The 243,157-nt window shown below is 40.7% G+C and overlaps 5 protein-coding genes, 1 long non-coding RNA gene and 6 pseudogenes across 18 annotated transcripts; 3 read left to right on the plus strand and 9 right to left on the minus strand.

Annotated features, from left to right (window-relative positions):
• Nucleotides 1–922: 922 nt before the first annotated feature.
• Nucleotides 923–27,594, minus strand: SLFN11 (schlafen family member 11). 3 transcript variants are annotated; one of them, XM_008011053.3, is made up of 6 exons: nucleotides 27,490–27,594; nucleotides 21,160–21,317; nucleotides 16,349–17,418; nucleotides 13,842–13,970; nucleotides 3,996–4,719; nucleotides 923–3,798 (listed from the first exon to the last, which is right to left on the minus strand). In XM_008011053.3, exons 3-6 carry the CDS (start codon nucleotides 17,397–17,399, stop codon nucleotides 3,027–3,029), a joined length of 2,676 nt encoding a protein of 891 aa, XP_008009244.3. In that variant the 5' UTR covers nucleotides 17,400–17,418; nucleotides 21,160–21,317; nucleotides 27,490–27,594; the 3' UTR covers nucleotides 923–3,026. The 3 variants fall into 3 exon arrangements, with proteins under 3 accessions (XP_008009244.3, XP_072860955.1, XP_008009242.3); XM_073004854.1 differs by lacking the exon at nucleotides 27,490–27,594 and adding an exon at nucleotides 27,382–27,476; XM_008011051.3 differs by lacking the exon at nucleotides 27,490–27,594 and adding an exon at nucleotides 21,616–22,033.
• A 4,022-nt stretch (nucleotides 27,595–31,616) lies between these two features.
• Nucleotides 31,617–31,874, minus strand: LOC103242731 (ubiquitin-fold modifier 1 pseudogene; annotated as a pseudogene).
• A 47,439-nt stretch (nucleotides 31,875–79,313) lies between these two features.
• On the minus strand, nucleotides 79,314–80,881 carry LOC103242732 (tRNA-uridine aminocarboxypropyltransferase 2-like; annotated as a pseudogene).
• SLFN12 (schlafen family member 12) lies at nucleotides 79,314–113,464 on the minus strand. 2 transcript variants are annotated; one of them, XM_008011054.3, is made up of 5 exons: nucleotides 113,049–113,464; nucleotides 100,791–101,869; nucleotides 99,411–99,518; nucleotides 82,410–84,912; nucleotides 79,314–82,021 (listed from the first exon to the last, which is right to left on the minus strand). In XM_008011054.3, exons 2-4 carry the CDS (start codon nucleotides 101,827–101,829, stop codon nucleotides 84,317–84,319), a joined length of 1,743 nt encoding a protein of 580 aa, XP_008009245.1. In that variant the 5' UTR covers nucleotides 101,830–101,869; nucleotides 113,049–113,464; the 3' UTR covers nucleotides 79,314–82,021; nucleotides 82,410–84,316. The 2 variants fall into 2 exon arrangements, with proteins under 2 accessions (XP_008009245.1, XP_037848676.1); XM_037992748.2 differs by lacking the exon at nucleotides 113,049–113,464 and adding an exon at nucleotides 112,308–113,014.
• A 4,490-nt stretch (nucleotides 113,465–117,954) lies between these two features.
• LOC103242737 (schlafen family member 13) lies at nucleotides 117,955–219,312 on the minus strand. Of its 2 annotated transcripts, XM_073004855.1 has the most exons (6): nucleotides 219,196–219,312; nucleotides 187,248–187,937; nucleotides 124,835–125,913; nucleotides 124,010–124,141; nucleotides 121,776–122,499; nucleotides 117,955–121,579 (listed from the first exon to the last, which is right to left on the minus strand). In XM_073004855.1, exons 2-6 carry the CDS (start codon nucleotides 187,571–187,573, stop codon nucleotides 120,808–120,810), a joined length of 3,033 nt encoding a protein of 1,010 aa, XP_072860956.1. In that variant the 5' UTR covers nucleotides 187,574–187,937; nucleotides 219,196–219,312; the 3' UTR covers nucleotides 117,955–120,807. The 2 variants fall into 2 exon arrangements, with proteins under 2 accessions (XP_072860956.1, XP_008009249.3); XM_008011058.3 differs by lacking the exons at nucleotides 187,248–187,937; nucleotides 219,196–219,312 and adding an exon at nucleotides 129,276–129,373.
• On the minus strand, nucleotides 141,993–187,358 carry SLFN12L (schlafen family member 12 like). Of its 4 annotated transcripts, XM_037992765.2 has the most exons (6): nucleotides 187,248–187,344; nucleotides 171,941–172,042; nucleotides 171,435–171,613; nucleotides 152,704–153,782; nucleotides 151,646–151,747; nucleotides 141,993–148,038 (listed from the first exon to the last, which is right to left on the minus strand). In XM_037992765.2, the coding sequence occupies exons 4-6, from the start codon at nucleotides 153,740–153,742 to the stop codon at nucleotides 147,494–147,496; spliced, it is 1,686 nt and encodes a 561-aa protein (XP_037848693.2). In that variant the 5' UTR covers nucleotides 153,743–153,782; nucleotides 171,435–171,613; nucleotides 171,941–172,042; nucleotides 187,248–187,344; the 3' UTR covers nucleotides 141,993–147,493. The 4 variants fall into 4 exon arrangements, with proteins under 4 accessions (XP_037848693.2, XP_037848690.2, XP_008009246.3 ...); XM_037992762.2 differs by lacking the exons at nucleotides 171,435–171,613; nucleotides 171,941–172,042 and having other exon boundaries at nucleotides 187,248–187,358; XM_008011055.3 differs by lacking the exons at nucleotides 171,435–171,613; nucleotides 171,941–172,042; nucleotides 187,248–187,344 and adding an exon at nucleotides 169,289–171,428.
• Nucleotides 177,547–178,529, plus strand: LOC103242735 (TAF5-like RNA polymerase II p300/CBP-associated factor-associated factor 65 kDa subunit 5L pseudogene; annotated as a pseudogene).
• On the minus strand, nucleotides 179,974–180,580 carry LOC119621895 (mitochondrial import receptor subunit TOM20 homolog; annotated as a pseudogene).
• Nucleotides 204,090–205,940, minus strand: LOC103243822 (schlafen family member 11-like; annotated as a pseudogene).
• Nucleotides 207,838–211,709, plus strand: LOC103243823 (serine/threonine-protein phosphatase 4 regulatory subunit 2 pseudogene; annotated as a pseudogene).
• LOC140708636 (uncharacterized) lies at nucleotides 218,430–234,898 on the plus strand. Its single transcript, XR_012088783.1, has 3 exons — nucleotides 218,430–218,967; nucleotides 223,011–223,699; nucleotides 234,814–234,898. It is a non-coding gene; the product is annotated as an uncharacterized lncRNA (long non-coding RNA).
• On the minus strand, nucleotides 227,432–242,750 carry SLFN14 (schlafen family member 14). Of its 6 annotated transcripts, XM_073004859.1 has the most exons (8): nucleotides 242,533–242,750; nucleotides 241,491–241,624; nucleotides 239,761–239,846; nucleotides 238,743–239,531; nucleotides 236,853–236,900; nucleotides 236,589–236,717; nucleotides 234,713–235,427; nucleotides 227,432–232,487 (listed from the first exon to the last, which is right to left on the minus strand). In XM_073004859.1, exons 4-8 carry the CDS (start codon nucleotides 239,506–239,508, stop codon nucleotides 231,653–231,655), a joined length of 2,493 nt encoding a protein of 830 aa, XP_072860960.1. In that variant the 5' UTR covers nucleotides 239,509–239,531; nucleotides 239,761–239,846; nucleotides 241,491–241,624; nucleotides 242,533–242,750; the 3' UTR covers nucleotides 227,432–231,652. The 6 variants fall into 6 exon arrangements, with proteins under 6 accessions (XP_072860960.1, XP_072860958.1, XP_072860957.1 ...); XM_073004857.1 differs by having other exon boundaries at nucleotides 238,743–239,846; nucleotides 241,491–241,570; XM_073004856.1 differs by having other exon boundaries at nucleotides 238,743–239,846.
• Between the last annotated feature and the right edge of the window lie 407 nt (nucleotides 242,751–243,157).

The following is a 243,157-nucleotide window of genomic DNA, read 5'->3' on the forward strand; positions in this document are numbered from 1 at the left end:
ACACTGCACTCCAGCTCCAGCCTGGGCGACAGAGCGAGACTCTGTCTCAAAAACAAACAAACAAAAAACTAGAGAATCCAAACACAATGTGGGGTTTAGTTAATAGTCATGTACTAAGTAAGGTTGATTCCTTAGTTGTGATGAGTGAATCACAACAATACGGTAATAAAAAAGGGAACTAGCCACTGCAATGGCTCACACCTAACCCCAGCACTATAGGAAGCCCACGCAGGAGGATTGCTTGAGCCTGGGAGTTTGAGACCAGCCTGGGCAACATAATAAGACCCCGTCCTCTACAAAAAAGTTTTAAAAAATTAGCCAGGTGTAGTGGCATGCACCTGCAGTTCCAGCTTCTCAGCTAGTTGGGGTGAGAGGATCACTGGAGTCCAGGAGTTAAAGGCTGCAGTGAGCTGTGATCACCCAACTGTACTCCCGCCTGGGTGAGACAGCAAGACCTTGTCAAAATAAAATAAAATAAAATAAAGAGGAATCTAAATGAAGGGGACACAGGAACTTTCTGTACTATCTTTGTAATTTTTTCTGTAATTCTACAACTATTCTAAAATAAAAAGTTAATTTAAAATATAAAAACACTTTGTTTCATTTTATAATGGCTGGGTAGGTTTTCAGATCTTTAATGAAGTATGTCCCAGATGTCTAGAGGCAGAGTCCAGAGACAGGCAGGCACCCAATTGAGCCTGGTGCACTGGCTCACGCCTATAATCCCAGCAATTTGGGAGGCTGAGGCAGGAGGATCACTTGAGCCCAGGAGTTTGAGGCTATAGTGAGCTATGATTGCACTATTGCATTCCAAACTGGGCAACATAGTGAGATCTTGTCTCTCAAAAAAAATTGAAAGTTAATGTTGCTTAATCTTTTACTGGCTCGTTTTGGCTCTCGCATGGAGTCACTGGCCTCAGTGTTCTCCTTTTCCCCCATTTAATCATTTATTTTACAAGACCATTTTTTTTTCCAGTTTAATGAGACACAAACTCTCAACTTTTTATTTAAAACAGAAATGCAGTAGATCTGTAAGCTAAATCTTTTGCCATTCATATGGAAACAAATATCAGTAATCCTCTTTGGTCTAAAAAAAATTTCATAATTATTTATACATTTAAAAATATATATTGTTTCAAATATTGTTAGTGGGGCAATAAATCATAAAGAGATACAACCAGTCAAAATTAGACTTTTAAAGAATTACTCTCAAAGACATTACAACAACTCCAAAGTTCAGGGATCTTATAAGACTAATTTATTAGGAACAACATTTACAAAGATAGCTTTTTAATGCTGAGTTGTACCTGATTTAGTGCAGTCAGAAAGAAAGAAGAAGCATTTTTCTCCTTACTTTGCTGATCTGTCAGATTTTGCTTAAGTTAGGAGAACCTACAATTTCAAGGCTAGATAACTGGAATTCCATGAGTTAACACAGAAAGACAGGAAGAAGGCACGGAAGTTCAAAACTCACAATCTGGGGGGAAATCAGCAGAGTAAGATTATTAATAAGTGAAATGTTAGGCATATGATTTCTTAATTTCCATTAGTTATGCAAATATTTTATTGTTAGTATTTAGATCAGTGTTTTAGAATGTTTTGTAGAGACTGAAAAGCAAATAAAAAACTGCATTAGTATTGTTAAGTATCAGTGTTTTCTGTTTGACAAATAATCATACAGCTGTGTTCTCGGGCTGCAATAACAAAACACCAGAGACTGAGCAGCTGAAACAACAGAAATTTGTTTCTCACAGTCTGGAGGCTGGAAGTCCAAGACAGAGGTGCCAGCAGCAAGAGTTTCATTGTGAGGGTTCTCCTCTTGGCTTGTAGGTGGCTGCCATCTCTCTGTGTGCTCCCATGCCCTCTTGTTTGCATGCACAAGGAGGGAGGAAACAAGCTCTCTGGTGTCTCCTCCTATAAAGACACCAACCTTAGCAGATCACAGCCCCACCATCACTTCATGTAACCTTCGTTACTTTTTTAACAGCCCCAGCTCCACACTATAGGTTGGGGCTTAAACATGGGAATTTGGGGATGAAGGGTGGGATGCAAACATTCAGTCCATAACAATGGCCCACCAAACCATGAAAGTAAATGGAAAAAAAAAATCATAGTTCAAGAATGACATAAAACTTCACTAGGTGTGTTATAGAGCAATGTATAGAACTAAACTGAGAAGTTAAAAACATAAACTCATTGGTTTTTAAAGACAATCTTTCCCAAGTTCGGTTCACCTTAGGGCTGATACACACCTTCAGAACCAGATTTTGGTCTCTAATATTATCTTCCACTGAAAGCCAGGGCAAACAGGTTTCTGTTCATTTCATTTTGGCCTATAATTTATCTTTAAAGTGACCATTAATGTTCACTATCACAATTAAGACTTGGTCTGCGCCATTCTGAGAACAAGCTCTGGAGATCACAATTTTAAAGGATTAAATATTCACAATGGTATTCTTTGTTCTGACAAAATTATTAATCTGACAGTGACTGAATTATCTTGGGACTCTCCCAAGCACTAAATGAATACGGCAAAGATAAATGTGAAGAATTCAGGAACAATTGCTTCTACTATGGCCAGTAAGCTCCTAACAGACCAGGCTTCTGCAGAAAACAATTCTGGACAAATTTTTAAAAACAACAAACTACATGAAGGGACTTAAAAAAAGAAGCCCAGCCTTGGAAGAAAGAAAGGCCACACACTGAGTTTCTTATTTTTATGGCTTTTACCCAAAGTGCAAGACACAGATCTGCGTTGTGCAGGACAGCTAAAGTTCCTTTAGAAAACGACCATCTTTCTGGCTGAAAGAGTCAGGGGTCAGAACGGGGGCAACCACCACTGCCGAAAAGAGTTGGGTGAGGAACCCTGAAAGGAGAGCCAGAAATGGGGGAGCTCCAAACTCTTTGTGTCAGCTCTGTCCAAATCTCTGACTTGTAAACTAAAAAGAAAGGTTTCTACCATCAGCAGACTGCAACCATAGACATTTACAGAGCATTTTGGTTTGGAGTTCTTCCTAATGGCCACCCTATGGAAAAATATATAGGTGTTGTTTTGCCCTGGAAGCCAGACAGATCAGAATATTGGGTAAGATAGCTGGGTCAGTTGTCCTTGGATGGATCCCAAACACTATGTTCCTTTCCAGGCCTGAGAATCGCCGGACACTGTCCAAAACAATGTGATCACCCAACATATCACATGCATCTCTGAGCTGCACAACCCTTTTCTTCCTCATTGCTTTCAAGAGCTCATACTTATAGCGCTCCACTTCTTTTGCAGTGCTGACAAGCACAGCAACATCCTTTGGAGAATAGCCCCTTTCAAAGAAGAACCTGCAGGTGTCTGCCACAAAGGTCACTATTTGCTCCACAGTCAAGCGTTTCTTAATTTGTAAGGTTCCCTGAACACCCTGGGGCCATTCAGCTTCAAGAAGTACCTCAAGGGAACCAGGGGGGATGTTAAATGAAGGATTATTTCTAATTACTTGCATTTCTTTTTGTAAGTACTTGGCTATTGGATCTGCATTGCGAACTATTCTGGTGAGCTCTTCTCTTGGATACTGGTCTGAGAGAAGGGGGAGGCCACTGCAATCCAAGTGGCTGGTCTGAAAGTAGTCCAGAAAGATCCAGAGAATTCCTGGGCCATCCTTTGCTCTCCGAGTGATGGTTTTTGCCTTCCCATACCAGTCCCCATCCTCAGAACGGAAATTCTGAGCTTCATCAATGACGATGTGTTGAATGTGTTCAAACTTTCCTTTTATGAAAGTTTTCCGGGTCTCTGCTTGGCAGATATTTTTATCACTGTAAAAATTAAAAGAACACACTCAAGTTTTATCCAAAAAAAGCAAGGGGAGAAAATGAATGTATCATGTTCCTCTGAGCACAGTATGTTATCACAGATGATTTTACCACTCAATTCTCAAGAAGGAAGGTGACTTCGCAGAAAAAACTAAACCCAGATTAAATAATACTTAGAGACATAAGATCCAACTGCTTACCTGATAAAGTTCCTCAGAGGCTGGTTTTCACAAATGTAAAGAATTCTCTTTTCCTCACAGTGAAACACATTCCTGATCTTCTCCATGATCTTCATGGCCATGATGGTCTTCCCTGAGCCAGGTAAGCCGTGGATAAACAATTCTTTGTTCTTGCGGAGGCTTCTGGAGAACATCTCATACTGCTGGGCTGTGAGCAGATTTAAAACCTCACAGCCGAGCTGGTCACTCAAGAGAGACCTGAAGCCGAGCAAGACAATCACGAGGGACTGCAGCAGGGCTTCCATGTGCTGGGTGCCTGCAAGGCTATAGGACGCGGGGTAATCCATCGGAGACACTGCAGCCTCCAAGGCCTCTGCGCTGCTCTCAGGACTCAGGCAGAGGACCTTGGCCCTGACACACACCTTCCCGGTGTAGCCCCCCACGTTCACCAGGTTCTGCTTCAAAGCAAAGGCGGTGAGAGTGCAGTAGTCCTGGCCCTCTGCATCCTGCTCCCTGAGAACGGTGTAGAGAATGGGGGTGCTGTTCTGTGCTATCAGCAGTGCATCACAGATGACTCCTGGCTTCTCCTGCAAGTTCAGGTCCACAGCCCAGCTTCTAGAAAGGATCACAATTCCCTGGGAGAAAGGTTGCATTTGCTTGTTTATTAACTCCTGTAGTCCTTCGTGCTCTGAGGTCAGGTCCCTCCAGAGGGACTCTGGAGTATATCGCAAATGTCCTGGTGGGACTGTATGTGAAAAGAATGATAAATTAAGGGAAGAGAAATAACCCTATTGATTATGATAACTAATTATAATTAACTAATTGATTAACTGGATTATTACTTATGGAAGTTTCAAATATTATTTTATAAATATTATTACAATTATAAAGGAAAAGAACGCTTGGAATACCTGGTATACTTCATCTAAATCCATGTGTTTTTTAAAACTTACAACCTTGGGAAATTCCTTAACCTAAGACTTTGCTGTCTCATCTGTAAAACAGAACTAAGAATAGCACATTTCCTATGAGGAGGAATAAATGAAATAACATAAAATGTTTGGTTCATTGTAGCTGCTTGAGAAATGTTGGTTCTCTTCCTCCCCTTTCTACTTTCGAGGTACCTGAATCTCAAAATGCGCCATTGCTGGGAGTAGCAGGAGCCCCTCCCCCGGCCCCAGGAAGAAGGTATTCATTAACTCCATATTTGTGGGGGAGAGGGGGTCATATTAAAGCCTTTATTGGCAGCTAATTTCCTGCAGTCCTGGACTAGAAGATCCTTAAAGCTATCTCTCCTGAAGCAGAATTCTTACATCACTTAAAGATCAACGTATGGCTCCCTACTATCACAAAAGTCTTCCCTTTGTCACACACAAACAAGAAATAACTCTGTGACATGAGAATATACTTGCATTGGAGGATTATGAACTTATTTCAATGATCATGGGTTCCGAAGTTGGGGGGAAGATAACTGTTGTCCTGTTGTGGTAGTGTTAGAGTACAAACCCAAATCAAGATTTGCAGTGGTAATTTCAAATGAAATTACCCAGATTTTATTGGTAATTGTTTATTGTTTATTGTTGCTGGTGCTTTCTCTTTTGTACCAGGTGCTCATACAACTTGATTATGCCTGCAACCTGGATGACAGTGAGTAGGAGATGGCATCTATCATAAGACACATCCAGATTTTAGAGATGTTAAAATATAGGGAGAAACACACATCTTAGAATGGATAAAATAGGATAACTGAGCATATGTTTAAAATGAAGCTTTGGAAACCAAAGAAATGTAAAATAAGAAAATACATCATTTGTCGATTGTACCAGGGAATTTGCACGTATCTCTGGTCCTCACAAATTTTCCAAGGAAGATATATTTATTCCCATTTTCATATGAGTAGATAAGGACTCAAAGAGGTCAAGTGAGAGCTGGGTGCAGCTACTCAGGAGGCTGAGGTAGGAGGATTGCTTGAGCCAGGGAATTTAAGGCTGCAGTGAGCTATGACTACACCACTGCACTCCATCCTGGGCGACAGAGCAAGATAGTGCCTCAAAAAATAAAAAATAAAAGAGATCAAGTGACTTGCCCAACATCACACCACTAGGAAATGGCAGGGCCAGAGTCTGAACCCAAGTCTCTTAGACATCAGATCCTCTACTGTTTTTGCCCTGCCCGGCAAGTCACAGACTACTCCTGCCTGATAAATGGTAAAAGTCACTAAAACACTTGATGTTTATTTACCTCATTATTGCATAGGTCTTCTTTTTCTTTAATTGTATAATGGAACATGCTTCTGAAGGAAATTATGGGAAGATCAGAAGTGTCTCTTTCATTTCTTTGATATTCTACATAACAGTAATGATAGGGACCAGACTAGATGTTCAATTAATGCCACCATTCCAGGTTCACCAGAGTAGTCATCACTCTCCATGTGATTTGAGGACTCTGTGCCTTTGCACAGGTGTGCTCTGAAACTCTGATGTCTTCTTCCACCTTGATCACTTGATAAACTCCTCATCCTCCCCAGAACTCCCATATTCATCCTTCTGTCCTTGGAGCTCCCACCTCGTATCCATTCTGGGAACTAATTTCACCATGGATCTAGGGAATCTTTAGAAACAGCAGTTAAGGGTCCAGGGCAGTTGTTCTCAAACCATAAGAAATCAATCAGGTGAGGGAGCCTAAAGGTTTAGGACACCAAGAGGAAGAATACTGGGGCTGGCTGATTCTGATCTGCTACACCAGGCCCTGAATATCTTTAGTGCCAGTAACTCCATTACAGACAAAATTTCTATTTGAGACAATCATTGCATTTCTTCCAAGAGAAGCACTGAGAGCATTGAATCTGAAGCTAAATTATTGTCAATCAATGCTAATAATTAATGTGCTAAGAACATCTTTATTCTTTATTTTTATTTTTTTTTAATTATTATACTTTAAGTTCTAGGGTACATGTGCACAACGTGCAGGTTTGTTACATATGTATACATGTGCCATGTTGGTGTGCTGTACCCATTAACTCATGATTTACATTAAGTATATCTCCTAATGCTATCCCTCCCCCTTTTCCCCTCCCCACAATAGGCCCCAGTGTGTGATGTTCCCCTTCCTGTGTCCAAGTGATCTCATTGTTCAGTTCCTACCTATGAGTGAGAACATGCGGTGTTTGGTTTTCTGTTCTTGCGATAGTTTGCTGAGAATGATGGTTTCCAGCTTCATCCATGTCCCTACAAAGGACATGAACTCATCCTTTTTTATGACTGCACAGTATTCCATGGTGTATATGTGCCACATTTTCTTAATCCAGTCTATCATTGATGGACATTTGGGTTGATTTCAAGTCTTTGCTATTGTGAATAGTGCTGCAATAAACATACGTGTGCATGTGTCTTTATAGCAGCATGATTTATAATCCTTTGGGTATATACCCAGTAATGGGATGGCTGGGTCAAATGGTATTTCTAGTTCTAGATCCTTGAGGAATCGCCACACTGTTTTCCACAATGGTTGAACTAGTTTACAGTCCCACCAACAGTGTAAAAGCGTTCCTATTTCTCCACATCCTCTCCAGCACCTGTTGTTTCCTGATTTTTTAATGATTGCCATTCTAACTGGTGTGAGATGGTATCTCATTGTGGTTTTAATTTGCATTTCTCTGATGGCCAGTGATGAAGAGCATTTTTTCATGTGTCTGTTGGCTGTATGAATGTTTTCTTTTGAGAAATGTCTGTTCATATCTTTTGCCCACTTTTTGATGGGGTTGTTTGCCTTTTTCTTGTAAATTTGTTTGAGTTCTTTATAGGTTCTGGATATTAGCCCTTTGTCAGATGAGCAGATTGCAAAAATTTTCTCCCATTCTGTAGGTTGCCTGTTCACTCTGATGGTAGTTTCTTTTGCTGTGAAGAAGCTCTTTCGTTTAATTAGATCCCATTTGTCAATTTTGGCTTTTGTTGCCATTGCTTTTGGTGTTTTAGACATGAAGTCCTTGCCCAAGCCTATGTCCTGAATGGTATTACCTAGGCTTTCTTCTAGGGTTTTTATGGTTTTAGGCCTAACATTTAAGTCTCTAATCCATCTTGAATTAATTTTCATATAAGGAGTAAGGAAAGGATCCAGTTTCAGCTTTCCACTTAAGGCTAGCCAATTTTCCCAGCACCATTTATTAAATAGGGAATCCTTTCCCCATTTCTTGTTTTTGTCAGGTTTGTCAAAGGTCAGATGGCTGTAGATGTGTGGTATTATTTCTGAGGGCTCTGTTCTGTTCTATTGGTCTATATCTCTGTTTTGGTACCAGTACCATGCTGTTTTGGTTACTGTAACCTTGTAGTATAGTTTGAAGTCAGGTAGCGTGATGCCTCCAGCTTTGTTCTTTTGGCTTAGGATTGTCTTGGCAATGCGGGCTCTTTTTTGGTTCCATATGAAATTTAAAGCAGTTTTTTCCAATTCTGTGAAGAAAGTCATTGGTAGCTTAATGGGGATGGCATTGAATCTATAAATTACCTTGGGCAGTATGGGTATTTTCACAATATTGATTCTTCCTATCCATGAGCATGGTATGTTCTTCCATTTGTTTGTGCCCTCTTTTATTTCACTGAGCAGTGGTTTGTAGTTCTCCTTGAAGATGTCCTTTACATCCCTTGTCAGTTGGATTCCTAGTTATTTTATTCTCTTTGAGGCTATTGTGAATGGGAGTTCATTCATGATTTGGCTCTCTGTTTGTTACTGGTGTGTTAGAATGCTTGTGATTTTTTGCACATTGATTTTGTATCCTGAGACTTTGCAGAAGTTGCTTATCAGCTTAAGGAGATTTTGGGCTGAGACAATGGCGTTTTCTAAATATACAATCATGTCATCTGTAAACAGGGACAATTTGACTTCTTCTTTTCCTAACTGAATACCCTTGATTTCTTTCTCTTGCCTGATTGCCTTAGCCAGAACTTCCAACACTATGTTGAATAGGAGTGGTGAGAGAGGGCATCCCTATCTTGTGCCAGTTTTCAAAGGGAATGCTTCCAGTTTTTGCCCATTCAGTATGATATTGGCTGTGGGTTTGTCATAAATAGCTCTTATTATTTTGAGATACACTCCATCAATACCGAATTTATTGAGAGTTTTTAGCATGAAGGGCTGTTGAATTTTGTCAAAGGCCTTTTTTGCATCTATTGAGATAATCATGTGGTTTTTGCCTTTGGTTCTGTTTATATGCTGGATTATGTTTATTGATTTGCATATGTTGAACCAGCCTTGCATCCCAGGGATAAAGCCCACTTGATCATGGTGGATAAGTTTTTTGATGTGTTGCTGGATTCAGTTTGCCAGTATTTTATTGAGGATTTTTGCATAGATGTTCATCAGGGATATTGGTCTAAAATTCTCTTTTTTTGTTGTGTCTCTGCCAGGCTTTGGTATCAGGATGATATTGGCCTCATAAAATGAGTTAGGGAGGATTCCCTCTTTTTGTATTGATTGGAATAGTTTCAGAAGGAATGGTACCAGCTCCTTCTTGTACCTCTGGTAGAATTCTGCTGTGAATCCGTCTGGTCCTGGACTTTTTTTGGTTGGTAGGCTATTAATTGTTGCCTCAATTTCAGAGCCTGCTATTGGTCTATTCAGGGATTCAACTTCTTCCTGGTTTAGTCTTGGGAGAGTGTAAGTGTCCAGGAAATTATCCATTTCTTCTAGGTTTTCTAGTTTATTTGCATAGAGGTGTTTATAGTATTCTCTGATGGTAGTTTGTATTTCTCTGGGGTCGGTGGTGATATCCCCTTTATGATTTTTCATTGCATCTATTTGATCTCTCTTTTCTTCTTTATTAGTCTTGCTAGCGGTCTATCAATTTTGTTGATCTTTCCAAAAACCAGAACATCTTTATTTTTAATATCTGGAATCTAATTGTAAAACTATAAACATAATTTGGTTACCACTATTAATGTTCAAAATCTAATAACAATAACAATGTTCCAAAAGTGAAAATTGTCATTTAAAAAAATAACTTTAGTTAATATATTCCTATACCAAATACCCAAACACTCCTACTTCCATTTTCTTAATTTCCTGCCTTCCCAATCTCACCCTTCTCCCTTATCACAGATACTTTTAAGTTTCTTGCCTATTCTTCTGAAATTGCTATATGCAAATACAAACAAATATTCTGCCCTTTCTTTCCCAACAGGTAGCAAACCACTCAGCAACTAACTTTTCTTCACTTAGCAATGTATTGTGGAGATCTTTTCGTATCAATGCACAATTCCTTATTCTTTTCTTACAGCTATCTAACACAGTATTTTATGGATGTACCATATCTTACTTGACCAGTCCCTATTGATGGGCCCTTGAGTTTTCCCCCCAATCTTTTGCTATTATGTTAATACTACAGCGAGTAACCTTGTACGTCTGGTATGTATGCAAACATACGTAGCATACACACACACACACACACACACACACACACACACATATAATAAAATCCCAAAAGTTAAATACATTTGTGATTCCAATATATTAATATATTGCCAAATTGTCCTCCAATGGAGTTGTACCAATATGGACTCCCACTAGCAATGTACAAGAAGGTGTGTTTCCTCACAGTCTAGCAAATAAGAGACAATGACAGGTTTTTTCATTTTTTAACAATCCAGTAGATGGAAATAATATCTCCTTCTAATTTACATGTCTCTTATTTTGATTAATATTTAGCATCTTTTCAAATGTTTCAGAGCTGTATGAATTTTATTTTCTCTGGACTATCTTTGTTGATTTTTCTGTTTGTGTGTGTGTGTGTCTGTGTGTGTGTGTGTGTGTCCTTATCAACTTCTGGAAGCTCTTTATATATTAGAGACACTGGACCTTTGGTTGTAATATGGGTTGCAAATATTTTTTCTACTTGGTCATGGTCACTTGACTTTGTTCTTAGTGGCTTTAGTCATGCTCAATACTTATTTGTATGCAGTCATATATATCAGTCTTTTATGGTTCACAGATTTTGAATTTGATATTTTTAAGTCTAATGCAAAAATTATAAAGATGTTTGCCTATGTTTTCTTCTGGAACTTTTCTGGCTTTTTATTTTAAATTCTTGATCCATTTGGAGTTTATATTAGCATAGGAAGTAAAGTATGAATTCATCGTTTAAAAAGTTAATTGCCACCAAGCTACCCTATATATTTATGAACATTTCTATTTTTCTCTACTTATTTGCAAGGCCAGTTTCATGATAAACTAAATTTTAATTTGTGTTTCTGTGTATTTCCAGATCCTACATTCCATAACTTTGGTCTAATTACATGCCAATACAACTCTTTTTATTATTTATATGTATATACTATATATTTAAATATATAAATAATATATATTATACATAAATAATATAGGTATATAACATATAAATATGAAATAATAAAATAAAAATAAAATATTTAAAAATAAAATTTAATAAATAATAAAATAAAAACATATTTATATAATATATAAATACATAATATATTTTATATATCTACATATTGTAGTTGTATAATTATATGTTATATATTTATATAGCTATAAATAATATATGTTATTTATAGATAGCCTCTCTTGTTTTTCAGGTTTTAATTTTCCAGCTGTTCTTGCTCATTTAGTTTTTATGTTTAGATTTAAATAATCTCTCTTTTTAAAATTGATATATAAAATAACTTCAGAATTGACAACTTTGTGATGATGATTCTTCCTTCAAAGTACATAACATCCCCTGATTCACTTATGCTTCTGTGTCCTTCAATATTAATTTAACTTTTGCTTTAGATAGGTTTATTGCAGATATTTTACCTTTTTGTTGTTATTGAAAATTGGGTGTTTTCTTTCATTATACATTATATTAAAGATACTGAATTCTACATATTAATTTTTATAGTTGTTTCTTATAATACTAATATAAGTACTTATGTTCATTCTGAATTCTTTTACTGTTTACAGTAGCTTTTCATTTGATTCTCATGAATTCTGCAGATATATAGTCCTATCTTCTTCCATTTTAATCCCTCTAATTTCTTTCTCTTATCTAACTGTATTGGCCAATTAATATGACATTGTACTTGTAATATGGAAGTGGCTGTTTTGTTCTGGAATTTAATTGAATGCCTATAATCTCTCCCAATTAACATGATGTTCTTGGTGGACATATATACATATATATATGTAAATATAAATATAATGTTAAAGAACTATTTATAGGTTACTATTTTATTGAGGACCTTTAAAAAAACAACATGTATTGAGCTTTACAAATGCCTTTTTGATGCATTAGAAGACAAATATATAATTCATCTGCATAGATACATAGAAATGATGAATTACATTAACTCTCCAAATGCTGATACATCCTTGTATTTCTGGAATTCTGTCTTTGCATCCTCATTAATAAGTAAGATTAGTCTGAGTTTTCCTTTTTCTTTTTTTCTATCTTTAACAAGTTTTACAATTACTGTTTCTCACACTTAAAAAATAGCTTAGGGTTGGGCACAGTAGCTCATGCCTATAGTCTTAGCTTCTCAAGAGACTGAGGTTAGAGGATCACTTGAGCTCAGGAGTTTAAGGCTGCAGTGAGCTATGATCACACCACTGCACTCCAACCTGGGTGACAGAGCAAGACCCTGTCTCAAAAAACAACGACTTGGGAATTTTTGTTATTTTTCTATGACTCTAGAACAATGTAAATAGTGTAAAAAATGCCTATTCTTCAAAAGTTTGGTAGACATTTTAGAAAATTGATTTTTAAATACCAGAATAATAGTCTGCTCCTCTATGGGCATATAGCCTATTATTTTGTCTTAGTTATAATTTATTCCATGGTAATAAGCTCTACTAAAATGAATCTATTGAGCTTAAAAAATGATTAGCAGCGCTTAATAGCTTTACTCTTAGATTTTACATTGTTTATTGTGGACAGTTTCTAAAATATAAGTTTGATATGTAAATGAATGCAAGGACCTTGGATAAGGGAAAAAATGAAATTGTAATGGGGGCAGTCATTATCTATTAATTTAATGATCCTTGACAGATATTTACACATATATAGGACATTTATGTATCAATTATAGTGCCAGATAAGCCACTGACTTACTGCACAGATTTAAGCAAGTGGTTTTCCCTCTCTGGGATTCTACAAAGGAGACAGCAATGGATTCCTAAACAAAGCCTATCATGGGAGCAAGGGATTAAGAGTAGAGAAAAGGCATTAAGGCATTGACCTTGGTCCTGAATTATTGTGTTTGTGCTGCTACATGATTGTCCTAAACCCAAAACATGGGAAGAAATGCATACTCCATCTCCATTTTAAATGTTTTGTTTTCCATCTTGACCTAGATTTATATTCTTTTCTCATATTTACAACCACCACTCCCCTGGAAAATCTGGCAAGGGTAGGCAGTTTTTTAGCTGCTCTCTGGTGCAGTGTATGACTAGTTTGACTAGATAAAAGGTTTCCAATCTAGATTAGCATAAAATCATGAGGGTAGTTTGAGAAAAGTGCATATTGCAAGCCACTCTTCCCAGGTATTCCAACTTGTTATGAGTGGAGGAGGAACTCAGATATGTGTCCTTTTAAAAATGACCAGAAACACTGATGATCAGCCAGAGTTGGGAACTACAAGAACAAATAATCTTTAAGGGAAATAATGTTCCTGGATTCTATGTGTGGTACTCCCTTAGCCAGTGGGGTCAGTGAGGGTTCATTTCTAAACCACTTATCACCAAGAGGATTGTAACATCATCACGTCTTATCTATGGGTTTGCAGAGCACTTTCAGGACTTTACAAAACAAATAAAACCGTTTAATCTCCCTTTATCCTGACACAGAAACTGGCTGGTGTTGAGAAGACAAACCATAACTACCTGAAAATAAAAGTTGCTGGAGTTCCTTTTTGTGTTGAAGGCCTTTCCTGGAGTACACCGGTCTGCCAAGGGGAGGCCCACTAGATAGACTCAGCTGACATTCAAAATCTTCAGACAACTCTAGAAGATCTTAAAAAAGAAAATTCACATTATTCCGACATGTTAATCTCTTCATACTGAAAGAGGCCTTATCAGTAGGTGGAATGTGTGACTTTCTAAATAGTGTGACTTGAGAGATAATATCAAAATAACTCTCCACTCACTCTGTCTAGATAAGTGCCTTTATTGCATATCAAGGTTGCCAAAACCCACCCTGAAAAGCCATTATTTGGAAGTTTAAATGTATTTCTCCATTCAGTGTAATTCTTCGTTCTCTGTATCTGGACAGCATTTTGTTTGCACACCTCTTATGATACCTAGCACATTCTTTTAGTACTGCTGTCTGTGCATGTATCTTATTTTACATCCCCTCTCCAACCGTCACCACCTCTCCTGAACCCAACTCTCATCCCTGTTAAATATCATCTCATCACTGATTTGCAATTACCGTTACTCACACTTAAAAAATAGCTTAGAGCTTGGGCACAGTAGCTCATGCCTGTAGTCTCAGCTACTCAAGAGACTGAAGTGAGAGGACCACTTGAGCCCAGGAGTTCAAGGCTGCAGTGGACTATGATCGTGCCACTGCACTCCAGCCTGGACGACATTCTGACACCTATGCTTATTCCTGATGTTAAAATGAGACACTGTGTGAAATCAAAGGACGTTATAGAGTGCATTAACTTTTTCATGTGCTTTGGAGATTGGAATTGGCTTTATAACATCTCCTTTCCAAGTACACATCCACTTTACTCAGAAGACTGTGTCCCAGTTTTTATGTTCTCTCTGTATTTCTACAGGCTTAGGGTGTTCTCAGGTGTTCCAGAGACACTGAGATAGCCCATCAGCCTGCCAAATTATAGCATGATGGGGTATATACAGAAATATGTTTGGGAAGCAGTAGTGATGCAAGGCAAGAAATATTTCAAACTGTTAGGAGCAGGGGGTAGAGCAGATTATAGCTGCTGGCATAGAGCATAATGGGTACATGGTGGTGAGTGGAAGAAAAGGCAAAATATCAACAGGATAAACAGAGACACAGAACAATATGAAAGGGTGCTGAGGACAAACCTTGAATACACCTCTATCCCCATGACCCTCATCACCCTGAAATACTTTCTGTTCTTTTGGTTTTGAGACAGGGTCTCACTCTCACCCACGCTGGGGTGCATTGGTGTAATCATGGCTCACTGCAGCCTCAAACTCTGGGGCTCAAGTGATCCTCCTACCTCGGCCTCCCAAAGTGCTGGAATTATAAGCATCAGTCACCACGCTTGGCCCTGAGCTGCTTTCTAATTTTCCTGAGCTACAAAATCGACAATGTCCTCAAGGATCAAGAGATAAACTACATCTTAATTTAGGCAGGGTACTATTATGAGGTGATAGCAAACTTCAATCCAAAGGGTTTTTTTTTTTTTTAGACAGAGTCTCTCTCTATCACCTAGAGTGCAGTGCAGCGGCACAATCTCGGCTCACTGCAACCTCCTTCTCCCAGGTTCAAGCAATTCTCCTGCTTCAGCCTCCCAAGTAGCTGGAACCACAGGCACGCACCACCACATTTGACTAATTTTTCTGTTTTCAGTAGAGACAGGCTTTCGCCATGTTGGTCTTGAACTCCTGCTCAGGTGATCCACCCACCTCGGCCTCCCAAAATGCTGGGATTAGAGGCGTGAGCCACTGAGCCCAGCTCAAAGGACTTTTAATACTTCAAACAAGCAACCCCAGAAAGCAGTACTATGCTGGTGATGGTTCGATAAACAGATCTAGTTGAGAAGAGATCCCTCGTTCATAGCCAACTGTCAGTTTCGGTGTTACAAATCTTCCCACCACAGACAATTTCAAGCTCCTAATGGATTATCACTAAATACAGAGTTGGAAAGCAATGCACAGCAGCACTCCATTTTATAGTATTATCACCACAAAGATACAATAGATGTAAATAATCTCTCAAGCAAAGATAATAGTAAAATGTAGCAAATAATTAGGAAGTGGTGAGTTTGAATTTATTACATTTGTTTCTGATACAATTTATTTAGGTGCAAGAATATATAACCTAATTTTTAGTAATAACTGTGTCTAACAACTACCTCAAAAATTCCTGAAAATTTAATAATTGATTCTAAAGCCAGTAAGAGCCATTCCAGTACACCACTGCAAGGGTGGCCATTCTCAAATAATTTTCTGTTCAGTTACAAATGTAGAAAATCACCACTTATAGACACGTGAGTTAGGTTTCTAATCACCCAACAAAATTTTCTCACGTATGAAAAGTAGGATACTTGGGGATTCAAAATAAAGTGTTTAGTGGATGTAAGATATTCAAAGTCATAGGCAGCAAAGGAAAATTTAATATGGGAGGTCCCAAGGATGTAGAAAGGACAGGAAGGGAGGAGCTTTCTCCCTCTTACCTGGATCTGTGTCTGTCATCATGCCTACCCATTTCTCAGTTGTCAGGCTGCAGACATACTTGTCCTCCACTATCCATGAATTGGGAGCTTCAGAGAACACTGCACAGCAAAATGGCTCTACTCTGATCATACAAGCATAACCATATAGCTCTCCCCTAGCTAACACATCCACAATTTTGAGTGTGAAGGTTATCTGGCACTGGGCTTGGCAAAAATGAACACAAGGTAGTTTGTGTATTGTTTTCACTATTTGCCTTCTCAAAGAGTCAGGGTCAACATTTTCTTTTGCACATCCCAGAACTTTCTTACTCTTATCATCCACTCCAATAAAAAGATAGCCTCCATCAGTGTTTGCAAATGCAGAGACGTATTCTGGAATTATCTTTTTTACATATTCTTGGATGTGTTTTGTAGAGAACCGTTTAAACTCTACTAATTGAGACTCAGGAAAAGGCAGGATTTCACCATATTCGAGATAGTCTTTTTGGAAAATTGGGTCAGCAGGATCTGAGTTAGGGAGCTCTTGGTGTATACCCTTGTGAACTTTGTGAAAAGGTCCTTCTTCCAAGATTTTTGCATCATTTTTCTTTTTCTTCAGGAAACAGAATGCCTCTCTTGAGTTCATGAGAAGTTCAGATGTCCCAGATCTACGGTGTAATGAAGAACGGAGGCTGCAAAGGCGGGGTTTGACAGAGCCATCTTCAGGTAAAAGGCCACTGCTCCAAGATTTAACAAAAATGTAAAAACGCCTTCCTTGTTGCTTGGTCTCAAAGAAAGCCTGCAAATCTGAAGACTGAATAAGCTCTCTCAAAGACGTTTCTAAATCCAGCCCCATGTCCACGAGATGCTCATCCTTCTTGGCCATCCGAATCACTCCTCCTCCTGAGTTTAATAAAGCACACGCAGCCCGTAAAACTCTCTCCTTCTCTTGGTCTCTCTGAACTTTCTGCAGCTTGTTTCTGTTTTCTTCTCCAAGGGTCACTTCTCCTACATTGATGACCAGGTCTGGGTAAGATGGTTCCACCACCAGGGAGCACTGATTTGCCTCCATGTTGAACTCACAGCTGAAACTATTAGAAGACATGAATTGTTACATGCATGCAATTCATTTATTAATATATTATTTTGTGTCTAATATGTGCTGAGAGAAGGCAATAAACTAGCAAGCAAGACAGGAGCAATCCCTTCTCTTTAGGAGGAGAATGGTTGGCAAGGAAGGGTGCTAATGAAATTAGCATTTAACATCATGTATTATATGAGTTATGAGAAGAAAAATACACTAAAGGGGTATCTAAACTAATCTGGAGATGATGGTTCAACAAGACTTCCAAGGCAAAGGTGACATTTAATCAAGACCTGAAGGATGCCTTTGAATTGGCCAGGTGAAGTTATCAGCATTGAAGAATGGAAGCGGTGGATCACATGAAGGGCATGTGTACAATGGAATGAGACTATCTCAGTTTAGATTGTTGATTTTCCAGTGAACATTGACTTTAGGGGATGAGTAAAAGAAGACAACATTGAAAAGGAGACTGTAGGAAGGACTGACTGTGAAAAACCAGAGGTAGGAGAAAAACCAAGGGTATATGGTATTAAGGAAGCCCAAAACAAAATCACCTGCGCAGAGGTCTCAGATCTATGATATAATGAAAAACTGAGGCTGCAAAGGTGCAGCATGACAGAGCCAAGGTGTCTAATACTGCTGACAGGTACAGCTAGGTGATGACTCGAAAGTGTTATTAGGTTTAGTAAAATTAAGGTTATTGGTGACTTTGAAAAATGCTGTTCAGACACTTGGGCAGTGGGCACCAGGAAGCAATAAATCACAGGCTAAGGTCTTAGAGACTAGAGTTAATGGAGATAGCTTGAATTCCACTTGTCATTAAATGTATTATAACATTAACCTAGATATTTAATCTTTCTAACTCTGTTTTCTTACCTATAAAACATGGTGCATCCACCTTAATATGCCTGTTATTATGAGGATTAATTGAGAATAATTCTCAAAAAGGATTTAACACTATGCTTTGGTTCACAGGTGTTTAGTAAAGGAATCTATATTAACTGTCCATTTCACAATGAGTCAAAGAATGAATGGGAGGTTAGGAAATAGTATCACCACATATATACAACTTGTTCACTATATGAAGCTATAAAGGAGAGAGGTAAAAAGAAATGTAGCTGGAGGAAAAGAAGAAGCTAAAGAACTTTATTAAGATAGGAAAGGTCTGAACATATTTAGATGGGAAGAAACTAGTAGGGAATGAAAATTTAAAGAGGTAGAAGGAAGTTAGGATGATTGAGACAGTGAAGGCCCTGAAAAGAGAGGTAAGGAAGGAAGGTGATCCAGGATGCAGAAGAAGGTCAGGAGGAGGAGAAACGGAGATAATTGGCATGGGCGAAGGTAGGCGTATCGCTTTGGTGGGAGGAAGCTGAAAGAGTCCCCTTCTGATAGCTTCACTTTTCTCTTTGAGGTAGAAAATAAAGTCACCCCCTGAGACAGAGGCACTTGGTATAAAAACAGGACAAAAACATTTTGTGTGTGTGAGATGGGGTCTCGCTCTGTCATCCAGGCTGGAGTGCAGTCACAGCTCACTGCAGCCTCAAACTCTGGGGCTCAAGCAATCCTCTCACCTCAGCCTCCCGAGTAGCTGGGACTACAGGCGCACAGCAACTATACCCAGCTAATTCTTAAAAAAAAATTTTTTTTTGTAGAGATGGGGGTCTCCCCATGTTGCCCAGGCGGGTCTCAAACTCCGGCTCAAGCAATCCCCCTGCCTTGGCCTCCCAAAGTGCTAGGGATTATAGGCGTGAGCCACATGCCCAGCTGACAAAAACATTTTAACAGAACAGAGACAGTTTGAAACAGACATTATTAAGAACAAGATAGATATTTGACATGGGAAACAAACAACTTACAATGAAAGATTAATACAGCAGACAAAATAAGTAAATCATATCTTCACGTATAAATATAGATAAACTCACAAAGCATGATGATAAATTTTAAAAGCAGGTTTGCAGAAGATAACACACAATAGAATAGCATTTAGATTAAAATATTTTAAAAACCATAATAAATATGTTTATGTTTCATAAAAGGAGAAAAACACTGTGAAAATGCACCTTTTTTTTTTTTTTTTACAGAGGTTACAAATAAGTATGGAAAAGAATGAGATTAGAGAATTAAGAAACCTTTAGCTGTACATACAATGCTATAAGTTCAGAAGAAAAAGCACCTGTACTAAATACATCTCAGAGGTGGGTGGGACATACATTTTTGTTCTTTTCTTCTCTTTGCATTTCTGGAATTCTGAGTTATTACAACATTTTTTAAAAAGTCATCCTCCTTCGAATTGAAAGGGTAGTTGGGGGAAGGGTAGGATTTTATCACGGAAGTAACTGAAATCTGGACTACACATTCTAAGACAAATAGGTCAGGGAGTGAGGGTGGCAGGGATCTCATTGATAGGAACAAACTAAAAAGGTGAATGGATTGTAGGTCTCAATAAGGGAAATAAAAAAGAAGGAGAGTGAACTTTGAAATAAAAATTACGAATAATCAAGATTAAGAATTGTTCAAAAAGATCAATATAATCAACAAATAACTGATATCATTATTTGAAAATTATTATTTAAAATGAAATTGTAAAAAACCAGTACAATCAACAAATACTTCACATCATTATTTGAAAATTATTTTTTTAAATAAATATTTTAAATATGATCAATACCTTGCATCATTATTGGAAAATTATTAAAATAAAATAAAACTTAAAGCAATCAGTATATTCATAACCTATTTTGAAGTCATCAAGGATATATACTATATGTAGAAGCAGACTATCACAGCCTTATTTTCCCTTCCTACAAAAATCCATCCTATACTAAAGGCTTGAAATTACAAGTCTGAGTGGGTGCTAGTAACTCCGAACAGATAAGGTGGATGTTGATGCAGGTGACAGAAGGAATGAGATGACTGAGGTATGAAGACATTTAGAAGAAATTTGTTAGATAAAAGTCAAGGCTGGGCCAGGTTCGGTGGCTCACGCCTATAATCCCAGCACTTTGGGAGACTGAGGCAGGCAGATCACTTGAGCCTAGGAGTTTGAGACCAGTGTGGGCATCATGGTGAAATCCCATCTCCTCAAAAAATACAAAAATTAGCCAGGTGTGGTGGTGCTCACCTGTGGTCCCAGCTACTCAGGAGGCTGAGGTGGTAGAATCACCTGAGCCCTCGAGATGAGATTGTGGTGAACCAAGATCATGCCACTGTACTCCAGCCTGGGGGTCAAAGTAAGAATCTGTCTCAAAAAAAAAAAAAAAAAAAAAAAAAAAAAAAAAAAAAAAAAGGAGGCTGACACATCCACATTCTTACCACCTTGCCTACTTTAGACCCTTGCCTACAAATTTATATTTCTCAAAATTCCATTCTGCATTCCAAGACCATTGAAACATTTTTATCAAGTTATTTTTAAAATATTCCTTTTGATATATAGGGATTTCATAGTTAAATACTTTCTCTGCCCCATAAACTTTATTGTCGAAGCCAATAGATGCTGATAGTTTTTCACTGGCAACTGTATTTAAACAGCAACCCCACCATCTGCTTAGATTCTTTTGCAGGCAAAAAAGGCTTAGGGAGCTCTATCCCTAGCTCTTTCCTTAGGATTAAAGGAATTATAATCAGCATCACTTGCACATTCTTTGTAAGGTAGAGATATTGTCCCATACAAATTTGAAATCCTAAATAAAATTAAACTAAGTTAATAAGAAATTAAGAATTCAGAAAAGAAACTCAGGACACTTACCAAAGCACTTCAGAAACAAAAGCACCTGATTCTAGTCGGTTTACAGGATAACTTTCTCAAACTTTTCAGTGTAGCCAGTGTTCCCACCAACACAGTGAATTAGCACCAAATGCTCTCTTTCCACCAAAAGCAGTCCTAAAGGCTCTGTATACAGACACCTATGTAGACAGAGGTAGCAGAGTTCAAGGATTAAGACTCAGATTTCCTAGGTTCAAATCCCAGTTCCACCATTTATTAGCTGTACGGTTTCCATTTATTAGTTGTACGGTTTCCATTTATTAGCTGTATGGTTTCCATTTATTAGCTGTCCCCATTTCTCCCCATGCCCCAGGATCTAGTCCTGCAGGACCCCTGATGGAACAGTGAGTCTGATATGAACACGCAGGGACAACCACCCCCAAACAGGGGGCTGAGTGGGTAGCATCTGTGCATTTCTCCCCTGCCAGGAAGGCTTACCTAATTTGCTCAGCAAACTCCCTAAAAGGTGACGAATTAGCCTGGGAAAACTTTGCAATGTCAAATTGTCTAGTAGTGCCCAATTTTCTGTATGCTTCTGGGTGGTTCTTATTTTTTTGTTTTACTTCCCCTTTCCTTCCATCCTCCCACCCATCTCCCCTAGATCACAGGGGATTGGCTAGCCTCAGATAGAAACTGAACAGAAAGGGAAATGGGAAGGCAGAACAAGGTTGTGTAATAGAAGGCTCCACCCACCATCCCCCTTCTCCTACAGTGACCACGTGGTGCAGAGAAATCTGTGTGCTTGGGAAGGGAGGGCACAGCGATTGTAAGAGTTTGCATTGAACTCAGTGCTGCCCTGTTACAGTGGAAAGCAAAACCAGGCTGAATCCAGCTTATACCTGCCCATGAAGGCAGAATTTGGACCAGCCCTAGTGAGATAGAAATTGTGCATCCCAGCAATTGAAACCTAAGTTCCAGCAACCCTCGCCACTGTAGCTGAAGTGCTATGGTGCTCTAAATAAACTTGAAAGGCATTCTAGGCCACAAGGACTGAAACTCCTAGGCAAGTCCTAGTGCTGAGCTGAGCTCAGAGCCAGTAGGCTTGGAGGGCACACAACCTACTGAGATACCAGCTGCGGCAACTAAGAGAGTGCTTGCACCACATCCCTCCCAACCCCAGATAGTGCAGCTCTCAGCTCCAAAAACATCACTTCCTTCCACTTGAGGAGAGAAGAGAGAAGACTAAATAGGACTTCTATCTTGCATCTTGGATGTCAGCTCAGGCACAGTAGGATAGGACACTGGTCAGGGTCATGAGACACCCATTCCAGACCCTATCTCCTGTACACTTCTAGACACACTCTGAGTCAGAAGGGAAACTGCTGCCTTAAAGGGAAGGACCCAGTCCTGGCAGGATCTATCACCTGCTGACTAAAGAGCCCTTGGTCCCTGAGTAATCAGCAATGATACCCAGGTAATATGCCGTGGGTCTTGGGTGAGAATCTGCTGGCTTCAGGTGAGACTCAGCACAATCCCAGCTGTGGCACATACAGGCAGAGACGCCTTTGCTTGAGAAAAGCAGAGGGAAAAGTAAAGGGGACTTTGTCTTGCACCGTACATACCAGCTTAGCCACAGGGGTAGAGCACCAAGTAGGCTCTTGGACAGCATTTCTGGACCTGCCCTGGGTCAGAGGGTAGTCCACTGTCCTGAAGAATGAGTCCCAGACCTGGTAGCATTCACCACAAGCTGACTAAAGAGCCCTTGGGCTTTAAGTGAATATCAGCAATAGCTAACAGTACTCCCTGTGGACCCATGGTCATGATGGTCACAGGGTGATCTCCTCTGCCTGTGGAAAAAGGAGGGAAGAGTGGGAAGGACTGTGTCTCACGATTTGAGGGCCATCTCAGCCACAGTAGAATGGAACACCAGGTAGATTTCTAAGGTTTTTCTTACTCCAGTCCCTGGCTCCTGGATAGCATCTATGAACCCACCTAGGTCCTGAGGGAACTTGCCACTCTGAAGAAAAGAACACAGCTTGGCTGGCTTCACCACCTGTTTATTGTTTGAAAAGATAAACAAAATTGACAAACCTTTGCCCAGGTTACCTGAGAAAAAAAGGTGAATACCCAAATAAATGAAATCAGAGATGAAAAAGGAGACAATACAATTGATACTGCAGAAATTCAAAGGATCATTAGTGGCTACTATGAGCAACTGTGTGCCAATAAATTGGAAAATCTAGGAAAAATAAATTATTAGACACATACAACCTACCAAGATTGAACCATGAAGAAATCCAAAACCTGAACAAACCAATAAGAAGTAATGAGAATAAAGCCATAATAAAAAGTCTCCCAGCAAAGAAAAGGCTGGGATCCGATGGCTTCACTGCTGAATTCTACCAAACATTTAAAGAAGAACTAATACCAACCTTATCAAACTATTCAAAAAATAGAGAAGGAGGGTAGACTTCCAAAGTCATTCTATGAGGCCAGTATTACTGATACCAAAACCAAAGACATATCAAAGAAAAAACACTACAGCAAAATACTAGCAAACTGAATTCAACAATACATTTAAAAGATCATTTATCATGACTAAGTGCTATTTATTCCATGGATGCAAGGATGGTTCAACAAATGCAAATCAGTCAATGTGATACATCATATCAACAGAATGAAGGACAAAAGCCATATGATTTCAACTGATGCTGAAAAAGCACTTAATAAAACTCATTACCCCTTCATGGAAAACCCCTCAAAAAACTGGGTATAGAAGGAACATACCACAACATAATAAAATCCACATACGACAGACCTACAGCTAGTAGCATACTGAATGGGGAAACACTGAAAGCCTTTCTTCTAAGATCTGGAACACTATAAGGATTCTCACTTTCACCATTGTTATTCAACATAGAAATCCTAGCTAGAGCAATTAGACAAGAGAAAGAAATAAAGGGCATCTAAATTGGAAAGGAAGAAGTCAAATTATCCTTGTTTGCAGATGATACAATCTTACATCTGGAAAAAGCCTAAAGACTACACCAGACAACTATTAGAACTGATAAATTCAGTAAAGTTGCAGGATACAAAATCAACATACAAAAATCAATAGCATCTCTATATGCCAACAGTGAACAATCTGAAAAAGAAATTAAAAAAAAGTAATATCACTTACAATAGCCACAAATAAAATTAAATACCTAGGAATTAACCAAATAAATTAAAGATTTCTACAATAAAAACTGTAAAATCATGATGAAAGAAATTGAAGAGCCAAAATATGGAAAGGTAGTCCATGTTCATGGACAGGAAGAATCCATATTGTTAAAATATCCATACTTCTCAAAGCAATCTACAGATTCACTGCAATCTCTATTAAAATACCAATGACATTGTTCACAGAAACAGAAAAAAATCCTAAAATTTATATAGAACCACAAAATACCTATAATAGCAAAAGCTATCCTAAGCAAAAAGAACAAAACTGGAGGAATCACATTACCTGACCTCAAATTATACTACAGAACTGTAGTAACCAAAATGGCATGATACTGACATAAAAACAGACACACAGACCAATGGAACAGAATAGAGAACCCAGACACAAATACACACACCTACAGTGAACTCATTTTTCACAAAGGTGCCAAGAACATACACTGGGGAAAAGACATTCTCTTCAATAAATGGCACTGGGAAAACTGGGCATCTATCTGCAGAAGAATGAAACTAGACTCCTAACTCTTGTCACATACAAAAATCAAATCAAAATGGGTTAAAGACTTAAATCTAAGACCTCACACTGTGAAACTACTACAAGTAAACATTGGGGAAGATCTCCAGGACATTGATCTGGGCAAAAATTCATTAAGCAATACCCCCATAAGCATAGGCAACCAAAACAAAAATGGACAAAAATGGACAAATGGGATCACATCAAGTTAAAAACCTTCTGCACAGCAAAGAACACAATCAACAAAGTGAAAAGACAACCCACAAAATGGGAGGAAATATTTGCAAACTACCCATCCAACAAGGGAGTAATAACCAGAATAGAACAGGAGCTCCAACAACTCTATAGGAAAAAATACAATAATCCTATTGAAAAATGGGCAAAAGATTTGAATAGACATTTCTCAAAAGAAGACAAATGTCAAACAGGCACGTGAAAAGGTGCTCAACATCACTGATCATCAGAAAAATGCAAATCCAAACTACAATGAGATATCATGTCATCCAAGTTAAAATAGCTTTTATCCAAAAGACAGGCAATAACAAATGTTAGCAAGGATGTGAAGAAAAGGGAATCCTCATACAGTGTTGGTGGGAGTGTAAATGAGTACAACTATCATGGATAACAGTTTGGAGGTTCCTCAGAAAACTAAAAATAGAGTTACCACAAAATTCAGCAATTCTACTCATAAGTATTGACCCAAAAGAAAGGAAATCATATATCCAAGAGACATCTGCACTCCTATGTTTCTTGCAGCACTGTTTACAATAGCTAAGATTTGGAAGCACCCTAAGCATCCAACACCAGATGAATGGATCAGGAAAATGATGTGCATATATATAGTGGAGTACTATTCAGCCATAGAAAAGAATGAGATCCAATCATTTGCAACTACACGAATGGAACTGGAAATCATTAGGTTAAATGAAATAAGCCAGGCACAGAAAGACAAACATCGCATGTTCTCACTTATTTGTGGCATCTAAAAATCAAAACAATTTTATTCTAAGAGCAGAAGGATGACTACCTGAGGAAGGGTAGTAGAAGGGAAGGGATGAGGTGGGGAGCGTTAATGGGTACAAAAAAAATTAGAAAGAATGGCCGAGCGTGGTGGCTCACGCCTGTAATCCCAGCACTTTGGGAGGCCAAGGCGGGCAGATCACGAGATCAGGAGATCGAGACCATCCTGGCTAACACAGTAAAACCCCGTCTCTACTAAAAAACACAAAAAATTAGCCGGGCGTGGTGGTGGGCGCCTGTAGTCCCAGCTACTCGGGAGGCTGAGGCAGGAGAATGGCCTGAACCCGAGAGACGGAGCTTGCAGTGTGCCAAGATCGCACCACTGCACTCCAGCCTGGGCGACAGAGCTAGACTCTGTCTCGAAAAAAAAAAAAAGAAAGAAAGAAAGAAAGAAAGAATAAGACCTACTGTTTGATAGCACAACAGTTATTACAGTCAATAATAACTTGATCGTATGTTTTAAAATAACTTAAAGAGTGTAACTGCATCGTTTGCAACTCAAAGGATAAATGCTTGAGGGGATGGATACCCCATTCTCCATGGTGCGCTTATTTCACATTGCATGTCTGTATCAAAACACCTCATGTACCCCATAAATATACACATCAACTATGTACCTACAAAAATAAAATAAGATAAAAAACTAAAGAGCATAATTGGATTGTTGGTAACACAAAGGACAGATGCTTGAGGTGATGGATACCCCCATTTACCCTGATGTGATTATTAAACATGACATGCCTGTATTAAAATATCTCATGTAACCCATAAACATATACATCTACTATGTACCCACAGAAATTAAAAATTAATTTTAAAAAAAAGAAAAGAAAGGAAAGTGGGCTGCGACCGACGTGCCCTCTTGGAAAACTAAAACATAGAGCTCTTTGTCCTTCTCGGGTAGCACGTGTATTCTACAGATCTTGTCCACAGGGAGACATTTTTTTCATTTCTCCCCTCTCTAGATTATAAACCTCCCCGCAGGGTAATGGCAATTCTAATTCTGCTGTAAGTTTCTATATTAAGGAAAATAGTTTAGAGTGGTTGGTCGGTCACACGAAACCTGTAGAACTAGTTTCTCAAATCTACAATACCAAGAACTGGGAAGCCTGAGACCTGCAGCCCTGGGAGCCACCAAGGTGCACTTGACCCTGTGACCTCCCAGGCTTCGGTTCCTGCTCCGCGCCCCCCAGAAACCGCTGCTCGCTGGCCAGGGGCTCTTCCAACTTCTAGCGGGAGCAGGTGCACAGGTCAGGCCCGCCCGGCCCCCAATGCCTTCCGCAGCCATTATCCACCCCTGCCCCGCCTCCCAGTCCTCCATAGCCCGCTTTTCAGGCAACCTGCTGAGCAAACTAGCTGGGCCCCCAGGCAGGGGAGAAAAGCACAGATACCCCCACTCCACTCCACCCCCAGACCCTCCTCACCCCTCCAGGCCCTCCCCACACCCCCAACACCCCACACCCTGGCTGGGGTGAGGGGGGGCGGGTGCTGCTCTCTTCTCGAACCTGGCATTCGAGTTACAGCCCGACGGGGATTCAGCTGGACTAGACCCTGAAGCACGGGTAGAAACGGAACTCCGGAGTCCCAGGCTAGGGGCCGGGACCCTCTCTGACCTCTCAAGCTCCAGCGCGTCCGAAGCCCCCTTCGCGTTTCCCTGGAAGCGCCCAGGTCGGGTCCTTATATGCTAGCGGGTTGGCGCCATCCTGTGCACGTCCCACGCAGAGGATGCACGCGCCAATGGGCGGGTCTACTAAGCCCGCGAACTCTTTGCAGCGTTTAATTTTCTGGAAGCTCCCAACTTCCTGACTGTTGCCACGTGGTTCTTAGTTTCGGGGAATTTGGGGAATTTTTTTCCTCCCCCTTCTTGCCACCCTTCCTCCGTCTCCTCGCTCCCTCCATCCAACCCTCCCTCCCTATCATCTATCTATTCATCTATCTGGATTACACTAAAACAAAGAATAAAGATTATGAAGAAAGAGAAGAGCTTCCCAGGCCCACGCAGCCGTCAGCTCCTGCGCTTCCAACGGGGTGGGCCGGTTCCTTCCTCGCACCCTCTTCTCTCCCGGTGCCTGCGGTCCCACCTTCCAGGTACCCCTCGGAGAGTCCACCTGAGCTCTCGCTAGAGCTTTCCCCTTCCAACCCGCTCCAATTGCCCAGACCCCAAGCTGAGCTTCTCTCCCCAACGCCCCAGAAAGTGGGTCTTGGAGACCGGGGCAAGAATTTGGGCCTCCGCTTCTGTTCCCTTGCCAAAATGCGGCAGGTGTGCAGCTTGGTCCACTCTTGGTTCCTGGCTGGGTTTATGGAGCCTGCGGCCGAGGCAGGCTCCGCAGACCCCGAGCCAGAGTAGAATTTAACGGCGGCCGGTGCGCTGTGTTTGGTCAACCCCGGTAACCGTCACACTGCTCGTGATACGAAAAAAACCAGCCAGCGTTCTGCTTTTCTGCCCCACTGCAGTCTTTAGCACCCGCCCGAGTATTTAGCACCTGTCCGAGTACTTGGATTTTGTAATCCTCCTCTCTTTGGTCAACTCCCCATCCTTGGCCGAGAGCTCGCCCTTGGCCGGGCTCCGTGCTGCCAGCCTTGCGGGACCCTCGCGGATGTCCGGGGCGGCTCTGTCTGAGGCCCAGTTCTCACTGATGCTGAGTGACCCAAAGGTGCGAGCAGCGGTTAATGCTGGGCTGATTAATACAGGCTCCAGTGGAGGCGAAAGTAAGTAAGTAAAACGAATTGCAGTATATATACACAATGTGTATATGGATACATGTACGTATATATTACACATATGTGTATGTAACACACGTTTGTTACAATGAGGTCATAATGTTCATGCTGCTTCATAACCCACTTTCTTTCAATGACCACCTTTTCATTTCAGTAAATCTTCGTATTCTCTCATTCCAGCTTCTCCATTTTTCTTTAACATGTTGTTTACAGATAGTTTGTGCAAACCTGTACCGAATCCGGAACTATGCATCTACAACGTGCTAAAAGATTGTCAACCTAGGATCCTGTAACAACCTATAACAACCACAAAAAAAAAGAGACCTACCTAAATGGAGGCAAAGTAATGACTTCAGACAAAAAAAAAAGGAATTCTGAAAATCTGAGGGAATTTGTCACCACCCGATCTTTCTTATGAAAAAATATTAAAGGAAGTGTTTTAGGTGGAAGGAAAATGATACCTGAATGAAACTCAGACCTACAAAAAACAGTGAAGAGCCCAGAAGATAGTAAATATGTAGATAAATATAAAAAATCCTTTTGCACTTCAAATTATTCTTTTTTCAATACGACAAAATGTATTTTCATTGGATATTAATTATGAACCCATAATGCATGTAAACTAAATACAATACCTCAAATCATTCTGCACAAATTACAGATCACATTTATTTGATAACAAAATGTCTAGTTTAATAAAACGTTTTTAGAAACTCACAATATAATTTTCAAAAACAAAGAATAAAAATATTAAATACATCACTTTATGGCAGAGGACAACATAAATTTATTTCTGCAACACAGCAGGCAAACTGTTGTGTTTGCAGAGTGGAGAAAAAATTTAAAGCAAAAAGTCAGGAAATGGGTGTTCATAAATTTCTGGTTAATTGAGGCTCAATAGTTATTGTAAGAAACAGGAGCCTTTGAACATCAGATTTTGTTTATAAAAATAAAAGCTTCCTCAAACGTCAGATTTTTTCACCTCAGCAAATGTTTTTTCCTTTAATAATTCATAATCCTGCTGTTCATTTGTCACTTTTATGAATATCTGGTAACTTCATAAACAACTACCAATGGCACACTTCAAATGCTGATTCTGTTGAATTTTCTTATATATATTTTTTCCCCAATGAACCTAGGGCCTATGATAGAGAAGATATTGAAACATACTAAGGTAACAATTGGTCTTAGAGAGACTTCACAGCAAGTGTTTAATGAAAGCCACTACATTTCCAGCTCTAAAAGAGCCAGACAGACACAATCCCTGCTTCCAGAGTTCACCATTCAGAATACAGCAGGACAAGCACTGAATGTGAATCATTATGAGCTTTGATTTCATCTTTCAGGATTTACATAGATACTGATTTCTTCTGGAAGGGCAAATAAAATCTTCCCTTACATCATTCTTTAGATTCTCATAAGGGGTAGTTTGAAGTCTGTATGTTGACAAGGCCAGTAGATACTTAGTTTTCTCTAATTGCCTTCTACTACTTCAGACTATGTCAAGTATTTTGTTTTCCCTTTCAGTTCTCCCCAACCTCTACCTTCTGCAGTTTTGTCTATCCAGTCGGCTTTTCTGTAACACTTTGCTACACTTTTCTGTTCCCCTTCACTGTTTTCCTCTGTTGCTTTCCTCCTTAACAGAAGCCTGGTCATCTGGACTTCCCCATCTTTCCTTTCCTGGCTTCTTATTCACATGGGTGACTAATCTCAGAACTTCCTTAAAAGTTGGATCTTCAGTAAATATAACTCGTCAGCACTTTCGATCTGCATTTCCTTGAGCTTTTGTTGCTGCTTTTTAAATCATCAGATCTTCTGTGCAATAATATTATCTTCCTGAATGCTATTTAGAAATACTATCCTCAAAACACCAGTGGTTTCTTGAAGATACTTGTTTTAAAAGTTGTGTCAAAAGAGATTGATAAAGGAATCTATAACTCAGCAAAGGATGCTTCTACTTTATTGTGAATTCGCACCATTACAAGTACTGGATTCTGCAAGTCCAACATTAAAACCTGGTATGAGACATCAATTTATACATATAAGAGTTAGATTATAATTTTAATTTTTTGATGGATATTAAACTGAAATTTATATAATACATGAGGTTTGAATCTTTAAAAAAGTAAATTATAAAAATTTAATTTAGTTAACTGTTCACTGACACGTCTATTGACTTCATCATAACCTATATATTTAATTAAAAATCAAACTATGAGTGTGCAAATCAGATGCTATCAAGCAAATTGCCATCCAAGATCCATAATTCTTTTTATATTTTTAACTCAGATGAATATATAAGACTCAGTACATGTTAATGTTCCAAATTATTCTAAAAAATAAAATTAGCAGAAGCTTCCAGTTAACACAGTTCTGCTAATTCATTCCCCCCCCCCCCCCCGCCGCCCCCCAGTGAACTACCTGTTTGTGTTGTGAGGTAGCAATCAAAGACTATGATCTTCTGTGAGGGTAGGAGCCTTAATTCTTATGCATTACCTCTTCATATGAAGAGTATGGACAAAAAAAAAAAAAAAAAAAAAAAAAAAAAAAACAGATGAATCACCTTTCATCATTCATTGACTCTTGGTGTTTTCATAGTGTGTTAAATGCCTGATTTCCACAAAAATACCAATATTTATTCTGAAAGGCAATCGTAAGTTCCAAATCGTATGTTCCAAGTAGCAGGTTTTTTTGTTGTTGTTGTTGTTGTTGTTTTGTTTGTTTTTTATTCAGAGTCTTGCTCTGTCGCCCAGGCTGGAGTGCAGTGGCGCGATCTTGGCTCAATGCAACCTCCGGCCCTCCAGGTTTAAGCAATTGTCTGCCTCAGCCTCCGGAGTAGCTGGGATTACAGGCGTGTGCCACCATGCCCAGCTAATTTTTTTGTAGTTTTAGTAGAGATGGGGTTTTACCATCTTGGCCAGGCTGGTCTTGAACTCCGGACCTCGTGATCCACCCACCTCGGCCTCCCAAAGTACTGGGATTGCAGGCGTGAGCCACCGCACCCGGCCCAAGTAGTAGATATTAACAACTTCCAACATGATCTCTAGGAATAATCTGCAGTTCTAAACCCTGTTTTAGAAAAACATTTCCAGCAGTCTGTGCAAGATTTATTCCTATTCTATCAATAACTGCTTTTGTTGCAGCATGAACTTTAAATTCTTCGGCTGCAAACTTTAAGACTGCTGTGAAAGGTGTACTTTCAGGAACACAGAGTACTTTGTATGGCATCAGACATCGGGTCAGATGTCAGCATGATCTTAAAGGAAACCTTCGACATGGTGGTGCCGGGATGAATCTAGAACACACGCCAACTCTGCGGGGTAGCATTACTTCCTCCACTGTGCTGAAAATAATTCTCAAAATAATTAATTTTTTAAAGGAATAAAGCTATGTATTGTGGTGCTTATAATAGAAATATTTTATTTTTAGAAATAGAGGAAGTGGGTGTGTATTGTTGTAAAGCTCTTACGTAATTCACAAAGTCATATACTATGACTAAACCGTGGTAAGTTGAAGGTGCATATTGTAAGCCCTAGAGGTACCACTGAAGAAATGGGAACAAAAACATATAGATAATAAACCAAAAACCGACTTTTCCTTATGACTCCTATATTCTTCCTGTTTTTATAAAAATATTATTTTTCCTACCTGTTTTTGCTTTATAAACATGCGATAGACTTTTTCCCCATAAGTTATTGCGGTACAGGTGGTATTTGGTTACATGAGTAAGTTCTTTAGCAGTGATTTGTGAGATTTTGGTGTACATACCATCCAAGCAGTATACACTGCACCATATTTGTTGTCTTTTAATCCCTTGTCCCCTTCCCACGCTTCCCCCAGAGTCCCCAAAGTCCACCACATTATTATTATGCCTTTGCTCCTCATAGCTTAGCTTCCACGTATCAGTGAGATTATACGATGTTTGGTTTTCCACTCCTGAGTTACTTCACTTGGAATAAGTCTCCAATCTCATCCAGGTCACTGCAGATGCTGTTAATTCATTCCTTTTGTGGCCGTGTAGTATTCCATCATGTGTGTGTATATATATATAATATGTGATATATGATATATATATTCCATCATATATGTATACATATCACATATATTCCATCATATATACATATCGCATATTATATGTGATATATATGAATATTCATATATATGATTATTCCACATATATTCCACATATATACAGATATATATGATATATGATATATATATTCCATATATATTACGTGGAATTATATATGTGGAATAATATATGTGGATAATATATGTGGAATAATCATATATATACATATCACATATTTTTTATATATATATACACACACACACACACACACACGATGGAATACTACTGTTATATGTATATCTATATATATCACAGTTCCTTTATCCACTCATTGATTGATGGGCATTTGGGTTGGTTTCATGATTTTGCAATTGTGAATTTTGCTGCTATAAACATGCGTGTGCAAGTATCTTTTTCGAATAATTGACTTCTCCTCTGGATAGACACCCAGGAGTGAGACTGCTGGATCCAATGGTAGTTCTACTTTTAGTTCTTTAGGAAATCTCCACACTGTTTTCCATAGTGGCTGTACTAGTTTACATTCTCACCAGCAGTGTAGAAGTGTTTCCTGTTCACTGCATCCACACCAACATCTAAAGTGTTTTTTGACTCTTTTATTATGGCCATTCTTGCAGGAGTAAGGTGGTATCGCACTTTGGTTTTGATTTGCATTTCCCTGATCATTAGTGATGTTGAGTATTTTTTCATATGTTCATTCACCATTTGTATATCTTTCCTTGAGAATTGTCTATTCATGTCCTTAGCCTACTTTCTGATGGAGTTTGTTTTGTTTTGTTTTGTTTTGTTTTTTTCTTACTGATTTGTTTGTGTTCATTGTAGACTCTGGATATTAGCCTTTTGTCAGATTTATAGATTGTGAAGATTTTTTCCCGCTCTGTGGGTTGTCTGTTTACTCTACTGACAGTTCCTTCTGCTGTACTAAAGCTCTTTAGTTTAATTAGGTCCCAGCTATTTATCTTTGTTTTTATTGCATTTGCTTTTTGAGTTCTTGGTCATGAAATCCTTGGCTAAGCCAGTGTCTGGAAGGGTTGTTCCAATGTTAACTTTTAGAATTTTTATAGTTTCATGTCTTAGGTTTAAGTTCTTAATCCATCTTGAGTTGATTTTTGTGTAAGGTGAGAGCTGAGGATCCAGTTTCATTCTCCAACATGGGGCTAGCCAATTATCGCAGCACCATTTGTTGAAAAGGGTGTCCTTTCCCCACTTTATGTTTTTGTTGGCTTTGTCAAAGATCAGTTGGCTGTAAGTATTTGGATTTATTTCTGGGTTCTCTATTCTGTTCCATTGGTCTATGTGCCTATTTTTTTACTAGTACCATGCTGTTTTGGTGACTATAGCCTTATAGTATAGTTTGAAATCAGGTAGTGTGATGCCTCCAGATTTGTTCTTTTTGTTTAGTCTTACTTTGGCTATGCAGGCTCTTTTTTTGGTTCCATATGAATTTTAGAGTTGTTTTGTTCTAATTCCGTGAATAATGATGGTGGTGTTTTGATGGGAATTGCATTGAATTTGTAGATTGCTTTTGTCAATATGGTCACTTTTACAATATTGATTCTACCCATCGATGAGCATGTGATGTGTTTCCATTTGTTTGTGTTGTCTATGATTTCTTTCAGCAGTATTTTATAGTTTTCCTTATGGAGGTCTTTCGGCTTCTTGGTTAGGTATATTCGTAAGTATTTTGTTTATTTATTTATTTATTTATTTATTTATTTATTTATTTTTGCAACTATTGTAAAACGGGTTGAGTTCTTGATTTGATTCTCTGCTTGGTCGCTGTTGGTATATAGAAGTGCCACTGATTTGTGTACATTAATCTTGTATCCAGAAAGTTTGCTGAATTCTCTTATCAGTTCTAGGAGCTTTCTGGAAGAGTCCTTAGGGTTTTCAAAGTAAATGATTATATCGTCAGCAGTGACAGTTTGACTTCCTCTTTACCGATTTGGATGTCCTTTATTTCTTTCTTTTGTCTGATTGCTCTGGCCAGGACTTCCAGTACTATGTTGAAGAGGAGTAGTGAGCGTGGGCCTCCTTGTCTTGTTCCAGTTCTCAGAGGGAATGCTCTCAATTTTTCCCCATTCAGTATTATGTTGGCTGTGGGTTTGTTATACACAGCTTTTATTACATTAAGGTTCATCCCTTGTATGCCGATTTTGCTGATATTTTTTATTGTAAAATGACACTGGATTGTGTAGAATGCTTTTTCTGCATCTATTGAGATGATCATGTGATTTTTGTTTTTAATTATGTTTATGTGGTGTATCACATTTATTGACCTGCATATGTTAAACCATCCCTGCATCCCTGGTATGAAACCCACTTGACCATGGTGGATTATCTTTTTGATATGTTGTTGGATTTGGTTAGCTAGTATTTTGTTAAGGATTTTAGCATCTATGGTCATTAAGGATATTGGTCTGTAGTTTTCTTTTTTGTTATGTCATTTCCTGGTTTTGGTATTAGGGTGATGCTGGCTTCATAGAATGAATTAGGGAGGGTTCCTTCTTTCTCTATCTTGTGGAATCATGTCAAAAGGATTAGTACCAATTCTTTTTTGAATGTCTGGTAGAATTCTGCTGTGAATCCATCTGGTCCTGGACTTTTTTATTGTTGGTAATTTGTAAATTACCATTTCAATTTTGCTACTTGTTATTGGTCTGCTCAGGGTATCAAATTCTTCCTGATTTAGGAGACTTGTATTTTTCCAGGAATTTATCCATCTCTTCAAGGTTTTCTAGTTTATGTGTGTAAAGGTGTTCATAGTAAGGGAGGAGACCACCCCTCGTATTGTCTTATGCCCAATTTCTGCCTCCAAAGAAAGAAGAAGTAAAAACTAAAAGGCAGAAATGAAATCCACAAGCAGACAACCCGGCGCCACACCCTGGGCCTGGCAGTTAAAGATCGACCCCTGACCTAATCGATTATATTATCTATAGATTACAGGCATTGTATAGAAAAGTACTGTGAAAATCCCTGTCCTGTTCTGTTCCATTCTAATTACTGGTGCATGCAGCCTGCAGTCACTTACCCTGTGCTTGCTCAATCAATCACGACCCTCTCACGCAGACTCCCTTAGAGTTGTGAGCCCTTAAAAGAGACAGGAATTGCTCACTCGGGGAGCTCAGTTTTTGGAGACATGAGTCTTGCCGAAGCTCCCAGCTGAATAAAGCCCTACCATCTTTAACTCAGTGTCTGAGGGGTTTTGTCTGCGGCTTGTCCTGATACATTTCTTGGTTCCCTGACCAGGAAGCGAGGTGATGAACGGACAGTCAAGGCAGACCCTTAGGCAGCTTAGGCCTGCCCTGTGGAGCATCACTGCGGGGGACTCCGGCCAGCTTGAGTGACCCGGGTCCTGAGAGCGCTCCGGGATAGGCAATTGCCCTGGTGGAACGCCTCGCCAGAGCAGCGCGTGGCAGGCCCCCATGAAGGATCAACACAGTGGCTGAACACCAGGAAGGAACTGGAACTTGGAGTCCGGACATCTGAAACTTGGTAAGACTTAACCACTCCATTTGAGTGGAAGTGTGACCTGTTCACCCACAGCATGCCTGTACCAGCACTTTAGTTTTTGTTTCTGACTTGACTTGGATTGCTTGATACTTTGGTTTTGATTTTGACTTGGCTTGGATTTTTTTTTTTTTTAATATATATACTTTAAGTTCTAGGGTACATGTGCACAATGTGCAGGTTTGTTACATATGTATACATGTGGCATGTTGGTGTGCTGCACCCATTAACTCGTCATTTACATTAGGTATGTCTCCTAATGCTATCCCTCCCCTCTCCCCCTACTCCACGACAGGACCCAATGTGTGATGTGCCCCTTCCTGTGTCCAAGTGTTCTCACTGTTCAATTCCCACCTATGAGTGAGAATATGTAGCATTTGGTTTTCTGTTCTTGCAATACTTTGCTGAGAATGATGGTTTCCATCTTCATCCATGTACCTACAAAGGACATGAAATCATCCTTTTTTATGGCTGCATAGTATTCCACGTTGTATATGTGCCACATTTTCTTAATCCAATCTATCATTGATGGACATTTGGGTTGGTTTCAAGTCTTTGCTATTGGGAATAGTACCACAGTAAACATACATGTGCATGTATCTTTATAGCAGCATGATTTATAATCCTTTGGGTATATACCCAGTAATGGGATGGCTGGGTCAAATGGTATTTCTAGTTCTAGATCCTCGAGGAATCGCCACACTGTCTTCCACAATGGTTGAACTAGTTTACAGCCCCACCAACAGTGTAAAAGTGTTCCTGTTTCTTCACATCCTCTCCAGCACCTGTTGTTTCCTGACTTTTTAATGATCACCATTCTAACTGGCATGAGATGGTATCTCATTGTGGTTTTGATTTGCATTTCTCTGATGACCAGTGATGATGAGCATTTTTTCATGTGTCTGTTGGCTGCATAAATGTCTTCTTTTGAGAAGTGTCTGTTCATATCCTTTGCCCACTTGTTGATGGGGTTCTCTGTTTTTTTTTCTTGTAAATTTGTTTGAGTTCTTTGTAGATTCTGGATATTAGCCATTTGTCAGATGAGTAGATTGCAAAAATTTTCTCCCATTCTGTAGGTTGCCTGTTCACTCTGATGGTAGTTTCTTTTGCTGTGAAGAAGCTCTTTAGTTTAACTAGATCCAATTTCTCATTTTTGGCTTTTGTTGCCATTGCTTTTAGTGTTTTAGACATGAAGTCTTTGCCCATACCTATATCCTGAATGGTATTGCCTAGGTTTTCTTCTAGGATTTCTATGGTTTTAGGTCTAACATTTAAGTCTAATCCATCTTGAATTAATTTTTCTATAAGGTGAAAGGAAGGGATCCAGTTTCAGCTTACTACATAGGGCTAGCCAGTTTTCCAAACACCACTTATTAAATAGGGAATCCTTTCCCCATTTCTTGTTTTGTCAGATTTGTCAAAGATCAGATGATTGTAGAGGTGTGGTATTATTTCTGAGGGCTCTGTTCTGTTCCATTGGTCTATATCTCTGTTTTGGTACCAGTACGATGCTGTTTTGGTTACCACAGCCTTGTAGTATAGTTTGAAGTCAGGTAGTGTGATGCCTCCCGCTTTGTTCTTTTGGCTTAGGATTGTCCTGGCAATGTGGGCTCTTTTTGGGTTCCATATGAACTTTAAAGTAGTTTTTTCCAATTCTGTGAAGAAAGTCATTGGTAGCTTGATGGGGATGGCACTGAATCTATAAATTACCTTGGGCAGTATGGGTATTTTCACAATATTGATTCTTCCTATCCATGAGCATGGAATGCTCTTCCATTTGTTTGTGTCCTCTTTTATTTCATTGAGCACTGGTTTGTAGTTCTCCTTGAAGAGGTCCTTCACATCCCTTGTAAATTGGATTCCTAGGTATTTTATTCTTTTTGAAGCAATTGTGAATGGGAGTTCACTCATGATTTGGCTCTCTGTGTGTTATTGCTGTATCAGAATGCTTGTGATATTAGCACATTGATTTTGTATCCTGAGACTTTGCTGAAGTTGCTTATCAGCTTAATGAGATTTGGGGCTGAGACAATGGGGTTTTCTAAATATACAATCATGTCATCTGCAAACAGGGACAATTTGACTTCCTCTTTTCCTCACTGAATACCCTTTGTTTCTTTCTCCTGCCTGATTGCCCTGGCCAGAACTTCCAACACTATGTTGAATAGGAGTGGTGAGAGAGGGCATCCCTGTCTGGTGCCAGTTTTCAAAGGGAATGCTTCCAGTTTTTGCCCATTCAGTATGATATTGGCTGTGGGTTTGTCATAAATCGCTCTTATTATTTTGAGATATGTCCCATCAATATCTAATTTATTGAAACTTTTTAGCATGAAGGCCTTTTTTGCATCTATTGAGATAATCATGTGGTTTTTGTCTTTGGATCTGTTTATAGGCTGGATTACATTTACTGATTTGCATATGTTGAACCAGCCTTGCATCCCAGGAATGAAACCCACTTGATCATGGTGGATAAGCTTTTTGATGTGCTGCTGGATTCGGTTTGCCAGTATTTTATTGAGGATTTTTGCAATGATGTTCATCAGGGATATTGGTCTAAAATTCTCTTTTTTTGTTTTGTCTCTGCCAGGCTTTGGTATCAGGATGATGTTGGCCTCATAAATGAGTTAGGGAGGATTCCCTATTTTTGTATTGATTGGAATAGTTTCAGAAGGAATGGTACCAGCTCCTCCTTGTACCTCTGGTAGAATTCGGCTGTGAATCCGTCTGGTCCTAGACTTTTTTTGGTTGGTAGGCTATTAATTATTGCCTCAATTTCAGAGCCTGTTATTGATCTACTCAGGGATTCAACTTCTTCCTAGGTTAGTCTTGGGAGAGTGTATGTGTCCAGGAATTTATCCTTTTTTTCTAGATTTTCTAGTTTATTTGTGCAAAGGTGTTTATAGCATTCTCTGATGGTAGTTTGTATTTCTGTGGGGTCGGTGGTGATATCCCCTTTATCATTTTTTATCACATCTATTTGATTCTTCTCTCTTTTCTTCTTTATTAGTCTTGCTAGTGTTCTATCAATTTTGTTGATCTTTTCAAAAAAACCAACTCCTCAATTCATTGATTTTTTGAAGGGTTTTTGCTGTCTCTATCTCCTTCAGTTCTGCTCTGATCTTAGTTATTTCTTGCCTTCTGCTAGTTTTTGAATGTGTTTGCTCTTGCTTCTCTAGTTCTTTTAATTGTGATGTTAGGGTGTCAATTTTAGATCTTTTCTTCTCTCTCGTGGGCATTTAGTGCTATAAATTTCCCTCTACACACTGCTTTAAATGTGTCCCAGAGATTCTGGTATGTTGTATCTTTGTTCTCATTGGTTTCAAAGAACATCTTTAATTCTGCCTTCATTTCGTTATGTACCCAGTAGTCATTCAGGAGCAGGTTGTTCAGTTTCCATGTAATTGAGAAGTTTTGAGCAAGTTTCTGAATCCTGAGTTCTAATTTGATTGCACTGTGGTCTGAGATGGTTTGTTGTAATTTCCGTTTTTTACATTTGCTGAGGAGTGCTTTACTTCCAACTATTTGGTCAATTTTGGAGAAGGCGTGATGTGGTGCTGAGAAGAATGTATATTCTGTTGATTTGGGGTGGAGAGTTCTGTAGATGTCTATTAGGTCTGCTTGGTGCAGAGCTGAGTTCAATTCCTGGATATCCTTGTTAACTTTCTGTCTCATTGATCTGTCTAATATTGACAGTGGGGTGTTAAAGTCTTCCATTATTACGTGTGGGAGTCTAAGTGTTTTTGTAAGTCTCTAAGGACTTGCTTTATATATCTGGGTGCTCCTGTATTGGGTGAATATATATTTAGGGTGTTAGCTCTCTTGTTGAATTGATCCCTTTACCATTATGTAATGGCCTTCTTTGTCTCTTTTGATCTTTGTTGGTTTAAAGTCTGTTTTATCAGAGACCAGGATTGCAATCCCTGCCTTTTGTTTGTTTGTTTGTTTAGTTTTCCATTTGCTTGGCAGATCTTCCTCCATCCCTTTATTTTGAGCCTATGTGTGTCTATGCACATGAGATGGGTCTCCTGAACACAGCACACTGATGGGTCTTGACTCTTTAACCAATTTGCCATTCTGTGTCTTTTAATTGGAGCATTTAGCCCATTTACATTTAAGGTTAATATTGTTATGTGTGAACTTGATCCTGTCATTGTGATATTAGCTGGTTATTTTTCTCATTAGTTGATGCAGTTTTTCCCTAGCATCGATGGTCTTTACATTTTGGCATGTTTTTGCAATGGCTGGTACCGGTTGTTCCTTTCCATGTTTAGTGCTTCCTTCAGGAGCTCGCATAAGGCAGGCCTGGTGGTGACAAAGTCTCTGAGTGTTTGTTTTTCTGTAAAGGATTTTACTTCTCCTTTAGTTATGAAGCTTAGTTTGGCTGGATATGAGATTCTGGGTTAAAAATTCTTTTCTTTAAGAATGTTGAATATTGGCCCCCACTCTCTTCTGGCTTGTAGAGTTTCTGTGAGACTTTTGCTGTTAGTCTGATGGGCTTCCCTTTGTGGGTAACCCGACCTTTCTCTCTGGCTGCTTTTAACATTTTTTCCTTCATTTCAACTTTGGTGAATCTGATAATTATGTGTCTTGGAGTTGCTCTTCTCAAGGAGTATCTTTATGGCGTTCTATGTATTTCCTGAATTTGAATGGTGGCCTGCCTTGCTAGGTTGGGGAAGGTCTCCTGGGTAATATCCTGAAGAGTGTTTTCCAACTTGGTTCCATTCTCCCCATCACTTTCAGGTACACCAATCAGATGTAGATTTGGTCTTTTCACATAGTCCCATATTTCTTGCAGGCTTTGTTCGTTTCTTTTTCCTCTTTTATCTCTAAACTTCTCTTCTCAGTTCATGTCATTCATTTGATCTTCAATCACTGATACCCTTTCTTCCAGTTGATCGAATCACTTACTGAAGCGTGTGCATTCGTCACGTAGTTCTTGTGCCATGATTTTCAGCTCCATCAGGTCATTTAAGGACTTCTCTACATTGGTTATTCTAGTTAGCCATTCGTCTAACCTTTTGTCAAAGTTTTTAGCTTCTTTGCAATGGGTTTGAACTTCTTCCTTTAGCACAGAGAAGTTTGATCATCTGAAGTCTTCTTCTCTCAACTCATCAAAGTCATTCTCTGTCCACCTTTGTTCCATTGCTGGTGAGGAGCTGTGCTCCTTTGGAGGGGAGAGGCACTCTGATTTTTAGAATTTTCAGCTTTTCTGCTCTGTTTTTTCCCCGTCTTTGTGGTTTTATCTACCTTTGGTCTTTAGGTGATGTATGGGGTTTTGGTGTGGATGTCCTTTCTGTTAGTTAGTTTTCCTTCTAGCAGTCAGGACCCTCAGCTGCATGTCTGTTGGGGTTTGCTGGAGGTCCACTCCAGACCCTGTTTGCCTGGGTTTCAGCAGCAGAGGCAGCAGAACAGCGAATATTGCTGAACAGCAAATGGTGTTGCCTGATTGTTCCTCTGGAAGCTTCATCTCAGAGGGGTACCCAGCCGTGCGAGGTGTCAGTCTGCCCCTACTGGGGGATGCCTACCAGTTACACTACTTGGGAAACAGGGACCCACTTGAGGAGGCAGTCTGTCTGTTCTCAGATCTCAAACTCTGTGCTGGGAGAACCACTACTCTCTTCAAAGCTATCAAACAAGGACATTTAAATCTGCAGAGATTTCTGCTTCCTTTTGTTCGGCTATGCCCTGCCTCCAGAGGTGGAGTCTACAGAGGAAGGCAGACCTCCTTGAGCTGCAGTGGGCTCCACCCAGTTAGAGCTTCCCAGCTGCTTTGTTTACCTTCTCAAGCCTCAGCAATGGTGGGCGCCCCTCCCCTAGCCTCGCTGCCACTTGCAGTTAGATCTCAGACTGCTGTGCTAGCACTGAGTGAGGCTTCATGGTTGTGGGACCCTCTGAGTCAGGTGCAGGATGTAATCTCCTGGTGTGCCATTTGCTAAGACCCTTGGAAAAGCGCAGTATTAGGGTGGGAGTGTCCCAATTTTCCAGGTGCTATCTGTCACAGTTTCCTTTGGCTATGAAAGGGAATTCCCTTAACCCTTGCACTTCCCAGGTAAGGCGATGCCTCATCCTCCTTCAGTTCTCACTTGGTGGGTTACACCCACTGTCCTGCACCCACTGTCCAACACGTCCCAGTGAGATGAACCCAGTACCTCAGTTGGAAATGCAGAAATCACCTGTCTTCTGCATCGCTCACACTGGGAGCTATAGACGGGAGCTGTTCCTATTCGGCCATCTTGGAACCCACCTCCAGCTCAGCTTGGATTTCTTGATACTCTGATTTTGGTTTTGATTCTGGTTTGTTGTAAACTGTATATGTGTGTGTGTGCCTTTTTTTACCCGTTCTTTGTTTTGTGGTATGCATGTGGGGTGAGTGTCATGTTTTGTCTCAAAGAAGCATGGGTCAGGCACAAAGTAAGCCCACCCCACTAGAAAGTATGTTGAAAAATTTCAAGAAAGGATTTAAGGGATACTATGGGGTACTATGACACCAGGAAAACTTAAAACTTTGTTTAAGATAGACTGGCCAGCATTACAGGTGGGTTGGCCATCAGAAGGAAGCCTGGACAGGTCCCTTGTTTCAAAAGTATGGCACAAGGTAACCTGTAAGCCAGGGCACCCAGACCAGTTCCCATACATAGACACTTGGTTACAGCTGTTTTTAGACACCCTGCCCCAACAGTGGTTGAAAGAACAGCAGCATAAGTGGCTGGCAGAGGCAAGGAAAGACCAGCAGAGAGAGAAAGAGGAAGAGAAAGAGAAACAAAGAGGGAGTAAAGGAAAGAGAGAGAGAGAAAGAGAAAGACAGAGAGAGAGAAAGAGAGGCAAAAGGAAAGTCAAAGAGAAAAAGAGACAGAAAATCAAAGAGAGAAAGAAAGAAAGAGACATACAAGTAGTTAAGGAAAAAAACAGTATACCCTATTCCTTTAAAAGCCAAGGTAAATTTAAAACCTATAATTGATCATTGAAGGTATTCTCCATAACCCTATAACACTCCAATACCACTTTGTTGTCAGAGTAAACAAGGGCGTATCCTGAAAGCACTGAGGCCTTCCTATCAAAAATCCTCAACCCAGTAACCCACAGATGGCCCAAATGAATTCAATCTGTAGTGGCAACTGCTTTGCTAACAGAAAAAAGTTAAAAAAATAACTTTTAGAGGAAACCTCATTGTAAGCACATCTCACCAGTTCAGAAGTATCCTAAGGGAAAAAATAAATAAATAAAGGATTATTTAACATTAACCACTGAAAAGTCCCTTAACCTAGCAGGTTTCCTAACAGGGGATCTAAATCTTAATTACAATACGAAAGTCCGACCAGACTCTAGGAGGAACTCCCTTCAGGACAAGATGATCCATGTCTCCTCCCAGGTGACTGAAGGGAAAAAAAGGCCATCTCTACCAATTCTAAGTTAATTTGGACAAAACAAAGTCTTATTAATAGAAAAGGATAATTAAAATCCCAAACTTACAAGGTTCTCAACAAAAGTAAAGTTGGCTGAAAGTTAACAGTGTAACATGTATTATAGTAACTTCTAACCTTGTGGCCTTAGGCAGTCTAGTCCACAGACATAAAAGAAATTCGCTTTGAAAAAGAATAGTTATCATCTTCAAAAAAAAAAAAAAAGGAAAAAAAAAGAGGGGCAGAATTTATGTAAAAAGAGTATTATATGGTAAATTCTTGTACTGAAATAAATGGCTTTTTAAAGAAAGAAATGTTTGTAATAAGTCAGAAAGTTGAAGCACGTTGAAGAATTGTCTGTGAAAGTCATGAAAGAGAAAAATGTTATAAAAAATTTATGCAAGAAATTTTTTATAATTTAAAAGTAACTAGGCCTCCTGAATGGAAAACTATTGAAAAAAAAAAAACAGTTTATGTGCAAGGTGTATAAGAAAAGTAAAATATATTTTTGGTAAAAGGATTATTAGGAGGTGTAAGAATGTAAATTTTTACCTACATTAAAAGGTTAAAAAAATTTTTTGAAGGTTTAAGCAAGTATTAAAACGTTAATTATAAAAAAATTCTGTGTGTAAACATATTAGCTAAAGTTAAAGGGGTATCATCCAGTTTTTCTGTGAAGTGGACATTAAAGTAAAAACACAGCAGGTTTTTCTTAAAGCACTAACCTGCTCTTTAACAAAGATTATAAAAGGTTAAAAAGAGTCTGTAAAAATCTTACCTTATGGTCTGACATTAAAAATTGAATAAATATGTATACAAAGTTTTATTAAAACTAAGTTTAACCTTAATAGCACACTAATATAAATGTGAAATTTAGTTTATCTGGCATAAAAATCATACAGGAAGCATTATTAAATATAAGATGGTGTTAGGCTTCCTTTGGTCTAAAAACTAATAAAAATAGGTGCTAAAGGAGATTTCTCATAAGAAGGCACCAAAGACTATAAAGTCCACTGTTGATGTCCCCACATTTAAAACAAAAAGTTAATTTCTTAGAAATTATATACTTGATTTATCTTCCACTTTCCTTTCCCTCAAAACTAAAAGTCTTTTAGCACAGGTACCACCCCTAGAATTTCCAGTAAACTAGCACCAGCCTGAAGGTGACTTCTTATCAAAGGGTACAAAGAAGAAAAACTCAAGTCAGCCTAGGAAGGACCCTACCTTGTGCTGCTAGCCACCGAGACTGCCGTTCATATAGCAGAAAAAGGATGGACTCATCACAACCAAGTCAAGGTGTCACCCCTTCCAGAGTTGTAGGCCACAGTCTACAACTGTAGATTGTTTTCCCAGGGGATAACCCTACCAAACTAAAGCTAAGAAACATTTAACTCTTTCATCTATTCTATTATTCTTTCTTCTTTCCTCGCTCTATTGCTGACCATCTGGTTATTAACCTAACCAAGTTGATTTCACCTCAAAATATTGCATTTAATGCTTGCCTTGTTATACCCTGTGGGGACTTGCCAAGTCAAAGACAGCTCTCTACTTCAGAAAAGTACCTCTGTCCCTCCTGACTCTCCTTAGACTGGGCATTAGTAAATTAGGACCATTTAATCTGAGGAAATTTCAATAAAGACTCTAGCGTTAACAAGGAGTCTTGCCCCCCAATGTACAGCTTTTATGCCATAGTTGGTCCAACATTCTATGGACCACTAAAGAGCAAGAATGGAATGCCCCAACTGGTTTTTGTAATTTCCCAAAATCATACATTCATTTTACTAGAGGATCATAGAAGTTAAACACTTAAAATAAGCTTTGGCAATTAAGACAGCATACCAAGATGCAAGTGCCTGGTTGGAATGGATCAAATATTCCATCCGCACATTAAACTAAAGGAATTGTTATGCTTGTGCACATAGCAGGCCAGAGGCTCAGATTGTCCCCTTTCCACTAAGGTGGTCCTCCAGTCAACCAGGCATGGGCTGCATGGTAGCTCTTTTCCAGGATTCTACAGCCTGGAGTAATAAGTCATGGCAAGCTCTCTCTGCTATATCCCAGATTTCAGCACCCTGCGGGTCAGTCCCTGAGGGCCATCCAGCCTCCATCTCCCAACACTAAATTCACTTCTTGTCTCTCACCACAGGGAGGAAACTTAGGATTCCTTGGAGACCTGAAAGGATGCAGTAAGCTTAAAATTTTTCAAGAGCTTATCAATCAGTCAGGCCATGTTCATCCCTGAGCAGATGTATGGTAGCATTGTGGTGGACCTTTACTGGGCACTCTGCTGAATAACTAGAATGGCACTTGTACTTTAGTCTGATTGTCTATCCCTTTCACCCTGGCATTTCATCAACCAGAGGGAGGAAAAATAAGACATTGAAAGCCTCTTATGGGTCTTTCAATTCACATCTATTTAGATGCAATTGGAGTCCCACAGGGAATACCAGATCAATTTAAAACTTGAAATCAAATAGTTGCAGGATTTGAGTCAATATTTTGGTGGGTGCCAGTTAATAAAAATGTAAATTGGATAAACTACATCTATTACAACCAACAGCAATGAGTTTTTCATGAGTTAAAAGAAAAACTCATGTCGGCCCCAGCCCTGGGGCAACCTGACCTCACAAAACCCTTTACACCCTATGTGTCAGAAAGAGAAAACATGGCAGTTGGAGTTTTAACCCAGACTGTGGGACCCTGGCCAAGGCCAGTGACCTATCTCTCAAAACAACTAGACGGAGTTTCCAAAGGCTGGCCTCCATGTCTAAGGGCCCTGGCAGCAACGGCTCTGTTAGCACAAGAAGCAGATAGACTAACCCTTGGGAAAAACCTGAGTATAAAGACCCCCCATGCTGTGGTAACTTTAATGACTACCAAAGGACATCATTCATTGACAAACGCTAGATTAACCAAGTACCAAAACTTGCTATGTGTAAATCCCCGCATAACCACTGAAGTTTGCAACACCCTAAACCCCGCCACCTTGCTCCTGGTGTCAGAGGGCCCAGTTGAATATAACTGTGTAGAGGTGTTGGGCTCAGTTTATTCTAGCAGGCCCCAACCTCTGAAACCATCATTGAACATCAGTAGACTGTGAGCAGTATGTAGATGGGAGCAGCTTTGCCAACCCCTGCAGAGTGACTCGGAAGAAGATGACAAGCCCTGCTCCAGTCACACCCAGAAGCTGACTGGTCCACGCACAGCTGAAGCATGAGAAAACTCATTGCGGGACTCATTTTCCTTAAAATTTGGACTTGTACAGTAAGGACTTTAACTGACCTTCCTCAGACTGAGGACTGTTCCCAGTGTATACATCAAGTCACTGAGGTAGGACAAAAAGTTGCTACAGTCCTATTATTTTATGATTATTATAAGTGTGCCAGGACTCTAAAAAAAACTTGTTTGTATAATGCTATTCTATGCAAGGTATGTAGCCCAGGAAATGACCAACCTGATGTGTGTTATGACCCATCTGAGCCTTCCATGACCACAGTTTTTGAAATAATATTAAGGACTGAGGACTGGTGGGGGCTCATAAACAATAAAAGTAAAGTGTTAGCCAAAACAAAGGAAAAGGGGTGCCCATACAAGTCACCTTGAGGTTTGATGCCTGTGCTGTCATTAATAGTAATAATTTAGAAATAGGATGCGGTTCTCTTAATTAGGAAAGAGGCCATGTGGCAGAAAAGAAATACATTTGTCATGAATTAGGACTATGTGGAAATGAATGTGGATACTGGTCTTGTGTCATTTAGGCTATTTGGGTAAAAAATAAAAGGATCCTGTCCACCTTCAGAAAGGGAAAAGTGGCCCTTCCTGACCAGTGGTCAGTGTAACCCCTTAGAACTAGTGATAACCAACCCCCTTGATCCTTGCTAAATGGGGCTGGACTGGATCCTTGAGTAAATATTGTGGCTTGAGGAGAAGTTTATAAGTGCTCTCCTGAACCAGTATTTCAAATCTTCTATGATAAACTGAATGTGCCAATACCAGAAATTCCAGGAAAAACAAGAAATTTGTTTTTGCAATTAGCTAAGTATGTAGCCCAGTCTCTCAATGTCACTTCATGTTATGTATGTAGAGGAACTGTAGTAGGAGATCAATGGCCATGGGAAGCCCAAGAATTAGTACCTACAGACCCAGTTCCTGATGAATTCCCAACTCAAAAGAATCACCCTGATAACTTATAGGTCCTAAAAGCCTCAATCATTAGACAATACTGTATAGCAAGGGTGGGGAAGGATTTCAGTCTTCCATAGGAGGACTCAGCTGCCTTGGGCAAAAACTGTATAATAATGCTACAAAAAGAGCCGCCGAGTGGAGTTCAAACTACACTAAGAAAAATCCATTTAGTAAATTCCCAAAGTTGCAAACTGTGAACCTACCCGGAGTCCCACCAGGACTGGACAGCCCCCACTGGATTATACTGGATATGTGGGCATAGAGTTTACACCATATTACCCGACCAGTGGGCAGGTAGTTGTGTTATTGGCACTATTAAACCATCTTTCTTCCTACTGCCCATAAAGACAGGTGAACTCCTGGGCTTCCCTGTCTGTGCTTCCTGCAAAAGGAGAAGCATAGCTATAGAAAATTAAAAAGATGATGAGAGGCCCCCTCAGAGAATCATACAATATTACAGGCCTGGTACTTAGGCATAAGACAGCTTGTGGGAATACTCGACCCCCATTTACATGCTCAACCAAATCATACAGTTACAAGCTGTCTTAGAAATAATCACTAATAAGACTGGCAGAGCCTTGACTATTCTGGCCTGGCAAGAAACTCAGATGAGAAATGCTATCTATCAAAATAGATTGGCTCTCGGCTACTTGCTAGCAGCTGAAGGAGGGGTCTGTAGAAAATTTAACCTTAATAATTGCTGTCTACACATAGATGATCAAGGGCAAGTAGTTGAAGACATAGAAATATAACAAAACTGGCACATGTGCCCATGCAAATGTGGCATGGATTTGATCCTGGGGCCATGTTTGGAAAATGGTTCCCAGTGCTAAAAAGATTTAAAACTTTTATAATAGGAGTTATAATAATAATAGGAACGTGCTTACTGCTCCCTTGTTTGCTACCTGTACTACTTCAAATGATAAAAAGCTTCATCGCTACCTTGGTTCATCAAAATGCTTCAGCAAAAGTGTACTATATGAATCGCTATTGATCTGTCTTGCAAGAAGACATGGGTAATGAGAATAAAAGTGAGAACTACCACTATTGAGTGAGATTTTCAAAGGGGGGACTAAAGGAGGAAACCACCCCTCATATTGTCTTATGCCCAATTTCTGCCTCCAAAGAAAGAAGAAGTAAGAACTAAAAGGCAGAAATGAAATCCACAGACAGACAGCCCAGCACCACACCCTGGACGTGACAGTTAAAGATGGACCCCTGACCTAATTGCTTATGTTATCTATAGATTACCGACATTATATAGAAAAGCATTGTGAAAATCCCTGTCCTGTTCTATTCCATTCTAATTACTGGTGCATGCAGCCCCCAGTCACATACCCTGTGCTTGCTTAATCGATCATGACCCTCTCACGTGGACCCCCTTAGAGTTGTGAGTCCTTAAAAGGGACATGAATTGCTCACTTGGGGAGCTCAGTTGTTGGTGACATGAGTCTTGCCAAAGCTCCCGGCCAAATAAAGCCCTTCCTTCTTTAACTCAGTGTCTGAGGGGTTTTGTCTGCAGTTGTCCTGCTACAATAGTAGCCTTGAATGATAGTTTGTATTTCAGTGGTGTCAGTTATAATATCTCCTGTTTCATTTCTTAATGAGATTGTTTGGATTTTCTCTTCCTTTCTTGGTTAATCTTGCCAGTGGCCTATCAATTTTATTTATCTTTTCAAAGAACCAGCTTTTTGTTTTATTTATCATTTGTATTTTTTTGTTTCAGTTTCATTTAGTTCTCCTCTGATCTTGGTTATTTCCTTTCTTCTGCTGTGTTTGGGTTAGGTTTGTTCTAGTTTCTCCAGTTGAGGTGTGACCTTAAATTGTCTGTGCTCTTTCAGACTTTCCTCTTAGCATCACCCTTGCTGTGTCCCAGAGGTTTTGATAAATTATGTCATTATTGTCATTCAGTTCAAAGAATTTTTAAATTTCCGTCTTGATTTTGTTTTTGATTCAATGCTCATTCAGGAGCAGGTTATTTAATTTCCATGTATTTGCATGGTTTTGAAGGTTCCTTTTGGAGTTGATTTCCAGTTTCATTCCACTGTGGTCTGAGAGAGTGCTTGATATGATTTCAATTTTCTTAAATGTATTGAGGCTCGTTTTATGGCCTATCATATGTTCTATCTTGGTGAAAGTTCCATGTGCTGTTGAATAGAATGTATATTCTGTGGTTGTCAGATGAAATGTTCTGTATATATCTGTTAAGTCCATTTGTTCCGGGATATAGTTTATTTTTTTTTTTTTTTTTTTTTTAATTTTTTCTTTTAAATTTATTTATTATTATTAAACTTCAAGTTGTAGGGTACATGTGCACAATGTGCAGGTTTGCTACATATGTATACTTGTGCCATGTTGGTGTGCTGCACCCATCAACTCGTCATTTACATCAGGTATAACTCCCAAAGCAATCCCTCCCCCCTCCCCCCTCCCCATGATAGGCCCCGGTGTGTGATGTTCCCCTTCCCGAGTCCAAGTGATCTTATTGTTCAGTTCCCACCTACGAGTGAGAACATGCGGTGTTTGGTTTTCTGTTCTTGTGATAGTTTGCTAAGAATGATGGTTTCCAGCTGCATCCATGTCCCTACAAAGGACACAAACTCATCCTTTTTTATGGCTGCATAGTATTCCATGGTGTATATGTGCCACATTTTCTTAATCCAATCTGTCACTGATGGACATTTGGGTTGATTCCAAGTCTTTGCTATTGTGAATAGTGCTGCAATAAACATACGTGTGCATGTGTCCTTATAGCAGCATAATTTATAATCCTTTGGGTATATACCCAGTAATGGGATGGCTGGGTCATATGGTACATCTAGTTCTAGATCCTTGAGGAATCGCCATACTGTTTTCCATAATGGTTGAACTAGTTTACACTCCCACCAACAGTGTAAAAGTGTTCCTATTTCTCCACATCCTCTCCAGCACCTGTTGTTTCCTGACTTTTGAATGATCGCCATTCTAACTGGTGTGAGATGGTATCTCATTGTGGTTTTGATTTGCATTTCTCTGATGGCCAGTGATGATGAGCATTTTTTCATGTGTCTGTTGGCTGTATGAATGTCTTCTTTTGAGAAATGTCTGTTCATATCCTTTGCCCACTTTTGGATGGGGTTGTTTGTTTTTTTCTTGTAAATTTGTTTGAGTTCTTTGTAGGTTCTGGATATTAGCCCTTTGTCAGATGAGTAGATTGCAAAAATTTTCTCCCATTCTGTAGGTTGCCTGCTCACTCTGATGGTAGTTTCTTTTGCTGTGCAGAAGCTCTTTAGTTTGATGAGATCCCATTTGTCAATTTTGGCTTTTGTTGCCGTTGCTTTTGGTGTTTTGGACATGAAGTCTTTGCCCATGCCTATGTCCTGAATGGTACTACCTAGGTTTTCCTCTAGGATTTTTATGGTATTAGGTCTAACATTTAAGTCTCTAATCCATCTTGAATTAATTTTCGTATAAGGAGTAAGGAAAGGATCCAGTTTCAGCTTTCTACTTATGGCTAGCCAGTTTTCCCAGCACCATTTATTAAATAGGGAATCCTTTCCCCATTTCTTGTTTCTCTCAGGTTTGTCAAAGATCAGATGGCTGTAGATGTGTGGTATTATTTCTGAGGACTCTGTTCTGTTCCATTGGTCTATATCTCTGTTTTGGTACCAGTACCATGCTGTTTTGGTTACTGTAGCCTTGTAGTATAGTTTGAAGTCAGGTAGCGTGATGCCTCCAGCTTTGTTCTTTTGACTTAGGATTGTCTTGGAGATGCGGGCTCTTTTTTGGTTCCATATGAACTTTAAAGCAGTTTTTTCCAATTCTGTGAAGAAGCTCATTGGTAGCTTGATGGGGATGGCATTGAATCTATAAATTACCTTGGGCAGTATGGCCATTTTCACGATATTGATTCTTCCTATCCATGAGCATGGTATGTTCTTCCATTTGTTTGTGTCCTCTTTGATTTCACTGAGCAGTGGTTTGTAGTTCTCCTTGAAGAGGTCCTTTACATCCCTTGTAAGTTGGATTCCTAGGTATTTTATTCTCTTTGAAGCAATTGTGAATGGAAGTTCATTCCTGATTTGGCTCTCTGTTTGACTGTCACTGGTGTATAAGAATGCTTGTGATTTTTGCACATTAATTTTGTATCCTGAGACTTTGCTGAAGTTGCTGATCAGCTTAAGGAGATTTTGGGCTGAGACAATGGGGTTTTCTAAATATACAATCATGTCGTCTGCAAACAGGGACAATTTGACTTCTTCTTTTCCTAACTGAATCCCCTTGATTTCTTTCTCTTGCCTGATTGCCCTAGCCAGAACTTCCAACACTATGTTGAATAGGAGTGGTGAGAGAGGGCATCCCTGTCTTGTGCCAGTTTTCAAAGGGAATTTTTCCAGTTTTTGCCCATTCAGTATGATATTGGCTGTGGGTTTGTCATAAATAGCTCTTATTATTTTGAGGTACGTTCCATCAATACCGAATTTATTGAGCGTTTTTAGCATGAAGGGCTGTTGAATTTTGTCAAAAGCCTTTTCTGCATCTATTGAGATAATGATGTGGTTCTTGTCTTTGGTTCTGTTTATATGCTGGATTATGTTTATTGATTTGCGAATGTTGAACCAGCCTTGCATCCCAGGGATGAAGCCCACTTGATCATGGTGGATAATCTTTTTGATGTGCTGCTGAATCCGGTTTGCCAGTATTTTATTGAGGATTTTTGCATCGATGTTCATCAGGGATATTGGTCTAAAATTCTCTTTTTTTGTTGTGTCTCTGCCAGGCTTTGGTATCAGGATGATGTTGGCCTCATAAAATGAGTTAGGGAGGATTCCCTCTTTTTCTATTGATTGGAATAGTTTCAGAAGGAATGGTACCAGCTCCTCCTTGTACCTCTGGTAGAATTCAGCTGTGAATCCATCTGGTCCTGGACTTTTTTTGGTTGGTAGGCTATTAATTATTGCCTCAATTTCAGAGCCTACTATTGGTCTATTCAGGGATTCAACTTCTTCCTGGTTTAGTCTTGGAAGAGTGTAAGTGTCCAGGAAATTATCCATTTCTTCTAGATTTTCCAGTTTATTTGCGTAGAGGTGTTTATAGTATTCTCTGATGGTAGTTTGTATTTCTGTGGGGTCGGTGGTGATATCCCCTTTATCATTTTTAATTGCGTCGATTTGATTCTTCTCTCTTTTCTTCTTTATTAGTCTTGCTAGTGGTCTGTCAATTTTGTTGATCTTTTCAAAAAACCAACTCCTGGATTCATTGATTTTTTGGAGGGTTTTTTGTGTCTCTATCTCCTTCAGTTCTGCTCTGATCTTAGTTATTTCTTGCCTTCTGCTAGCTTTCGAATGTGTTTGCTCTTGCTTCTCTAGTTCTTTTAATTGCGATGTTAGAGTGTCAATTTTAGATCTTTCCTGCTTTCTCTTGTGGGCATTTAGTGCTATAAATTTCCCTCTACACACTGCTTTAAATGTGTCCCAGAGATTCTGGTATGTTGTATCTTTGTTCTCATTGGTTTCAAAGAACATCTTTATTTCTGCCTTCATTTCGTTATGTACCCAGTAGTCATTCAGGAGCAGGTTGTTCAGTTTCCATGTAGTTGAGCGGTTTTGATTGGGTTTCTTAGTCCTGAGTTCTAATTTGATTGCACTGTGGTCTGAGAGACAGTTTGTTATAATTTCTGTTCTTGTACATTTGCTGAGGAGTGCTTTACTTCCAATTACGTGGTCAATTTTGGAGTAAGTACGATGTGGTGCTGAGAAGAATGTATATTCTGTTGATTTGGGGTGGAGAGTTCTATAGATGTCTATTAGGTCTGCTTGCTGCAGAGATGAGTTCAATTCCTGGATATCCTTGTTTACTTTCTGTCTCGTTGATCTGTCTAATGTTGACAGTGGAGTGTTGAAGTCTCCCATTATTATTGTATGGGAGTCTAAGTCTCTTTGTAAGTCTCTAAGGACTTGCTTTATGAATCTGGGTGCTCCTGTATTGGGTGCATATATATTTAGGATAGTTAGCTCTTCCTGTTGAATTGATCCCTTTACCATTATGTAATGGCCTTCTTTGTCTCTTTTGATCTTTGATGGTTTAAAGTCTGTTTTATCAGAGACTAGTATTGCAACCCCCGCTTTTTTTTGTTCTCCATTTGCTTGGTAAATCTTCCTCCATCCCTTTATTTTGAGCCTATGTATGTCTCTGCGTGTGAGATGGGTCTCCTGAATACAGCAGACTGATGGATCTTGACTCTTTATCCAGTTTGCCAGTCTGTGTCTTTTAATTGGAGCATTTAGTCCATTTACATTTAAGGTTAAGATTGTTATGTGTGAACTTGATCCTGCCATTATGATATTAACTGGTTATTTTGCTTGTTAGTTGATGCAGTTTCTTCCTAGCCTTGATGGTCTTTACATTTTGGCATGTTTTTGCAATGGCTGGTACCGGTTGTTCCTTTCCATGTTTAGTGCTTCCTTCAGGGTCTCTTGTAAGGCAGGCCTAGTGGTGACAAAATCTCTAAGCATTTGCTTATCTGTAAAGGATTTTATTTCTCCTTCACTTATGAAACTTAGTTTGGCTGGATATAAAATTCTGGGTTTAAAATTCTTTTCTTTAAGAATGTTGAATATTGGCCCCCACTCTCTTCTGGCTTGAAGAGTTTCTGCCGAGAGATCTGCTGTTAGTCTGATGGGCTTCCCTTTGTGGGTAACCCGACCTTTCTCTCTGGCTGCCCTTAAGATTTTTTCCTTCATTTCAACTTTGGTGAATCTGGCAATTATGTGTCTTGGAGTTGCTCTTCTCGAGGAATATCTTTGTGGCGTTCTCTGTATTTCCTGGATTTGAATGTTGGCCTGCCCTACTAGGTTGGGGAAGTTCTCCTGGATGATATCCTGAAGAGTGTTTTCCAACTTGGTTCCATTTTCCCCCTCACTTTCAGGCACCCCAATCAGACGTAGATTTGGTCTTTTTACATAATCCCATACTTCTTGCAGGCTTTGTTCATTTCTTTTTCTTCTTTTTTCTTTTGGTTTCTCTTCTCGCTTCATTTCATTCATTTGATCCTCCATCGCTGACATTCTTTCTTCCAGTTGATCGAGACGGTTACTGAAGCTTGTGCATTTGTCACGTATTTCTCGTGCCATGGTTTTCGTCTCTTTCATTTCGTTTGTGAGCTTCTCTGCATTAATTACTCTAGCCATCAATTCTTCCACTTTTTTTTCAAGATTTTTAGTTTCTTTGCGCTGGGTACGTAATTCCTCCTTTAGCTCTGAGAAATTTGATGGACTGAAGCCTTCTTCTCTCATCTCGTCGAAGTCATTCTCCGTCCAGCTTTGATCCGTTGCTGGCGATGAGCTGCGCTCCTTTGCCGGGGGAGATGCGCTCTTATTTTTTGAATTTCCAGCTTTTCTGCCCTGCTTTTTCCCCATCTTTGTGGTTTTATCTGCCTCTGGTCTTTGATGATGGTGATGTACTGATGGGGTTTTGGTGTAGGTGTCCTTCCTGTTTGATAGCTTTCCTTCTAACAGTCAGGATCCTCAGCTGTAGGTTGTAGCTGTAGGAGATGGCTTGAGGTACACTCCAGACCCTGTTTGCCTGGGTATCAGCAGCAGAGGCTGCAGAAGATAGAATATTTCTGAACAGCGAGTGTACCTGTCTGATTCTTGCTTTGGAATCTTCCTCTCAGGGGTGTACTCCACCCTGTGAGGTGTGGTGTGTCAGACTGCCCCTAGTGGGGGATGTCTCCCAGTTAGGCTACTCAGGGGTCAGGGACCCACTTGAGCAGGGAGTCTGTCCCTTCTCAGATCTCAACCTCCGTGTTGGGAGATCCACTGCTCTCTTCAAAGCTGTCAGAGTCGTTTGCCTCTGCAGAGGTTTCTGCTGCTTTTATTTATCTGTGCCCTGTCCCCAGAGGTGGAGTCTACAGAGAAAGGCAGGTTTCCTTGAGCTGCTGTGAGCTCCACCCAGTTGGAGCTTCCCAGCAGCTTTGTTTACCTACTTAAGCCTCAGCAATGGTGGGCGCCCCTCCCCCAGCCTCGCTGCTGCCTTGCCGGTAGATCACAGACTGCTGTGCTAGCAATGAGGGAGGCTCCCGGGATATAGTTTAAATCCATTGTTTCTTTGTTGACTTTCTGTCTTGATGACCTGCCTAGTGCTGTCAGTGGAGTACTGAAGTCCCCCACTATTATTGTGTTGCTGTCTATCTCATTTCTTAGGTCTATTAGTAATTGTTTTATAAATTTGGGAACTCCAGTGTTACGTGCATATATATTTAGGACTGTGATATTTTCCTGTTGGACAAGGCCTTTTACCATTATATAATATCTTTCTTTGTCCCTTTTAACTGCTATTGCTTTGAAGTTTGTTTTAATATAAGAATAGCTACCCCTGCTCGCTTTTGGTGTCTATTTGCATGAAATGTCTTTTTCTGCCCCTTTACTTTAAGTTTATGTGAGTCCTTACGTGTTAGGTGAGTCTCCTGAAGACAGCAGATAGTTGATTGGTGAGTTCATATCCATTCTGTGGTTCTGAATCTTTTAAGTGGAGCATTTAGGCCATTTACATTCAATGTTAGTATTAAAATGTGAGGTACCTTTGCATTCATTGTGCTTTGTTGCCTGTGAACTTTGTTTTTTGGTTTTGCTTTTTAACTTGTATTTTTGTTTTATAGGTCCTCTGTGATTTATGCTTTAAATAAGTTCTGTTTTGATGTGTTTACAGGATTTGTTTCAAGATTTAGAGCTCCTTTTAGCAGTTGTTGCAGTGGTGGCTTGGTAATGGCAAATTCTCTCAGCATTTGTTTGTCTGAAAATGACTGTATCTTTCCTTCGTATATGATGCTTAGTTTCGCTGGATACAAAATTCTTGTCTGATAATTTTTTGTTTCAGGAGGCTGAAGATAGGGCCTCAACCCTGTCTAGCTTGTAGGGTTTCTGCTGAGAAATCTGCTGTTAATCTGATAGGTTTTCCTTTATAGGCTACCTGGTGCTTCTGTCTCGCAGCTCTTAAAATTCTTTCCTTCATGTTAACTTTAGATAACCTGGTGACAATGTGCCAGGCAAAGATCTTTTTTCAATAAATTTCCCAGGTGTTCTTTGTGCTTCTTGTGTTTGGATATCTAGTTATCTAGCAAGGCTGGGGAAGTTTTCTTTTTTTTTTTTTTTTTTAATTTATTTATTATTATTAAACTTCAAGTTGTAGGGTACATGTGCACAACGTGCAGGTTTGCTACATATGTATACTTGTGCCATGTTGGTGTGCTGCACCCATCAACTCGTCATTTACATCAGGTATAACTCCCAATGCAATCCCTCCCCCCTCCCCCCTCCCCATGATAGGCCCCGGTGTGTGATGTTCCCCTTCCCGAGTCCAAGTGATCTCATTGTTCAGTTCCCACCTACGAGTGAGAACATGCGGTGTTTGGTTTTCTGTTCTTGTGATAGTTTGCTAAGAATGATGGTTTCCAGCTGCATCCATGTCCCTACAAAGGACACAAACTCATCCTTTTTTATGGCTGCATAGTATTCCATGGTGTATATGTGCCACATTTTCTTAATCCAATCTGTCACTGATGGACATTTGGGTTGATTCCAAGTCTTTGCTATTGTGAATAGTGCTGCAATAAACATACGTGTGCATGTGTCCTTATAGCAGCATAATTTATAATCCTTTGGGTATATACCCAGTAATGGGATGGCTGGGTCATATGGTACATCTAGTTCTAGATCCTTGAGGAATCGCCATACTGTTTTCCATAATGGTTGAACTAGTTTACAATCCCACCAACAGTGTAAAAGTGTTCCTATTTCTCCACATCCTCTCCAGCACCTGTTGTTTCCTGACTTTTGAATGATCGCCATTCTAACTGGTGTGAGATGGTATCTCATTGTGGTTTTGATTTGCATTTCTCTGATGGCCAGTGATGATGAGCATTTTTTCATGTGTCTGTTGGCTGTATGAATGTCTTCTTTTGAGAAATGTCTGTTCATCTCCTTTGCCCACTTTTGGATGGGGTTGTTTGTTTTTTTCTTGTAAATTTGTTTGAGTTCTTTGTAGGTTCTGGATATTAGCCCTTTGTCAGATGAGTAGATTGCAAAAATTTTCTCCCATTCTGTAGGTTGCCTGCTCACTCTGATGGTAGTTTCTTTTGCTGTGCAGAAGCTCTTTAGTTTGATGAGATCCCATTTGTCAATTTTGGCTTTTGCTGCCGTTGCTTTTGGTGTTTTAGACATGAAGTCTTTGCCCATGCCTATGTCCTGAATGGTACTACCTAGGTTTTCCTCTAGGATTTTTATGGTATTAGGTCTAACATTTAAGTCTCTAATCCATCTTGAATTAATTTTCGTATAAGGAGTAAGGAAAGGATCCAGTTTCAGCTTTCTACTTATGGCTAGCCAGTTTTCCCAGCACCATTTATTAAATAGGGAATCCTTTCCCCATTTCTTGTTTCTCTCAGGTTTGTCAAAGATCAGATGGCTGTAGATGTGTGGTATTATTTCTGAGGACTCTGTTCTGTTCCATTGGTCTATATCTCTGTTTTGGTACCAGTACCATGCTGTTTTGGTTACTGTAGCCTTGTAGTATAGTTTGAAGTCAGGTAGCGTGATGCCTCCAGCTTTGTTCTTTTGACTTAGGATTGTCTTGGAGATGCGGGCTCTTTTTTGGTTCCATATGAACTTTAAAGCAGTTTTTTCCAATTCTGTGAAGAAGCTCATTGGTAGCTTGATGGGGATGGCATTGAATCTATAAATTACCTTGGGCAGTATGGCCATTTTCACGATATTGATTCTTCCTATCCATGAGCATGGTATGTTCTTCCATTTGTTTGTGTCCTCTTTGATTTCACTGAGCAGTGGTTTGTAGTTCTCCTTGAAGAGGTCCTTTACATCCCTTGTAAGTTGGATTCCTAGGTATTTTATTCTCTTTGAAGCAATTGTGAATGGAAGTTCATTCCTGATTTGGCTCTCTGTTTGACTGTCACTGGTGTATAAGAATGCTTGTGATTTTTGCACATTAATTTTGTATCCTGAGACTTTGCTGAAGTTGCTGATCAGCTTAAGGAGATTTTGGGCTGAGACAATGGGGTTTTCTAAATATACAATCATGTCGTCTGCAAACAGGGACAATTTGACTTCTTCTTTTCCTAACTGAATCCCCTTGATTTCTTTCTCTTGCCTGATTGCCCTAGCCAGAACTTCCAACACTATGTTGAATAGGAGTGGTGAGAGAGGGCATCCCTGTCTTGTGCCAGTTTTCAAAGGGAATTTTTCCAGTTTTTGCCCATTCAGTATGATATTGGCTGTGGGTTTGTCATAAATAGCTCTTATTATTTTGAGGTACGTTCCATCAATACCGAATTTATTGAGCGTTTTTAGCATGAAGGGCTGTTGAATTTTGTCAAAAGCCTTTTCTGCATCTATTGAGATAATGATGTGGTTCTTGTCTTTGGTTCTGTTTATATGCTGGATTATGTTTATTGATTTGCGAATGTTGAACCAGCCTTGCATCCCAGGGATGAAGCCCACTTGATCATGGTGGATAAGCTTTTTGATGTGCTGCTGAATCCGGTTTGCCAGTATTTTATTGAGGATTTTTGCATCGATGTTCATCAGGGATATTGGTCTAAAATTCTCTTTTTTTGTTGTGTCTCTGCCAGGCTTTGGTATCAGGATGATGTTGGCCTCATAAAATGAGTTAGGGAGGATTCCCTCTTTTTGTATTGATTGGAATAGTTTCAGAAGGAATGGTACCAGCTCCTCCTTGTACCTCTGGTAGAATTCAGCTGTGAATCCATCTGGTCCTGGACTTTTTTTGGTTGGTAGGCTATTAATTATTGCCTCAATTTCAGAGCCTACTATTGGTCTATTCAGGGATTCAACTTCTTCCTGGTTTAGTCTTGGAAGAGTGTAAGTGTCCAGGAAATTATCCATTTCTTCTAGATTTTCCAGTTTATTTGCGTAAAGGTGTTTATAGTATTCTCTGATGGTAGTTTGTATTTCTGTGGGCTCAGTGGTGATATCCCCTTTATCATTTTTAATTGCGTCGATTTGATTCTTCTCTCTTTTCTTCTTTATTAGTCTTGCTAGTGGTCTGTCAATTTTGTTGATCTTTTCAAAAAACCAACTCCTGGATTCATTGATTTTTTGGAGGGTTTTTTGTGTCTCTATCTCCTTCAGTTCTGCTCTGATCTTAGTTATTTCTTGCCTTCTGCTAGCTTTCGAATGTGTCTGCTCTTGCTTCTCTAGTTCTTTTAATTGCGATGTTAGAGTGTCAATTTTAGATCTTTCCTGCTTTCTCTTGTGGGCATTTAGTGCTATAAATTTCCCTCTACACACTGCTTTAAATGTGTCCCAGAGATTCTGGTATGTTGTATCTTTGTTCTCATTGGTTTCAAAGAACATCTTTATTTCTGCCTTCATTTCGTTATGTACCCAGTAGTCATTCAGGAGCAGGTTGTTCAGTTTCCATGTAGTTGAGCGGTTTTGATTGAGTTTCTTAGTCCTGAGTTCTAATTTGATTGCACTGTGGTCTGAGAGACAGTTTGTTATAATTTCTGTTCTTGTACATTTGCTGAGGAGTGCTTTACTTCCGATTACGTGGTCAATTTTGGAGTAAGTACGATGTGGTGCTGAGAAGAATGTATATTCTGTTGATTTGGGGTGGAGAGTTCTATAGATGTCTATTAGGTCTGCTTGCTGCAGAGATGAGTTCAATTCCTGGATATCCTTGTTAACTTTCTGTCTCGTTGATCTGTCTAATGTTGACAGTGGAGTGTTGAAGTCTCCCATTATTGTTGTATGGGAGTCTAAGTCTCTTTGTAAGTCTCTAAGGACTTGCTTTATGAATCTGGGTGCTCCTGTATTGGGTGCATATATATTTAGGATAGTTAGCTTTTCCTGTTGAATTGATCCCTTTACCATTATGTAATGGCCTTCTTTGTCTCTTTTGATCTTTGATGGTTTAAAGTCTGTTTTATCAGAGACTAGTATTGCAACCCCTGCTTTTTTTTGTTCTCCATTTGCTTGGTAAATCTTCCTCCATCCCTTTATTTTGAGCCTATGTATGTCTCTGCATGTGAGATGGGTCTCCTGAATACAGCAGACTGATGGGTCTTGACTCTTTATCCAGTTTGCCAGTCTGTGTCTTTTAATTGGAGCATTTAGTCCATTTACATTTAAGGTTAAGATTGTTATGTGTGAACTTGATCCTGCCATTATGATATTAACTGGTTATTTTGCTCGTTAGTTGATGCAGTTTCTTCCTAGCCTTGATGGTCTTTACATTTTGGCATGTTTTTGCAATGGCTGGTACCGGTTGTTCCTTTCCATGTTTAGTGCTTCCTTCAGGGTCTCTTGTAAGGCAGGCCTAGTGGTGACAAAATCTCTAAGCATTTGCTTATCTGTAAAGGATTTTATTTCTCCTTCACTTATGAAACTTAGTTTGGCTGGATATGAAATTCTGGGTTTAAAATTCTTTTCTTTAAGAATGTTGAATATTGGCCCCCACTCTCTTCTGGCTTGGAGAGTTTCTGCCGAGAGATCTGCTGTTAGTCTGATGGGCTTCCCTTTGTGGGTAACCCGACCTTTCTCTCTGGCTGCCCTTAAGATTTTTTCCTTCATTTCAACTTTGGTGAATCTGGCAATTATGTGTCTTGGAGTTGCTCTTCTCGAGGAGTATCTTTGTGGCGTCCTCTGTATTTCCTGGATTTGAATGTTGGCCTGCCCTACTAGGTTGGGGAAGTTCTCCTGGATGATATCCTGAAGAGTGTTTTCCAACTTGGTTCCATTTTCCCCGTCACTTTCAGGCACCCCAATCAGACGTAGATTTGGTCTTTTTACATAATCCCATACTTCTTGCAGGCTTTGTTCATTTCTTTTTCTTCTTTTTTCTTTTGGTTTCTCTTCTCGCTTCATTTCATTCATTTGATCCTCCATCGCTGACATTCTTTCTTCCAGTTGATCGAGACGGTTACTGAAGCTTGTGCATTTGTCACGTATTTCTCGTGCCATGGTTTTCGTCTCTTTCATTTCGTTTGTGAGCTTCTCTGCATTAATTACTCTAGCCATCAATTCTTCCACTTTTTTTTCAAGATTTTTAGTTTCTTTGCGCTGGGTACGTAATTCCTCCTTTAGCTCTGAGAAATTTGATGGACTGAAGCCTTCTTCTCTCATCTCGTCGAAGTCATTCTCCGTCCAGCTTTGATCCGTTGCTGGCGATGAGCTGCGCTCCTTTGCTGGGGGAGATGTGCTCTTATTTTTTGAATTTCCAGCTTTTCTGCCCTGCTTTTTCCCCATCTTTGTGGTTTTATCTGCCTCTGGTCTTTGATGATGGTGATGTACTGATGGGGTTTTGGTGTAGGTGTCCTTCCTGTTTGATAGCTTTCCTTCTAACAGTCAGGATCCTCAGCTGTAGGTTGTAGCTGTAGGAGATTGCTTGAGGTCCACTCCAGACCCTGTTTGCCTGGGTATCAGCAGCAGAGGCTGCAGAAGATAGAATATTTCTGAACAGCGAGTGTACCTGTCTGATTCTTGCTTTGGAATCTTCCTCTCAGGGGTGTACTCCACCCTGTGAGGTGTGGGGTGTCAGACTGCCCCTAGTGGGGGATGTCTCCCAGTTAGGCTACTCAGGGGTCAGGGACCCACTTGAGCAGGGAGTCTGTCCCTTCTCAGATCTCAACCTCCATGTTGGGAGATCCACTGCTCTCTTCAAAGCTGTCAGACAGAGTCGTTTGCGTCTGCAGAGCTGCTGCGTTTGTTATTATTTACTGTGCCCTGTCCCCAGAGGTGGAGTCTACAGAGACAGGCAGGTTTCCTTGAGCTGCTGTGAGCTCCACCCAGTTCGAGCTTCCTGGCAGCTTTGTTTACCTACTTAAGCCTCAGCAATGGCGGGCGCCCCTCCCCCAGCCTCGCTGCTGCCTTGCCGGTAGATCACAGACTGCTGTGCTAGCAATGAGGGAGGCTCCGTGGGTGTGGGACACTCCCGGCCAGGTGTGGGATATGATCTCCTGGTGTGCCTGTCTGCTTAAAGCGCAGTATTGGGGTGGGAGTTACCCGATTTTCCAGGTGTTGTGTGTCTCAGTTCCCCTGGCTAGGAAAAGGGATTCCCTTCCCCCTTGCGCTTTCCAGGTGAGGCAATGCCTCGCCCTGCTTCAGCTCTCGCTGGTCGGGCTGCAGCAGCTGACCAGCACCGATCGTCTGGCACTCCCCAGTGAGATGAACCCAGTACCTCAGTTGAAAATGCAGAAATCGCCGGTCTTCTGTGTCGCTCGCGCTGGGAGTTGGAGACTGGAGCTGTTCCTATTCGGCCATCTTGCTCCGCCCCCGGAAGTTTTCTTCAATTTTTCCCCCAAATGTGTTTCCCAAGCTTTTAGAATTCTCTTCTTCCTCAGGAACACCGATTATTCTTAGGTTTGGTCATTTAACATAATCCCAGACTTCTTGGAGGCTTTGTTCGTATTTTCTTATTCTTTTTTCTTTGTCTTTGTTGAATTAGGTTAATACAAAGACCTTGTCTGTGAGCTCTCAATTTCTTTCATCTACTTGGTCAATTCTGTTGCTGAGACTTTTTAGAGCATTCTGTATTTCTAAAAGGGTGCCCGAAGTTTCCTGAATTTTTTATTGTCTTTTTCTTTATCTATTTCCTTGAATATTTATCCCTTCACTTCTTTTATCATTTTTTGGATTTCCTTGCATTGGGCTTTGCCTTTTCTCTGGTCTCTCCCTGATTAGCTCAATAACTAACCTCCTGAGTTTTTGGTTTTTTTTTTTCCAGGTAAATCAGGGATTTCTTCTTGGTTTGGGCCCATTGCTGGTGAACTAGTGTGATTTTGGGGGAGTACTGAAGAGCTTTGTTTCATCATATTACCAGGGTTGGTTTTCTCGTTCTTTCTCATTTGGGTAGGCTCTGTCAGAGGGAAGGTCTAGGGCTGAAGGCTGTTGATAAGATTCTTTTGTCCCATGGGCTTTCCCTTGATGTAGTACTCTCCCCATATTCCTATGGATGTGGCTTCCTGAGAGCTGAGCTGTAGTGATTATTATCTCTCTTCTGGGTCTAGCCACCCAGCAAGTCTACCTGGCTCCGGGCTGGTACTGTGGTTTGTCTGCACAGAGTCCTGTGATGTGAACCATCTATGGGTCTCTCAGCCGTGGATACCAGTGCCTGTTCTGGTGGAGGTGGCAGAGGGTGCAATGGACTCCATGAGGGTTCTGAGTTTTGGTGGTTTAATGCTCTATTTTTGTGCTGGTTGGCCTTCTGCCAGGAGGTAGCACTTTCCAGAAAGCATCAGCTATAGTAGGCCCCAAGTAGGCCCCAGTGTCTGTTCTTCCCCTCTTTGTGTCCATGTGTTCTTATCATTTAGCTCCCACTTATAGGTGAAAACATGCCATATTTGGTTTTTTGCTCCTGCATTAATTTGCTAAGGATAATGGTCTTCAGTTTTATTCATGTTCCTGCAAAGGACATGATCTCTTTCTTTTTTATGGCCTCATTGTATTCCATGGTGTATATATATCACATTTTCTTTGTCGAGTCTACCATTGATGAGCATTTAGGTTGATTCCGTGTCTTTGCTATTGTGAAGAGTGCTTCAAGAAACATGCACATCTGTGTCTTTATGGTAGAAAGACTTATATTTCTTTGGGTATATACTCAGTAATGAGATTGCAGGGTCAAATGGTAGTTCTGTTTTTAGCTTTTTGAGGAATTGTCACACTGCTTTCCACCATGGCTGAACTAATTTACATTCCCACCGAAAGTGTGTAAGTGTTCCCATTTCTCCATAACCTTGCCAGTATCCGTTATTTTTTGATTTTTTAATAATAGCCATTCTGACTGGTGTGAGATGGTATCATTTTGTTTTTGTTTTTGTTTTTTTGAGATGGAGTCTCACTCTGTCACCCAGGCTGGAATGTAATGGCATGATCTTGGCTCACTGTAACCTCTTCCTCCTGGGTTCAAGCAATTCTCCTGTCTCAGCTGCCAGAGTAGCTGAGACTACAGGCATGCACCACCACCTCCAGTTAATTTTTTGTGTTTTTTGATAGAGAAAGGGTTTCACATGTTGGCCAGGCTGGTCTCAAACTCCTGACCTCAAGTGACCCACCCACCTCTGTCTCCCAAGGAGCTGGGATTACAGTGTGAGCCACTGCGCCTGGCCCTCATTGTGGTTTTGATTTGCATTTCTGTAATGACAAATAGTATTGAATTTTTTTCATGTCTTCTTTTCAAAAGTGTCTGTTCATATCCTCTGCCCACTTTTTAGTGGGGTTGTTTTTTTTTCTTGTAAATTTTTTAAAGTTCCTTATAGATGCTAGATATCAGACCTTTGTCAGATGGATAGATTGCAAATACTGTCTCCCATTCTGTATGTTGTCTGCTCACTCTGTTGATATTTTCTTTTGCTGTGCAGAAACTCTTTGGTTTAATTCGATCCCATTTGTCAATTTTTGCTTTTGCTGTGATTGCCTTTGGCATATTCGTCAGGAAATCTTTGCCAGTTCCTATGTCCAGAATGGTGTTGCCTAGGTTGTATTCCAAGCTTTATATAGTTTTGGTTTTACATTTAAGTCTTTAATCTTCCTTGAGTTGATTTTTGTATATGGTATAAGGAAAGAGTCCAGTTTCAGTCTTCTGTATATGGCTAGCCAGTTATCCCAGGACCATTTATTGAATAGGGAGTCCTTTAATTGCTTATTTTCATCAGCTTTGTCAATATCTGATGGTTATAGGTGTATAGCATTATTTATGGGCTCTATTCTGTTCCATTGGTCTGTGTGTCTGTTTTTGTACCAGTCCCATGCTGTTTTGGTTACTGTAGCCCTGCAGTAGAGTTTGAAGTTGGGTAACGTGATGCCTCCGGCTTTGTTCTTTTTGTTTAGGATTGCCTTGGCTATCTGGGCTCTTTTTTGGTTTGATATGAATTTCAAAATAGTTTTTTTCTAGTCCTGTGAAAAATGTCATTGGTAGTTTGACAGGAATTGCATTGAATCTGTAAATTGCTTTGGGCAGTATGGCCATTTTAATCATACTGATTCTTTCAATTCATGAGCATGGAATGTTTTTCCATTTGTGTCATCTCTGATTTCTTCAAGCAGTTTTTTTTTGAATTCTCATTGTAGAGCTCTTTTGCCTCCCTGGTTAGGTGTATTCTTAGGTATTTTATTTTTTTGTGGCAATTGTGAATGAGATTTCATTCCTGTTGTGCCTCTCATCTTGGCTGTTGTTGGTGTATTGAAATGCTAGTGATTTTTGTGCATCGATTTTGTATCCTGAAACTTTGCTGAAGTTGTTTATCAGCTGAGAGAGCTTTTAGGCCAAGACTATGGGGTTTTCTAGGTATAGAATTATGTCATCTGCAAACAGGGATAGTTTAACTTCCTCTTTTGCGATTGGGATGCCTTTATTTCTTTCCTTTGCTTGATTGCTCTGGCCAGAACTTCCTATACCATCTTGAAGAAGAGTGGTGAGAGAGGGCTTTCTTGTCTTGTGCTAGTTTTCAAGGAGAATGCTTCCAGCTTTTGCCCATTCATATCAATACCAATATTATGATATCGGTTGTGGGTTTGTCATATATGGCTCTTATTGTGTTGAGGTATATTCCTTCAATACCTAGTTTATTGAGAGTTTTTAACATGAAGGATGTTGAATTTTATGAAAAGCCTTTTCTGCTTCTGTTAAGACAATAATGTAATTTTTGTCTTTAGTTCTGTTTATGTGATGAATCGCATATATTGATTTCCATAGGTTAACCAAACCTAACATCCCAGATATAAAGTCTACTTGATCATGGTGAGTTAGCTTTTTGATGTGCTGCTGGATTTGGTTTGCAAGTATTTTGTAAAGTATTTTCACATTAGTGTTCGCAAGCATATTGGCCTGAAGCTTCCATTTTTGTCGTTGTGTCTCTGCCAGGTTTTGGTATTAGGATGATGCTGGCCTCATAGAATGAGTTGGTGAGAAGTCCCTCCTCCTCAATTTTTTTGGAATAATTTAATTAGGAATGGTACCAGCTCTTCTTTGTACATCTGGTATTATTTGGTTGTGAATTTGGTCCTGGGCTTTTTTTGGTTGGCAGGCTATTTATTACTGATTCAGTTTCAGTGCCCATTATTTGTCAGTTCAGGGAATCAACTTCTTCCTGGTTCAGTCTTGAAGGGTGTATGTGTCCAGGATTTATCCATCTCTTCTAGGTTTGCTAGTTTTTGTGCATATAGGTTAGTCTCTGATGGTTATTTACATTTCTGTGGGATCGGGGTAACATCCCCTTTGTAATTTCTGATTGTGTTTGTTTGGGTCTTCTATCTTTTCTTCTCAGGTTTTTTTGTTTGTTTGTTTGCTTTTTTGAGACGGAGTTTCACTCTTGTTGCCCATGCTTGAGTGCAATGGTGTGATCTCAGCTCACCACAACCTCTGCCTCCCCAGTTCAAGTGATTCTCCCGCCTCAGCCTCCCAAGTAGCTGGAATTACAGGTAAGTGCCACCGCACCCGGCTAATTTTTGTATTTTTAGTACAGACGGGGTTTCTCCATGTTGGTCAGGCTGGTTTCGAACTCCCGACCTCAGGTAATCCGCCTGCCTCAGCCTCCCAAAGTGCTGGGATTATAGGCATGAGCCACCGCGCCCGACTTCTTTTCTTTATTAGTCTAGCTAGCAGCCTATCTTTTAAGTTTTTTCAAAAAACAACCCCTGGATTCATTGATCTTTCGAATGGTTTTTCATGTCTTGAATCTCCTTCAGTTCAGCTCTGATTTTGGTTATTTCTTATCTTCTGCTAGCTTTAGGGTTGGTTTGCTCTTGCTTCTCTAGTTCTTTTAGTTCTCACAGGAAGTTGTTAATTTGCCATCTTTCAAACTTTTGGATGTGGGATTTTAGTGCTATAAATTTCCTTCTTTTTTTTTTTTTTTTTTTTTTTTTGAGATGGAGTCTTGCTTTGCTCTGTCACCCAGGCTGGAGTGCAGTGGCATGATCTCAGCTCACTGCAAGCTCCGCCTCATGCCATTCTCCTGCCTCAGCCTCCCCAGCAGCTGGGACTACAGGCACCCGCCACCTTGCCCGGCTAGTTTTCTTTTTTTTATAGTTTTAGTAGAGACGGGTTTCACTGTGTTCGCCAGGATGGTCTCGATCTCCTGACCTCGTGATCCGCCTGTCTCGGCCTCCCAAAGTGCTGGGATTACAGGCTTGAGCCACCGCGCCTGGCAACTCTATGTTTTTCATACCCTGGCAACCTCCTCAACTCTCAAGAAAGACTACATGTTGTAAATTAGGAGTCATTTGTCTTTTACATACACAGATAAATAAAACAAAATGCACAGACATAAGAGACAATGATTAATCTTGCCTCACTGCAAGCACCCTGGCATAGAGCTCATACACTTCCTCCTTCTCCCTCCCCACCAAAGTAGTACACAAACACAATGTGTATTACGCAAGATGTGGTTTGGCCATTCCTCTCAAAAACAACATTTCACATGAATTTTAACATCAGAGACATTTACCAAAATGTGTTATTTTACTACCTCTAATTTTAACAAATGTCAGGCACTTCAGAACATCTAGAAAGACTATATATTAATATTTCATAAAAGTTCTTAGCATTGTCAGCTATGTATACAGTAGTAGTGAATAAAACACACACACACATAACAATGGTTAGAATATGAAAATGTCTTCTAAATATAACCAGTCAGGCATAGAACCTTCTCTTCCTTCTCAGGTCTTCCGCTCCATGTCCTCTATGCCCCTGAATAAATGTGGACTTGTCACTCTTGGTGTCACTTCCAGAGGTGGTCTGACAACTCCATTTCAAAAAGTCATCTACAAAAGACATTTATTTTCTATGATTTCTTTTTAAACAAATGGGGATATGCAAGATGTGTGATTTCTAACTCTGTCATACCTTGGGAACCTCTTTACATCTAGAAGGGCTAGATTTAGCAAATGTTTTCTTATAAAAGGTTGGGAGGAAAGTTGAGAACAGCTTTTTCATCTAAATACACAGGACTTCTATAAATGGCCAGTAAATCTTCCCAAAGTGTGATGGGCCTTTCAGTGGGTCAACTGTGGCATGTTATTCTACCATGTTATTCTACCATTCTTCCAGCATCAACATCTGGTAGGTAGAACCAAGACCAACCCTCACCAATGGGTGCCAACCATTCCACCCATCATGCTTGGAGGACTCCACTCACCTTCCTGTGGTTAAGGCCTTTGTCCAGTGTCATCAGGACTAGGTAGGTCTAGCCCAACTGGGACAGGGTGGTCACCCCAGGACCCGGATCTGTGTGGCTCCATGACCTAAACAGGCTGCCGAGCCTGAGTCCGTAGACCTGCCTTCTCGGACCCTTCACACCCTATAAATGGCCTCTGCGACCTTCCAGCGGCCACAATATTTCACACCCACCATACCCAGTGCCACCCAGAGGCGCTGCATCCAGGTGGCACACAGGGCTTCCTCTAGGCCCAGCAGTGTTGGGCCTGAAAATCCGTACCTGGCAGAGTCCTGGCAGGGTCCTGACAGGGTCCAGGCTGAAAGGTGGCAGCTGCTATCCGGTCATCTCAGAAATAATATTCCATTGGATATACCACAGTTTGTTTATTCATTCACCTATTGAGGGACATCTTGAGTGCTTCTAGTTTTTGGCAATTATGAATAAGGCAGCTATGAACATCCACATGCAGGTTTGCATGTGGATATATGTTTTCAACTCTTTTATGTAAGTACCTAGCAGTGTGATTGCTGAATCATATGGTAAGACTGTGTTTATTTTTGTAAGAAGCCACCAACCAGCAATGAGTGAGAGTTTCTGTTGCTCTACATCCTCACCAGCATTTGGTATTGCCAGGTTTTTTGTGAGGTTTTGTTTATTTTTTTATTTTTTATTTTTTATTTTTTTGGATTTTAGCCATAGAGTTGTATAGTGGTAACTCATTGTTTTAATTTAAAATTACCAGCCGGGTGTCTTGGCTCATGCCTGTAATCCCAACACTTTGGGAGGCTGAGGCGGGTGGATCACCTGAGGTCAGAAGTTCCAGACCAGCCTGGCCAACATGGTGAAACCCCGTCTCTACTAAAACATACAAAAATTAGCCGGGCGTGGCGGTAGGCGCCTGTAATCTCAGCTACTCTGGAGACTGAGGCAGGAGAATTGCTGGAACCCAGGAGGCAGAGGTTGCAGTGAGCTGAGACCACGCTATTACACTCCAGTCTGGGCTGACAACAGTGGGACTCCATCTCAAAAATAAATAAATAAATAAAATTTAAAAATTACCGACACATAATGTTGGCCATTTATTCCTATGCTTAATTGCCATCTATAAATCACTTTGATGAGGTGTCTATTCAGATCTTTTGCCCATTTCAGTTGGATTGTTTTCTTGTTATTGAGTTTTTAGAGCTCTTTGTGTATTTGGGATACAAGTCTTTATTAGATGTGTGCTTACCAAATACTTTGTCCCAATCTGTGGTTTATCTTTTCATTATCTTAATAGTGTCTTTCTCAGGGCAGAAATTTTTAATTTTAATGAAACACAATGGCTTATTTTTTTTTCATGAATTATGCTTTTGGTGTTGCATCTGAACAGTAATCATCAAATGCAAGGTCATGTAGATTTTTCTTCTTTAGCCTGGTAATATATGGTGGATTACATTGATCAATTTTCAAATAATATAGCCAACCTTGCATTCCTGGAATAAATCCTGGTATATAAGTCATTTTATGTATTGCTGATAGTATTTGCTAGTATTTTATCAAGAGTTTTTGGCCAGGCATGGTGTCTCATGTCTGAATTCCCAGCACTTTGGGAGGCTGTGGTGGGAAGCTCACTTGAGCCCAGGAGTTTGAGACCAGCCTGGGCAACATAGTGAGATTTTGTCTCTACAGAAAAAAAAAGAAAAGAAAAGAAAAAGTCAGGGATGGTGACCCATGCTACTTGGGAGGCTGAGGTGGAAGGATGGCTTGAGTCTGGGAGATCGAGGCTACAGTGAGCCGTGATCATGTCACTGCATTCCATCCTGGGTGACAGAGTGAGACCCTACCTCAAAAAAACAACAAAAAAGGAGTTGTTACATTCATATTTATAAGGGCTATTGGTCTGTGGTTTTCTTTTCTTGTACTGTCTTTGTCTGATTTTGATATTAGGTAATACCATAAATGAATTCACAAAATGAATTGAGAAGTGGTCTCTCTTCTGTCTTTTGGAAAAGAATATGTATAATTGATGTTAACTTATTTTAAATGTCTGGCAGACTTCTCCAGTGAAATCACTCAGGCACAGATACTTCTTTTTTGGGAGCTTGTAAAAGACAAATTCAATTTGAGGAAGTAGTTCATTTCATGTTGTCTTACTTATGAATGCAGAGTTGTTTGTATATTCCCTCATTATCCTTTGGATGTCTACATGGTCTGTGTTAGGTTTTGAAGGGAAGGCAAGGGTTAAAGAAAGACACAGAGAAAGTGGCGGCTCTACAGCAAATGCAGGCTTTATGTCCAGCATAAGACCTACAGAAGTGGGGAACCAGCATAATGCCAGTGGCCACTGTTGCTTACAGGTTGGGTTACTTATAGGTATGGGTGGAAGGGGTCTGGGCAATATGGCTTGCTGCCATGGAGAACATTGATAATATGTTCCCAGGATGAAGTGGTTCTGGCCCTTGTACCGGCAGAATATGGTGTTCCTTGCACTTGCTCCCAGCAGAATATGAGGCAGGCTGTGTCTCATGGCTCCAACCCCCATGAAATGTTTCACTTTCACCAAGGTCTGCGAAATGGAGGGGGACTTACAAAATGGTGCTGTTTAGACTAACAGTCTGTATTGATATTCCCCACTTCATTCCTGATATTGGTAGTTTATATGCTATTTTCCTTCGTTGTAAATCTCCCAAGATATTTGCCAGTCTTATGGGTCTTTTTTCAAATAACTGGCTGTTTGTTCTATTGATTTTCCTATTTTTCTGTTTCCAGTTTTATTGATTTTTGCTGTTTATTTCCTTCTTTTCTGCTTGCTTTGGGTTTATTCTGCTCTACTTTTTCTATGATCTTAAAGGGGCAGCATAGCAACTATTCTTTTCTTTTCTTTCTTTTTTTTTTTTTTGACAAAGTCTCGCTCTGTTATCCAGGCTGGAGTGCAGTGGTGTGATCTCGACTCACTGCAACCTCCGCCTCCCAGGTTCAAGCCATTCTCCTGCCTCAGCCTCCTGACTAGCGGGGACTACAGGCGTGCGCCACCATACCTGGCTAATTTTTTTGTATTTTTAGTACAGACAGGATTTCACCATGTTGGTCTGGCTGGTCTCAAACTCCTGGCCTCAAGTGGTCTGCCTGCCTCAGCCTCCCAAAATGCTGGGATTACAGGTGTGAGCCACCGCACCCGGCCTCTTGCTTTCTAATTGTATTAGTTTCCTATTGCTGCTGCAACGAATTACCACAAATTTAGCAGCTTAAAACAACATGAATTTATCATACAGTTCTGGAAATCAGAAGTCCAAAATCAGTTTCACTGAGCTGAAATCAAGGTATCGACTGGCTTGTATTCCTTCTGGAGCTGTAGGGGAAAATCCATTTCCTTGCTGTTTCCAGCTTCTAGAGGCTGACTGCATGCCTTGGTTTGTAGCCCCTTCCTGTATCTTCAAAGCCAGAAGTGCATAGCACTTCCTCTTGGGTCTGTCCTGTGCTTCCATCCTTATATATTTCCTCTTTCTGTGGCTGATTCTCTTGACTCCCTCTTATAAGGAACCTTGTGATAATACTGGATCCACCTAGATAATCCAAGATAATCTTATCACAAAAGTGTGAATTTAGTCACATCTACAAAGTCCCTTTTACTGTGTTAAGGCAACACATTCACAGGTACTAGAGATTAGGAGATTTACATCGTTAGGGGGGCTATAATTCAGCCTACCACACTAATCTGGGCATTTGGTGCTTAAATTTCACTCTCATCACTGAATCTCCTTACTGTCACTGTATGTCTCACAAATTTGATATACTGTATTTCCATTTTCACTCACTTAAGTGCATTTTTAAATTTTCCCATGAGACTTCCTCTTTGATCTATGGATTATTTAGAAGTGTGTTTTTAGTTTCTAAGTGTTTGGAGAGTTTACTGTTATCTTTCTGTTATTGATTTGTAGTTTGATTCCATTTAGGCCATAGAACACCCTTTGAGTTTAATTTTAATCTTTAAAATTTTAATCTTTATAATTTGTTTAGGTTTCTTTTATGGCTCAGGTTATGGTCTATCTTGATATACGTTCCACGGCATTTGAAAAGAATGTATATTCTGTTGCTGTTAGGTAGAGTGTTCTGTATATGTTGATTAGATCATGTTGACTTCTGTTGACTGCTGGTGTTACGTTCTTCTATATCCTTGTACATTTTTCTTTTTTTTTTTTAGAGACAGGTTCTCACACAGGCTGGAGAGCAGTGGCATAATCAGAGCTCACTGCAACCTCGTCCTCTTGGGCTCAAGTGATCCTCCTGCTTCAGCCTTCTAAGTAGCCAGGACTGCAGGTGCACACCATCTTCCCCAGCTAATTTTGTTGTTGTTGTAGAGATGGGGTCTTGCTATGTTGCCCAGGCTCCCTTTGCATATTTTTTGTCTACTTTTTCTAGCAGGTATTGATAGAAGGGTGTTAAAGTACCCAACTATAATCGTAGAGTCTGTTTCTCATTTCAGTTCTAACACTCTTTGTGTCACATATTTTGCAGCTCTGTTGTTTGAAACACATACACATATAATCACTATATCTTCTTGATGGACTGATGTTCATCATTATATAATGTCCCTCTCTGTCTCTGGCAATTTTACTGAGAGTAAAATCTTACTTAAAGTAATATCAGATATAACTTTATCTGATATTAGTATAGCCACTCCTGCTTTCCTTTGCTTGCATAATTCTTTCTCCATTTACTTTCAATTTCCATACATTTGAAGTGAGTTTCTTTAGGCTGCATCTAGTTGGGTCATGTTTTTAAATATACTCTACCAATAAGTTTTTTAATTAGTGTATAGACCATTTACACTTTCTGTAATTATTGATATGTTTGGGCTTAAGTATCCTCTTTTATTTTTTGATTTATATTTCTTCTTTCTGTTTTTCTTTACTTTTTCCTGTCTTCCTGTGGGTTATGTGAATATTATTTAGAATTCCATTATGATGTCTCTATTATGTTTTTAGTGTATCTGTATAGTTTTTATAGCAGTTGCTCTGGATATTGCATTATATATACATAATTTTTCACAGTGTACTGGTGTCATCATTTTACCAGTCCTAGTAGGATATAGAAATCTTACCTCCAGTTATGTCTCTTTAATCATTTTCACTTGTTTATAATATTGTGTTAACTATTTCCTCTATAAACATGTAGAATCACATCAGACAGTATTGTAATTTTTGTTTCAACTGTCAAACATAATTTAAAAGACTTAAGCAGAGAAGGAAAGCATACTTTTTTTTGTAATTACTGTGTTCTTTTTCCTTCCTGATGTTCCATGACTCCTTCTTTTTGCCTTTTTTTTTCTCTTTAGCTAACTTCTTTTGGCTGTTCTATTAGGGTAGGTCCTCTGGTGATGAATTCTCTTATTTTTCCTTCATATGAGAATGTCTTGATTTCCCTTTCATTTCTGAAGAATATATTCTCTGTGCATAGGATTCCAGGTTGAGAGTCCTTATCTTTCAGCATTTGAAAAATATTGTACCACTTCCTTTTGGTCTCCATGGTTCCACTGTTATTCGAATTGTTGTTCCCTATTAAGAAGGTGTTATTTTTCACTGGTAGCATTAAAGATTTTTGGCATTTAAATTTAGTTTTACAAATTCAATTACAATGTGTCTTGGCACAAATTTTGTTGGGTTTATCCTAATTGGGATTTCATCAGCTTCTTGGATCTGATACCTGAGGTACCGGATAAATATTCAAATGAGAAAAAGGAAAAAAAAAATGGTTGGGAAAGAGGAGACAAAAAGGGTGTGAGAGACGAGGAAAATTTTACCCTAGAGATACCAGCCATTCTAAAAGATTTTGTTTAATAAAGAAGAAAAAAGGGAGAAAGGGGACTGGAGGGGATTGTCCATGGAAAGGCACTGCCTAGAGAAACCGGGCCCCTTTCTTCTACAGCCCTTTCTTTTTGTCATCCAGAGACAAAAACCAAAACAGCCTAAAATGGCAGGGAGGGGGTAGTGTGATCCATCCTCCTCCAGTGTATATCCACTGCTTGAACCCCGAAGGCCAAGCAGTAAGCCAAGACCATGGTGCCCAGCCAAGGAACAGGTGTCCCTGAGAACCCAAATATCCTGGAATATATCTGGGAACAGTCTCATTACATGCAGCAGTCAACAAGCCAGAAAATTTACTAAAAGCATCTTAAAGACGGGTAGCTGGACAGATCTCTGGAGCTGTCCTGATGCCACACAGGAGCCCCCTGTATGTAAGTCCTAGTAAACTCATCTACTCACCAGGCTTTACTTGTCTGTGCCGTTCTTTCGTTTCTCAGCTCCTTCCCAGTTTGGGGGCCCAGTTTCGAGGGGCATTACAGTCCCAGGTTTTTCTTATAATGAGGCAGAGGGAGGAAGAGGAAAAAGAAACCCTGAATTCTAGTGTGTTAGTCCATTTTGTGTTGCTGTATACCAATACCTGAGGCTAAATAATTTACATAGAAAAAAAGGTTTATTTGGCACACTATTCTGTTGTCTAGAAAAGTTCAAGATTGAGCACCTACATCTGGTTGCAGCCTCCGGCCGCTTCCTGAAGAGAGACAAAGAGGAGCCAATGCGTGCAAAGTGGGGGTGGTGCCAGGCTCTTTTTGACAACCAGCTCTCTTGGGAACTGATAAAGTCAGAACTCACTCCCACCCAAGGAAAGCCATTAATCTGTTCATGAAGGATCCTCCTCCTTGATCCAAACACCTCCCATTAGGCACCACCACTGATATTGAGGATTAAATTTCAACATGAGGTTTGGAGGAGACAAACATTAAAATTGTAGCACAGTTTTAAAATTGTTTTAAAATTTTACAAATTGTACAGTTTTAAAATTGTACAATTTGTATCTAAATTATATGTAGATACAATTTTTCCATCTATAATGCAATATTATTTATTCATAAAAATGCCCATCTGTAGCTATGTTAAAGAAATACATCTACATAGTAAAATATAATTATGTAAAACTTCTGAGTTTACTAGGTCAGATCTAATTTTTCACTTGTAGCATCAATAAAATTTACTTCTGTACCAATAGCAATTACATACAAGGGTCAATGATTTAGCTCCCTAAAATTCAGCATCCCTGAAATTCAGTGGAGAGGATTTTCGAATAACATGATCACATTTTTAAACCTATTTGGGCAACCGTTGGAAATATGTGATGAATAAGCTGAATAAATTATACAGAAGTGTTCTATATAATTTACTAACTGAGAGGCCAAGGCAGAAGGATCTCTTGAGGTCAGGAGTTCAGAACCCATCTAAACAACATAGTCAGACCCCCAGCTCCACAAAAATTTTAAATTAGCTGAGTGTGGTGGCATGGGGCTGAGGTTCTAGTTACTTGGGAGACTGAGGCGGGAGGAACACTCGAGCCCAGAAGTTCGAGGCCGCAGTGAGCCATGATTATACCACTGTACTCCAAACTGGGTGACAGAAGGAGACCCTGTCTCTTTAAAATAAATAAATTGTAGCAGGACAAGCCGCAAACAAAACCCCTCGGACACTAAGTTAAAGAAGAAAGGGCTTTATTCAGCCGGGAGCTTCGGCAAGACTCACATCTCCAACAACTGAGCTCCCCGAGTGAGCAACTCCTGTCCCTTTAAGGGCTCACAGCTCTAAGGGGCTCCTCATGAGAGGGTCGTGATCAATTGAGCAAGCTGGAAGTATGTGACTGGGAGCTGCATACACCGGTAATTAGAACAGAACAGAACAGGACAGGGATTTTCACAATACTTTTCTATACAATGTCTGTAATCTATAGATAACATAACTGATGTTATGTTAAAGGTCAGGGGTCCATCTTTAACTGCCAGGCCCAGGATGTGGCGCTGGGCTGTCTGCTTGTGGATTTCATTTCTGCCTTTTAGTTTTTACTTCTTTCTTTGGAGGCAGAAATTGGGCATAAGACAATATGAGGGGTGGTCTCCTCCCTTAAAATCACGAACTGGTGGTATAGTGAGGAGTTTATTCCTTCCAAAATCTTTTAAAAACATTACTGGTCATGGCTGAGAAAAGTGTCTCTGGAGTCTTAAAGTTAGCGAAAATAATTTTTCCCAATATAATTATCCTACTCCACATAAGAAGTCTTGTAATCCAACCTGTAGAAAGTTGCCATACACTGTGACTTACTTTGTATAATATAGTTCTCAACCCTTTATGCTAGAAACTCTCAATATCTCTCATTACACACAGTGATTTCAACATACTATAATAGGCTGATTAAAACTGAAGTCACTTTATGTATAAGGAAATACTATTCTCTGAGTTACATGGTTCAAATAACTCACAAAACCATCTACACCACATCAAAGTGCAGCTGGGGTACACAGGCAAAACCTACTATCAGCTACAAATTCATAAAGCCTGGAACTTCCAGGAAAATCAAGCAAATATAAAGAATCTGAATTTAAAAGCCAATTAATACAATAAAAAAGTACTTTTTAAAACCCTGATTAAATTTTCAGTTAAAATACTCACATAATACTACACACTTTGAGAACTTTTAGTAATTAAAATAATGGCTTTAAAACTTACTTAAAACTGTTTAATGAGAACAGGTGACTAGAGAAGCACTTTGTACCACAGATGATTAAATGGACTTGCCTTGTAAAGAGGTCAGGAAAATATAGATAAAAAACAAGTAAAGTGAGTTAACAGGTCAGTAAAATAATTTGGAAAACTATACATACTTCAAGAAAATATTATACATTTCCAAAAATACTAAATGTTAAGCTTTTTAAGTCTTCCAAAATACTCAAAAACGTTTTATTTAATAGATAAAAGTAGAAATTACTCTTTAAAAATCAACAAAGTAAAATTTTGAGATACAAAATGGTATATTAGGGATGGGGGAGTTTTCTTTTTAAAAAAATACTAGTGACTAAAGGAAACTTATGAAGTTTAACATCAATGTGAAAAATTACTATAAAATGATTTTAGCCCCACTTGTTAAGAAACTATTATATATTATTATATGCTATTTCTTTTCTAGTACACCAAATAATCATCTGATATTAGGTGTTTTACATTGTAAATGAGCTTATTTATTTATTTATTTTTGGAGACAGGTCTCACTCTGTAACCCAGGCTGGAGTGCGGTGGAATGAACACAGCTTTTTGCAGCCTCGACCTCTTGGGCCCCCAAACAATCCTCCTGCCTCAGCCTCCCAAGCAATTGGGACCACAGGTGCACACAACCATGTCTGGATAATTATTAAAAATATATATATATATTGTGTGGAGATGAGGTCTCACCATGTTGCCCAGGCTGGTCTCAAACTCTTGGACTCAAGCAATTCTCACATCTCAGCCTCCCAAAGTGCTGGGATTACAGGTGTGAGCTATTGGGCCCAGCCCTAATTTGTTTTTAAATCCAAAAATAAATCAACAACAGAAGATAGCACTCTAACTTTTAATATTTTAAAATATTTTCTGCATAGTTTCCCCAAATATTAGCATTCTAATTGTGACCACCATTGTGGTTTTTAATGAGTCTAATCCAAGCAAATAATAAACAAATGAGCATGAAAACTGTGAGATATAACCATCAGTGTATGCTTATGTTCCATAAATAGTTACCAAGTTTACCTTTAAATTGCATGTTTAGTTTTTCCTTACAACTTAACAAGTATGATGCAGGAAACTCTAGAAGTCATAAACAAAGACTGAAAACAAAATCCCCTCTTCTTGCCAAGACATGTTCATGACTGCAGTAGACTTATGCTGAATATAAATATATGTTACCTACATGTCTCTTATTCTATACAAAATCTCAGCAATATTTTCCCACAGAGGAGAGGAATTTGTTCTCTCAAGTTGAAAGTTTTTGCCCATTAAAAAGGCTATTTTAAATAGCCCTAAAGAAATATGTTCTGAAAATAACAGTTGTATCATATTCCACTTACTATTTGCCATTTGAAAACTTCAATAAAATAAGTTTACCATAGTCAATAAGCCTGTTCAATGAACACTGAAAAATAAAAATTTATCCAGAGCGATTGCAAATGAAAATGTGTGCTGTTTCAAAATTACATGTACCTCTTTAAAAAGCAGGACAATTAATAGAATACTTAAATCATATTAGCTGAATTCAAATTTAGCCCTTAACAATAAAGTTTTCTTATCCCTTTATACTATTTTACAAAATAATGAATTACTTGATTATCATAATTTTCTTTTGCTACTTATTTCAAACTATAAAGTTAGGACTGCAAATCGATGTAGGTATCTTATATTATTGGTCTACACCTACTTATTTATAAACATTAATGAAAACAATACTGTTTCAATCTACCACAACGATTTCCTTCTATTTTACAAGCAGGAACTTCTAACCCAGCTCAACAACAAATCACATTTTAAATTTGAGTTTGAAAACATGTATTATTAGAGGCACATTTTTAAAAACAAGTACAGTATGAAATCTTGCTTTTCAGTGAGTCAGTGAATTTTCGTTTGTTTATTTGTTTCTATGGATATTGGGTTTACTTCCTCCTTCTGGGCAAGATTAGTATGCAATTCTCATTCTACTTTAGCAAGTCAAAAACCTACAGACCTAAACTATATGAAAACTTAACTTGGTATTGTTAGATGAAGACAGGTAAGCTAGCACCAAAAGAACAACTGTACTAAATTTTAACACTATTCTTTAACAGTTACATTTTCCTGAGTTTGTGTTTGTTCTTTGGCATTGGTTTAGGATATAATCCATTTTTCAGAAGGTGTTCCTTCCTGAGGCGAATTTGGGCACCATGCTAACGTTGGAAAGAGCATAAAGCTTCAAGAGGGCGAAACAAAGTCTCTTGTATGTAATTATTTTTCTCCAAGATAGAAAGAGCAACAGCTGCACATTCCAGTGTAGAAAGACCTCTATTAGTTGGCTGCATCCAACAATTACACATTGACTAGAAATGCTAGGTGGTGGTGGTGGTGGTGGTGGTGGTGGTGGTGGTGGTTGTTTGAGACGGAGTCTCACTCTGTCGCCCAGGCTGGAATGCAGTGGCCCGATCTAGGCTCACTGCAAGCTCCGCCTCCCAGGTTCACACCATTCTCCTGCCTCAGCCTCCCGAATAGCTGGGACTACAGGCGCCCGCCACCACGCCCTGCTAATTTTTTGTATTTTTGATAGAGACGGGGTTTCACCGTGTTAGCCAGGATGGTCTCGATCCCCTGACCTCGTGATCTGCCCGCCTCGGCCTCCCAAAGTGCTGGGATTACAGGCGTGAGCCACCGTGCCAGCCGAAATGCTAGTTTTTAACTGCACCTGTTTGGGGTGTCAGAACAAGGAATCCTTACAGAAAATGTCCTTAGCCTGGCTCCGTGTACCATCAATGATGATGATTGTGAAGGATAAACAGGAGAATCTAACATAAATTCTTCCAAATTAGCAGCCTCGGCCCCTGGATATAATATTAATGTACCAAATTTCTGGCAAACAGTTGAAAGTTCAGGATCTTTTTCTTCACTGAAGCGACGACCAATCTTTACTTTGCACTTGTCCTGAGGGAGGCATGCTGCTAGTAGAGGAACTGTCTACAACATTTTGTTTTCCTCTGCTGGATGCTGAATTACGTACAAGTGGGTAGAGATATGCAAAGGGTGCGCTGGGAGAAATGGACACAAACACACTTTCTGAGGCCAGCTGCAGCGGCTGCACTCGGGCCTCTGCTCGGCCGGCTGCACCTGCGGCTCCCATAGCCAGTCCGCACCAGCGTCGTCCGCCTCTGTGCCCAGGGCAGCAGTCGCCAGCACTGCGCCGCCCTCCCGCAGCTCCTAGTCGTTTGGTGTCTGAGACCTTGAGGCCCCAGCCGGCGGAGCGACGGGTTCCTGGAGTGTTCGCGCCTCTTTCTGCGACTCCATGGCGGACACTTTGGTCAGGCCATCAATATAATATTTTAATATAGACATAAGGAATAGATCGTATATGTACATATAGATATGGATATAACATATATAACTAAATTAAAACAAAGGTCCATAATTTGGCCCAATTATAAATCCAGAATGTATATACCAAAGAATTTATATTACAAGAAGATAAATAGGACACTGATTGGGTTTTTTGTCTCTACAACATAAGATCTAAAATTAACTTTAGTATTTGCTAAAATATACAAACTGACATACTTCATGGACTCAATCAATACTGGGGCTCAAATTTTACTTGGGGCCCAGTACTTTGGGAAGCCAAGGCGAGTGGATCACCTGAGGTCAGGAGTTCAAAACCAGCCTGGCCAACATGGTGAAACCCTGTCTCTACTAAAAATACAAAAATTAGCCAGGCATGGTGGCAGGTGCCTGTAATCCCAGCTACTAGGGAGGCTGAGGCAGGAGAGTCACTTGAACCCGGGAAGCGGAGGTTGTCGTGAGCTGAGATAGCACCATTGCACTCCAGCCCGGGCAACAAGAGCGAAACTCCTTCTCAAAAAAATATATATTATACTTGGGGTTCTCACTAAATTTAAATATTGTACCCCCTCTAATCTTAAAAAGGTAACTAAGTAAAAAAAAAAAAAAATGAATATCCCTCACTTTACTGCCTTGGTTGAATTTCCCATAGTTTTGTACCCATTGCTTTAAAGTATCTCATATTGAACACAGACTCTGACATAACAAATAATAAATTAAAGTTAAAATTTTGGGACTTAAAAAATGGCTTGATAAAATGGAACCCTATAAATCCCTCTTTAAAATAGTTAATATGGCACAATTTAAGTTAGAATAGGCCCTTCGAGGATTAAGACTTGTTATATAGAACCTCATTATGAAAAGGGATAATTATCCTTACTGCTTCTCCATTTAGTGGCTCAATTTTGCCTATTTGAGCCCTCTGGGAGCCCAAGATAGGAAGATTGCTTAATCCCAGAAGTTGAGACTGGCCTGAGCAACATAGTGAAACCCTATCTCTACAAAAATTTTAAAAATTAGTCAGATGAGTTGGTATGTGTCTGTAGTCCTAGCTACTCAGGAGGCTTAGGTGAGAGAATCTTTTGAGCCCAGGAGTTCAGTGCTGCAGTAAGCTATGATCACACCACTGCAATCCAGCCCAGCCGACAGAGCAAGACATTGTCCCTGAAAATAATAATAATAATAATAATTAATGGAGATTATTGCCTTCTCCTGGAGGTAGTTGTTTCCTATTAGTCAACTCCTTGACCCACTCACTCCCCAGTGCCCTCCCCTACCACTCCCTCAAGCTTCCCCCCTGCCGACCTCTTGTCTTATGTCTCTGACCATGACCACCCCTTGCCCTTGGTTGTACACACATACGTTAATCTACACATACATTATTAATGTATTAGCCATACCCTTCAACGATATGACTGCCAGACCTGCCACCTTGATGTATATATAATTCAGACTTTTAACCCACTTTACAACTCCCCCAAGATTATACTAAAGATCCCCCAAAATTTCAGATCTACTTTCTTGACTAATGACATACAAATGAAAAACTTACTGATGGGCCAGCCTGCAAGGACTCCTCATATATCCACTTGTGTTCTTCCTTCTTACTCTCATAGTAAAACATTTTCTAGGCTGTTTAGGTCAGCTTATGCTTCACTCTCTAAATACATCCACTATCACTACCCCAGGTTTCTTACAATGATGCCAAATAGGAACGGGGCCAACGGCTCTTAACTGTGTTTTCTTAGATTCTGTATTTGTCTATTTGGCATCCAGGCACCTGGAGGCTTCATCAAGTTCACATTTTCCTTTGCTGATGTTTCGACTCATCCTACAAAACTATGTTCCATGTAGATCTGGCCTATCTTGAGGCTACTGTTTCTGCATTCACCCTCCCACGGTCACATTTCTTGGCCAACAGAACCACAGAAACTGATCTGCCATGAGTTAACATTTAGTCCAAATCATTTTTCCACTTTGACTGTGCTTCAAATGGGGCTGGCCTGGTGATACTGAAGACAATCAATGCACCTATAAATTCCAGACAACAGGTTCTTGTCATTTCCCCAATCTTTCCTCGTTGCAATGTTCCACAGCTGCAGGTGCGCCAAGGCCTCTGAGTCCCAGTGGAGCTCCTTCAGTGCACAGTTCACACAATGGTGAACTGGCTTGGAGATGCCAGGAGGAGTTCTGGTGCACACAGTGTGTGATGATGATGGTCTTGCCTGTGCCCAGGTCACCCATACCAGCAGCTGAGCAGCTGGTACAGACTGACACACTGTGCTGGCCACAGTTCAGGACTGGAGAGAGACTCCAGGAGTGCAAGTATGCTCTCGTTTTAAGTTCTTCATTTTGATTCTCTTCATTGGCTGGATTTCATTGCAGCATAGTTTTCAAGAAGGTAGAAGAGAACTATGTTCCCTATATCCTTTGATAAGAATGTCTGCCTGTTTCTTCTATAGTCAAACATCATCTCGGTTTGGCAAAATATGTGTTAGTAAAACTTTTCTCAGAATACTGAATGCATTGATCCACTTTCTCTGGCATTGGGCACAGTGGTGGAGAAGGCAGAGGCCCTGATGGGTAATTTAGGCTCTATTCTCTGTTCCAAGATCCCACTGAATGTCTCTGTTCCAAGATCCCACTGAACGTCTCTGTTCCAAGATCCCACTGAACATATTAGGCATGAATTCAGAACACCCAGTCAAGGGTGTATCCCACTCCACTGAGCTTTGTCTCGGTCCCTTAGCTCATCTTAGATGAGTGAGAAATGCCAAACCCTGGTGCTCCTTCCTCTTGTTGATGTAAACTCTCATTGTCCAAAAGAGTTTCTACTTATACTTTGGCTGCTTTCCTTCAAATCTTAGTTAGAGAGGATTTTCCACATTTTGTCAACTCACCTTCTTTATTCAGAACTGCTTGTAGAAAAATCAAGTAACCATTCTTGTGAGTTCTTTAAAGGTGCTAGCTGACCAATTAGAAAATCCGCAAACCTTCCAAGAAAATAGTGTGAAAGTAGCTCAAGAAGATCCAGAGAATTCCTGGAGTTTTTGCTTTGAGGAAATGAGTTTTGCCTTCTTATTCATTCCCACTGTGGAAATTCTGAGTTTCATCAAGGATAATCTTTTGTAAGTTATCATTGTTTTCTAGACATATGCTGGGAGATTTTCACTGTCGTCATTAAGAATAAAAGTGTTGCAATTTTTCCCAGTTCAAGCATGGAAGAAAATTTATTCAGGAACTACAGACAGAGTAATACTGTGCACAGACTAGTTAACAAATTAATTTTCCTAATATCCCTCAAACAATATCTGAGAAGTGAAGATAGGCTAAACCCAATTTTCCAACATCACATCAAGTTGCTTAACTTGCAAAGTTTTCAAAGACTATTTTCACAGAATTAGAGAATGTTATCAAATATATAATGAAAAATATCTCAGTAGCCTAGTCCATCTTCCATCAGGTGAGCATTCGACAATATTTAAACATCTTTTTATCATTCTTCTGAAAGCAATCTATACTGATTATCTGGGAGACACTGGCAAAGGCAAACTGGTCTCTCACAGACTCAAGTCTCTTTAAGGCTTTAAAAAGGGCTTTCAGCAAGTCTTTCCTTGTTTGAGTGCTTGTAAAATAGTAGGATTCAGGGTAAATTACTTGCAACCTTAAATCATACTGGCAGCTTGTCTTGCCTTCAGGGCTCAAGTAGAAGATCTTTGTCATGACACACACTTTTTTTGTGTAACCACCAATTTGTCCCAGCTTCTGCTTTAAGGTTAGGGCAGTTTGTGTGGAATATACTTTAAACTCCTCATCCTGTACCATGTGGAAGGTGTACAGGACTGGAGGCTTGTCCTGAGAAATCAGAAGAGCATCACAGAGGACTTTGTTGTTCTCTTGCAAGCCCAGATCCAAAGACCAACTCCTAGAGAAAATTAGTGAGCCCTTACTGACAGAGCCCATTTCTTCATATATTAATTGCTGAAGTCCTTCATGTTGTAAGAACAGTTTTCTGCAAAGGTTTTCTGGAGTGTATGTTATCCTTCCTGATAGCCCTAAATAAGGAAATAATGATAATAAATTATAAAACAGTAGGAACTTCCCGTTTAAGCCATGGCAAAGTAGCTTGTAAAAGACCATCAAAAACACTGTAAACGTTGTATAAAATATATCAAACAATAATTTAAAGAACTAGAAAGTGCAAATAAAAGCAGGATTTGAAGTGCCACAGTCTTTAATAGATGTGAAACACAGGAAGTAGCTTCACATTCACTCCTGCTTTTTCCCTAAGTAGATTTTCCATATCATGGCATGGGTAAATAAAGTCCAAGGGGAAATAATCAGTCTTATTATTTCTGAGGAAAAGAAGTAAGAAGAGCTGGAATATGAGAAGTAAAATCTCAGAGAAAATGAAACTGCAGAGAAGCCAAAGTCTATGCACTAATTTCTCTGAACTCATTGGCTAATACAGGTGAGATGCTGGAAACACAGAAGAAAATATCAACTGGGAGACTAAAGAGCTGAATGTAAGTTTCTTCAGCCTCATGATGCTCAGGAACCACAGACAAAAATTCCAGTCCCAAAAGAATGGAGGGATCTTGGTAAACACCAGAGACATTACGGCACTAGAAAAGCCATGATCTGGTAGTAAGGGCAAAATTAAAAACTATTATACCTAGAAAAGCATTTAAAAAATCTTCAAAGGAATAAAAGCAATGGGTGGTACTCTATCGACCTGCCAGAAGTAAATATAGCCGTTTTTGGAGAAAGGTAATATCTATCAAAGTCTCTACAATTTGTAATCCATGATACAATGAAAAATTGAGAGACAATAAAAATCAGAATGAATTACTAGAAAACGGGAGAAAAACCAGATCAGAGAAAAAGACTGACAAGTGCTTCAGATATTGTCATTATCAAAAAGAGACTTTAAAATAACTGTAATATATTTAAAAACAAAAAAATAATAAAAAGATGAAAAGATGAAGATGTCCTTATTCTCTTACAGGCTTAGAAAAACTAAAATTGATGGATAAAAATTGTGTGGACATTCCTTAACTGAAAAACACAGTATGTGGTATTAAGAACTTGTTTGATAATGTTTAACAGCAGACAGAGCATAGCAGAAAACAGGACTAATCAATAGGAAGACAGGATGGTAGCAAAAGTCCGAACTCAAACTCAATGAAAAAAAAAAAAAAAAGGTAAAAACAGAAGATAAGAGACATGTCAGAAACTGTCAAAATTCTAGAAAATTTATAATATGAGTCCCACAAAGAGAAAGGAGAGAAAACTAAGATAAGCAATATTTGAAGAGATAAACAATTATAGTTTTTTCAAAGTTGATTAACGATATCACTCACAAATACAAGAGTATACCAATCCTTCTCAAACTCTTCCAAAAAATTGAAGAGGAGGAAATACTTCCAAACTCATTTTATGAGGTTAATGTTACCCTGATCACGAAGTCAGGCAAGGACACCACATAAAAAAAAAAATTACAGGCCGATATCACTGATGAAACTAGATGCAAAAATTCTCAACAAAATACTAGCAAACCAAATACAACAGCACATTAAAAGGATCATTCAGGATCCCGGAGCAAGGTGGCCGAATAGGAGCAGCTCCAGCCTCCAGCCCCCAGCGTGAGTGACACAGAGGACAGGTGATTTCTGCATTTTCAACGGAGGTACCAGGTTCATCTCACTGGGGAGTGCCGGACAATCGGTAGTGGTCAGCTGGTGCAGCCCAACCAGCGAGAGCTGAAGTAGGGCAAGCCATCGCCTCACCTGGGAAGTGCAAGGGGGAAGGGAATCCCTTTTTCTAGTCAAGGGAAACTGAGACACACAACACCTGGAAAATCAGGTAACTCCCACCTAATACTGCACTTTACCAAGGGTCTTAGCAAACGGCACACCAGGAGACTATATCCCACACCTGGATGGGCGGGTCCCATGCCCACAGAGCCTCCCTCGTTGCTAGCACAGCAGCCTGAGATCTAACTGCAAGGCGGCAGCAAGGCTCGGGGAGGGGCGCCCACCATTGCTGAGGCTTAAGTAGGTAAACAAAGCTGCCAGGAAGCTCAAACTGGGTGGAGCCCACCGCAGCTCAAGGGGGCCTGCCTGTCTCTGTAGACTCTATCTCTGGGGACAGGGCATAGTTAAACAAACAGCAGCAGAAACCTCAGCAGAGGTAAATGACCCTGTCTGACAGCTTTGAGGAGAGCAGTGGATTTTCCAGCATGGAGGATGAGATCTGAGAACCGACAGACTGCCTGCTCAAGTGGGTCCCTGACCCCTGAGTAGCCTAACTGGGAGACATCCCCCACTAGGTGCAGACAGACACCTCACACCTCACATGGTGGGGTACATCCCTGAGACACAGCTTCCAGAGCAAGAATCAGACAGCAATACTCACTGTTCAGCAATATTCTATCTTCTGCAGCCTCTGCTGCTGATAACCAGACAAACAGAGTCTGGAGTTGACCTCAAGCAATCTCCAACAGACCGACAGCTGAGGGTCCTGACAGTTAGAAGGAAAACTAACAAACAGAAAGGACACCCACACCAAAACCCCATCAGTTCATCACTGTCATCAAAGACCAAAAGTAGATAAAACCACAAAGATGGGAAAAAAGCAGTGCAGAAAAGCTGGAAATTCAAAAAATCAGAGCGCATCTCCCCCCTCCAAAGGAATGCAGCTCATCGCCAGCAATGGATCAAAGCTGGATGGAGAATGACTTTGACAAGTTGAGAGAAGAAGGCTTCGGTCAATCAAACTTCTCAGAGCTAAAGGAGGAACTATGTAACCAGTGCAAAGAAACTAAAAATCTTGAAAAAAGAATGGAAGAACGGATAACTAGAATTATCAATGCAGAGAAGACCATAAACGAACTGACAGAGATAAAAAACCATGACACGAGAAATACATGACAAATGCACAAGCTTCAGCAACCGACTCGATCAACTGGAAGAAAGAGTATCAATGATTGAAGATCAAGTGAACGAAATGAAGTCAGAAGAGAAGTCTAGAGAAAAAAGAGGAAAAAGAAAAGAACAAAGCCTCCAAGAAATATGGGATTATGTGAAAAGACCAAATCTATGTCTGATTGGGGTGCCTGAAAGTGAGGGGGAAAATGGAACCAAGTTGCAAAACACTCTTCAGGATATCATCCAGGAGAACTTCCCCAACCTAGTAAGGCAGGCCAACATTCAAATTCGGGAAATACAGAGAATGCCACAAAGATACTCCTTGAGAAGAGCAACTCCAAGACACATAATTGTCAGATTAACCAAAGTTGAAATGAAGGAAAAAATGTTAAGGGCAGCCAGAGAGAAAGGTCGGGTTACCCACAAAGGGAAGCCCATCAGACTAACAGCAGATCTCTCAGCGGAAACTCTCCAAGCCAGAAGAGAGTGGGGGCCAATATTCAACATTCTTAAAGAAAAAAATTTTCAACCCAGAATTGCATATCCAGCCAAACTAAGTTTCATAAGTGAAGGAGAAATAAAATCCTTACAGACAAGCAACTGCTTAGAGATTTTGTCACCACCAGGCCTGCCCTACAAGAGACCCTGAAGGAAGCACTAAACATGGAAAGGAACAACCAGTACCAGCCATTGCAAAAACATGCCAAAATGTAAAGACCATCGATGCTAGGAAAAAACTGCATCAACTAACGAGCAAAATAACCAGCTAATATCACAATGACAGGATCAAGTTCACACATAACAATATTAACCTTAAATGTAAATGGACTAAATGCTCCAATTAAAAGACACAGATTGGCAAATTGGATAAAGAGTCAAGACCCATCAGTCTGCTGTATTCAGGAGACCCATCTCATGTGCAGAGACACACATAGGCTCAAAATAAAGGGATGGAGGAAGATCTACCAAGCAAATGGAGAACAAAGAAAAGCAGGGGTTGCAATCCTAGTCTCTGATAAAACAGACTTTAAACCAACAAAGATCAAAAGAGAGAAAGAAGGTCATTACATAATGGTAAAGGGATCAATTCAACAGGAAGAGCTAACTATCCTAAATATATATGCACCCAATATAGGAGCACCCAGATTCATAAAGCAAGTCCTTAGAGACCTACAAAGAGACTTAGACTCCCACACAATAATAATGGAAGACTTCAACACCCCACTGTCAACATTAGACAGCTCAACGAGACAGAAAGTTAACAAGGATATCCAGGAATTGAACTCAACTCTGCACCAAGCAGACCTAATAGACATCTACAGAACTCTCCAGCCCAAATCAACAGAATATACATTCTTCTCAGCACCACATCACACTTATTCCAAAATTGACCACATGGTTGGAAGTAAAGCACTCCTCAGCAAATGTAAAAGAACAGAAATTATAACAAACTGTCTCTCAGACCACAGTGCAATCAAACTAGAACTCCAGACTAAGAAACTCAATAAAAACTGCTCAACTGCATGGAAACTGAACAACCTGCTCCTTAATGACTAGTGGGTACATAACGAAATGAAGGCAGAGATAAAGATGTTATTTGAAACCAATGAGAACAAAGATACAACATACCAGAATCTCTGGGACACATTTAAACGGTGTGAGGAGGGAAATTTATAGCACTAAATGCACATGAGAGAAAGCTGGAAAGATCTAAAATTGACACCCTAACATCACAATTAAAAGAACTAGAGAAGCAAGAGCAAACACATTCAAAAGCTAGCAGAAGGCAAGAAATAACTAAGATCAGAGCAGAACTGAAGGAGATAGAGACACAAAAAAACCCTCCAAAAAATCAATGAATCGAGGAGTTGGTATTTTGAAAAGATCAACAAAATTGATAGAACACTAGCAAGACTAATAAAGAAGAAAAGAGAGAAGAATCAAATAGATGCAATAAAAAATGATAAGGGGGATATCACCACCGACCCCACAGAAATACAAACTACCATCAGAGAATACTGTAAACACCTCTATGCAAATTAACTAGAAAACCTAGAAGAAATGGATAATTTCCTGAACACTTACACTCTCCCAAGACTAAACCAGGAAGAAGTTGAATCCCTGAATAGACTAATAGCAGGCTCTGAAACTGAGGCAATAATTAATAGCCTACCAACCAAAAAAGTCCAGGACCAAAGGATTCACAGCCGAATTCTACCAGAGGTACAAGGAGGAGCTGGTATCATTCCTTCTGAAATTATTCCAATCAATAGAAAGAGAGGGAATCCTCCCTAACTCATTTTATGAGGCCAGCATCATCCTGATACCAAAACCTGGCAGAGACACAACAAAAAAAGAGAATTTTAGACCAAATATCCCTGATGAACATCGATGCAAAAATCCTCAATAAAATACTGGCAAACTGAATCCAGCAGCACATCAAAAAGCTTATACACCATGATCAAGTGGGCTTCATCCCTGGGATGCAAGGCTGGTTAAACATATGCAAATCAATAAATGTAATCCAGCCTATAAACAGAAGCAAAGACAAAAACCACATGATTATCTCAATAGATGCATAAAAGGCCTTTGACAAAATGCAACAGCCCTTCATGCTAAAAACTCTCAATAAATTCGATATTGATGGAACGTATCTCAAAATAATAAGAGCTATTTATGACAAACCCACAGCCAATATCATACTGAATGGGCAAAAACTGGAAGCATTCCCTTTGAAAACTGGGACAAGACAGGGATGCCCTCTCTCACCACTCCTATTCACCATAGTGTTGAATGTTCTGTCCAGGGCAATCAGGCAAGAGAAAGAAATCAAGGGTATTCAGTTAGGAAAAGAAGTCAAATTGTCCCTGTTCGCAGATGACATGATTGTATATTTAGAAAAACCCATCATCTCGGTCCCAAATCTCCTTAAGCTGGTAAGCAACTTCAGCAAAGTCTCAGGATACAAAATTAATGTGCAAAAATCACAAGCATTCTTATACACCAGTAACAGACAAACAGAGAGCCAAATCATGAATGAACTTCCATTCACAGTTGCTTCAAAGAGAATAAAATACCTAGGAATCCAACTTACAAGGGATGTAAAGGACCTCTTCAAGGAGAACTACAAACCACGGCTCAGTGAAATAAAAGAGGACACAAACAAATGGAAGAACATACCATGTTCATGGATAGGAAGACTCAATATCATGAAAAAGGCCATACTGCCCAAGGTAATTTATAGATTCAATGCCATCCCCATTAAGCTACCAATGACTTTCTTCACAGAATTGGAAAAAAACTGCTTTAAAGTTCATATGGAACCAAAAAAGAGCCTGCATTGCCAAGATAATCCTAAGCCAAAAGAACAAAGTGGGAGACATCACACTACCTGACTTCAAAGTATATTACAAGGCTACAGTAACCAAAACCGCATGGTACTGGTACCAAAACAGAGATATCGACCAATGGAACACAACAGAGCCCTCAGAAATAATACCACACATCTATAGCCATCTGATCTTTGACAAACCTGACAAAAACAAGAAATGGGGAGAGGATTCCCTATTTAATAAATGGTGCTGGGAAAATTGGCTAGCCATAAGCAGAAAGCTGAAACTGGATACTTTCCTTACTCCTTATATGAAAATTAATTCAAGATGGATTAGAGACTTAAATGTTAGACCTAATACCATCAAAAACCTTAGAAGAAAACCTAGGTAATACCATTCAGGACATAGGCATGGGCAAGGACTTCATGTCTAAAACACCAAAAGCAATGGCAACAAAAGCCAAAATTGACAAATGGGATCTAATTAAACTAAAAAGCTTCTGCACAGCAAAAGAAACTACCATCAGAGTGAACAGGCAACCTGCAGAATGGGAGAAAATTTTTGCAATCTACTCATCTGAGAAAGGGCTAATATCCAGAACCTACAAAGAACTCAAACAAATTTACAAGAAAAAAACAAACAACCCCATCAAAAAGTGGGCAAAGGACATGAACAGACATTTCTCAAAAGAAGACATTCATACAGCCAACAGACACATGAAAAAATGTTTGTCATCACTGGCCATCAGAGAAATGCAAATCAAAACCACAATGAGATACCATCTCACAGCAGTTAGAATGGCAATCATTAAAAAGTCAGGAAACAACAGGTGCTGGAGAGGATGTGGAGAAATAGGAACACTTTTACACTGTTGGTGGGATTGTAAACTAGTTCAGTCATTGTGGAAAACAGAATGGCAATTCCTCAAGGATCTAGAACTAGAAACACCATATGACCCAGCCATCGCATTACTGGGTATATACACAAAGGATTATAAATCATGCTGCTATAAAGACACATGCACACGTATGCTTATTGCGGCAGTATTCACAACGGCAAAGACTTGGAATCAACCCAAATATCCATCAGTGACAGACTGGATTAAGAAAATATGGCACATATACACTATGGAATACTATGCAGCCATAAAAAAGGATGAGTTCGTGTCCTTTGTAGGGACATGGGTGCAGCTGGAAACCATCATTCTCAGCAAACTTTGGCAAGAACAGAAAACCAAGCACCACATATTCTCACTTATAGGAAGGAATTGAACAATGAGATCACATGGACATGGGAAGGGGAACATCACACACCGGTGCCTATTATGGGGAGAGGGGAGGCTGGAGGGATGGCATTGGGAGTTATAACTGATATAAACGACGAGTTGATGGGTGCTCATGAGTTGATGGGCAGCACACCAGCATGGCACATGTATACATATGTAACAAACCTGCACATTGTGCACATGTACCCTAGAACTTAAAGTATAATAAAAAAAAAATAAAAAATAAAGGATCATTCAGCTGGGTGCAGTGGCTCACACCTGTAATCCCAGTACTTTGGGAGGCCGAGGCGGGTGGATCACCTGAGGTCAGGGGTTCAAGACCAGCCTGGCCAACATGGTGAAACCCCGTCTCTACTAAAAATACATAAAATTAGCCAGAGATGGTGGCAGGCGCCTGTAATCCCAGCTAGTCAGGAGGCTGAAGTAAGAGAATCGCTTGAACTCGGGAGGTAGAAGTTACAGGGTACCAAGATAGTGCCATTGCACTGCAACCTGGGTAACAAGAGCAAAACCGTGTCTCAAAAAAAAAAAAAAAAAAAAAAGAAAGAAAGAAAGAAAAAGAAAAAGAAAAGAAAAGAAAATCCCATAATAAGTGGGATTTATCCTTGGGATGCAAGCACGGTATAACATGTGAAAATCAATAAATGTGATATACCACATTAATAAAATGAAGGGCAAAAACTGTATGTTCATATTAATGGATACAGAAAAAGCATTTGACAAAATTCAGCATTCTGTAATTTTAAAAAACCTCTCAACCAATTAGATGTAGAAGGAATACACCTCAACACAGCAAAGACCATATATAAAAAACCTACAGCTAACTTCATACCCAGTGGTGAAATGTTGAAAGCTTTTCATCTAAGATCAGGAACAAAACAAGGATGCCCATTTCACCACTTCTATTCAATATGGAAGTCCTAGCCAGGGCAATTAGGGAAGAAAAAGAAATAAAAAGGATCCAAATTGGAAAATAAGAAATTAAATTGTCACAGTTTGTCCACAATGTGAACTTATATATAGAAAACCTTAAAGATGCCACCAAAAAAAAATCAGAACAAATAAAAGAATTCAGTAAATTTTCAGAATACAAAAATCAGTAGCATTTCCATACACTAACAAAAAATTATCCTAAAAAGAAATCAAGAACATACTCCCATTTATAATAGCTACAAAAAATACTTGATAATAAATGTTATCAAGGAGATGAAAGTTCTCTATGCTGATATCTATAAAATGCTGATGAAGGAAATTGGAAAAGACACAAATAAATGGAAAGATAGCTTGTGTTCATGGATTGAAAAAATCATATTGTTAAAATGCCCAAACTACCCAAAGTAAGCTACAGATTCAATGAAAACCCTATCAAAATTCCCATGTCATTTTTGACAGAAAAATGATTGTATACCTAGAAAACCCTAAAGACTCATCCAAAAAGCTCCTAGATCTGATAAATGAATTCAATTAAGTTTCAAGATACAAAACCAATGTACACAAATTAGCACTGCTATACAGCAACAGTGATCAAGCTGAGAATCAAATCAAAAACTCAATCCCTACTACAACAGCTGCAAAATAAAATAAAATACTTAGCAATATACCTAGCCAAGGAGGTGAAAGATCTCTAAACGGAACTACAAAACAGTGCTAAAAGAAATCATAGATGAAACAAACAAATGGAAACACATCCGATGCTCATGGATAGGTAGAATCAATATTGTGAAAATGACCATACTGACAAAAGCAATCTACATCAATGCAGTTCCCATCAAAATACCATAATCATTCACAGAACTAGAAAAAACAATCCTAAAATTTATATGGCAACAAAAAAGAGTGCACATAGCAAAAGCAAGACTAAGCAAAAAGAACAAATCTGGAGGCATCACATTACCTGATTTCAAACTATACTACAAAGTTATAGTTACCATAACAGCATGGTTCTGGTATAAAAATAGACATGTAGACCAATGGAATAGAATAGGGAACTCTGAAAGAAAGCCTAATGCTTGCAGTTCAATTGGATCTTCAACAAAGCAAGCAAAAACAAAGTGGGGAAATGACACCCCATGCAAAAAATGGTGCTGGGATAATTGGCAAGCCACATGTAGAAGAATGAAACCAGATCCTCATCTCTCACCTTACACAAAAACCAACTCAACGTGAATCAAATACTTAAATCTAAGACCTGAAACCATAAAAATTCTAGAAGATAACATCAGAAAAACAATTCTAGTCATAGGCAAAGAGTTCATAACCGAGAACCCAAAAGCAAATATAACAAAAACAAAAATAAATAGATGAGACATAATTAAACTAAAAGTCTTCTGCACAGCAAAAGAAATAGCAGGGTAAAAAGACAATCCACAGAATGGGAGAAAATATTTGCAACCTATGCATCTGACAAATGACTGATATCCAGAATCTATGAGGAACTCAAACAAATCAGCAAGAAAAAGACAAAGAATCCCATCAAAAAGTGGGCAAAGGATATGAATAGACAATTCTCAAAAGAAGATATACAAATGGCCAACAAACATGAAAATATGCTCAACATCACTAATGATCAGGGAAATGAAAATTAAGACCACAATGAGACTATCTTACACCTGCAAGAATGGCCGTAATTAAAAGTCAAAAAATAATAGATGTTGGCACATGTGCACTGAAAAGGGAATTCTTTTATACTGCTAGTGTGAATGTAAGCTGTTACAACTACTATGGAAAAAAGTATCGAGGTTCATTAAGGAATTAAAAGTAGAACTACCATTTGCTCCAGCAGTCCCACTGCTGGGTATCTACCCAGAGGAAGATAAGTCATTATATGAAAAATACCTTTATACACACATTTATAGTAGCACAATTTCCAATTCCAAAAATGTGGAACCGGCCTAAATGCCCATCAACCATCAAGTGGATAAAGAAAATGTGGTATATATACACCATGGAATATTATCAGTCATATAAAGGAATGAAATAATGGCATTCGCAGCAACCTGAATGGGATTGGAGACCATTATTCTAAGTGAAGTAACTCAGGAATGGAAAACCAAATATCGTATATTCTTACTTATAAGTGGGAGCTAGGTCGTGAGGACACAAAGACTAAGAATGATACAACAGACTTTGGGGACTCAAGGGGAAGAGTGGGAGGGGAATGAGGGACAAAAGACTACACATTGGGTACAGTGTACATTGCTCGGGTGATAGCTGCACCAAAATCTCAGAAGTCACCACTAAAGAACTTATTCATGTAACCATAAACCACCTATTCCCCAAAAACCAGTGAAATAAATATTTTAAAAATTAACATATAAGATGCCTAGGAAAAGCACTCACTACACAAAATAAATAAATTTTTGAAACCAATCTGCTTTGTTCTCACAAGAAAATAAAAATAGCCTGAAATAAGTATCTGAAATATAAGTCAGACTAATATTGAGATGCCAGCTATTGAATTTAGGATTCCTTAAAAATATCTTACCAAAATTAACACCAAAGGAAACAGAAAGTGTAGACAATCCTTTTATTAAAAAACCAGAAATATGTCAGGCACAATGGCTCAAGCCTGTAATCCTAGTGCCTTGATAGGCTGAGGCAGGTGGATCACTTGAGCCCGAGAACTTGAAGCTACAGTGAGCCATGATCACACCACTACACTTCAGCCTGGGTGACAGAGCCAGTTCCTGATTCAAAAAAGAACTAGGAGTCTTCCCACAAAGGGAAGACAAACGATTGTACAGGCAAATTCCACCACAATATCAAGCATATCATTCTAATCTCATATAAATTTTTTCAAAGGATTGAAAAAGAGGAAATAATCCCCAACTCATTCTGAGTTCAGCACAATTTTAATACAAATACTAGACAAACAGAGAAAACTACCCTTAGACCTTGTCACTCATGGATTTAGATGCAGAAATTCTAAATTAAGAATTAGCAGCTAAATAAAAATGAGTAAAAAAGATAATACTGCAAGACCCAACTGAGTTGGTTCCCGGAATGCAAAAATGGCTTAATAGAAAATATTAAACATCATTTGCCAATCAACGTATTAAAGGGAAAAACATATAATCATGTCAACAGAAGTAGAAAATGCGTTCGATAAAATTCAGTATTCATCCATGTAAAAAAAGAAAAAACATTTAGTAAACTAGAAATATCATTAAACTTCCTTAGGCTGATAATAGTATATTCAAAGTACTTAAGGCAAACCTCAATTTATTTTTATTTTTTATTATACTTTAAGTTCTGGGGTACATGTGCACAATGTGCAGGTTTGTTACATAGGTACACATGTTCCATGTTGGGCAAACCTCACTTTAAATGGGAAAGCCATAGACATACTCTCTTTAAAATCTGAACTAAGACTATTTGCATTAAGAATTGTCTAAAAGTCTTCATCACTTCATTAGGACAAGAAAAAAAAGACATTAAAAGCATAAAGGTTGGAAAGGAAAAGACAAAACATTTTATGATCTGCATATTTGTTTATACAAAATGTAAATAATCTGTGGACAAATTATTTAAAATAATAAGGAAACCTAACAATGTGGCCTTATATAAACTCATTATGTAAAAATTAACTGCATTTCTACACATCAGCAATAAACAAGAAAATGTAACTTTTAAAGAAAAATATCTTTACAACAAAAATTAAGGAACCTAGACATGAGTGTAATAAAAGATGTACAAAATGTGTACACAGAAATTTATGAAACTATAAAGGCAATAAAGAAGATATAAATAAGTAGAAAGATTTCCTATGCTCAAGGATACAAGTTACTGATATAAATATGCCATTTCTTCCCAAATCTATCTAGAGATGCACTGTAACTGCAAATCAAAATCCCAAAAGACGTTTTTTGGCACTTGAGCAGATTCTAAAATGTGTATAGAAGATTAAATGACTAAAAATTGCCAAGACATGCTCAAAGAAAACCTAAAGGGCTTATCCTACCAGATATCAATACTTAGTATAACATTACAATGGCAGGGACAGACGACTTGATCAAGGAAACATAACAAAGATTCTAGAAAGAGGGTTATCTATAGATATACAGTTGATCCTTGAACAACATAGGTTTGAACTGCATGGGTCCACTTACGCCGGGATCTTCTTCCACCTCTGCCACCCTGAGATAGCAAGACCAACCCTTCTCTTCCTCAGCCTACACAACGTGAAGACATTGAGTATGAAGACCTTTACATGATCCTCTTACACCTAATGAATAGAAAATATATTTCCTCTTCCTTATGACTTTCTTAATAACATTTTCTTTTCTCTAGCTTACTTTGTAAGAATATAGTGTATGATACATACACAAAATATGTGTTAATTGACTACATTATTTGTAAGGCTTTGGGTCAAAAGTAGGCTATTAGTAGTTAACTTTTTGGAAAGTCAAAAGCTATACACAGACTTTCGACTGCATGCAGGTTTGTTCAAAGGTGAATTGTACTTAGTAATACGCTGAAGGTGGCATGGCAGATCATGGTGAAAGTGAGACTTTTCAGTATTGCAGCTGGGAAAGTGGTTATCCACATGGAATAAAATGAAATAGCATGCTACATTACTTACTGTCTATTGAGATGAATTGTGTATTTACTTATTTATTTATTTATTTATTTATTTAGACAAGGTCTCACACTGTTGCCCAGGTTGGAGTGCAGTGGTGTGATCTCAGCCCACTACAACCTCTGCCTCCCGGATTCAAGCGATTCTTATGCCTCAGTCTCCTGAGTAGCTGGGTCTACAGGTGTATACCACCACCCCTGGCTAATTTTTGTATTTTAGAGACACAGCTTCACCATGTTGGCCAGGCTGGTCTCTTGGCCTCAAGTTATCCACCCACCTCTGGATTGTGTATTTACATATTACATGTTGAGTGCAAAACTTTAAAATTTTTAGGAGAAAATTAAAAGAAATATCTTTATAATCCTGGGGTATTGAAGGATCTCTTAAGCAAGGCGCAAAGAGCAGTAAACCACAACATTTTAAATGATAGTTTTGCCTACATTAAAATTTAAAATGACTACTTATGAGAGTATACCTCAAGAAAAGAAAAAATGCAAGCCACCAGCTTGGAGAAGACATTGGTAATCGTTAATACCTATGACTAAAAGAGGATTTCATTCTAGAATCTCTAAATTACTCCTATAAATCAATAAGAAAAAGACAAAGCTTATTAGAAAAATGGGCAAAGACAAAATAGACACTGCACAAAGATGAAATATATACGGCCAGTAAGTACATGGAGAGATGCTCAACCTAATCAATAACAGGGAAACACACATTACAAAGAGATACCATTTTATACACATTTGATTGAGAAGAAGAAGGTTAAGAGAAGGAGAAATGTAAATAAGAAAAATTTGACAATTGGAGAAGATGTGGCATTTCTAATATATTGCTGATGGCAGTAACATGACCTATCTACTTTCAAAACAATTTGGCATTATCTTATCACTCGAATATTCACACACCTCCTGAGCCAGCAATTCTACTCCTACTTAGGCACCCAAGAGAAAATCTTGCACATATGCACTAGAAGACTAAGAATGTTCAAGGTAACAGTGTTCATGTAGCAGAAAGCAGGAAATAGCTCAATTGCCCATCATCAACAACGACAACAAAAAAAGATCAGTCAGACATCGTGAGTACTATGGCATTTCTTCAGTAACTGAACATAGCCATGCCTGAAGGTGAGCCTCAATCTAGACTGCTCAGTAACATTATATATATGCTTCCTTTTTTTGTTTGTTTAAACTAAACTGACTTGGGTTGCTCTTACTTTCAAGTAAGTGAGTTTGTATTGCACCAAGAAAATTCTAACCCAAATATAAAGAAATAGAATTTGACAGATTCAATGACTTAAAATAACAAAGAATTCCCATAAACACAAGAATGTGCTTTCAGAACAAATTTCAAGACTGAGCTGGTTTGAAGAGAAAGAGGTTTGAATACAGCCACACCAGCAAATCCAAAGAAGCCAGAATGAAACTACCTGGACGGTGATGTCTCTGCCGTTGCCCTTCCAAATAAGGCCAACTGTGGGGAGTAGGTGATGACATATTTATTTGAGATATCAGCTCTTCATATGACCTGGAAAATTCTTAGAAAACAAAACAAAAAAAAATCACATTCTTAATTTGGCAGAAGGGAGACCCCAACTAACTAATGCATAGTATTATATATTAAAAGTCTATTTGTAACTGATTTTGTTTTTGGGAAAAAAACAAAATATTAATGTTAGATATTGTGGTTAGATTCTTAGGTCAGATACAAATTGCAAAATTAACTTTTGTTGCCACTGACACACTCTATATTTCGAATGAAAATTAACAGTAAAAATGCATTAATAGTATTTAATATATTACCATATAATTGGGTTTATTTTTAAAGCAGTTAAAATGAGACGTGATGGCTAGTGAAGGAAAGCGGACTTTTGTGCAGATTCTGAGGAAGAAGCTTACATTTTCAGACATTTTATAAGTTGCTAGTACTGGTACAATTTCATGTGAGGGTTTCTTTTTCCAAAACCAGATAAAAATTCCAGCATTATTCCTTTCTTATTGGTACAAATTAGGGCTACCATTTGGCTCACAAATGTGAGAAGAAAAAGGAAGCAATTTTATAGGAAATAAACAGAAAGGGAACAAGAAACATGAAGGAGCAAGTAAGTAAAAGAGGCAAGTGTTCCTGAAAGAAAGCAATTGTTACTTACTGAAATAGAGCTCAGAAACAAGAAGGAAAAGGATTAAACGGGTTTTCCTTCAAAGCTAGTAAAGACGTGGTAGGGAAGAAACTTCCGGGTTTAACTGGATCTTTGCACCAGGTAGGGCTACTAAAAGTAGATCATGTGCTTATTTTATGAAATATCTATCTTCTTCTAAGGGTGTAGAAGAAAACAAGAGGTAGGGAACCTTTTTTTTTTTTTTTTTTTTTTTTTTTTGAAGACAGAGTCTCGCTCTGTTGCCCAGGCTGGAGTGCAGTGGCGCAATCTCGGCTCACTGCAACCTCCACCACCTGGCTTCAAGCGATTTTCCTGCCTCAGCCTCCTGAGTAGCTGGGACTACAGGCACGTGCCATCACACCCTGCTAATTTTTTGTATTTTTAGTAGAAACGGGGTTTCACCATGTTAACCAGGATGGTCTGTGTCTCCTGACCCGGTTATCCGCCCGCCTCGGCTTCCCAAAGTGCTGGGATTACAGGCGTGAGCCACTGCATCTGGCCGAGGCAGGGAACTATTGATTGTATCCACCAGAGATTAATAGATTAGGTACTGAAATTTGAGGACTATTGATCTTGCCCCAAATCCCAAAAAGAAAACCTCCCGGCCACCCAAGCCAAATGCATTTCTGTTGCGAATCCCCCGCTCTCAACTTGGTTCAGCCTCCACCATGAACTGGATCCATTCCTTCCTGGTCAACTGCACCACACGGTTATCTTTCACATGCCAGGAATCAGGCTCTTTAGCAAACACTGCACAGCAGAAGCGCTCCACTCTGAGTGCACAGACATATCCACAAAGACTTCCTTTATCATATACTTCAAGGAATTTGCATGAATAATTTATGTTCTTCTTCTCCATACAGAAGTGATGCACAGGCATCTTCTTAATGGACTTTTCAATTTCTCTTTCTAACTTATCGAGGTCACTCATCTCTGCTTTAAAGCCAATTATTTCTTTATCTTCATTTAAACCAATGAACAAATATCCTCCATCAGTATTTGCAAATGCAGAAACATACTGAGGGAGAATCTCTTTAATTCGTTGTAACAACTTTTCTGTCGAGAAGTTTTTAATTTCAACATGTGTGGATTCAGTAAAGGTCAATTTTTCTTCCCGATCAAGTTCTGTTCTGTCAAAAAAGCCCCGAGCCAAGGCCTTCATGTTACTTTCTTCTTGTATATCAACACGGGGCCTCCTTGCCAGCAATTCCGGTCTTAAGTACAATCTCCCTCTAGTCTTTTTTATGTTTTTGAGGAACTGCAGTGCAGCAGCAGCATTCATAACTTTTGCAGACGTTATATCTCTTTTGTACAAATTGGAGCTCAAGGTAGTAATCCGCAGGCCAGAGGTGTTCAAGCTCCATGACTTCACAAAAATCAGAAAGTAATTACCATTCTGCATGAAGTCTAAGTACTCAGGAACAAATAACAGCATGTTACTAAAAGAATGTTCCAAATCTAGTCCTATTCCATCTTTTGTATAACTATAGTCTTCATTCTCAATTTCAGCCTTGATCACTCCCCCTCCAGAATTCAGCAGAGCACACACAGCTCGTGAGACACTTTCATTCTGCTTTTTTCTCAGTTTACTGTCCTTCATTTTCTTCCTGTTGTTCTCTCCAAGAGTGACTCTTCCCACATCTAGAACCAATTCGGCATAATTCGTTTCCAAATCAATACTGACGTTCATTTTCCCAGCAGCTATGCAGTGTCCAAGCAGAAATTCTTTTCTGTAAAATAGACAGAGCCATTAGAATAGGACCTGAACTAGAAAGATAGCAAATTCTGTATTATGAGGCAAATGCAAAAAAAAAATCCTGTGCAGTATACATTCCACTAGACTGGTAAGTATATGGGTATGAAGAAACTGAAAACTGACAAATTTTGAGCTAAGACTCTAATAATTTATACTCCTACTGAATTTTCAAATTTGTTACTATAGTTTTATATAATGTATTCTAATTATGTAATCTCTTTATCTGCCCTTTTTCTCCTTTCTAGTCCCTAATATTGTACAACCTGTTTTCTCTCTCCTTTTCTTATTTTTTTTTTTTTTTTTTTGAGACGGAGTCTTGCTCTGTCACCCAGGCTGGAGTGCAGTGACCGGATCTCAGCTCACTGTAAGCTCCTCCTCTCGGGTTCACGCCATTCTCCTGCCTCCGCCTCCCGAGTAGCTGGGACTACAGGCACCCGCCACTTCGCCCGGCTAGTTTTTTATATTTTTTAGTAGAGACGGGGTTTCACCGTGTTAGCCAGGATGGTCTCGATCTCCTGACCTCGTGGTCTGCCCGTCTCGGCCTCCCAAAGTGCTGGGATTACAGGCTTGAGCCACCGCGCCCAGCCCTCTCTCCTTTTCTTAAACAACACCTGGAGTGAGTCTATGTTTTTATCTTCTCAGTGAACCAGGCTTTAGTTATACATATTATTTCTACTTTTCTTTTTATTTTAATAATTTCAGCTTTTACCTTAATTATCTCCACTTATGGTGATAAATCTTTTGGAAGATTTCCAGTTAAGGTCTAACGACATCCAGCAATATGTCATGTTAATTATTTTTCCTTCTTGTAAGAATGAATTAGATTTACAAATTTTGGCCATTGATCTTAAGCAAAGTGGGCTAAGTCATTGTGCCTTTTTAAAATCTAATATTCACGTATTTTCAATAAGGAAAATTCTTATATACAAAACACCTGTGCTATGGTTTGAATGTTTGTGTTCCCCCAAAATTCATATGTTGAAATTCTAACTCCCAAGGTAATGAGGTTTTTGGGAGGTGATCAAGTTATGAGGGTGAAGCCCTCATGAATGAGATTAGTGCTCTCCTAAAAAGGACCCCAGAACACTAGCTCATCCCTTCCACTATGTGAGAACACAGCAAGAAAGTAGGCAGTCTGCGACAGGAAAAGGGCCCTCACCAGAACCCAGCAGTGCTGGCATCTTAATCTTGAACTTCTCAGCCTCCAGAACTGTGAGTCATAAATTTCTGTTACTTGTAAGCCACCCAGTTTGTGGTATTTTGTTATGGCAGCCTAAACAAATTAAGACAGTGTGTTTTAGTCTGTGTATACCTAATCCATTAGCTCTGTTCCCTTAAAATCTATTGGGATCACTGCATTGCTCTAAATGGAAAGTTTTAGGTTAAGAAGTGTAACTTAAGTTCAACTTTTTTAAAGTGTAACTTAAGTGTAACTTTTAGGTTAAGAAGTTTTTTTGTGGCCGGGCGCAGTGGCTCAACCCTGTAATCCCAGCACTTCGGGAGGCCGAGACGGGCGGATCACGAGGTCAGGAGATCGAGACCATCCTGGCTAACACGGTGAAACCCTGTCTCTACTAAAAAATACAAAAAACTAGCCGGGCGAGGTGGCGGGCGCCTGTAGTCCCAGCTACTCGGGAGGCTGAGGCAGGAGAATGGCGTAAACCCGGGAGGCGGAGCTTGCAGTGAGCTGAGATCCGGCCACTGCACTCCAGCCTGGGCGACAGAGCGAGACTCCGTCTCAAAAAAAAAAAAAGAAGAAGTTTTTTTGTTTTTTTTTGTTTGTTTGTTTTTGTTTTTTTTGAGATGGAGTCTGGCTGTGTTGCCCAGGCTGGAGTGCAGTGGCATGATCTCGGCTCACTGCAAGCTCTGCCTTCCGTGTTCACTCCATTCTCCTGCCTCAGTCTCCCAAGTAGCTGGGACTACAGGCGCCTGCCACCTTGCCCAGCTAATTTTTTTGTATTTTTAGTAGAGACGAGGTTTCACCGTGTCAACCAGGATGGTCTTGATCTCCTGACCTCATGATCCGCCCGCCTCAGCCTCCCAAAGTGCTGGGATTACAGGCGTGAGCCACTGCGCCCGGCCAAAGTGTAACTTTTTTATGACTTTTTTTAAGTGTAACTTAAGTGTAACTTTTAAGTTAAGGTAAGAAGTATAACTTAAGTTTAACTTTTTTAAAATGTAACTTAAGTGTAACTTTTAAGTTAAGAAGTTTAACTTGAGAAGTGTAGGTTTTCCAAGTGGCATAGAGACAATTGAGAATAAAGTCCATCATAGGTTGTAATTACTATACTAGAAAAGGAATGTAAAAGGGGTCAGAATATTCCTGTCCACTGCTAGATCAATATCATGCAGATACTTAGCTAAGGTTGTGGATACTACCTGTGTCCATATGAATTCCTGATCACATGTAAACAATGTTAACATTGGAGCCCCAGACTATTTGGACAGTTGGGGTCGAATCCTTTAGTTCTTTGTCCATGTTTTCTCTTAGCTCTTTGAAGATATTTAAGACAGTGTTTGTTTTTTATTTTATTAATTTATAAATAAAATCTTATATATTGATCATTTACAATGTGTTTTTTTGAAACATGTATATACTGTGGAATGGCTACGTTGAGCTAACTACCGTATGCACTACTTCACAGACTTATCATTTTTCTGGTGAACATTGTTACTGTTTTAGCAACTTTCAAGAATACAGACCCAGCACGGTGGCTCATGCCTATAATCCAAGCACTTTGGGAGACTGAGGTGGGAGGATCGCTTGAAGCCAAGAGTTCAAGACCAGCCTGGACAACAAAACAAGACCACATCTCTACAGAAAAGTAAAATAAAATAAAATAAGAATTGGCTGGGCACAGTGGTTTGTGCCTATGGTCCCAGCTACTTAAAAGGCTGAAGGGGGAGGATCACTTGAATCCAGGAGTTCAAGGCTGCAGTAAGCTAGGACATGGCACTGCACTCTAGCTTGGGCAACAGAGAAAGACCCTGTCTCCAAATAAATAAATAAATAAATAAATAAAGAATAAAGAATACAATATATTGTTAACTATAGTCATCATATTGTACAACAGAGCTCTTGAACTTATTCCTCCTATCTAATTGACATTTTGTATCCTTTAACCAACATTTCCCCAAATCCCATCTTTCCCCAGTAACCACTATTCTACTCTATATTTCTATGAGTTTAACTTTGATAGGTTCTACAAATAAGTGAAATCATGCAGTATTTGTCTCTCTCTGCTTGTCTTATTTCACTTAACATAATGTCCTCCAGATTCATCCATGTTATCAAAAAATGACAGGATTTCCTTCTTTTTCTAAAGACTAACCAGTATTTTATTATCTCCATGTACCACTTTTTCTTTATCCGTTCATCTGTTGGTGAACACTTAGGTTGCTTCCATATTTTGCCTATTGTAAATAATGCTACAATAGACATGAGAGTACAGATATCTCTTTGATAGATGGATTTCATTCCCTCTGGATATTTATCAGGAGTGAGTTTGCTGAATCGTACGGTGATTATTTTCCTTCTCTTTCTTTCTTTCTTTTTTTTTCTTCAGAAACCTCCATACTATTTTCCATAATGGCTATGCTAGTTTAAATTCCTACCAATAGTGTGCAAGGGTTCTCTTTTCTCTACATCTTCACCATCTCTTTTTATCTCTTGTCTTTTTTGTAATAGCCATTTTAACATGTGTGAGGTGATTTCTCATTGTGGTTTTAATTTGCATTTTCCTGATGATTAGTAATGTTGAGCATTATTTTGTATATCTGTTGTCCATTAGAATGTCTTCTCTTGAGAAATGTCTATTCAGATCCTTTGCCCATTTTTTAATCTGTTTTTTTTCTTACTATTGAGTTGTTTGAGTTTCTTATATATTTTGGATATTAACCGCTTATCAGATGTATGGTTTACAAATATTTTCTTTCATTCTGTGGCTTACTATTTTACTCTTTTGATTTTTTGCTTTGCTATGCAGAAGCTTTTTAGTGTGATGTAATCCTGTTTGTCTACATTTGCTTTCATTGCCTGTGCACCATTGGGATGACATCCAAAACATCACTGACCAGGCCAATGTGTTGGATCTTTTTCATATATTTTCTTCTAGTAGTTTTATAGTTTCAACTCTTACTTCTAAGTCTTTAATCGATTTTGAGTTGATTTTTGCATTTGGTGTGAGATGACGGTCTAATTTCATTTTCTTCATGTGGATATTAAGAACGTTGTTTTAAAATCTTTGTCTAATATGTGTGGTATCTGGCCTTCCTCAGAGATATGTTCTGCCAATTTACTTTCTTTTTTTGGATAGATCACATTTTTCTGTTGTGTGTATGCTTTATGAATTTTTGTTGGAAACTGGGCATTTGAAAAAACAGCGATCTCTCACAGTCTTTGCAGACAAATACTATGGCAAGGCAAACCTTCAATGATTGGCTAAGTATACTCTGATCTTAGGGATCAGCTTGAGGAAAAAGTTTAAGGTCTTCTCAGGTCTTTTCTGAGCATTTGTCCTACCTGGATTGAGTGGGGCTTTCTTGATTCCTCTACATACATGGCTGCTTTTGAATGTCTTAATTTCCCAAAGAATCTCACCCTAGCTCCTCTTGTGAGCCTTAGATGGTTATTCTATGTCTCTAGCTATAATCTCTTGCCTAAGACATCTGGAGGTCCATAGTCTCATTGCAGCTTTCCTGAGCAGTGGCTGTCACTTCTCCTCACTTGAGATCTGAGGTAGGGGATACAGAAATGAATCCCTCAGGCAGTCCCCAGACAGGTTACAACATTGAAAATAAGTTTTACTATGCCCCACCAGTTCCAGGGAGGAAACTAGGAGCAGTGATGCTGCCTCCTCAAGACTAAGACCTTGCCATGCAGGGCAAAAGGTTGGGCAAGGGTAAATAAAAGCATCATGAAATTGCCTGCAGCTCTGAATGTTGCTTTTTCTTGCTTGGGCTTTCATTTAGTTGCAACAGATCTTTGTGGTTAGTTCCGTCAGTTTTGGGTTGCTTTTGATGTTTCCATGGAGAAACAGAGTTGAAGCTTCCTAATCCACCATTTTTCTGGCATCATTCCTGTCACCATTTCTTTATATTAAATGCAATTCGATAATATTTTTAAGATTTTGTACCCATGATGTCCCTTTCTCCTATTCTTGTTGACAGGTAATGCAAATCAAGTAGCTTCATAAAATAAGTTGGGGATGTAAGCTGCATTTCTATTATTTCACATTTTAGCAGTATGAGGACTTTTTGCAGTGACAGAGTTGGTCATGGTCGGCCATACTGCCCAAAACTAAAATATACAATTTGAATCTTGCTTTTCCATGTATCAATATAGTATATACAATCAGTTTTGCAGAATAATAATTAGCTGTTCTTGAAAAACCTTATTAACTGCATAATTTCATACATGGTATTAATGTACCATTATTTAACTATTTACCCTACAACTGAACATTGAAGTTGCTTTCAATCATTCAATATAATTGTACTAGAATCTTGACTCTGTTATTTCAGTGCTTGGGTATGCTAATCACAGTCTAATTTTCATTGAGTCTAAGAGTGCCCTGGCAAAGTGCCAGATACGGTTCAGATATATATAAAGATGGTTAAATCGAGTATGGAAGGCCAGAAGAGGCAGACAGAAAAGAAGCCAGATTTCAGGATATAAGAAATAGAACCTTGAAGGGGAAAAATTATGTAAGAGAAGGAAGAGTCTGAATCTGTGGAAATAAAGGTTCATGGTGAAACATAAGGTTATACTTGAACTTGTGCCTTAGGTACATAATTAAACTGAAATTATGTAAGTATATAGAGTGTATATATACACACAGAGAGAGACAGAAGTTCATAAAAGTTAAATTACTGTATTAAGTGACAAAAAGTTTAAAGATTTTGATATATATTGTCAAATATTTTCCCAAATAATTGTGTCAGATTTTTCTCTAGCAAATTTATCTTAGTGGTGATTACAACACTTTGCCCTGTACCTTTTAGGGGGAAGAGGATGTGGTATAAAAGCTATTAGAAAGCAGCATCTTTCCCTCAGTGTTTCCTGAAAACTCAGAGGGAACCAAGAGAGGGCTGCCTTCTAAGAGATATTGGACCTAGCATTCATTCAAATAGGTTCCCTGGGCCTGGGTCCGTAGAAGAAAGCATTTGAACATGACCCAGAGAGATTCCAAAAAAAGAGAATCTAAGGGAGGAGGACTTGACTCCTGGTAGTTGAACAACAGTGAAGCCAGGTAAGCACAATCATTGAAGTTTAAATTTAAACTCAATAATAGTCTCAATATGGCATAATTACGCAAGAAAGCAGAGGAAGATGTATATCTCTGCCATGCTGAGCTTTCTCCATAGTATTATAGCACAATTTGTGTTCTTTAGACCCAATTTCTTCACATTTCTTACACACGAGGCTGCCCCAAAGGCAAGTCCCTTCCCTGTTGATCAGACAGAAGAGATTCTCCATCTCTACCCATAAAGGCTGCAGGAGAATCAGTTCCGCTTCTAGCCAGGCACACAGCCCCAGTCCTACAATTTTCTGGTAATGCCTCACCAAGCAGGCTCTGCTCTGCTCCCCGATTCTTTTTGCAGCCTCTGTAACTAGAGTCCTGTCCCCTTTCCTCCCAACCCACGTTTTTGCACTGTCTACATCAGGCCCAGCTCTGTGTGTACTTTTTTGGCTAACCCACCATACACAGAAGGGGACAGAAATCACATCTCACCCTCAGATTGATTAAGGAGGGTGCCCATACCACTGGGAAACTTGGAACCCATGGGAGCTGCAGGTGAGCCACCTTATAGAGGACTCAGTGCTTGTGGACTAGCCTGGGATCCTGGCCACCCCAGTCCAACACCTGCAGCTGTGTAAAACTTTCCATAGTTCAAAATCACTGCCTTCAAGCATACATCTGGAACACACTCCTTAAAAAATTAGCTGGGGATTAAGCTTACCAAATCCCTAGGGCCTAAAACTTACTGGCCTCCCTTAAACCTTGGGTCTAGGTTTACAGGTTAGATGTTTCCACTGAAATCCTTTATACTTTTGACTATAGGGGAAATTCTATCAGATCTGCACTCACTATTTAGGCTATGTTGCTGACTCTCTTTAATGGGAAAGGAGACGGCATTCAGATCTCCTTAGAGTTATGTCAGAACAGTAGATTAGTAGGAACTGCACACAGGGTGGGACAGAAGTTGTAAGAGCTACCTCCTGGGAAACAAAAATCATACAACACTCTTTGTCCTCCTAGGATGTCACTTTGCATTTAGTTCAGGACAGCACTGCTCTCATCCTTCCCACCTTCTAGATGATAAACCAGCAGAGTATGAGGGTGCTTGGTTTTTCTTTTAGGATCTAGCAATGAAGTTTGTCAGTGCCTGGTCACGTTTCATCTAAAGAACCTATCCCCCAACTCCCCGCATGTTCAGGACTCCAGGAGGATGGGCAACCCTGGGAGCTCTGGACACCCACCAAGCCCGGCCTGACCATAGAGCACTCTGCCCTCCCTGCCTCTCTAGCTCTGCTCGAACACTGCAGATCCCTGGCTCACTGGTCCCACAGCTCTTTCAGGTGCTCCCCAGCCCATGCAGGAGCAAAAGTTCCACCCAACCTATAGCTTCCAAGTCCACCATTCCTAAGTCCTCAACAGCCTGCAGTTTTGACAGAAGTTGCTACAGAGACAGGAAAGTGTTACCGGTGGAGGTTGTGCTGGTCACTGAAACATTCTGTTTGCAGGGGAAAAACAAAAACTTGGTCTGTTCTAGGATCTGTGTGTTTCCTTAAAGTCTTAGAATGAGCAACTCCATTTTGGTTTGGTTTGATCTGTTGGGGCCTAGCACATGAGCTCAGTCCAAAACACTGGCCTCTCATAATTTTGTTTTTAAAAATTCCCCCTTTTTGTTCAGGTTCTCACTTAGGTGAGCGTGTAACCAAAACGTAAGGCCTTAGCGCTGCTCTCAGTTACCATCATTTTGGGTTTCCAGTCTCAGCATATCATTCATAGGTTACGGTGTCCTCATGATCACATATTTATTTCACTTCTTACCATTCCAGTTGAAGAGAGACCATTTGACATTCTAGAGATGGCTGCATGCAAACACTGAAAACCTTTGAGAGAATACAGCGCACCAGGGAGCCTATTATTATGATGACTATTGGGAGGATAATACTGAGAGTCTGGAGGATGCTCCTTGCCCAGGGTCCCCATAAACCATCTAAAATTAAATAGATCAAATAATGAACTAAATAAAGAATCTACTAACTTAAGTAAACAATCTCTTCATTAATCCCCTACAACTGAATCTCTTAATCTTCATTTAATGTATTTCTCCATAGACTCCAAGTGCCAGCAGTTGCACAGATACTTCTCTGTTCCGTCAATTCTATCATAACTTTCTCAAAAGAATTTAAAGTCTGTTGTGTAACTACGGCCTTAACAGTAGATGTTCTGAGAACATCTAACCTATGGGTTTTACATTGTGAAGGGGTTAATTGTTCTCAGTGAACCATAAAAAACTTTCTTTACCTAGTGAAAGTACACTGTAGCATAATCATGGGAAAAATTTTTATACAACAAGAAAACATGCATTGAAAATGACATTGAATAAAATCCCTTTGTAAATGCTTAAATGGCCCATCGGGTAGCCAAATGTACCTGAAGCTTTGATTGTCTTCCCAGGAATATGAATTTGAAAAACCAAACATTGGTTATAAACTACTTTTGCAATTTATAAGTCAACAGTTTCCATGGTAGCTTGATTTTTAAAGGTCAAACTTCCTCAGACTTCAAAGAACACTGGGGTCAAACAGCGCCAACCAGACCCCCTGCTTAAGAACAGCAGCACAAGAGCCTGCACACATGCAAACCCCTCCCACTTTCCTATTCAACTGCAAACTCCAGATTCCAAACAATATTGGGGCCAAACAGTATTACAACTGCAAGCGAAAATTCTAAGGAGGGCTTAGTACTAGGCCTAAGAACCTCTACCAAAGGAATCCCCCTTGGAGAAGCTGAGGTCCAGAGGATCCCGCAGAGCATCCCCCTTTAGGGTCCAATCTTTTTTTTTTTTTTTTTTTTTTTTTTTTTGAGACGGAGTCTTGCTCTGTATCCCGGGCTGGACTGCAGTGGCCGGATCTCAGCTCACTGCAAGCTCCGCCTCCCGGGTTTACGCCATTCTCCTGCCTCAGCCTCCCGAGTAGCTGGGACTACAGGCGCCCGCCACCTCGCCCGGCTAGTTTTTTGTATTTTTAGTAGAGACGGGGTTTCACCGTGTTAGCCAGGATGGTCTCGATCTCCTGACCTCGTGATCCGCCCGTCTCGGCCTCCCAAAGTGCTGTATCAGACATCTCTGAGCTTAGGTGAGCACCAGTGCCACTTTACATGTTTTCCCTCCAGAGGCAATGGCCTACTATGAGATTTCCTTTTGTCTCTGGATGAAGGCCTTGACTTCTAGCATCCTTATAATTTGATAAGCCCATGCTTTCCCATGGTTCCCATTCCACTAGAGTGATAGCCATGAACTTTAATAATAGGAAATGGAGGCTAGGTGGGTTTCTTTTGTCCTTAGCCAGTAGAGTAGGGGAAGGGAAGAATTTAACACAAGGAAAGAAGGTTTAGGTCACCTGAAACACGTGTGAGTTCGCCCTGGAGAAGCTGTGTCACACATAGGGATCAGGGACCACAACCAGAAAAGACAGAAAAGACACATGCACTCATATGTTTATTGCAGCACTATTCACAATTGCAATGACTTGGAATCAACCCAAATGTCCATCAATGACAGACTGGATTAAGAAAATGTGGCACATATACACCATGAAATACTATGCAGCCATAAAACAGGATGAGCTCGAGTCCTTTGCAGGGACATGGGTGCAGCTGGAAACCATCATTCTCAGCAAACTAACGCAAGAACAGAAAATCAAACACCGCATGTTCTCACTCATAGGTGGGAATTGAACAATGAGATCACTTGGACACAGGAAGGGGAACATCACACACCGGGGCCTATTGTGGGGAGGGGGGGTGGAGAGGGATGGCATTAGGAGATATACCTAATGTAAATGCAGCACACCAACATGGCACATGTATACATATGTAACAAACCTGCATGTGGTACACACGTACCCTAGAACTTAAAGTATAATTTAAAAAAAAAAAAAAAAAAAAAAAAAAGTCCTTCCCTCTTCTGGGCAGGGCAACTATCCCCATACACGCCTTGGCCTTCAAGGCAGCACTGGAGAGTAGCCCCTGGCCAGAAACCTGCAGTCGCCTGCGTGTCTAGGCGCTGCCCACCAAGGATCCCAAGTTGGAAAGGAAAAGAAAAAGAGAGAGATTCCCCTGTATGGAGCAGAAAGCAAAAGGTAAAGAACAAAAATAAATCCCAGACTTCCGGCTTACCTCCTGGCTGGCTTGCCAAAATATGTTACCAGTGAAGAGCGTCCAGGTTCTTGGCGTGTTGAACAAAGAATTGGACAAACACAAACAAAGCAAGGAAAGAATGAAGCAACAAAAGCAGAGATTTATTGAAAACGAAAGTGCATTCCACAGGGTGGGAGCAGGCCGAAGGATAGGGGCTCTCAAGAGCCCGGTTTCAGAATTTCCTGGGGTTTAAATACCCTCTAAAGGTTTCCCACTGGTTACTTGGTGTGCACACAATGTAAATGAAGTAGAAGCCCGAGATCAGTCTGAATGGTTGCAGAAAGCGATCAATCGCAAGTTGAAGGGAAGTTACAAAGTTATGCCCTGTGCAAACATCTGATTGGTTGCAGAAAGCGAAGTTACAAAGTTACACTCCTATGCAAATGAAGACTTAGCCCTGGAGACTAGCCTGATTGGTTGTGGGAGGGGACCAATCGGAGGTATTTTCAGTTTTTCCTCTGTCACTTAGGAAGGGAGGGGTCGCAAAGGAAGTAGCCTCTGGTCCTTTTGTTACTTGAGTGTGGAAAGTTGGGGTTTTCCTCCAGACCCTTATTCTCCTGCCCCAGAAGGGAGAGAAAGCAGCCCGGGATAGGGGTGGGGGGTCTTCCCGGGAGTGGTGGGGTTGTGTTACCAGTGCCCCACCTCCTCCAGAGCCAGCAGACGCCCCAGAAATGAAAAACTAAGGCTGGAAGGTTTAGCGATGGAGCAGGATCAACTTACCAGCTCGCGCTGCTCCCTAGAAGCTGGATTCTTTGCAGGTGCAAGCACACCCCAGATGCCAGCGTGGGCCCTTGAGCAACGGGAAGTTAAAAACCTACGAGAACAGCTCTGAGTGATCTCTAGGGCGCTCTCGTTTCATTTTCTTCCATGAGTATTTTCTAAGACAAAAAGGAAAAAAGGTAATTTAAAGAAAACAAAGAACAAAGGAACTTGTCAAGGCGCAGGCTACAGTCCGTCGGCTCACTCTCCACAGAGTGTAAAGAATGTGAATCCTTTTCTGTTTTCCAGCCCTCCTCGTCCCGCCCTCCGGCTGCCCATTTCCCAGAGTGGCCTGCATTTCTATTGGGCAGTTGGCGCTCCGGAAGTGTCCACATTCTTTATTATCGACTCTGCGCCTTTGCGCAATTGTCACTATTTTGGTTCATCAAAATTAAAGAAATACCAGGCTCTTACCATGCCCTTAAAGGGGTGACTCAACCTTTCCAGCTTTCCTCGCATTCCCAGAGCAGCCCTGCCGCCCTCTTGCTTTTTTAAAAGCACGGTAGCCACCAGGAACCAAGTCAGAGCAACTGTGGATGAACTGGAGAGGACAAAGGTGCAAGGAGCGGATTGCTCCAGGAGAGACAGATTCAAATACCTAACCCTGGCAGTGTAGGGAGCACCTTGAGGTCATTTGGGAGATCCCTTTAGTTGGGATGCTCCAAGGGTTGGTCTCGCTGGATACAGACCTCCTGCCACTTTGCTTTCCTTTAGCCCCCTTATTATGGTAATTATGGTAATACATGTTTTTCCTGCTCACTTGTCTAAGAATTGGTGTCTCAATACACAGCTTTTGAAATGTACACAGGCCAAAATGATTCATCACAGGGGAATTTGCAAGGCTGAGTTGCTCCTTCTCCGCAAGCTCCACCTACCCCACTCTGGACTACCTTAACTGCCTACTGCCTATTCTAAAATCTTTTTTTTTTTTTTTTTTTGAGACGGAGTCTCGCTCTGTCGCTCAGGCTGGAGTGCAGTGGCCGGATCTCTGCTCACTGCAAGCTCCGCCTCCCGGGTTTTCTCCTGCCTCAGCCTCCCTAGCAGCTGGGACTACAGGCGCCCACCACCTCGCCCGGCTTATTTTTTTGTATTTTTAGTAGAGACGGGGTTTCACCGTGTTAGCCAGGATGGTCTCGATCTCCTGACCTCGTGATCCGCCCGTCTTGGCCTCCCAAAGTGCTGGGATTACAGGCTTGAGCCACCGCGCCCGGCCGTATTCTAAAATCTTAAGGTACCTAGGAAGAGTACCTATTCACATTAAATAACTTAAACATTGAAAGCACATAGCTGTGCTTTTCTTCATCTCATCTGATCCAGACACCAGCTCTACGGATACAGTCTTACCGAAGTGAAAAAACTATTCTTCAGTCATTGGCTTAGAAAATGCTAGTGTAGGCTGGGGGCAGTGGCTCATGCCTATAATTCCAGGACTTTGGGAGGCCGAGGTGGGTGGATCACCTGAAGCAAGAGTTCAAGACCAGCCCGGACAACATGGTGAAACCCCGTTTCTACTAAAAATACAAGAAAAGTAGCCGGGTGTGGTGGTGGACCCCTGTAATGCCAGCTACACGGGAGGCTGAGGCAGGATAATCACTTGAACCCTGGAGGCGAAGGTTGCAGTGAGCCAAGATCACACCACCGCACTCCAGCCTGGGCAACACGAGCAAAATTCTGTCTTGGGGAAAAAAAAGAAAAAAGAAAAAAAGAAAGAAAGAAAAAAGAAAAAGCTAGTGCAGGCCAGGTGCGGTGGCTCACGTCTATAATGCCAGCACTTTGGGAGGCCGAAGTGGGTGGATTGCCCGAGCTCAGGAGTTTGAGACCAGCCTGGGAAATATGGTGAGAGGGCATAGTGGTGCGCGTCCGGTAGTCCCAACTACTGTGGTGGATTGAGGAGCGGGTGGGAGCGCTGAGGCATAAGAATGGCTTGGACCCCGGGAGGCAGAGGTTGCAGTGAGCCAAGATCACATGGTTGCACTCCATCCCAGAGCAAGGGATTCTATCTCAAAAAAAAAAAAAAAAAAAGAAAAAGAAAAAGAAAGAGAGAGAAAGAGAGAAAGGAAAAAAAAGAAAATGCTAGTGCAGGGATTTTCCCAGAATACCAGGATGGCTTCCAAGGCAGAAACAAAAAAGATTAAGAAGTTGTTCCCATGAGAATGTGTGTGGCAGGCATGACATATCAGACCAACTTGGAATGGAAAATGCATATCCCAAAAGACCCCTCAGAACTGAGAAGAGTAAAAACATTCACAGAACTTTTAAATTATGTTTTTATTAACTATTGAGTAGAAACAAGATAATATTTATAGAATACATATAAGGTATAAAGAACAAAAGCATGAACGTCTGTCAACCCCTTACGTGGCTAAAGAATATTAACAATAAGCCTCTCCTCAGAGGTAAAACACCATATCAAAGTTTACATTGAACATTGTGTTGCTATTCTTTATAGTTATTTTTTGGTGGGGCGGAGGAGTTGGGTTTTTTTAACCCACTGCAGCCTTAGCCCCCTGGGTTCCAGTGATCCTCTCACCTCAGCCTCCCAATTGCTGGGACTACAGGCACACACCACCAAACCCAGCTAATTTTTAAAATTTATTTTATTTTATTTTTTGTAGAGCCAGGATCTTGCTATGTTGCCAAGGCTTGTCTCTAACCCCTGGGCTCAGGTGATTCTCCTGCCTTGGTCTCTGGAAGTGCTGAGACTACAGGTGTGAGCCACCATGCTGGCCTGCTATTTGTTTATGCCGTAAATTCCCTTTGTTGATTTCCAAAAGTGTTTTATACTTCTAATTTGCTAATAGTCTTTACCATGAATGGATGCTGAACTTTATCAAAAGCTTTTTCATCTATTCAGATGATCATGTGATTTTTCTCTTTTGAACTCTTAATCTGTGGTGAATAACACTGATTAATTTTTTTTTTCTTTGAGACAGGGTGTCAATCTGGCACCCAGGCTGGAGTGCGGTGATGCAGTCATAGCTCAGTTCAGACTCAAACTCCTGGCCTGAAGGATCTTTCCTCCTTCAGCCTCCAGAAAGTCTGGGATTACAGGAGTGAGCCACCTCTCTGGGCCTGATGATTGATTTTTTAATGCCAAAATCAACGTTGAATTCCTGACTTAAACCACCTTGGTCATGATGTATTATCACTTTTACATATTGTTGGATTTCCTTTACTAAAACTTTGTTTAGAATTTTTCATGTAGATATTTGAGTGACAATGACCTGCAATTTTCCTTTCATACTTTACCTACCAGACTTGTTATCAAGATTATGCCAGCCTCATGAAATTAGTTAGGAACTGTTTCCTCTTTCTAGGAAAGCATTTGAGTGAGACTGAAATTCTCTCCTCCTTAAACTTGCTAGTTAGAACTCGCTGTGACAATGGTTACAGAATTTCTGCTTTGATCCATGAGTTAAACACTTTTTTAATTCCCAAAGATATGAACATTTTTCTAGTTACAGTTTTATTACTAGTTTCTAATGTATTTGCATGTGGGGTCAAAGAATGTGATCGGTATCAGTTCTTTGAACTCTTTGAATAATTACTCTTTAATTAGAAAAAAATCTCAAATATTATGCATTCAGAAGCAAAAACACCACACACACACATACACACACACACGTTATTAATTACAAAAAGCAAATTGTAACTGCACAGTAAGGAAACCTGGCAGACGCCACTTTATCCAAATGATGAGAGTTAACATCATCAGGAATGGAACTAATCACTATTGAATGCCTTCTAATACCATAGACTGAGAATCATAACAGCCCTTCTATGGTATTTGTACCAAAAATGCATAACCTGAATCTAATCATGAGAACACATGGAATGACCCAAAATCAGATACTCTGCAAAATAATAGGCCAATCCTCTTCAATAGTGTCAAGGATATGACAAAGACTGATTAACATCTCCAGATTAAATGAGACTTAAAAGAAATAAAAGCTCAATACAACGCATCATCTTAGATCAAATCCCGGACCAGAATTTTTTCTCTTGTGCCATAAAGACACTTGTGGCACAACTGATATAATTCAATAAGGTCTGTAGATTAGATAATAGTGTTAATTTACTGATTTTGATGATGGTACTATAAATATCCTTCTAGGAAATACCCACTGAAGTATTTAGAGGTCAATGGGAGCCCTGTCCGCTACTTACTTTCAAATATCTCAGGAAGAAAAATGGTAGAAGGAGGCACAGGGACAAGGCGAGAGAAGGCCGCATCAAGATCATCTGTGGTCAAAGGCCTCTGGGCACACTGGCATCTAATAACTAATTTTAAATTTTTGATTGTTTTATCATTATTTTGTTAGAGATGGGGTCTTACTCTAATGCCCAGGCTAGGATGCAGTGACATGATTATCGCTCACTACAACCTTGAACTCCAGGAATCAAGCGATCCTCTCGCCTCAGCCTCTGGAATAGCTAGGACTGCAGGAGCACACCACCACACCCAGATAATTTTTTGTTGTTGTCTTCCGGAGTGGGCGGGGGGTGGGGGGCAGTCACGCTATGCTGCCCAGGCTGGCCTCATATGGTCCTCCCACCTCAGTCTCCTACTAATTTATAACTTAAATATTTGTCTTTCACTATTCTCAAGGCTTTACTAAGCTTTGTTGAAAGTAGGCCCAGGTGTTGACTGTTAATTTGTGAAACAAAAGATGTGACCTCTTTCCACACTTGAGATTCAGAGGAGCAGAAGTAGTTTAGTAAAGTCATTATGTCAAGCCAACTAGAAACTAGCAGAGGTCTTGGTACAGCACTCCATAGCAAGAAGTGGCCGGAGACTACAAGGACAGATCTGTGAAACATGGAAGCATTCCTGGAATTCTCAGAAATCTTAATGGAAATAATCTAGGTTTGTTTGTTTGTTTGTTTGTTTTAAAAAGGAGGGAGCTAAGTGAGGGTATACAGGAACTTTTTGTACTATGCTTGCAACTTTTCTGTTCTTCTAAACTAAAATAAAAGGCTAATTTAAATTTTAAAAGCATTTTGTTTCATTTTACAATGGCTGGGTAGATTTTCAGATCTTTAATGAAGCAGGTCCTATATGATTAGAGCCAGATTACAGAGCTAGGCAGGCACCCATCAAAACCCAATTAAGCCTGACACAGTGGCTCATGCCTATAATCCCAGCAACGGGAGGCTGAGGCAAGAGGATCACTTGAACCCAGGAGTTCAGGGCTATAGTGAACTATGATCACACCACTACCCTCCAGCCTGGGCAACATAGTGAGGCCTTTTCTCTTTAAAAAAAAATTAAAGTTAATCTTGCTTAACCTTTTACTGGCTCATTTTTGGCTGTGTCATAGAGTTGCTGGCCTCAGTCTTCTCCTTTTCCTCCATTTAATCATTTATTTTACAGAACCTTTTTTTTTTCAGTTTAATGAGACACAAACTCTCAATTTTTTATTTAAAACAGAAATGCAATAAACATACAAGCTAAACATTTCCTCATTAATATGAAAAAAGAAAGCATCAGTAATCCTCTTTGGTCTAAACAAAAATTCCTAAGTGTTTATACATTTTAAAATATGATACTGTTTCAAATATTACTAGGCCAATAAATCATATAGACTCAACCAGTCAGAATTAGACTTTTAAAGAATTACTCTCAAAGGCTGAAATAACTCCAAAGACCAGGGAGTTTACTAAGAACATTTACAAAGATAGAGTTTTGGTGCTGGGCTATATCTCATTTAACGCAGCCAGAAGAAAGAAATATTTTTCTCCTTATTTTGCTGATCTGTCAGTTTTTGCTCAAGTTAGAAGAGCCTACAATTTCAAGGCTAGATAACCGGAATTCCATGAGTTAACACAAATAAGAGGAAGACCGGCAGAAGAGTTCAACACTTATAATATGGAGGGAAATCAGTCAAATAGGATTAGTCATAAATGGAATACTGGGCATGTAGTTTCTTAATTTTCATTAGTTATGCAAATATTTTATTGTTAATATTTAGATTAGTGTTTTAGAATGTTTTGTAGAGACTGAAAAGCAAAAAAGTAATTGCATTAGCATTGTTAAGTATCAGTGTTTTTAGTTTGATGAATGATCGCACAGCTGTGTTCTCAGGCTGCAATAACAAAACACTACAGACTGGGCGGCTGAGCCAACAGAAATTTATTTCTCACAGTCTGGAGGCTGGAAGTCCAAGACAGAGGTGCCAGTTGGGGGTGGTTCATTATGAGGCTTCCCCTTCTAGCTTGTAGGTGGCTGCCATCTCTCTGTGCGCTCCCATGCCCTCTTGTCTGTGTACACAGGAAGGAAGGGAACAAGTTCTCTGGGGTCTCTCCCTATAAGGACACCAATCTTGGCAGATCAGATTCTCCACTGTGACTATGTATAACCTTAATTACTTCCTTAGCAGCCCCAGCTACACACTGAAGGTTGGGGCTTCAACATGGGAATTTAGGGGTGACAGTGGGACACATTCAGTCCATAACAGTGGCCCACCAAACTATGAAAGCAGATAGAAAAAAAAAAATCACAGTTCAAGAATGACATAAAACTTAAGTAGGTATGCTATAGATTAATGCATAGAGCTAAGCTGAGATGTTACAACGTAACAACATAAACTCACTGCGTTTTTTCTTCTTCTTCTTTTTGAGACAGAGTCTCACTCTGTTGCCCCGGCTGGAGTGCAGTGTCATGATCTTAGCTCATTGCAACCTCTGCCTCCAAGATTCAAGTGATTCTCATGCTTCAGCCTCCCGAATAGCTGGGATACAGGAATGCACCACCACGCCCAGCTACTTTTTGTATTTTTAGTAGAGACGAGGTTTCTCCATGTGGGCCAGGCTGGTCTTGAATTCCCAACCTCAGGTGATCCACCTGCCTCAGCCACCCAAAGTGCTGGGATTACAGGTGTGAGCCACCATGCCCGGCTAACATTCATTGATTTTTAAAGACAATCTTTCCCAAGTTCGTTCACCTTAGGACTGATATACACCTTCAGAACCAGATTTTGGTCTCTAATATTAACTTCTACTAAAAGCCAGGATTTTCTCTTGGCCTATAATTTCTCTGTAAAGGTATCATTAATGTTCACTATTACAATTAAGCCTTGGTCTGGGCCATTCTGAGAACAAGCTCTGGAGATCACAATTTTAAGGATTAAGTAATCATAACGATATTCTTTGTTCTGACAAAATTATTAATCTGACAGTGACTGAATTATCTTGGGACTCCCCCAAGCCCTAAATGAATATAGCAAAGATAAATGTCAAGAATTCAGGAAACAATTGCTTCTGCTAGGCCTGTAAGCTACTAACAGACCAGGCTTCTGCAGAAAACGATTCTGGACAAATTTTTAAAAGCAACAAACTACATGAAGTCACGTAAAAAAAGAACTCCAGCCTTGGAGGAAAGGTCACAGACTGAGTTTCTTATTTTTATGGCTTTTACCCAGAGTGCAAGACACAGATCTGCATTGTGCAGGGCAGCTAAAGTTCCTTTAGAAAACGACCATCTTTCTGGCTGGAAGAGTCAGGGGTCAGAATGGGGGGCAACCACCGCTGGTGAAAAGAGCTGGGGGAGGAATCCCTGAAAGGAGAGCCAGAAATGGGGGAGCTCCAAACTCTTTGTGTCAGCTCTGTCCAAATCTCTAACCGACTTGTGAACTAAAAAGAAAGGTTTCTACCATCAGCAGACTGTCACCCATAGACATTTACACAGCATTTTGGTTTGGAGTTCTTCCTAATAGTCACTTCACAGAAAAATATATAGGTATTGTTTTGCCCTGGAAGCCAGACAGATCAGAATATTGGGTAAGATAGCTGGATCAGTTGTCCTTGGATGGATCCCAAACACTATGTTCCTTTCCAGGCCTGAGAATCGCCGGACACTGTCCAAAATAACGCGATCACTCGACATATCAGACGCATCACTGAGACACCCAACCCTTTTCTTCCTCAGTGCTTTCGAGAGCTCATGCCAATAGTGCTCCACTTCTCTCGTGGTGCTGACAAGCACAGCAACATCCTTCGGAGAATAGCCCCTTTCAATGAAGAGCCTGCAGGTGTCTGCCACAAAGGTCACTATTTGCTCCATAGTCCAGTTTTTAATAATCTTTTTGTTGCCTGAAACACCTGGAGCCCATTTAGCTTCACTGAGAATTGCCAGATACCCATGGGGGATATTAACTGGAGGATTTTCTATGATTAGTTGCATTTCTTGTTGTATGTACTCGGCTATTTCATCTGCATTGCGGACTACTCTGGTGAGCTCTTCCCTTGGATACTGTGCTGAGAGAAGGGGAAGGCCACTACAATCTAAGTGGCTGGTCTGAAAGTAGTCCAGAAAGATCCAGAGAACTCCTGGACAATCCTTTTCTCTCTGAGTGATGGTTTTTGCCTTCCCATACCAGTCCCCATCTTCAGTACGGAAATTCTGAGCTTCGTCAATGATGATGTGTTGAATGTGATCAAAGTATTCTCTCATGAAAGTTTTCCGGGTCTCTGCTTGGCAGATTTTTTTATCACTGCAAAAATTAAAAGAACACACTCAGGTTTTCTCTAAAAAAACAAGGGGAGAAAATGATTGTATCATGTTCCTCTGAGCACAGTATGTTATCACAGATCATTTAACCACTCAATTGTCAAGGAAGAAGGTGACTTAGCAGAGAATATTAAATCCAGATTAAACAATACTTAAAGACAGAAGATCCAACTGCTTACCTGATAAAGTTCCTCAGAGGCTGGTTTTCGCAAACATAGAGAATTCTCTCTGCCTCACAGTGAAACACATTCCTGATCTTCTCCATGATCTTCATGGCCATGATGGTCTTCCCTGAGCCAGGTAAGCCGTGGACAAACAATTCTCTGTTCTTGCGGAGGTTTTTGGAGAATATCTCATACTGCTGGGCTGTGAGCAGATTTAAAACCTCACAGCCGAGCTGGTCACTCAAGAGAGATCTGAAGCCGAGCAAGACAATCACGAGGGACTGCAGCAGGGCTTCCATGTGCTGGGTGCCTGCAAGGCTATAGGACGCGGGGTAATCCATCGGAGACACTGCAGCCTCCAAGGCCTCTGCGCTGCTCTCAGGACTCAGGCAGAGGACCTTGGCCCTGACACACACCTTCCCAGTGTAGCCCCCCAGGTTCACCAGGTTCTGCTTCAAAGTAAAGGCGGTGAGAGTGCAGTAGTCCTGGCCCTCTGCATCCAGCTCCCTGAGAACGGTGTAGAGAATGGGGGTGCTGTTCCGTGCTATCAGCAGAGCATCACAGATGACTCCTGGCTTCTCCTGCAAGTTCAGGTCCACAGCCCAGCTTCTAGAGAGGATCACAATTCCCTGGGAGAAAGGTTGCACTTGCTTGTTTATTAACTCCTGTAGTCCTTCATGCTGTGAGGACAGTTCCTTCCAGAGGGACTCTGGAGTATATCGCAAATGTCCTGGTGGGACTAGACATGAAGAAAACAGAAAGATGTTTTCACTGTGTTTGTGTGATTTTGTATGAATCACATGTTATGTTTAAAAGGGAGAGGAAAGCCCCCCAAAGAATCGTACACTTTAACAGAAATTCCTTCTGGTGTATCTTTTTTTTTTTTTTTTTTTTTTTTTTTTTTTTTTTTTTTTTTTTTTTTGAGACGGAGTCTCGCTCTGTCACCCAGGCAGGAGTACAGTGGCCAGATCTCGTCTCACTGCAAGCTCCGCCTCCTGGGTTCATGCCATTCTCCTGCCTCAGCCTCCTGAGTAGCTGGGACTACAGGCGCCCGCCACCACGCCCAGCTGTTATTTGTATTTTTAGTAGAGACAGGGTTTCGCCATGTTGGCCAGGATGGTCTCGATGTCCTGACCTCACGATCCGCCCACCTCGGCCTCCCGAAGTGCTGGGATTACAGGTGTGAGCCACTGCGCCCGGCCTGGTGCATCTCTCTTTAACGCACACCGTACAAATCTGGTAAAACGAATGATGTCACTCTTCTATGTATCTCATGGACAGTGGAGCATGTCAACTGAAATGTAATTTACTGAGCCTGAGAAAGTGAAAGCCGTATATTCAATTACTCTTGCATCCTGGATTCTTATGTGGAATGTTTAAAAACCTTTCTGATAAGCTAATGACTATAAAGATCTCAGGTAAGTAAAGAAACTATTTGGTGGTAAACAGACCTAAGGCAGGTCTAATATATGAATTACCTTGCCCTTGATAAATGTTTGGACATACATAGGATATTTGTGTATCATATTCTTCTGTCAAATCTTATACTTAATATATTCAATATGTGAAGTTAAGCCATTTCCCTCCTTGAGAAATTTAAGTTTCATTTTGTAAGTAGGAACTCTGAGAAAAAAAAACCTTGCTAAAACAATGTTTGGGCAGCAGGGAGAGGGGTTACCTAACATTGTCTATGGACTTGAATTATTATTTGGTGCTACCTCTGAAGCATTAGTGAGCTGTTTCCTCTAGCCTCTTCCAAAGGAAAATTATTTGTGGTTTTTCTGTATTCTTATATTCTACCAGGTGAACATTTTTATTCCTTTTACAGACATAATTCCTCCATCCTAGAAAAGTAGACCAGAAGTGGTTGATTATTCCATTGTGCCCCTGTAGTTGTACTAGATCACTGGTTTCCAAACCCAGCAGGGCATCAGAATAATTTGGGAAGCTTGCACAAATGCACATGGCCAGGCCTTATCTCTGGAAATTAAGCGTTTATAAGTTCTTGGTGTGGGCCTGGACATCTGCATGTTTCACTACCTCCTATGGCATTTCTAATAATCAGCCAGATGTGTCAACCAATGGGCCTGATGATTTCTAAAGGTACCTGAAACTCATCCCCGAGAGGCTTGTGGCATTGTCACTGTATACACCTGGATCTGCAGGACACAATCTTTCATGGATTTGTTTTCCACAAAATGTATTAAATGACTTCCCTCTGTCCTGATGTAAAAACTGGCAGTTAGTACCTGGAAATAAATGTCGTTGTAGATCTGCTTTGTGTTCCAGACCTTTCTTAGAATACACTGGTCTGCAAAGTGAAGGACTGTCAGATAGCCTCAACTGAGACTCAAAGGCCTCAGCAAAGTCTGGAGGAAACTCTGAAAGAAAGAACATTTTATTTACACTATATGATTTCATGTCTCATTACTGCAATAGGCTGTACAAGGCTGTGTCTAAATTTCATCTAACATGGTACAAGTCAGGCCACAAAGTCAGATACTTTACTCTTTCTTGACTCTATGTCCAGGTTCCCAAAGACTCATCATTAAAAGCCCTTTTCCGAACCTTGAATGGTGTTTCCCCATGCAATAAAATGCTCCCTCTTCCATGTTTGAATAGTTCTTTGCTTGAATTGCAGTGAAAAAAAACACTCTCTTTAAGTTCTAATCATCAGGTTTTTATATCCCTGTGCACGCACCTCCACTAATCCCACTTAAACAAACTTCAACCAACACTAGCTCTTGTCTCCCAGAGTTGATCTTATGCTAAATTGAGGTACGAGCTAATCATTATTATGAGGCTCCAGCAAATTCCAATTCAATGATTTTATTAAAGGAACCAATTTCTAAGTTTTTTCCTTTACTGCTTCTTTTGTGGAAAATCACCATTCAGAAAATATCTCATTTTGGTTTTTTCTCACCCAATAAAACTTACCATCTATGAAAAGCGTGGAGATTTAGAGAAAGTAAATTTCAGTGGGTGTGAGAAGGTCAAGCTTAGAGAATAAAGAAGGAAGTGATATTGGGGAAGAGGTAGAAAGGTTAGGGAGGGAGAATCTGCTTCCCTCTTACCTGGATCTGCGTCCATCATTTTCTCTAACCATTCCTCAATTGTCAGGGGACAGACATACTTCTCCTTCACCATCCATGACCTGGGAGCTTCCGAGAACACCACACAACAGAATGCCTTCACTTTAATCACACAGAGATAACCATACAACTCTTTCCCGCGAAACACTTCTATGATTTTTGTGCTGCACTCTACCGGAGGTTTGGAAAAGCAAAAATGGACAATGGGCAACTTAGAAATTGCTCTTGCAATTACATTTTTCAAAGAGTTAGGGTCAACTTTGCTTTTGGCACATCCCAGGACTTTCCTACTCTTATCATCCACTCCAATAAAAAGATAGCCTCCCTCAGTGTTTGCAAATGCAGAGATGTACTCTGGAATTATATTTTCTACATATTGTTGGATGTGGTCTGTAGAGAACTGTTTAAACTCGATGGATGGAGACTCAGGAAAAGATAGGATTTCACCATATTCAATAGTGTCGGTTTGGAAAACTTTATACGCAGGATTTGAGTCAGATATGTTCTGGTATACAGCTTTCATAATTTTACTAGGTGGAGACCCTTCATTAATCAGATTATATTTGGACTCTATTTCCTTGGTCTTCAGGAAATCGAATGCCTTTCTTGAACTCATGGGAAGCACAGAGGTGCCAGATCTACAGTATAATGAAGTACTAAGGCTGCAAATGCGGGAATTAAAAGAACCATGTTTAGGGACAGGGTCACCGCTCCAAGATTTAACAAAAATGTAAAAACACCTTCCTTGTTGCTTAGTCTCAAAGAAAGCCTGCAAGTATTGATCCTGAATAAGATTTCTCAAGGATTCTTCTAAATCCAGTCCCATCTCTATGGGACGCTCATCCTTGTTGGCCATTTCCATCCGAATCACTCCTCCTCCTGAGTTTAATAAAGCACACGCAGCCCGTATAACTCTCGCCTTCTCTTGGTTTCTCTGAATTTTCTGCAACTTTTTTCTGTTTTCTTCTCCAAGAGTCACTTCTCCGACATCGATGACCAGGTCTGGGTAAGATAGATCCATACCCAGGGAGCAGTGATTTGCCTCCATGTTGAACTTGCACCTTAAAGTATTAGAAAATTTGTTTCATTTTTGATTAAAAAATTGTTACAGGCCTGCAATTCACTTACTAGAAAATATTTAAAACCTGTCTAATATATGCTAGTAGAAGACAATAGCAAGAAAGACAGGTATAGTCTCTTCAGGATCTGACTGGCTGGCAGGGAAGGGAACTAATGAAATTAGCCTTTACCATCATGTGTGATATGGCCTCTAAGAGGGAAAACACATTGAATAGGGTATCTGAACTAATCTGGAGACCATGGTTCAATAAGACTTTCGGGAGTAGGTTCCATTTAAGCCAAGACCTAAAGGATGCACTAGAACTGGCCAGGTGAAGTCATCAGCATTGAAACATGGAGGTAGTGGATCACCTGAGGGGCATGTGTACCATGGCATGAGAACATCTAGGTTTGGAACAGATTCTCCATGAACATCAACTTTAGAAGATAAGTAAAAGAAGAACACATTGAAAAGGAGACTGTAGAAAGGTCTGAGTATGAGAAATCAAAGAAGTAGGAAAAAAATCAAGGGTATTTGGTATTAACAAAGCCCAGAACAAGGTCACCTGCCGAGGTTTTAAGATGTCTAATACTGCTGACAGATACAGCTAGGTAATGACTGGAAAGTGTTATTAGGTTTAGTAAAATTAAGGTTAACAGTAACTTTGAAAAATACTGTTCAGACACCCGGGAAATGGGCATCAGGAGACAATAAACCAGGGACTGAGGTCTTGGAGAATAGAGTCAATGAAGATGGCTTGAATTCCAGTTCTGTCATTTAGTACTGTTATTAGTCTAGATATTTACTCTTTCTAACTCTATTTTCTTACTATAAAACATGGTGCAGCCACCTGTGACTGTTATTACGAAGATTAACTCAGATAATTTACAACAAGCATTTAAAACGATGCTTTGGTTCACAGGTGTTCAGTAAGGTAATCTATATTAATTGACGTTACTTTACGATGGGTTGAGGAATGAATGAGAGGTAAGGAAATAGCATTAAGTATACACCTGCTGTCTTCTTACACCCAAATCAGTCCTGAATGAAGGACCTGTGTGCAGAAACACGTAGAGAGAGGCAGCAGAGTTCAGAGGTCAAGATTCAGAAATAAAGGCTGGGACATTCACAATCTTACCACTTTGCCTAATTTAGACCCTTGCCTAGAAATTTCTACGGTCAGGATTCTGTCTTGCATTCCAAGACCACCGAAACATCTTTGTCAAGTTACTTGTAAAATATTCTTTTTGATATATGGGGACTTCAAAGTTAAATCTTTTCTCTTTACCCCCATGAACTTTATTGTTAAAGCCTAGATACGCTGATAGTTTTTCATTGGCAACTGTATTCAAATGGCAACCCCACCCATATCTTTTGCAGGCAGAAAAGTCTTAGGGAACTCTATCCCAGCTCTTCCTTTGGGTATAAAGGTATTATAATCAGTGCCACTTGCAGATTCTTTGTAAGGTAGAGATATGGTTTCCTAAATAAAATTGAAATCCTAAATAAAGTTGAACTATTCAATAACACATTGAGAATTCAGGGGGGAAAAAAATCAGTAAGTTTACCAATATATTTAACAAAAACAACTGATTCTGTTTTATTTAGAGAATAACTTTGCCAGAATCCCTTTCTTAATATAACCAGACTTCCCACCAGCACTGTGAATGCCCACCACCTGCTGTCTTTCTTCCACCAAAATCAGTCCTGAATGAAGGACCTGTGTGCAGAAACACGTAGAGAGAGGCAGCAGAGTTCAGGGGTCGATTCAGACTTCTTTGAACGCCCCCCCAGTTCAAATACCGGCTCTGCCATTTATTAGCTGTGTGGTTTGGGGATATTTACTTGACCTCTCTGTACCTAAGCAAAACAGTGATAGCCATAAAAGCTGCCTCGAAGAGTTGTAGTGAGAAGTAAATGAGATAATATATGTACAGCATTTAAAATGCTACACGACACAAAGTAAACACACAGTACTAGAGTTTGTTAGTTAAACGTAGAAATAATACCCTAGAATCCAGGAAACAGGAGGTGGGGGGAGGGTGGAGGTGGAGAGGGGCCTATGAGAAGCCCCTGGGGGCAATGGATGGCTGTTGGGTAACAGCCTGCACACATGCGTCGATCGGAGTAATTCGAGATAATTCTTGCCCTTGTTTCTCTGTGGAAATTGATGGAGTTTCACTTCCTACACAGGTATACTGTAGGTAAAATCAGAACAACATAAATCCTCCCATCCACTCCCAAGCCACCCCCAATCCACTGAGGAAAACTGGGTGGGAACTGGCTAGTCTCAGGCAGAAACGAAACTGAAGGAAACAGCTGCGACAGAAGCCCCCTCTTGGGAAACTGAAACACGGAGCTCTTTGTCCTTCTCAGATAGCGTCTCTGTATTTTACAGACGTTGTTGGGAAGGAGACATTTTTCTCATTTGTACCCTTTCTAGATTACAGGGTAATCACAGGGTAGTGGGTTTTGCAATTCTAATTGCCAGCGGTACAGGATAATGGCAATTCTAATTCTGTTTTGTTGTTTTGTTTTGTTTTTGTTTTGATACAATGTCTTCTTGTGTTGCCCAGGCTGGAGTGCAGTGGCGCGATCACAGGCTCAGATGATTTTTACCTCAGCCTCTGGAGAAGGTGGAACCACAGGTGCGCGCCACCAGGCCCGGTTAATTTATTATTATTATTACTATTATTATTATTCACAGCGATAGGGTCTCCCTACATTGCCCAGGCTGGTCTCGAAATCCTGGGCTCAAGTAATCCTCCCACTTGGCCTTTCAAAGTGCTGAGACTACAAGCATGAGCCACTGCACCAGGCCTAATTCTGTTTTTTAACTCTTAGATTAAGAACAATAATTTACGGTGGTTAGTGAGTCAATGCCAAGAACCCTGAAACAAAGGGCCCAACTTCGCGACGGTGGAAGCCTCCAGGACGCACTCGGCTCTGCCTGTTTGCTCCGCCCCCCCCCGAGGAAACCGCTGCTTGCTGGGCAGGGGCTTTCTGTTTTGCAGCCGGAACAGGAACGCAGGTAAGGCCCGCCAAGTCGCCGGCGACGCCTTCCAACCCCTTTCGCTCTCTGCACCGTCCCTCCCCACCGCCCCGCCTCCACCCGCGATCAAGTCCTCATAGTCAACCTTTTAGGGAATTTGCTCAGCAAACTAGCTGGACTCCAAAGGCAGGGGAGAAGCACACAAATGCCCCCATTCCAACCCCTGGCTGGAGCTAGGGGGCGGGGGTGGCTCTCCTAGCTTGCTCTCCATCCGAGTCATCGCCAGTCCAGGGTCGTGCTAGACTATACCCCGGGGCTTGGGTACAAGCGGGAGCACCGCAGTCCGGGTAGGAGCAGGGACCGTCTCTTACCTCTCAAGCTCCAACGCGTCGGAAGTCCCCACCGCGTTTCCCTGGAGGCGCCAAGGTCCTGTCCTTATAATCAATGGTTGGCTCCTCCCTGAGCACGCCCTACTCAGGGGATGAACGAACCAGTGGGTCCCACGCAGGGCATGGAGGCGCCAATGGGAGTGTCTGCAAAGTCCGGCAACGCTTTGCCACGCTGCCTAGAAGGCTTGGTGGGTGGCTCGGGCCTATGAAATTCCAGCACTTTGGGAGGCCTAAGCGGGTTGATGGCTTGAGCCAAGAAGTTCGAGACCAGCCTGGGCAGCACAGTGGGACCCCCGTTTCTACAACAACAACAACAACAAATTACTCGGGCTTAGTGGCGCGCGTCTGTGGGCTCATATGTAGTCTCAAATGCCCGGAAGGCTGAGGCGGGAGGATCACTTGAGCCCGAGGAGGTAGAGGGTAAAGTGAGACGAGATCGCACCACTGCACTCCAGCTTGGGCGACAGAGTGAGCGCCTGTCACAAAAAAGAAAAGAAAGAAAGAAATTGTCCGGAAGCACCAAGTTTTCTGATGCTTTCGGTGGTTCTTAGTTCTTTCTTACTCCCACTCCTCCCCGCTCCGTCCCTATCTCTCTCTTCTCTCCTGCAGCCTAAGGTCCCGCCTTCCCCGGATCCCTCCTCTGAGGGTCCTGCCAAGCTTTCGCCCGGGTTTTCCCCTTCCACCGCACTGGAATTGCCCAGACCCCAACCTGGGCTTCTCTCCCCACCGTCTGCCCCAGAAAGTGGGCCTTGAGACCCGGGAACCCAAGGTCAAAATGCGACGGATGCGCGGATCGGGCGGCGCTCGGTTCCGGCGGCGCTCGGTTCCTGGCTGGATTTGTGGCTCCGCAGACCCGGCGCCAGAGTGGGATGTGGCGGCGGCCGGTGCGCTGCGCTCGGTCAACCCCTTGGAGACCAGGACTACGAAATCCAAATACTCTGGACTCCAGCAGGTGCTAAAGGCACAGAACAAGCAGAACCCTGGCTGGTTTTCTTGTACCGCGAGCAGCGTGACGGTTACCGGGGTTGACCAAGCACCGCGCACCGGCACAGTTCTCACTGATGTAGAGTGGCCCAAGAGTGGAAGCGGCGGTTAACACCAGGCTGATTAATATAAGCTCCAGTGGAGGCTAAAGTGAGAAAATAAAACGTACTCCTATCCCCCCGCCCTCCGCCCCAGAGATTACCACTGATCACTATTAACACCTTATTGTATATATCTTCACGGATCATACATATACATTACACAAACGTATATATAATACATTTTTATTAAAGTCACACTGTACATACTGTTCTTAACCTGCTTTTTTCAATGACTTCCACCTTTCCATTTCAGTAAATCTTCATATTATCATATTCCAGTTTTTTCGTTTTTCTTTAAAATGTGATTTATACGTTGTGCAAACCTGTGCTGAATCCAGAACTATGCGTCTGTAAAGCGCTGGAAAAAAAAGACTGTCAATCTAGAATTCTATGACCACCAAAACTAAAACAAGTCCTCCAAAATGGAGGCAAAATAATGACCTATTCAGAACCACCCCCCCCAAAAAAAAAAAACTTAGGAAATTTATTACCAGCAGATCTTTACAAAAACCATTAACGTGGTTTTTGTTTGTTTGTTTGTTTGTTTTGTTTGTTTGTTTTTGAGACGGAGTCTTGCTCTTGTTGCCCAGGACGGAGTGCAATGGCATGATCTCGGTTCACTGCAACCTCCACCTCCCAGGTTCAAGCGATTCTCCTTCCTCAGCTTCATGAGTAGCTGGGATTACAGGCTCCCACCACCAGGCCCAGCTAATTTTTGCCTTTTTTGTAGAGACGGGGATTCACCATGTTGGCCAGGCTGGTCTTGAACTCCTGACCTCAGGTGATCCACCCGTCTCCGCCTCCCAAAGTGCTAGGATTACAGGCGTGAGCCACCGCCCCCGGCCTAACAAAGTTCTTTATTTTGAAGGAAAATGATACCAGGATGAAACTCAGATCTACACAAAAGAATGAGGAGTAATTGACTTTGTATGTTTTTCTTGTTTTTTTTTTTTTTTTTTTTTTTTTCTTTACCGACTTTACTAAACTTTGTAGTTAATTTTGACGATCAGTCTCTATGTTCTTTTAGGTCATCTAAGAACACAATAATATTAAGTGTGCATAATGAGAGTTTAATGTCTTCGTTTGTAATCTGCATACTTTCCTTGTTTCCTTTTCCTGTATGATGCATTGGCCAGGACTTTCAGCACAATGTTAAATGAAAGAACTAGTACCTAAAGACACAACCTAACAATACTAAAATTCCATCTTTGGAGATCTGTTAACTGGGATCGCCTTAAAGAACAGTTTCTGTGTTAGGGTCCTGTCAGAAGACCAGTTATTTTGAACAGAGAGGTTTTAAAATGAAGAACTATTCACTAGATATAAAGACTTTTTAACTCAATCAAGGAAAAGGCAAAAAAGTAACACCACGGTATTATGGAGGTGACTATGGAAAACAGCCATCACCTCTGAGGCTAGGAGAACAAATGGAAGAGATCTTTGAGGGAGCATAAGGCAGCCACTGTGAGTGTTGGGAAATTTTTTTAAAAACATCTGAAAGGTGTTTATGGGAAAGTTTATGAAACCTTAATGAAAAATAATAAATATGTAAATACATTAAATTGTATACCATGTCCATGGATTGGAAAACCCAATATATTAAAGACCACTTTGGGAGGCTGAGGCGGGTGGATCACCTGAGGTCAAGAGTTCAAGACCAGCCTGACCAACATGAATAAACCCTGTCTCTACTAAAAATACAAAAACTTAGCCGGGCGTGGTCATGCACGCCTGTAATCCCAGCTACTCAGGAGGCTGAGAGGCTGAGACAGGAGAATCGCTTGAACCTGGGAGTCGGAGGTTGCAGTGAGCCAAGATCATGCCATTGCACTCCAGCCTGGACAGCAAGAGAGAAGCTCCATCTCAAAAACAAACAAAAAAAATTAATTCTCACTAAATTGATGAGTAGATCCATTGAGATTCCATTTTAAATCCCAGCAGTATTTTCCTAGAACATTACATGCTGATTATAGATTTATATATAAGACCCGAAACACTCTTCAAAAGAAAAAGCACGTTGTGGGCAGACATCAAATTTTCCTATATAGCAATAATAATTAGAAAAAATAGAGCATGGAATAAATGACAGAGCCTCAAACTCACATATTGATGGAAAAATCTATGACAGAGGTGGCATTGCAGTTAAGTGGGGAAAGGAGAGACTATTTTATAAATTGTGTTGAGATATCTGCTATCCCTAGAGAAAAAATATTAATTTGCATCCTGTCCTTCAAAATCTATTCTGCCAAAATAAAAACATAAATACAAAAATACAAAATCGGTAAATGTTTAAAGATAATATAGGGACCAGGTGCTCACACCTGTAATCCCAGCACTTTGTGGGGGTCAAGGTGGGCTGACCACTTGAATCCAAGAGTTCGAGACCAGGCTGGGAAACATAGTGAAGCCCCGTCTCTATCAAAAATACAAAAATTAGCCAGGCATGGTGGTGCACGCCTGTGGTCCCAGCTACTCAGGAGGCTGAGGCAGAAGGATCACTTGAACCCAGCACACCGCTGCACTTCAACCTGGGTAACAAAGCAAGACCCTGTCTTCCAAAAAAAAAGGCAAAACCATGATGTTCCCACTCTGTTATGGGTGTTAACAAACCTCTCCCTTACAGACAGCTGGAAAATGACTAGGCAGTGGTGATATGACCAATATATCCAAGGCCTGACCAATTACATGGGAACCCTTCCTTAGGCACAGATTCCATAAGTAGAAATTGTGCCTTTGCAAATTAGGTTACTCACTTTCTTTTTCATCTTACATGAGATGCATTCTTTTTCCCAGCTCACATTTCACATTCACATGCCTTTTTTAGTATTAACATAAATACAGTAGAATTTACTTTTTCATGTACAGTAAAATTTACCTTTTACGTATAGTTCTATTAATACATGTTTAGAATCATTTAACCACCACAAAAAAGAATACAGCCACCACCACACGCACGCACACACACACACAAACGCGTGCGCGCGCGCGCACACACACACACACACTAATACTTTCCCGAAATTCCAGTCCCTGCAAAGCACAGATTTGTTCTCTATCCCTAGTTTTGTCTTTTCCAGGATGTTGTATAACTGTAATCAAATAGTACGTAACCATTTGGGATTGGCTTCTTTGCATAATATCTTTGAGTTTCTTCCCTGCTGTGTCTAATAATTTTTCATTTCTTTTGATCGCTGAGTGGTATTCCATTGTTTGGATGTACCACTTTTTGTTTAACCATTAACCCATTGAAAGACATTCAGGCTGTTTCCTGGGTTTGTTAATTATAAATAGAACTGCTATAAATAGCCATGTATAGCTGTGATGGTTAATACTGAGTGTCAACTTGATTGGATTAAAGGATACAAAGTATTGATCCTGGGTGTATCTGTGAGGGTGTTGCCAAAAGAGATTTGCTTTTGAGTCAGTGGGCTGGGTAAGGCAGATCCACTCTTAATCTTGTGGGCACAATCTAACCAGCTTTCAGTGAATATAAAGCAGGCAGAAAACGTGAAAAGAAGAGACGGGCCTATCCTCCCAGGCTCCACCTTTCTCCTGTGCTGGATGCTTCCTGACCTTGAACATCGAACTCCAAGTTCTTCAGTTTAGGGACTCAGACTGGCTCTCCTTGCTCCTCAGCTTGCAAACAACCTATTGTGGGACCTTGTGATCGTGTAAGTTAACACTTAATAAACTTCCCTTTATATATATATATATATATATATATGTATGTATAGCGCCTATTAATTTTGTCCCTCTAAGAGAACCCTGACTAATACAGATTTTGGTACCAGGAGTAGTTCTAAAGGAACAGAATATTAAGGATGGAATTTTTTCATTGATTTAGGGGTTTCTGGAGTTGGCTGCTTAATACGATTAGACCCAAAAATGCTAAGGACTCTGCTTCTAATAATATGGAGAACACTGACAGTCCTTGGCATGAACTGTTTAGAGAGCTGTGCAAAGTAAATGCATTTGGCACTCCTGAGTCACCGCTCGTGAGAGGCAAGGAGTTTAGTGACTCTATACATAATACCTTTGACCATATGTGGAGAACCAAGGAACATAATGAAGTGGATTGGTTGCTCCTAAGTTCAGTAAACAAAGTGATGAAAGAAAATGATGAGCTCAGGGATTCTGTCTCCCGGCTTCAGAAGCAGACACTGAGCCTCAAATCTCCTAAGATTGCCCTGAGTGAGAGCCTTATCTCCTGCAGAGAAAGAGCTGAAATTGTGGAAAAACAAAGCTCTGGTGCGAGTGGCTGACCTGCAACAATAGGTGCATGCATAGCCTCACCAGGTGTCTACTGTTAAAGTGAGGGCATTGATTGGAAAAGAATGGGACCCTGCAACTTGGAATGGGGACGTGTGGGACGACCCTGATGAAGCTGGGGACACTGAGTTTGTAAACTCTGATGAACCTTGTGAGAAGGAGCAACTTCCCCATCCCAAGTAGTGGCAACATCCCCTCCTCGACCCATGCTGCCATCAGCCTTTCCTCCTTTGTCTGAGGAGATAAACCCTGTGTTACCTGAGGCAACAGTGATGGCCTTCCCTGAGGCAGTTGCCAGGCAAGATAATGTTGATCCTCCTCAGGAGCCACCCCAACACTGCTGTTTGCTTCTAGACCTATAACTAGACTAAAGTCCCTTCGGGCCCCTGGAGGTGAGGTTGAGAGTGTGACCCATGAGGAGATGCAATACACTCAAAAAGAACTATTTGAGTTCCCTACTTTATATAAACAGCAATCTGGAGAACAGGCATGGAAATGGGTATTAAGGGCATGGGATAATGGTGGAAGGAACATAAAGTTGGATCAGGTTGAATTTATTGATCTGGGCAACCAAAGTTGCCATAGTGGCAGGGATGGAGGTTATGCATGGGCTCAGGAACATGGATTTCCACTCACCAAAGCTGACCTGGCTATGGCCACTGCTGAGTGCCCAATTTGTCAGCAGCAGAGACCAACACCAAGCACTCGATATAGCACCATTCCTTGGGGTGATCAGTCAGCCACCTGGTGGCAGGTTAATTATATTGGACCTCTTCCATCATGGAAAGGGCAGAGGTTTGTCCTCACTGGAATAGACACTTACTCCAGATATGGGTTTGCCTATCCTGTATGCAATGCTTCTGCCAAGACTACCATCGATAGACTCACGGAATGCCTTGTCCACCATTGTAGTATTCCACACAGCATTGCCTCTGACCAAGGCACTCACTTTACAGCTAAAGAAGTGTGGCAGTGCGCTCATGCTCATGGAATTCACTGGTTTTAACATGTTCCCCATCGTCCTAAGGCAGCTGGATTGATAGAACGGTGGAATGGCCTTTTAAGGTCACAATTAAAATGCCAGCTAGGTGACAATACTTTGCAGCGCTGGGGCAGAGTTCTCCAAAAGGCTGTGTATGCTCTGAATCAGCATCCGATATATGGTACTGTTTCTCCCATAGCCAGGATTCACTGGTCCAGGAATCGAGGGGTGAAAGTGGAAGCGGCACACTCACCATCACCCCTAGTGATCCACTAGCAAAATTTTTGCTTTCTGTTACCGTGACATTAGATTATGCTGTCCTAGACGTCCTAGCTACAGAGGGAGGAATGCTGCCACCAGGAGACACAACAATCATTCCATTAAACTGGAAGTTAAGATTGCCACCTGGACACCTTGGGCTCCTCCTACCTTTAAGTCAGACTAAGAAGGGACTTGCAGTGTTGGCTGGGGTGATTGGCCCAAACTATCAAGATGAAATCAGTCTACCACTCCACAATGGAGGTAAGGAAGAGTACTCACGGAATACAGGAGATCCACTAAGGAGTCTCTTAGTATTACCATGCCCTGTGATTAAGGACAATGGGAAACTACAACAGCCCAATCCAGGCAGGACTACAAATGGTCCAGACCCTTCAGGAATGAAGGTTTGGGTCACTCCACCAAGGAGAAAAAAAAAACCAAAAAACCATGACCTGCTGAGGTGCTTGCAGAAGACAAAGAGAATACAGAATGGATAGTAGAAGAAAGTAGTCATCAATACTAGCTATGGCCACGACCAGCTGCAGAAATGAAGACTGTAAAAGTCATCAGTATTTCCTCCTTCTTTTGTTAAAAACATGTTTGTGCATGTATACACTTGTACTAAGAAAATATCTTCATTTTATTTCCTTTTCCTTTATCATGTGACATAAGGTTTATTGACTTCATATCAGCATTTAAGTATTGTTAACTTTATGTAATAGTATTTGGGTCAGGGATTGGTTCATTTCTGGTTGTACGAAGGATAGTTGTATTATGCTAATCATAATTATGACTTCATTATTGTCTTTATTTGAAGATTATGTATAATCTCAAATGGAGATGTTTATGGATTCAAGTTGACAAGAGAGGACTTGTGATGGTTAATACTGAGTGTCAACTTGATTGGATTGAGGGATACAAAGTATTAATCCTGGGTGTATCTGTGTGGGTGTTGCCAAAAGAGATTAAAATTTGAGTCAGTGGGCTGAGGAAGGCAGATCCACTCTTAATCTGGTGGACACAATCTAATCAGCTTCCAGTGAATATAAAGCAGGCAAGAAAATGTTAAAAGGAGAGACAGGCCTAGCCTCCCGGCCTACATCTTCAGATTCTTCAGTTTGGGTACTCGGACTGTCTCTCCTTGCTCCTCAGCTTGCAGACAAGCTATTGTGGGACGTTGTGATTGTGAAAATTAATACTTAATAAACTCATATATATATACATGAGTTATATATATTAGGATATATATATAATAGTTCTGTCCCTATTAGTTCTGTCCCTCTAAGAGAACCCTAATCAAGCTGCGTCCCAGAGATTCTGGTACACGTCTCTTTGTTCTCATTAGTTTCAAAGAACTTCTTGATTCCTGCCTTAATTTCATTATTTACTCAGGAGTCATTCAGGAGCAGGTTGTTCAATTTCCATGTAGTTGTGTGATTTTTAAGTTAGTTTCTTAATCTTGAGTTCTCATTTGATTGCACTGTGGTCTGAGAGACTGTTATGATTTTAGTTGCTTTGCACTTGCTGAGGAGTGTTTTACTTCCAATTATGTGATCGATTTTAGAGTGAGTGCCATGTGGTGATGAGAAGAATGTATATTCTGTTGTTTTGGGATGGAGAGTTCTGTAGATATCTGTCAGCTCCTCTTGATCCAGAGTTGAGTTCCAGTCCTGAATATCTTTGTTAATTTTCTTTCTCAATGTTCTGTCTAATATCGTCAGTGGGGTGTTAAAGTCTCCCACTATTATTGTGTGGGAGTCTAAGTCTCCTTGCAGGTCTCTAAGAACTGGCTTTATGAATCTGGGTGCTCCTGTATTGGATGTATATATACTTAGGATAGTTAGCTCTTCTTGTTACATTGATCCCTTTACCATTATGTAATGCCTTTCTTTGTCTTTTTTTATCTTTATTGGTTTAAAGTTTTATCAGAGACTAGAATTGCAACCCCTGCTTTTTTCTGCTCTCCATTGGCTTGGTAAATATTCCTCCATCTCTTTCTTTTGAGCCTATGTTTGTCTGTACATGAGTTGAATACAGCATACCAATGAGTCTTGACTCTATCCAGCTTGCCATTCTGTCTTTTAATTGGGGCATTTAGCCCATTTACATTTAAGGTTAATATTCTTATGTGTTAATTTGATCCTGTCATCATGATGCTAGCTGGTTATTTTGCAGACTTGTTTATATGGTTGCTTCATAGTGTCACTGGTCTGAGTACTTCAGTGTGTTTTTGGAGTGGCTGGTAATGGTTTTTCCTTTCCATATTTAGTGCTTCCTTCAGGAGCTCTTGCAAAGGCAGGCCTGGTGGTTGTGAATTCCCTCAGCTTTTTTTTTTTTTTTTTTTTAATCTAAAAAGGATCTTATTTCTCCTTTGCTTATGAAACTTAGTTTGCCCGGAAATGAAATTCTGGGCTGGAAATTCTTTACTTAAGAATGTTGAATATTGCCCCCCAACCTCTTCTGGCTTGTAGGGTTTCTGTTGAGAAGTCTGCTGTTAGTCTCATGGGCTTCTTTTTGTAGGTGACCTGGCCTTTCTCTCTGGCTACCCTTAACATTTTTTCTTTCATTTTGACCTTGGAGAATCTGAACGATTATGTGTCTTGGGGTTTGTCTTCTCATGGAATATCTTACTGGGGTTCACTGCATTTCCTAAATTTGAATGTTGGCCTGTCCTGCTAGGATGGGGAAGTTCTCTTGGATGATATCCTAAAGTATGTTTTCCAACTTGGTTCCATTCTCCCCACCTCTTTCAGGTACCCCAATCAATTGTAGGTTTGGTCTTTTTACATTATCCCACATTTCTCGGAGGTTTTGTTCATTCTTTTTACTTCTTTTTTCCTCTAATCTTGTTTGCCTGACTTATTTGTAGTTTGGTTTCTTTTTGGTCATAGAACACACTCTGAGTATAATTTCAATTCTTTAACATTTGTTTAGCTTTGTTTTATGGCTCAGGTTCTGTTCTATCTTGATATATGTTCCATAGGCATTTGAGAAGAATATATGTTTTGCTGTTGTTGGGTAGCATGTTCTATATATGTCATTAGATCCTGTTGACTGGTGATGTTAAGTTCTTCTGTATCCTTGCAGATTTTCTTTAAGACGGGGTCTCACTCTGTCACTGAAGCTGGAGTGCAGTGGCATGATCATAGTTCACTGTGACCTCATTTCCTGGACTCAAGCAAGCCTCCCACTTCAGCCTCTCAAGTAGCTAGGACTACAAGCGTGCACCAACACGCCCGCCCCCAATTTTTTTTTTAAGGATGGGGTCTGCTGTGTTGTGCAGGCTGCTCTCAAATCTGCCTTATAGATTTTTTGGTCTACTTCTACTACGAGGTACTGTACAAGGATGTTGACGTCCCTAACTACAATTGTGAAGTCTGTTTCTCCTTTCAGTGCTATCACTTTTTGTGTCACATATTTTGCAGCTCTGTTGTTCAATATACATACATTTAGATTGCCATATCTTCTTGGTTAACTGATCTTTTCATCATTATTATACTGTCCCTATCTGTCTCTGGTAATTTTCTTGACTTTATCTGATATTAGTATAGCCATGCCTGCTCGCCTTTGTTTTGATTTTTAGACGAAGCCTTGCTCTGTCACCCAGGCTGGAGTGCAATGGCACAATCTTGGCTCACTGCAGCCTCAGCATCCCAGGTTCAAGTGATCCTCCCACCTCAGCCTCCCAAGTAGCTGAGCTTACAGGCGCCCATGACCAAGCCCACCTAATTTTTGTATTTTTAGTAGAGATGGGGTTTCACCATGTTGGCTAGGCTGGTCTTGAACCCTTGGCCTCAATTGATCCACCACCTTGGCCTCCCAGAGTGCTGGAATTACAGGTGTGAGCCACCATGCCTGGCCCTACATATGTCTTTTTCCATCATTTTATTTTCAACTTTCATACATTTGAAGTGAGTTCCTTATAGACAGCATACAGTGGGTCATGATTGTTAATCCACTCTGCCAAATGGTTCTTTAATTGGTATATTTAGACCCTTTATATATTATATAATTATTGATATGTTTGGGCTTAAGTATGCCATTTTATTTTTTGATTTCTATTTCTTCTCTGTGTTTTTAATATTTTTTTCTTTTCCCTGCCTTCTTATGGGTTACGAATGTTGCGCAGAATTCTGAGTTATCTATTATGTTTTTAGTGTATCTCGTTGTATAGCTTTTATAGTAATTATAAAAGCTGTAATATGTATTATATTATATATACATAATTTTTCACAGTGAACTGGTGTTATTTTACTAGTTCTACTGAAATATAGAAATTTTACCTCCAGTCATGTCTCTTTAGTCACATTTCTTTATTTATAATAAAATTATATTAAATATTTCCTCTAAAAACATGTAAAACCACATCAGAGAATGTTATAATTTTTACTCCAACTGTCAAACATAATTTAGAAGACTCAAGCAGAGAAAGAAAGCCTATTGCATTTACCCATATTTTTATTTATTGTGTTCTTTCTTCTTTTCTTATGTTCCGTAACTCCTTCTTTTTTTTTCATTGCCTCTCTGTTTAGATAACTTCTTTTAGCTGTTCTGTTAGAGTAGGTCTTTTGGTGATGGCGATTAATTCTCTTATTTTTCCTTCATCTGAGAATGCCTTGGTTTTCCTTTCATTCCTAAAGAATACATTCTCTGTGCGTAGGATTCTGGGTTGAGAGTTCTTTTTATTCAGTACTTGAAAAATGTTATGACACTTCCTTCTGTTCTCCGTGATTCCACTGTCATTCAAATTGTTATTCTCTATAAAGAAGGTGTTTTCACTGGCTGCTTTAAATATATTTTATGTCCTTAGTTTTCAGAAATTTAATTAAAATTTGTCTTGGTACAAATTTCTTTGAGTTTGTCTTGTTTGGGATTTGCTTAGCTCCTTGAATCTGTGTTTACCTGAGTTATCAGGTAAATATCCAAGAGAACAAAAGAGGAAAAAAATGATTGGGACAGAGGAGACCAAAAGGAGTGAGAGAGAAGGAAAATTTTACCCTAGAGATACAAGCCACTCTAAAAGATTTTGTTTAATGAAAAAGTGGGAGAAAGGGGATTGCTGGGGCTTGTCCAGGGAAAGGCTACTGCCAAGAAGCACTGTGTCCCTTTCTCCTCCATTCTTTCCTCTTATGAGCCAGAGATAGAAACTAAAACAGCCTAAAACTGGAGGGTGTAGTGTGATGGATCCTCGACCAGGTTACTTAAGGGTTCATATCTGCTGCTTGCACCCTGAAGGCTGAGCACTGAGCAAAGGCCATGATGCCTACCTGAGGAGTAGGTATCCCTGAGAACCCAAACATCCCAGAATGTGTCTGGAAACAAACCAAGGAAAACAGTCTCATTGCAAACAGTAGGCAAAGAGCCAGAATATTTGCTTAAAAGAAGCTTAGGGCTGGGTGATGGGGCAGATCTCTGGAGCTGTCCTGCTGCCACCCAGGAATACTTTGTATGTAGGTCCTAATAAATTCATCTACTCACAAACCTAGATTTGTCTCAGCCATTCTTTGGTTTCTTGGCACTTTCTCAGTTTGGGAGTATGTTGCAGTCCCAGTTTTTTTTTTGTTTTTTGTTTGTTTGTTTGTTTGTTTGTTTGTTTTTTGGTAACAGCCTGAGAGGAATAGAAAAAAAATCATAATAACCTGAATTCAGGGTGCCTTAGTCTATTTTGTGTTGTTATAAGGAATTCCTGAAGCTGCGTAATTTATAAAGAAAAAGGATACATTTGGCTCACAATTCTGATGTCTAGGAAAGTTCAACATTGGGCATCTGCATCTGGTTATGTCCTCAGGCTGCTTCCACTCTTGGGCGGGAGTCAAAGAGGAGCCAGTGTGTGCAGAGATCACAAGGCAAGAGAGGAAACAAGAGTAGGGAGAGGTGCCAGAGTCTTTTTAACAACCAGCTCTTATGGGAACCAATAAAGTCAGAACTCAGTCACCCCAAGAAAGGGCATTAATGTATTCATGAGACATCCTCCCCCATGACCCAAACACCTTCCACTGGGCTCCCTCTCCAACACTGAGGATCAAATTTGAACATGAGGTTTGGAGGGGACCAAACATCCAAACTATAGCACAGGGAGAGAAAAAAAAATAACCAACTGAATTATATGTAGATACAATTTTTGTTAATTTTTATTTTAGGTTTGGGGGCACATGTGAAGGCTCATTACACAGGTAAACATGTGTCATGGGGTTTTTTTATACACATTACTTCATCACCCAGGTATTAAGCCCATACCCAATAGTTAACTTTTCTGCTTCTCTCCCTCCTCCCTCAAATAGACCCCAGTGTCTGTTGTTTCCTTTTTGTGTTCATAAGTTCTTTCATTGAGCTCCCACTTATCAGTGAGAAGATGCTGGACTTGGTTTTCTGTTCCTGAGTTCGTTTGCTAAGGGTAATGGCCTCCAGTTCCATCCATGTTCCTGCAAAAGACATGATCTTGTTCTTTTTGATGGCTGCATAGTAGTCCATGGTGTATATGTACCACATTTTCTTTATCTAATCTGTCATTGATGAGCTTTTAGGTTAATATAGACATAATGAATAGATTGTACATGTACATAGATATAGATATCAAACGTATATCTAATTAAAACAAACATCCATAATTTCACCCATTTGGAAATCCAAAATTTATATACCAAAGAATTTATATAACAAAAAGATAGATAAGGTTGTGATTGCATTTAGAACTGTAAGGATTTTTTTGTTTGTTTGTTTGTTTGTTTGTTTTTTGTTTTTAGAGACGGAGTCTTGCTCTGTCACCCAGGCTGGAGTGCAGTGGCGCGATCTCGGCTCACTGCAACCTCCGCCTCCCAGGCTCAAGTGATTCTCCTGCCTCAGCTTCCCAAGTAGCTGGGACTACAGGAGTGCACCACCACATCCAGCTAATTTTTGGAATTTTTAGTAGAGACAAGATTTCACTATGTGTTGGCCAGGCTGGTCTTGAACTCCTGGCCTCAAGTGATCTGCCTGTCTCGGCCTCCCAAAGTGCTGGGATTACAGGCGTGAGCCGCCATGCCTGGCCAGAACTGAAAGCTCTAAATTAACTTTAACATTTGCCAAAATGCACCAATTGAGAAACCTCATGGACTTAATAAATACTCAAATTATGCTTATGCCTGAGATTCCAACAAATTTAAACATTATACCCCAAATAAATTTAAAAGATAGCTAAATCACTTTTTTTTTTTTTTTTTTTTTTTTTTTTTTTTTTTTTTTTTTGAGACGGAGTCTTGCTCTGTCACCCAGGCTGGAGTACAGTGGCTGGATCTCAGCTCACTGCAAGCTCTGACTCCCGGGTTCATGCCATTCTCCTGCCTCAGCCTCCCGAGTAGCTGGGACTACAGGCACCCGCCACCTCGCCCGGCTAGTTTTTTGTATTTTTTAGTAGAGATGGGGTTTCACCGTATTAGCCAGGATGGTCTCGTTCTCCTGACCTCGTGATCCGCCCATCTCGGCCTCCCAAAGTGCTGGGATTACAGGCTTGAGCCACCGCGCCCGGCCGCTAAATCACTTTTTAAAAATAGCTATGCCTTATTTTATATCTTGATTGAATTGCCCATAGTTGTTGTACTCAGTGCCTTAAAGTATCTCACATTGAACATAGACTCCATGACACAATAAGTAATAAATTAAAATTAAATTTTTGGCACTCAAAATTGGCTTGATAAAATAGGATCATATAAATCCCATTAAAATAGTTAAAATCATTCAAGGTAAGTTAAAATAGGCCCTTGAAGGACTGAAAGTTGTTACATAAAACCTCATTTATATAACATAAAAGGGATAAAGGGGATAATTATTCCCTGCTGCTTGTCCATTTAACAGCCCAGTGTTGCCTGTTCTTAAACCTGGAAAATAATAAGCAGCAGGCACCTCACAGTGGATGACTACAACATTAATGCTGTGGACTTATCTACTAGGGCCTCATATCCAATATCTAATATGACTAAAATTACTAACTCTATCCAGTCAATAACTGCTAAATACTCTGTTCTTACAGACTTGGCTAATATGTTCAATATGTTCAATTCCATGCCAATTTCAACAGACTCCACTGTAGTTTGCCTCCATTGCAGAAGAGACACAATATACCTCTTGCAGGCTACACCTCAGTACCTTCACGATTTTGCATTGATGCACACATCTTACAGATAAGATCCTTTTTAATACTTAATTTTTCTAGAGTAGGTTCACAGCAACATTGAGCAGAAAGTACAAAGATTTTCCATATACCCACTGCCCGCATTCATGCATAGCCTCCCCCATTAGCAATATCTCCCATTAGCATGGTACATTTGTTACAATCAATTAATCTAAATTAATACATCATAATCACTCAAAATCCATTGGAACTTCTACATTAGCGTTCATTCTTCTTGTACATTTTATGGGTTCGGACAAATGTACAATGACATATATCCATTATATAGTATCAAACACAGAATTTTCATTGCCTTAAGAATCCTCTATGGTTCAACTATTCGTTCCTCCCACTTCCTTAATCCTTGGAAACCACTGATCATTTTACTGTCTCCATAATCTTGCCTATTACAAAATGTCATATAGTTGGAATCATACAGTATATGGCTTTTTCAGATGGCCTTCTTTTTAAAGAGACAGGGACAGACAAGATCTTAAGTGCATGCACCTTCCTCTGGGAGGACAGATATGATATTACATTAATAACCTCCTCCAAGGAGATGTCATTTAGTCTATTCATATGGACATAAAAGTGCAACATCTTTTCATCCCTTTTGTGTTCTCATGGCAAAATATTCTTCACTTACAAATTTTACTTAATCTCAGCCCCTCAGAGGGCCCAGGTTTGTCTCTATCCTGTCTCAAGGAGGCTACCATGTCCTGGGGTCTCTAGCATATTCACACGCAGAAGGGAGTGACATCCCCTGTCCTTGGTCCCTTGCCAGATGCCATAGTGCTGGAGGAGGTCACCTCTCCCCCAGACCCCTTGGCTACCTGGGAAGCTCCTTTGGATTGACTGAGTGAAGAGCAGTAGAAGTTCACAAACTATATGAATGCCACTGCCAACCACCATACGTGATGGAGCTAGGTGGAATATTACTGAATGCTGGATGCCCTGGCCAACAAATGGCCCCATCTCCACATTCTTTATGAACAGTTGAGCCATTGCCTAATGAATTGTCCCTTTTAGATTAAGGAACACTAAGAACCTCTTTCCTCTTAGATATCCAAAATCACATGCCTGTGTATATTAAGGCCACCATATGAGGCCTTACAATTACCGAGGTGATAACCAAGGCAGATGTTTCACATTGCAAAATACACCCTGAATGGGCTCCTGAAAGAGGCATTCAATAAAACTTTCATGACTCTAATAGGTCCCAAATAGCCATTTTAACTGAGAAACATAACAGTCTCTCCAAACAACTTATTTTAAAGTTCCAGTCCAACAAACGGACCTCTCAATGTGTCTTTATCTTGCCCCAGGCCTTAACTTAATTTTATAGATTTTCAAGATCAAACCCCTCCCATCAGGAGGACACAGCAAGTGTGTATATTCTCTGGGGATCAATTAATGGGCTAGGCAGTGATTGTCCAATGGGCTAGGCAGCTGCTTATCTGATATGGGACCCATTTGAGCCTAAACTTTAACCATAAAACAAGCAAGCAAGAAAAACCAAAACTCTGTCAAATGCAGCTGCACACCATTCTGTTTTCTGTTTATCTTTTTTGTTTTGTTTGTTTGTTCTTGCTTTTTGTTTTCGTCTGAGACAGGGTCTCACTCGTTACCCAGGCTGGAGTGCAGTGGCATGATCATGAATCACTCCCCTCCTCTACCTCCTGGGTTCAGGCAATCTTCTCACCTCAGCCTCCCGAGTAGCTGCAACCACAGGCACATGCCACCACACCCAGCTAATTTTTTATGTTTTTTGTAGAGACAGGGTTTTACCATGTTGGCCAGGCTGGTCTTGAATGCCTGAGCTCAAGCAATCCACCTTCCTTGGCCTCCCAAAGTGCTGGGATTACAAGCATGAGCTGTCATACTCAGCCTGCTGATCTTACTATTGATGTGGGTGCTTTTGTTGTTTTACCATCTGGAGGCGCCAACCCTCCATACAAGCCATTGTTTTAATCAATCATGGCAAATGCTAAGCCCCACATCAACCTGAGTCTGTATCCACTTAAAAGAAACACTCAAGACCCATATCCTAGATGACATTTTCTTGCATAGGAGCTCACTGCTGGAGATGATGCTGCCTCAGATGACACCGATCCAGCTTACCATCAGAGATGAATTTACTCCTGCACCAGACATGGCATCACCCTAGACACAAAAACCTTCACCCCAGTGACATCCATGGACTGTCTCTTCTCAGGCGCAAACTGGATACAGAACATTTGGCTTTTTTTCCTCTGATATCAGGGATTCTATTATGTTTCTGAGTGTGCTGTCTGCTTAGCCTATCATCCTGGCATACTCCTTGTCTCAGCCAAAACATACACCCCACACTCCCATGCCTGAAGGAAAATTTAACAGTAGTTACCACTACCTATGCCATTCTAAAAATTAATGGAGGGCCAAGCACAGTGACTTGTGCCTATAATTCCAGCACTTTGGGAGGCTGAGGCAGGAGGACTGCTTAATTCCAGGAGTTCCAAGCCAGCCTGGGCAACATGGGGAAACCCCGTCTCTACAAAACATAAAAGTTGGCTGGGCATGGTGGTGTATGCCTGTAGTCCCAGCTACTCAAGAGTCTGAGGCAGGGGAATCTCTTGATGTCGGGAGGTCAAGGCTGCAATGAGCTATGACCACACCACTGCACTCCAGCCTGGGTGACAACTCTTGACCTCAAGTGATCCACCCACCTCAGCAAGTTCTCCATTTTGATTAATCTCTTCATTGGCTGAATTTCATTGCAATGTAGTTTTCAAGAAGATATTAGAGAACTATGTTTTCCATGTCCATTGGATAAGAATGTCGGATATTTCCTTTATAGTCAAATGACATCTTGGTATGGCAAAACATGTGTAGATAATTAATTTTCCTAATATCCCTTAAGGAATATCTATAAATAACTTACGAAGAAGTGAACATAGGCTAATCCCAGTTTTCCAACATCACGTCAAGTTGCTTAACTTGCAAAGTTTTCAAAGACGTATTTTTAGAGAATTAGAGAATGTTATCAAATATATAATGAAAAATATCTCTGTAGCCCAGTCCATCTTCCATGATCCAAGTGAGCATTGGACAAGATTTAAACATCCTTATCTATACTGATTATCTGGGAGACACTGGAAAATGTCAAAGGTGAATTGGTCTGTAAAAGAATTGATTCTCTGGCTGGGCTCGGTGACTCACATCTGTACTCCTAGCACTTTGGGAGGCTGAGGCGGGTGGATCACGATGTCAGGAGTTCAAGACCAGCCTGGTCAAGATGGTGAAACCCCATCTCTACTAAAAATACAAAACAAAATAGCCGGGTGTGGAGGCGGGCACCTGTAATACCAGCTACTCAGGAGGCTGAGGCAAGGAATTGCTTGAACCCAGGAGGCAGAGGTTGCAGTGAGCCAAGATCATGCCACTGCACTCCAGTCTGGGCAACAGAATGAGACTCATCTTAAGAAAAAGCAAAAAACAAAAACAAAATGAACAAAGAAACAAACAAAAAGATTTGATTCTCCTTAGGTAAGATATTTGAAAGAGCCTCTTCCAAGTCTTTCACTGTTCGAGTTGTTGTCCGATAGTAGGATTCAGGGTAAATTACCTGCAAGTTTGAGTCATACTGGCAGCTTGTCTTGCCTTCAGGACTCAAGTAGAAGATCTTTGTCATGACACACACTTTTTCAGTGTAACCACCAATTTTTGCCAGTTTCTGTTTTAAAGTTTGGGCAGTTTGTGTAGAATAGCCTTTAAACTCCTCATCCTGTACCGTGTGGAAGGTGTATAGGACTGGAGGCTTGTCCTGGGAAATAAGAAGAGCATCACAGAGCACTTTGTGGTTCTCTTGCAAGCCCAGATCCAAAGACCAGCTTCTAGAGAAAATTAGTGAGCCCTTACTGACAGAGCCCATTTCTTCACCTATTAATTGCTCAAGTCCTTCATGTTGTGAGAACAGATTTCTGCAGAGGGTTTCTGGAGTACAAGTTATCTTTTCTGATAGCCCTAGATGGAGAAATAATGATAAATTATAAAAGATTGAGAACTTCCAACTTAAGCCATGGATACAAAGCAGCTTGTATCAGATTAATTCTCCCACCAAAAGCAACTATAAAAGCTGTGTAAAAGTGTATCAGGGCCAAGCATGGTTGCTCACACTTGTAATAACAACACTTTGGGAGGCAGAGGCAGGAGGATCACTTGTGCCCAGGTGTTCAACACCAGTCTAGGCCACATTGTAAGACCTCTTCTCTACAAAAAGGTTAAAAAGTTAGCCAAGCATGGTAGTGCATGTTGGTAGTCCCAGCTACTCGGGAGGCTGAGGTGGGAGGATCACTTGAGCCCAGGAAGTTGAGGCTGCAGTGAGCTGAGATCATGCCACTGCACTCCAGCCTGGGCAACAGGGTGAGACCCTGTCTCAAAAATAAGTATACATTTATATATATTTTTTAAAATTTGTATATATATATGTATATATATAACACAAAACTATAATTTAAAGGACTGGAGAGCAACCAATACAAGCAGGACTTAAAGGTCTACAATCTTTAATAGAGAAGAAGCACAGGAAGTAGCTTCACATTCACCTCTGCTTTTTCCCTAAGGAGATTTTCCATATCACAGCATTGGTAAATAGAGCCCACACAGAAATCAGCAGTTTTACTAGGCTAAAGAAAAAAGAGGTCAGAATTCAGGGCGGCCAGAGGAGCTGGGATTTCAGAAGCAAAATCCCAGAGAAGATGAAACTGCAGAGAAGCCAAAATCTACCTACAAATTTCCTCAACTCACTGGCTAATACAGGTGAGATGCTAGAAACACAGAAGAAAATATAAACTGGGGCTGGGTGCCGTGGCTCATGCCTGTAATCCCAGCACTCAGGAGACCAAGGCAGGTGGATTGCTTGAGCCCAGGAGTTTGAGACCAGCCTGGGCAACATGGTAAAATCCTGTCTCTACAAAAAATACAAAAATTAGCTGCAGTTAACCGTAATCATGCTACTGCATTCCAGCCTGGGCAACAGTGTGAGACCCTGTCACAAAAAGAAGGGAAGGGAAGGAAAGGGAGGGTAGGGGAGGGAGGGGAAGGGGAAGGGGAAGGGGAAGGGGAAGGGGAGGGAAAGGGAAAGGGAAAGGGAAAGGGAAAGGGAAAGGGAAAGGGAAAGGGAAAGGGAAAGGGAAAGGGAAAGGGAAAGGGAAAGGGAAAGGGAAAGGGAAAGGGAAAGGGAAAGGGAAAGGGAAAGGGAAAGGGAAAGGGAAAGGGAAAGGGAAAGGGAAAGGGAAAGGGAAAGGGAAAGGAGGGGAGGGGAGGGGAGGGGAGGGGAGGGGAAGGGGAAGGGGAAGGGGAAGGGGAAGGGGAAGGGGAAGGGGAAGGGGAGGGAGAGGGAGAGGGAGAGGGAGAGGGAGAGGGAGAGGGAGAGGGAGAGGGAAAGGGAAAGGGAAAGGGAAAGGGAAAGGGAAAGGGAAGGGAGGGAAAGGGGAAGGGGAAGGGGAAGGGGAAGGGGAAGGGGAGGGAAAGGGAAAGGGAAAGGGAAAGGGAAAGGGAAAGGGAAAGGGAAAGGGAAAGGGAAAGGGAAAGGGAAAGGGAAAGGGAAAGGGAAAGGGAAAGGGAAAGGGAAAGGGAAAGGGAAAGGGAAAGGGAAAGGGAAAGGGAAAGGGAAAGGGAAAGGAAGGGAAGGGAAGGGAAGGGAAGGGAAGGGAAGGGAAGGGAAGGGAAGGGAAGGGAAAAATATCAACTGATCAACTGGGAGATTAAAGAGCTGAACATCAATTTCATCAGCTTCATGGTGCTCAGGAGACACAAATTGGAATTCAACTCCCAGCCAAGTAGAGGGGTCTTGGTAAACACCCCAGACTTTAAGACCCCAGAAGAGCCATGACCTAGTAATTGTGCAAAATTAAAAACTACTATACTTAGAAAAGCATAAAACAAAACTTCAAAAGAATAAAAGTAATCACTGGTGCTCTATCTGCCTGCCAAAAAAATATATATATATATATGTAACCCTATCTGGAGAAATGCAACATCTACTGAAGTCTCTACAATTTGTAATCCATGATACTATACAAAATTAAGAGACAGGATAAAAATCAGAACAAATTACTAGAAAATGAGAGGAAAACTGGATTAGAGAAAAAGACCGGCAAGTGCTTCAGATATTAGAGTCATCAAAGAGGGACTTTAAAATTACTTTAATATCTTTTTTAAAAACCCCCCAAAAATAAAATAGATGAAAAGATAAAGATGTCCTGATTCTCTTACAGGCTCAGAAAATTGAAATCAATGGATAAAAATCATCAGGGGTTTGATACCCTTAAGCCCCGCTTTGTTCAAGGGTCAATTGTATGTAGTAATATCCCAGAGGTAGCATGACAGATCAGTGGGTGAAACTGAGTTTTCAGTAACTGGATCTAGGAAAAGTGGTTTAACATGGGATAAAATGAAATAGCCCCCTACATCACTGCTTATGGATGTGGATTACATATTTAAATGTTAAATGTTAAGTGCAAAATTTTAAAATTTTTAAAAGAAAATAAACAGAAATATCTTGATAACCCCAGGGTAGGGAAGGATCTCATACAAGGCACAAAGAGCACTAAACCACAAAATTTTCAAATGGTAAGTTTGACTATATCCAATTTAAAACTACTAAGGAGAATATGCCTTGCAAAAAGAAAAAATGCAAGTCATGAACTTGGAGAAGACATCTGAAATCTGTAATATCTGTGACTAAATGAGGATTTTATGTTAGAATATGTGAATTGCTCCTAGAAATCAGTAAGAAAAAGACAAAACATATTACAAAAATGAGCAAAAGACAGAATCACCACTTCATAGAAGATACAACATCTTCTATGCCAATAAGTATACGGAGAGGTGCTCAACCCAATCAATAACCAGGGAAAGGCATACCAAAAAGAGACAGCATTTTATACCCATTTGACTGAGGGAGAAAAGAAGTTCAAGAGGTGAACAAGCAGAAAGATGAAGAGAGAAGTCTGGCATTGGAAGAGATGTGGCATTTCCAATATATTGCTGGTGGGAGTAAAGTGAGCCATTTACTTTGGAAATTATCTTATTGGCATTATATTATTACTTAAATATTCACACACTGCCTGAACCAACAATTCTACCCCTACTTAGGCACCCAAGAGAAACTCTTGCACGTATGCATCAAAAGACTGAATAAGAATATTAAAGGTAACACTGTTCACATAGCAGAAAACAGGAAATAACTCATTGCCTATCAACAACAACAGGTGACTAAATCAGAGATGCTGAGTATTTCTTCAGTAACTGAATATAGCCATGCCTGAAGCTGGGTGCCAGTCCAGACTGCTCAGTGACATGATGTATATTCTTCCTTTTCTGCTTAAACTAAGCTGAATTGGGTTGCTCTTATTTTCAAGTAAAGAAGTTTCTATTACACCAAGAAAATTATAATCCAAAGCTAAAGAAATAGAATTTGACAAATTCAATGACTAAAAACACCAAAGAATTTCCATAAACACAAGAATATGCTTCCATAACAAATGTCAAGACAGAGCTAGTTTGAAGAGAAGGAGGTTTAAACATAGTCACACCAACAACTCCATGGAAGCCAGAATTAAACTACCTGGAAGGTGATATCTCAGTGGCTGAATTTTGGAGTTAATATATTCACGAAGAAGACGACTCTGGGAGACAGGCGATGATGTACTCGCTGGAGAGGGCAGTTCTTCATATATTATGGAATAACGTTAGAAAACAAAATCACACTCTTAATTTGGCACAAGAGAGATTCAACCTAAGTAATGCACAGTATGCCAAAAGTCTACTTAGAACTGACCCTGCATTCCCAATACAAAATATTAGATATTGTGGTTACATATTGTGGTTAGATTCCTAGGTCAGATACAAATTATAAAATTAACCCTTGATGCTGCTGAAACCCTCTATACTTGGAATGAAAATTAGCAGTAAAAATGCTTTGATAGCAACTTAATACATTGGCATATAACTGAGTTTATTTTAAAAGAAGTTAAAATTAGAAGAATGTGATAGCTAGTGAAGGAAAGCTGGGTTTTATGCAGATTCTGAGGGACAAGCTTGCATTTTCAGAGATTTTTGTTAAGTTGCTAGGTCTGGTCTAATTTCACTGGAGTCTTTCCTTTTCCAAAACCAGATAAAATATCAGCATTATTATTCTCTTATTGGTACAATTTAGGGTTACTCTTTGGCTCATAAATGTGAGAGGAAGAGGGAAAAGGCTTTACAAGAAATAAATGGAAAAGGGGTAAAGAAAGATGAAAGAGCAAGTAAGTAAAAGAGTAAGTGTTCCCGAAAGAAAGCAATGGTTAGTTACAGAAACTAAGCTCTGACAGAAAAAGGAAAAGAATTGAACAGGCTTTCCTTGAGAGTGAGCAAAGATGTGGTAGAGAAGAAACATCTAGAATCTTTGCATCGGATAAGGCTACTAAGAGTAGATATTTACTTATTGTGTGGAATATCTGTCTTCTAAGTGTGTAGAAGAAAACAAGAGGCAGGGAAGTATTGATTATATCCACCAGAGATTAGTAAATTAGATGTTGAAATTTGAAGACTTTTAATCTTGTCCCTAATCCCAAAGATACAATAAAACCTTCCTGCCACCCAAGCCAAATGTGTCCTTATTGCCAATCCTCCTTCCTCAACCTCGTTCTGAATCCACCATGAACTGGATCCATTCCTTCTCGGTCAGCTGCTCCACTCTGTTATCTTTCACGTGCCAGGAATCAGGCTTTTTAGCAAACACTGCACAGCAGAAGCGCTCCACTCTGAGTGCATACACATATCCACAAAGACTTCCTTTATCATATACTCCAAGGAATTTGCATGAGTAATTTATCGTCCCCTTCTCCATACAGAAGTGATGCACAGGTAGTTTCCCAATGGAATTTTTTGTTACTTCTTCTAACTTAGTAAGGTAACTCTTCTCTGATTTAAAGCCAATTATTTCTTTATCTTCATTTAGACCAACGAATAAATATCCTCCATCGGTATTTGCAAATGCAGAAACATATTGAGGGAGAATCTCTCTAATTCGTTGTAACAACTTTTCTGTTGAGAAGTTTTTAATTTCAACGTGTGTGGATTCAGTAAAGGTCAATTTTTCTTTATAATTAAGTTCTGTTCTGTTAAAAAAATCAGCAGCCAAGGCTTCCATGTTACTTTCTTCTTGTACATCAACACAGGCCCTCTTTGCGGGCAATTCTGGTCTTAAATATGCTCTCCCTCCAGTTTTTTCCTTGTCTTTGAGGAACTCCAGTGCAGCAGAAGCATTCATGACTTTTGCAGACGTTACATCTCTCTTGTACAAACTGGAGCTCAACGTGGCAATCTGCAGACTAGAGGTGTCCAGGCTCCATGATTTCACAAAAATGTGAAAGTAGTTACCATTCTGCATGAAGTCCAGGAAATTAGGAACAAATGGCAGCATATTACTAAAAGAATTTTCCAAATCTAGTCCTATTCCATCTTTTTTATAACTATAGTCTTCATTCTCAACTTCAGCCTTGATCACTCCCCCTCCAGAATTCAGCAGAGCACACACAGCTCGTGAGATATTTTCATTCTGCTGTTTACTCAGTTGACGATCCTTCATTTTTTTTCTATTGTTCTCTCCAAGAGTGACTCTTCCCACATTTAGAACCAGCTCAGCATAATTTGTGTCTAAATCAATACTGATGTTCATTTTCCCAGCAGTTAAGCAGTTTCCAAGCAGAAGTTATTTTCTGTAAAATAGACAGAGCCGTTAGAATAGGAGCTAAACCAGAGAGACAGCACATTCTGCGTTATGAGGCAAACACAGAAAAATCCTTTACTGTATATTTTCCACTAGACTGGTAAGTATATGAGTCTGAGATAACTAATTTCTGACAAATTTTGAGCTAAGGCTGTCATAATTTATACTCCTACTGAATTTTCAAATTTGTTACAACTGTTTTATATGATCTTATTCTAATAATTTTAATCTTGTCTTTATATGTCCTTGTGTCCTTTCTCATCACTAATATTGTACAATTTGTTTTCTCTTTTCGTTCTTTAAGTAAATCCCTAGAGGGATTCTATGTTTTTATCTTCTCAGTGGACCAGGTTTTAGTCATACATATTATTTCTGCTTTACTTTTTATTTTAGTAATTTCAGCTTTTACCTTCATTGATTATCTCCTTTTATGGGAAATCCTTTTGGAAAACTGCCAGATAGGGTCTAAGAGAGTCCAGCAATAAAAATCTTAATTATTTTTTATTCTTATAAGAATGAATTAGATTCACAAATGCTGGGCATTGATCTCAAGCAAAGCAGACCAACTCACTGTGCCCTTTCCCTATCAAACATCCATGTTTTAAATGAGGTAATTGTGGGTGGCAAGCCACCCAGGTGCCAAGGCAAGAGACTAAGGGCACTAGCTGTTCCAGTATAATAAAGAAAAAATATAGAATTAAGAATAGTTATACTAAAAATAGATTGTAGATATGATTATAAATGATTATCATTAATCATTAGTTTATAGTATTATTCTTTATACCAATACTATAATAATGTTTGTTCTACAATTATAACCTAGAAAAAAACAGGCCATACAGAGATAGGAGCTAAAGGGACACAGTGAGAAGTGACCAGAAGACAAGAGTGTGAGCCCTCTGTCACGCCCGGACAGGGCCGTTAGAGGGCTCCCTGGTCTACCGGTAACGCCAGCACCTGGAAAGGCACCTGTTACCTAGCGGACCTTGGTCTAGCTGTAGCGTCAGTGCCTGGGGAAGGCACCCATTACTCAGCAGACCGGGAAAGGGAGTCTGCCTTTCCCAGGGGAGTTAGAGAAGACTGCTCCACCACCTCTCGTGGAGCAGCCATCTGGAGGCCTAACCATCTCCCTGTGATGCTGTGCCTCAGCAGTCACATTCCTGGTTCACTTTCATGTTCCATGCTGTACACCTGGCTCTGCCTTCTAGATAGCAGTAGCAGAATTAGTGAAAGTACTAAAAGTCTTCGAAATGCATAGAAAAAATAATGGCATGAGCTGTCCTCTCTCCGCCTTGGCTGCCAAACAGGGAAGGGCCCCCTGTGACTCACGTGACCTTACCTATCATTGGAGATGGCTCACACTCCTTACCCTGCCCCCTTGTCTTGTATCCAATAAATAACAGTGCAACCTGGCATTTGGGGCCACTACTGGTCTCCACACCTTGGTGGTAGTGGCCCCCTGGCCCAGTTGTTTTTCTTCTATCTCTTTGTCCTGTGTCTTTATTTCTATGATGTCTTATCTCCACACATAAGGAGAAAAACCCACAGACCCTGTAGGACTGGACCCTACAGGTAATATTGGTTTTTTTGTTTGTTTGTTTTGTTTTGTTTCGTGATGGAGTTTTGCTCTTGTTGCCCAGACTGGAGTGCAATGGCACAATCTCAGGTCACTGCAACCTCCGCCTCCTGGGTTCAAGGGATTCTCCTGCCTCAACCTCCCAAGTAGCTAGGATTATAGGCACCTGCCACCACACCTGGCTAATTTTTTTTTTTTTTTTTTGTATTTTTAGTAAAGACAGGGTTTCACTATCTTGGCCAGGCTGGTCTCCAACTCCTGACCTCAGATGATCTGCCTGCCTCAGCCTCCCAAAATTCTGGGATTACAGGTGTGAGCCACCATGCCCAGTCAAGGTAATATTCTTATATACAAAACGCCTGTGCTCTACCTTGAATGTTTGTGTCTTCCCAAAATTCATATGTTAAAATTCTAATGTCCAACATGATGGGGCCTTTGGGAGGTGATTAGGTTAAAGGGTGGATCCCTCATGAATGAGATTAGTGCTCTTCTAAAAGGGACTTTAGAAAGCTAGCGATGGCAGCCTGCCATCACAAAGGCAGAAGCAGGGAGGTGCAGTTAGGGCTGCACACTTTCTGGAGCCCATGGGAGCCCTGCCTCTTCCAAGCTGGGATGTGAGCTTCCCAGGTGCTTCTGCAGCCACCCAGACCACCACTGTAGACCCAGGCCTTCCGCTCTAAGGAGCATGCTGGAATCCTGCCCCACAAGCCTGCCCCAGGCAGCTGCAGTCACCCAAGTCGAGATGGCAGATTCAGGCATCCCTGCACTCTTGGGGCCTGGGAAGGCCCCTTGCCCTCGCAGGCTCAGAAGTGGCTGCTCCCACTGCCTGGCTTCTCCTTCTCCCTGCTACCAATGCCCACTCTGGTCTGAGAGCAAAGACTGGCCAAACTCCGGAGACATAAATGGTAGTGGGAGGCAGACAGATTCCTGGGTCAAAGGAAGCAGTCCCTGGTAGGGCCACATCTTCAGGGCCTGAAGGCTGGGGACTGGGCTGCCAGTCCTGTGGACTGTGGGGGCTTGTGGTGCCTCTTCTGGGGCTGCATGTGGACTGATGGCACACACTTTCTCCACTCTGAGGTCCATAAAAGCCTTGGGCTCAGCCAGAGCAGGGTCAGAGGAGGAAGAGACGAAGAGAGGACCAACTTCAGAGAGGAACTACCCTCTCTGCTGATAGCAGGAGAGGACAGGACAACCAGCTGCAGAGAGGAACTATCCTCTCTGCTGAGAGCTTCAGAGACCTGCAGAGACATTGGGACTACAGCTGCAGAGAGGAGCAACTGTCCCCAGGGCCTCCTCTCTGCTGAGAGCAGCAGACGTAGGAAGGACCAGAAGCAGAGAGAAGCTACCCTCCCCAGGGCCTCCCCTCTGCTGACAGCTGAACATTCCACGGGATGACCTACCTACAGAGAAGAGTTACTCACTGCAGGTCTCCGTTGAGCTGTCCTAACACTTAATAAAATTCATCTTCATCTTGTTCACCCTTCATTTGTCTGCATACCTCATTCTTCCTGGACACAGGACAAGAACTCTGGCAAAGTTGCCACCAGCCACAGAGGTTCCTGGCCAGAAAATCGACACCCCAAAGATCCTGTAACACTAGTTCACCCCTTCTGCCATACGAAAAAAACACAGAAGAAGTTGACAGTCTGCAATTGGAAGGGGGTCCTCAACCAGAATCCAATGATGCTGGTATCTTGATCTTGGACTTCCCAGCCTCCAGAACTGTGAGTAATAAATTTCTGGTATTTAAAAGCCGCCCAGTTTATGGTATTTTGTTATGGCAGGCTGACTAGACTAAGACAGTGTGCGTTAGTCTATGTATACCTAATTCATTAGCTCTTTTCCTTTAAAATCTATTGGGATCACCGTATTGCTATAGACGAAAATCTAAAAATATTGTAGGTTTGTCAAGTGGCCTAGAGACAGTTGAGAATAAAGTCCATCATAGGTAGTAATCACTACACTAGGAAAGGGCTATAAAAGGGTCAGAATATTCCTGTCCACTGCTAGACCAATATCATGCAGATACTCAGCTAAGGTTGTGGATACCACCTGTGTCTCTATAAATTTCTGATCATGTGTAAACAATAATAAAATTGAGGCTCCAGATCATTTGGACAACTGGGGTTACATCAAGAGAATTTATATGCAAATCATGGTAGTAACATACAGAGGGAAAAAGTACCATCTATTCCATATAACATTTAACAATTTACAGGGACCAGACTAGATGTTCAATAAATGACACAACTCCTTGTGCACCAGAGTAGTCACCACTCCACATGTGATCTGGGGACTCTGTGCTTTGCATAGGTGTGCTCTGAGACTCTAACGTTTTCCTCCACCTTTGTCGCCTGATAAACTCTTTATCATCCATCCAGAACTCCCATATTTGTCCTTCACTCTCTGCTACTCCCACTGAGCTTTGTACTTGTACTTGGTACTAATTTCACCATAGATCTAGGGAAATATTTAGAAACAAAGCAGTGAAGTGGCCAGAGCAGTTGTTTTCTTTTCTTTTTTTTTTTCACTCAAGCAATTATTTTATTCTAATAAATAATTTCAGAATTACATAAAATTCATAGTTAATGAAAACATAGCAAATAATTAGGATTTAACTTCTATACAGAAATGAATGAGCTCAAATATTAATTTAATTTTAGAAATTAAAGAAATTTTATATGGAAACTTTAGAAACATAAAGTTTGACCTCATAATAATTCTTACTGGAATGTGTTTAAAGTAGTAACTTTATAGTCCTATAGTGCTATTGATAACATTTTGGATATTCAGGTTAGTGAACATCATTTTTTCCCAATTTTAATAAGATTTCCTAAAACTGCAGCAATGTAGTTTCTTTCAACTTTGAGTTAAATGTCTTTCTATGACTGCTTGAATAGTTCGCAACCTCCAGCATAAATGGGTTAACTATTCATAGATATTACTTTATGTGGGAGTTAAAAATATAAGAGGTAATCAGACTCACACTTTGTGTAATCAAAAATTTCATAGTTATCCAAATATAATTTACTTTATAATATAGTTACATAAATGTTGATTGTAAAACTTCCTCATTTTTGTTCATATATCTATTTTTTCCCATTACCTAATAAAAATTGTCCTATTTAATAAGCTACTAAATCTAAGGTTTGTGTAAAATTTTAAAATATTACTCCTTCTATCTTCTTTATCTTTTCAGTTGTTTTCAAATTGCAGGAAATCAAGCAAGGACTCCTAATCATTTAAGATACCAGACGGAGAAGCTTTGGTTCAGTTCCTACCTTAGACATTGAACCTCAGGGGGTTCAAAGCACTTTCTGTGTTCTGGAATGCCCTCTTTTAAATTATCTAAGCCATTTTCAGTGCCAGGTACCAATCAGCACCAGCAGTGTCATCCTGGCAGGGTGCCCCAGACTGGACAGAACTACTCACATCCCCATTCCTTCCATTTGAGAAACTCAATGGCCCTTCACCCAAGAAACCCTGGGACTTGTGCCTGTGAGGTTGTCCTAGGACCTCATGGCTAGGTCCTATTCCAGGAGAATAGCCTGGCAAGTGCATTGCTCTCACCACCTGGAGCAGGATTTCTTTCACAGGATCAAGTTAGATTGGATTGCCAGGATGGTGCTGATAATGCTGATTTGGGTTGATTCAAATTGTTTATATTGACAGAGGCGCACAAAAAAATATTTACTCAGGTAAAATTTATTACTGAAGCCATCTGGTCCATGGCTTTTCTTGGTTGGGTTTTTGATTACTGATTCTATCTCCTTACTAGACATAGGTCTATTCGGATATTTTGGCTTTTCCTAATTCAGTGTTGGTAGGTGATGTGTTTCTAGGAATTTGTCCATTTCATCTAGGTTATTTGATTTGTTGGCATACAATTTTTCACAGTACACTCTTATAATCCTTTTGATTTCTATAAAATCAATAGTAACATCCCTTCTTTCATTTCTGATTTTAGTTGAGATTTTTCTTTCATTAGTCTAGCTAAAGGTTTGTCAATCTTGATCTTTTCAAAAAACCAACTCTTGATTTTTCATTAATTTTTCCTACATATTTTGACTTTTTAGTATAGTCATTCTGACTAGTATGAGATGGTATTTCATTGTGATTTCACTTTGCAGCTCTCTGGTGACTAGTGATGTTGACATTTTTCACGTTTGTTAGCAACTTGTATGTCTTCTTTTGAGAAGTTTCTGTTCATGCCCTTTGCTCATTTTTTAAATGAAGTTGTTTGGTTTTTTCCTGATTCATTTAAGTTCCTTATAGATTCTGGATATTAGTCTTTTGTTGGATGCATGATTTGCAAACATTATCTCCCATTCTGCAGGTTCTCTGTTTACTCTGTTGAGACTTTTGCTGTGCAGAAGCTGTTTAGTTTAATTAGGTCTCATTTGTCTATCTTTGATTTTGTGGCATTTGCTTTTGACATCTTTATTACAAATTATTTGCCTAAGGCAATGACTAGAAGAGTATTTCCTAGGTTTTCTTCTAGAACTTTTATAGTTTGTGGTCTTACATTTAAGTCTTAATTTTGAGTTAATTTTTGTATATGGTGAGAGATAGGGATTCAGTTTCATTCTTCTGCATATGGTTAGCCATTTATTGAATAGGGTGTCCTTTCTCCACTGGTTATTTTGGTGGACTTTATCAAAGATGAGTTGGTTGTAGGTGTGAAGCTTTATTTCAGGGGGCTCTATTCTGTTCCATTGGTCTACGTGTCTATTTTTGTATTAGTACTATGTTTTGGTTACTGTAGCCTTGAAGTGTAGTTTGAAATGCAGTAATGTGATGTAAGGCTCCCTACCCATTTTGTTCTTTTTGTTTAGGATTGCCTTGGCTATTCAGGCTCTTTTTTGGTTGCATACACATTTTAAAATCATTTTTTCTAATTCTGTGAAAATGACATTGGTAATTTCATAGGAATAGCATTGAATCTGTAGATTGTTTTCGGGAGTGTGAACATTTTAATGTTATTGATTCTTCCAACCCATGAGCATGGAATGCTTTTGCATTTGTTTGTGTTATCTGTGATTTCTTTCAGCAGTGTTTGATAGCTCTCCTCGTAAAGTTCTTTCACCTCCTTGATTAGGTGTATTCTTAAGTTTATTTTCCTTTGGCTACTATAAATGGGATTATGTTTTTTATCTGGTTCTCAGCTTGAACATTATTGTTGTATAGAAATGCCACTGATTTTGTACATTTATTTATTTATTTATTTATTTATTTATTTATTTTATTTTATTTTGAGATGGAGTCTTGCTCTGTCACCCAGGCTGGGGTGCAGTGGCGCAATCTCGGCTCACTGCCAACTCCACCTCCTGAGTTCACACCATTCTCCTGCCTCAGCCTCCTGAGTAGCTGAGACTACAGGCGCCCACTATCATGCCTGACCAATTTTTTTTTTTTTTTTTTTTTTTGTATTTTTTAGTAGAGACAGAGTCTCACCGTGTTAGCCAAGATGGTCTCGATCTCCTGACCTCGTGATCTGCCCACCTAGGCCTCCCAAAGTGCTGGGATTACAGACATAAGCCACCGTGCCCGACCTGTACATTTATTTTTTATCCTGAGAATTTGCTGAAGTCATTCATCAGGTCTAGGAGTTTTTGGCAGAATCTTTAGGGTTTTCTAGGTCTACAATCATATCATCAGCAAAGACAGATAATTTGACTCCCTCTTTTCCTATTTGGATTACTTTTATTTCTTTTTCTTGCCGGATTGCTCTGGCTAGGACTTCCAGTATTATGTTGAATAGGAATGGTGAGAGTAGATGTCATGATACTATTCTAGTTCATAAGGGAAATGCTCCAGCATTTTCCTGTTTAGTATAATTTAGCTGTGGATTTTCTCATAGATGGCTGTTGTTATTTTGAGGGCTGTTCCTTCAATGTCTGGTTTGTTGAGAGTTGTTAATCACAAAGGGATGTTGGATTTTATTGAATGCTTTTTCTGTGTCTATTGAGATGATCACATAGTTTTTCTTTTAATTCTGTTTCTGTGGTGAATCACATTTATTGATCTGCGTATGTTGAACCATTCTTGCATCCCAGGAATAAAGCCCACTTGATTGTTGTGAATTAACTTTTTGATGTGCTGCTGGAATCGGTTTTCTAGAATTTTGCTGAGGGTTTGTGCATCTATGTTTATCAGAGATATTGACCTGTAGTTTTATTTTTTCTTGTGTCCTTGTCAGATTGTAGTATCAGGATATACTGATTTCATAGAATGATTTAGGGAGGAGTCCTCCTACTCAATTTTTTAGAACAGTTTCAGTTGGATTGGTGCCAGGTCGTTTTGTACCTCTGGTAGAATTTGTCTGTGTATCCATCTTGTCTAGGGCTTTTTTTGGTTGGTCGATTTTTTATTACTCATTGAATTTCCTTACTCATTATCTATCTGTACAGGATTGCTGCTTCTTCCTGGTTCATTCTTAGAGGTTGTGAGTTTCCAGGAATTTATCCATTTTCTCTAGATTTTCTTTTCTTTCCTTTCCTTCTTTCTTTCTTTCTTACTCGCTTTCTTCTTCTTTTCTTTTTTAACAGGGTCTCACTCTATCACGTAGGCTGGAGTGCTGTTGTGCAATCAAGGTTCACTGCAGCCTTGAACTCCTGGGCCCAAATGATTCTCCAACCTCAGCCTCCTGAGTAGCTGGGACTAAAGGCATACCTGGCTAACTTTTTTAATTATTTTGGTAGAGACAGAGTCTCACCATGTTGCCCAGGCTGCTCTTGAGCTCCTGGGCTCAAGCAATCCACCTACCTCAGCCTCCCAAAGTGCTGGGATTATAGGTGTGAGCCACCACACCCAGCCATTTCCTCTAGATTTTCTTATTTGTGTTCATAGAAATGTTCACAGTAGTCTCTGAAAATCTTTTATATTTCTGTGGGATTGGTCATGATGGCATCTTTGTCATTTGTGATTCTGCTGATTTAAATCTTCTCTTTTTCTTTGTTAATCTAGCTAGTAGACTATCAATTTTGTTTATCCTTTCAAATAATCAGGTTTTTGTTTCATTGATCCTTTGTATAAATTTTTGAGTCATAATTTCTTTAGGTTCTGCTCTGATTTGAGTTATTTATTTTCTTCTGCTAGATTTGGGTTTAGTTGTTCTTGTTTTTCTAGTTCCTTTAGGTGCAAGGTTGAGTGTTATTTCTTAACACAGGCAGTTAGTGCTATAAACTTTCCTCTTAACACTGCTTTTGCCATATCGCAGAGGTTTTGGTATGTTGTGTCTCTATTTTATTTTGTTTCAAAAAACTTTTTGATTTCTGACTTAAATTCATTGCTTACAGCTAAGCATGGTGGCACATGCTTGCAATCCCAGCACTTTGGGAGACTGAGGTGGGTGGATCGCTTAAGCCCAGATGTTTGAGACTAGCCTGGGCAATATGGCAAGACCCGATCTTTACAAAAAATACAATTAGCTGGGCACGGTGACACATGCTTGTAGTCCTAGCTACTCGGGAGGCTGAGATGGGAGGATTGTTTGAGCCTGGGAGGTGGAGGCTGCAGTGAGCCAAGATCATGCCACTGCACTCCAGCTTGGGTAACAGAATGAGACCCTGTCTCAAAAACAAAAGGTAATTATTACATGTTTTCATTATCATAATAATTTTTAAAAGTAAAAATAAATCATTGTTTGCCCAAAAGTCATTCAGGATTATGTTGTTTAGTTTCCACATATTTGTGTGGTTTTGAGAGTTCCTCTTGGTATTGCTTTCTATTTTTATTCCACTGTGGTGCATGAAGGTGCTTGGTATGATTTTGATTTTTTTGAAATTATTGAAATTTGCTTTATGACCCAGCATGTGGTCAATCTTTCAGTGTGTTCCATGTGCAGATGAGAAGAATGTATATTCTGTGGTTGTTGAGTGGAGTATTCTGTAAATGTCTATTAGGTCCAACTGGTTATGTGTCAATCTTAAGTCTAGAATGTATTTGCTAGATTTCTGCCTTGATGGTCTCTCTAATGCTGTCAGTGGGGTATTGAAGTCTCCCACTATCATTATGTGGCTGTCAAAGTCTTTTATTTGGTCTAGAAGTACTTGTTTTATGAATCTGGGTGCTCCAATGTTGAGTGTGTATATATTCAGGATAGTGAAGTCCTCTTGTTGAATTGAACCCTTTATCATTATGTAGTGACCTCTTTTGTCCTTTTTTTTTTTTTTTACTATTGTTGACTTAAGGTCTATTTTATCTGATACAAGAATAGTGACCCTTGCTCTTTTTTGTTTTCCATTTGTGTGATAGATATTTCTCCATTCATTTACCTTGAGCCTATGGGTGTCATTACATGCAAGACGGCTCTCTTGAAGACAGCAGAAGGATGGGTCTTGTATTTTTATCCAATCTGCCAGTCTATGTCTTTTAAGTGAGGCATTTAGGCTGCTTACGTTCAAGGTTAATTTGATATGTAAGGTTTTATTTCTGTCATAGTGCTGTTAGTTAAATGATTTGTAGTCTCATTTGTGCAGTTGCCTTACAGGGTTTGTGGGCTATGTGCTGGTAGCAAGTATTGTTCTTTTGTTTCCATATTTAAAACTCCCTTGAGCATCTCTTGTAGGGCTAGTCTGATGATGCTTAATTCCCTTAGCAATTGTTTGCCTGGGAAATACTTTATTTCTCATTTGCTCATGAAGCTTAGTTTGACAGAATATGAAATTCTTGGCTGGCATTTCTTTTCTTTGAGAATGCTAAGAAGGGGATCCCACTCTCTTTTGGCTTGTAAAGTTTCTGCTGAGAAGTCTGCTGTTAGTCTGATGGGTTTCCCTCTTAGGTAATGTGGCCCTATTCTCTAGCTACTTTTAAGATTTTTTTCTTTTGCATTGACCTTGACTAGTCTGATGACTATGTACCTTGGAGATGGTCATCTTGTATAGCATCTTCTCAAAGGAGTTCTCTGGATTTCTTGTATCTTCATGTCTACCTCTCTAGCAAGATTGGGAAATTTTCCTGAATTATATCATCAACTATGTTTTCCAAGTTGCTTACTGTCTCGTCTCTCTCAGGAATGCCAATAAGTTGTATACTTAGTCAATTTACATAATATCATATTTCTCAAAGGCTTTGTTGTTTTTTATATATTCTTTTTTCTTTGTTTTTGTCTAACTGGTTTGATTTAAAGGAAATGTCTTTGAGTTCTGACATTCTTTCTTCTGTGTCATCTCATATGTGGTTAACACTTCCAACTGTTTTGAAATTCCTGTAGTGAATTTTTCAATTCCAGAAGTTCTGTTTGTTTCCTTCTTAATATATCTTTGTCATCTTTCAAACCTTGGATCATTTTTCTGTTTTCTTTGTGTTGGATTTCAACTTTCTCTTGGATTTCTTTGCCATTCATCTTTTGAATTCAATATGTGTCATTTCAGACATTTCATTCTGATTATGATTCACTGCTTGGGAGTTACTGGGATCCTTCGTAGGAGAAGAAATGCTCTGGCTTTTCGTATTGCCAGAGTTCTCACACTGTTTCTTTCTTATCTGAGAGAGTTGATGTTTCCCCTGTTTTTGAATTTGCTGTTATTTAGATGGGTCTTCTTGATATTTTATTCTTTTTTCCTTAGGGGTATTACCATGGTATATACCGCCATTATATGGCTCCAATATATGACTCCATTTCTGGGTGTTTTCAGAGTGCCAAGGCTCTGTACAGATTCCCTTGCTGCAGATAGGTTTGTGCAGTGGCTTTCTCAGACATTACTTGTTGTAGTGATGTAATATTGTTTGGTGGTGTAGTTCAGGCTGCAGTCCAGTATATGGTGCTTAAAAGTAAGAGCCAGAGGGTAGGGCTAGGGGTAGAGGCAACAAGAAAGCATGCACTCCTCCATCTCACCTTCAGTGGGGGAGGAGCTGCTGCAGAAGCCCAAGAAACAGTCTTTTTCACCTTTTATTTTCAATGTGGCATTCAGTCACTGGCTAGTGTCCTTTCATTTCAACTTGAAAAACTCCCTTTAGCATTTCTTGTAGGGCAGGTCCAATATAACGAACTCTCTGAACTCTTGTTTAGGAATGTCTTAATTTATCCCTCGTTTTTGAAAAGTTTTTGCCAGATATGGAATTCTCAGTTGATAGTTTTTTTGTTTTTGCTTTTTGTTTGTTTGTTTGTTTTTGTTTTTAGTACTTTAAATATATCAGCCTTTTGCCTACTGCCTTTTGGCCTTCAATGTTTCTGCTGAGAACTTGGCAGTTAATCCTATTGAGGACAACTTATACATGATGAGTGTCTTCTCTTTTGCTGTTTCCAAAAGTCTCCCTTTATCTTTGCATATTGAAAGTTTGATTATAATGTGTTTTGATGTAGGTCTGTATGGATTTATCCTACTCAGAATTAATTTAGCTTCTTGGAGTTGTAGATTCACATCTTTCATAAAATTTGGGACATTTCCAGCCATTATTTCTTCAAATCATTTCTCTGATCCTTTCTCTCTTCTCCTTCTAGGGTTAATATAATGCATATATTGGTGTCCTTGACATTATTCCACAAGTCTCTTGTGCTCTGTAGGCTTTTTTCTTTTTCTTTTTTTTTTTAAATGGAGCTTTGCTCTTTCACCCAGGCTGGAGTGCAATGACTCAATCTCAACTCTGCAATCTCTGCCTCCGAGTTCAAGTGATTCTCCTACCTCAGCCTCTCAAGTAACTAGGATTATAGGTGTGTGCCACCAGGTCCCCTAATTTTTGTATTTTTAGTAGAGATGGGGTTTCATCATTTGGCCAGGCTGGTCTCAAACCCCTGACCTCAGGTGATCTGCCCACCTTGGCCTCCCAAAGTGCTAGGATTACAGGCATGAGCCACCACACCCATCGCCTTCATTCTTTTCTTTCTGCTCCACAGGCTTGATAAGCTGTATTGTCTTGCCTTCAAGTTCACTGATTTTCTTATTTCTGCCTGCTCACATCTCTTATCGAAACTCTTTAATATAATAATTTTTTCCATTCAGTTATTTTTCAGTTCCACAGCTTCCATTTGGCTCCTTTTTAAAATTTCTAGTTTGTTTGTTTGCTTGTTTATTAGTTTAGATGGGGTTTTGCTCTTCTTGCACAGGCTGGAGTGCAGTGGCACTCTCAGTTCACTGCAACCTCTGCGTCCCCGGTACAAGCGATTCTCCTGCCTCAGCCTCCCAAGTAGCTGGGATTACAGGCGCTCGCCACCATGCCCAGCAATTTTTTTGTATTTGTAGTAGAGACAGGGTTTCACCCTGTTGGCCAGGCTAATCTGGAACTCCTGACCTCAGGTGATCCACCCGCCTCGGCTTCCAAAGTGCTGGGCTTACAGGCATGAGCCACAGCGCCAGGCCAATTTCTATTTTTTGTTGATATTCCTATTTTGCTCATAAATTTTTCCTAATTTCCTTTAGTTCTTTGTCCATGTTTTCCTTTATCTCTTTGAAAATATTTAATATAGTTGTGTGTTTTTTGTGTTTTTAAAGTTACAGACAAAATTACATATATTGGTTATGTACAAAATGTTTTCTTGAAAAATGTGTACATTATGGAATGGCTAAATTGAGCTAATTTCCATATGCATTACTTCACATACTTATTTTTTGTGGTGAGCACAGTTAAAATCTACTTTTTAAGCAATTTTCAAAAATAAAACACATTAATTATTGTCACTATGTTTACAGTAGAGCTGTTCAACTTATTTCCTCTATCTAACTGAAATTTTGTATCCTTTGACCAACATTTCCCCAACCCACCTCCACCCACTCCATCAATCTACTCTCTATTTCTAAGAGTTCAATTATTTTTAGATTCCACATATAAGTGAGATCATGCAGTATTTATCTTTGACTGCCTGGCTTATTCCACTTAACATCCTCCAGATTCATCCACATTATCACAAATGACAGAGAATCTAAGAAAAGAGACTCAACTCCTGGTAGATGAACAACAGTGAAGCCACGTAAGCACAGTCATTTAAGTTTAAATTTAAAATTTGGCCAAGTGTACTGGCTCATGTCGGTAACACCAGCACTTTGGGAGGCCAAGGCAGGAATATTGTGTGTGCCCAGGAGTTCAAGGCTGCAGTGAGCCATGATCATGCCACTGCACTCTAGCCTGAATGACAGTGTGAGACCCTGACTCAAAAAGAAAAAGTAATAATACTCTTAATGTGGCAAAGTTACACAAAAAAGCAAAGGGAGATGTATGATCCCACCATGCCAAACTTTCTCCACAGTACTCTACCACAATTAGCATCCTTTAGACCCAATTTCTTCATATTTCTTAGACACGAGGATGCCCCAAGGGCGAGTCCACCTTCCATGCTGACCTGACAGAAAAGAGTCTTCATTCTTTTTACTCCCGCAAAAGCAGCAGGGGAATCAGTTCCACATCTGCCCAGCCACACAGCCCCAGCCCTACCATTTTCCGGTAATGCCTGGCCAAGCAGCCCCTGCTCTCCAATTCTTCCTGCAGCCTCTGTAACTGGAGTCCTGTCCCCTTTCCTCCCGGTCCACCTTCCTGTACTGTCTGCATCAGGCCTTGCTCTGGATGAACCCTTTTGATTCACCCACCATACACAGAAGGGGACAGAAATCACATCTCACCCTCAGATTGCTTAAGGAGGGTGCCCATACCACTGGGAAACTTGGAACCCATGGGAGCTGCAGTTGAGCATCTTATAGAGGACTCAGCACTCGTGGACTAGCCTGGGATCCTGGCCACTCCAGTCCAACACCTGCAGCCGTGTAAAACTTTCCATGGTTCAAAACCTCTGGCTTCAGGCATACATCTGGAACACAATGCTAAAAATTAATTAATTAATTAATTAATTAATTAAAATAAATAAAAATGAGCTGGGGACTGAGCCGACCAAATCCCTAGGGCCTAAAATTCACTGGCCTCCCTTAAACCTTGGGTCTAGGTTTACAGGTTAGATGTTTCCACTGAAATCCTTTATACTTTTGACTATAGGGGAAATCCTATCAGAATTCTGTCAGAACTCACGATTTAGGCTATGTTGTTAGCTGTCTTTAATGGGAATGGGGGTGGCATTCATATCTCCTTAGAGTTATGCCAGAACAGCAGGTTGGAAAAGAACTACAACCCACAAGGGCGGGACAGGAAGCATAAGAGCTACCTCCTGGGGAACAAAAAGCATGGAGCGTGATTTGTGATTTGCCCTCCTCGGATACCATTTTACATTTAGTTCGGGACAGCACTGCTCTCATCGTTCCTCTATTCTAGACGATAAACCAGCAGCGCAAGAGGGTGACTGGTTTTTCTTTCATGATCTAGCGACGCAGTTCGTCAGTGCCCGGTCACATTTCACCTAAATAACCCATTCCCCAACTCCCTGAATGCTCAGGACTCCAGGAGGATGGGCAACCCCCATCCGACGGATACCTGCCAAGTCTGGCCTGTCCATACAGCACTCCCCGCTTCTCTAGCTCTGCTCCAACACCGCAGATCCCCACGGCTCTCCCTGCGGCTCCCCTCGCCCGCCCCGCGGCTTTTTAAGGCGCTCCCCAGCCCACGCAGGGGCAGAAGTTTTGTCACCTACAGCTTTCAAGTCTGACATTGCTAAGCCCACAACAGCCTGCGGTTTTGACAGACGTTGCTACACAGACAGGAGCCACGGAGCCAAAACTCTCAGAAGGGAGAGACAGCGCTGGCAGCGCCCCACCTCGCCCTGGAGCCAACAGACCCCCCTGGGAATAAGAAACGGAGGCTGGAAGGTTTGGCAATGGAGCGGGACGAATTTATCTCCGCGCAATTCCCTGGAAACAGGATTCCTTGCAGGCGCGAGTGCACCTCAGGTGCCAGCGTCCTTCCCTTGAGCAACTGAAAGTTAAACGCCCACGTGAATAGCTCTGCAGGATCACCGGAAGTTCCCGTTTCGTCTGTACCTATTTGTATTTTCTAAGCGGAAAAAAAAAAAGTCATTTGAAGAGAAGAAAGAAAGAACGAACCTGGCGAGGTCCACGTCTGTGCTCACTCTTCACCGAGTAAGAGGACCTGAGTTCTTTTCCACTTTCCCGCTGTCGGCGTCGGGTGAGCGGCTAGCCCCTCCCTCAGCTGCATTTCTATTGGGCAGTCCATGCTCGAACGCTCCGGAAGTGGTGGCACCGCACGCGCTGTTAGGGACTCTGCGCCTTTGCGAATTGTGTCCTCAAAATTGATGCAGCACTGCTATCCACTTGCTTGAAAGCGCAATTGACGCCAGAAACGCGGGGAGAGCAGCTGCTACTGCACAGGGGAGGAGGGAGGTGCGAGGAGCGGGTTGCTCCCAGACAGACAGATTGGGACCCCTTGCGGTGTAGGGAGTATATTGCGGCCATCTAGGCCCATTAGTTGGCTTCGGACATTCCAGTGGCTCCTCTAACTGGATACAGCCCTCCTGCCACATTGCTTTCGTGGGGCCCTTATTATGGTAATTACGATAATACAGGATTCTCCAGGCAACACGTCTAAGAATTGTTGCGAAAACCCATACCTTTTGAAATGCACACAGACCAAATTGACTCACTAACTGAGGAGTTCACCAGTCTGAATTGCCCTTTCTCCCTAGCTCCATCCCACTCCGGACTCAATTAAGGGCCTGCCGTTGGAAGTCCCATCTAGAATCTTAAGGTAGAGGCAGAGTACTTCTTCACATTGAATGAGCACATACATTGAAAGTATATAGCTGGCAGGGCGCGGTGGCTCACGACTGTAATCCCAGCACTTTGGGAGGCCGAGGTGGGCGAATCACCTGAGGTCAGGAGTTTAAGACCAGCCTGGCCAACATGAAGAAACCCCGTCTCTACTAAAAATACAAAAATTAGCCGGGTGTGGTGGCACGCGCCTGTAATCCCAGTTACTCGGGAAGCTGAGGCAGGAGAAACTCTTGAGCCTGGGAGGCAGAGGTTGCAGTGAGCCTAGATCGCGCCACTGCATTCCAGCCTGGGCGAGAGAGCGAGACTTTGTCTCAAAAACAAACCAAAACAAAGTACATAGCTGTGCTTTTCTTCATTTCATCTGATTCTCATGCCAGCTCTAAGGAAACAGTTTCACTGAAGTAAGGAAACTCTTCTTCAGTCACTGACTTAAAAAATTTAGTGCAGGGATTTTCCCAGAGCACCAAGAAGGCGTCCAAGAAGTAAGCAAAAAAGATTACGATGTTGTTCCTATGCCGTCGCAGTGGCTCACCCCTATAATCCCAGCACTTTGAGCGGAGGAGACAGATGAGCGGAGGAGACAGAAAGGTCGTTTGACCCCAGGAATTCAGGACTAGCCTGGCAATATAAGGAGACGTCATCTCTACAAATAATTTTAAAAAATAACCGGGCGTGGTGGCAGTGCATTTGTGGTCCCAGCTACTAAGGAGGCTATCATGGGAGGACCACTTGAACTTCGGCTGTTGAGGCTGCAGTGAGCCGTGATCAGGCTACTGCACTCCAGCCTGAGCGACAGAGTGAAACCCTGTCCATATATATATATATATACACACGCACATATATATATGTAAAATGAATGCAGCAATGTACCCCCCAAAATTGTATTAAGACCAACAGAGGTTTACTCCAGGTATCCAAGAGTGATTTAGATGTGAAAATCAATCAGCCTATTCACTGCATTAATGAAAAAAGGAGCACCACACGATTATTTCAATAGATGCCAGAAAAGCATTTGACTCTTGAAAGTTACGCTCAGAAAGAGTACACGTGACGTCTGCACTTATTCCATAGGTCAAAACAAGTCACCTTGCGAAGCCTAATATCAATGGGGCAGAAAACTATCATCTACTTCCAGAGAGGAACACCAACCTGTGGAACATTATTACAGTTTATACAGCACAGCATCTTATGCTCCAAGTGGGACAAAAATCCCACAACCAGTCATGATTTTTTAAAAGAACCCTTAGCAAATTAGGAATAGAAAGAAATATCCGACATCAAGATCCTCACCACCAACACTTCCACCATCTCCTGTTCCTCCTCCCTCCAAAGGGCGCGGTTGCCACCGGCCCCCTCCTCCCCAGTGCCCCCGGCAATGGGGGACATTATCATTTCAATTTAATTGTTTACTTTGAAGCGGTTTTTGCAAATTCACATTACTTAAGCAGAGGGAGAGAACCTGTACTGTTTGTCAGCCTCTGCAAGGAGCTTTGTTCCATCGTCCTTCCATTCCCAGGAGGAGGAGCTTGAAGCGAGTCACTCCTGGGGCTTGCTGACATGGGTGGCCCATTGGAAAGGAGAACCAGGTGAGGTGAAGCAGCAGGCATGAGTCCCTCCATCCTTGGGCTTCCCGGACCCCTGTGATGGGAAAAAGGGCTCTCTTACACCGCACTCAGGGAGACCACTTCTCAGGGTGGGGTCTGATGGAGAGACCTCTAGGGAGAAAGACATCCCCGTGTGTGAGTGGCATTTCCTTAAGCTGGCAGGAACAGGGAGCTCCCACTGTGTCGGGGGGTGAAATAGTTCTGGGCAGACCCCATTCCCCTTCCTCTATGAAGGAATAAGTTGGACCAAGGGAAGTCGGGGACGTAGAAAATGAACCAAAACAATGCCAGGGCGTCTCCCGCTTTACTCTTCAGGAATGTTGTCCCAAGTTGGAGGCTTTGTGTCAGCTGCAAATCCTACCAGTTATGTCCAAGAATGGCTTTCCCTCGGGCAGGTGGCAGTGGTCATCTCCCACTGGGAATATGGCGTAGTATCTTGGGTCCATTCCTTGGATGCTAAGGACTGTGGGAATGAGGGGGTCAGATAAAGAACAAACCTCAGAACGAACAATTAAATTGAAATGCTATGTGCCTGATCCAATGGTAGACACATAGTAGGCACTCAACTCATATGTTTAATTGAATTGAATATATCACTTAGGAAACACACACACACACACACACACACACAACCACAGGAGCCCCAGCCAGTTTACTCCAGGTAGATTTCCACAATATGCAAAGTGGTGGTGGGGTCAAGGCAGATGACACCAGCACTTTAAACTCTTTGTGTGCGTATGCGTGGGTGTACGTTTGGGAAGAAAAACAAAGGTGCAGACTATCTTCCTTTTTTCTTCTTCAGCCTCCATCCCTGGCTTCCTCCCCTCACACACACTGGACTTGGTAGAAAATGTCGGTATGGTTCTAGATGAAGCATTGGGGTGGAGGAGGGAGAGGGAGCTTTGTGTAAAGTGCCTACTGGAAATGCACTATGGGGTTTTTTCCTGTATGGGAAACCATTTATGACAAACTTTTCCCCATTTCCCATATTTATCTCATCTGGTTAGCTGACTCTGCTTCCAGCTTAGTGTAATTCTCTTTGCCAGCTGCACAAAGCTGATTTTTTCCAAAGTCTAAAGACTGAGCGCACCTGGCCAGATTGTGTGTGTTTTGTTGAAATTTTTCATACTGTAATGCCGTATTTATTGTTTTAAAAATGAAAGGAATACTAATAAGTCTTAAAAGTTCCTTCATGCATAAGATTTTTTCCAGTTACTGGGCTTAACTGGTGTACATTAATTAGATGTCCATACTGTATTTTGTTTGCATTAAGTAATTTTCTTTTTGACTTAGTATCCGGCACACAAAGTGGGTTAGTACTACAGTATTTGCATGACTTTAAGCACTAAGTATACAGGTTTCCTGGTACCATTGAGTTGCTGCTATTAAAGCTCACACACAAAATGGCTAAAAGTTACAAGTGTGCAAATTATGATTGCATGTATAAAGGGCATATGTATAAAGGGCAACACATGAGCCGTCAAACAGTGTTAGGTATGTGTTTACATGTACAGAGTTGTGCATAGCAATCGTTTTATTTAAGTTGATATGTAGTCTACTCACATTTTCATTATTTAGCAATTTTGTACAAAAATAGCAATTAATTTGTAAACATTACCAGAATACTTTCTAGCTGGTTTGTAATGTTTTAAGAGTGTTATTTTGTTTTCTTTTGTGTGTGTGTGTGTGTGTGTGTCTTTGTCGTGGTTCTTGTTTTCGTTTTTGTTGTACATGTAGATCTGTAAATAAAATTGTAGTATTTAAAGCTTAAGCTTTCTGGAAAAAGAAAATAAGAATTCAATGTGTGCATGACAACCTGTGTGTATGAGAAGGAGGGATTTGAAGGAAGATGGCTTGCAGAGTAAGTCGGGTGGCAATTGTCAGGGTGTGGGAATTTATTTTCATATGGGGTACATGATTTTGTAAAAAGGAAGTATTTCTCCCAAAATTGGGAGTAGGCAAACTACTAATCAGTTTAGCTTTGTGTTTTACGCTAGTTTAAAAAAGAAAATATGTAATATAATGTAAAAAACAACAAAAAAAGCTTTTATGATGGATTTTGTAAATGGATTTGTTACAGGATGACCTGTTCTCTAGCTGTGATCTTACCACTTCGAATGGGTGTAATTTGAATAAATTTTGTATAGTAAAGGATCAATAAAATTATTTCTTAGAAAAAAAGAAATATCCTTAATCTGTTAAAGGTTATTTATAAAACACAAATTTTTAAAAATCACACTCAATGAGGAAATATTAAAAACTCTCCCAGGAGTTTTAGGAATGAGGCAAGGATACTCTTTACTTTCACTTCCATTGCGGCTTGTGCTGGAGGCCTTGGGCAGTGCAATAAGGCACACATAGCTGAACAACCCTGAAAAACAATACAGCTCTAATACGACAGCAATGTGCCTGGTCACACAAATAGACCAGCAAACCAATGGGATAGTCAAGAGGATCCAGAAGCAGGCAATGTACAGTCACCTGATTTAGGACGCAGGAAGGGAGCATGCTGGAGCAGGGGAGGGAGGGCTTCTGTGTTGGGAGGAGGACTAGTTCAGGGCCAGGACTGGGGTGAGGAAAGTGACGCATGGCCAGGCAAAGGCAGGGTTGGAACCTGTCTTTATTTACCATGTTTATGTTTTATTCATCACCGATTTTTGCGTTAATTTTGATGTATTTATTTAGTTATTTTTATTTTTTGAGACGGTATCCCTTTGTCACCCAGGCTGGAGTGCAGTGGCCGGATCTCTGCTCAAGGCAACCTCCACTTCCCAGGCTCAGATGATCCTGAGCCACTGGAGTAGCCGGGCTACAGGGGCGCCCCACCACACTGACTCATCTTTGTTTGTTTTCTGTAGAGATGGGGCTTTGCTATGTTGCCCAGATTGGTCTCAAACTCCTGGGTTCATGCAATTCACCCGCCTTGGCCTTTCAAAGTGATGGGATTACAGGCATGAGCCACCACACCCGGCCACATTAATTTTGATTTTTTAAATGTTTTTTATCTTGTTCACTGAGAGGTGGTGTTTCTTTGGTGTTCCCTTCAATTTTGAACTAGCAAGTGCTTCACTCTCCTTACCCAGTCCTCCCCATAGGTTCATTGCCGTGATGGTTTCAAGGGTTTCTAGGTAGGTCAATATCCTTCATATTGTACACTTCGAATACATGCAGTTTCAAGTATGTCGATTATAGCTCAATATAGCTATTTTTAGAGTAACATATAAAGCAATGGAGTGCAGGCTCTGTGCACTGGCCGCCTTTTCCTGCAGCTGTGGTCTCCCGCCCAGTTTGTGACATCTCCAGAACACAGGCCAAAACAATCCCCCAGGGCAATGGTGTGGGACTTGAGACTCCTGCTGCAAGTGTCTCCACTCCCGGCGCCTTCTTTGACTCTGCCCGGGGTGGGGTGCTGCGCTCAGAAGCTTAGGCCCCGCGCCCACCTCCTAACCCCATCCCACCCCCACCAGTCCGCTTCTGCTTGCGAGCGGCAGAGATTGGTGCCTGCTTGCGAGCGGCAGAGATTGGTGCCTTTTCGGGGCAGGCAAGGATTAGACCGGGATCTGACACCAACGGGCGCTGGCCTTTGCACCCACTAACAACTGGTCAGGGTGAGGACCCCCAGACCCACTGGGATGAGGGCAGAATCTGAAGCGCGCAGCGTGAGCGAAAGAGACTGGAGAAAGCTGATTCGAAAAAAAAGACAAAAACAAACAGAACAAAACAAAACAAAACAAAACAAAACAAATACGCCAAGACGTGACAGTGTCTACAGCGCCTTCGGGAGCGTTAAATTCCCCACCAGGAAACCGAGACCAGACTGATGCTGAGGTCTCGCCTATTCCTGGGTGCGCAGTGAGGTCGCCCCCACCCCCGAAATGGCTGTCACAGCACGCAAGAGAGCAGCCCTGGGAACTAAGGACGTGACCAGTTACCAGGGAAACATCCTGGCGACACCACCTGTGGCCATCCCTGGGGAATGAGGTTCAGAACTATTCCTTAGTCCAGGCACGGTGGCTCATGCCTGTAATCCCGACACTTTGGGAGGCCAAGGCGGGTGAATCTTACGAGCCCAGGAAATCAAGGCTGCATCAGCCGTGATCGCACCACCGCACCCCAGCTTTGGCGATAAGAGTGAGACCCACTCAAAAAAAAAAAAAAAATGATTTCTTAAATGTTAATTATGAAATATTTCAGACGTACAAAAAAGTGTACAACCACCAGCGCATCCACTACCACCTTAGAAAATGAAGCCCCGCATTTCCTCCTGGACCTGTTTCCCTCCCTCCCGACCCTTCCTTCTTCCGACTTCCCACCGCCCCATCGTCCCTCCGGCGCCTCCTTTCCCTTCCCTCCCCTCATGACCTCGACTCCTTTCCCTTCTCCCTGGAAGGAGCGGGGCGGAAGATCCAGCCCCAGCGCTGCCCCACGCCCACGCTGGATTTAAAGCCCACGCAGTAGTCGTCTGTCTCCACGGTGGCAGCATTTTCCTGTCCTCCCCAGGAATGATAGAGTGCAGCGCTCCTCTTTCCCTTTGCAGGTGTATGAAAGCAAGATCGCCTTCTCAGCCTTCTCTTTGCGCCTCCCCAGACCCTCAGCTCTCAAGTGATTCTTTTGGCTTTGTGCAGGGAGCGGGTCACCCATTTAGCAAAAAGTCACCGAGGGCCCAAAATGTTTTGCCAGAGAAATAGGACGGCTGAAAACGTTACTCTGATGGTACAAATAGAATAACTCTGTAGGCGCACGTAATTAGCTGTGTTTTCCCAGGGTATCAAAAGCCACTGTAGGCTGGGTACGGTGGCTCACGCCGGTAATCCCGATAATTTGGGAGGCCAAAGCGGGAGGATTGGTTCAGCCTAGGCAGCCCGGGCAACAAAGCTAGACTCCTGTCTCTACAAAAAACAAAACTATGCTGGGCGCAGTGGCTCACGCCTATAATCCCAGCACTTGGGGAGGCCGAGATGGGCGGATCACCTGAGGTCAGGAGTTCGAGACCAGCGCTGGGCAAAATAGCGAAATCCCGTCTCTACCAAAAATACAAAAATTAGTTGGGCGTGGTGGCGCACACCTATAATCCCAGCTACTAGGGAGGCTGAGGCAGGAGAACCGCTTGAACCCGGGAGGCAGAGGTTGCAGTGAGCCGAGATCGCACCACTGCACTCCAGCCTGGGCGACAAGAGTAAAACTCCATCAAAAAACAAAAACAAAAACAAAAACATACAAAACTAGCCACCTAGGCTTAGCAGCACTGTCTGTAGTACTAGCTACTCAGGAGGCTGAGCAGGGAAGATAGCAAGCTAATATTCATTTCCATTATAACCCGATTTAGTGGAAGGCCACGTTTACATTCTCATACTGTTCTATTTAGTGCAGGGAATACACTCGTCTGACTTGGTAACTAAGTGCAGTTATTCCAAAGCAAACCGACAGTCTTGAAAATGCCTTCTTTGCATTTTCAAAGAAAAGGTTTATTTCACCCCAGGGAGAATCAGGGAGAAGATTCATAAGCATTGTGTAAACCTTGGATTCATGAAACAATTTTAACAAAAGGTATAACTTTAGAAACATTACATTTGATTTTCTTGTATTTTTGTTACTAAATAATACTAAGACCCTCTAAATCTTCATGAAAAATCTTAGTAAAGAAAGGATTCTTGGGCCAGGCGAGGTGGCTCATGCCTGTAATCCCAGCACTTTGGGAGGCCAAGGTGGAAAGATCGCTTCGGCCAGGAGTTTGAGATCAGCCTGTACAACATAGTGAGATCCTCTAAAAAATAATAATAATTAAAAGAAAGAGTCATGGAGCGGCCGCCCAGAGCGGCGACGGGGACAGAGGGGCGCGGGGCTCGGAGGCCCAGCTGAGCCGGCAGTCGGAGCAGAGACAACGGAGGCGGAAGCAACTGGATCCGGGAGGCGGCGGCTGTGGGGGGCCGCGGTGGGAGGAGCCGGAGCCGCCTGGGATGTTCAGTCATGAAATGAGTGCGTACAGAGCAGATCCAGATGGTAGTGTCTTGCTACCTCAAACGCTGGCAGTACATGGACTCAGAGGGTCCCCTGAAGCAAGGACCGCGGCTGCCACAGACTGCTGAAGAGATGGTGGCCAATCTCACAGTACAATCAGAATCTTGTTGTGTCAACATAGTGTCTGCAGCCCCTTGTCTGCCCCCAGGTAGAATCCCAACAATATAAAGTACAGTTTGGACGACAGCGGAATTTTTTCTCATCGATTCCGATTCACAGCATAGCCACGAAGTGAAGCCTCTCCTCTACCCTCTCTTTGTCTACCTTCATCTCAACCTGGTCCAGAACGGTCCAAAGAGCACAGTGGAAAGTTTTTACAGCCGCTTCCATGGAATATTTCTGCAGAACGCTAGCCAGAAGGAGGTCATTGAGCAGCTACAGACCACTCAAACTATCCAGGACATCCTAACTTCAAGCTTCGAGAGTTCCTCGATAAAAAGTACGTGGTCCGTCTCCAAGAAGACAGCTACAACTACCTTATCTGCTACCTCCAAAGTGACAACAATATTGCCCTGTGCAAAGTCCTCACCTTACATATTCATCAGGACGTTAAGCCTGCCAAGACAACAGACTACCAGCTGTATGCAAGTGGCAGCTCCTCCCGAAGTGAGAACAACGATTTGGAGGCCCCTGACATGCCCAGCCCTATTCTGCAGAAGGAGGCTGCCCTGGAGGTCTTACAGGAGAGCATTAAGCGCGTCAAGGATGGGCCTCCCTCCCTCACTACCATCTGCTTCTATGCCTTCTATAACACCTAGCAGCTGTTGAACACTGCAGAAATCTCCCCCGATAGCAAGCCGCTTGCTGCTGGATTTGACAACTCCTGTATGAAACTTTGGAGCTTACAATCCAAGAAGTTAAAATCAGAGTCCCATCAAGTAGTCATGTCCCACATCTATTTGGCTTGTGATATTCTGGAGGAGGAGGTATGAATACCATTTTTTCTTCCATGCACCTGCCTTCCTAATTTGCTTAGAATGTCCTTACCAAACACGACATATCTTAGAACGGACTTCCTAATTTTCCTCATCATATAGCTAAAGCCAGACTAATGCCATGTAACTTGTAGCCATTGAATTCCTGCACATGCCTAACCTAAGGTGTAAGAACAATTTTTAGCAACATTGCCTTAACATTGATAATGAATGGTAGTATTTATACTATCTGAAATGTGGATAACAACCCTAAGCCTAATTAAAGACCTTTAGCTAATATTGACTTTAGCTGAGATTTGCAGCAAATATGCACTTATGTGTGTGCACAATTGCTCGGGTATAAATAATGAGAAGCAGGATTACTGAGTCAAAGGGCCTGCATTGTAAACTGTAATGAATATTACTTTTCCCACAGCAAGTTGTACCATTTCACAGTCTCTGCAGCAATAGTGAGAACACTGATGTCCCTGCACCCTCACCACACTCGATGGTATTGCCTTTCTGAGGCCAGTGCATATCCTGTGGATCCAAGTACCCCAGGGTGTACCCAGACCCCACTTTGAGAAGTAACACAGGAAGTAGAGTTGCCAGCTCTTCCTCGTCAGTCAGTGTTCAATCTTTTTTGTTTTGTAACCACTTAGTCATTGAAAAGGACAGGCGCAGCTTGGGTTTCAGGTCACCAAAAATCACTACCTTAGAAAAAATGTAGGCCAAGGAAGATAGAAATTAAACCTCACAGGGTTAACTTTCCTTCAGAGTGGTCCTGCAAAAGCTGTGGGTCAAAATATTTTTGTCTTATCACCACTGAAATTCAGGTAGCTCCGCCTCACGTTACTTTGAATGGAAAATTCTTTATACAATGTTGAAAAATTAAGGAGCAAAAATATTACTCTAATTAAATTATGGCTAATGATAAGGATATCAAGAATATTGAATGTACTAAATTAAGCCATTGTTTTCCTGTTTCTATTTTCTGAGTCTGCTTCCAGTTAGTATGGCCTTTGAATTTTTGATTATTGCAACAGAGATAGTGTAATTCAAGGATTTCCTTATGATGAGTAAAGATTCTGATTCCCATGTAGAAACTTTAATTTCTAGAAATTTTTTTGAGATTAAAGGAGGAGACCACCCCTCATATTGTCTTTCAACACAGACCACTGGTGTTTTTAACATAAGCAAGGCCATATGTACATTACAACCGCATGTTTTAGAAATGAACAAAATCTGCGATATTTCAGTAACTCATAGTGTACTTATAAAGTGAAAAGATCTCCATCAAAATATGCTTTTCACTGGAAAAAATAGACCAAATGGATTTACACAAAGTAAACATTAACTTTGGTAGATTTCAGTGTAGAATGGTTCATAACAAGCATATTTGCCCTTATGCTCAACTACCAAGTTAAGAATTTTTTAAGTATTTTAACTGAGATTTTATGATGTTGACATTTGTTTCTCATTCCACATCGTCTTCAGCCAAGCGCTGAAGTGTCTGATTAACTGGTACAGGCTTTGTCAGAAGCATCTGGATCACCGGTGGTGGAAGAGTTTGTTGTAGCACTTGCAGTAACTGCTGTGGCTGTCCACACACAGCACTTGGATTTGTCAGGTGGCCTACACCTTGAGCTAGGATCTCTTCACCAAAGCTGTGTCTCTTCAAGGAAGAATTTCTGAGCAGCTTCAGCATCTTTAAGGTCAGCAAACTTGGAAAGCTCAACTCTCTCCTCGGCCAGCTTCTGTTTCTTTCTTTCCTCTGGAAGCCTGTTCTTTAAGTTGGGGTCACTTCGTCTTCTGCGGTCGAAGTAGATGCAGTACCCGATGAAGAGGGCTCCGCATACCTTAGCGGCGATGGCTCCGCTCCGACCCAGCCTTTTCCCCAGAACGCGGAGTGTGGACTGCGGCGGTGGGGGAAAGGAGCGGATGCCCACGAACCATCTGAGCACAGGGAGCCGCGCAGACGCGACGCCGGCAGGACAGGCACTCCGAAAGCAAGATCCAGGGTCCCGAAGATTAAAATCGTTGATGCATTTATTATATTTGTGCAAGTTTCAGAGAGAGTCATGCGTATAGGATTACCACTGAGTTTATATTATTTTCTCCATGCCTGGAGAGTGTTTTTGTTTTTGTTTGTTTGTTTTGATTTTTTGCTTGTTTGTTTTTGAGACACATTCTCGTTCTGTCACTCCAGGTTGGAGTGCAGTGGCTTGATCTCAACTCACTACAACCTGCGCCTCCCAGACTCAAATGATCCTTTCACCGCAGCCTTCAGCGTAGCTGGGATTACAGGCACAGCCACCACGCCCAATTTTTTTTTTTTTTTTTTTTTTTTTTTTTTTTTTTTGAGACGGAATTTCGCTCTTTGTTGCCCAGGCTGGAGTGTAGTGGCACCATCTCGGCTCACTGCAACCTCCATCTCCCGGGTTCAAGCGATTCTCCTGACTCAGCCTCCCAAGTAGTTGGGATTACAGGCGCCTGCCACCACACCCAGCTAATTTTTGTATTTTTAGTACAGACGGGGTTTCATCATGTTGGCCAGGCTGGTCTCGAACTCCTGACCTCATGATCTACCAGCCTCTGCCTCCCAAAGTGCTGGGATTACAGGCGTGAGCCACTGCACCCTGCCACTGTTTCTTAAAGAGTTAGCATATTTAAAGAATTAGATGTTTTGGGCTTAATTTCTTAATTTTTCCCAGGGATTCTTAGAGACCCCCTCTACTAGATTTATATAAACACTTAGTAACATCTTGAAACTGATCAACATAGGACCATAGAATTTGAGAGACATTAATGTCCTTATTTTCTAATATCCACTGAAGATAGTCTACCTTTCTGAGGAAACTACTTCCCTTAGTTGTCTTTGACATATCACTACCACTTCACAAGAACAAACAGTTTTTGCAACTCTATTACTTCAGCATCAAAAAGATTGGGGTCCTTACTGGGGGCATGGAATCCTCTAAGATTCTTCATTCCGTTTTCCAGCTCCCCAGCGTATAGGAACCTCAGTGCATCAGCATTAATTGTCCTAAAGCAAAACATTCCGTCACTGTGATCAGATTAAAACTCTAACTAGTTCTGCCCTTCCATTCTGGAATACATATTTAAGGAGGATAGAAATATACTCCTTCTTCTTATAGTACAGGATTTGTCAGCCTTGGCACTATTGAGATTAAGGGATGGAAAATTCTTTCTTGTGGGGGGCTATCCTGTACCTTCTAGGATGTTCAGCAGTATCCCTGGCCTCTACCCATTAGGTACCATTAACACACTCCCCTCAAGCGGTGACAATCAGAAATATCTCCAGATATTATGTCCCTTGGAGGGCAAAATCCACCACCACCACCACCACCACCACCCCCACTCTGTTGAGAGCCACTGGTCTAGTCTAATGAAGAGCAGATTAATTTTAACAATTAGCAGACCTATTTTAATGATCCATATACTAGTGCCATCCAACAGAAATATCATGCAATACATAAATGTGATTTTAATATAGTAAGCACATTTTTTAAAGGTAAAAATAAACAGGCAGCATTACTTTTAATAAAATATTTTATTCAACTAAATATTTCCAAAATATTATCATTTTGACATGTAATCCATTTAAAATGATTCATGTAATTTTTCATTCTTTATCACACTAAGTTTTTGAATCCCAGTGTATATTTTACACTCACATATCATCTCAATTTGGACCAGCCACATAGCAAGCACTAATTTGCTACACATGGCTAATGTGTGCCATGGGCACTGTAGCCATATACAGTGACATCTGGCAAAAGCCAGAATAGTCAACATCAACAAATTAAGCAAACAAACAAATAGCAGTGAGGGCACAGATCTTGGTTTTGCCATTCTTCAATAAAAGGAACCAGAGCTTCATGGAGAAATGGCTGATTTTACGGCTGGGGCAGAGAAAAAAAAATCACAAGCATTCCTATACACCAACAGTATACAAGCAGAGAGCCAAATCATGAGTGAACTCCCATTCACAATTGCTACAAAGAGAATAAAATACCTAGGAACACAACTTACAAGGGACATGAAGGACCTCTTCAAGAACTACAAACCACTCCTTAAGGAAATAAGAGAGGACACAAATAAATGGAAAAACATTCCATGCTCATGGATAGGAAGAATCAATATTGTGAAAATGGCCATACTGCCAAAGTAATTTATAGATTCAATGCCATTCCCATCAAACTACCAGTGACCTTCTTCGCAGAATTAGAAAAAAACTACTGTAAACATAAAAAGAGACCACATAGCCAAGACAATCCTAAGCAAAAAGAACAAATCTGGAGGCATCACACTACCTAACTTCAAACTATACTACAAGCCTACAGTAACCAAAACAGCATGGTACTGGTACCAAAACAGATACATCAACCAATGAAACAGAACAGAGACCTAAGAAATAACACCACACATCTACAACCATCTGATCTTCAACAAAACTGACAAAACAAACAATGGGGAAAGGATTCCCTATTTAATAAATTGTGCTGGGAAAACTGGCTAGCCATATGTGGAAAACAGAAACTATATTCCTTCCTTACACCATACACAAAAATTAACTCAAGATGGATTAAAGACTTGAATGTAAAGCTCAAAACCATAAAAACACTAGAAGAAAACTTAGGCAATATCATTCAGGACATAGGCATGGGCAAAGACTTCATGACTAAAACAAAAGCAATTGCACCAAAAGCTAAAATTGACAAATGGGATCTAATCAAACTAAAGAGCTTCTGCACAGCAAAAGAAACTATCATCAGACTGAACAGGCAACCTACAGAATGGGAGAAAATGTTTGCAATCTACCCATCTGACAAAGGTATAATATCCAGGGTCTACAAGGAACTTAAACAAATTTACAAGGAAAAAAAAAAAAAACATCAAAAAGTGGGCAAAGGATATGAAGAGACACTTCTCAAAAGAAGACATTTATGACCAGGTGCAGTGGCTCACGTCTGTAATCCCAGCACTTTGGGAGGCTGAGGCGGGCGGATCACTTGAGGTCAGGAATTCGAGACCACCCTGGACAACATGGTGAAACCCCATCTCTATAAAAATACAAAAATTAGCTGGGCGTCATGGCGGGTGCCCTTAATCCCAGCTACTCAGGAGGCTGAGGGAGGAGAATTGCTTGAACCCGGGAGGCAGAGGTTTCAGTAAGCCGAGATTGCACCACTGCCCTCCAGCCTGGGTGACAGAGTAAGACTCTGTCTCAAATAAAAAGACATTTATGCACCAAAAAAAACATATGCAAAAAAGCTCATCATCGCTGGTCATTAAAGAAAAGCAAATTAAAACCACAATGAGATACCATTTAATGCCAGTTAGAATGACAATTATTAAAAAGTCAGAAAATAACAGATGCTGGAGAGGATGTGGAGAAATAGGAATGCTTTTACAATGTCGGTGGGAGTGTAAATTAATTCAACCATTGTGGAAGACAGTTCCTCAAGGACCTAGAACCAGAAACACCACTTGACCCAGCAATCGCATTACTGGGTATATACCCAAAGGATTATAAATCATTCTACTATAAAGACACATGCACACATGTGTTTATTGCAGCACTATTTACAATAGCAAAGACTTGGAACCAACCCAAATGCCCATCAATGATAGACTGGATTAAGAAAATGTGGCACATACACACTATGCAGCCATACAAAAGAATGAATTCATGTCCTTTGCAAAGACACGGATGAAGCTGGAAGCCATCATTCTCAGCAAACTAACACAGGAACAGAAAACCAAACACCACATGTTCTCACTCATGAATGGGAGTTGAACAATGAGAACACACGGACACACAAAGGGGAACATCACACACTGGGGCCTGTCAGAGGGTAGGAGGGCAAGGAGAGGGAGAGCATTAGGACAAATACTTAATGCATGCAGGGCTTAAAGCCTAGATGACAGGTTGATTGGTGCAGCAAACCACCATGGCACATATATACCTATGTAACAAACCTGCATGTTCTGTACATTTATCCCAGAACTTAAAGCAAAATAAAATAAATAAATAAATAAAGAACTTCCAATGGCTAATATTAGAACAATTTGAGCAACTAAATAAATAATGTAGTATTCAAATATAACACAAAACATTAAATAAGTACCTGTAAGCTCATTCATATGAGTAAAGGATTGAATGAATGAGTAAATGGTCTCCTATACAGAAGAATCCCACATAACATATGTATAATAGCTTCATCCTCTCTCCCCACATGAAGGAAGTGGCACTTCAATCCCCACCCTTTCAGTGTGAACTGCACTTATGACATTTGAGGGAGGGAAAGTAACTACAGTGGATTAACCTGGCAAACACTTCCTGACTTATGTGGTCAAGGTTAATATCAACATGATAAGACATGTTGATCGCATACAAGCTTGATATGATATGATGACAATTACAGTTCACCCCTGTGGTTCTCCTCTTGAAAACCTTGAGTATGAAAAATAAAATTCTAAGCCCCCTAACCACTGAACAGAACCCCTCTTGGCCAAGGGGACCCCAGAAAAACCTTAAAAGCTGAATTTGCAAGCATGATGGGATGGCTGGTCAGCTGCACCTCATTATAACCGCTCTCTTTAGCAGTTTAGACACAACAACTGACCAGCACTCAGGTTAAAATAAACGTTATAAGACTGATGAAACAGTCTCTTTGTGGCAATAAGATACCAAGTTATAAATAGGACCAAGTTAAGTCACACATCCCTACACTTAAAGAATAAACTATGTTCTAATGGCCACAAGCTTTTTCTTTTCTTCTATCAGCTAAACAAGCACTGGCCTGGAGATAAGCAATATTAAAACAACTGCAGCTCATCCACTGCCAGACATGAACCAACTGATCCCCTGCTCCACCAGTCATAACTACAGCTTTGACTGGACAAGAGACTGATTTTGTAACTTTCTCCTAATAACAAGACCACCAACCATGGACAGGTTCTGGCTGGTTTCGAGTCTGAGCACTTGAGTGCCTTCTTGTCCTGAAAAGACTTTTGATGTATAGGGTCTAATTGTAATAGATATAAAAGTCAAAACATATAGGGTCCAATTGTAATACATATAAAAGTTAAGTCTCTATTGGCTGGGCGCGGAGGCTCACACCTGTAATCCCAACACTTTGGGAGGCCCAGACGGGTGGATCACCTGAGGTCAGGAGTTCAAGACCAGCCTGGCCAACATGGCAAAACCCCATCTCTACTAAAAACACAAAAATTAGACAGGTATGGTGACACACGCCTGTAGTCCCAGCTACTCAGGAGGTTGAAGCAGGAGAATTTCCTTGAACCCAGGAGGCAGCAGTTGCAGTGAGCTGAGAGCATACCATTGCACTCCAGCCTGGGTGACAGAGCAAAACTCTGTCTCAAAAAAACAAAAAAGTTGTCTCTACTAAAAAGTGAACGTGGGACAATACACACAATAAGCATGTTTACTCTCCATGCATATCCACAACCACCTCTCAGGAGTATTCATAGCTCCTCCTATAACCTGATGAATATGTATACTTTCCCAAGCCATTCAGCACAAATCCCTGTTCCATCCTCCCTTCTCTCAAAGTGCTGCCTTTCTGCCTAAGCTTCCCCCCAATCAGGATGGCCAGCCTGCAGGTTGTAACACTTTATAATAAATAAAATCTCCTTTCTAAACTTATAAATTGTGTGATTTTTAAGTTGACAACCTGTAACTCCAGCCTAACTATGAGAAAAACATCAGACAAACCCAAAAGGAACATTCTACAAAATGCCTGAACAGTGCTTCTCAAAACTATCCAGATCTTCAAAAATAAAGTCTGAAAAATTATCATAGATCCAAGGAAGCTAAGGAGACATAACTGCTAAATGTCATATGGTGTCCTGGATGGGATCCTGGAACAGACAAAGCACAATAGGAGAAAACTGGGAAATCCAGATAAATTGTGGAGTTTAGTTCACAGCACTGTACTATGGTTGTGACAAGTAAACCACAGTAATGTAGTAATGAAAGAGGGAACTGAGTGAGGGGTACGCAGGAACTTTCTGTACTATCTTTTCAACTTTTCTGTAAGTCTATGAATATTCTAAAATAAAAAGTTAACTTAAATTTTAAAAGCATTTTGTTTTATTTTACCATGGCTGGGTGGATTTTCAGATCTTTAATGAAGTAAGTCCCAGCTAGCTAAAGCCAGATTGCAGAGGTAGGCAGGCACCATCAAAACCCAATTGAGCCTGGCACAGTGGCTCATGCCTATAATCCCAGCAATTGGGGAGGCTGAGGCAGGAGGATCACTTCAGCCCAGGAGTTCAGGGATACGCTGAACTATGATCACTCCAGCCTGGGCTACATAGTGTTTTTACAAAAAATATTTTTAAATTATCCAGGCATGATGGCATGCAACTGGGTCCTAGCTTCTCAGGAGTCTGAGGTGGGAGGATTGCTTGACCTCAGGAGGTTGAGGCTGCAGTGAGTCATGATGGCACCACTGTACTCCAGCCTGGGTGACAGAGCAAGACTCTGTCTCAAGAAAATGAAAAATGACCTGAGTCGGTTCTTTAGCTAAAAAAGGTAGAAAAAATTACCCCATTCTGCTCTCCTAAACACAGTTTGTTGTCGCAGCTAATTTTACCACTTAATTTTCAAGGAACAAGGTTACTTAGCAGAGAAAATTAAACCCAGATTAAATAATACTTAGAGACATAGGTCCAACTGCTTACCTGATGAAGTTCCTCAGAGACTGACCTTCACAAACGTAGAGAATTCCGTGTGCCTCACAGTGAAACACATTCCTGATCTTCTCCATGATCTTCATGGCCATGATGGTCTTCCCTGAGCCAGGTAAGCCGTGGATAAACAATTCTCTGTTCTTGCGGAGGCTTCTGGAGAATATCTCATATTGCTGGGCTGTGAGCAGATTTAAAACCTCACAGCCGAGCTGGTCACTCAAGAGAGACCTGAAGCCAAGCAAGACAATCATGAGGGACTGCAGCAGGGCTTCCATGTGCTGGGTGCCTGCAAGTCTATAGGACGCGGGGTAATCCATTGGAGACACTGCAGCCTCCAAGGCCTCTGCGCTGCTCTCAGGACTCAGACAGAGGACCTTGGCCCTGACACACACCTTCCCGGTGTAGCCCCCCACGTTCACCAGGTTCTGCTTCCAAGTAAGAGCAGTGCAAGTGCAGTAGTCCTGGCCCTGCCAGGGCTGTTCTGTGCTATCAGCAGAGCATCACAGATGACTCCTGGCTTCTCCTGCAAATTCAGGTCCACAGCCCAGCTTCTAGAGAGGATCACAATTCCCCAGGAGAAAGGTTGTGTTTGCTTATTTATTAACTCCCCTAATCCTTCATGCCGTGAGGACAGCTCCTTCCAGAGGGACTCCAGAGTACATCGCAAATGTCCTGGTGGCACTAGATGTGAAAAGAATGATAAATTAGGGGAAGCAGAAGAATCATACAGATTATGACAATTAGTTATAATTAATTGATTAATATATTTGATTATCAATTACAGATATTTCAAATATTCTTCTATAAACATTATGTTACAATTATAAAGGAAAAGAAGTTTTGAAATATCTGGTAAACCTCATCTAAACCCATGTGTTTATTATGCCTTTGACCTTGGGAAATTCCCTAACCTCTCTGAGACTTTGCTCTCTCATTTGTAAAACAAAACTAAGAATAGCACATTTCCTATGGAAAGGAATAAATGAAGTAACATAAAGTGTCTAGCTCATTGCAGCTGCTTGAAAAAGATGAGCCCTGATCCCCATCCTACTCTCAAAGTGTATGAATCTCCAAATGTCCCTGAAGAGTCCCCACTGATGGGGGTAGCAGGAGCCTTCCCAGGAAGAAGGTACTCATTAGCACGATATTTGCAGAGAAGAGGAAGTCATGTAAAAAGCTTTTATTGGCAGTTAATTGTCTGCAGTCCTCGACTGGGAGACCCTTGAAGCCATCTTTCCTGAAACATTCTTGCATCATATACAGATCAATCTGAGGCTCCCCCCATTACAAAAGGTCTTCTCTTTGTCACAGGCAAACAAGGAACAATTACATGACATGAGAATATACTTGTGCTACAGAGTTATAAACTTATTTTAGGCTTGGTGCGGTGACTCACTCTTATAATTCTAGCACTTTGAGAGGCCAAGATGGGTGATCACTTGAGCCCAGGAGTTCAAGACCATCCTGGGCATCATGGTGAAACCCTGTCTCTAGAAAAAATACAAAAATGAGCTAGACGTAATGGTGCATGCCTATAGTCCCAGCTCCTCAGGAGGCTGAAGTGGGAGGATTGCTTGAGCCCAGGAAGCAGAGGTTGCAGTGAGCTGAGATTATGCCACTGCACTCCAGCTTAGGAGATAGAGCAAGACCTTGCCTTGAAAAAAAAAAAAAAAAATTATTTCAATGATCATGGGGTCCAAAGGGAGAAAAACAAGAATGTTTTTATCGTGTTGTGGCAGTGTCAGAATACAAACCAGAATCAAGATTTGTAAGTGGTAATTTCAAATGAAATTACCCAAATTTTATTGGTAATTGTTTATTGTTCATTGTTGCCGGTGCTTTCTCATTCATACCAGGCGTTCACACAACTTGATTATGCCTGCAACCTGGGTGACAGTGAGTAGGAGATGGTATTTATTATGAGACACATCCAGATTTTACCGATGTTAAGAAGTTGGGGGAGATAAATAAAACCCCCATCTCCCTGGGACAGAGCACCTGGGGGAAGAGGCGGCTGTGGGTGCAGTGCCAGAAGACTTAAGTGTACCTGCCTGACAGCTCTGAAGAGAGCAGCGGATCTCCTAGCACAGTGTTCGAGCTTGCTAAGGGTCAGATGGCCTCCTCAAGTGGGTCCCTGGCCCCTGTGTATCCTGACTGGGAGACACCTCCCAGGAGGGGCCAACAAAAACCTCATACAGGAAAGCTCTGGCTGGCATCTGGCATGTGCACCTCTAGGATGAAGTTTCCAAAGAAAAGAACAGGCAGCCCCCACTGGTGACACCCAGGCAAACAGGATCTGGAGTGGACCTTCAGCAAAATCCAGCAGACCTGCAGCAGAGAGCCATGACTGTTAGAAGCAAAACTAACAGACAGAAAGGAACAGCACATCCACTCAGACACCGCATCCAAAAGTCACCAACATCAAAGACAAAAGGTAGACAAATCCAAGAAAATGGGGAGAAACCAGTGCAAAAAGACTGAAAATTCCAAAAACTAAAATGCCTCTTCTCCTCCGAAGGATCACAACTCCTCGCCAGCAAGGGAAGAAAACTGGACAGAGAATGAGTTTGACGAATTGACAGACGTAGGCTTCAGAAGGTGGGTAATAACAAACTCCTCCGAGCTAAAGGAGCATGTTCTAACCCAATGCAAGGAAGCTAAGAACCTTGAAAAAAAGGTAAGACAAATTGCTAACTAGAATAGCCAGTTTAGAGAAGAACATAAATGACCTGACGGAGCTGAAAAACACAGCACGAGAACTTCATGAAGCATACACAAGTATCAATAGCCAAATCGATCCAGTGAAAGAAAGGATATCAGAGATTAAAGATCAACTTAATGAAATAAAGCAAGAAGACAAGATTAGAGAAAAAAGAATAAAAAGGAATGAACAAAGTCTCTAAGAAATATGGGACTATGTGAAAATACCAAACCTACATTTGATTGTTGTACCTGAAAGTGATGAGGAGAATGGAACCAATTTGGAAAATGCTCTTCAGGATATTATTCGGGAGAACTTCCCCAAACTAGCAAGATAGGCCAACATTCAAATTCAGGAAATACAGAGAACACCACAAAGATACTCCTTGAAAAGAGCAACCCCAAGACACATAATCATCAAATTTACCAAGGTTGAAATGAAGGAAAAAATGTTAAGGGCAGCCAGAAAGAAAGATCGGGTTACCCACAAAGGGAAGCCCATCAGACAAACAGCGAATCTCTCAGCAGAAAACCTACAAGCCCAAAGGGAGTGGGGGCCAATATTCAACATTCTTAAAGAAAAGAATTTTCAATCCAGAATTTCATATCCAACCAAACTAAGTTTCATAAGTGAAGGAGAAATAAAATCCTTACAGACAAGCAACTGCTTAGAGATTTTGTCACCACTGGGCCTGCCTTAAAAGGGCTCCTGAAGGAAGCACTAAACATGGAAAAGAACAACCAGTACCAGCCACTGCAAAAACTTACCAAATTGTAAAGACCATCAACACTATGAAGAAACCATCAACTATGGGCAAAATAACCAGCTAGCATCATAGTAACAGGATCAAATTCACACATAACAATATTAACCTTAAATGTAAATGGGCTGGGGGGAGAGGGGAGGGATTGCATTGGGAGTTAAACCTGATGTAAATGACTAGTTGATGGGTGCTGATGAGTTGATGGGTGCAGCACACCAACATGGAATAAGTATACATATGTAACAAACCTGCACGTTATACACATGTACCCTAGAATTTAAAGTATAATAATAATAATAATTAATTAATTAAAAATGTAAATGGGCTAAATGCCCTAATTAAAAGACACAGACTGGCAAATTGGATAAAGAGTTGAGACCCATCAGTGTGCTGTATTCAGGAGACCCAACTCACGTGCAAAGATACACACAGGCTCAAAATAAAGACATAGAGGAATATTTACCAAGCAAATGGAAAGCAAAAAAAAAAAGCAGGCGTTTCCATCCTAGTGTCTGATAAAACAGACTTTAAACCAACAAAGATCAAAAGAGACAAAGAAGGGCATTACATAGTGGTAAAGGGATCAATGCAACAAGAAGAGCTAACTACCCTAAATATATATGCACCCAATACAGGAGCACCCAGATTCATAAAGCGAATTCTTAGAGACCTACAAAGAGATTTATACTCTCACATAATAATAGTCGGAGACTTTAACACCCTACAGTCAATATTAGACAGATCAAAGAGACAGAAAATTAACAAGGATATTCAGGACTTCAACTCAGCTCTGAACCAAGCGGACCTAATAGACATCTACAGAGCTCTCCACCGCAAATCAACAGAATATACATTCTTCTCAGCACCTCATGACACTCATTCTAAAATTGACCACATAATTAGAAGTAAAACACTCCTCAGCAAATGCAAAATAATGGAAATCATAACAAAAAATTTCTCAGACCACAGTGCAATCAAATTAGAACTCAGGACAAAGAAACTCACTCAAAACTGCACAAGTACATGGAAACTGAACAACCTGCTCCTGAATGACTACTGGGTAAATAACAAAATGAAGGCAGAAATAAAGGTGTTCTTCATAACCAATGAGAACAAAGACACAACGCACCAGAATCTCTGGAACACATTTAAAGCAGTGTGTAGAGGGAAATTTATATCACTAAATGCCCATAAGAGAAAGCCGGAAATATCTAAAATCAACACCCCAACATCACAATTAAAAGAACTAGAGACGTGAACAGCAAACAAATTCAAAAGCTAGTGGAAGACAAGAAATAACTAAGATCAGAGCAGTACTGAAGGAGATAGAGACACAAAAACCCCTTCAAAAAATCAATGAATCCAGGAGCTGGTTTTTTGAAAAGATCAACAAAATAGATAGACCACTAGCCAGACTAATAAAGAAGAAAAGACAGAAGAATCAAATAGACATAATAAAAAATCATAAAGGGGATATCACCACCGATCCCACAGAAATACAAACTACCATCAGAGAATACTATAAACGCCTCTATGCAAATGAACTAGAAAATCTACAAGAAATGGATAAATTCCTGGACACATACACCCTCCCAAGTCTAAACCAGGAAGAAGTCGAATCCCTGAATAGACCAATAACAGGTTCTGAAATTGTGGCAGTAATTAATACCCTACCAACAAAGTCCAGGACCAGACGGATTCACAGACGAATTCTACCAGAGGTACAAAGAGGAGCTGGTACCATTCCTTCTGAAATTGTTCTAAACAATAGAAAAAGAGGGAATCCTCCCTAACTCATTTTATGAGACTGGCATCATCCTGATACCAAAACCAGGTAGAGACACAACAAAAAAAGAAAATTTCAGGCCAATATCCCTGATGAACATCAATGCAAAAAATCCTCAATAAAATACTGGCAAACCGAATCCAGTAGCACATCAAAAAGCTTATCCACCACAATCAAGTCAGCTTCATCCCTGGGATGCAAGGCTGGTTCAACATACACAAATCAATAAACGTAATCCATCACATAAACAGAACCAATGACAAAAATCACATGATTACCTCAATAGATGCAGAAAAGTCCTTTGACAAAATTCAACACCTCTTCATGCTAAAAACTCTCAATAAACTAGGTTTGATGGAATGTATCTCAAAATAATAAGAATTGTTTATGACAAATGCACAGCCAATATCATACTGAATGGGCAAGACAAGGATGCCCTCTCTCACCACTCCTATTCAACATAGTATTGGAAGTTCTGGCCAGCGAAATCAGGCAAGAGAAAAAAATAAAGAGTATTCAAGTAGGAAAAGAGGAAGTCAAATTGTCTCTGTTTGTAGATGACATGATTGTATATTTAGAAAACACCACCGTCTCAGCCCACAAATCTCCCTAAGCTGATAAGCAACTTCAGCAAAGTCTCAGGATACAAAATCAATGTGCTAAAATCACAGGCATTCCTATGCACCAAAAATAGACAAAGAGGCAAATCATGAGTGAACTCCCATTCACAATTGCTACAAACAGAATAAAATATCTAGGAATACAACTTAAAGAGATGTGAAGGACCTCTTCAAGGAGAACTACAAGCCACTGCTCAAGGAAATGAGAGGATACAAATAAATGGAAAAACATTCCATCCTCGTGGATAGGAAGACTCAATATTGTGAAAATGGCCATATTGCCCAAAGTGATTTATAGATTCAATGCTATCCCCATCAAGCTACCAGTGACTTTCTTCACAGAACTGGAAAAAACTACCTTAAACTTCATATAGAACCAAAAAAGAGCCCGCATAGCCAAGACAATCCTAAGCAAAAAGAACAAAGCTGGAGGCATAATGCTACATGACTTCAAACTATATTACAAGGCTACAATAACCAAAACAGCACAGTACTGGTACCAAAACAGATATGTAGACCAATGGAACAGAACAGAAGCCTCAGAAATAACACCACACATCCACAACCACCTGATCTTTGACAAACCTAACAAAAACAAGCAATAGGGAAAGGATTCCCTATTCAATAAATGGTGTTGGGAAAACTGGCAAGCCACATGCAGAAAACTGAAAGTGGACCCCTTCCTTATGCTTTATACAAAAATTAACTCAAGATGGATTAAAGACTTAAATGTAAGACCTAAAGCCATAAAAATCCTAGAAAGAAACCTTGGCAATACCATTCAGGACATAGGCATGGGCAAAGACTTCATGACTAAAACACAAAAAGCAATGGCAATAAAAGCCAAAATAGACAAATGGGACCTAATTAAACTAAAGAGCTTCTGCACAGCAAAATAAACTATCATCAGAGTGAATAGGCAACCTACAGAACGGGAGAAAATTTTTGCAATCTACCCATCTGACAAAGGGCTAATATCCAGAATCTGCAAGGAACTTAAATTCACAAGAAAAAAACAAACAACTTCATCAAAAAGTGGGCAAAGGATATGAACAGATACTTCTCAAAAGAAGACATTTATGCACCCAACAAACATATGAAAAAAAAAAAAGGTTCATCATCACTGGTCATTAGAGAAACGCAAATCAAAACCTCAATGAGATACCATCTCATGCCATTTAGAATGGCAATCATTAAAAAGTCAGGAAACAACAGATGCTGGAGAGGATGTGGAGAAATATGAACGCTTTTACACTGTTGGTGGGAGTGTAAATTAGTTCAACAATTGTGGAAGACAGTGTGGCAATTCCTCAAGGATCTGGAATTAGAAATACCATTTGACCCAGCAATCCCATTACTGGGTATATACCAAAGGATTATAAATTATTCTACTATGAAGACACATATACACATATGTTTATTTCATCACTATTCACAATAACAAAGACTTGGAACCAACCCAAATGTCCATCAATGATAGATTGGATAAAGAAAATGTGGTATGTATATACCATAGAATACCATGCAGTCATTGAAAAGGATGAGTTCATCACTTTGCAGGGACATGGATGAAGCTGGAAACCATCATTCTCAGCAAACTAACACAGGAACGGAAAACCAAACACCGCATGTTCTCTCTTATAAGTGGGAGCTGAACAATGAGAACACATGGACACAGGGAGGGGAACATCGCACACTAGGGTCTGTCAGGGGGTAGGAGGCTAGGGGAGGGACAGCATTAGGAGAAATACCCAATGTAGGTGACGGGTTGATGGGTGCAGCAAACCACCATGGCACATGTATACCTATGAAACAAACCTGCACGTTCTGCACATGAACCCCAGAACTTAAAGTATAATAAAAAAAGAACTTGTCCGTATAACAAAATACCACCTGTTCCCCCAAAACTATTGAAATAATATAAATAATAATAGTAAATAAAAAATAAAATAGATTAGAAAACAAAAAAAATGTTGAAGAGATGGAAGCTCAGAAACATTAACTTTCTCAAAGTCACTCAAATCCATACCAAAAGAGAAACCTATACTCCTCCTACTAACTTTATAACCTCATACATAGACATCATCTGTCACATCTTTTGGTCCCCTGGCTAGCCTCCCAGGTGACTGCTTTGCCTTTTATGTGATGTTTTGAGTCCTTCTAGTGTTCAGTGAGCCTGGAAGCTGTTGTCGTGTATCTGTTGTCCTGACCTAACGTCTTCCTGCCTGCAGGGTCCCTTTGACTATCAGTTTGTTCCTCCTTTCCCATCCCCCACCAATCTCCCAACTTCATTCACTTCCCTTCCTTTATTCCCGTAAATTTTACCCCCTCTCCCTTCACCATCACCATCATTTAAAAAAAAAAAAAAAAAAAAAAAAAGTTGGGAGAAACACACGGATGGATAAAATAATTTGAGGACATATTCAAAATGGCTTTAGATGCCGGGTGGGGTGGCTCACGCCTGTAATCTTCACACTCTGGGAGGCGGAGACGGGTGGATCACCTGAGGTCAGGAGTTCGAGACCAGTTTGGCCAACATGGCAAAACTCCATCTCTACTAACAAATACAAAAATTAGTCAGGTGTGGTGGCAGGCGCTTGTAATCCCAGCTACTTGGGAGGCTGAGGCAGGAGAATCTCTTGAACCTGGGAGGCAGAGGTTACAGTGATCTGAGATCACGCAACTGCACTCCAGCCTGGGCAACAGAGTGAGATTCCATCTCAAAAAAGTAAATACAATACAATAAAATAAAACACCTTTAAAAACCAAAGGAGTGTAAAATAAGAAAATCTATTATTTGTTGGTTGTCCCAGGACGTTTACAAATATCTCCAGTCTTCCCAAATTCTCCAAGGCAGATATACTTATTCTCATTTTCATGTGAGAAAACAGGGACTCAAATATGTCAAGTGAAAGCTGGATGAGGTAGCATGTCTGTAATTCCAGGTACTTAGGAGGCTGAGGTGCAAAGCTCGCTTGAGCCCAGGAGTTAGAGGCCAGCCCGGGCAACATGACTTGCCCGATGTCCAGTGTCACACCACTAGGAAATGGCAGAGCCTGTGTCTGTACCCAAGTCTCTCAGACATCAGATCCTCTATTGCTTCCACTCTACTGCCCTGCCCTGCCCTGCAAGCCACAGACTACCCCTACCTGACAGATAGAGAAAATCACGACATTCGATGTCCATTTACCTAGTAATTGAATAGGTCTTCTTTTTTCTTTACTTTTATAATGGAGCATGCTTCCTGAGGAAATTACATAAAGGCAAGAACTGTCTCTTTCATTTCTTTAATATTCCACATAACACTTAGTAACTGACAGAGACCAGACTAAGTACTTAACGAATGCTTCCACTCCACATGCACCAAAGTAGTCACCGCTCCCCATGTGATCTAGGGACTCTGTACCTTTGTGTAGGTGTGCTCTGAGACTCTAATGCCTTCCTCTAACTTTTTCACCTGATAAACTCCTCTCGTCCATCCCAGAACTCCCATATTTGTCCTTGTGTCCTTGGGACTCCAACAGAGCATTGCGTCCATTCCAGGTACTAATTTCACTATGAAGCTAGAGAATCTTTAAAAACATCAGTGAGAGGGCCAGAGCAGTTTTTCTCAAACTATGTAATATCAGGTGAGGGCTCCTGAGGGTTTAGGACATTAAGAGGAAGGTATCTGGGGACCAGGCATGGTGGCTCACCCCTGTAATCCCAGTATTTTGGGAGACCAATGTGGGAGGATCACCTGAATTCAGGAGTTCGAGACCAGCCTGGGCAACATGGTGAAATTTCATCTCTACTAAAAATACAAAAAAGTAGTTGGGCATAGTGGCAAACGCCTGTAATCCCAGCTACACGGGAGGCTGAGGCGGGAGAATCACTTGAGCCCGGGATGTGGAGGTTGCAGTGAGCCAAGATTGCACCACTGCCTGGCGACAGAGTAAGACTCTGTCTCAAAAAAAAAAAAAAAAAAGAGAGGAAGGTCTTTGGGACTACTTGATTCAGACCTACCATCCCAGGCCCTGACTTTCTTCAGTACCAATAACCCCAGTTATAGACAAAATTTGTTTGAGACAGTCATTACCTTTCTTCCAAGAGAAGCACTGACAACGTTGAATCTGAAGCCAAATTATTGTCAATCAATTCTGACAATTAGTGCACTAAGAACATCTCTATTCTTTTCTTTTGAACTCTGTCACCCAGGCTGGAGTGCAGTAATGCGATCTTGGCTCACTGCAACTTCTGCCTCCTGGGTTCAAGCAATTCTTGTGTCTCAGCTACCTGGATAGCTGGGATTACAGGCATGTGCCACCATGCCTGGCTGATTTTTGTATTTTTAATAGAGACAGGGTTTCACCATGTTGGCCAGGCTGATCTCAAACTCCTGACCTCAAGTGATCTGCCCGCCTTGGCCTCCCAAAGTGCAGGTATTACAGGTACTTTGGCCTGTAATTTTGGTGCAAGATTGCGCCATTGCATTCCAACCTGGGAGACAAAAGCGAAATTCTGTCTCATATAATAATAATAATAATTTTAGAACATATTCCATGCCAAATACCAAAGCACTCCTATTCCCATCTTCCCATTTCCTGCCTTCCCAGTCTCACCCTTCTCACTTACTACAGACGCTTTTTTAAACTTTCTTGCCTATGCTTCCAGAATTTCTTTACTCAAATACAAACAAATATTTTCTCCTTTCTTATACAGTAAGCACCTACTTTTTCGACAGTGAATTTTCAGCCATCTTGGACTGAGAGACCCTTAGAGCTACCTGTCCTGAAGCAGAATTCTTGCATCACTTACAGATCAGTATGAGGCTCCCTCCATTACACAAATCTTCTGCTTGCCACAGGCAAACAAAGAACAATTACGTGACATGAGAATAACTTAGCAATATACATTGGACACCTTTCCATATCAATACACAAAGAACTTCCTTATTCTTTTTTTTTTTAACATCTAACATGCTATTTTATGGATGTATTATATTCAACTAGTCCCTATTGATGGACACTTGGGATTTTTCCCCCGATCTTTTGCTGTTATAAATAACCTTGTATCTGAGGGGGGCGGAGCAAGATGGCCGAATAGGAACAGCTCCAGTCTCCAACTCCCAGCGCGAGCGACACAGAAGACCGGTGATTTCTGCATTTTCAACTGAGGTACTGGGTTCATCTCACTGGGGAGTGCCAGACGATCGGTGCTGGTCAGCTGCTGCAGCCCGACCAGCGAGAGCTGAAGCAGGGCGAGGCATTGCCTCACCTGGAAAGCGCAAGGGGGAAGGGAATCCCTTTTCCTAGCCAGGGGAACTGAGACACACAACACCTGGAAAATCGGGTAACTCCCACCCCAATACTGCGCTTTAAGCAAACAGGCACACCAGGAGATCATATCCCACACCTGGCTGAGAGGGTCCCACACCCACGGAGCCTCCCTCATTGCTAGCACAGCAGTCTGTGATCTACCGGCAAGGCAGCAGCGAGGCTGGGGGAGGGGCGCCCGCCATTGCTGAGGCTTAAGTAGGTAAACAAAGCTGCTGGGAAGCTCGAACTGGGTGGAGCTCACAGCAGCTCAAGGAAACCTGCCTGTCTCTGTAGACTCCACCTCTGGGGACAGGGCACAGTAAACAATAACAAACGCAGCAGCTCTGCAGACGCAAACGACTCTGTCTGACAGCTTTGAAGAGAGCAGTGGATCTCCCAACACGGAGGTTGAGATCTGAGAAGGGACAGACTCCCTGCTCAAGTGGGTCCCTGACCCCTGAGTAGCCTAACTGGGAGACATCCCCCACTAGGGGCAGTCTGACACCCCACACCTCACAGGGTGGAGTACACCCCTGAGAGGAAGCTTCCAAAGCAAGAATCAGACAGGTACACTTGCTGTTCAGAAATATTCTATCTTCTGCAGCCTCTGCTGCTGATACCCAGGCAAACAGGGTCTGGAGTGGACCTCAAGCAATCTCCTACAGCTACAACCTACAGCTGAGGATCCTGACTGTTAGAAGGAAAGCTATCAAACAGGAAGGACACCTACACCAAAACCCCATCAGTACATCACCATCATCAAAGACCAGAGGCAGATAAAACCACAAAGATGGGGAAAAAGCAGGGCAGAAAAGCTGGAAATTCAAAAAATAAGAGCGCATCTCCCCCGGCAAAGGAGCGCAGCTCATCGCCAGCAACGCATCAAAGCTGGACGGAGAATGACTTCGACGAGATGAGAGAAGAAGGCTTCAGTCCATCAAATTTCTCAGAGCTAAAGGAGGAATTACGTACCCAGCGCAAAGAAACTAAAAATCTTGAAAAAATAGTGGAAGAATTGATGGCTAGAGTAATTAATGCAGAGAAGCTCACAAACGAAATGAAAGAGACGAAAACCATGGCACGAGAAATATGTGACAAATGCACAAGCTTCAGTAACCGACTTGATCAACTGGAAGAAAGAATGTCAGCGATTGAGGATCAAATGAATGAAATGAAGCGAGAAGAGAAACCAAAAGAAAAAAGAAGAAAAAGAAATGAACAAAGCCTGCAAGAAGTATGGGATTATGTAAAAAGACCAAATCTACGTCTGATTGGGGTGCCTGAAAGTGAGGGGGAAAATGGAACCAAGTTGGAAAACACTCTTCAGGATATCATCCAGGAGAACTTCCCCAACCTAGTAGGGCAGGCCAACATTCAAATCCAGGAAATACAGAGAACGCCACAAAGATACTCCTCGAGAAGAGCAACTCCAAGACACATAATTGCCAGATTCACCAAAGTTGAAATGAAGGAAAAAATCTTAAGGGCAGCCAGAGAGAAAGGTCGGGTTACCCACAAAGGGAAGCCCATCAGACTAACAGCAGATCTCTCGGCAGAAACTCTTCAAGCCAGAAGAGAGTGGGGGCCAATATTCAACATTCTTAAAGAAAAGAATTTTAAACCCAGAATTTTATATCCAGCCAAACTAAGTTTCATAAGTGAAGGAGAAATAAAATCCTTTACAGATAAGCAAATGCTTAGAGATTTTGTCACCACTAGGCCTGCCTTACAAGAGACCCTGAAGGAAGCACTAAACATGGAAAGGAACAACCGGTACCAGCCATTGCAAAAACATGCCAAAATGTAAAGACCATCAAGGCTAGGAAGAAACTGCATCAACTAACGAGCAAAATAACCAGTTAATATCATAATGGCAGGATCAAGTTCACACATAACAATCTTAACCTTAAATGTAAATGGACTAAATGCTCCAATTAAAAGACACAGACTGGCAAACTGGATAAAGAGTCAAGACCCATCAGTCTGCTGTATTCAAGAGACCCATCTCACATGCAGAGACATACATAGGCTCAAAATAAAGGGATGGAGGAAGATTTACCAAGCAAATGGAGAACAAAAAAAAGTGGGGGTTGCAATACTAGTCTCTGATAAAACAGACTTTAAACCATCAAAGATCAAAAGAGACAAAGAAGGCCATTACATAATGGTAAAGGGATCAATTCAACAGGAAGAGCTAACTATCCTAAATATATACGCACCCAATACAGGAGCACCCAGATTCATAAAGCAAGTCCTTAGAGACTTACAAAGAGACTTAGACTCCCATACAATAATAATGGGAGACTTCAACACTCCACTGTCAACATTAGACAGATCAACGAGACAGAAAGTTAACAAGGATATCCAGGAATTGAACTCATCTCTGCAGCAAGCAGACCTAATAGACATCTACAGAACTCTCCACCCCAAATCAACAGAATATACATTCTTCTCAGCACCACATCGTACTTACTCCAAAATTGACCACGTAATTGGAAGTAAAGCACTCCTCAGCAAATGTACAAGAACAGAAATTATAACAAACTGTCTCTCAGACCACAGTGCAATCAAATTAGAACTCAGGACTAAGAAACTCAATCAAAACCGCTCAACTACATGGAAACTGAACAACCAGCTCCTGAATGACTACTGGGTACATAACAAAATGAAGGCAGAAATAAAGATGTTCTTTGAAACCAATGAGAACAAAGATACAACATACCAGAATCTCTGGGACACATTTAAAGCAGTGTGTAGAGGGAAATTTATAGCACTAAATGCCCACAAGAGAAAGCAGGAAAGATCTAAAATTGACACTCTAACATCGCAATTAAAAGAACTAGAGAAGCAAGAGCAAACACATTCGAAAGCTAGCAGAAGGCAAGAAATAACTAAGATCAGAGCAGAACTGAAGGAGATAGAGACACAAAAAACCCTCCAAAAAATCAATGAATCCAGGAGTTGGTTTTTGAAAAGATCAACAAAATTGACAGACCACTAGCAAGACTAATAAAGAAGAAAAGAGAGAAGAATCAAATCGATGCAATTAAAAATGATAAAGGGGATATCACCACTGACCCCACAGAAATACAAACTACCATCAGAGAATACTATAAACACCTCTACGCAAATAAACTGGAAAATCTAGAAGAAATGGATAATTTCCTGGACACTTACACTCTTCCAAGACTAAACCAGGAAGAAGTTGAATCCCTGAATAGACCAATAGTAGGCTCTGAAATTGAGGCAATAATTAATAGCCTACCAACCAAAAAAAGTCCAGGACCAGATGGATTCACAGCTGAATTCTACCAGAGGTACAAGGAGGAGCTGGTACCATTCCTTCTGAAACTATTCCAATCAATACAAAAAGAGGGAATCCTCCCTAACTCATTTTATGAGGCCAACATCATCCTGATACCAAAGCCTGGCAGAGACACAACAAAAAAAGAGAATTTTAGACCAATATCCCTGATGAACATCGATGCAAAAATCCTCAATAAAATACTGGCAAACCGGATTCAGCAGCACATCTAAAAGCTTATCCACCATGATCAAGTGGGTTTCATCCCTGGGATGCAAGGCTGGTTCAACATTCGCAAATCAATAAACATAATCCAGCATATAAACAGAACCAAAGACAAGAACCACATCATTATCTCAATAGATGCAGAAAAGGCTTTTGACAAAATTCAACAGCCCTTCATGCTAAAAACGCTCAATCAATTCGGTATTGATGCAACGTACTCAAAATAATAAGAGCTATTTATGACAAACCCACAGCCAATATCATACTGAATGGGCAAAAACTGGAAAAATTCCCTTTGAAAACTGGCACAAGACAGGGATGCCCTCTCTCACCACTCCTATTCAACATAGTGTTGGAAGTTCTGGCTAGGGCAATCAGGCAAGAGAAAGAAATCAAGGGGATTCAGTTAGGAAAAGAAGAAGTCAAATTGTCCCTGTTTGCAGACGACATGATTGTATATTTAGAAAACCCCATTGTCTCAGCCCAAAATCTCCTTAAGCTGATAAGCAACTTCAGCAAAGTCTCAGGATACAAAATTAATGTGCAAAAATCACAAGCATTCTTATACACCAGTGACAGTCAAACAGAGAGCCAAATCAGGAATGAACTTCCATTCACAATTGCTTCAAAGAGAATAAAATACCTAGGAATCCAACTTACAAGGGATGTAAAGGACCTCTTCAAGGAGAACTACAAACCACTGCTCAGTGAAATCAAAGAGGACACAAACAAATGGAAGAACATACCATGCTCATGGATAGGAAGAATCAATATCATGAAAATGGCCATACTGCCCAAGGTAATTTATAGATTCAATGCCATCCCCATCAAGCTACCAATGAGCTTCTTCACAGAATTGGAAAAAACTGCTTTAAAGTTCATATGGAACCAAAAAAGAGCCCGCATCTCCAAGACAATCCTAAGTCAAAAGAACAAAGCTGGAGGCATCACGCTACCTGACTTCAAACTATACTACAAGGCTACAGTAACCAAAACAGCATGGTACTGGTACCAAAACAGAGATATAGACCAATGGAACAGAACAGAGTCCTCAGAAATAATACCACACATCTACAGCCATCTGATCTTTGACAAACCTGAGAGAAACAAGAAATGGGGAAAGGATTCCCTATTTAATAAATGGTGCTGGGAAAATTGGCTAGCCATAAGTAGAAAGCTGAAACTGGATCCTTTCCTTACTCCTTATACGAAAATTAATTCAAGATGGATTAGAGACTTAAATGTTAGACCTAATACCATAAAAATCCTAGAGGAAAACCTAGGTAGTACCATTCAGGACATAGGCATGGGCAAAGACTTCATGTCTAAAACACCAAAAGCAACGGCAGCAAAAGCCAAAATTGACAAATGGGATCTCATTAAACTAAAGAGCTTCTGCACAGCAAAAGAAACTACCATCAGAGTGAACAGGCAACCTACAGAATGGGAGAAAATTCTTGCAATCTACTCATCTGACAAAGGGCTAATATCCAGAACCTACAAAGAACTCAAACAAATTTACAAGAAAAAAACAAACAACCCCATCCAAAAGTGGGCAAAGGATATGAACAGACATTTCTCAAAAGAAGACATTCATACAGCCAACAGACACATGAAAAAATGCTCATCATCACTGGCCATCAGAGAAATGCAAATCAAAACCACAATGAGATACCATCTCACACCAGTTAGAATGGCGATCATTCAAAAGTCAGGAAACAACAGGTGCTGGAGAGGATGTGGAGAAATAGGAACACTTTTACACTGTTGGTGGGATTGTAAACTAGTTCAACCATTATGGAAAACAGTATGGCGATTCCTCAAGGATCTAGAACTAGATGTACCATATGACCCAGCCATCCCATTACTGGGTATATACCCAAAGGATTATAAATTATGCTGCTATAAAGACACATGCACATGTATGTTTATTGCAGCACTATTCACAATAGCAAAGACTTGGAATCAACCCAAATGTCCATCAGTGACAGATTGGATTAAGAAAATGTGGCACATATACACCATGGAATACTATGCAGCCATAAAAAAGGATGAGTTTGTGTCCTTTGTAGGGACATGGATGCAGCTGGAAACCATCATTCTCAGCAAACTATCACAAGAACAGAAAACCAAACACCGCATGTTCTCACTCATAGGCGGGAACTGAACAATGAGATCACTTGGACTCGGGAAGGGGAACATCACACACCGGGGCCTATCATGGGGAGGGGGGAGAGGGGAGGGATTGCATTGGGAGTTATACCTGATGTAAATGATGAGTTGATGGGTGCAGCACACCAACATGGCACAAGTATACATATGTAGCAAACCTGCACGTTGTGCACATGTACCCTACCACTTGAAGTTTAATAATAATAAATTAATAAATAAATAAATAACCTTGTATATTTGGTATGTATGCAGGCATATGTGTGTGCGTGTGTGTGTGTATTATATAAAATTATATGTTAGTCCTAAAGGGTAAATGTATTTTTTTAATTCCAATAGATATTGCCAAATTGTCTTGCACTCCAATAAAAAGATAGCCTCCCCCAGTGTTTGCAAATGCAGACACATACTCTGGAATTATGTTTTTTACATGTTCTTGGACAGTTTTGGCAGAAAACTGTTTAAACTCTACAAATTGAAATACAGGAAAAGGCAAGATTTCACCATATACCAGATGGTCTTTTTGGAAAACTGAGTCAGCAGGATCCAAGTTATTGAGGTCTTGATGTATAACCTTGAGACCTATAGCAGAAGGTTCTTTCCCCAAGATTTTTGCATTCCTTTTCTTGGTTTTTAGGGAATAGAACGCCTTTCTTGAATCCATGAAAAGCACAGAAGTCCCAGATCTACAGTATAGTGAAGATCTCAGGCTGCAACTGTGGGGCTTGAAGGAACTGTCTTCCGGGAAAGGATCACTACTCCAAGATTTAACAAAAATGTTATAAGACCTTCCTTGTTGCTTGGACTCGACAAAAGCTTGCAAATCTGAAGATGAATAAGCTCTCTCAGAGACTGTAGTAAATCCAGTCCCATCTCCATGAGACACTCATCCTTCTTGGCCATCTGAATCACTCCTCCCCCTGAGTTTAATAAACCACATGCGGCCCACATAACTCACACCCCTTCTTGGTCTTTCTGAGTTTTCTGCAATTTTTTACTATTTACTTCTCCAACAGTCATTTCTCTTACATGGATAACAAGCCTGGGTAAGATAATTCTACCATCAAAGATGATTTATGTTCATTCTGCAAATAAAACGATTAAAACACGAATCTCAGCTAGGCGTTGTGGCTCACACCTATAATTCCAGCACTTTGTGAGGCCAAGGCAAGCAGATCGCTTCAGGTCAGGAGTTCAAGATCAGCCTGGCCAACATGGTAAAACCCTGTCTCCAAGAAAAATACAAAAATTAGCTGGGCATGGTGGTGGGTGCCTGTGGTCCCAGCTACTCAGGAGGCTGAGGAGGAGAATTGCTTGAACCCAGGAGGAGGAGATTACAGTGAGCTGAGATCGCGCCACTGCACTGCAACCTGGTAGATTTTGGCTGGGCACAGTGGCTCACACCTGTAATACTAGCACTTTGGGAGGCCAAGGCAGGCAGATCACTTGAGGTCAGGAGTTCGAGACCAGCCTGGCCAACAGGGTGAAACCCCATCTCTACTAAAAATACAAAAATTAGCCAGGCGTGGTGAATTAGCTGGGCGTGGTGGTGGGCGCCGGTAATCCCAGCTACTTGGGAGGCTGAGGCAGGAGAATCACTTGAACCTGGGAGGTGGAGGTTGCAGTGAGCCAACATCATGCCAGTACACTCCAGCCTGGGCAACAGACAGAAACTTTCTCTCAAAAAAAAAAAAAAGAAGAAGAAGAAGTAGACTGTAGGTAAACACAAAATGCATTTATTAATTTATGCAAAAATATTTACTGAGTTCCTGCTAAGTGCTGGGGGCTGGAGATTCAGCAGCAAATCAAGGGTGGACATACGCCCCACCTCTCAGAGTTTATAGTCTGGAAGGAAATACAGTTGAATAAAACAACTGTAGTAATGCACGATAAGTACTCTGAAAGGGGAAGCACTTAATAGCAACCATCAACCTAATATGAATACGGACACCTTCCAGGAGTAAAAGGCATCTAAGCTAAGATCTAAATTAGCCCAGTAAAGGAATCAGTGATTAGGAGAAGGAATTAAAGCAATGAAATCAGAGTGAATAGTATGTGAGAAGGCCTGAAATCAGCAAAGAAAATAGTGTATTAAAGCAATAAAGAAATACTCAGGCCAGTGCAATGGCTCTCGCCTTTAATCCTAGCACTTTGGGAGGCCAAGGTGGGAGGATCACTTGAGCCAAGGAGTTTGAGACTAGCCTGGACAACATAATAAGACTCCATCTCTAAAAAGTAAAAATTAAAAAATTAGTCAGGAGTGGTGGTGCACGTCTGTAGTCCCAGCTACTCAGGAGGCTGAGGCAGGAGGATCACGTGAGCCTGTGATTGCACCACTGCATTCCAGTCTAGGTGACAGAGAAAGACCCCCTCTTAACAGAAAAGAAAGACAGACAGAGAGAGAAGAAAGAGGAAAGAAAGAAGGAAGGAAGGAAGGAAGGAAGGAAGGAAGGAAGGAAGGAAGGAAGGAAGGAAGGAAGGGGAGAAAGAAAGAAAGAGAAAGAAAGAAGGAAAGACAGAAAGACAGAAGGAAAGACGAAAGAAAGAAAGAAAGAAAGAAAGAAAGAAAGAAAGAAAGAAAGAAAGAAAGAAAGAAAGAAAGAAAGAAAGAAAGAAAGAAAGAAAGGAAGGAAGGAAGGAAGGAAGGAAGGAAGGAAGGAAGGAAGGAAGGAGAAAAAGAAAGAAAGAAAAGGAAAGGAGAGAGAGAGAGAAGGGAGGGAGGGAGGGAGGGAGGGAGGGAAATGCTCAGTCCGGCCAGAACTTAAGAGTGATGGGGGGCCAGGCATGGTGGCTCACATCTGTAATCCCAGCACTTTGGGAGGCTGAGGCAGGCAGATCACCTGAGGTCAGGAGTTAGAGACCAGCCTGGCCAATATGGCAAAACCCTGTCTCTACTAAAAATATAAAAAATTAGCCAGGTGTGGTAGTGGGCTTCTGTAATCCCAGCTACTCGGGAGGCTGGGGCAGGAGACTCGCTTGAACCCGAGAGGTAGAGGTTGCAGTAAGCTGAGACTGTGCCACCGCACTCCAGACTGGGTGACAGAGTGAGACCTTGTCTCAAGAAAAAAAAAAAAAAGCAATAGGTGGCGGGTGGTGACGTGACAGATGGTGAAAGAGGAGGCTAGAGAATTAGAAAAGGGCCACTGCTTACAAGAGTGGAAAACCAAAGAAGAGTTTTAAGGATGGGAGTGGCATGAACACACAGAAGTTTTTAAAAAAACATGTGATGGACGAAAAACAGACCTGTGGTTGCCAAGGGTTATGAGAAAGGGAAGGATACGATTACAAAGGAGTAGCACAAATAAGTTATTTATGGTTATAGAACTGTTCCGTATCCTGACAACATCGCAAGACTTAACAGCTCTAAAAAAATGTGTTAGGTCCAGGTGCCGCGGCTCAGGCCTGTAATCTCAGCACTTTGGTAGGCGGAGGCAGGCGGACCTCTCACAAGGTCAGGAGTTGGAGATCAGCCTGATCAACATGGTGAAACACCATCTCTACTGAAAATACGAAAATTAGCCAAGCGTGGTGGCGCGCGCCTGTAGTCTCAGCTACCCAGGAGGCTGAGGCAGGAGAATCACTTGATCCTGGGAGGTGGAGGTTGCAGTGAGCCGAGATCGTGCCACTGCACTCCATCCTGGGTGACAGAGTGAGACTCTGTCTCAAAAAAAAAAAAAAAAAAAAAGAAAAGAAAAAGAAAAAAGTGTTAAAACTCATAGAACTGTACATCAAAAAAAGTTAATTTTACCGTATTCTAATTTTTTAAGGGGTGGAGGCACATTATTAACCCAGGGTGGAGAACCAATTAAAGAGGAGGAAATCAGTAGGGAGGTTCTGCAGTAATCCTGTGAGTATGATGGTGGCCGGGCCCTGAGTGGTAGCAGTGGGGATGAAAAGAATTGAGCACATCTGAGAGATATTTAGAAATGGTGCTGTGATTGACTAGATAGAAATAGGGAGAAAGGGTTAAAATTTGCCAATAAGTGATACCACTTATTGGCAAAATATCAATGATTATTGAAAGTGGGTAATTCACTAATAAGTATAAGTGGTATAAGTGGGAATTTACTATCCCATTCTCTCTACTTTTGTGTATATTTTTAAAGTTTCCATAAGTTATCAAACTGACCTCATCTATTAAATTTCGGTGGCAGACACACTGGTGTTTATTACATTGTTCTCTTTAATTCTCTGTAAGTTTGAAATAACTCATAACATTAAAAAATAAAAGGGAGGGCTGGTGGTAGCGGCTTGGGGAGGTGCTCGCTCCGCGAGCTCAATGATTTAGGGGTCCCAATTTAAAGGCTATTTAAATTGGGCTATTTAAATAAAGGCTATTTTATTTTCAAACTGAAGAAAGTGATGGATGATTTCAGAACTTCAGCTCCTGAGCCAAGAGGTCCTCCCAACCCTAATGTCCAATATATTGCCTTTGACAAAATGAAGGAAAGAATACTGAAAGTTGTCGCTGGATTTAATGGTATCCCTTTTACTGTTCGGCGACTATATGAATTGTTAACAGATCCAAGGAGAAACTATACAGGAACAGACAAATTTCTTAGAGGAGTAGAAAAGAATGTGATGGTTATTAGCTGTGTTTATCCTTCTTCAGAGAAAAACAATTCCAATACTTTAAATCGAATGAATGGTGTTACCTTTCCTGGAAATTCACCAAGCTATACTGAGAGGTCTAATATAAATGGGCCTGGGACACCCAGGCCACTTAATCGATCAAAGATTTCTTTGTCAGCCCCCGTGACAAGAAATGGCTTGCCTGAGAGCACAGACAGCAAAGAGGCAAATTTGCAGCAAAATGAGGAGAAAAATCACAGTGACTCTTTGACATCTGAATCAGAAGTTTCCTCAGTGAGCCCTTTGAAAAATAAACATCCAGATGAATATGCTGTGGAAGCTGAGGGGCATGAAGTAAAAAGACTCAAGTTTGACAAAGAAGGTGAAGTCGGAGAAACAGTCAGTCAAACAACTTCCAGCGAAATTTCTTCAGTTATGGTAGAAGAAACAGAAGCATCATCATCTCAGGATAAAAACAAAGAAAGCCCTTGTACCCAGCAGCACTGTACAGAAGAGGATGAAGAAGAGGATGAAGAGGAAGAAGAGTCTTTTACGTCATCAAGAGAAATGATCCCAGAAAGAAAAAAATCAAGAAAAAGAATCTGATGATGCCTTAACTGTGAACGAAGAGACTTCTGAGGAAAATAATCAAATGGAGGAATCTGATGTGTCTCAAGCCAAGAAAGATTTACTACATTCGGAAGGTAGTGAAAATGAAGGCCTTGAAAGTAGTGGTTCTTCTGACTGCTGTGAAACAGAAGAATTAGTAGGATCCAATCCCAGTAAAACTGGAGAGATTCTTTCAGAATCATCCATGGAAAATGATGACAAAGCCACAGAAGTTACCGATGAACCAATGGAACAAAACTAACTATTTAGAAACATTTAGATGCAGTATTTTACATATAGTTCTGGTTTTAACACTGTATAAAACTTTTATGTAATAAAGTGGACCTTTAGTTTTACAAAAGAAGCAGGTTGTAAAATGAAGTACTTTATGGATAATTCCTGAAAGAGTTGTACATGTAAGAACTGTGAACATCAGCTCCTCTGGGTTCTGCTTACTTTCCCACTGACTTTTCTTTCTTTCTTTCTTTCTTTCTTTCTTTCTTTCTTTCTTTCTTTCTTTCTTTCTTTCTTTCTTTTTCTTTCTTTCTTTCTTTCTTTCTTTCTTTCTTTCTTTTTCTTTCTTTCTTTCTTTTCTTGGTCTGGGCAAATCAGTGATTTGTGTAGAGATATTTTTTAATTTAGGATTAAAGTTTTGAACCTGGAAGGTAATTATAATTTTGAAAACTTTTTTGAGATTATCACATTTAGTTTATACATATGCAAGAAGCTTTTTGTCTCTTTCTGATAGCTCTAGTAGTTTGCATATTTTGGTCATAGTTTCAACATTTTAACATGTGAATTATAGGGTTTCATGCTGGTTTCCAGATTTTATTGTTTGGCTACATACAATGGAACTTTAAGTCATATATACATACATTATCTATATATAATTAATCTAAGGGGGGAATGTTATATTTTTCTGTTTCTATAAGAGATGAAAACAGTGGATACTTTTTCTATTGGTAATGATTGAGTTCACCTCTTTCAGAAGACATTTTCTTTCTCTTCTGAGTAACTGAAATAAAATCTGGTCCTTATGCTGTAATCCCAGCACTTTGGGAGGCCAAGGCGGGCTGATCATGAGGTCAGGAGATCGAGACCATCCTGGCTAACACAGTGAAACCCCGTCTCTATGAAAAATAAAAAAAAAAATAGCTGGGCGTGGTGGCAGGCACCTGTAGTCCCAGCTACTCGGGAGGCTGAGGCAGGAGAATGGCGTGAACTCAGGAGGTGGAGCTTGCAGTGAGCCAAGATGGTGCCACTGCACTTCAGCCTGGGTGACAGAGCAAGACTCTGTCTCAAAAAAAAAAAAAAATCTGGCCCTTGTGAAACCCTGGAAGTCTTGAGTCTGTTGAATGGAATGTGTAAAACACATTCCAAGAAAGCTGTTCAAACTCAAATTCTTTTGTATACTTCTGAGGTCCCTGAGAAAAAGACTTCATTATTTATGAGAAAATATGCTTTATCTTGGAAACTGTGTTCAAATGTTAGCTTACTATTTTGTAGAATGAATGTTTATGATGCTGATATGAGACCGTGTCAGAAGAACCAAGCAGGTTCCTTGATCTTTTGCTTGCTTTCTGAACATTGTGAATATTACACGTCTTTCTAAATTATTCTAGTGTATGCAAATGTCAATGGTATGAAACACCACTGTACTGGAAGAATTAACATATTACTTTAGTATGCACCTGAACTAAATGACTGAAGCTTTAGGGGTGCATAGAAACCACCATAATTTATATGACATTTTGAAGTGAATTAAATATTTTTGAACATGCTTCTTTGACAGCCAGTGTTATATTTTTCAGATCAACACAAAGCACAATGATTACTCTAAATTCAATATTTTCAAGTGTACATATTTAAAGTCATGGAAGCTGCAACTTCCCTGTCAAAATTACTGGCTGCCAAATTTATACCTGTTTCTTCAGCTGTACCTTTTGATATTTAGAGTTTTAAAATTTCTGTAAAGTAGATTTTGTAGAATGTAATGTGTTCACTGCCTTTGTGAAGCGGTATATCATTGTATAATTTCTGTGTATAAACTGAATGCTTGGCCTTTCAATACAATATTCAAATAAAGCAATAAATATTAATGTTATTTAAAATTTTTAAAAAACCTTTACCTCCAAAAAAATTTGAAGGGGAGTGGGACATAGGCATTTAGAATATTGGCAAGAAAGTAGTTAAACTCTTTGGGAGGCCAAGGCAGGTGGATCACGAGGTCAAGAGATCAAGACTATCCTGGCCAACATGGTGAAACACCGTCTCTACTAAAAATACGAAAAATTAGCCAGGCATGGTGGCAAGCTCCTGTAGTCTCAGCTACTCAGGAGGCTGAGGCAGGAGAATCACTTGAACCTGGGAGGTGGAGGTTGCAGTGAGCTGAGATTGTGCCACTGCACTCCAGCGTGGCGACAGAGTGAGACTCTGTCAATAAAAAGAAAGAAGGAAGAAAGGGAAGGAGGGAGGGGAGGGGTGGGGAGGGAGAGAGAGAGAGAGAGAAGAAAGAAAGAAAGAAAGAAAGAAAGAAAGAAAGAAAGAAAGAAAGAAAGAAAGAAAGAAAGAGAGAGAGAGAGAGAGAGAAAGAAAGAAAGAAAGAAAGAGAAAGAAAAGAGTGAGAGAGAAAGAAAAGAAAGAAGAAAGAAAGAGAAAGAAAGGAAAGAAAGAAAGAAAAGAAAGAAAGAAAGAAAGAAAGAAAGAAAGAAAGAAAGAAAGAAAGAAAGAAAGAAAGAAAGAAAGAAAGAAAGAAAGAGAAAAGAAAGAAAGAGAAAGAAAGAAGGAAAATAGAAGACAGAAGTTAAACTTTTGGACTATACATTCTTAGATGGATAGTGGGGGAAATGAAGATGGTCAAGGGAGGTGGTAAATCTGACAAATGAAGTAAAAGGAAGATCAATGATTCTTAGTCTTTTTTATTTCAAAGAACTTGTATTTGAGAGTGGTTGTGCAAATCAATAAAACTTAGCCGTGCTGTGGTGAGAAGGGGGCTCTTAAGACTCTCAGAATTGTGCCACAACCTGCACAGTCACTATCTCTTTTGCTTGACTATGCATTCGTGCATGCCATGAAAACATTTCATTATTTGATTCAGTCGTGCAGGAAACATTCAGTGAAAGCTCACACTAAACACAGTGCTGTGAGAGATACAAAGAATCTGCCTGCTGGGGACAAGTGGTTTAGGTCACATCAAATTGCCATGACATGGCTTAAACATATGTGGAGAAAAATCCATAGCCCCAAATGCCTATATTGGTTAAAGAGAAAGATAAAAGTAGAGTGAATTGTATCAACATTTACAGAACTTAGAAAAAGAACTAGATCACAGAGGAATACAAAATAATGGGAATAATAAGTGTAAGGGCAGGAGGAAATTGAAAAATCAGAAAGCAATTTATTTGATTAATTAATAAGATTAAAAGTTTTGTTTTTCCTTGTTTTGCTTTTTTGTCTGGTTTTCCATCTTTTTAGACAACTCACTAATGTCTTTATTTTTTTCACTAGCATCTTTATTATTTTTTAAAAATGAACAAATAAAATGGTGGTTGATGCAGGTGTGAAAAGGAAATAGACTTCTAAGCAGGAAATTATGTAGAAGGTGAAATCTTTCACAATCTTACTCATATATCTGTTATGCTCCTTGTAATAAAACTTACAACTGTCTTCTTCTATATTTTATGACCATTAAAACAACCTTGTCAGATTATTTATGCAAAGTGCCATTTGTGACATATAAGCTTTAAAGTCTTAATGTTTATTCCTATGGACATATTCTTTCAAGTATAGCATGCCATTGGTTTCCTTGGATAAAATTTTCATATTGGCAGCCCTCTTCTTTTATTTTATTTATTTATTTATTTATTTTTGAGATGGAGTTTTGCTCTTGTTGCCCAGGCTGGAGTGCAGTGGCGCGATCTCGGTTCACTGCAACCTCCATCTCCCAGGTTCGAGTGAGTCTCCTGCCTTAGCCTCCCAAGTAGTTGGAATTACAGGTGCCCACCACCATGCCTGGCTAATATTTATTTATTTATTTTTAGTAGAGACGGGGTTTCATCATGTTGGCCAGGATCGTCGTGAAATCCTGACCTCAGGTGATCCACTCACCTCGGCCTCCCAAAGTGCTAGGATTATAAGTGTGAGCCACCAGGCCCAGTCTGGCAACTCTCTTCTATATCTAAAATTATTTTGTATGAAATAGAAAATAATAGAAACAAAAATAGAAAAGTCTGAATTATTTTGTATGAAATAGAAACCTCAATAACTGCTCATCTTTTCTTCTCCCTTTAAGACCTAAAGAAAAAAATCACTGCACAGAACACTCTAGTAGATTTCTTCCTCTAAAATAATACCTGAGAAAGATTTGTTTCCATCAAAATATGTATTAAGAAATTTGAAAACATAAATGAATGGTTTTTAAAAATAGGCACAGGCCGGGCACGATGGCTCACGCCTGTAATCCTAACACTTTGGGAGGCTGCGGCAGGTGGATCAACATAGTGAAACCCTGACTCTACTAAAAATACAAAAATTATCTGGGCGTGGTGGCGCGTGCCTGTAATCCCAGCTATTTGGGAGGTTGAGGAAGGAGAATCGCTTGAACCCGGGAGGTGGAGGTTGCGGTGAGCCAAGATGGCACCACTGCACTCCAGCCTACACAAAAGGGGATGAGACTCTATTTCAAAAAAAAAAAAAAAAAGGCACAAAAGGAAAACTTGTTTGATAAAAACTTGATAATGCAGATAAATCAATAACAGAATAAAAAGCATCAGGGACGTTATCAAGAAAAATTTTATAAAGTACCTGGCTCCATTGGGATTATGGGAAAACTTTTTTTAAAACTTCAAAATCAGGCCAGGCACCATGACTCTTACCTACAATCCTCACACTTTGGGACGCCAAGGCAGGCATATCACTTGAGGCCAGGAGTTCAAGACCAGCCTGGCTAACACAGTGAAATCCTCACCCCTATTGAAAATACAAAAATTAGTCAGACATGATGGCAGGTGCCTATAATCCCAGCTACTTGGGAGGCTGAGGCAGGAGAATCGCTAGAATCCGGGAGGCGGAGGTTGCAGTGAGCCAAAATCATGCCACTTCACTCCAGCCTGGGTGACAGAGTGAGACCCTATCTCAAAAACAAAAACAACCCAAAAGACAAAAACAAAAAAAACTTCAAAATCATATAATTATCACATTATTAAATATTGTTTGACACAGAAAAAATGGCAGACTACAACATTCAGTTTTATATATTGTATAAACAATATTATGATAATCAATAACCTTTTCACCCTTATCTCCCTTATCTCTTATCATCTTAATATTACACTCTTTTATAATTTGTAAGCATCAAATAAACAGAATTTTATATTCTGCTTTTATCAATAACACCGCTACAACCCTTCCAAGTTATTACGCTTTTAGTTATAGGTTTCAAAGGCTATATTACATTTCATCAAGAAGATGCTTAATACAATGTTGCATGTAGAAACTATTTTTAAAAGATGCATACTATTTTTAAAAGATGCATATTGGCCGGGCACGGTGGCTCAAGCCTGTAATCCCAGCACTTTGGGAGGCCGAGACCGGTGGATCACGAGGTCAGGAGATCAAGACCATCCTGGCTAACATGGTGAAACCCCGTCTCTACTAAAAAAAATACAAAAAAAAACTAGCCGGGCGAGGTGGTGGGCACCTGTAGTCCCAGCTACTCGGGAGGCTGAGGCAGGAGAATGGCGTAAACCCGGGAGGCGGAGCTTGCAGTGAGCTGAGATCGGGCCACTGCACTCCAGCCTGGGGGACAAAGCGAGACTCTGTCTCAAAAAAAAAAAAAAAAAAAGATGCATATTAATGAACTGGGCACATCTCAATTGTTAAAATTGAAATTGCTCTCAATTCATACTTAAATATAAATAATAGTCATAAATCATTTACTCAACAAATATTTATTGGATATCTATTATTTGCCTACCACTGTGCTAAATCTGGAAGAGACATTGGTGAACAAAACAAACGTGGTCCCTCTTCTTGAGGAGGTAGACAGTAAACAAGTGACTCTTACGGACAAAAGTTTAGAATGTCAGGGGAGCTTAGAGTGGAAACACTGCCCTCACCTGGCAGTTGGATGGGAAATGGGTCCAGAGAAGGATTTCCAGAAAAAGTAACATTTGAACTAGGATCTGAAGAATGCAAATGATGTGAAGAGTTAATTTGGTGAAGAAGGGTGGGAATAATTTTCTAGACAGAAGTAAGACGGAGTATGTCAAGTTCAAAAGACTGACAGCACAGAGCTGGAGGGATAGAGGCAGGAGATGAGGTTGGAACGATGCTCAGGTGTCCGACTGTGCATTGTTCGGTAAGCCACTTTAAGGATTCCTGGCTTTACCCTAAGAGTAATGAGAAGCCAGCCAGACATCATAGCTCACGCCTGTAATCCTAGCACTTTGGGAGGCCGAGGCAGGCAGATCATCTGAGGTCAGGAGTTTGAGACCAGCCTGGTCAACATAGTGAAACCTCATCTCTACTAAAAATAAAAAAATTAGTCAGGCTGCGCTTATAGTCCCAGCTACTTGGAAGGCTGAGGAATGAGAATCGCTTGAACCTGGGAGGTAGAGGTTGCAGGGAGTCGAAATCACGCCACTACTTCCAGCCTGGGCAACAGAAGGAGACTCTGTCTCAAAAGAAAGGGCTGGACATGGTGGCTCACACCTGTAATCCCAGCACTTTGGGAGGCCGAGATGGGCAGATCATGAGGTCAAGAGATGGAGACCATCCTGGCTAACACAGCTAAAAATACAAAAAATTAGCCAGGCATGGTGGCACACACCTGTAGTCCCAGCTACTGGGGAGGCTGAGGCAGGAGAATCGCTTGAACCCGGGAAGCGGAGGTTGCAGTGAGCTGAGATCGTCCCGCTGCACTCCAGCCTGGCAACAGAGCAAGACTCCATCTCAAAAAAAAAAAAAAAAAAAAAAAAAAAAGTAATGGGAAGCCATTGGAGGATGTTAAGCAGGAAGACACAGCATCAGACGAACATTTTTTAAAGTTCTTTCTAGCTGAAGCAGGCTAGAGCAGTCATGGAAAAGACCTTTCAGGATATGATTTCAGCAGCCCAAATGAGAACAGATGGTGGTGTAGACTAAGGTGGTGACAATGGAGAAGTAGGCAGAGTTGAGAGAGATTTAGAATTAAGCCGGCAGAGTTGAGAGAGATTTAGAAGTAAGCCGAGGGGCCTGGCCATTGATGGCAATTCGTGTCTATTATTTTAATTGCTCCTCTTCCATCTCAATCCAATGGATAAGAACCAGAATGGGCCCAGTCACTTGTGGGAGCTGTTTATGAGATACTGCTTCTCACCCCAGATTAAAAAGCATAGCCTAGCCAAACACTGAAAGGGAGAAAGGATCCAAATGTGGAGAGAGAACCTGGATATATGCCAAAGCTTAAGCAGCCAGAAGCAGAAATCTCTACCAAGGCCTGGGATCAAGAATTCTGATATAAGAAGATCAAATCAATCAAGTCTAGATTAAAAACGAAGGGAAGATTGATGCTTGTGCTCCTCATGAGCTGAAAGAGCTAACATTTATTGAGCCAGGAACTGTACCAAAACCTTTACATACATAATCTCATTGATTCCTCACAATAAATACTGTTACCTTTATTTTATCAATGAGGAAGCTGAGGTTGGGGGACATATTCAGAGTCATATGGGTGAGGCTCAAATCCAGGAGTATTTGATTCTAAATGCTAGTGCTTCTAATTAAAACCTAGACTCTCTCTCTCTCTCTTTTTTCTTTTTTTTTTTTTTTCTTTTTTTTTTTTTTTTTTTTTTTAAAGCAACAGGGTCTCGCTGTCATCCAGACTGGAGTGCAGTGGTGCAGTCATAGCTCACTGCAGCCTTCACCTCCTGAACTCAAGTAGTCCTCCCACCTCAGCCTCCCAAGTAGCTGGGACTACAGGTGTATGCCACCATGCCTGGCTAGTTTTTTTGTTTTTCTTTTTGAGACAGATTCTCACTCTGCTGCCCAGGCTTGAAGGCAGAGGTGGGATCTCGGCTCACTGCACCCTCTACCTCCTGGGTTCAAGTGAACCTTCCATCTCAGCCTCCTGAGTAGCTGGAATGACCGGCACGTACCACTACTCCCAGGTAATTTTTGTATTTTTAGTAGAGACAGTGTTTTACCATGTTGGCCAGTCTGGTCTTAAACTCCTGACCTCAAATGATCCACCTTCCTCGGCCTCCCAGAGTGCTGGGATTACAGGCGTGAGCCACCGCACCCAGCCCTGGCTAGTTTTTCTGTTTGTTTGTTTTGTAGAGATGGGGTCTTGCTATGTTACCCAGGCTGTTCTCAAACTTCTGGGCTCAAGCGATCCTCCCACCTTCACCTCCCAAAGTGCTGGGATTACAGGCATAAGCGACCACACCCGACCCAAAATCTAGACTCTTAATCATTGTGCAAACTGGTCTCCCAAATTATTAGGCCTCTTGGAAGACAAGAGAGTTTTCATTACTCTGGTAAGACTAGCCGTTCTGAAATAATCTCCCTGGTATTTGTGATAGCATTTATTTTATAAAACACATTTGATAACAAGAAAAACATGGGTCTATTTCTGTTAAACACAGGCAAGCAAAAGTCATACGTAAAAACATAGCTAGACAGAACACCTAGGGCTTTCACAAGTATCTACTTTAATTAATGTCAGTAAACAACATAACCCAATGCAGTGACGCACTTGCAAAAATTACAACTCAATCCAACTAGATCATAGTTTCCCAGTCAACACAGCTTAAGATTCTCTGAAAACAAAACAGTGTATATATTATGAAAAACAAGAAAACACAGTTGGGCTCAGTGGCTCATGCCTGTAATCCCAGCACATTGGGAGGCTAAGGTGGGCAGATTGCTTGAGCCCAGGAGTTTGAGACCAGTCTGAGCAGGGAAATCCAGTCTCTACAAAATACAAAAAAATTAGCTGGGTGTGGTGGTGCATGGTCTATAGTTTCAGCTCCTCCAGAGAGTCTGAGATGGGAGGATCACTTGAGCCTGGGGAGGTCGAGACTGCAGTGAGCCACGATTGCATCACCTCACTCCAGCCTGGGTGACAGAGTGAGATCCTGTCTCAAAAAAAAGAAAAATCAAAATAAGAAACCCCTTTTCATAGCGATGAAGTAATCAGCTAACTGCTAAAGAATCTTCACAGGCACGGCCGGGTACAGTGGCTCACGCCTGTAATCCCAGCACATTGGGAGGCCACGGCAGGACGATTGCTTGAGGTCAGGAGTTTGAAACCAGCCTGGTCAATCTAGCAAGACTTCCTCTCTACAGAAACAAAAAAAATTAGCCAGGCACCCTCGTGCTCAGTGCCTGTAGTCCCAGCACTTTCAAAGGCTGAAGCGGGAGGATCCTTTGAGCCCTGGAAGGTCGAGGCTGCAGTGAGTTGCGATCGCACCACTGCACGCCAGCCTGGGTGAAAGAGCAAGATCCTGTCTCAGAAAAAAAAAAGAATCTTCACAAGCATCCCTTCCTCCCAAGGCTCCTCCCGTGTCTCATCTGAAGGTTTGCTCCCCAGAACTATGAGAACCCTCTACATCTCTCTTTCTCAGCCCAGCCAGGATGTAGGACTCTCTGGGCGGGAGTCCTACATCCCAGGCCTCAGCTACAAGGTGAGTCCAGTCTAAAGGGCCAGCTCCTCTCATTGTCTATTTCATTTATTTATTAAAAGTGTAGACGTGAAGTGTCTACTTCGTCCTCTCTTGCTTAAAGTGGGTATGTCTGGAAGAGTCTACAGCCACAGAGGGGATTTTCATCTTAGAGTTATGAGGTCTCTTTGAGAGACTCTCCATTCCATTGAATAGGCATGGCTTAGATCTCTCCGGACAATCTGTACTTACCTTGCGAATTAAAAGATTCCACAGGGTTGAGATGCTGAAAAGATGAGAAAGTTCCAGGAGTTCTGATATACTTAGGAGTCCCTGCAGTTTGGCTGAGGACAGTGGTAACCCTCAAAGGCTAGAAATGGCTCTCAAATCTGAGCTCTCTGCAGAAAAACAAGCCCAGGAAATTGACTGCTTTGGTATTTCTGAGAATGAAACTAGAAGGTTGCCGCCTTTTTTAAGTTTCCATTTCTCAGAATGCTCCTACTCACTTTAGGCCTGCCTTTCTAGCTTCAAAGGGGGGGAGAAAAGTGCTATTTCCTGCTTATCAGTAGACTAAGTGGGTCAAAGACTAGTTCTGGCTAAAGACTAAAGAAACTTTATCAGAAGAAATCCTTCAAACACTCTGGAGAACAATGCTACAAAAAAGTTTTTTTTGGATACACACCAAACTGTTATTAAGGATTACTCTCTCAGGAGTGGAACTGGAGAGGAAGAAGATGGAAAGGGAGGAGAGAATTGTTACCTCGTACAGTAGGCCTGAGTTACTCAAGAATTATTTTTCTGTTGGCAAGGAAAAGGGAAAAAACAAAATGAAAAGAAACAGTGAAAGAGCCAGAAAGGAAATTAAACGGTGCATCTCACTGACTTTCTCTTTTAATTTTTATAGCAGCCTACATAATCCTAATAGTTGTAACTGCAGCCGAGATGAAATTCCTGCTGGATTCACTGTTATTAATTTAGCTGCCAATACTGTTGCTATCGTTCTAATCAAGTTCCTGCTAATTTTTGACCTGCTGTCTCCCTCAACAGCCCACAGGAGTCACAGTTCCCTTGAGCTCTTGTTGGTTTCTTGTTTCATTTCTTTTGGGTGTCTATCTTTATACATTGAAAAAATTATGACAGGGTGGATTTAGCAATCATTTTTAGCTATAAGAAAAGGTGCTGTGCACTAGAGGTAATTGAATTGGAGATGTCATTCATTAATCAGATATTAGTTCCCAATCTTGGCTGCTTGTCCAAATCCTTTGGCATGCTTTTTAAAAATTCAGATGCTAAGGTCCTTCCCCAGACATTCTGAATTAGACTATCAAGTAGCGGTGCAATATCATCAGGAGATAGAGAAATATCACATATACACAACACACATACATAAGCATAAACAAAGAGACTGACACAAGCAGATCTTAAAATTTTCATTTAAAATCTTAGCCGTGAATTAGATATACATAAACACAAAATTTAATACTTTTGGTAAAAGTTCTCATTTTTGCCTATTAATATTTTCTTTCGACTCATCTTTCCATAGATATTTGTTTAGGATGACAGCTTTCTTGAAAAACAAAATCCTTTTAGATATAAAAGTTCAAATCTTCAAAGCTGTAGCTATCTTAATTATGACTCAAACCAGTAAGTTTTTATAGCTTAAAATCAATAAGGCTTTTATCACTTAACCACGGATGCAAGAGGCATCCCCAAGGAGGATGCAAGCCATGCAGCCCTTTTGCCGGGCGCGGTGGCTCACGCCTGTAATCCCAGTATTTTGGGAGGCTGCAGTGGACCGATCACTTGAGGTCAGGAGTTCGAGACCAGCCTGGCTAATATGGTGAAACCCCGTCTCTACAAAAAATACAAAAATTAGCCAGGTGTGGTGGCGCATGTCTGAAATTCCAGATACTCGGGAGACTGAGGCAGGAGCATCACTTGAGCCTGTTGAGGTGGAGGTTATAGTGACTGAGATCACATCACTGCACTCCAGCATGGGCGACAGAGTGCAAGACTTCCTCTCTACAGAAACAAAAAAAATTAGCCAGGCACCCTCGTGCTCAGTGCCTGTAGTCCCAGCACTTTCAAAGGCTGAAGCGGGAGGATCCTTCGAGCCCTGGAAGGTCGAGGCTGTGTCTCAAAAAACCGTGTCTCAAAAAAAAAAAGACAATGAAAGTTCAGATGACAAACGCCTCTTATGGACTGGGACCTTTTATTAAGACAAACTTCTCTGAGAGCTGGCACAGTCGGATGAAAATGCTGCTTATCTTAGAACTTGGGTTCCAGGCTGGCCGCCTGATGCAAACCAGCAACACTTGCGCCCCCTGGCGGCGAAGACCAGAGAGACTATTTTAAAACCAGGCTCTCGGGACATAAAACGAAAGAAGAATCTCATCTTAGGATTTTCTTCCCTGTGACAAACACCACAAACGACATCGACAATGCACACAAGGACTTTTTATTATTCCTGGGAGGCTGTGGATCATACCCAGACCAAATTTATAAAAGTGACAATTCAAAGAACTCATTCTTACAAATGTTTTTCTCCTGCCGATCTGAATTTGGAAAGGAAAAGACAAGTAAAATGTTTAACGTTCTCCTCTCCACAGGGCACTTCAGGTAGATATGTGGGGGAGCTAACTTTGGTAAGAATTTTTACCTTTTGCAGGTTCTGTCAGCTCTTCTGGGATCCCACCCACAGGCTCTGAAGTGAGTGGCGCATCCCAGCCTTCTAGGGTCCCATTTTCACTACCAGAAACTATAGGGGAGGCAAAACTTTACTTCTGTTCTCTTAGGGATTTTGGCTAGGCCTGAGGATTAAATTGGCCTATGACAGATTAACAAGAGAAAAACATACAGATTTTTACCTATAGGAGCCCCTATAGAAAATTGAAGAAGTGCCGAAACCTAAATGCTTATGTAGTAGGATGAGCAAAGAGTGCAATTGTAGAAAAGTAATTACATTAAATTATGTGTGGAGGCAAAGGAGGATAAGGGTTACTTTAGCAAGGTCTGTTTATAGAGGATTATCCTGGTTATGACCCCCGTCAAAGAATGCTTTTTCTTCTCCTGGTACAGGCACGGCATCTTTCACATGGGACTTTTATCTCCTGTTTTCAGGAAGAAAAAAAGATTAAGATTCCCTTTTTGCATCTTCTCTTTTCTTTTTTTTCTTTTTTTTTTTTTTTTTTTTTTTCTTTTGAGACGGAGTCTCGCTCTGTCGCCCGGGCTGGAGTGCAGTGGCCGCATCTCAGCTCACTGCAAGCTCCGCCTCCCGGGTTTACGCCATTCTCCTGCCTCAGCCTCCCGAGTAGCTGGGACTACAGGCGCCCGCCACCGCGCCCGGCTAGTTTTTTGTATTTTTTAGTAGAGACGGGTTTTCACCGTGTTAGCCAGGATAGTCTCCATCTCCTGACCTCGTGATCCGCCCGTCTCGGCCTCCCAAAGTGCTGAGATTACAGGCTTGAGCCACCGCGCCCGGTCTATTTTCTTTTTATTATTATTATTATTTCAACAGTTTTTGGGGAACAGGTGGTGTTTGGTTACATGGATAATTCTTCAGTAGTAATTGCTGAGATTTTGGTGCACCCATCACCCGAGCAGTGTACACTGCACCCAATGTGTAGCCTTTTATCCCTCACCCTTCTCCCACCCTTCCCCCGAGTCCTCAAAGTCCGTTATATTATTTTTATGCCTTTGTGTCCTCATATGCATCTGCTACTTTCAAGTGCCTTTAGCTCAAAATAATCCTTGTGCCAAAATGGCATATTTGGGGACAACCGATTCTGCCACCCTTCGGTACCTTTAGCCAAACAGAGGTTTGCATTACAGACCTCCTGATTTCTGTGCCTGGCAACTGCACAAGGAGGGCACACCCACATACCATCTTCCCACAATGACCCATGGGGAAGCAAGGAAAGAAGGTTGCTTCTGTCCTAATTGTGTTGCTCTGTTGTGCAGTTCCCTAAAATGTCTGCCCCCACCCCACCCCACTCTACCCCATATTTTATGGAGTTAGGTGAAGAGCTTTCTCCTCCTTTACTTGCCCATCATCTTCTTCCCTATAGGCATGAGTTCCAGCTGCTCATGAAACCCGTTGGAACGCAAGGGGCACTACTGCACTGATAATCTTGGCTCCTTACTCAAAGGCACTGAGAACCACCTCTCCCTAGGCTGCAATGTGGGAAATGCCTCACATACGATATGGGAGACGGCAGAGAAGAAAGGGGTCACTGGACAATCAACCCAAACAGGATATAAAATGGAAGGTATGCTATGATTACAACTCTGCTAAAATATATCTGCCGGTAGACTAGCCCAGGAAATGAACAAGCAAAAGTGAAAGCAGTTGCATGATTCGGCGGTAATAATAGGGATTGAATTTTCTTTTGTGGTTCTCTATTTTCTAATCTTTCTATAATGTAATTATATAGAACTTGTAATGACAGATATATCTTTTATGTTTCTTAGTATACAAAATGCTATCCTCTGAACATTTTCCTATTATGTAAGTCATTTACGTAATCATATTGATTTTGTAGAAAAATTTAGAGGCTAAGAATGCCATCAGTATTCTAAGTGTATTTGATCCAAGTCTCAGCATAAAATCAAATGAATTACTGTCAACACAGAAGGAGACTTATGCCTTTAACTTTGATGTACAAACAGAAGAACATAGAAGCTAACATGGACTTTGGAGTCGGACAGACACGGGTTCAGATCTCAGACTCAGAACTTGCTAGTGCTGTGATCTTGGGTAAGGTATTTATGATTTATTTGTTTATTTATTTACTTATTTATTTATTTTTAGAGCTAGAGTCTTGTGGTGTTCTCCAGGCTGGAGTGCAGTAGTATGATCATGGCTCACTGTAACCTTGAACTCTTGGGCTTAGACAATCCTTCCACCTCAGTTTCCCAAGTAGCTGGACTACAGGAGTGTGCCACCACACCCTGCTAATTTAAACAAAATTTTTATAGAGATAGGGTCTCTCTATATTGCCCAGGCTGGTCTCAAACTCCTGGCCTCAAGCAATCCTCCAGCTTTGGCCTACTAAGTTGCTGGGATCACAGGTGTGAGCCATCGAAACTGGCCCTAAGTATTTATCTTTTAAGTCAGAGTCTTCTCAGCTGTAAATTGGAACTATTAAGATCTAAAATTTATTGAGAGCTTTCCACATACTATGCTTTATTTACATGTCTTATTTATTTGTTTGTTTGTTTATTTTTTGAGACAGAGTCTCACTCTGTCGTCCAGGCTGGAATGCAGTGGCATGATCTTGGCTCACTGCAACCTCTGCCTCCCGGGCTCAAGTGATTCTTCTGCCTCGGCCTCCCAAGTAGCTGGGATTACAGGTGCGTGCCACCACACCCAGCTAATTGTTTTGTATTTTTAGTAGACACAGAGTTTCGCCATGATGGCCAGGCTGGTCTTGAACTCTCGACCTCAAGTGATCTTCTCGCCTCAGCCTCTCAAAGTGCTGGAATTTCAGGCATGAGCCACCGTGCCCAGCCAATGTCATATTTATTTATTATTTTTACTTTTTCAGACAGTATCATGCTCTGTCCCCCAGGCTACAGTGTAGCGGCTTTCTGTAACCTCAACCTCCTGGTTGATCAAGTGGTCCTCCCACCCCAGCCCCCAAAGTAGCTGAGACTACTGGCACACATCACCATGCCTGACAAATTTTGGGGGCTTGTTTGTTTGTTTGTTTTGTGGAGATGGAGTTTCACCATGCTACCCAGGCTGGTCTCAAACTCTTGGGCTGAAGTGATCCACCTGCCTCGGCTTCTCAAAATACTGGGATTACAGGTGTCAGCCACCATGGTCAGCCTAAATGTAGTATTAGCTTTCAATCTTCATCTTTACCTTAAGACATAGGTATGAATTTTATCTCTGTTTTATAGGTGAGAAAACTGAATCTTAAAAAGGTAAAGTAACTTGCTCAAGGTCATCCAGCCAATTAAGAATAGAATTGGAATTCCATGCCAGAGTTGATCTGACCCCTGGACTCAAGCTCTTAACACTTACACTGCCTTATCCTACCTTACTGCTATACCTAATTCAAAGACTGGCTGGGGGTTTAAAAGATATATTTTTAAGACAATTTGCACCATGTCTAGCACATACTAAGCACTTAATATATGTTTGTTGTAACTGTATGTGTCAGAGGAGACATCAATGGGACTGTAAAGGTATTTTGATGTATTAGCCTTTGGCTGGTGGGGTTTGTCATATTTGGCTGGCTAGGAAGGAAGCACCTGCTTCCTTCATTGTCTCCGCCTCAACCACACGCCTCTTTCAAGCTGTACAACTGGGCAAAGACAGCCTTCCCTGATTAAAGCAGGGATGAGGGACTTTATCTGCAATTGGTCCAAGAGAACTCTGAAGTAGTAAACAATAACAAGAGAAAATACATAGTGGCTATGTCTTAATTTCTCATTATTCACACCTATTTTAAATTGAGAATGAAAGAAGGAACAAAAGTGAAAACTGATCCCGTTTCTTTCAAAATCATGTTTGCCTTCTGTTAACTGAAGATATTGAATGAGGCAGCTAAGGGCCCTCCTTCCCTTTGTGAATGAGGTAGATTCAGAGAGAAAACACTGTCCCTGGAACTTTCTAAATGCCCATTTCCTTTGATAATCAGCAATATCTGCTCTGACGTTGTACCTATATTTGTCTGGGATTTTAAGGGAAGGAAGGTGGGGACATCATAATTCTACATCACCAAGAAATGCCTGCAAGGTTGCAATGGGAGAAAGTAAGATGCAGCAGCCTTAGAGGGGATCTGGCAGTTCATGTCAGGAGGGCCTGACCTTGGGTGGATCAGGAATACGAGCAGAGTCTGATCCTGAGCTTTGCAGATCAAGAAATTTCGATTTTCCCAGAATGATCAAGAGGCTCTGTGATGACTGCAGATATTAACTGTAGGAAACAGAATAGGCTAGTCAGCTGTGTGCTTACAATAAAGGCTAACACTTTCCAGAGACAAGAGCTTGACAGAGGACCCTGATGGAAAACATAAGTATTCTTGTTCACTCTGAATATTCCAGCACACCCTGGAGAGTATTTTCAGAGTATTTATAACTTCTCAGAGTTTGGATTATGAGAATAAGGATTCTATTTAAATGTCACATTTAACAAGCTTGGCCACTTACTTGATATGTGACTTTGAGAAAGTGAAATTCTCTGTGCTTCAGTTGTATCATTTACGAAGTAGAGATAATGTGTAGATATTTCATAGAGTTGTTGTGAGAATGTATGCAAAGCATTTAGCAAATTGTAGCTGATTATAGTAAGATTTCAATAAATAGTAGCATGCGGTTATTATAAACTTTGTATTTATTTCAGATTGAAGCTTCTTGAAAATAATTTTATGTTCAGCTTGCCCAAAACCTTGGGGAAACGGAGGCAAGTCAGCTTCATAGAAGATCGAGTTGACCTCTGCAGTTTCTCCTCTTTTCTCAAATGGGTTTCTCCATGCCAGAGTTTCTCTTTTTAAAAAGTCCCGTTTAGGCTGGGCGCGGTGGCTCACGCCTGTAATCCCAGCACTTTGGGAGGCTGAGGCAGGTGGATTGCTTGAGCTCAGGAGTTTGAGACCAGCCTGGGCAAGATGGCAAAATCCTGTCTCTACAAAAAGTGCCAAAATTATCCAGGCGTGGTGGCGCACACCTGTAGTCCCAGCTACTCAGAAGCTGAGGTGGGAGGATCGCCTGATCCTGGGAAGTCGAGGCTGCAGTGAGCTGTGATTGCGCTACTGCACCCCAGTGTGAGCAAAAAGAATGAGACCCTGTCTCAAAAAAAAAATTTTAACTAAAAAAATATTAAAAGGTCCTGTTCATGGTCAGAGGCATCTTTTCTTTTCTCTTTGTACCCTATGTCAGTTTTAAGTGACCACAGACTTTTTTTAAATACAGTGTCGAGGTTATATAATTAATGTTTCTACCCATAGTTCTCCAAGTTAAGTGCTTCCTCTGCAGCTCCGGGTTAGGGTGGTGAGCCTTAGTTTCACTCTCTGTGCTCCCTTGCAGCCCTTTTAGAGTCACCTGTTTCCAAGATACCATTGCCTTTTTTGTCATCAGAACCTGATGTCAGCATTTTGTTCTCTTAGTTAGTGCAGCAAAATGTATACGTTATCAGATGCGGTGATTGGGGTTTTCTATTCACTTCCCATCAGAACTAATCTAAATAAGGTGATTCTTTCATCCAGGTCACCTTTTCATCCAGTAAACCCATCTCCAGGGATTTATAACTATACCAGAAAAAGAAAAGGTTGTATGCCTGAGTATGTGCCTGGCTTAATTTTAATTGGTGTAAAATTGCTAGTGACACAAATAACAAGGGAATGATCATTGAAATTTCATATGATCTGGCTAAGATATGGTGCACCCATTAAAAATGATTATATTGAAGACTGCTACAACGTAAGGAAATGCCTGCATTAGTCGGCTACAGCTACAAAACAAACAACCTTGAAATCTCAGTCATTAAATAATAAACTTTTATTTCTCATTCATGCACTTTCAGATCAGCTGGATTTTGGTGGAGCTAGTTAGGACTGGTGGAACTTGGCTCCAGGCCATGAGTTGAGTTGGAGTTGGATTCACATATCTCAGTGGCTGGAGCACCACCCAGGGTACATTCTTTGTATGGAAATAGCAGAAACCCGAGAGAGTAAACCCAATGCTGGAAGTCCAGGTGCAGCCTCAGTGCACATCACAACTACTAACATTCCAAGTCACATGACCAAGGCCATATTATAGGGCTGGAAAATATCTCTACCTCTAACATTAGTAACTACAAAGGGTATAGATATAGACAGGTATGAAATATTGGGAACAATAATGTAGTCTACAGCAATATCTCACACAACAATTAAATGGAAAAAGCACACATATAGGATATAAAGTTGACAGCACAACTTGATCATAACTATGTGAAAATATTTTTCCGTATCAACAAAGAATAGAAATAAAGAAGCAAAAATGAAAAAAAGTTACACCCAGATAACAAGATGATTTAAGAACTTTTTTTTTTTTTTTGAGACAGAGTTTCACCCTTTGTTGCCCAGGCTGAAGTGCAGTGGTGCGATCTCAGCTCACCGCAACCTCCGCCTCCTAAGTTCAAGCAATTCTCCTGCCTCAGCCTCCAGAGTAGCTGGGATTACAGGCATGCGCCACCATGCCCAGCTAATTTTGTACTTTTAGTGAAGACAGGGTTTCTCTATGTTGGTCAGGCTAGTCTCTAACTCCTGACCTCAGGTGATCCACCCACCTCAGTCTCCCAAAGTGCTAGGATTACCAGCGTGAGCCACTACACCCAGCCTGATTTAAGAACTTTTAATTTTGCTTTTCTCCATTTCCAAAGCTTCCATAATAATATTATATTACCCTTTTTAAGAGTAAGTTTTAGAAGCTTCTCACAGCTTCCAAAGCTTCTCTTTTATCTTAGTTATTTCATTTAGTTAATTGCTTTATCCATCCATATTAAGACTTTGTAGAAAACATTGAGAATTCTAAGTACAACCCAGTTAGTCAATTATTCTTAGTCCCCACCAGTTCCTAATCTTACATTTGAATCTACCGAACTATCATCATAGATCCTTAATTTGACCTGTTGCCTAAAAACAATTGAGTTGCCTTTATTATTCCCTTATTCTTCATTATTACAGTGTTAAAGATTATTCTCCACACTGACTTCTTTGAAATCGCTAACATTAGAAATTCATACTATTGAATAGAATCATTGTAGATTCCAGTTTTCTAAAAGCTACAAGTACAGTTCAGCAAATATTTACTGAGCACCTGCCGTGTGTGAGGCACTGTACTAGTTGCTCTACTCATCCTCTTACTCTCAAGGAGCTCACAGTCTTAATAGGAAGAGAAATGTGCACACATTTTTTGAGGACAGAAATAAGAAACTAGGAGAAGGGTTCAATGGTTCTCAACCCTTGTAACATATTAGAATCATCTGGACTTTTTTTTTTTTTTTAAGAGATAGAGTCTTGCTCTCTAACCCAGGCTGGAGTGCAGTGGAGTAATCATAGCTCACTGTAGCCTCAAACTCCTGGGCTCAAGTGATCCTCCCACCTTGGCCTCTGGAGTAGCTAGGACTAAAAGCATGCACTACCATACCCAGCTAAGTTTTTAAAAAACATTTTTGTAGAGATGGGGTCTTGTTATGTTGCCCAGGCTGGTCTCCTGGCCTCAAGTGATTGCCCCCGACCTCAGCCTCTCAAAGTTCTGGTATTACAGGCATGAGCCACTGCACCCTGCCTGGACAACATTTAATAAATACCGATGCCCGAGCCTGTATCCAGACTTGCTAAGGTTAATTAGTCTGGTGTCTGGCCTGATCACTGATTTCTTTTTAAGTTCCCCAGGAAATTGTAATGAGCATCCAGGGTTGAGAATCACTGAGTTAGTTATTTTACTTTCATCCTGATTGAGTTGTTTCACTAGACTAAGAACTGACAAAGACTCTCAAATTCAATATTTAAAACAATTCTTTACAAATCAATTATGTTATTAAAAATTATGTGATGCATGCATATATTTTAAAAAGTCAAATGGCACTAAGGCTTATGACTAAAATATAACAATTCCCTGTCCCACTCATACTCCTTCATACCCTGTTGACTTTGACTCTTTAAATTATTTTTATAGAATTCATACATCTCCTTACATCAGAATGTCAATCCACTGGCATCTTTTGCAAAACCAATTGCTGAACTTCATTTCCTCCTACCCAAAAATACCTTAAAGCCCCCAAGGAAAGGTCAAAAGGAAGAAACACCAGTAATTAGAGCAGTGGGAAGCAAGGGAGAGGTTTTTCTTTTCAATCCATGCCTAAGTGCAGACTAGCCCTTCTAACGGGCCTAAGCAATTCAGAAAGGCAGCTAAGAGAGCTTCTCGAAACGCTGCCTGCTCTTCCACCTCTTGGGAGGCTGAGGGGCTTTATCTAAAATCATAACCAAAGTTTCCACATGTTCTCCTGGATTCAAGCCTCCCCAGAGTCAATCAAGTTATCCTAAACTTTTCTAGAAGTTAAAAACAGTTTGGAAATAGGAATACTTCCAAAGCAATGTAAAAATCCTTGCAAAAGCAAGAGTAATTTGAAGAGCACAGAATTGGCTCAGCCATTTGAGGAGCTGACTAGAAAAAGGGAATTTTTATTTTATTTCTCATATGTATCATATACATTGGAAAGTTTCACTTAAGGAGATAGTAAAAGTTTAATTGAGGTAGTAGGCATTTGAACAAGGAAGTGATTGACAAGTAAGGATTTCAAAGGTGGAGGACACAGAAAAGGGTTTAAAGACTGAGAAAATGGCACAGGCACAGACCAAGAGTCAGGGATGTGTGTGGGTGGTGTCGGTGGTAAAGTTGCCACTCAGGATCCCGGTAAACTCTGAGAGTTGGATTTAAAAATTAGCACCAAGTCATAATGGAAGAGATCAGAGATATGCAAAGGCCTCTTATAGGAAGACTACTTTCCAGGCCAGTGGCAGAGTATAAGGCGTTTCTAGCCTACATGTGTGTATTCATATACGTAGAGAATAAATGTAGGCAAAAAATGTTGGGGGCAGTACAGAGAGGGTTGGTGGTAAACCTGGAAACTTTAGAAACCAAGACAGAGAAAAAAAATTCATCTGAAGGCAGAGAATAATGAAAAATTAGTCATCTTTAGCATTCTAAATTTGCTTTAGCTTGTAAACCTGTAAACTAATTTGTCTAATGCTTGTGATAGAAATATCTTTATTTTAGAAATATTGCAATCTTATTTTATATTAAGTTGGTGCAAAAGTAACTGCAGTTTTTGCACTTTTGAACCCACCTAATAGATATTGCAATAGTCTAATATGGCCTGAAGACTTTTAACATTTGAATCAAATTACTAGCTTCCCTTACAGTAAGGCTATGTTCATATAATTTGGCTTCCTAAATTACCTTTGAGGGCATTGATTAGCAAAAGCATTTGACCCAGTTATGACGATGGTCCTCACTATAAATTAACAGAGTAGCATTTTCATTTATGCATTGGTCCTTTGTGAGCTTGATTAGCATAAAGCATCCCCAAGAAACTGATCTAGACTTGGTACAAAAAGGCAATCAAGTTCTGGACCTGGAAAGCTTGAGACCCATAGCCAGTATGAGGTGCCAGTTAACTGGCTACTTTTGAGACCTATCCAGTCAAAGTAACCAGCCTGGAGGGCACCATACCACCACCCAAAAACTATGCCACCTAGGCTGGGGTGCATGAGAAACACTGGGAGATGGAGATACAATAAGGGATGTGGTTGGGAGAGCAAGTCAGGGCATATTAATGAAAGTCTTGAAAATTGGTAAGGTTTGAAGGCTGTGGGGACTCACTGAAGATATGTTAGCAAGGTATTACATAAAATCAGTTCCCTATTTAAGGAGAACTTCTCTGTTTAATGGATGATAGCTGGATTGAATGGGAAAGCTGGAGACAGGGGACTAATTTAGTCTATTGTAATTGCATAGGTAGGAAGTGAAGGAGACTGTGAAAAGGCCAGTGGCATTGAAAGAGAGTGGAAGGCTCAGCTCCAAGAGACATTTCTGTGGCTCCAGGCCATACTGATATACCTTGATTTCCTCACTTGTAATCTTAAAAGGGAGTCACTGCCACCTGTCTAGGAGAAAGGACTCTGCTCTTCCTGCCTTCCTCTATTATTTGTAATAATTTTCAGAAGGTTGCCCTCTTTTCATAAAGCAGGTAGAGGTGTTTAATAGCTCTTGAAGCAAAGCAGAGCTTATGAAATTCCTCTGACTGGTCGCATTCTGGACTAAGCCCAAACACGATAGTCCTCTCCAGGCCTGAAAATTGCTGAATACTGTCTAAAACAATGTGGCTTCCGCAAACACCAGTGGCCTGGCTAAACACAACCTCTGATGCTCTGTGGGTCTCAATTAATTCCATTGCTTTTAGTAGTGCAAGCTTATAGCGTCCTCTGTCCTCCCCTCTCCTGCACAGAATTGCTATATCTTTGGACAGATAGCCACACTGGAACAGGCTGTGACATTTTCCTGCCACATAGTTAGCTATTTGTTCTGTTGTCAGATTAGTCTTTGTCTCACACACTCCAGGCAGACCCTGGGCACACATTGCTTCCTCATAGGCAGTCTCCCTGAACGATGCTAATGTGTCTGGAGATATGTTGGAGGGAGGATTTTCTTTGATCCTCTTCATTTCTTCTTTCATAACATTTGCTATTTCCAGAGCACAGTGGATCCCACCGGTGATTGTTTTTCGAGGAAACTGAGCAGATGGAGGGGGAAGGCCGTTGACATCTGCATGATGGATTTGAAAAGGGTCAAAAAAAAGCCAGAGAACCCCATGGTGAAGGTTTTCACTTCCAGCCCCCTTTGCCTTTGGATGGGTGATGTTCTTAGCCTTCATGTACCAATTGCCATATTTGCTGCAGAAATTCTCAGTCTCATCCATCACTATGTGTTTAATCTTTAGAAACTCCCCTTGCATGAAAGTTTTCCGGGTCACAGCTTGGCAGGTGGTTTGTTGGCTGTAAGGATGGAAAAAACAAGGCTTGAGGCATATCACCAAAGAGAACATCAGCATTCATTACTCTCTGGAATGGAATCAGAGGCTGATTCTCTTCTGCAGACTGAGTCATTGATTCAGTAATGTTAATACCACAAAACTGTTCTAATTACAAGTTACCTGACAGACCGAATGCATAATTTTACACCTTGCTCTTTGAGGTTATCCAGTTAAATCTGCATGTGAAATTTCTGAAATGTCACAGATGGTATTATTTCTATTAGCAGTCTGTTCCTACTGTCTGGCAATCCTGAAGACAAGTTCATTACATCTAAAGGAATCTCAAAGTTAAGTTATACCTCTTACTACCACTACCATTTCTTTACTCTCTGTTCTCTTTAGAGCTAGAGAACAGTTACCTAGATGCCTATCATAACTTTTATGTGCAACAAAGCATGCACTAGTTCAAATTCCTCTAAAGCTTCTTTAGATTTGGGTAAGAAAAACATCAAGAGGATGCTGAGTTCCATGACACATCAAGTAGGGTGCCAAATCTACGGGGCTATGCCTCTTTGGAGCTACCTCATTTACTTAGCTCAATTTTCCTTTATAGTATGCTTTAGCATATATGTATTTTTTCTTAACAAATTTGGTTGTTTTCTGCCTCCTTTAATTTGGATCCAAGTAACATCACTCATCCCTACACATTCCATGATTTTACATATGCAGTTCCTAGGGCCTTTACTCCCTATGTCTTGAATCATAACTATGTTCTTCTCTTCTGGTTTGGACTGTGTGGACTCAAATAAAAGCACTGATTCTTAGCCGTCTTTGTATCCCTCTCACATTAAGGGTTTAATAGATATTTGTTGAGTTAGCCATTTTACTGGAGTATTTTTAAACTTAGCTATAAATCTTAATAAAGAACATAGTCCTCAGCACAGTCTACAGGATTCCTCATAATCTGGCATCTGCCTCCTTTTCAACATCACCACCTGCTATATACCCACACTCTGCACGACTCTAGTCAGACCTACCATTCCGGTTCTCTAGTGTCTCTATGTCTTTGTACTTGTTGTACCCTTTGCCTAGAAGGCCCTCCCACATTTGATTCACTTCTCCTGCTGACTTCTTAACAGTGTGCCCAATGGTCTCCTTCACTGGGGAATATTTGCCAACCAACCTCTAGCCTGTTAAAATGGGCATGAGACCAGGTGCAGTGGCTCACGCCTGTAATCCCAGCACTTTGCAAGAAGGAGGTGGGCGGAACACTTGAGGTCAGGAGTTCAAGACCAGCCTAGCCAACATGGTGAAACCCTGTCTCTATGAAAAACACAAAAATTAGCTAGGCATGGTGAGGCACACTTGTAATCGCAGCTACTCAGGAGGCTGAGGCAGGAGAATCACTTGAACCCAGGAGACAGAGTTTGTAGCGAGCTGAGATCATGCCAATGCACTCTAGCCTGGGTGACAGAGCAAGACTCTGTCTCAAAAATAAATAAATTAATTAATTAATTAATTAAAATGAGCATGCCTTTATTATTATACAATATTCATATGGTTTTTTTATGGCAAGGTCTTCAATATGTTTTCTCCTCTAACACTAAATGTAACACAGTAGATACCATATCAACAGTGCTCAAAAAGATGTATTGAATAACAAAACCAAACCAAAAATCATAATGATTTCACCCTCGTTTGCTGAATTCCATAATGACCAATTCATTTTACTAAATTAAAAGTAAGAGATTTAAATCAGAAGAGAACTTGTATATTTTCTAAAATTACTGATTTTACAAGTCAAAAATGAAAATATTTTATGAACAAAATCAAGCTGTATTTAAATTTAAGTTTCGCTAGGTACAATGTCTAATTAGCAGAAATACCCTATGACTTTAAGACATTACGTATCAAACAAAAAGTATACTTAAAGCAGAATGGGTTCATTTTTACTTCTCTTAAATTTAAGGCTAAGGGTTGTGAAAAAAGAAAGTTTCTGGTTCTATAAATTTAAGTTATGCACATGTGGGTTATTTATAATGAGATGTTTAAGGTTGAACATTCTAAATTACCTGTTTACAGTTCAATTCTGTGATTATTTGGAAATGTGTATATAGTTTGGGCTCTTGCACTTATGCAGCTGAGGCACTAAAAAACTTAAACTAAAAACACAAATTACTTTTGTGACACTCTTGAAAAGACTGACTAAATATATTTGTGTGTGTGTGTGGTTGGTAAAACTCTTACGTCACAAAATCCTTTAGGGAGTCACTTTCACAAACATAGAGGATTTCTTTTGGTTTGCAGTGAAACAAGTCCTTAATTTTCTCCATGATCTTTATGGCTAGGGCTGTCTTCCTGATTCCTGGAAAGCAGTGGATGAATAATTCACGTGTCTCCTGAAGACTCTCAGAAAGCAACTGGCTCTGCTCCATTATGAGCAAGTTGAAAAATTCACAGCCCAGCTGGTCACTCAGAAGAGATCTGGAGCACAGGCAGACCACCACAAGAGCCTGCAGCAAGTCTTCCATTTCCTCCTCATCAGCAAGCCTGTAGGACCTGGGGTAGCGCAGCGGGATCTCACCAGGTCTACTCTGTGTGCTGGTCAGGTGTATCAGCCTTGGACTGATGCACACTTTCCCTGTGTAACCACCAACAGCTTGCAGCTTCTGCTTTAACTGATGAGCTGTGTTTCGGGCATATTCAAGTCCTCCAAGCCAATCGGGGTCTATTAAGATTGTATAGAGTACCATGGGGCTGTTAACTGCTATTAGGAGAGCATCACACAGGACATTCTGTTCTTTCCTGAAGCCAACATCACCAGCCCAGCTTCTAGAAAATATCACAATCCCCCGAGAACAAGGATGTATCAGGGTCTTCATTAATCCCTCCAGTTCTTTATGATCTGAGAACAGCTTCTTACAGAGGGATTCTGGTTTAAATTGTACCTCTTGCTGTGACACTGAAAATTCAAGGAATAGATGTTACCAAAACCTACAAAAGTATATGGTAAGTATTCCTGCAACATTGCAGAAAAAAAATGATACCTGGTGCAATTGGGAAAATAAGAGCTTTCCTTTAGAATTGTGATTCTTAACCAGGAGCAGTTTTACTCCCCAACTCTCACCCATCCCCAAGGATATTTGGCAATATCTAGAGAATATATATATATATATATATATATATATATATATATATATATATATATACACACACACACACACACACACACACACATATATATATACACACACACACATATATATATATATATATGTATTTTTTTAGATGGAGTCTCGCTGTCACCCAGCCTGTAGTCCAGTGGCGTAATCTTGGCTCACTGCAGCCTCTGCATCCCTGGTTCCAGCGATTCTTCTGCCTCAGCCTCCAGAGTAGCTGAGATTACAGTCACACGCCACCACACCTGGCTAATTTTTGTATTTTTAGTAGAGACGGGTTTCACCATGTTGGCTAGGTTGGTCTTGAACTCCTGACCTCAGGTTAGGTCACCCGCCTCGGCCTCCCAAAGTGCTGGGATTACAGGCATGAGCCACCATGCACGGCCTGAGAATTTTTTATTGTCACAATTGGAGGGGAGCTACTGGTATGTAGTAGGTACCAGCTAGAATGCTGCTAAGTATTCTACAATTCACAGGACTCTCCCTCCCCCAGCAAAGAGTTATCTGACTCAAATGACAATAGTGCTAAGGTTGAGAAACCCTGCTTCAGAAGAAGTTCAGATAACCCAATAGTTCATTCTCCATTGGAAAGCCAGGGAGCAGTTTTTTGATGGTTGAAACCTGAGAAATTCCCTGCACTCTCAAATTTGGAAAACAAAAGCCATATGTTATGAGAAGTTGGAAAGCATACAGAAATAGTAACAGTGGGAATCAGATGACTGGAAACAAGGGTCAGATATATAGATATATAGATATTATCTATTATATATATATATAAAAGATATAGATATATATGTGTGTGTAAAATTCCAGGATCATTATGTCTGCTAAGTCCTTCATTTGACCTTCTCTAAGGAGAAACACTTGAACTCATTGCTACTAATACCTCCCAACTCAATTTTAGAAAACAAATAGTCCCCTAAGTTGAAATCAAGAGGGAATACCTGGAAACAAATGTCGTTGCAGAGCCTCCTTAAATTCATGGACTTTTATGGGATATCCAGGACTTTTTCGTGCAGATGAAGCTGATGAAATCAAGTAAGAGTTGTAGTCTGTGGCCAAGCTGGAAGGAGCTAGACAATTACATGGAAAATTGTTTCAAACAAAAAATAAAAAGTAAAAAAAAAAAAAAAAAAAAAGCCTCTTTTTTTTGGCTCTTATTACTGGAGACCTGTGATGTGCACGGGTGCCTGAGCCATCATACTTACTGTGCCTCAGACAGCTCACATATGTCAGGAAAGGAAGTCTGGGGATTCCTGCAGGGGACATATCACACATATTCTATGTCACTGTGTGACTCGGCTTGGGCAAGTCATTTCACCTCTCTCTCACGCAGGAGTGAAGTAATAATCCCTTAGGTTCATTTCAGTTATAATATTCTGACTCCAGGTTGTCTCTAAGAAGAAAAAGCATCTAGTGGGGATCAGCAAGGATTAAAGCATAGTATTTGAAAAATGGCGTTGGCCAGGTGTGGTGGCTCACACCTGTAATCCCAGCACTTTGGGAGGCTGAGGTGGGTGGATCACCTGAGGTCAGGAGTAAAAGACCAGCCTGGCCAACATGATGAAACCCTGTCCCTACTAAAAATACAAAAATTAGCTAGGCATAGTGGTGCGCCTGTAATCCCAGCTACTCGGGAGGCCGAGGTGGGAGAATTGCTTGAACCTGGGAGGCAGAGGCTGCAGTGAACTGAGATCGTGCCACTGCACTCCAGTCTAGGTGACAGAGCAAGACCCTGTTTCAAAAAAAAAAAAAAAAGTTGTTACAGTTATTTACGTCCCCATCTAAGATTAGATGGAATCCAAAGTGGCAGGATCTTTGGGGGAGAGGAGGAGAGAAGTGAACTCAAACAAATTTAAAACAAGAGAAAGAATGACCCAGTAAAATTCTCTAATCACTCAAGTCTTGATCAAATTTGGAACACAGTGGCCGTGAAGGCAAGCAGATAATCCATAAAGGACTATAGGCTTAGTTCGCATCTTCTTTTGCATCATTTTCCCCCACTTGGTGGTGCCCTAAGCCCAGTGGCTTAAGGTTATTAGCTCCTAAGGTTACTGAAACAGTTCAAATTTGTCAACAATGTTTTGCTTGAAAGAATTAGTGGAATAGTGGAGTCGTTTGTTTTTTTTTTTTTTCAGACGGGGTCTTTCTCTGTTGCTTAGGCTGGAGTGAAGTGGGTGATCTTGGCTGACTGCAACCTCTACCTCCCAGGCTCTAGCAATCCCCCCACCTCACCCTCCCATGTAGCTGGGACTACAGGGGTACACCACCACGCTTGGCTAATTTTTATATTTGGGGGAGAGATGCGGCTTCACTATGTTGGCCAGGCTGGTCTCAAACTCCTGGGCTCAAGCAATCTGCCTACCTCGTCCTCCCAAAGTGCTAGGACTGCTCCCGGCCTCGGAGTCATTCTTAAACAGTGTTTCTCTAGAATATCATCTCTAAAATGAGGCTATTCCAATTTTGACTGGGATGATCAGCCTACACAATTTTTTCAACAGGTTTATAGAGAATAAAAGGAGACCTTTCCTAACTCATGGCTGATGGCACATGGTAACTTTCCTTTGAAAGTTGCCTAGGCTGGCCAGGAGTGGTGGCTCACACCTGTAATCCCAGCACTTTGGGAGGTTGAGGTGAGTGGATCACTTGAGGTTAGAAGTTCAAGACCAGCCAGGGCAACATGGCGAAACCCCATCTTTATCAAAAATACAAAAATTAGCCAGCATGGTGGCGTGTGCCTGTAATCCCAGCTACTTGGGAGGCTGAGGCAGGAGAATCACTTGCAGCTGGGAGGTGGAGGTTGCAGTGAGCCCAGATCACACCACTGCCCTCCAGCCTGGGTGACAGAGTCTTTAAAAAAAAAAAAAAAAAAAAAGTTGTTTAGGCCATAGAATCCAAACGTTTCTTGACCTCAAATGGTTTATATTCTGAGTCTTTGGAACTAAAAATGTTAGATAAGGAACACTGTAATGGGAGAACACTTATAAGCAAATATAAATTTCTATTTTTTTAACTAAAATATACGATCAAATATCCACAAAAGGCAGAGAAAGGGGTTCCTCCCTGCTGATGGGGACAATGACTTCATTTCCCTTTACCTGACTGAGTATCCAGCATCATGACCACCCACTGCTCAGCTGTCAGCCGTGTGACAGAATTGTCTTTCATGATCCAGGAATCTGGGGCCTCTGCAAACACCACGCAACAGAAGGGCTCCACTTGAATCACACAGACATAACCATCCAGGACATCTTTTTGGTACACATTCAGGATTTTTGTAGTGAAATTTACCTTTGGCTTCTCACAGCAGAAGTGGAATGTAGGCAATTTTTCAATGCAGTTTTCGATTTCTTTTTTTAATAAATCAGGATTCACTTTTTCCCACTTACATCCAACCACTTCTTTGCTCTTATCATCCACCCCAATGAGGACATATCCCCCTTGAGTGTTGGCAAATGCAGAAACATAATGAGGCAGCATTTCTTTAATCCGAGGTATGACCTTTTTGGTGGTGAACCTTTTAAATTCGACATGTGTTGACTCAGTAAAGCTGAGTTTCTCCTTATACACGAGTCTGTCCTTTTTAAAAAACTCTGAGGCCAATATCCTCATATCTTCCTCTTCCTGAATGTATCTATCGAGAACCTGCTGAGGATGCAACTTCTTCACCCTTGGTCTTCCTCTTTGGGCTCTAAAACATTTCTCTCTGAGAAGCTCCAGGGCACTGCTAGCGCTCAAGTTGATAGCAGAAGTCACATCTCTCTGATATAAATTGGAGCGCAAGCTGCAAATCCTTAGTGGAAGGCTGAAAACATCTGGGCTCCATGACTTCACAAAAATGAGGAGATTGTGCCCCTGCTGCATGTAGTCAAGGTATTTCTGTGAACCTGAAGGAAGGAGCTTTTGAAAAGATGTTTCCAAATCCTGTCCCAGCCCATGGCATTGGTAACTATAGGTTTTATCATCAATCTCTGCTTTGATCACACCACCTCCAGAATTTAACAGTGCACATATAGCCCGGATAATTCTAGAATTCTCAGATCTTTTCAAATAGCTGTTGGTCATCTTCTTCCTGTTTTCTTCCCCAAAAATCACTTTGCCCACATCTACTATTACCTCAGGATAGGGCATTTCAGTATCAGTCTTGAGACTCTCCATTTCAGCAGCCCCTCTGTGCTCCAAACAATGAAAGAAAGGAGTTCCTATAATCAGGATAGAAATGTTTCTACATTAACAAGAATTCCAAAGATTACATTATTTTCTTCAAAACTATCAATTACTGGACATACATTTTAATGTTGGAAATCATCTCTCTATATATGTATATTTGTTGTTGTTAGTTTGGGGTTTTTTAGGGGTTTTTGTTTGTTTGTTGGTTGGTTGGTTGGTTTGTTTTTTGAGACAGGATCTTGCTCTGTTGTGCAGCCTGGAGTGCAGTGGCGCAATAATAGTTCGCTGCAACCTCAACCTCCCAGCTCAAGTGATTCTCCAACTTTAGTCTCCCTAGTAGCTGAGACTACAGACACGTGCCATGCCTGGCTAATTTTTTTTTTGTCTTTCTTTCTTTCTTTCTTTCTTTTTTTTTTTTTTTTTGAGAGAGATGGAGTCTTGCTATGTTGCAATCCTCCTGCCTGGACCTCCCTCCCAAAGTGCTGGGATTACAGATGTAAGCCACCACACCCAACTGGAAATTATCTTTGATACTGCTGTTTTCTAATCATTTTGCCAAATATCCTTAGCCTTGTCAGAATAAGTAGGCATAAATAAAGGTGAATGCTTAATATTTGTCATAATGGAAAAATTAAATTGCTAACATTTTCAGCCGTTTTGCATTTCAAATCAGTAAACACCAACACTGAGCCTGGATGTAAAGGGCATGGGTTGGTACAGGAGCCCAGGAAGGTATTAGAGAATATGCAGAAATAGAAGTCAAAGTGAGAAGATGCTCTTATTTATAATTCAAAAGGGGAAGAAAGGAAGGCATTAGAGAACTAAGGAAGTATCATTTTATAGTATATGTACTGTAGAAGATCTTGCTATAAACACAAACATAGGCTGGGTGTGGTAGCTCACAATCTGTAATCTCAGCACTTTGGGAGGTGGATGTGAGAGGATTGCTTTCGGCCAGAAGTTGAGACCAGCATGGACAACATAGCAAGACTCCATCTCTACAAAAGATTTTTAAAATGTTAAACATTAGGCAGGTATAGTGGTGCACACCTGCAGTCCCAGCTACCTAGGAGGCTGAGGTGGGAGGATCTCTTGAGCCCAGGAGTTTGAGGCTGCAGTGAGCCATGATCGCACAACTGCACTCCAGCCTGGGCGGCGGAGTGGGACTCTGTCTAAAAAAATAAAAATAAAAGTAAATAAATAAAATTCGGTATTTTTATGTATTATTTCATGCACTTTGAAAAGCTTTATTTTACTCCTGAAAGAATGTCAGTTGATACCAAATGCAGAAACCTTTTTAACTCTTCACATGTTCTAAATCTCAAAAGTACATTTCTTCATGTATAGTGTGATGTGAGAGCAGCATTTTCCTTCCCTTCTAACAGTTCTGCCCTGTGCTGCGGAAACCTCTAAGACTTGGAAAAGAACACGAGCTTTTGGGGCATGGTCACTAAACTATTGTCACCCTTCTTTTGCTTCCTAGACCAGAAAACAGCCACCTAAACTGAAATTTGAACTCTGAAACAAATATTTTAGAAAAGATCCCCTTACCTTTAGTTCATTGCAAAACAAAATATTTGCTAACTCAACCAAAATTATTCCTCTAGGAGAAGAGAACCCATCTTTCTGCGTGATCTTTGCAAAGCAGGGACCCTGTGGGTGTTGTACGTACTCACCAAGAGGAAGAAAGCAGGCATCCGGCAAGACCGTGTGCACTCCTCTGACATCAGTTTGTTCTTGGTTGCCTTCTCACTTCCTTCAGGAAAACCAGAGTCGACCCGGGGAATTGTTTTTAGAATGTGAGCCTCTTCTATAGGTACATGTAAATGTAGTATTTTATGGCTCCTTAGGGAAATTTCCCATAACATTCTATTTATATCATAGAATCACAGAAGTATTGGAAAGGACTTTAAAGAGCCTACAATCTATTGGATTCTAAAATCTCCTCTATAATATTCCCAACTCCCAACAAGTTGCTATGCAAACCTCCAGCGATGAGCAACTCACTACCTCTCAAATAGTCCTCTAGTCCCTCCTGTTCTCTGACATCTGTGTTAGAAATAGTCTCCTTACTTTAAGCTGCAGTTTTTCTCCCCATAACTTCCACTGATGGGATCCACAAAACAAATCTAATTGATTTTGAACTAGCAGACCCTATGGTCTCGTGACTCCTAAGTCTCATCAATGTTATTTGAATACTGATAACAATTATGATAAATACAACATTTACTGAGATTCTAGCTCCAGATGAATATCCTTTCCACATTTCCCAGAATTTTTTTTTCTTTTTTTGAGACAGTTTTGCTCTGTGCCCAGGCTGGAGTACAATGGCATGATCTCTCCGCCCCCCAGGTTCAAGCAAATCTCCTGCCTCAGCCTCCAGAGTAGCTGGGACTACAGGCAAAAGCCACCAGTCTCGATAAATTTTTGTATTTTTAGTAGAGATGGGGTTTCACCATGTTGGCCAGGCTGGTCTCGAACTGTTGACCTCGGGTGATCCACCCACCTGAGCCTCCCAAAGTGCTGGGATTACAGGGACGGGCCACCACACCCAGCCTTCCCAGAATTTTTTTACTCATTTTCCTTCACAAATTTTCCCTTAAATACTATTTTACTAATGCCTCATGCCCTTAGATGCAGACTGCACCTAAAATTAGATAAATGAGGTTTTTTTAAAGAATTTTTTTCTTTTCTTTTTTTTTTTTTTTTTTTTTTTACCTATGCTCTTGTGTTTCCTCTTGCTGCTTCAGTTTCACATCTGGCTGTAGTCTGAATGTTTGCCTCTGTCACAGCCCCTTTTGCCCTTCGATATTAGCCTGGGAGGAGCAGATTCCCCACTTCTTCATAACACTGACATACTGAGGAAGGCCGATAAGGACTCATGAAAAGCCTGTGACGGGGCAGATTAGCAGGCCAGGGTCTGACCTCGGGGAGTGAATGAAGTCGTAATGAGAAAATGCAGGGGTGAAAGGCAAAAGTTAAACTTAGCACTTCTAAGAGACTGAGTTTCATTTCTACATATCATACAAGTACCTTCAGCCCTGGAAAATTTTGGGTGCAAAGCTCTATTTTTATTTTCAATTAGGCTGTCCTGTACATATTCATTGTGGGCAATATTAACCTATTAAATTACCTTCTAAATGGTTTGTTCTATTCTATTTAATTATATTCTTTTTCCTACTTTTCATCTTTGTTAAACACAAGGCCCAGCCTAGAAAAATCCTCATAGATTAGGAGCTGGCTATCCCTGGGTAGGAGGATTAAAGGTAACTTTTCCATTTATTTTTCTTCCCTTCATTATCTTTAACTGATCTGTATTTTTAATGGTTCACAATGAGTATAA

Source organism: Chlorocebus sabaeus, chromosome 16 (assembly GCF_047675955.1).
Source record: "Chlorocebus sabaeus isolate Y175 chromosome 16, mChlSab1.0.hap1, whole genome shotgun sequence".
NCBI classification, from domain to species: Eukaryota; Metazoa; Chordata; class Mammalia; order Primates; family Cercopithecidae; genus Chlorocebus; species Chlorocebus sabaeus.

Coding starts and splice junctions, on each gene's coding strand:
- SLFN11 (XM_008011053.3), bottom strand. CDS start 17,399: ATGGAGGCAAATCAGTGCTCCCTGGTGGTGGAACCATCTTACCCAGAC. Junction 4,720..13,841: donor CCAGCAACTTTTATTTTCAG/GTAGTTATGGTT, acceptor TTTCACATACAG/TCCCACCAGGACATTTGCGA. Junction 3,799..3,995: donor CCTCTGAGGAACTTTATCAG/GTAAGCAGTTGG, acceptor TAATTTTTACAG/TGATAAAAATATCTGCCAAG.
- SLFN12 (XM_008011054.3), bottom strand. CDS start 101,829: ATGAACGTCAGTATTGATTTGGAAACGAATTATGCCGAATTGGTTCTA. Junction 99,519..100,790: donor CATGGTGGAGGCTGAACCAA/GTTGAGAGCGGG, acceptor TTGTTTTCTAAG/AATTTTCCAGGTCATATGAA. Junction 84,913..99,410: donor GCAGAGACATCACCGTCCAG/GTAGTTTCATTC, acceptor TTCCTTATTTAG/GGCTATCAGGAAGGATAACA.
- SLFN12L (XM_037992762.2), bottom strand. CDS start 153,742: ATGAACATCAGTATTGATTTAGACACAAATTATGCTGAGCTGGTTCTA. Junction 151,748..152,703: donor CATGGTGGATTCAGAACGAG/GTTGAGGAAGGA, acceptor TAATATATGAAG/AACTGCCCTCTCCAGCGAGT. Junction 148,039..151,645: donor ACTGAGATATCACCTTCCAG/GTAGTTTAATTC, acceptor TTCTCCATCTAG/GGCTATCAGAAAAGATAACT.
- LOC103242737 (XM_073004855.1), bottom strand. CDS start 187,573: ATGGATTACCCCGCGTCCTATAGACTTGCAGGCACCCAGCACATGGAA. Junction 124,142..124,834: donor AATGATGGACGCAGATCCAG/GTAAGAGGGAAG, acceptor TCTTTCTTTCAG/AGTTTCCTCCAGACTTTGCT. Junction 122,500..124,009: donor ACAACGACATTTATTTCCAG/GTACTAACTGCC, acceptor CTTCATGTCTAG/TCCCACCAGGACATTTGCGA.
- SLFN14 (XM_073004858.1), bottom strand. CDS start 239,802: ATGGAGAGTCTCAAGACTGATACTGAAATGCCCTATCCTGAGGTAATA. Junction 236,718..236,852: donor TGTGAGCTGTCTGAGGCACA/GTAAGTATGATG, acceptor GTAATTGTCTAG/CTCCTTCCAGCTTGGCCACA. Junction 232,488..234,712: donor TCCCTAAAGGATTTTGTGAC/GTAAGAGTTTTA, acceptor CCATCCTTACAG/CCAACAAACCACCTGCCAAG.